The sequence below is a fragment of the Hippocampus bargibanti genome, linkage group LG16 (assembly GCF_051943395.1).
Source record: "Hippocampus bargibanti isolate YZ-2025 linkage group LG16, ASM5194339v1, whole genome shotgun sequence".
NCBI lineage: Eukaryota > Metazoa > Chordata > Actinopteri > Syngnathiformes > Syngnathidae > Hippocampus > Hippocampus bargibanti.
Genome location: NC_142749.1, coordinates 17,534,903 through 17,820,135, shown reverse-complemented (window position 1 = coordinate 17,820,135; position 285,233 = coordinate 17,534,903). Strand labels below are relative to the sequence as shown.

At 40.6% G+C, this 285,233-nt stretch overlaps 18 protein-coding genes, 4 long non-coding RNA genes, 1 other non-coding gene and 1 pseudogene across 39 annotated transcripts in view; 11 read left to right on the top strand and 13 right to left on the bottom strand.

Annotated features, from left to right (window-relative positions):
• pou4f4 (POU class 4 homeobox 4) overlaps positions 1-2,059 on the top strand; it is a 3,358-nt gene extending 1,299 nt beyond the window's left edge. The window contains exon 2 of the mRNA XM_089017746.1: positions 878-2,059. Within this exon, the coding sequence (XP_088873872.1) occupies positions 878-1,846 (969 nt within the window). The 3' untranslated portion in view covers positions 1,847-2,059. The remainder of the gene's footprint in view (positions 1-877) is intronic.
• On the bottom strand, positions 1,491-14,516 carry LOC148886837 (uncharacterized). Its single transcript, XR_016117949.1, has 4 exons — positions 14,464-14,516; positions 12,810-12,940; positions 1,706-1,794; positions 1,491-1,632 (listed from the first exon to the last, which is right to left on the bottom strand). It is a non-coding gene; the product is annotated as an uncharacterized LOC148886837 (long non-coding RNA).
• A 28,456-nt stretch (positions 14,517-42,972) lies between these two features.
• On the top strand, positions 42,973-71,054 carry LOC148886834 (uncharacterized). The gene is made up of 5 exons (XR_016117756.1): positions 42,973-43,079; positions 45,846-46,043; positions 48,672-48,854; positions 67,675-67,774; positions 70,997-71,054. It is a non-coding gene; the product is annotated as an uncharacterized LOC148886834 (long non-coding RNA).
• On the bottom strand, positions 60,711-66,927 carry LOC148886836 (protein sprouty homolog 3). Its single transcript, XM_089017575.1, has 2 exons — positions 65,954-66,927; positions 60,711-63,561 (listed from the first exon to the last, which is right to left on the bottom strand). The coding sequence occupies exon 2, from the start codon at positions 63,550-63,552 to the stop codon at positions 62,578-62,580; it is 975 nt and encodes a 324-aa protein (XP_088873701.1). The 5' UTR covers positions 63,553-63,561; positions 65,954-66,927; the 3' UTR covers positions 60,711-62,577.
• Positions 67,179-70,831, bottom strand: LOC148886835 (homeodomain-interacting protein kinase 2-like; annotated as a pseudogene). The gene is made up of 9 exons (XR_016117755.1): positions 70,201-70,831; positions 69,912-70,103; positions 69,081-69,262; positions 68,876-68,999; positions 68,557-68,670; positions 68,405-68,491; positions 68,147-68,343; positions 67,872-68,078; positions 67,179-67,787 (listed from the first exon to the last, which is right to left on the bottom strand). The product of XR_016117755.1 is annotated as a homeodomain-interacting protein kinase 2-like (transcript).
• A 1,860-nt stretch (positions 71,055-72,914) lies between the features above and the next one.
• pof1b (POF1B actin binding protein) lies at positions 72,915-86,680 on the bottom strand. 2 transcript variants are annotated; one of them, XR_016117754.1, is made up of 12 exons: positions 86,351-86,680; positions 77,328-77,563; positions 76,729-76,753; positions 76,559-76,633; positions 76,392-76,484; positions 76,061-76,327; positions 75,653-75,772; positions 75,376-75,513; positions 74,447-74,520; positions 74,241-74,361; positions 73,694-73,795; positions 72,915-73,349 (listed from the first exon to the last, which is right to left on the bottom strand). XR_016117754.1 is itself a non-coding variant. In XM_089016300.1 (11 exons), exons 1-11 carry the CDS (start codon positions 86,678-86,680, stop codon positions 73,790-73,792), a joined length of 1,485 nt encoding a protein of 494 aa, XP_088872426.1. In that variant the 3' UTR covers positions 73,640-73,789. The 2 variants fall into 2 exon arrangements, 1 of the variants encoding a protein (XP_088872426.1); XM_089016300.1 differs by lacking the exon at positions 72,915-73,349 and having other exon boundaries at positions 73,640-73,795.
• Positions 86,681-86,693: 13 nt separating this feature from the next.
• Positions 86,694-94,047, top strand: LOC148886832 (putative monooxygenase p33MONOX). 3 transcript variants are annotated; one of them, XM_089016304.1, is made up of 9 exons: positions 86,694-86,819; positions 88,530-88,719; positions 88,817-88,878; positions 88,959-89,134; positions 89,544-89,658; positions 89,735-89,862; positions 90,134-90,237; positions 90,316-90,494; positions 92,524-94,047. In XM_089016304.1, exons 3-9 carry the CDS (start codon positions 88,854-88,856, stop codon positions 92,745-92,747), a joined length of 951 nt encoding a protein of 316 aa, XP_088872430.1. In that variant the 5' UTR covers positions 86,694-86,819; positions 88,530-88,719; positions 88,817-88,853; the 3' UTR covers positions 92,748-94,047. The 3 variants fall into 3 exon arrangements, with proteins under 3 accessions (XP_088872430.1, XP_088872429.1, XP_088872431.1); XM_089016303.1 differs by lacking the exon at positions 86,694-86,819 and adding an exon at positions 87,751-88,130; XM_089016305.1 differs by lacking the exon at positions 86,694-86,819 and adding an exon at positions 87,762-88,130 and having other exon boundaries at positions 92,527-94,047.
• Positions 94,048-94,180: 133 nt separating this feature from the next.
• On the bottom strand, positions 94,181-99,029 carry LOC148886831 (rho GTPase-activating protein 22-like). 3 transcript variants are annotated; one of them, XM_089016298.1, is made up of 12 exons: positions 98,676-99,029; positions 97,945-98,588; positions 97,417-97,533; positions 97,124-97,331; positions 96,926-97,058; positions 96,783-96,856; positions 96,527-96,648; positions 96,241-96,448; positions 96,011-96,041; positions 95,794-95,911; positions 95,158-95,674; positions 94,181-95,065 (listed from the first exon to the last, which is right to left on the bottom strand). In XM_089016298.1, the coding sequence occupies exons 2-12, from the start codon at positions 97,994-97,996 to the stop codon at positions 94,801-94,803; spliced, it is 1,845 nt and encodes a 614-aa protein (XP_088872424.1). In that variant the 5' UTR covers positions 97,997-98,588; positions 98,676-99,029; the 3' UTR covers positions 94,181-94,800. The 3 variants fall into 3 exon arrangements, with proteins under 3 accessions (XP_088872424.1, XP_088872423.1, XP_088872422.1); XM_089016297.1 differs by having other exon boundaries at positions 95,794-96,041; positions 98,676-98,824; positions 98,935-99,024; XM_089016296.1 differs by having other exon boundaries at positions 95,794-96,041.
• Positions 95,557-106,869, top strand: LOC148886830 (dual specificity protein kinase CLK2-like). Of its 2 annotated transcripts, XM_089016301.1 has the most exons (15): positions 95,557-95,696; positions 95,825-96,062; positions 101,629-101,790; positions 101,876-101,938; positions 102,011-102,090; positions 102,814-102,937; positions 103,009-103,075; positions 103,196-103,309; positions 103,714-103,880; positions 103,950-104,044; positions 104,115-104,244; positions 105,105-105,187; positions 105,295-105,374; positions 105,781-105,871; positions 105,956-106,869. In XM_089016301.1, exons 4-15 carry the CDS (start codon positions 101,902-101,904, stop codon positions 106,106-106,108), a joined length of 1,221 nt encoding a protein of 406 aa, XP_088872427.1. In that variant the 5' UTR covers positions 95,557-95,696; positions 95,825-96,062; positions 101,629-101,790; positions 101,876-101,901; the 3' UTR covers positions 106,109-106,869. The 2 variants fall into 2 exon arrangements, with proteins under 2 accessions (XP_088872427.1, XP_088872428.1); XM_089016302.1 differs by lacking the exons at positions 95,557-95,696; positions 95,825-96,062 and having other exon boundaries at positions 101,525-101,790.
• A 96-nt stretch (positions 106,870-106,965) lies between these two features.
• On the bottom strand, positions 106,966-109,127 carry LOC148886829 (glucose-dependent insulinotropic receptor). Its single transcript, XM_089017406.1, has 2 exons — positions 108,466-109,127; positions 106,966-108,019 (listed from the first exon to the last, which is right to left on the bottom strand). The coding sequence occupies exons 1-2, from the start codon at positions 108,971-108,973 to the stop codon at positions 107,454-107,456; spliced, it is 1,074 nt and encodes a 357-aa protein (XP_088873532.1). The 5' UTR covers positions 108,974-109,127; the 3' UTR covers positions 106,966-107,453.
• A 995-nt stretch (positions 109,128-110,122) lies between these two features.
• On the top strand, positions 110,123-117,020 carry slc25a14 (solute carrier family 25 member 14). Of its 2 annotated transcripts, XM_089017748.1 has the most exons (9): positions 110,123-110,286; positions 111,188-111,362; positions 111,579-111,717; positions 112,572-112,666; positions 112,752-112,837; positions 113,270-113,365; positions 113,457-113,581; positions 114,277-114,490; positions 114,579-117,020. In XM_089017748.1, the coding sequence occupies exons 2-9, from the start codon at positions 111,299-111,301 to the stop codon at positions 114,618-114,620; spliced, it is 861 nt and encodes a 286-aa protein (XP_088873874.1). In that variant the 5' UTR covers positions 110,123-110,286; positions 111,188-111,298; the 3' UTR covers positions 114,621-117,020. The 2 variants fall into 2 exon arrangements, with proteins under 2 accessions (XP_088873874.1, XP_088873873.1); XM_089017747.1 differs by lacking the exon at positions 110,123-110,286 and having other exon boundaries at positions 111,137-111,362.
• A 131-nt stretch (positions 117,021-117,151) lies between these two features.
• On the top strand, positions 117,152-121,551 carry btg4 (BTG anti-proliferation factor 4). The gene is made up of 4 exons (XM_089017749.1): positions 117,152-118,327; positions 119,080-119,217; positions 120,054-120,318; positions 121,324-121,551. Exons 1-4 carry the CDS (start codon positions 118,155-118,157, stop codon positions 121,540-121,542), a joined length of 795 nt encoding a protein of 264 aa, XP_088873875.1. The 5' UTR covers positions 117,152-118,154; the 3' UTR covers positions 121,543-121,551.
• Positions 121,552-122,461: 910 nt separating this feature from the next.
• Positions 122,462-127,162, top strand: LOC148886826 (heterogeneous nuclear ribonucleoprotein D-like). 2 transcript variants are annotated; one of them, XM_089017528.1, is made up of 10 exons: positions 122,462-122,665; positions 124,068-124,266; positions 124,359-124,527; positions 124,828-124,992; positions 125,734-125,865; positions 125,962-126,085; positions 126,157-126,239; positions 126,273-126,351; positions 126,644-126,729; positions 126,812-127,162. In XM_089017528.1, the coding sequence occupies exons 2-9, from the start codon at positions 124,094-124,096 to the stop codon at positions 126,709-126,711; spliced, it is 993 nt and encodes a 330-aa protein (XP_088873654.1). In that variant the 5' UTR covers positions 122,462-122,665; positions 124,068-124,093; the 3' UTR covers positions 126,712-126,729; positions 126,812-127,162. The 2 variants fall into 2 exon arrangements, with proteins under 2 accessions (XP_088873654.1, XP_088873653.1); XM_089017527.1 differs by having other exon boundaries at positions 126,157-126,351.
• Positions 127,163-132,821: 5,659 nt separating this feature from the next.
• LOC148886825 (uncharacterized) lies at positions 132,822-135,931 on the bottom strand. Of its 3 annotated transcripts, none has more exons than XR_016117938.1 (5): positions 135,792-135,931; positions 134,710-134,768; positions 133,456-133,632; positions 133,299-133,390; positions 132,822-133,214 (listed from the first exon to the last, which is right to left on the bottom strand). XR_016117938.1 is itself a non-coding variant. In XM_089017660.1 (5 exons), exons 1-5 carry the CDS (start codon positions 135,823-135,825, stop codon positions 132,947-132,949), a joined length of 501 nt encoding a protein of 166 aa, XP_088873786.1. In that variant the 5' UTR covers positions 135,826-135,931; the 3' UTR covers positions 132,822-132,946. The 3 variants fall into 3 exon arrangements, 2 of the variants coding, with proteins under 2 accessions (XP_088873786.1, XP_088873787.1); XM_089017660.1 differs by having other exon boundaries at positions 133,585-133,632; XM_089017661.1 differs by lacking the exon at positions 133,456-133,632.
• Positions 134,424-137,807, top strand: LOC148886824 (cornifelin homolog B-like). The gene is made up of 4 exons (XM_089017662.1): positions 134,424-134,443; positions 135,841-135,954; positions 136,032-136,192; positions 137,193-137,807. The coding sequence occupies exons 2-4, from the start codon at positions 135,849-135,851 to the stop codon at positions 137,322-137,324; spliced, it is 399 nt and encodes a 132-aa protein (XP_088873788.1). The 5' UTR covers positions 134,424-134,443; positions 135,841-135,848; the 3' UTR covers positions 137,325-137,807.
• A 7,632-nt stretch (positions 137,808-145,439) lies between these two features.
• Positions 145,440-168,387, bottom strand: LOC148886823 (uncharacterized). Of its 4 annotated transcripts, none has more exons than XR_016117929.1 (6): positions 168,168-168,387; positions 166,200-166,326; positions 160,611-160,776; positions 154,389-154,496; positions 145,703-145,964; positions 145,440-145,607 (listed from the first exon to the last, which is right to left on the bottom strand). It is a non-coding gene; the product is annotated as an uncharacterized LOC148886823 (long non-coding RNA). The 4 variants fall into 4 exon arrangements; XR_016117926.1 differs by having other exon boundaries at positions 154,389-154,493; XR_016117927.1 differs by having other exon boundaries at positions 154,389-154,493; positions 168,199-168,387.
• A 3,785-nt stretch (positions 168,388-172,172) lies between these two features.
• LOC148886822 (heart- and neural crest derivatives-expressed protein 1-like) lies at positions 172,173-175,907 on the top strand. Its single transcript, XM_089017365.1, has 2 exons — positions 172,173-172,874; positions 174,687-175,907. Exons 1-2 carry the CDS (start codon positions 172,371-172,373, stop codon positions 174,783-174,785), a joined length of 603 nt encoding a protein of 200 aa, XP_088873491.1. The 5' UTR covers positions 172,173-172,370; the 3' UTR covers positions 174,786-175,907.
• Positions 175,908-176,113: 206 nt separating this feature from the next.
• sap30l (sap30-like) lies at positions 176,114-182,533 on the bottom strand. The gene is made up of 4 exons (XM_089017367.1): positions 181,892-182,533; positions 180,918-181,040; positions 180,733-180,831; positions 176,114-178,348 (listed from the first exon to the last, which is right to left on the bottom strand). Exons 1-4 carry the CDS (start codon positions 182,075-182,077, stop codon positions 178,211-178,213), a joined length of 546 nt encoding a protein of 181 aa, XP_088873493.1. The 5' UTR covers positions 182,078-182,533; the 3' UTR covers positions 176,114-178,210.
• A 10,172-nt stretch (positions 182,534-192,705) lies between these two features.
• On the bottom strand, positions 192,706-219,340 carry LOC148886820 (polypeptide N-acetylgalactosaminyltransferase 10-like). Its single transcript, XM_089017095.1, has 12 exons — positions 218,977-219,340; positions 206,548-206,650; positions 206,323-206,461; positions 204,864-205,030; positions 200,764-200,949; positions 200,508-200,691; positions 199,409-199,526; positions 198,995-199,102; positions 197,566-197,787; positions 197,357-197,473; positions 196,022-196,171; positions 192,706-195,486 (listed from the first exon to the last, which is right to left on the bottom strand). Exons 1-12 carry the CDS (start codon positions 219,139-219,141, stop codon positions 195,319-195,321), a joined length of 1,827 nt encoding a protein of 608 aa, XP_088873221.1. The 5' UTR covers positions 219,142-219,340; the 3' UTR covers positions 192,706-195,318.
• Positions 219,341-245,155: 25,815 nt separating this feature from the next.
• Positions 245,156-264,917, bottom strand: LOC148886819 (polypeptide N-acetylgalactosaminyltransferase 10-like). Its single transcript, XM_089016848.1, is given in 15 exon segments — positions 245,156-245,950; positions 247,484-247,617; positions 247,686-247,870; positions 248,936-249,085; positions 249,145-249,261; positions 249,333-249,554; positions 249,624-249,731; positions 251,935-252,052; positions 253,774-253,852; positions 253,855-253,956; positions 254,062-254,247; positions 256,945-257,111; positions 258,144-258,282; positions 259,672-259,774; positions 264,641-264,917. Coding segments are annotated over 14 exon segments (1,830 nt in total). The 5' UTR covers positions 264,791-264,917; the 3' UTR covers positions 245,156-245,950; positions 247,484-247,613.
• Positions 264,918-275,585: 10,668 nt separating this feature from the next.
• Positions 275,586-280,259, bottom strand: LOC148886818 (uncharacterized). The gene is made up of 4 exons (XR_016117781.1): positions 280,172-280,259; positions 279,414-279,494; positions 279,254-279,336; positions 275,586-275,785 (listed from the first exon to the last, which is right to left on the bottom strand). It is a non-coding gene; the product is annotated as an uncharacterized LOC148886818 (long non-coding RNA).
• A 230-nt stretch (positions 280,260-280,489) lies between these two features.
• Positions 280,490-280,561, top strand: trnae-uuc (transfer RNA glutamic acid (anticodon UUC)). Its single transcript has one exon. It is a non-coding gene; the product is annotated as a tRNA-Glu (tRNA).
• An 800-nt stretch (positions 280,562-281,361) lies between these two features.
• LOC148886816 (microfibrillar-associated protein 3-like) lies at positions 281,362-284,162 on the bottom strand. 3 transcript variants are annotated; one of them, XM_089017098.1, is made up of 3 exons: positions 284,133-284,162; positions 283,131-283,346; positions 281,362-282,401 (listed from the first exon to the last, which is right to left on the bottom strand). In XM_089017098.1, the coding sequence occupies exons 2-3, from the start codon at positions 283,342-283,344 to the stop codon at positions 281,830-281,832; spliced, it is 786 nt and encodes a 261-aa protein (XP_088873224.1). In that variant the 5' UTR covers positions 283,345-283,346; positions 284,133-284,162; the 3' UTR covers positions 281,362-281,829. The 3 variants fall into 3 exon arrangements, with proteins under 3 accessions (XP_088873224.1, XP_088873222.1, XP_088873223.1); XM_089017096.1 differs by lacking the exon at positions 284,133-284,162 and adding an exon at positions 283,906-284,013 and having other exon boundaries at positions 281,364-282,401; XM_089017097.1 differs by lacking the exon at positions 284,133-284,162 and adding an exon at positions 283,806-283,990 and having other exon boundaries at positions 281,364-282,401.
• Positions 284,163-284,760: 598 nt separating this feature from the next.
• fam114a2 (family with sequence similarity 114 member A2) overlaps positions 284,761-285,233 on the top strand; it is a 5,922-nt gene continuing 5,449 nt past the window's right edge. The window contains exon 1 of the mRNA XM_089016636.1: positions 284,761-285,000. The gene's annotated coding sequence lies outside the window, so the exon portion shown is untranslated. The remainder of the gene's footprint in view (positions 285,001-285,233) is intronic.

The following is a 285,233-nucleotide window of genomic DNA, read 5'->3' as shown; positions in this document are numbered from 1 at the left end:
GGCGGATTGTTTCGGTTTGATGCATTTTCGATCATTCGATTTTTACATAAATCGAAAATAAGTCGAGATATTTTCAAGGATAATAATAATAATAACACTTTTGAGGGAGTGTGTGTGTGTGTGTGTGTGTGTGTGTGTGTGTGTGTGTGTGTGTGTGTGTGTGTGTGTGTGTGTGTGTGTGTGTGTGTGTGTGTGTGTGTGTGTTTGGCTAATATATTGACCTGCAAAAATGTGAGTGAATGTGTGTGTGAAGGTGTGTGTGAAGGTGTGTGTGAAGGTGTGTGTGTGGTAGTTTGGCTAATATATTGACCTGCAAAAATGTGTGTGAATGTGTGTGTGTGTGTGTGTGTGTGTGTGTGTGTGTGTGTGCGCGTGTGTGTGTTAGTTTGGCTAATATATTGACCTGCAAAAATGTGTGTGAATGTATGTGTGTGTGTGTGTGATAGAAAGCTAGCTAGCTAGCTAGTCAATCGATAGCCAACAGATACCTAGCTAAAAAGCCAGCCAGATAGCCATTAATATATAGCTAGCTAGCCAGACAGAGCTAATAGATAGCAAATAGCTAGCAGATGAGAATAATAATAATAATCCATTTCATTTATAAGCACCTTTTAAATCTCTCAGTCACTTTTACAGTCACAGTATAATTGACACAGTAGTACAAATACGTATATATCTACTATACATGAATTAGAAATCATAAATGAAACGTATTATTGTTATTATTATGAAGTATTACATGAATAATTATAAATGACTAATTGGAGACGAACGGATTGCAGTCACTTCCGGTCAGTGTTAAAAATGGTTGTCAGCAGGTTTTGATGTTATCTTTTTGGGTTTGTTTTGTTTTTGTTTTTGTGGGGTGGGGTGCTAGCTACAGGGCAACATCTTCGCCGGCTTCGACGAGACGCTCCTGCAGCGGGCGGAGGCGCTGGCCGCCGTGGACATCGTGAGCCAGAAGAGCCACCCGTTCAAACCGGACGCCACCTACCACACCATGACCAGCATGACGTGCACTCCGACGTCGTCATCGGCGCACCTGCACCACCCCTCCGTCCTGACGTCGCACCACCACCCGGCGGCGCATCACCACCAGCCGGCGCAAGGCCTGGAGGGCGACCTTCTGGAGCACCTGACCCCCGGCATCTCCTTGGGAGCCATGGCGGGCTCGGACGTCTGCTCCGCGGCGTCGCACATGAGCGCCATCAACCACATGCAGCACCACCACCACCATCACCACCATCACCCGCACCATCCGCAGTCTATGAACGTGCACGCGCACGGCTTGGCCTCGCACGGCTCCCTCGGGGGCGCCTCGGCGGCGGGCGGAGCCGGCGGAGGGGGCCAAGCGGGCGGCGGCGACTCGGAACCCGACCCCCGCGAGCTGGAGTCGTTCGCCGAGCGCTTCAAGCAACGCCGCATCAAGCTGGGCGTGACCCAAGCGGACGTGGGGGCGGCGCTAGCTAATCTGAAGATCCCCGGGGTGGGCTGCTTGAGCCAAAGCACCATCTGCAGGTTCGAGTCCCTGACGCTGTCGCACAACAACATGGTGGCCCTCAAGCCCATCCTGGAGGCTTGGTTGGAGGAGGCCGAGCGGGCGCAGCGCGAGAAGATGGCCAAGCCGGAGATCTTCAGCGGGGGGGATAAGAAGCGCAAACGCACGTCCATCGCGGCGCCGGAGAAGCGATCGCTGGAGGCTTACTTCGCCGTGCAGCCCAGACCCTCGTCCGAGAAGATCGCCGCCATCGCCGAGAAGCTGGACTTGAAAAAGAACGTGGTGCGCGTTTGGTTCTGCAACCAGAGGCAGAAGCAGAAACGCATGAAGTTTTCCGCCACGCACTAAACGCGAGATGGGCCCCCACCCGACCTCCGCTCCACTCCTCGCACTCTTTTTTTTTTTTGCCCTTTTACTTTGGAGAGACAAATAACAGAGCGCCTCGTTGTGCCTCTACCAGACGTTTCATCGCCTCGATCGAACCAAATAGTACATCTGATCACTATCTATTGTTTTTCTTCGCAGACATTTTTATTGTCACGCCGCTACCTGTTTTTCTTCCTTTCTGTGTCTCTCTTCCAGGTACAAATTAGCCCACAGGTGTCAAAGTCAAGGCCCGCGGGCCAAATCCGGCCCGCCACATCATTTTTTTTCGGCCCGCGAAAGCAAATCAAACTTGTTAAATTCCATGATGATTGCTAAAAATCTGAGCCAAATTTTCATATTTTTGGATGTCAACCACAATAAAAGTCATTATTCTTGACTTCAGATTTGAAAACGAGTTATTTATTAATTTGCTGTGTGCTCTATATGTAATATTTGAAGGGATTTAAACATTCTAATGGCTTCCCCAAAAATTTTTAACGGCCCTCGAGAGGAAACCATAACTACAATGTGGCCCGCGGCAAAAAATGACTTTGACACCCCTGAATTAGCCACTATGATGGGTGAAAGTGGTGAGCCCGAAGCACAACCATGAATTTGTTTGTAATCCCCCCCCCCCCCCTCCTAAATTGATAATACGTAGTATTAAGGCAAATTCCCAATAATTGGCCGATTTGGTCCGCAGTTTAAGTTTGGTTCTTTCATGCAAAGAAACGCCGCTAGTCTCGTCCTACTACTGGGGTAGGGATAGTTGTAAAGCAGGGGTGTCAAAGTCATTTTTTTGCCGCGGGCCACATTGTAGTTATGGTTTCCTCTCGAGGGCCGTTAAAAAATTTTGGGGAACCCATTAGAATGTTTAAATCCCTTCAAATATTACATATAGAGCACACAGCAAATTAAGGAATAAATTCTCCACTGTGAGACTAATAAAGGCATATCCAATGAATAAGTCATTTTCAAATCTGAAGTCAAGAATAATGACTTTTTTTGTGGTTGACATCCAAAAATATGACATTTTGGCTCAGATTTTAGCAATCATCATGGAATTTAACAAGTTTGATTTACTTTCGCGGGCCGAAAAAAAATGATGTGGCGGGCCGGATTTGGCCCGCGGGCCTTGACTTTGACACCTGTGATGTAAAGAGAGAAGTCACATCATAAGATCGATATTTCATCATCAATTCAGTGATTGGGAGTGGCGAAAAGCCTCTAGTAGATTTTCCAACATCTGCACTTTATTGCAATTTATTTATTTATTGATCCATTTATTTATTTGGGGGTGGAGGGACTTCCCTATTAATATACTTTCTCTTATTTGCCCCAATCGCAAATGACGTCACTTGTTACCAGGCACTCAAAACAGGAATCTCCCACCCCAATTATCCTCTAATTTTGTTTTTCAAAATAAGACATTTCGTCACCTCATTTTTTTTTTTTTTATTTTTTTTTTTTTTTGGGGGGGGGGGGGGGGGCAATAAAATACAAACTGATCAGTTACTATACTTACCAGTATTTCTTTTTTGGAACACAATTTACTTGAAATAATTCCATGCAAAAAAGGGGGTGGAGTCACGTAAATTAGGGAGTGTGAAGCAAGATATTCCCAAAACCAAACACAATTGAGGAAAATGTGAGTTGCAAAATTGATTTGTGGAGAAATGCATTTTTTGGGAGGAGGGGGGGGGGGCTATGCTAAAAACGCCTCAAAATTACACGTCCATTTTAAAATGACTACTTTTCACTTTTTCTCCATGTTTTTTTTTTTATTTATTAAGGTGATGAAATATGTTGTTCAGAAGATTCCAAAATGGGCAAAAACTGGATAAAAGACTGCAAGATTTAGAGGGGGGGTAGTTAAGGCACTACGCTCAGACTTCTTCATTCATGAGGCTACTATTGTACAATAAAATACAAATGACTCCCTTTTTTATATTTAGCAATGTACATACTGTGTGAATAGGTTGCACCGATGTCTTGAATAGTTTTTTGTTTTATTGATTTTAATGAAAAAAGAAAGAGAGAGAGCACGAAGCCACATGCATGTTTTTGTTTGTTTTGGGCTTTTTTTTTGTGGGGAAGATCGATAAAGGGCATCTTCTGTGCGAGTGGAGGAAATTCCCAGCGCAATTGAACGCATCGTAATAAGACGAAGCAACACGCAAATGTGGCTTGTGTGTCTACCTCATGACTACACACAAAAAGCGACGTTTTGTTTTCTTGTTTGACTTTTAGGCGTATCGAAGGACGAGTCACTGTAAAAAGCTGTCACCGCAATGATGCTTTGACAATCAAGCACGGCCATCTATTGATTTTTGTATCATTGATCATAGCAACCACCAACGCGTCTCATTATTTATTCGCCGACACACACGCACACTCGAAGCGCACTTTGTAGATACATAACTTATTTATTTCGTTATTTAAACATGCCCCCCTCCCCCAACACCCCCAATATTCATTTAAAATTAATTTATTTCGATTTTTGTTTTCATTTCAATGAATGAATTTCATTTGTGGAAGTGTGTTCTACAATAATGTGTCTGTGTACATGACAGAAGCTGAAATAAAACGTGCACGTTTTACGTCATTGGCAAGATGTATGCGATTTTTTAATCGTTTTGAATTTTCAAATGCATGTAATAATCCATCTGTTGATATTCGTGTGAGAATATTGGAAACATTCTCGAGTCACGAGAAATACACGCAAGAAATCTAACGTGGAAAACATGACAGAGTTATTGACTGCTGGAATAAATTAATTAAATATAAAGATGCATTTAATGAACTATAAACAACCCTGATAATCTTCGGCCACTTTAAAGTCATTTCTAGCCAGTCCGAAAGTATTGTAAAGTCATAGGCCACTTTAAAAAAATAACTGACAATGTAGCATTTGAGCACTCGAAGTAAATAACTTCAGCGTGACAACCCCGGAAAGGATTTTTGAAACTTAAATAATATTCATATTAAAATATTGATGAGGAAGAAAAACAATTGCAGGTGTCGTAATTTCAAAACCAAAACAAAATGGCCGATCTGGGCGACTCATTGTAAAGTTATTACGATGTTAAATGTTAAAATAGATCTTGCCACCCCCTACCCCTAAAAAATACATTGTCCGGTTTCAAATATGAATATTGGTTTTGTTTTTTAAGGAGGTATCTGTAAAATAAAATAACATTTAAAGGAGAAAGACGATAAAAGTGACTTGTTGATTCAATCCCGCAGATTCGTCAAAACGAATCGGCCCATCGAAAACAAAACAAAGCACTTCCGGTAAATGTCAAAATGTATTTGCCACTTAAAAACATATTCTGCTCTCAAATATGAATATTTGTTTTTTTGGGTGGGGTGGGTGTCTGTAAAACAAAATAACATTTACGGGAAAGGCGACAAAAAGTGACTTGTTGATTCAATTCAGCAGATTCGTCTGAACGAATCTGCTCTTCGGGGTTAAAAAAACGTCAACCGTCCACACACGTAAATGTTAAAGTACATCTTTCCACCCCCACCAAAAAAAAACAAAACAAATCATTTTCCGGTCTTAAATATGAATATTGTTTTTGTTTTTTAGCGGGGTATCTGTAAAACAAAATAACATTTACGGGAGGAAGACGACAAAAAGTGACTTGTTGATTCGACCTCGCAGATTCGTCTGAACGAATCTTCGCATCTAAAAAAAAACGTCAACCAGCCACGCACTTAAATGTTAAAATATATTTGCCACCCCCCTAAAAAACAATCATTGTCTGGTCTTAAATATGAATATTGTTTTTGTTTTTAGGGGCTGTCTGTAAAACAAATAACATTTACGGGAGGAAGACGACAAAAAGTGACTTGTTGATTCGACCTCGCAGATTCGTCAGAACGAATCTTCGCATCTAAAAAAAAACGTCAACCAGCCACGCACATAAATGTTAAAATATATTTGCCACCCCCCTAAAAAACAAACATTGTCTGGTCTTAAATATGAATATTGTTTTTGTTTTTAGGGGCTGTCTGTAAAACAAATAACATTTACGGAAGGAAGACGACAAAAAGTGACTTGTTGATTCGACCTCGCAGATTCGTCAGAACAAATCTTCGCATCTAAAAAAAAACGTCAACCAGCCGCGCACGCGCATCCGGCTGTCGTCCATCCGCCTCTAGTGTGTGTTATTTTATTTTATTTTATTTTTTTGTCTACTGTGCTTTCTCTCCCCCTTTTTTATTTCCATGAAGCGAGGAAGCACATTTTCATAAATAGACCTTGGCCGAGCGCTACGGCCATGAAACTTTAATGACGCTCCGAGTCTTGAGTGCAGCATCGGTTCGGGGGCGAAGGAGGGCGAGGGGGGGGGGGGGGGTCCTCCGAGACTAAGAGGCCTCTGCTACGTTACTAAGTCTCACACAGATGCAAACAACCCCCCCCCCCCCCACACACACACCCAATCACACGCACCCACGAGTGTGTGAGGCAAGGATTAAGATGGAGGCAGTGGAAGTGTAATCTGTTATTCTTAGTAGAAGTATTATGATAGCCAATGTCTTGTTGGGGGGGGGGGGGGGGGGTGATTGACCCTCTGGTAATTCACCATTAATGGGGAAAATTCATTGCGGCAGCCATGACCACACACTCGAGCATACACACACCTAACAGTATTGTCAGATCAAAGTGGAAAGGATGATGTCAACACCCCCCCTCCCCCCTAAATGACCATATCCAGTACCCCCCCCCCCCCAACAAGGCAACCGTGTGAGCTTTTGAGGGTGTTGCGATGAATCTGAGACGCTAATTAAAACATGGCGTCCATAATCAGGAACAGTGTATCACTAATCAGGCCTAATGAGTATGGGGGAGGAGGTTGGGGGGTACGTGTGTGTGTGTGTGTGTGTGTGTGTGTGTGTGTGTGTGTGTGTGTGTGTGCGGGGTGTGCGGGGGGGGGGGTACTAGGCCATGATTGATGATGCAATTTTTAGTCTTTGTGTTGTCATATTATTTGTTTTTTTTACTTTGTTACTTCTGGGTTGAGTGAACACTGGCGCGTGTGGCTGCCGCTGCTCACCCACAAACAAAACTTGATGTACAGTGATACATTGGCTTACAAACTTAATTGATTCCCAGAAAGTGTGTGTAAGGCAAAAAGTGTGTATTCCAAACATTAATTTCCCATAGGAAACCATTAAAATGAGATTAATCCGTTCCCAGGTCCCCATAAAAACATAATTTTCAACTAAATAAGCCTTAAAACTACACAAAATATTATTAAATATTATATATATATATATATATATATATATAAATATTATTTTATGTAAAATAACTGTATATATATATATACCCTCACTCACACTGTCCCCTGCTAGCTGCTTTTCGTTCATCCAAATCAACACAAGTTTTTCAACCACCTCTATACGCGTGTGGCTACCGCTGCTCACCCACAAAAAAACTGTGATTGTAAAGTGACCTTGAGAGTTTGGAAAGGCGCTTATAAATGAAATGTATTATTATTATAAGGCTTCAAGTGGGACAACAATCAACCTGGACAAATAATATCAAACATGGACATGTGGCGTTCAAGTGCTCACTGTAAATGGGAAATAAACAAACCAATGTAACTTGTAAGCGGGGGAGCTTTCACAAATTCCTGACGGAATGCTACGATATGAATTATGGAACAATATCGTAGCAGCCGTATCAATATTTACAGGGCAGGATTCCCGGATCTTGGGAAAGACTCATTTTGTCTGCACAAGAAGAGAAAATGAAGGAGTGATAAAAAGGGGGACTTTAAAATGGAGGTACTAAAAAAAAAAAAAAAAAAAGCTTCCTTGTTACACTCCAATAGCGCTTAATCATTTCTAATCAATTATGTAGCAAACAGCAATTATTGAAATATTTATAGGTGCACTGGCAAGAATTCAACGTGTGTCATGACTTAAGGCCCACCTGAGATGTTGCTGTTTATTATTTAGTAGTAGCTCACGAGCCGCCGCTGACAGCTAACACCTGAGTCAATAAAAGCGCCCATCGTTTCGGAGATATCTTTCAAACGGAAGCTCGTAAGAAAACGAGTGGACACAAAAAAAATTGAACCCCTGAAATACGAAAGAAAAAAAAATGATGTACAGTGATACCTTGGCTTAAAAACTTAATTGATTTCCAGAAAGTGTGTGTAAGGAAAAAAAGTGTGTAGTCCAAACATGACTTTCCCATAGGAAACCATTAAAATGAGAAGAATCCGTTCCCAGGTCCCCATAAAAACATAATTTTCTAATAAATAAGCCTTAAAACTAGACAAAATATACATCATTTTATGTATAATAAATGAGCTATTGTATTGTAATGAAAGAAATAAACTGTACTGTATAATAAAGTCATTTTATTGACCTTTTTGATGGTCGTTAATGTAGCAGCCGCTTGATGATAGCCGAGTGAAGTTGCCATGCTTATATTTATATTATATTATATTACCCTCACTCACACTGTCCGCTGCTAGCTGCTTTTCGTTCATCCAAATCAACAGAGGTTTTTCAACCTCTTCTATACGCGTGTGGCTGCCGCTGCTCACTCGCAGAAAAACCTATCCTGTGACTGTAAAGTGATCTTGAGAGTTTTGAAAGGCGCTTAGAAATGAAATGTATTATTATTATTATTAGACCGTTGCTTAGACAACACAGAAACACCCTTAGCCACACGTAGCAATAGTCGACTTAGCGTACTGGTACTGGGATGCTAAGTCACACAAACGCAAACCTCGTTGGTGTTTTTCGATGATCTCCTTCTGCTCGATCGTAATTTTTTTTTTCTTCTTCGGCTTAACACTTTCGGTCCCATAATAGCCAAAGTACTCCACATGGTAACAAACCACATCTGCACATAAACAGAGTGTGTGTGGAAAAGTAGTCCGCCAGCCACAGTGGCGTTGTTTGACCGTGTGGTTTGGTATTCATCTGCCGAAAACTTTCGTATATTCTCGCAAATTTAATGTTCTTAAGGCGTTAGCTAAAGCGTTCGTTAGCCGAGGTATCGCTGTATTCTCTTCCAAAATATTGCGCAATAGCCAACTGTAATATTACAAATTCCTTTTCCGTGCTTAACCGACAACATTGCACGTTTTAGTTGTCTTTAGTGGAAATTAAAGCGAACCAGAAAGGGTTGCACATTTTTTTAGCATATTTTTGGTTGACTCCGCCCCCCTCCATGCCAAAAAAAAAGCATGTTTGGAGAAGCCGGAGACGTAAATACAAAGTTGCACTTAATTCAGAGAAGTGTTTTCAAAGCAGACTGCAGTGCATCAGGCTTCTCTAATCATGTCTCATCCATAATGCATGCACCAAAACTGACAAGATGCTCTGCAAAAAAAGAAATATAGAGAGAGAAAAAACCCTAACAGACGGACGCCGGCTAAACTTTAGCATTTAGTGGGGGTACAATTTTAATCAAAATAAAATATTTGAGCCAAGATACATACTTGGCCATTTCCAGTTGAAATTGTGGATGATTTTGGAGCGCATTGAGGCATGTAATTCAACAACAGGGGTCGTAAGATTGATCCCTGTGGAATCCCACATACAGTATAACAACCATTTGGTCAAAGTTTCCAATTACAACAAAATACATTGTGTACTAGAGATAGGACTTGAACTGCTTTTTAACAGTGAAACTGATTCCCCACTTATATTCAAACCTCCCGAAAAAGACACATGTGCCAATGACGGTCATGAAATATCGTAAAAATTCAACATAAATAATATTGAATGTTTTAATTATCTGAGAAGAAAGTGCTTACACTTTTAAGACAGATAAGTTCCCAGACTGTAATTTTAAAAAATGTAACTCAAATGACAAAAATACAAATTAGCCGTGATCCACAAAATGGCAGTGGCGGCCATGCATGTCACTCTTAGGCCTTCAGTAGTTCTACTTCTGAATCAATCCACTGGAGGGTGCCTTTGGACAAATTCCAAATACAGGTAACATCCACCTTACGACCGGCTCGACTTACGACCACCCATACTTACAACCGAGACCTCCAGAGCCTATTTTTAAAATTTAAATTCTACACCTGTCGCTAGCAGGCCGGCAACGCGTACAACAATTTTGGCCAGCTAGCCAGCATCCCACTCTCGCACAGCAATCGACTGCGTGATGGCACCAGAGGAGGAGAGTCTGCGAGTTATTTAGCCTCCGAGTCCCTATTCAACATTTTGAATGGCTTTCAACTTACGACCATTTCGACTTACAACCGTTTTGACTTATGACCGTTTGGTCGGAACGGAACTTGGTCGTAAGTCGGATGTTACCTGTATTTGGAAGCAGCACAACAGGGGAAAAGCAATGAAAGACTATATGTAATTATTTAATAACAATACATGGATGAAATATAATAAACAGTAGTTTGTGATTCCAATATTTTTAGGCCAGCAGAGAAGGCCTTGCAGACCCTGATGGCTCAACACTACAAAATGGGATTTCCGGTGCGATTAAGGGGTGTAGCGAATGGGGGAAAATGGGCAAGAAAATGCTAAATAGACACCTAGGAAAAAAAATAACAAAATAAATCAACAAACCATGAAAGAAGCTGCAAAAGCCCCACCAGTACGGCTCAAAACTGACAGGGAACCAATAATTAGTGCGTGTAAGGCTTGGTATGTGCTGGCGTTTGGGGATTGGCTCCATGCGGACAACGCTCGCTTTGCTTTGCTTTCTTGTTCTGGCCCATATAGCGTAGCGTAATGTTTGCGCGAAGCGCTACTTTCTTGTCTGGCTAATGAATAATGCAGCGGCGCCAGGCCGGCGGGTTTCCAGTTAAACAGCAATTTGCTTTACCAGTGTTCCCAGTCACTGCCAGCTGCACTCGGAAAATCTAAGTTTTCCGACGTGAGTTTGCGAGTCGTTTAGCCTCCAAGTCTCTATTCAACATTTTGAATGGATTTCAACTTACGACCATTTTGACTTACGACCGTTTGGTCGGAACGGAACTCGGTTGTTACCTGTACTTGTAACTGATTTTGATTTTTAAAAAATGGTATGGAACTATACTAGTCCTTTGCTTTTATTCTCTTAACCCAACCTTTTAATCCATGATCGCTATCTCCAAAACGACAAAAAAATGTAGTCATAGCAAAAAAAAAAAAAAAAAAAACGATGCACTCAGCAAGGCCTTGCTTCTTACTTCACGACAGGAAAAAGCCACAAGACGGGCCACGGCGCGCTCTGACTGATATGCGTCCTGACACGTGGAAACGGGATGGACTGGGGGTGAGGGGGGGGGAGGGTTGCTGCTGAAGCTTCCGTCGGCAACCCAGAGAAACATGCTAATAGCCAAGTGCATTAGTGCGCTCACACAAGGCGCGGCTAATCAAAGAGGACACGCGTGATCCTCGTTTGCCATTTTCAAACGCACAAGGCCATCTAAGACTGGGCTATAGAAATCAACATGTATTGTATTGTATTGTATTCCAATTATTTTGAAAGATGGAAACTTACCAGTGGAGTTACTCTCACTGTCATTGAGATTTCGGCTACGATCCGTGCCGGTTTCCGAGTTTGACATTAAAATGCAGTTCAATTATTGTACGCTCAGCAAAGCTGCTCTCATTAAAAACGGGAAATAGCCTTCCAGCTGCCTCCAAAGTTCCGTCGTAGTGCATCGGTGAAAGAATCCATTTTCACCAGCTTGAAAAAAAAATGAAATCCTCGAAAGACTATCAGCTGCTTCGAAGGAAGGAAACGTGGAATAATGTCAACAAATTATATACCGTATATAGATATAGAGAGATAGCTAGAGAGCTCGCTGGATAGCTAGCTAGATGGATAGCTGGATAGATCGCTAGATGGATAGCTGAATAGCTAGCTAGATAGCTAGATAGCTAGTTAATCCATTTAACTAGCTAGCTAGCTAGATGGATAGATAGCTGGATAGCTAAATGGATAGCTAGATGGATAGTTTATAGATCGCTAGGTGGATAGCTGGATAGCTAGCTAGATGGATAGCTGAATAGCTAGCTAGATAGCTAGCTAGCTAGATGGATAGATAGCTGGATAGCTAAATGGATAGCTAGATGGATAGTTGATAGATCGCTAGGTGGATAGCTGGATACCTAGCCTGATAGCTGAATAGCTAGCCTGATAGCTGGATAGCGAGCTAGATAGCTCACTAGATGGATAGAATGATAGATAGATAGCTGGATAGATAGATAGCTGGATAGCTAAATGGATATCTAGATGGATAGCTGGATAGCTAGCTAGATGGATAGCTGGAAGGCTAGCTAGATAGCTGAGTAACTAGCTTGATATATAGCTGGATAGCTAGCTAGTTAAATGGATAGCCATTGATCGATCGATGGATAGCTGGATAGATAGATAGCTAGACAGCTAAATTGATAGCTAGATGGATAGCTAAATTGATAGCTATATGGATAGCTGGATAGCTAGTTAGATGGATAGTTAAATTGATAGCTATATCTAGCTAAATATCTAGATAGCTGGAGAGTTAGCTTGATAGCTATTTGCATAGCTAGCTAGTTAAATGGATAGCTAGATGGATGGATAGATGAATAGATGGATAGTTTTCTCGCTAGCTAGCTAGGCAGCTACCTAGATGGATAGCTAGTTAGATAGATCATGAGATAGATGGATCTAATCCTTCGATACGGGGTCGAATCAAAGAGCCGTCATTCCATTTCATCCGTCAACCGCGGGGATATTATTCGAGGGTGATCAAAGGCCTCCGGTTGAAACCTTTTTGCCGCGCGCGTGGAAACCTTCTCACTCGCCGTTTGGCCAACGCTCGGGGGAATTAAAATCAACTATTAATCAGATAATAAAAAAAAAAAAAGAGGCGGGTATGTATGCTTGGAGCGCGGCTGATTAAACTTTGATGCTAAGCTGCGGCGGCCACAACAGGTCGTCATCTCCGCCTTATTTGGAATCAATACTCACGGCTCGCCTCCCTCTGCGCGGGTTTGATTCCAAATGGCCGCCGAGTCCTTCAGATCATTCAGGGCTGCTTGGCTCATTAAGCTCATCCTGGGCCGTTAATGTCATCACAGGCGCCCGATCCGTTATTGATCCTCGTGAAAGGAATACAAAGGAGACCAAAAAAGGGGGAGGGGTTTAGGATCTCGGTGCTGCTAATCAATGGAAGCCCAGTTTCCCCAAATTGTAAACGAAAGACCAAAGTAATAATCATAAGAATACAGTTCATTTATAAGCGCCTTTCAAAACTCTCAAAGTCACTTTACAGTCACAGGATAAGTTTGTCTGCGGGTGAGCTGCGGCAGCCACACGCGACAGCGTTCGCTCAACCCTAAAGTAACTCGAATAGATAGAAAGCTAGTCAGCTAATAGCTAGATATCTATATAGCTAATACATAGCTAGCTAGATCGCTAACCAGCCAGTTAGCTGGCTATCTAGCCAGCCAGATAGCTAATAGATAGCAAATAGATAGCAAATAGATAGCAAATAGATAATAATAATAATAATAATAATAATAATAATAATAATAATAATAATAATAATAATAATTTTTACGCACATTTCAAACCTAACAGGATAAGTTTTTCTGTGGGTGAGCAGCGGCAGCCACACGCGCTAGCGTTCACTCAACCCAGAAGTAAGTGTTGCGGTGGGCCTCTGATCATGTGACTGTCAGGGTTTCAACAGATTACAGGATCAACAGAGGCCCCCCGTGGTCAGGTCGAGAGTCCCCCCACTGAGTCCAGAGATCACGCCTTCCTCTGTTGGATTAGAGTGTGAACATGGCAACCCCCGCCACCCACAACACCATCTAGCGAGCCGCCAATCCTTTCGGCAAGATGGAATCGGCGCCAGAATCCTGCTCAACTGAACCGGTGAAAAAGTAAATAGCACCTCCACCCCCCCCCCCATCCTGCGTTCCCTTCCGATTGTTATTCATAGAGCGGATAAATATTTAATTCTGTCTAAGGATACCTTTTGTTAACAGAATTACTCGACAAGCCTCGCCGCCCGTCAAAATTCCCTCAATGGATTCAAATTCCGCTCATTCTCCCCATTTGTCGGGGGCGATGGGGGGTAATCGCGTCTCCGCAAACTACAAAAAAAATAAATACAGGCAGCATCCGATTTATGACCGAGTTCTGTTCCGACCAAATGGTCGTAAGTCAAAATCCATTCAAAATGTTGACTCGCAGGCTAAATGACACGCAAAAATAGGGTCTGGAGGTCGTGGTCGTAAGTACCTGAAGTTACCTGTACTCAACTCGAGTGCTCATCAATAAATACCAACACTGCCCTTCAAACATGCACTTTGTATTGACCGTTTAAATGAAAACACACAAGATTCAACTGTGATTTAGGAATCACTTCTAATACACGTTTTTTGATTAGTATAAAACTGTTTTTGGCGTTGTTAAAAACAAACATGAATGGATCGACGTGGATGGAATTCAAGAGAAAAACGCCCATTGGGGAGTGCAGTCATCAAGTTAAGTAAAGAAACACATACGTTTTTGTTCAATGATCATATCAAGGGATAACGAGTTGTTTTTAAGATGCAATTAAAATATATATGCACAGATAAGTTTGATATATGCACTCATAAGTTTTGTTTACCTGTTACGACTTGAAAAAAACCGTTGGACAAAAAAAAAACACTTCATGACGGGTTCCTTTCTTCTTTTGTAGTACTTTTCTCAGTTGCGTATTTGTAGCATAGGTAAAGTGTCGCCATCTGTGGCAAATAGCGGTAATGCAACTGTTCATGTTGGGCCATGCTCTTTCCATTTGTTTTAATCGTTCATATAGTGTTTACGTTTTTATACTACGTACTACTACTACTAATACTACTAATACTACTAGTGCTACTACTACTACTAATAATAATAATAATAATACCCGAAAATAGTACCAAACCTTATGAAATATTAATACATTCCTGTTTCTGTACTACTACTCACTACTACTACTACTACTACTACTAATAATAATAATAATAAAAATAAAATAACAAGAAATAATTAAAAAATAAGAAATAATAATAAAAAGAAAATAGTACAAAAAAACTTTATGAAATCAAAATATTTACATATTTATGTTTTTATACTACTACTACTACTACCACGACTACTACTACTACTACTACTACTACTACTACTACTACTACTACTACTAATAATAATAACCACAACAACAACAATACTATTACTACTACTACTCCTCCTCCTCCTACTACTACTACTCCTACTCCTCCTACTACTACTACAACTACTACTACTACTACTACTACTACTACTACTACTGCTACTACTACTACTACTACTAATAATAATAATAATAATAATAATCATCATCATCATCATCATCAACATCATCATAATCATAATCATAAGCATAATCACAATAATAATAATAATAATAATAATAATAATAATAATAATAATAATAGAAAAATAGTAGAAGCGATTTTTGAGAATACAATATATGAATACTAAATAAAATAGTTGAAAATGAATAATAATAATAATAATAATAATAATAATAATAATAATAATAATAATAATAATAATAATAATAATTCATGTTTAATTTTTAAAATATATCTATTTTAGGATTGACTTCACCACTCACTCATGACCTTGTTCATGAAAAGTGATGTTGCAAATGGATGGCTGGACATTTGACAAAATTACATATTTTACATACACACTTTTAACTGTTTTTTAAACTCCTTGAGGAATAGCCTGTCTCATCTCTCCCATTTGAAAAATCAAACTTAGCCCTTGAGCTCAAAGTTTGCTCACCCTTGAGATCCACTCAGATGGGGATCAAATTCACAGGTTAGCAAAAAAAAATACATATATATATATATATATATATAAAATGTAAAAAAAGCGCTCCGCTCCCATAAGAAGAAGTTGCCTGGGCCTGTGGAGCCTTTTCAATCATTCATCGAATAGGAGGGCGCAAAGCCTGTGCGCCTAAAGAGCTTTGTTAGCATATTAACACACATCGGGCGCGTGCGCTGAAGATCCAGGCATGAAAGGATGATTGCTGAAATCCTCAGGGGGTGGGGGGGGGGGTCTCCAAAAGTCCCCCCCCCCCCCCATGTTCTCCCACCTACTATTACATCTTTCCATTGTTACTTTCATGTGAAAAATCACCCCGAGGCGACGCCCTCTCCTGGGTGGCGCACCCCCGAGCGCAGCCCTTGTTCCTTCCATGGTCGGAAGCCCAAGCGAGGCTTTTAGCGGGATCAGCCTCCGAGGCCTCCGAGGCCTCCTAACCAGCCCCCACCGCCGCGTCGGTCGGGCCCGCTACCGCGCCTCGTCTCAGCCACGTGCCGTACATCCTTACAACTTCCTCACAGCTTCCGTTCACATATGACTGCACGTGTTTTATAATGTTATTATTAGCTATCTAGCTAGCTAGCCAGCTGGCTATCAAGCTCGTTATATAGCTAGCGAAATTGTTAAGTTAGAATATTACAAGCTAATATTAGCGTTAACACTACCTAGCTGGCAATCTCTTTGCTATGTATTAGCTATCTAGCTGGCTATCTATTAGTTATAAGGCTGGCTAGGTAGCTATCTGGCTGTCTATTAGCTATCTATTGGCTATCTATTGGTTATCTATTGGTTTCAAACAGACTTCTAGCTGTCTAGCTGGCTATCTAGCTGCCTACTTAGCTCGTTATATAGCTAGCTACCAAGCTGGCTATCTGTTTGCTATGTATTAGCTCTTCAGATGGCTATCTAGCTGTCTACCTAGCTCATTATACAGCTAACTACCTAACTTGCTATCTATTTGCTATGTATTAGCTATCTATCTGGCTATCTACTGGCTACCTAGCTCGTTATATAGCTAGCTACCTAGCTGACTATCTATTAGTTATATGGCTATCTAGCTAATTAGCTAGCTATCTAGCTGGCTATCTATTAACTATCAGTTAGCTAGCTACCTAGCTGGCTATCTATTAGTTATATGGCTATCTAGCTAATTAGCTAGCTGGCTATATCTATTAGCTATCTGTTAGCTAGCTAGCTAGCTAGCTAGCTTTCTATCTATTTGAGTTACTTCCTGGTTGAGTGAACGCTGGCGCGTGTGGCTCACCCGCATGAAAACCGATCTTGCGACTGTAAAGTGACCTTGAGAGTTTTGAAAGGTGCTTGGAAATGATATGTATTATTATTATTATTATTATTATTATTATTATTATTATTATTATTATTATTATTATTATTATTATTATTATTATTATTATTGCGTTTTCACAAATGTCGACGATAGTCCGAGCCACAAAATGTTTTTTTTTTTTTTTATGTTCTCTGCGCAGGACGGTCCCAGATGGTCTTACATAACGTTCCTTACTGACATCAAGACACGATAATGAAATCTCATCCTGGTACCACAGCGGCCTGCAATGACATAACAGGACCTGCGAAAAGGCCCGGACGGCGGCAGATTACGCCCCCGCAGCGCATATGAGACCGCAATCCTCAACTGTGCTTCATGTATGTAGGTAGGTGACATCGCTTACTTCACGATTGATCTACGGGGCTGAGGTAAGGTATGACGGCGCTCCTCCTTGTCCTGCAATCCACCTCTAGCAGATCTTTTATTTAGCCCGATGCAGCAAACGGCTCCTTTCTCATAAATGATGCAGCTGCGGGCCCTCGGAAACGAGCTCCGGGCTGACTCTACACCTTGTGTGTGGCTTAAAATATAGATAAAAGCCAAACAGCAGGCTACAAACATACTTTTTTTCTTCTTCTTCTTCTTCTTCTTCTTCTTCTCAAAATCCAAGATGGCTGGTGAGGACAGAGACCGCGCTGCAATTAGGCACGGCGGAGTCTGTAGAGATGCATGCTAACTGATAGCGCTGTCGGGATAAGGGTCAGAGACTACAACGCAGGCATGGATGTGCTCTCTATTTGTTGCCTATTAGCTATCTCGCTGTCTATTAGCTGTCTATTAGCTGTCTATTAGCTGTTTATAAAATTATTATTATTATTATTATTATTATTATTATTATTATTATTATTATTATTATTAATTGAGCAGATGGGGGCAATCTATAAAGAGTTTTGAAAGGCGCTTAGAAATAACGTTATTATAATAATAATAATAATAATAATTATTATTATTATTATTATTATTATTATTATTATTATTATTATTATTAATGAAGTTTCTAGTGTGTCTTCCTGCATCTGTTGCTGTTGCAATATCACAACTTCTAAGATAGATAAAGATAAAAACAACCCAGAGCTCCTTCAGACACCTTAAGCAAAAAGCTATCCATTCCATCAAGCCATCAACGACCATCACAAAGGTAAATAAAACGACTTTATTATAGAGTACAGTTTATTTCTTTAATTATATAATCATTGCATATGTATTCTACATAAAATAAGGTATATTGTGTGTAGTTTTAAGGCTTATTTGAGTTGAAAATTATGTTTTATGGGGACCTGGGAACGGATTATTCTCATTTTAATGCTTTCCTATGGGAAATTGTTTTTTGGGATACACACTTTTCGCCTTACACACTCTGTCTGGGAATCGTAAGCCAAGGTATCACCGTATTTGTTTTGTCTGAGGTATACGCCAGGCCATTAAAAAAAGAATAAGCGCTTATGACATATTTAAAGAGGGCATGTCTGGAGTACAAAGTCAAGGAGGGGGGGGGAGCTATAATTCATTAATGGCACTATGAATACATAACTGTCTGTTGTATGATATCATATTCACCACCATTGAATTCACGGCCAGCGATCCCTCTTCAAATAATCACGGATTTATCTTTAAACAATTTATAAGTGCGACGAGCGAGCTATCGCAGTCGTCTGCCGTGTTAGCTTCTGCGTTTGCGGAGATCGCCGACATCGTCTCGTGAATCCTGCTTTTTATCCCGTCAGTGGATATGATGGGAATTCTGTCTTTCTTTTATTTGCCTTTCAAAACTCTCGAGGACACTTTACAGTCACGGGATTAGAACCTTTTTTTTTTTTTGTGCGGGTGAGCAGCGGCAGCCATTCGCGCCCGCATTCCTTTGCTTGTATGTTGTCTTCAAATTCTACAGATGGCTTGTGCGGGGTATTTGTGGAGCGTGATTGATGGGATATTTTAACCTTGCAGTCTACACTCTAGCTTTCAATAAAGTTGAAATGAGTCCAAATTTCCCTGTGTTTTCGATCCATTTTCTCACCATTTCACTTTTGTTTTTTTTAAACTTTTGTTTTTTTTGTTTCAAGCTCTGTCGTCTCCCTTTTTTGTGTGTTTCTGTTTCTGTAACCCCCCTATCCCGCGGCCCTCGCTCACTGCTGCGTGTGTCCTGCTGCGTTGACCAATCTTGACCAATCACGCGCGGCTTTAACCGAAGACTGGGGGCGGGGAATAGAGGGGAAAAAATCCAGCTGCCATTTCGCGAACGACGCATTGTGGCGCTCCGTGTGTTTACCGAAAAATAGTTTGTATGCCAAGATTATATTCTTGAGAATTTAACGTTCGTAAAACGAAAAGTTCGTTAGCTAAAGCGTTCGTAAGCCGAGGTATCACTGTATGTTATTTATAGACACCAGATTTTTCCCTCATCAAACCTTTATTTAAATGTCCATCCTTGGCCATTAAAACAAAAAAAAAAATGGGTCCCCTAAGCTAGTTTTAAGAAGACGACATACCACGGGGAACTGATTGCGAGTGACTCTGCAGTCAAAAGACATCAATCAAAAATTTGAGACGTCACAAGTCACTCTTTAATTCAGTAATCATCACCCAGAGTACAGTTGGATAAATAATGCACGGTGATGACAAGGCGAAGATCTGACGGCCGCGTGGCTAATTATTGATTAGCGCCTGCGCGTGACGAAGGTTAAATGTCAATCAGAGGATCTAAGCGGCGTAGAGAGAATACAATTTTCCCCTCTGATGACTGGATGTATTATTAAGTGTTGTGTTGAAAAAAAAGCCGTTTTGGTTGTGGAAGCGGGAAGCACTTTGGACAACTAAAAAGTGAATAAGGACGCAAAAAAATGCATATTTTTAATGTGCAGCCCAGCAGGATGTTCATATTGCCATCCAACTGTTTTTCATTATCTTTGTCAAAGTCAAATAATGTTTAGCGAGGCACCTCGAAAGCGACATAATCACCTAATGAGCATTTATCAAATTATTTGGCATCTTTTTCACTATGTTTAATGTTTCAGATACCGAGCTTCTATCTGTCTATTAAAGCTAACTGTTGACCTAATTAGCTTTATCGGTGTGTATATTTACATTGTGTGTTGTTATCAAATGTATAATCAATCTAATAGTCATCTATCAACCTTATTTCTATCAACAACTCCAGTGAGTTAGACACTCGTGTTTATCGTTCTACATACAATTAGATAGATACTGTAGCTACTAGCTTGCTAATTTGCTAGCTCGCTCGCTAATTCGCTAGCTCGCTCGCTCGCTAATTAGCTAGCAATTTTCTAATTTGCTCGCCAATTCGCTGCCTAGCTTGTTAGCTCGCTAATCGCTAGCTCGCTAATTCGCTAGCTCGCTAATTCGCTAGCTCGCTCGCCAATTCGCTGCCTCGCTCGCTAATTCGCTACCTAGCTTTCTATATCGCTAATTCACTACCTAACTCGCTAGCGCATCGCCTAGCTCGCGAGTGCATTAGCTAGCAATAGCATATTTAGCTGTCAGGCTATGTAAACACAGCGGTGGTTGTTTATGTATCACCCACGTCTCTAGAGGGCGTCGGAGAATCATTTCGAGTGCAAACAAGCGTGTAAAAACGACAACGAGGAAGCATGTAAGCACTTACCATTCATCTGCACAAGAAGTTAGCAGCAGGCTAGCATGTTGTCAGCCTTGCTAAGATGTACTTTAGTGTCCAGATAACACCGTAGCGCTCCAGTTTTGAAAGTGTTAGTTTGGCAAAAGTAGCATTGAGTGTGTAAGTCAACAATGGGCCACTTTTCCTTGTTGTTTTTCAGGCAGCATCCGGCGTTTCGCAAAGAGGTCTTGTCATTCCAACATGTCCTGCAGTGACAGGAGACCTGCTGGTGGAGCTCTTCTAAAAGGCTCCTCAAGACCTGTGGGTGAAAAAAAAAAGCTCTGGATTCAGATCTGATGACAAAACAGCAGTTTTCAGCAATCCAGGAAATGCAGAACTTCATGTGATTGGATACGGAAAACAGGTTAGCAGACTCACGTGTGTTGCAATAAGACCAATGCAGTTCATGTACATTTTTGGGAGTATCACTTAAAATAATAATAATACATTTAATTTCTAAGCGCCTTTCAAAACTCTTGGTGAGCAGCGGCAGCCACACGTGCCAGCGTTCACTCAACCCGGAAAGAACTCAAATAGACAGAAAGCTTGCTAGCTAGCCAATAGATACAGTAATAATAATAATACTACATTTAATTTCAAAGCGCCTTTCAAAACTCTCAAGGTCACTGTACAGTCACAGGTTACTTTTTTTCTGTGGGTGAGCAGCGGCAGCCACACGCACCAGCGTTCACTCAACCCGGAAGTAACTCAAATTGATAGAAAGCTAGCGAGCTACCCAATAGATAGCTAATAGTTAGCTAGCTAGATAGGTAGCCAGCCAGCTATATTGCTATATAGCTAATAGATAGCTTGCTAGCCAGCCAGATAGCTAATAGATAGCAAATAGTATAGCTAGCTATGTACCTAGCTAGATAGCACTTGTAGGTCATTATTTCTTATTCATGTGCTTATATGCCACATAGCTAGTTGATGCTATATTGCTAATTCACGTAGCTTCATATATGCTTCCTATGTCCTGTCCGGAAGTAACTCAAATACCGTAACTAGAAAGCTAGCTAGCGAGCCAACAGATAGCTAATCGCTAGCTAGTTAGATAGATATCCAGCCAGCTATATCGCTATATAGCTAATAGATTTTCTGATAGCTAGCTAGCTGGCCAGTATCTATTGTTCACGTTTGGTATCCTCGGGACAGGAAACCATAAATCCATAACTGTGATAACCAGTATTAGCATGTAGCCACACTGAGCAAACAGCTACCGCTATCGGCGATGACGCTATAGCAACAACGGCCCGCTGTCGTCTTTACAAAAGATGAAATGGGGAAAAAACGGTGGAAGCTAATAATCCCGCCACGTCCCAGCTCGCACTTTTCAATTTCCACTTGAGATTCTTGACCCGCCGTAATTGGCCTGCGAGTGGCCTCCCGTCACCTGCAGCACGTCGGGTGAATTATTAATCGCTAATATCATTATGGAGGCTCGGCTTGTCATAACAATCCCGACTGGCGGAATGAGGGTGGACTCAATCTACCGCTCTGCCCCTTGCGCAGACAATGGCGTTCAATTATTAATACCAACTAATTGGCGACAGGAATCACCAGCCAGGGTTACTTTTGTAACCCCCCCACCATCACCACCAGAGGCTTCGTTTGTCGTTCTTCGCGTCACTACTTCAATCGGACGAGGAGGCAGAGGACAACCCCCCGCCCCCTGGTGTCAGCAAATTAGCAGGGAGCGCGACCTTGCTACCTTATTTTTTTTTCTCTTCACTAATTCGCTAGTGCGTTGCCTCGCTTGCTAATTCGCTAGTGCGCTGCCTCGCTCGCTAATTCGCTAGCTCATTGCCTCGCTCGCTAATTTGCTGCCTAGCTTGCTAGCTCGCTAATTCGCTAGCTCGCTCACTAATTTTCTAGTTCTCTAGCTCGCTCGCTAATTCGCTAGTGCGCTGCGCTAATTCGCTAGTGCGCTGCCTCGCTTGCTAATTCGCTAGTGCGCTGCCTCGCTCGCTAATTCGCTAGATCATTGCCTCGCTCGCTAATTTGCTGCCTAGCTTGCTAGCTCGCTAATTCGCTCGCTCAATTCGCTAGTGCGCTGCCTCGCTCGCTAATTCACTAGATCATTGCCTCGCTCGCTAATTTGCTGCCTAGCTTGCCAATTCGCTAGCGCTCGTTAATTCGCTAGTGCGTTGCCTCGCTTGCTAATTCGCTAGTGCGCTGCCTCGCTCGCTAATTCGCTAGCTCATTGCCTCGCCCGCTAATTTGCTGCCTATCTTGCTAGCTCGCTAATTCGCTCGCTCGCTCGATCAGTAATTTTCTAGTTCCCTAGCTCGCTCGTTAATTCGCTAGTGCGCTGCCTCGCTCGCTAATTCGCTAGCTCATTGCCTCGCTCGCTAATTTGCTGCCTAGCTTGCTAGCTCGTTAATTCGCTAGCTCGATCAGTAATTTTCTCGTTCTCTCGCTCGCTTGTTAATTCGCTAGCTCGCTGCCTCGCTCGCAAATTTGCTAGTTTGCTGCCTCGCTCGCTAATTCACTGCCTAGCTTGCTAGCTTGCTAATTCGCTCGCTAATTTGCTAGTTCGCTGCCTCGCTTGCTAATTCGCTACTGCGCTGCCAGGCTCGTTAATTCGCTGCCAATTTGCTAGATTACTAATTCGCTCGTTAATTCACTAGCTCGCTGCCTCACTCGCTAATTTGTTAGTTCGCTGCCTCGATCGCTAATTCACTAGCTCTTTACCTCGCTCGCTAATTTGGTAGCTCGCTCGCTAATTCGCTGCCTAGCTTGCTAGCTCGCTAATTCACTAGCTCACTGCCTCACTCGCTAATTCGCTAGTTCGCTGCCTCGCTCGCTAATTCACTAGCTCGTTGCCTCGATCTTTGCTGCCTTATTTTTATCTTCCCTTTTCATGCGAATTGAAGAATTTCCTCGTGACCTTTCTTCACCTTTTGCGACTTAATGAAATAAGAAGTCAATGTTGATTTTTTTTTTTTCGTGGTCTGATTGAGCAAAAGGTGGTGGAAGTGTCTGGGGGTTAATAGAGTTTAATTAGGGTCAGGTTGACGCTACGCGGGGGGTCCCGCTAACCACCTCGTTAGCACTATGTTCAATAACGGCCATGATGAACAAATTAGACACTTGTCAAACTCGCACGGGGGGCACTCGGGAGGCTAAAGACCACCGCCGTGGAGACGTTATTCAAAACTGCAGGTGATTGTTAGCAAGCGCCGTTGCGCCGTTTTGACAGCCACTGTAACTCTATGCAAGTCTATGACGATTAGCGCATATTGCTACATAATCCGTGCCACATATGACATACTTCTGTTACAATCGCCAAAGAAACAAATTTAGCTAAACAGCAATTGAAAACTGTTTCATGAAAAATAAGAAACTTAACAAACTAGAAACAGACTTCAAAGCTATCTTCTGCGTATTCTCTCGACTTTATTCTTATTTCTTTTTACCGCTCTTTACTTACTTTTTATTTATCTAGCTATCCAGCTATCTATCTAGCTAGCTAGCTATCTCGCTAGCTATCTAGCTAGCTATAAATTAGCTATATAACTATCTGACTGGTTGGCTATCTAGCTAGCTATCTATTAGCTATCTGTTAGCGAACTAGCTAGCTTTCTATCTATTTGAGTTACTTCCGGGTTGAGTGAACGCTGCTCACCCGCAGAAAAACTGATCCTGTCACTGTAAAGTCACCTTGAGAGTTTTGAAAGGCGCTTAGAAATGAAATTTATTATTATTATTATTATTATTATTATTATTATTATTATTCAATCAATATGTTTGTACTGTATTTTGTACATCTGCCCCCATTTCAAGCTCAGATAACTCCACACCCATAGCACTTAGGAATTAACTTTTTTCTGATGAAAGAAGAGTAAGCTTTCGTACACTGAATTGAATATTTACGTAGTCCTTAAACTCAATAGTTTGAGGCTATGTGTATATTTTGTATTGTATTTTGTACATCTGCCCCCATTTCAAGCTCAGATAGCTCCAGACCCATATAATTTAGGAATTAACATTTTTTTTCTGATGAAAGAAGAGTCTAAGTGTTTTTTACGTTGACTTGAATATTTACGTAGTCCTGAAACTCAATAGTCTGAGGCTATGTGTATATTTTGTATTGTATTTTGTACATCTGCCCTCATTTCAAGCTCAGATAACTCCAGGCCCATATAATTTAGGAATTAACTATTTTTTCTAATGAAAGAAGGGTTTGTAAGTTTTTTTTAGGCTGTATTGAATGTTTACGTCGTCTTAAAACTCAATATTCTGTGGGTCCTGGAATTCAAGTGACAATGACAAAAACCCTGGCACTGGAGTGGACACATTTTTGCAATCAATGAGTTAATTTTTCAGTAGACTTCCACAGCGGTCGGCAAAATAACATCACTCTTGATTTAAGCCACGTGTTTATTTTCTTGGTCTTTTTTTTTTTGCTAGCAACAATCCGCGTGAATGAAATTTCACGTTGACCGGTTGTATATTGAATTTTTAATGTTGCAGGCGTTGCGCTATGCTTATGGACCAAATGCTATAGTGCCACTCCGGTCCTAGCGTACAAAGTCCGACAACACCCCCCCCCCCCCCCGCCCCGTCTCTTTGCCATTAAAGCTCGTCTCTTCCACACACACATGCGCTAAGTGGGTCTACCATCTTGCTCACTCCATCTCAAGGCCCCCTTTCCACATGGGTGGGGTCCAAATGGGCGATGATGCTGAATCACATGCTAATGCTAATGTATACGGCCGCCGCCCGGCCTCTGCGGAATTGCAGCGTCCGGATCTAAGAAGCTCCCTAGCCCTAATCTGCTTTTTAGGGCGCACGCTGCAAACGCGCATCTGCATAATCGGGGTGACAAGTGTGGAGACGGAGGAGGGGGGGGGGTAGTGGGAAGAGGCGGCAAGTGGGGGGTCGGGGGGGCAGAATACAGGAAGTAGTAACGGGAGAGGTGAGTTGGATTCTTCAGCCGTCATCTTTACTTCTTTGAAGGTGTTGGATGTTTCTTATCCGAGAGGCTTTGTCAGCAAACAAATTTTTTTGCTGGTAGCGCTGGCCCTAGGTATATTTATATAATAATAATACATTTGATTTATAAGCACCTTTCAAAACTCTCATGGTCTCAAAACTCTCAAGTTTTTATGTGGGTGAGCAGCGGAAGCCACACACGGAGGTAACTCGAATAGATAGCTAAAACTAGCTAACATATATAATAGCTAGCCAGATATATAGCTAATAGCTAACTAGATAGCTAATATATACCCAGATGAATAGCCAGCTGGACAGCTAATAGATAGCAAATAGATAGCTAGTTGGGTAGCTAGCTAGATAGCTAAGTAGCTATATAGACAGCTGAATAGGCAGATAAATAAAAAAAGTGAAGAGAGGAAAAAAGAAATAACAATAAATAATTATAATAATAATAATACATACGGAAGTAACTCAAATAGATAGAAAGCTAGCTAATATATAGCTAATAGTTAGCCCGATAGATAGCTGAAAGCTAGTTAGATAGCTGATATATAGCCAGCTATACAGCTAATAGATAGCAAATAGCTAGCTAGCTAGGTAGCTAACTAGATAACCAGATAACTAGCTAGCTAGCTAGACAGACAGCCAGATAAATAAAAATAAGTGAAGAGAGGAAAAAGAAAATAACAATAAATAAATAATAATAATTATACATTTCATTTATAACCGCCTTTCAAAACTCTCAAGGTCACTTTACAGTCACAGGATAAGTTTTTCTGTGGGTGAGCAGCGGCAGCCACACACGCTAGCGTTCATTGGTGTGCTAAAAAAACAATACATGCAAATACATACTAACTATTCTAGTTCAAGAATCTAAGGTAATGACTAACGTATATATGCCCAGAGCTACCAGCGACATTTTAGTTCGCTGATCAAGCTTCTTGGATAAGAAAAGAAAAAACAAAGAAGTACGGATGACGGCTGAAGAAACCTTTTCATCGATGGACCACTCCTGTACGACTGAGAGCTTACACAGACATGAGTTGGAATTGACGTGATGTCATCATGACAAAATGGAAAATTAATAATCGTGATTATTGTACATGCGATATTTTTAAATAAAGTTAGCAGATTTGATACTGTATATGTTATAATTTGAAACACATTTCAGCATCAAGAAATGGAATATTTACTTTTATGCTTTTGAACGCCAAAGAGTATATATTTACGCGTTTGCGTGTTAAACGCTAACCGGCACGCTAACCCTTTGTGGTATTGATCAGTCAAAGACCCAGCTTGATCCGCGCGTTTTATCGCAAATAAACGTGAAATTAAAGCGCGCCATCGCACAATTCCGCACTGCAACACCATCAATAATTCAACGTGAAGCGCACGCGGTTGCGCCCGCACTCGCAAAACACAAAGTAACCAAGTTGAGAGGAAAATGAAGAAGGGAAATTTTTGACATAAATGCACATGGCCATGGAAAGAAGAGAGACTTTGTGACATATTTACACCCCCCCCACCCTCGACCCCCACCTCTCTAGCATGCCTCTCCAGCAAATAGCCAGACCCGAACAGAGCACAAAGTGACTAATATCTTTCTTTACACACCAAAATACTTAATAACCCCCCCCCTTTTTTTTTTTTTTTTTTTGCGGAGCCTCAACTTTGCCCCCCCCCCCCCTCTCACCCCCCCTCACCCCCTCTCAAGTACCCCTCTGCCAGGCTTCAAGCTTTTGGCATCACATTGGAAGCACCATGTGATCAATAATGGATGTGGCTGTCTCCTGCACTGCTGCAACATTAGCTCGCGGAGGGGGCTACATTTAACTTGATGGGCTTGTTAATGTGTCCCGTTGGGCCCCCCCCCCCCCCCCCCACCCCTTCGCAAAGGCACACACGATGACCCCCCCCCCCATCCCACCCCATCCCTCTTATGTGGGTATTTCAGCAGGTTGAACTTAGAAGTCAGGAAACCTATGAGCTTTCTAGCTATCAAGCTATCTATTAGCTATAGAGGTAGTGAGAGAGCTAGTTATTAGCAATATAGCTATCTAGTTAGCTAGCTATCTATTAGCTATCTAACATTGTATTAGCTAGCTAGCTAGCTTTCTATCATTTTGAGTTACTTCCGGGTTGAGTGAACGCTCACGCGGGTGGCTGCCGCTGATCACCCACAGAAAAACGTGTCCTGTGACCGTAAAGTGACCTTAAGAGTGTTGAAAGGCGCTTATAAATGAAATTTATTATTATTATTAAATACAAAAACACAAATTAGGAAAGCGATCTATTAGCTATCCATCCATTAGATATCTATTAGCTAGCTAGTGAGCTGCCTATCTCTTAGCTATCTATTAGTTATCTAGCTAGATATCTGGCTATCTGTTAGCTATTTATAAGCTAGGTAACTAGCTAGCTATCTATGAGTTATCTATTAGCTAGCATGCTGGTGCGTGTAGCTGCCGCTGCTCACCTACAGAGTAACTTATCCTGTGACTGTAAAGTGACCTTGAGAGTTTTGAAAGGCGCTTATGAATGAAATGGATGATGATGATGATGATGATTATTATTATTATTCTGTGAATGCGAATGGTTGTCTGTCTAAATTTGCTCTGTGATTGACTGGCGACCAATCCAGGGTGTACGCCGCCCCGAAAAGACAACTGGAACGGGCTCCAGCACATTCCGCGACCTTTGTGAGGATAAGCAGATTAAAAAAAATGATAGAAAATGGCTCCCGAAGGCCCAATGTGAGCTCAGGACAAATAGTCGAGCAACAGGATCAGGAGTAGCTTCTATAGTGCCATGTAGTTCGGAATTTGAACCCCCCGCCCCCGTCCTCCATTACCAAGTTACCCCCCGGGCACCCCTCACCGTGACTCCTTCTGCCACGGGGGCTTCCGCGGCTAAACGTAAAAAAAAAAAAGCATTGGAGAACGGCAAATGTATTTGTCTGGTCTGATCGGCGGATTGGGCGTCTTGATTGGTCGCAACGTTTTCCGCCAAAAGCTCAGCGGGATGGGCATTAATGCATAAAACGGATAGTTGGGAAAAACATATGTCAAGGTGATGCAATATGCATGCGCTTGTTAGGATGAATCATGTCTGCCGACGGGCGTACGCCGAAAATATTGTGGGTGTATTAAGAGGTGGAAATGGGGGCGCCGGGAGGGGAGGGGTACACCGTGCCTATGTTTGATCCAATTTGCATGTTATTTGTTAAAATACATCATTCGAGTCATATTTAATCCAAAAAATTGATCGCAATAAATGTACTTTTATTGCAACCACCCAGTATAGCAAATACAGTCAAACCTTGGTTTTTGACCATAATCAGTTCCAGAAACTTGTTCTAAACCCGATTTGGTTGAAAACCGAAACATTTCCAGTTATAATCAATGTAATCAATGACTGCTTTTATAAAACTCATTCAGCTATTTAGCTATCTATTCGCTAGCTAATAGCTATGTCTTCGCGAGCTATTCGCTATCTATTCGCTAGCTATTAGCTATCTATTTGCTGGCTAGCTAGCTTGCTCTCTATTTGAGTTGCTTCTGGGTTGAGTGAACTCTGGCGCGTGTGGCTGCCGCTGCTCACCCCGAGAAAAACGTATCCTATGACTGTTAAGTGACCTTGAGAGTTTTGAAAGGCGCTTGTAAATGAAAGTTCTCCCACGTGTCCAAAATTAGCCTTGAGCTACATGCTAACTCACCAAGTTAATTGAACATTATTAATGTACTTCTCTCTTTTATTTATCCATTCAATATTTGGCGAAAATACGGCAGCCGGCGGGTCGTCCCGTGATGTTTCCCGTCAACGCGAGGCGTTAGCTTACAGGTGTAGCATGTTCTGTTAGCGTGTGTCAACAAAGGTTGTGGTATTGATCGCCCACTCCCCGCCCCTCAAGTTGTATGGTGATCACTACGCTTGAGAGAGCAATTAATTGTGCATGTGATCGATGTTCATCCAGGAATCAATGGACACTCCGTCTCTATCTCCTGTCTCGTCACTCTGTGTGTGAGTGCGCGTGGTTAATTGCGGGTGTGTATTGTGGAACGATCAGCACCATACCGGATAGTGGTTCCAGTTTGGAGGGCTTTAAAAAAAATACGTGTAGTAGTTATTTTATTTTTTTCAACTACAGCTAACATCCGACTTATGACCGAGTTCAGTTCCGACCAAACGGTCGTAAGTCAAAATGGTCGTATGTCGAAATGTCAAAACGCAGCCACTCGTGCCAGCGTTCACGCAACCTGGAAGTAACTCAAATAGATATAAAGCTAGCTAGCTAGCTGTTAGACAGCTAATAATAATAATAATAATAATAATAATAATAATAATAATAATAATAATAATAATAATAATAATAATCCATTTCATTTCTAAGCACCTTTCAAAACTCTCAAGGTCACTTTACAGTCACGTAATTTTTTTGTGCGGGCGAGCAGCGGCAGCCATTCGTGACAGCGTTCACTCAAACCGGAAGTCACTCAAATAGATAGAAAGCTAGCTAGCTAGCTAGCTAGCTCACGGACAGCTAATATGATAGAAATTTGCGGAATAAATCTCAAAATGACAATTTTTTTTTCTTAGGATAATAACTCTGAGCGACAAGAAAAAAATGGATAATAATCATGATGATAATACAGTAAAGTCTCGTTATATCGATATGGGTTATATCGATAATACTGCTTATTACGATACTATTTCTATGAACGCAAGGAGAACACGCACATGCCTCAGAATCGGATATATCGATAGATAGATCTGGTTATATCGATATCGATATTTTTTCAGACTCCCGAGAATATCGATATAACAAGACTTTACTGTAATAATAATAATAATAATAATAATAATAATAATAATAATAATTTCTAAGCGCCTTTCAAAACTCTCAAGGATTGTACTTAACAAAATAAAACGCTTTGAAAAATAAGACATTTTTCCAGGAAAAATCCAGGCAAAAATGTCAAATTCTGACTTTTTTGTTGAGTATTTTTTTCTCCGTTGCAAAATCTTTTAAAAAGGCCTCATTTTCTGGAAGATTCCAACAAAATGGCCCCCAAAAACGACGCTACGTGAGTCAACAAGGTGTCTCCATATGGCACGACTCTCACTTTTGTCTGGCTGGGCGCAAAGTAAAAAGGCCCGCACTTCCCCGAGCCGCCTCATCTGCCAGCTGGAGGACGATTCCGCTCGTTGCACACGGAGAGCTGAAAGCCCCCCACCCCCAAAACCACCCATCTTGAGTGCCACGCCACGTCCATTCAACCTGCAAATGGCCCCCTCGTCGGGCTGGCACGCACTTACCCACCCCCGCCGTCCCCTTTTTTGAAATGTGGCGTGGTCATATGTACCAAAATGGAGGGTGTGACCGCATACCTGCTGACGGTAAAATGAGCTCACCGGGAAGATGTCGTCAATATTTAAATGGCCGACCAAGAATGGTTTGGTTGAATTTCGGCGTACCGCTTCTTTTACCAGCAGGGGGGCGAGACACCCAAGTTAGCATCCTTTTTTATCATTTTATGAATTCACTTTGCGCGACGGCCTTTCACCTGCAACGCAGAACTGAGGCGCTATTAGCATTAGCATTAGCATTTGTCTTTCTGAAAAAGCCAGCTATGACCCTGAATGTACCGTTTTTCGCGTTCGCGGATCGGTCTATGATCTGGTGGCTCGCTAGGGGATTGACTCTCACCGAGGGCTTTACTTAACTGGATTTCAAAAGAACATAAAACCAAATCACAGGCGAGTACCAAACAAGAGGCTAGTAACAGTATTTAGGAGCAACTGGCGATGCTTCATGGAGGACTGTCTGACCCTGAATGTACCGATATTCGCATTCACGGATCGGTCTATGATCTGGTGGCTTGCTTTATTGTACTTCACTGAGGGCTTTAGTCAACGCAACTAAACTGGATTTCAAGAGAACTTTAAATCAAATCACAGGTAAGGACCTAGCAAGAAGCTAGTAGCGGTATTTAGGAGCAACCGGAGATGCTTCATGGAGGATTATCTGAAATTGAATGTACCGTTATTCATGTTCACTGATCGGTCTTGATCTTAGTTTTACTTCTTAGTGCTTTTTACTATCTTCATGACGTCTTTATCTGTCCATGTTAAGAGCTTCAGCTGTTGTTAAAGCGCTACATATAAATCAACATGGATTGTATTGTATTGTATTGTATTGTATTGTATTGTATTGTATTGTATTGTATTGTATATGAGCCAGGTTGTTTGGGTTGTCTTTGTGACTGCTTTATTTCTTGTCTAGGATTGTTGTCCATGTTAAGCGCTTTATTACAGTTTCATCTGATGTCAAAGCGCTATATATAAATCAATATGCATTGTATTGTATTGTATTGTGTATGAGCCAGGTTCTTACAGAACTCCGATGGTCCAATTTCGAAGCTCACTTATACTCTTTGGCATTTGACTCCGCATGATTCCGACTTGATCATAGTTTGACTTCCTGGTGCTTTCTACTATCTTTGTGACTGCTTTATATCCTGGTATAGGATAGTTGTCCATGTTAAGCGCTTTATTACAGTTTCATCTGATGTTAAAGCGCTATATGTTAATCAGTATGCATTGTATTGTATTGTATTGCAACCGCATACTTTTGAAGCAATTTTTGTTTATTTTTGTGTTTAGAATATTCCAATTGAGGGAACCTGAACGAGCAACTTTACTTGACAATTAAATGACGGGTGGTCGTTTCAAGAGACCACAGGAAGAAAGGAAGTGCAGAGAGAGAGAGAGAAAGAAAGAAAGACAAAGACTGAGGACGAGAAGGAGGACAAGGCCCACCACACTCAGCTACAGGAAAGCAATTAATAATTTACATCATCTGTCACTGTGCGCTCCACTGGACCACTCAACAAACAGCACCCGTAAATTAAGGCAAAACACACACACATACACACACACACACACACACACACACACACACACACACACACACACCGAGGAAATAAAAGCATGCGTGCCAAGATCTGACATACACTCGCCTGCCACGCGACTCACCGGCGCAGCCTTGAGGCCGAGCCGAGATCCTTAGCAAGACACATTGGCGCTCCGGCCAAATAGAAGCTAGCTCCTGGCGGGCCGGCCTTTTGTTTCGACGGCGGCCATGTTAAATTCATGCTGTGTGTGTGTGTCATCGCTAGCTAGCGCTTGACGGTAAATATTTGATACATTCCCAATCCGTCTGAGGAAATCCCCCTAGCATACGATTAGAGCTGCCTGTCTGTCGGCGTGGGGGTGTTGCTATGCTAAATTTACATTGTTTGTTTGTTTTAAATTTAAAAAAAAAGGCGCGAAATCGATGCTCGTAGAGTAATAATTGCTTTTGATGCAAACAGGTTGAAAAACAAAAACACATTCTTACATTCATCGGAAAAATATCATTTGTTGCTACTTTTCACGTAACAGGGATTGAAAGCCTTTGGATTAGCCTTTAATCCAGATAGAGTGAAGGCTGGCACGAATGGCTGCCGCTGCTCACCCGCACAAAAAAAAAATATGTGACTGTAAAGTGTTCTTGAGAGTTTTGAAAGGCGCTTATAAATTAAATTTTATTATTATTATTATTATTATTATTATTTTGGCTGGTTCACACTTTAGAAAGCATCACGGCACTTGACATACTTGCTTTGCTTTCATGGGCCGAATAAATCATATGGTGGGCCCAGATTTGGCCCGTGGGCCACGGCATGGACACCAATGGTTTCAAGTCTCCATTTTACACATTTAGCATGATTTGAATTATTATTATTATTATTATTATTATTATTATTAGCCTTTATGAGCCTCGCAGTGGAGCAATTGACATTTCACAGCAGTAAAGTGATGGAAGGAAGAGGAAAGGAAAGAAAGAAGTAGAAAAACAAAACACAGGAGCTGATGTAAAGGCAGCCTACTCTCGCGGCGCCATTTTGAAGTCAAAATAAAAAAAAAAACTAAATAACAAAATGATATGACAACACAAAGACGAAGTCATTCAATCTTAAGCATTTTCTGTACCCTCTTTGTGACATGAAGCAGTTCTAGATGAAAGAGGAGTGGATCAACGCGTCCTTTTCACCAGTGGATCAGGGACGTCAGAGTGGAATGTGCACGTCTGTCTGCTACAAGCTAAATGTTGAAAGCAAACACGAAGCTGTAGCATCCATTGACGAAAAGAGACTGTCTCACATCTCCTGTCCCATTTACTGTAAATCCGCTTCAATTCCAAGCCGCGATCGTTCCACATATGCATCGGCACTCTCTGAACAAAGCAGGGCTGTGAAAATGCTGCCCATTATAGCCGCAAAAAAAGCACAATCGCCCCCAAAGGTGTCCAGCGATGACAGTCAAACGGCAACGACATTCCTCCCAGATCAAAAACAGTGCTGCCGAAAAGGCGCAATCGCTGAGCACAGTTTCCTCCTCGATGAACGTCGTGGCGAAAAAATGCTGGAAAACAATTCGTATCCGTTCCACATGACAAAGTGACAAAAGAAATCACAAAAAAAATCCCAGCGTTAGCAGAGCACGGATGAAATGCTAACATTTAGCATGTCAAAAACGCTTCTGGGCTAACAGCGTTTTTCTCAAAATAGGATCAGTGAATAGACAAAATCATGGCGAGCGGGCCAATATTTTTTAAAAGCCTCACGAGGGTGTGTAAAATACAATTACGCTAACAGCTAACTAGCGCAGAGAACAAAAGCTAAGGAACACGCTAACAGATAGCGATGACGCAAACCGCCAATAGTTGCAGTTTAGCAAACGCTAAAGAAACATTTGATGAGATTTTAAACGGCAGGTGATTATTCTGAAAGTTCAATTGTTGTTGAATTCCCCCGAGCGGCGTTAGCGCTAGCAACAAGGTCAGCCTCAGATGGGTGCCACGTTTCAATTTCACACTTGGTCTGTCGTAAAAATAACCACGGGTCTTCCATCGCCGATGGAAAAGAAAAGAGGGGGCCAGTGTTCCCATCAGTTGAAACACCTGAGCCAAAAAGTTTGAAATGAACCAAAAATTAAAAATTAATAAACAGACATGGGAAAATATGGTTAGCGCAAAGATGTGCAAACAACAGTCGGTTAGCAGGCAAACCTGCTGGGTGCAAATACAACCGCAGGGGGATGCTACCACCCAAACGCGAAACAAGCTACGTGATGGCCGGCAGGTGAAGCGATAGAAGGGATTTTTTTTTTGTGTGGGTGTGTAGCGGCAGCCAATAGAAGTTTTTTGTAGTTTTTAGACATTTTTGAGAAGTTTTAAATCATTTAGAAAATCAGCATTTTCGAAAATTGAGGGTCAATGAAGAGTGAACGCTGGCGCGAATGGCTGCCGCTGCTCACCCGCACAAAAAAAATCCCGTGACTGTAAAGTGTCCTTGAGAGTTTTGAAAGGTGCTTAGTAATTAAATGTGTTATTATTGTTATTAATATTATACGAATTTGCTGTTCCTAATTGAGCCTCTAGATAGCAGCACTTAGCACTCCTAGCTAACAGCGCTAATGCCCAATGTATTCATTCGGCATTATTGATTTCATGACAGGAGCCCCGGGCCAGATGAAAATTGACCCCGGGCCGCATTCGGCCCCCGGGCCACACTTTGGACTACCCTATACATTGGACAAAGATCCCGATGGCGAGTGTAGCTTTAGCTCATCGCTAAATCGCCGTCTGAGAGGCAAAGATGGCGGATGTTGGATGAAGTTCCGATAGCGGGTGGGCGAGGAGGGGGGGGGGGGGGGAGGTCACAAAGCGGGGATTGAGTCCGGAGCGCTCAAAGGCGTGAAAAGACGTGTTGACTCGACTTGCGTGTCCACATCCAGTCAGTCAACAAAATCAATAACCCTGCGAGTGTGTGTGTGTGTGTGTGTGTGTGTGTGTGTGTGTGTGTGTGTGTGTGTGTGTGTGTGTGTGTGTGTGTGTGAAAGAGAGAGAGTTGTTTCCCTTCTTCGTCACATTAATTATTGAGGTGTCAAGACAGGCCATGTGCTCTGGGGGAGTTCAAAGTTCAAGAGAGCGGGACTCTGAAGGCCTTTCGGGGTCGACGGGGGGGGGGGGGGGGGGGGGGTGCGTTTGTTTTGCGAAGCGCTCAAATTCACGTACGATCAAATGAAAATTCACTGTCGTCATGCGTTGTTATCATTTCACACATAGCGAGGTAGCCAGCTAGCTAGTTAAATAGCAAATAGATAGCACAAAGATAGCAAATAGATAGCTAGCTAGGTGGCCAGCTAGCTCGTGAGATAGCGCTGATGAAAGAAGAGAGTCGAAGGTTTCTGACACTGTATTTGAATATTTATGTAGTCCTAAAAGTCAATATTCTGGAGGTCCTGGATTTCAAGTGAGGATGACAAAAACCCTGGCACTGGAGTGGACACATTTTTGCACATCGTCTGGCAGTGAATGAGTTAATTTGGAGCCATATAAAGTGTGCAGGAGAGGATTGAGTTGTTTTGTATTATTTGTCTCTGTAGCTTGGACCACATTTCTACAACTTGAAAAGTGGCTAAAGTCGCTCAGAGTGACTCCGCCTCCCCCCCTTGGACTCCCAGACCACCTTGGATCACTCAGATAACTCCAGACGTGTATAACTTAGGAATTAACTCTTTGTTTCGGGGAAAGAACAGAGTCTAAGGTTTCTACGCTGAATTGAATGTTTACGTAGTCCTACAACTCAACAGTCCGAGGCTATGTGTAAATTTTGAATTGTCTTTTGTACATCTGCCCCCATTTCAAGCTCCGATAACTCCAGACCTATATAACTTAGGAATTAATGCTTTTTTCTGATGAAAGAAGAGAGTCTAAAGTTTCTTACGCTGAATTGAATGTTTACGTAGTCCTAAAATCCAATCGACCAAGGCTATGTGTATATTTTGTATTGTGTTTTGTACTTCTGCCCCCATTCCAAGCTCAGATAACTCCAGACCTATATCATTTAGGAATTAACTCTTTTTTTCTGGGAAGAAGAGAGTCTAAGGTTTCTTACGCTGAATTGAATATTTACTTAGTCATAAAACTCAATAGTCCGAGGCTATGTGTATATTTTGTATTGTGTTTTGTACATCTGCCCCCATTTCAAGCTCAGATGACTCCAGACCTATATCACTTAGGAATTAACTCTTTTTTTTTATCACAGAACAGGCTGACTTTACCCCTCTTTCACATGAAACACCGCAACTTTTAGCGCTCACCCCCTCTTCGGTTTCGCTCACCCGCGTTTCACCGCCGACCCCCCGACCCCCCACCCCAACTTCCCTTTCTCCTCCACCACCGCTGGCTGCATTAAAGGCAAAGGGGGTGGCTGATGCGTGTACCGTCGTGGGGCGGTTGGGGGGGGTACGACGGTGAATGGGGGGGGGGGCGGCCCAGCAGCGCCTGCCCATGTCTGGGCCCGCCTCATGAAATATTGACCGGCGAGTGTCCCTTCCAGGAGCGAGGATGGGGGGTGGGGTAACGGGTGGGTGGGGTGTGGGGGGGTCTGGGGGGGAGTAAGCGGGTTCAACATTAATATTTCAGACTGCAATCTCCTGCTTGACAAACTCCCCCCCCCCCCCACGTGATTGGCTAAAAAGCTCGCCGTGCCTAGCAAGCAGCACCCCCCCCCCCCCCTCGCCAACCATCCATTCTGTTTTTCTGCTTACACCTCTCAATCTCACCACTTTGAAATTTGCAGAGACGACGGGAGGGGGGTGAAGATGCCGAGCGACGGGGGTACCGACGGGTGGGGGTGGAGGTAATTAATTACGGTCGGTGATTTTTGGCAGCGGAGATCCCCGCGCTCAACCGGCCCCCAAACCTCCGGGGGGGGGGCACGGCCGGTGGGTCCCGTCGAATGAAGTGTCATCTATTTTTGATGAAGAGCAGGTTATCCTATTTAGTCAGATTAAAACAGGCATTGGGGGGTATAGACGGGTGGGTGATGGGGGAGGGGGGGTAGTGCAGAAGAAGGAAATAGGAAGATGGACAAAAAAAAATGTCATCCCCCCCCCCTCCCTCACCTTCATTTCCTTATAAAGCTTCACGCCAAAAACAACCCTCCCTTTCCTACTTTTTCCCATCAGGCCCATCGAGGTGCCCGCCCGCTTCCCCATTAACCTGGTTCTATGCGCAGAGTGCTTCATTGACCCCTTGCCAGGTGCACCCTACCACCCCCCCCCCCCCACCCCCCAATTCCATCTACCATTTTCTTCATCTCTACCGACTCCTCGTCTGCGCCTATTTCAGACCCGTTTTTTCACCTGAATGCGTTACGCTTGCTGAGTTTTGGAGCATTTCAAGTACTGTATTTTATAGTGTATAAGGCGCACCGGAGTATAAGGCGCACCTCTATTGAATGCTGTATTTTCAAACTTTTTCCATATACAGGTAATATCCGAGTTACGACTGGGTTCCGTTCTGACAAAACGGTCGTAAGTCAAACGGTCGTAAGTTGAAATCTATTCAAAATGGCCTACGTGACGTTTACACGACAGGATTGTAGACAATGTCAATCTGTTGTTTTTAAGCAACGTTTTCTATTGAATACTATTATATACCAAACTGTTTACAGTTCATTTATAAATTGTATCACTTTTAGTGTCATTTTTATTATTTTATATTTGGTATTATCGATTTTTATTATTGTATAACTGTACCAGTAATGTACTGTATAAGGTGCACGCCCAATGAAATTTGTATTTTCAAACTTTTTCCATATACGGGTAACATCCAAGTTACGACCGGGTTCCGTTCTGACAAAACGGTCGTAAGTCAAACGGTCGTAAGTCGAAGTTGAATACTATTATATACCAAACTGTTTACAGTTTATTTATAAATTGTATCACTTTTAGTGTCATTTTTATTATTTTATATTTGGTATTATTGATTTTTATGACTGTATAACTGTACTTGTAATATATACACAACTGTTTACTGTACAGTTCATTTGTAAATGAATTTTACATTTTAGTGTCGTTTTTATCATTTTATATTTCATATTATCGATTTATATTTTATATTTAGATTTTATATAGCGGGTTAAAGAAAACACTTATACGTAAAGAATACAGCTGTTGGAAAAAAAGCAGTGTACAGTCCTACAGGAGATGTTGCTGACTTGGTATCTCCACTGTATAACTACTGAGTGTCGTCACGCAGTAGATTGCTGTGCGAGTGTATGACATGCTGGCTGGCCAAAATTGTAGTATGAGTTGCCGGCTGCTTGGTGTATAATTTTTTTTAAAAAGGGTCTGGCGGTCCTGGTCGTAAGTACAGGTGGTCGTAAATCACACCGGTCGTAACTCAGATATTACCTGTATAAGGCGCACGGGACAATAAGGCGCATCTTCAATGAATAAAAATGCTTTTCCAAATATAATATAGAAATATATAAGGCAAAAAATAAACAAACATGTCATTTTTCAGACTAATTCATCCATGACATTTTAATCCGATAGCTCCCAAATTTGAAGCAGGCATTCTGCACGGACTCCTTCCTCCACTTGGCTCATGTGATGCTTGTGGTCCTCCTGAGGAATGGCCTGAAAAGCGAGAGGGAAAAAGGACAAATAGCCCGGGCAAGAATAGGACAGAAAACAAACAAAACACTTCGCCGTGACCCCAAAACTGCAAGCAAAGCTGCTTTTACTCACACACAAACACACACTTGGTCTCCCAGGGTAACACAAATCATGGCTATGTTAGCGCTCAGAGCTCAGCCATGCGGATGATGTCAAGAAGTAGCTCTCACACACACACTCACACACACAGAGTCGTGTTTTTAAAGGACAAGGCCGGTGGGACAGTCAGTGAGCGAGAATCAATGAGGAGGCCGCCACTCCCCGCCGGAACATCCGCAACCAAGCGCTACATGCCATCTTTTTGTGTGTCTTATTATATAAATGTGTGTGTGTGTGTGTGTGTGTGAAAGAGGGTCATGTCATCGCACACTGCTTTTTTATGTGCAGGGTGTTTGTTTTGCAAAATGGAAACAATTCTTAATGACGAGAGTGGAAAGTAATTTGTACATTGTTGCCTGGCAAAAGAGCAGTGCAGGTGTCCCTCAAGACGGGTCACTGGAGTGCGCACGTGGATGAAAAAAAAAAGGAAGAAAACACTCAGTCACATCCACTATTGGAGTGGTCATTGCTCATAATGGGGTCCTCCACTTTGGACGGCCCGTTGGGAAGACGCACTTCAAGTGCACTTTTGTGTGTGTGTGTGTGTGTGTGTGTGTGTGTGTGTGTGTGTGTGTGTGTGTGTGTGTGTGTGTGTGTGTGTGTGTGTGTGTGTGTGTGTGTGGGGATTGGGGAGTTTTGTGATTATTTTTTTTGTAATATATCTATTTTTTTTTTCAAGCAATTCATGATGTGGAAAATACTGTACTGTATTTGGAGGGTTTTTTTTAGTTATGTATATAATTAATAATATTATTATTTTTTAATAATTACACAGTATTGACAATATTTTTAGATTCATTTAATACAATTTTATTTTTTTAGGATTATACAGTATTGACAATTTTTTTTTGATTTATTTGAATTTTGTAAATATATATATATATATATATATATATATATATATATATATATATATATATATTATATATATATATATATATATATATATATATATATATATATATATATATATATATATATATGTTTTTTTTCTTCTTTTTCATCTTTTAGTGTGGAGCAGATGCAGATCCACCTCGCACCTTCTCCCGCACCAACCAAGTAAGCAACACACACACACACACACACACACACACACACACGTCACCCAATTTCCCACTTCAACTTCTTTAAAAACAAATAAATTAAAAAGTGAACTTGAACCTGAAATAACAGCAGGAGTGAGGACTCTGAACGGGTACATTCAAAGTCCTCACCCCTGTATGGAATTTGGTTAAAATATCCTTTTACTTTTTGTGGTATGAACTTTTTCCTCTCATTAACCACGCGCACACACACACATAAACACACACAGTGAGTAAAAAGTGTGTGTATCCAAGTGAAATGAAAATACACACCCAAAAAATCATTTTGGATGAATTTGTGAGGACCTCTCTGAAACTTTAACAGATGCATATATAGAGAAGCCTTTCGTATGAAAAACTTGTGAGGACCGACCAAAAGGTCCTCACTTGTCAACTACGGATGGTATAAAATGTTCGTGGTACTCACAAGACTAGTCATACAAACACATAGACACACACATTCTGCCTCGGTCTGAATTATGGATGGAGGGGCCCCTTGTTTTTCGGCCTGCGCTCAACCCCGCGTCCACTCAGCGCACTCTACTGTACACGCACGCTTTTTATTCCGAGGCGGAATGGGCACGACTGGAAGGGGGGGGGGGGGTCCGATGCGGTTAGGGTAAGAGAGGGGTCTGGTGAGGACTTCTCAGACGCTGAGAAAGTTTGCCGGGAGGCCGGAAGTACTTTCATGCCCGGGAACCAGACGATAGCATTTTTTTGGCACTGAGAAAGACCCCCCCCCCCCCCCTCGTCCTCCTCGTCTGTGATGGAATTTAACCAGAGCAGGATGCTGGTATGTGCGAACCACATCATCCTGGTGAAGCAGCATGTGGCTAAAAGGTAGTTTTGAATGGCCTCTTCCAAGTAATGTACAATGTCTATATGTATAGATTATGTATAGATATAGATATATAGATAAATATCTATAGATATAGATATCCATATAGATAAATATCTATCTATCTAGATAGATAGATAGATAGATAGATAGATAGATAGATAGATAGATAGATAGATAGATAGATAGATAGATAGATAGATAGATAGATAGATAGATAGATAGATAGATATTGATGGATATAGATATAGATATATAGATAGATATATTTATAGATAGATATAGATAAATACAGATATAAATACAAATATAGATATAGATAGATATATACAGATATAGATATATATATATAGATAGATACAGATATAGATAGATATCGATAGATTTGGATAGATTTAGATAGATCTGGATAAATATAGATGTAGATTTTAGGCAAAAAATATATATAAAGTATAGAATTAAAATAAAATAAAACAATATACTGTATGATATAGATATATAGATATAGATATAGATATATATAGATTTAGGTAAATATACATAAAAAAGATATAGATATAGATAAATATAGATTTAGATATAGACACATACATAGATAAAGATTTTACAGCGATTTTAGAAAAAACAAATAAAGTATATCATTAAAAAAATCAAACAATATACTGCATGATGTTCAAATAAAATGTCAATATGGGAAAAAAAATAATAAAGAAGGACTGTGTGAAGTTTTCTGGAAAAATTCCTCAACAGCCTAATCGTAATGAGCGCAGTGAATAACGAGCCTCCCCACCGCTTCGGTAATTAGCCTCATTAGGGAAGCTCTCAAAGTACTTCTATTAGCTTAATTAGCACACACGCGCCCCCCCAAGTCCCCGTAGATGAGGCCGGAAGCTAACCCGGACAAAATAATACGGATAGTTTTTTTTAAAAAGCATTAAATGTACAAATATTTCCAAAGGGAATAATCAATTATGTCAAACGCATATTAAAATATGGATAGACGTCACTGTACGGGCAATTGTATGGGCACCTTTCATTCATTCGCATTACTCAACTCAAGTGTATTTATAATAATAATAATAATAATACATTTCATTTATCAGCGCCTTTCAAAACTCTCAAGGTCACTTTACAATCACTGGATAAGTTTTTTCTGTGGTTGAGCAGCGGCAGCCACGTGCATCAGCGTTCACTCAACCCGGAAGTAACTCAAATGGATAGAAAGTGAGCTAGCTAAGAGATAGCTAATAATAATAATAATAATAATAATAATAATAATAATAATAATAATAATAATAATAATAATACATTTCATTTACAAGTGCTGTTCAACATAATGACAAAAAGATCATAAAATGATCATCATAACTAAAAAAAAGTGTATTTCAAATTCAACTTTCTGATATTAGCTACCCTTTAGCAGAGTTAGCGCATCTTTACATTTGTTCACATAACTTTGGTGGCTAACATGAGGGATATCCCATTTGTATTCGCTTTAAAAAAAAGGAGTATATACTTCCAAAAAGGGTTTTGAATGAAAAAAATATATATTATGTAGTCCTAAAAATCAATATTCTGTGGGTCCTGCAATTTGAGTGACAATGACAATGACAAAAAAAAACCGGCACTGGAACGGACACCTAAAACATTATCACCGTTGAATTGGGGCACTTCAAGTGGAATTGAAATATCGTCACTTCCCTGCAGCGTTTTTTCACCGAGCCGGGGGCTTCATTAGAGACATCTGGAGGCCGACCCCGGCAGCCCGGGGGCACTCTGGGGGGGGAAGGACCCGCCGCCCATCTTTTGGCTAGAGATGGACCACCCCCCCATCCCAGGGGGACCAACCTCCTGCTTCTCCGACGGACCAGTGAGTTGGGGTTGGGGGGCCTCAACAGCATTTCCCCTTTGAACATCCTCCTTCTGTCTCTTCTCTTCTTCCTCTGCGGACCCTAATGAATGATTCATTGAACCCCGCCACCACCTCCGCTACCACCACCGCCGCCGCCGCCACCGCTACCACCCAACTTCGGCAACAAAAGGGGAGCAACAAACGCCCCCCCCCCCCCCTCAACAACCCCTCGATTCGCAACGCCCGGCCAATTAAAGGCAGTGTTTGACAAATGATTTTACACAGGCGCGGTATGTTGACTTGCCTAATGAGGGGAAGATGGAGGAAAAAATGAGTAGAGGGGTAAGGGGGGGGTGGAATGGGGGTGTTAGGATAAAAAAAAAAATCTATTACGAACCTTTATGGTCTGAGAAGAAGCGTTTCATCGAACGGCGGTAATTGGGAGAAGGGGGGGGGGGGGGTGACGCCAAAGCGCTAATTGCCTTGACGCAACCAAATGTCTTTGGTAAGAAAATGGCAGGCAAATCTCCAGACGCCTCGTTTTTCAAAGTCTCGGGGTCCTTGTGAGGAAAGCGCCTTTTTTTTTTTTTTTTTTGGGGGGATTGGTCTAAAAAAAATAGAACATGGCCGACAAGGAAGATGGTGGATGAGGGTAAAACAAACAAAAAAAAAAACACTCGCTGCCTGTCTCTCCCCACTCAGCATGAGATCAGCTTGATGAATATTTCACGTAATTATGAAACGCACACACACACACATTTCTGTTTCAATGATTTTGTGAGGTCCGGATAAGGAGTGAGGACCACCATTGCTGATAAGTTTAGAGAAGAACTAGTGTTCCATTTGAACACTAAATGTCAGCCCATTTCCCACTTCAACTTGTTTCAAAACAAAGAAATAAAAAGTGGACTTGAAACTGAAATAACAGCAGGAGCGAGGACTCTGAATGGGTACATTCAAAGTCCTCACCCCTGTAGTGAATTTGGTTAAAATATCGTTTTACTTTTTGTGCTATGAACTTTTTCATCTCATTAACCACGCACACACAAACATAAACACACACACAGTGAGTAAAAAAAATGTGTGTATCCAAGTGAAATGAAAATACACACCAAAAAATTTTGGGTGAATTTGTGATGACCTTTCTGAAACTTTAACAGATGCGTATATAGACCCTCTAGAAGCCTTTAGAATGAAACACTAGGCCAAAAGGTCCTCACTTGTCCAAAATGTCCTCACGAAACATAGTATAAAAAATTACTGGTCCTCACAAGACTAGTCATACAAACACACAAAGTAAAAGACCACATGGTGGTCTGATGATGCGAGTCAAAACGTATGGCGCTGCCTTGGCCTTGAACATACACAACGTACGCTAAAAGTATCATGAAATATTCACACGTAAAAAGCCCGCCGTCCCCGTGAAAAAACGAGTTAGTCCCCTGAAGGTTGGAGTTGACGCTAAACTCGCCTCCCCCTTCCCATTGTCGGACCCTCGCTGGTTTTTATCTTGACGTTCCATCGCTTTTTGTTAGCAATTTGAGCGGATTTTGACAAATCTGGATATGACCAAAGTAGTGCGTTGGCGGCCATTTTATTGACAATGGCTGCCAATGACGATATGTATGCAGTCGGGATCAGGTCGCTGGTACTGTGGTTTGATAGATAAATGCATCAATAAATAAACAAGCAAATAAATAAATAAATAAATAAATAAATGAATACATGAATACACAAATAAATAATAATAATAATACATTTCATTTATAAGCGCCTTTCAAAACTCTCAAGGACACTTTACAGTCACAGGGGTATTTTTCTCTGCGGGTGAGCAGCGGCAGCAACCCGCGCCAGCATTCACTAATCTAATTAATTTACTAATACACGTTGATATATAAATAAATAATAAATACATGAATACACAAATAAATAAACTAATTAATTAATTAATACACATGTGGATAAATAAATAAATAAATAAATGAGTGAATTAAGGATAAATACACCAATAAATAAATAAATAAATAAAAATGAATAAATACTTACGTAAATAACTAGATAGCTTGGTAGATAAATTCATACATTAATAAATAAATACATAAATATTGAGGTAAAAAATACATACATAAATCACTTTGCTGCTGTGAAATGTAAATTTCTCCACTGTGAGACTAATAAAGGCATATCCAATATCCAATATCCAATAAATAGATATGTGCGCAAATAAATAAATGGGTGTATTGATCAATCAATAAATAAATAAATGAACATATGAATACAGAAATAAATACATAAATTAATACATATGTGGGTAAATAAATAAATATGTATGTAAATAACTAAATGAATAAATATTTTTTTAAAAAAATGGGTGGATTGATAGATAAATACATAAATTAATGAACGAATAAATGAACAAATAAATAATAAATAATACATAATAAATAAACAAATACATACATACATACATACATACATATGTAGGTGAACATGTAAATAAATATGTCTGTAAAAAAAAAAATAAATACATGAGAAAACAGATAACAAATAAATAAATACATAAATAGGTAGCTTGGTAGATAAATGCATGAATAAATAGATACATACATATTTAGGAAAACAAATACATAAATATATATGTGCACAAATAAATAAATGGGTTGATTGATCAATCAATAAATAAATGAATAAATTGCGAAATAAAATAAATACATTGCAAAATAAAATGACTAAATTGCCAAATCAAATAAATAAATGCATCGTTTTCTTGTTCCATCTTGGCAGACGCTTGGCAGGAACATCTGAGCGACTGCGGAGACGCCAAACGTCTGGCCGAAGACGCTTTGGCCGTGCCGGGCCAAGTGGCAACACTTCAACTCAACTGCTCTCCGACTTCATCACAATGCCAACACTCAATGCCTCAACTTCTCACAGACGTCGCACCAAACAACCAACAACCAAAACCACGCCTTCAAAATAAAAGTAAGACTCATCAAAGTCCTTCATTTGTTTCGATATGACATCTATTTACTCTCTATTAGCTATCTAGTTGGCTATCGAGCTATTTATCTATGAGCTATATAGCTATCTGGCTGGCTATCTGTCTAGCTATCTATTAGCTATCTATTAGCTAATCTAGCCAGCTATCTATATAGCTAGCTGAATACTTAGCTGGATGGCTACCTATAATAATAATAATACATTTCATTTATAAGTGCCTTTCAAAACTCTCAAGGTCACTTTACAGACCTCCAGATCGTTTTTTTCTGCGGGTGAGCAGCGGTGGCCACACGCACCAGCGTTCACTCAACCCGGAAGTAACTGAAATAGATAGAAAGCTAGCTAATAGATAGCCAGCTAGACATCTAGCTTACTAGCTAGATAGCTGTATAGCTAATAAATAGCCAGCTACGCAGCTAGCTAGCCAGATAGCTAATAGATAGCAAATAGATACCTTGCAGGCTATCTATCTGGCTAGCTACCTAGCTAGTTATCTTTTTGTTGTTTATTAGCTATCTAGTTGGTTATTTAGCTAGCTATCTATGGACTATATAGCTATCTGGCTGGCCGGCTATCTATCTAGCTATCTATTAGCTATTGGTTAGCTAGCTGGCTTGCTATCTAGCTAGCTATTTATGAGCTATGTAGCTATCTGCCTGGCTGGCCATTTATCTATCTATCTATATATAGCTATGTAGATAGCTATTGGCTATCTATCTGGCTCGGTATCTAGCTGGTTAGCTATTAGCTATATATTAGCTATGTAGCTAGCCATTGGCTATCTATCTGGCTCAGTATATAGCTGGTTATATATTAGCTATATATTAGCTAACTTTATATCTATTTGAGTTACTTCCGGGTTGAGTGAACGCTGGCGCGTGTGGCTGCCGCTGCTCACCCACAGAAAAACTTATCCCGTGACCGTAAAGTGACCTTGAGAGTTTTGAAAGGCGCTTAGAAATGAAATGTATGATATGATGACATGTTGTTTATTTATTTTTTTGATCAGCGATTATCCAGGATAAATAATTAACGGTACTAAAACGTTAATCGCTCCTAAAAAGTTAATCGCGGGGGCGCTGCCTGTTAACAAAAAATAAAAATAAATTGACGGGCCCTTTTTGGGTCTAATTGGTACTTAAATGCCGGCGTGGATGCTAACTGTTGCTATCATAAGAAATTGATGAATTAACCGAGAGCGGGAGAGCCTTGTGAATCTTTTAAGAGGATAACTTACTTGGGCAAAACAGCTGTTTATGCATTATTTGTGCGCCGGGCCATTTACCGCCGTTTAAGGATGAAAAGCGCCGCTTTCACGCCACGTGCAGGACTTGCCCGCGGGGGACGCAATTTTTTATTTTTTTTCGGGAGGGACCGTCCGTCCGTCCGTCCGACCGACCGACCGACCATCCGTCCGTCCTTCGCCAGGATGAAAAATTTATCGGTTTTCGTTTTTATCCAGACTGGGGAGATGTCGGCCTGTCAGTCTAAGAGCCGTCGTTTAAAGCGACAAAAAGGCCAGAAGGGGATTCGGGCGAGATGATGGGCGGGGCTAAAATGGCGTCCAAGGTCTAACGCGGGATTTTCTTATTTTACTGTAATAATAATAATCCATTTCATTTCTAAGCGCCTTTCAAAACGCTCATGATCACTTAACAGTCATAGAATAAGTTTTTTTTTTCCTTTGGGTGAGCAGCGGCAGCCACACGCGCCAGCGTTCACTCAACCAGGAAGTAACTCAAATGGATAGTAAGCTAGCTAGTAGCACGTTTAATCAGTACAGTGTCATTGCTTTGCTTTTATTTTTAGATTTGCATTGATCGCTGATAGCTACCTAGCCAGCTAGATAGCTAGATAGCTAAATGATAGTTATCTAGATAGCTAGTGAGCCAGCTAGACAGCGAACAGATAGCTAATAGATAGCACATAGATAGTTAGGTAGCTTATTAGGTAATAATACATTTCATTTCTAAGCACCTTTCAAAACTCTCAAGGTCACTTTACAGTCACAGGATATGTTTTTCTGTGGGTGAGTAGCGGCAGCCACGCGCCAGTGTTCACTAAACGCGGAAGTAACTCAAACAGATAGAAAGCTAGTCAGTTAATAGATAGCTAATATATAGCCAACTAGACAGCCAGATAGCTAGTTAGCTAGCCATATAACTCATAGATAGCCAGCTAGGTAACTAGCTATATAACGAGCTAGGTAGCCAGCTAAATAGACAGCGAGCCAACCAGATAGCTAATAGATGTAAAGTGTCCTTGAAAGCTTTGAAATGTAGTTTTGAAAGGTGCTTATAAATGAAATGTATTATTATTATAATTACTATTATTAAAACTCAAGATTTTGTGGGTCCTGGAATTTGAGTGAAAATGACAAAAACCCTGGCACATTTTTTTGCCGCATTATCTGGCAATGAATGAGTTAAAAAGAACAAACGTTCAACCTTACCTGATGTCTATGCGCTGATAAGATCATAAATCCAAGCAATTTTTTTTGGTCTCGGCTCTTAAATTTCACACATTTATGAATGAAATTAACGTTAGCATTAGCATAATCCGTCCCTCCAGCTCACTTAATCAAACATGGTGTGTGTGTGTTTCCTGCAGGTGTGCCTTTGTTCCCCGCTGCTGTCACCTGTCCTCTCCTTCGCTGTCATCCCAGAAACTTGTTGCCGCGGCAACTGCCTCAGGCGCTAGACACGTCGCCGAATGTCAAGCTAGCGGCTGATGCTGATGCTTCCCGACGGCCTCTTTTTGTCACCCGTTTGTTCACCTAAAGCGACCGTGACGGTACGTCATACGGAGACACTTGACAAACACACACACACACACACACACACACACACACACACACACACACACACACACACACACACACACACACACACACACACATTTAAACACACACACACCTTTTTGAAATATGCTACTCGGTATGTCGCAAGCTAGCTAGTTGACAGTTACTTTAAGCTAGGTACGCGCTATCGAGCGGACATCAGAATGATGAAGATTTACAGTTGGATACGTACGTGAATAACTCAAATCGATATAAAGCTAGCTAGCTAGCTAATAGCTAGTTAATAGATAGCCAGCTAGATCGCTAGCTAGTTAGATAGCTAATAGCTAGCTTGAAGGCTAATCCAATCCGAGATGGACCATCACTTGAGATGGCTATCTAGCTGGCTATCTGGCTGGCTACCTAGCTATCTGGCTGGCTACATAGCTAGCTATCTAGCTGGCTACCTAGCTAGCTAGCTATTTGCTATATATTAGCTATCTAACTGGCTAGCTAGCTATCTATGAGTTATCTATTAGCGAGCTAGCTAGCTAACTTTCTATCAAATTGTGTTATTCCGGGTTGAGTGAACGCTGGCACATATGGCTGCCGCTGCTCACCCACAGAAAAACTGACAACAAAGACAAGTAGAGATGTTTGCTTCCAGTTTACTGTCACTTCAATTTTCAACACATTTCAATTCTGACTTTTTATATTTATGATATTTTTTTTGCATTTTCATCCATTATTTTATATATCTATATCACTCTTTGTGTACCAAGCGTGACAGTTTTACTGCTATCTAGCTATTTATTAGACGACTAGCTATATAGCTAGATAGCTATTAGCTAGCTATGTCGCTAATAGCTAGATAGCTATTGGCTCTATAGATAGCTGTCTATTAGCTATTTATTAGCTAGCTAGCTATTAGCTATATAGCTTTCTATCTATTAGCAATTTAGCTAGATAGCTATTAGCTAGCTATATCGCTAATAGCTAGCTAGCTATTGGCTCTATAGGTAGCTATCTATTATCTAGCTAGCTCGCTTTCTACCAATTTGAGTTACCTCCGGGTTGAGTGAACGCTGGCGCATATGGCTGCCGCTGCTCACCCACAGAAAAACTGATCCTGTGACTGTAAAGTGACCTTGAGAGTTTTGTAAGACGCTTACAAATGAAATGTATTATTATTATTATGATTATTATATTGTAAAGACGTGGTGTACAAGTAGGTTGCTAAGTACGTAGCGAGCTAGCTGCTAACTCAAAGACGTCAATATGCACCACAGCGCTTCCTCTCTTAAAATGATGTACAGAGAGAGTCGCGGATAGAGATGTGATGATTATAGAAGATATATTCCTCCGCGTTTAAGTGGAAGATGGTGGAATGGCGTCGGGGAGGGAAGGAGGCGCTAGAATGCTAATGTGCGGAAATGCTAATGTCAGAGGAAAGGTACGCTTCTCATCAACCTTTGGTCACCTGTCCGCTTTGAATATTCTTATTGGCGCTCATGTATTAGTAATGAGAGTTGAAAAGTAAGTCAAATTTAACCTTCAGCGTAACTGCCCCAAACGATGAATATTAACCAGGGGCCATTATGTGTACCTGATCTGAAAGATTCTTAACCCCCCCCCCCCCCCCGCCTGACAACCGTTTGCTAGCCTGCCTCGGAGAAAATGGCCGTTGCGTCGCTCGTACTGTAGGGGGCGCTGATTATTTATTTATTGCATTGGATTGGATTGGATTAGCCTTTATTAGCTTCGCAGTGGTGAAATTGACATTTGACGGCCGCAAAGTGATGAAGGAAAGGAAGTAGTAAAAAAAAAACAAAATACAGGAGCTGCTGTAAAGGCAGCCATTCTCGCGGCGCCATTTTGAAGTCCAAACAACAACAAAAAAACAAATAATAATAATACATTTCATTTCTAAGCGCTTTTCAAAACTCTCAAGGTCACTTTACAGTCACAGGATAGGTTTTTCTGTGGGTGAGCAGCGGCAGCCACATGCGCCAGCGTTCACTAAACCCCAAAGTAACTCAAATAGATAGAAATCTAGCTAGCTAGCTAAAGGATAGCAAATAAATAGTTAATAAATAGCCAGATAGCCAACAGCTAGCCAGCTAGACAGCCTACAGCCAGCCAGCTTGACAGCTAATGGTTAGCCAGCTAGCTAATGGATAGCTAATAAATAGCTAATAGATAGCCAACAGCTAGCCAGCTAGACACAAAATAACAACTAATATGACAACACAAAACACAGTCATTCAATAATAATAATAATAATAATAATAATAATAATAATAATAATAATAATACATTTCATTTATAAGCGCCTTTCAAAACTCTTAATGTCATTTAACAGTCACAGGATACATTTTTCTGTGGGTGAACAGTGGCAGTCACACTCAACCCAGAAGTAACTCAAATAGATAGAAAGCTATCTTGATAAGTACATAGCTAATACATAGCTTTCTGCACCCTCTTTGTCGTATGAAGCAGTTTTAGATGAAAAAGGAGAGGATCAAATCCTCCTTTTCACTAGTGGATCTGGGACGTCATTCTAAAAAAATGTGCACGTCTGCTACAAGCTAAATGTAGAAAGCAAACACAAAGCATCCATTGACAAAAAGTGACTGTCTCTCATCTTCCTGTCCCACGTACTGTAAATCCGCTTCAATTCCAAGCCGCGACCGTTCCACATAATGTTCGTTGACGCTCGTTTCTTTTCATCAATTCCATTTTAAAGTTCTCAAGGTTGCCTAAAGATGTTCCCTAAACTTAATCTGTAATCTGGGCTAGGCTACGTTTATTCGCCACGTATGTAGAAAATCAAAATTACAGAAGTCGGCGGCGGCGGCGTTCTCGAACGCCGCGTCTCCTCATTTGTGACGTCGAGGCTGTTTAACATGCGCAGACGTTAGCTAGCACAGATCAGGCTAAAGTGGGACATGATGGAGGAAGGGGCGTTATTTGAAGATCATTCAAGGCTTGATCAAGGCGCCATCAACCCTCCCTCGCTCGCTCTCTGTTTGTCTCTCTCTCTCTCCTCCATTTCCCCAAGAGAACGCCATTAAAGGGGGGCGGGGGGGGGGGGGTTCTACCCGCCATGGCGGACAACAAAAACAAGTGGAGTTGTTTGCTTCTAGCTTACTGCTACTTCAATTTTCAACAAATTTCAATTCTCACTTTTTATATGGTTATTTTTTTTTGCATTTTCATCCATTATTTTATTTTTCTATCTCAGTCAATGTTCACCAAACATTTGTACCGGAATAGCGGGACAGTTTTACTGCTATCTAGCTATTAGCTATTTATTAGCTAGCTAGCTATTAGCTATACAGCTAGATATTAGCTATATAGCTTGCTATCTATTAGCAATATAGCTATGTAGATATTAGCTAACTATATCGCTAATAGCTAGCTAGCTATTGGCTCTATAGATAGCTATCTATTAGCTAGCTAGCTAGCTTTCTATCTATTTGAGTTTCTTCCGGGTTGAGTGAACGCTGGCGCTGGACCCTGGCATATTACGCGGCTTACAATAGCGGCGTACAATAGCTATCTGGCTGCCTGGCTAGCTATCTAGCTGGCTAGCTATTAGCTATCAATTGGCTTGCTAGCCAGCTTTCTAGAAGTAGAAGTATTTCTTTTTTTCCTCTCTTCACTTCTTTTTATTTATCTGGCTATCCGGCTGTCTAGCTAGCTAGCCATTTGCTATCTATTAGCTGTCTAGCTGGCTATTTTGCTGGCTATATATTAGCTATCAGAATGATGCTGCACCGTCTCTACTTTGCCCTCAGTCTCCTCTTGGATAATATTTCTTTTTTGACCTAATTAAGCTATTGCTGTGCCTCAGCACTGGATTAAAAAGAAATTCATTTGCTACTTGGTCATACTTTGCAGAATGCATCATTCTGCATGGATGCAGAATGATGCCACAGTCTCAACTTTGCTGCGCTTTGCCCTCAATCTCCCTGAAAAATTCCACATCACACGAGCCTCCTTAGCGGGAATAACAGCCTCCATGTGGGCGAGTCAGCGAATGGATCACAGGCTTCGGAGACACTGCGCTGACACCGATGAGTGACAGCTAAACTCCCTCAGAGCTCTTTATTGATCACGCCGCCGTGTGCGTGTGTCACTTGGGGTTCAAAGGTTATTAAAACAATTTCCTGTGACCCTTCCGTGAACTTATGGGGTCTGAGTGGCGCGGTGTGAATTTTATATGAGTGCACTTCATCAAATAAAAGCCCTCCTAACCCCTCCGCAACGCCATTAGTAGTGTAAGAATTGCTAATTGGGCATATTTTAGGGCATTTTCGCTTTTGGGGTGTCGTTATTTTAGTTGGGGTGATCCCGTGATAAAATATTGACAAAAATATGGTGGCGGAAAAGTGTGATAGTACACATCCTTTGTTACTTTAGTCAAATATCTGTACTTGAGTACTGTATTTGACTTTGTACTTTGGACTCTCTATGCTATAGTGGGGGCGAGTGCAGGTCGGTCGGCCGGCAGTCTGCCAGTCACAAACAGTGCGTGGATGCTGACACCTTTCGGCCAACTGAAGTACTGCATGTCCACTCCTGCAAGAATGATAAACACGATTGGAACAAGTTAACGTGATATTTTGTGATGGAGAAAAACAACATACAGAATTATTCATGAAAAAAATTGAAATTAATCAATTAAAATTAAGGAGGAAAATGTTTGAAGTGAAGTATATTGAAAAAAATCCAAACGAAAATCCAAATTACAGAAACCTTCGAATGATAAAGTGGAAGTATCAATGTTAAAATTCTTCTTCTTCTTCTTCTTCTTCTTCTTCTTCTTCTTCTTCTTCTTCTTCTTCTTCTTCTTCTTCTTCTTATTATTATTATTATTATTATTATTATTATTATTATTATTATTATTATTATTATTATTATTACTACTGTATTATTATTAATATTATTATTATTATTATTATTATTATTATTATTATTATTATTATTATTATTATTATTATTATTATTTCAAACGACAAGCACATTCTTGAATGTAAATTATTTTTTTCTCTCAACGTGCGACGTGCAGTTCGACCTAGAGCCAGTAGAGGGCACCATAACACACATAACATTAACAGGAACTCTTACCCTCAAGAAATACATAAATACATTAAATTAATTTTTTTGTAGAACATAAACTTCCAAAAAAGCGGAAGAAATAAACAAAAAAAAATAAAACCTTTCTATCCATTTGAGTTACTTCTGGGTTGAGTGAACGCTGGCGCATGTGGCTGCCACTGCTCACCCACAGAAAAACTTATCCTGCGACTAAAAAGTGACCTTGAGAGTTTTGAAAGGTTTCTTATAAATGAAATGTATTATTATTATTACTGTATCTATTAGCTAGCTAGCTAGCTAGCTTCTATCTATTTGAGTCATTTCGGGGTTGAGTGAACGCTAGGCATGTGGCTGCCGCTGCTCACCCACAGAAAAACTTGATCCTGTGATTGTAAAGTGATATATTAGCATATTTGACAATAAAGCTCACTTTGACTTTTGACATTGAAAGTTTTGAAAGGTGCTTATAAATGAAATGTATTATTATTATTATTATTATTATTATTATTATTATTATTATAATTATTATTATTATTATTAGTGGTAGTGGTAGTGGGAGTAGTGGTAATAGTGGTATTAGTAATAGTAGTAATAGTAGTAGTAGTAGTAGTAGTGTACTTTTGTTGGACTTTATTTTATGCATGGTTTTATTTGTAGCTGCAAAAATACACAGAATAATAATTATAGTCATTTTTTAATTGTTTATTTATGTCTTTCATAACGTAATAAGTTTAGGATCAAAAATTACATTAATAGCATTTATATATATATATATATATATATATATATATAGGTTGAGGTATGTTCATCTGACTGACTTATAATAATTATCAATATGCATTATGATACAAATACTAATATTGTGAATTGAAGGAATTTTGTGCAATTGAGTTATCGCGTGAAAGGCGAATAACTTGGGTGTTTTCTGGTGTCCGGCCGGTAATGTAGGTCAAGCCGCCCGCCCGTCCGTCGGGCGAGAGGGCGATTCAATGATTTCCATTGTGCATCCTGTGTAAGAGGAAGCCATTGAATAATTCAGCATATTTCCTGAGCCGTAATGGCTGCCTGCCGCGAGGTTAAGTGCTGCGTTTCGGTGCATCCGGCCGTCCGCTTTGGCTACCAATGACGTGAGAGTGCTTTGGATTATCAATGTGATCTCTGTTCTTGGTTGCTAACAACCAGGACAGAAAAAATGGCTCTGGTAAAGCATTGGCATAATTGATAATCACCAAAAAAATGGTTTTAAGTCATCCATATTGTGGTAACTGTTGCCCACTCGGCAGCCATTGTGGCCTGGTCCTCCTGAAAGGGGGATTTTCCCACTTGCGACTCCTTCTCAAGGTTTCTTGTTTAGTTTTAGATTAGTTTTCTTAGAGTTAGCTAGCTAGCTAGATCTATTTTTATTGAGCAAGCTAGCCCATCCCTTAGATCACCGGTGTCCAAGTCAGGGCCCGGGGGCCAAATCTGGCCCGCCACATGACTTTATTCGGCCCGCGAAAGCAAATCAATCTTGTGAAATTTCATGCACATCCATCCAGCTAGCAAGCTAGTGGTCGAGCAAGCTAGGGATTAAGATAGCTAGGGATTGAGCTAGCTAGCGATTGAGCGAGCAAGGGATTAAGCTAGCTCGCGATTGAGATAGCTAGCGATTAAGCTAGCTAGCGATTGAGCGAGCTAGCTAGCTGACTTTCTTTCTAGTCAGCTAACTGGCTAATCCCTGACATCACTTGTGTCAAAGTCAAGGCTCGGGGGCCAAATCTGGCCCGCCACATCCTTTTATTCGGCCCGCGAAAACAAATCAAATGTATGAAATTCCATGCTCATCTAGTGAGCTAGCTAGCTCTTTTTCTACTTAACTAACTGGCTAATCCCTGACATCACAGGTGTCAAAGTCAAGGCCCGAGGGCCAAATCTGTCCCACCACATCATTTTATTCGGCCCGTGAAATCAAATCAAAATTCCATGGTCATCTATCAAGCTAGCTAGCTCGCTAGCGATTGAGCGAGCTAGCTAGCTAGCTGTCTTTCTATTGCGCAAACTAGCTAATCCCTTACATCGCAGGTGTCTAAGTGAAGGCCCACCAAAGAAAATAAAGCACGTCAAGCGCGATGATGCTAGCTAAAGTCCGAACCAAAATTTCAAATTGTTGTATGTAAACCTCACTAAATTTAAAAAAATTGTCAATTATTTTTTTCTTAAGTCGATATTTTTTTGTATGTTGTTTTCCACGCCATCTTCGAACATGACGAGACGTCCCGACCGAGCTCTTAAAGAGGGTGGGAAATGGCCGGCGGCGGCGAGCAGATGCTTTATCGCTGTCCTTGAACGTAGCAGCTTGCATTCTTGAACGCAAGCCAGCAAACTCTGACGGACGGACGTTGGGCGCTTGACTTTTTTTTTTCTTTTTGTTCCCAAATGATCGTCTATTGAAGAAAAAAAAAAGAGGGGGGGGGGAGGTGGTGGTGTGAGTCATCGTCGGGAATTCCAGGGAAGGAGGGGGGGGGGGTTGTTGTTGTTGTCATACCAGCAGCAGGAACAGGAAGCCAGTTGAAACTTCTCACCTGACCCCGTGACCCCTGAAGATAACATTCCCATCACCCGCCCCCCAACGATCCCCTCCCCCCACCCCAACCCCAACCCCGATTGTTGCTAACTTGTACATTTTTGGCAATCCGTCACACTCCATTTTTTGGCTGTGGCCTAGATAGTTATATAGCTAGCTAGCCAGATCGTCAGTTAGCTATTACATTGAATAGCTAGCTATATAGCTCATAGATAGCCAATATATACCCAGCCAGCTGGATAGATAGCTAATAATAATAATACATTTCATTTATAAGCGCCTTTCAAAACTCTCAAGGTCACTTTACAGTCACGGATCGGTTTTTCAAAATTGTCACCTCCAAACTAAAGTAGCTGACTTAATGTGTCTGTTTTGACCTTTGATCTTTTTCAGTGGAAGGAAAAATATAAAAAAAATAAAATAAAAAAACGCAAAAAATATTTTAAAAAAATATTAAAAAAATTAAAAAAAACGCAATTTTCCCGCCTCCCGGGATGCTAATCTGTCGCCCAGCCTAAATGAACTTTGACCCCTAGTTCATTTGAACGACTCTGTGGTGACAGGTCCAAACATCAAAAAAATCGGCGTAAACATTATGAGGTTGGCTCTGTGATTGATTGACAGTTGTATAGGCGTTTGACGGACAGCTGGTTTTGCCTCGGGGAAGGTGACTCCCAAGGGGGGACAAGAGGATGGGTGTCGGGGGGGGGGGGGGGGGGTCCGCCTTTGCTTTGACAGAGGGGTCAAAGGGTGGTTGTCTGTGAGAACAGGAGGGGGGGGGGGTCTCCTCACACATTCTTCATTGATCACTCGAGATGAGCGCTGACAACTTCAAGCGTTGACTCGCCGGAACGCTGTTGCTAACCAAAACGGACCGGTGGCTATTTATTAGCTAGCCAGTAGCTCGATGGCTAGCTGTTGGCTGTCTACCTGACTGTCTGTTCGATGGCTAGCTGTTGATAGCTATTTACTAGCTATCCATTAGCTAGCTAGCTGGCTAGCTGTTAGCTGTCTAGCTGGCTTGCTGCAAGCTGTTGGCTATTTGGCTATCTATTCACTATTTATTTTCTAGCCATTGGCTAGCTAGCTAGCTAGCTAGCTTTCTATCTATTTGAAAGGTGCTTATAAATGAAAATTATAAATGAAATGTATTATTATAATAATAATAATAATACGTTTAATTTACAAGCGCCTTTCAAAACTCTCAAGGACACTTTACAGTCACGGGATATTATTATTGTATTTATTAGCTAGCTAGCTAGCTAGCTTTCTATCTACTTGAGTTACTTAGGGGTTGGCGCATGTGGCTGCCGCTGCTCACCCACAGAAAAACTTTATCCTGTGACTGTAAAGTCACCTTGAGAGTTTTGAAAGGCGCTTATAAATGAAATGTGTTATTATTATAAAACAGCAGCAAAAACGCTGTTGCTAACCAAAACAGCAGCGAAACATAAAAGTAGGACTTTGACATTTATTATTTTTGCTTTTGTTGCAATTTTGGCTTTCTCTCTACTTCTCTCTAACTCCCCCCCCCCCCCCCCCCCCCCCAAAAAAAAAAACAAACCCAAAAACAACAACAACAGATGCTTGTTGATGTTCAGAAAGCTCCTTTTTTTATTGGGTCGTCGTCATCGGCCACACCACAAATAGCCCGAAAAACAACAAACGACAAGCACACTTGTGAATCTGGCGCCGTATTCCCTCCATGACGGTGAGTAATCTGGAAATAAATAACCAAATGACACCACGGTTATCATCATCATCAACCGAATAATAATATTTCACTTTTTTTGGATAGACTCTTCCATATAGTGTTCCATATAATCTCCTTAAATTTCTCGACAATAAACAAACAAGATGCCAAATTGTGTACCGATAGCATGATTATATTGGGTGGGGGGGAGCATTCAAGCATTCGATCCAGCCCACCATGCAAAGAAAAGTGATACCTTGGCTTACAAACTTAATTGGTTCCCAGACAGAGTGTGTAAGGCGAAAAGTGTGTATCCCAAAAAATAATTTCCCACAGGAAACCATTAAAATGAGAATAATCTGTTCCCAGGTTCCCATAAAACATCATTTTCTACTTTTCTAAGCCTTAATACTACACAAAATATACCTTATTATTAATAAATGTGTTATTGTATTATAATTAAAGAAATAAACTGTACTATAAAAAAATGGAGTGGCCGCTTTCATCAGCATGAAACACTTGATGAGGAACGTAACCTTTTTCTTTCACCATCTTAAGGAATGATCCCTTGTAGGTGTTTTCTCTGCAATAATTTTACCTAGTTCCTCATCAATTGTGTTCTGTTTAGCTGGGTTGATAGATTTTTGCATCAAGTGTACAGGTGGCTTGTGCGGGTTATTTGTTGAGCCTGATGGATGGGATATTTTAACCTTGCAGTCTACACTCTGCCTTTGAACTATCAAAGTTGAAACGAGTCCAAATTTCAGTTTTATATCCATTTTCTCACTCTCTCTGTCGTCTGCCTAGCTCTTTAATGTTTAAACCACCTCCCCTCACTGCTGCGTTCTTAACCAATCACGTGGCTTTAATCGAAGACTGGGGGCGGGGAATTGAGGACAAAAATGAGTCGGCTGCCATTTTCTTGTTAGGAAAACGGGCTCGTTCACGAATGACACATCACTCATTGTGGGAGCTCCGTGTGTATCCCAAAAAATAGTTTGTATATCAAGGTAAAATTTTCATACACTTAACTTTCGGAAACCGAAAAGTTCGTAAGCCAAGGGGTTCGTAAACCGAGTTATCACTGTAGTTGAATTGCACAACACAAAATTTCATAGCCCATAATAACCAAACTACTTGATTCATTTTCCATAACCCTTAATGGGCTAAAATGGCCCCTGATTGGAAGAAAGTTTTCCCCACCTTACCCCCTCAACTGTAGCTAATGAGATAAAGTGAACCTCAAACCAGGAAAAAAAAGTACCGGTACATCTACACGCACATCCAAGAACAAATTCAAGTTTCATATTTGTTCAAATTGAACAAAAATGACTTTGAGCAGCCACGTGACAGTTGAAAATGTTCTCTGTGGCTACTTTGCATATCCCCGCCTCCCCCATACTAGATTGTCTATTTTCGCAAAAGTTGAATGGGATTTATTGGGAAAAAAAGCAAAATGATTGATTAACTCTTTCACTGCCAGATGATGTGCAAAAATGTATGCAATCCAGTGCCAGGGTTTTTGTCATTGTCACTCAAATTGCTGGACCCACAGAATGTGGAGTTTTAGGACTGCATAAACATTCAATGCAGCGTAAGAAACCTTAGATTCTCTTATTTCACCAGAAAAAAATAGTTAATTCCTAAGTTATATGGGTCTGGAGTTATCTGAGTTTGAAATGGGGGCGGATGTACAAAATACAATACAATACATACGTATTGTTTTATATAGCGCTTAAACAACTGCTGAAACTGTAACAAAGCGCTAACGTGGACAAAAGACAAATTCTGCCCCCTGGTGGAAAGGAAAAAAATGCCTGAGGTCTGACCAGCGCTTTATCGGCACCCCCCGCAATGAAAAACAAAAACCTGAACAAATTCGGGAATGGCAGTGAATGAGTTAAAATTTCACACACACAAAATTTTCCAATGCATTTGGACTATTATGAGGATGAACATTAACAATATTTGTTGTCATAAAATGATATTTGTCATGTCATTTTTTTGGATGTCAATTTTCTGCATTGAATTCAATTATTATTTTTAACGTTTTTTTTTCTTCATTTTAACTGATAAATCGTAATAACGCACCTTTTATGACTTTTGTAATGTTATGACTGAATCATGCAAATATTAGGATTTTTAACTTTTGTTCTTGTAACACGTGAATTTACCCCAACATAATATCTTCAAATTATTTCAATATTATTTATAATTATTTAAACATATTTTTAGCATTGTGGGGTGCCAAATGAGACATTTTTAACGTTCTATAAGGAAAGACATTTTCAGACACGGTCTTAGGAACAGATCTTCGGATTCGATCTTAGGAATCGGTCTTACGAATCGATCTTACGAATCGATCTTCCGAATCGATCTTACAAATCGATCTTACGAATCTTACGAATCGATCTTACAAATCGACCTTACGAATCAATCTTACGAATCGATCTAACGAATCGATCTGACGAATCGATCTGATGAATCGATCTGACAAATCGACCTTAGGATTTGATCTTCCGAATCGATCTTCCGAATCGATCTTACAAATCGATCTTACGAATCGATCTAATGAATCGATCTGACGAATCGATTTTACGAATCGATCTAACGAATCGATCTGACGAATCGATCTGACGAATCGATTTTACGAATCGATCTTACGAATCGATCTTCCGAAAGACCCGATCTTACCAAATCCCCGTGAATCCTTTTTGGATCGTTTTGGCGGTGCTCACGGCTCCCTAAAAATTCCTGAATTGACCCCCGTTGTCATGGAAACGCAATTTAACAAAAACAGTCCATTCCGACGCCACTTGCTCACATTTGCATATAAAAATAGAAAGAAAGATTTTAACGCGTCGGGTGTTGTTTTCATGCATCCCGCAAACACACACGCCCCTTCATTTGAAAACATGCACACACATGCACGCATACGTCAGGAAACCTGAGCCCTGTCCCCCCTACCCTCTAACAACCACCACCACGCCTTCTTCCCAGTGCGCCAAAACACCGCAACGCCTTCCTGCGTTCTCGTCTGGCCCATTAAGCGCAATCACAGAGATCATTGCCAGTCTGATCAACTCTCCACGGGAGGCTTTTAGCCATCCGGCTAGCGAGAGAGGAGATGCAAGCGCTGCCGGGCCAGAGGGATGGCAGGATCAAGTGGGGGTGCGATGGGGGGTGGACCAGGCGATGATGCGAGGGAGACTGGCGGTAGGGCGGCGGCCTGATCAGGGAGCTTGGGACGACAGACTGAGAAACCCGAGCGGACCGTCGCAAAGATGTAGCAGCAAGGCTAAAAATAAGACCACACCAAAGACAATTCCTTCTTCTTCTTCTGCACACGGACACGGAGAGACACCCATACACACCCTCGGCCCACCATGTTGTTGATTAACGCTGTTGCGAAAAACAAAAACAAAAAAACCTGCGATACCGCCGACAATGATTGTGAAAGGACAAATTCCGAGCATTTCTACGACATTTTGGAGAGTAGGGACGGCATCGGTTTTGGGTTGGAGGATCTTATTCAGAGTGTGTACAATCCCGGGCTCTCCAGCAGGTCCTGGTCCTCCAGGAACCATAAACGTTTGCGCAGTTTCATGCGTCCACTTCATCCAAATGGACCGAGTTTAATTTGGAACTTCTAATCAGGCCACAGTCCCAAAATTAAATGTCGTCGAACGCCCCTGGTCCCCCGAGCCAACCCAAAGACAATTTGACAGGTCATGGTCCCTATATTTCAGGTGAGGTACTACGCAAAAGTCTCGAGCCTCCACCAATGACTTCTCGGGTTGGGTTCAAAGCCATTTCTGATGATACTTCCTCAAGGTGTACCACGTAGAACCTTTTGATTTTGGCGGTGGATCGACTTTAAAGTCCCAGAATCCGTCATCTGATCCTCCAGGAACCAGAATGCTTCCTATGACCTGACATACCATTGCCCTGCGTGGCCTTCCACTCTTGCGCATTACCGTGTGTCCACCTCAAACAACTGAGCTTCATGGCATTGAGATTCCGTTCAAACCCGGCTGCGGTTGTGCCAAAGTATTCTGGGTGTGCTGTGATCGTCCCTACGTTTAAATTGTTGGTTCCTTGGTCCTCAGAAGATCTCGAGTGGGAGCATCTCCTTTCAGTAATCCGTTGTGGTGGAGCCATTGAGTCGCCCATCTGGTCTGCGGTCCAGGTTTGGAGGAGGTGGTCCGTTAATAAATAAATGCATGTCGGACATCACCGTTAGGCAGAAGGACGGCAGATTGAGTTCTTCTTCAGGTTGGGCTTTTAGTTTCTAAGGCAAACAGGCACAGAAAAGCTTTTGGTCCCACTCGAAGTGGAGAAAACATGGCCGTTCCAAGGCAGGTGAGCACATGGCCTGTCATAGAGACTTCTCCACAGTCTTGCTCACGGAGGGATGACCTGGGTTGGGGTTGGAGGCTGAGATCTTGCGACACACGGTGTTGGTGTTGCTGCACCGGCAGCCGGGTCGCGTGGCCCTGTCGTGGGCACGGTGGCACATGGCGAGGCACAGCCGGGCGGGGGGGTAGCAGCAGAGGCAGGGCAGGCAGAGAGCCAGTAGACCCATGGTTCCCCAGCGAGCCAGGGCGTGGGCCGGGGCGCAGGAGCACGGCCGGTCGGCGCAGTTGTCCTCGTCGTCCTGCGCCGAACAGTGGTAGAAGAGGCCCTTGACGCAGCACAGGCAGGTGCCGTACTCCACCGCGTTGTCGGCCGAACACAGGCAGCGCTGCCCGCAGGCCCAGCAGGAGGGAAGCCGGCGCGGGGCGCAGCATTCTTGGCACTTGCAGCGGGCGCAGCACTCGCAGATGAACTGGTGCCGGCCCAGCTCGTCCTCTGCCGGGATTTTCTTCAGCGAGTAGTCGGACTTGAGCAGCTCCCCTTTCGGTTGGGTGCGCACCACAGAGGCCGAGCCGGAGCGCGAGGGCGTCAAGCCCGCCAGAAGCCTCTGGTCCGAGCCGGCGCTGGTCCGAGACATGGAGGAGCTCACGGTGCTGGAGCGGCTGATGCGGGACATGCGGCCTTGCTGCTGGCTTTGACTGCGCGTCAGGGCGGCATGGCCAGGCAGGTGTGGGTGCTGTGAATATATTCCGTACGGGTGTCGCTCGTCGTGGGCGTAGAAATATCCAGACTGGGATGCCAGTTCCAGCGCCACCGGGCGGTCCACGTAGTCGTTGTAGGCCCGGATGGCGCGGATCTGGTCGAGCGACAGCACCGGGACCTGCTGGAGGTCCAGCCCGTCCAGCTCCATCCTAAAAGAATGAGCAGGGTCCATCTTGGAGACCCACGGAGGGTGGGCACCGGGATGGGCGGCTCCAGGCCGAGGCTCACGGGACATCGGATAAACCTGTGAAGGCGGGAGTCAGTCACACGACAAGAGTGTTAGTTGATTACCTGGTGCTAATGCTCCATAGCCATAGTCAAAATTTATTATTCAGCTAACTCTTAGCCATAACCTAACGAACAACCTGAGAAACCGCAACAATGCTATCGTTAGATGCCTTTTGAGATTAGGGTAGGGTTTCTAGTGTTTCCGGTTTCAGTTTACTGTTCCTGTTTCCCGTTTGGACTATAACTTCAAGTTGGGGGTTCATGTGATCCTGTTCCTTGAGGGCCACTGTCCTGCCTGTTTTCCATCTCGCCCTGGCGCAACAGACCTTATATGAATGATTTCAATCGTCGGCTAGCTTGGCTGATTATCTCATAATTTCAAGCAGCACGGAGAGGTGGAAAACATCCAAGAAATTGAGGAACAGGAACTGAAGACATCTGCAAAAAAAAAAAACGCTCGCTCAAGGTCGAAATGCGTTTCTTCCGTTGACTTCCGCTGAGTGTGGACGGTCGATGGGGCCTTCTAATGGACCGAGCAAGCTCTCTCAGCGATGACCTCATGCAAGCTACCAAGCTATTTTAAAAAGCCACTGCAAGGGAGGGAAGTGGGGGGTACTTCCTCACAGATACCATATGATATCCGTCGAATATCGACTCCACTTCAAAGTTCAGGTCGAGATTCGAGCTGAAGTGAGGCTTTCAATTGAATATTTCAAGTCACAGTTAGACCGTTACACCTGAATTCCAATATGGGGGTGGGGTTCCAAATTGGGGTTAGGGTTTCATGCAAAACCTAAACCTTTTAAACGTTAGCAATGGAGTTGAGGCACTAAGACCCGGAGGCTTTACTTCTCCAATGCCCCGCCAGGAGCAGCAGAAGCGGGATTAGATGACAATAAACTGGATCAGATACCGGATGTGCTGAATCTGACCGTGACGGAAAGACTGAAATAGACACTGAAGACCAGGAGAGGGGGGGAGGAGGGGGGAGACGGTCACAGGAAGGGAAGGGTCAGCCAATGACCGTGGGATCACGACACTGTTAAAGATTTAAAAAATAAATAAATATGATGAAAAGCCATCTGAGGGAAAGTTGAGGAGGAAGTTCCCATGACGCAGGGTCTGTGGGGAACCGTCTCCGTTTTCATAACGTCCTCTGAGGGCCATGATGAACTGCTGATTGATCAGTTCCTTGATTCCGAGGTGCTTCTTGATACTTTTGTACAGCAATGTGAAGCAAATCTAACTCGCTCAAGTTACCTTTCAGTGCAAATCGTACATTTCCGCAACGCTGTGGTTGCACAGTGCATTAGTCGGAGCATTAGTGCTTCTACTGTGACATTTAAAAACAAAAACAAGAAACAAAAACTCCCATTCATCCTCTCCCTCCCTTTCTCCGTGATCCATTCATCCTTTTCATCATCCGGACACCCCCCTCCTCCCTCCCTCATCCCCTCTTCCTGCCCGTGGCTGGTTATTCCTACCTACCACGCATCTCCGCTCCATCAACCCAACCCCCCTACCCCTCCCCACCACAAAACGTCACTCCATCCCATCATCTATCGGCCCACCCCGGCGGAGATGGCTATCGACATTCTGCATCCGACCTTGAGGACAATCAATGGCAACCCCTGCGAGCGTGTCCCGGTCACGTTTACACAAACAGCCATTATTGGGCAGGGTATGGTTTTCGGGTCCCCGTGACCAGACAAAAACCAGAATACATATGCTAAGTTCCGTTATTGGGGTTGTGATTTTTATTCTGCCTGACAAACCGAGCTTCCTTGCACCCTCCCCCCGCCCCCCTGGCAAGCTGTAAGATGTGAATGTCTTAGCAAAGATGAGACACTCTGTGTCCCCATTAAATGCAAAAAACAGAGTGTACACACACATGACCTTCCATTATAATGGACCACATTTTTTGTTTTGGTCCCCTCTGATGGGAGTGTGTAAGCATTTTTTTTTTTGTTCTCGTATTCATCACCACACGGGGACCAAAGTGTAGACAACTAACTATAAAACACACAACCTTCAATTATAGTGTTGGGAGTTTTAGCCCCCCAGGACACAAGATGCAATCGCCATGATTTTCGGTCATGAGACATTCAAAGTGCACTTATGAATACCAGAATGCACAAAAATGACACTTACAGGGCGCCAGATTTGTGGTCCCCGCACAGTCAAGCAACTTGCTGGGGTGAGTGTACAAGCAGATTGTTGTTATCAACTAGTCCCCAACACCAGAAAGCAAACAGCTTGAAATGAGTAGGGTGCTATTTTTTTGGTCACCACGCCTCAAGAAGTAACGCCTGTGCAGTGTTGCTAGTTAGCGTGAAACTTTATTTGCCAAAGTAACTGATGACATGACTTCAAATGTAACTTACTTTACTGATGACTTAACAACGTACCTCTGATTCTGTTGAGATCCATTTTGTGCATGTGCGGCTCGTTCTTAATGTCCTTTTATATGCAAATGATTCCTCCCAGATACTAATATTAGGTCTGTGGTAACTGGATCAACTCACTGCACAAGAGCGCCGTGCACCGACTAAGTTTTTGTCATGGTAGATGCGAAAATAAGTCCTGAGAAGTGCTTCCTAGATGCTGTCTATCAGCAGGATGTGCCCTCTTCTTCCTCCTCTTCCTCCTCCTCTTCCCGGAGCTGGGATCCCTGCACGTCCTCCTGAGGTCACCGCCTCCCCCACCACCACCGCCGCCACCGTCGCCGCCTTCCTCTTAGTCCACTTCTGAAAATCTGATGGTCCGCAAGCCTTTCCGAGGATGCTGGCGAGTCAGCAAGTCGCGAACGTGCAAGAGACGCAGTCTTGACGCTTGGCACCGAGTCACAAAAGTGTGCATCCGAGTCAACCGGATGGGAGGCGCAAATAGTTGACCAAGAATTCTCTTTCCCGCCCTGTTATAGCGCCGGCGTCTCTTCTCCGGAGATGAATGGCCGTGAGGTCTGCAGACTCTCTCTCTCGCTCTCTCTCTCTCATGCAAACTCACTCACACTCCTCCCTCTCGACCCCCCGCCCTCTCCCATCACTGAATTGAAGCCACTTCATGCACGTGCGCGCTCAAGTGGTCATCACGTCCGTCCATTAAACTGACGAGTCGGGTCCAAATCAGAATGTAGTTTACACCAAATTCTCCACATAACTGTCATCAAAATGTCTTTTTTATCCAGTTCTGAATTGAATTCCATCACGTGTGAGCGTCAGTTTCCCCTGCGTTGTTGCCCCACCACCGACCCCCCCTTTGGCTTTTCCAGCTGCTTCTCCGGTCACACCCACTCGCCCTCTAATTGCCGCTGATATGTGGGTGCGCAGATGAGTCGAGACACTGATCCATTAAGTGGCCAGGCCCGGCTTGATTGGCTCCGGATGAGGCACACCCTCCCTCCCCTTTGAAAGAGCACGCTTGGCTGTTAGCCAAGCAGCCATTTCCTGTGTCTGAGAGGAGTTCCAGCCACCGGGTCTCGAATGCATTTCCTGACGAAGAATAAAAGTTTTATTAATGAGCGCCCGGGCCTCATTCTTGCCTCACTGGTCAGGAAATACAAACACATTCGCAGTGAGGGGGAGGATGGGCCATTTGTCGGCCTTTATTTTGAAATCCCTTTATCGTTATCAGACTTTTTTTGTAAGAGAGGTGCAAGACAAAACACAGACTCATCACAATCACCTGCAATTGGTGATAGCAAAATATTTTGGGAAAAAGGAAGGCAGCTTGGTTGGGGATAGGGTCTGTAAATGCATGGGTAGGTTAGGTAATGGTAAAGCCTGGTTGCTATGTTCTTGATCGTGTGTGTGAATTCTCCAGGTGTTCCTACCTGACCCACACTCTGGATTTCATCTGGGATTAGCTTTTAGGGAGATCAGGGTCAGACTTGGTTGAGATGCTGTAGCCTTCCGGTTGCTGAACCATGTTCAAGACCATAGGGATCGTACATTTGGTTCCATTTCAGAGGTAAAAGGCTCAGGAGTCGAAATCGGGATATGCTAGCAGGGAGGTTGTAGTTGGTCAAGACTGGTCAAGTCGCGTGTGGTTGCAATTGCCTCACTTTCCTTTTCCATTGCTTGAACCCTCCTGGTGTCTTTTCTCAGCCACACCCTTGATTTCCTTTCAGATGCAGCCTGAATGTCCAGATGCTGCCTTGCATTCTTGGAGACCTTGGATCGAGTTTGGATTGGTTCCATGGAGTCCGCCAGACGTCTCACGTAGAGGTGGTCAGTCATACAACTGTGTTTTTTACAACAATTATTCTACAGTGAGAACCAAGTGTTCCATGTTGATGATGATGATGGTCTCGGTCGTTGAACCTACCTGGGCTCACAGCCGGCGTCATTCTTTCGCTTTTTGGCACGGGTCATTCGTGGTCTGGCCACACCACCATCCTTGGTTTTCTTCTTCTGTCCCGACTGCTTCTTGTTGCAGACACGGCTGGCCGGATTCTGCGGAAACACTTCCTTCTTTTTACCACAAGGTTCCTTACAGTCACAGGCAGCCATGATTCCGCAGCAAAACCTAACACTGCGCGACAAAGAAACCTGCAATTAGCCAGGGGAATACAATAAGGCTATTTTATTTTCCAGTCTTACTGGGGACTGATGGCAAAGTGAGGCCACAGGTGGCTCATGCTGATGAACTGATGCTCCAGCACCTGGCGTGGCGTCATCCGAAGAGACGCATCCAGGTGGAACATCCCCTTCAACATGTCCACAAACATCAGCTTATCGGCTGAGTACACAACCTGGTCCCAGGGGTGTCTGGTATACCACCACTGGAACTGTTGGAGCTGGAGAACAGAACTCGTGAGAACCTCATAAAGCTTCTCTCGAGACATTTTTCAACCATACTTGGAGGAGATGGTCAAGGGAGCTCAACTGGTGCTTCTTGGCCATCCTGACTGCTATTCCGGTTTCTTGCTGGTACGTTTCCGACGTCTGACGAGAGGCGAGATCCAAGTTAGACCATTGAGGTTAGACCTGACCTTTACTCGGGAGTGTACCTTCAGGCTCCACAGATTGCTTTCACTTTCCTGGTGGAAAAATGTTTCTGTCTTTTTTCCAGAGACCAGAAGGCTGTCTGGAAAGGCTCCTTGAGTCCCTGTGATGTACGTTATCTGAGCATACAACACATCACAGTCGCCATCGAAACCTTTGACTTTAAAGACAAACATGGGGTTATTTGATTACAACCGGTGCACACTTGCCCTCAAAATATAATGTGCATAACCATGACAATTTACTTTCCCCATCCAAAGCCCCTCAAACGCAAAGCCCTACCAGGCAGTCGTGAGCAAAATTCCAGCCCAGATTAATAATTACCATTTCGTAGTCATTCTTTCCCGGGAAAATCAGTGTACCCATGTACAAAAAAGCAGTCACGCAGCCCATGGACCAAATGTCGATTGCCTCGTTGTACGGAGCTCCAACTAAGATCTCCGGAGACCTGTGCAGAGGATCAACGGCAAGTTGTTGCCCTGTGGAACCCTCCGGGGGAAAAAAAGCTCAGAAACGATCAGTCAAACACCGGTAAGGGCGGCTCTGAATATATGAGCCCGGTCTGGCGTCTGCGATGTCGTGCGTAAGACCAAAGTCGATGACTTTCACTCGGTAGGGTTGCTGCTGATGGTTGATGAACATGATGTTCTCCAACTTGAGGTCAGCGTGAATCATCCGTGCACCCTTGAGGTGATCCAGAGCCTTAGCAAGCTGACAGAAATTATCACAAAAGAAAATTACGGTCGAGCAGAAGAAGGAGATCATCGAAAAACCCGAACGAGGTGTGCGTTTGTGTGTCTTAGCGTCCCAGTACCAGTACGCTAAGTCGACTCCGTGTGGCTAAGGGTATTTCTGTGTTGTCTAAGCAACGGTCTCAGGCAATAGGAGAAGTTGAAAAACTTCTGTTGATTTGGATTAATGAAAAGCAGCTAGCAGGGGACAGTCCTTATGGTACGTGACTCTCCTTCCAAACAGTAACTCCCTCCTTCCCTCCCTCCTCCTCCCACTCTATTACATCAAGCCATCAACGACCATCAAAAAGGTAAATAAAACGACTTTATTATCCAGTACAGTTTATTCATTTAATATAAATACAATAGCACTTTTATTATACATAAAATAAGGTATATTTTGTGTAGTTTTAAGGCTTATTTAGTCGAAAATTATATTTTATGGGGACTTGGGAACGGATTATTTTTTTAAGGGTTTCTCATGGGAAATAAATGTTTGGCAGACGAACTTTTCACCTTACACACACTTTCTGGCAACCAATTAAATTCGTAAACTGAGATATCACTGTACATACAACATGTTTAAATCCATGGGATTGTAACATCACCATGGACATGACTCCAAATACCTGGTGGACGATAGGTCGGATCTCCTTGACTTGGAGAGGCCTGAAATGTCGCTCCTTCATGAAATCGAAAAGACTCTTGTCCAGGTATTCAAATTCCAGGCAAATGTAGCCCATGTAGCTAAAAGTGCTCATCCACTGGACCAGATGACTCGTGTGGTTTTCCAACATTTGGATTTTCTGTAGTGCCTCAATCTGCAGACATTCAAGTCATGGTTGCTAGGGTTCAATCATCTCTGGTGTACAGTATTTCCCGGATGGTGTTTTTTGTTTTGGAATGAGTTGTTCTCACCTCAAATTTGGCCTGCACAGCAAAGTTTCCCTGGTTCCTGATCATCTTCACCGCCACTGTCTTGTTGGTATCCGCTTTGCGACATTTGCAAACTTTACCAAAGGTACCCTGGCCCTTAACGGAGAGGACCTTGTAGCCGGCGAAGGGTGAGTGAAGCCTGGCTCCAGGGCACAGGCAGTCGGCAGCTTTACTGGGGGAGACTTCCATCTTTTTCCGTACCACTTTCCTTCTTTATCTGAAAAGCATTTTGACGTGATTGTGTGTGCAAACATCCCAAGAAACAAAATATATCTGTGGTTGTCCAAACACAAATGATCAAAGGTAAATAACACACAAAAAAAATTGTCATTTTGTATTAAAGTGTGACATCACTAATGTCCTCGGTATGCCTTTTGACATCACAGTGCCGTGCCTTTGTTTAGTCAGAATGCACGTCAGTCATGCTATGATTTTCACTTTGAGGTATTCTAATGAATCGAATCAAGTTGGTCATCAAACATGAAAAAAGCAATACAATAACACACTCAAATTTGAAATAAGATCTGGTTAAATTGTGTGAGAGAAAAGGATGCACAAAACAGGGTTAGATGGAGGCCACTGATTCCCTGATGGGAAACCCCGAAATGATCTGGTTAAATGAACACAGCCCAAAAAAATAATGATGTGTATCTACGAACAACCAGCCCGTGAAAATACGGGTTTACTTTCATTAAGTGCAATATGTGTCATATGAAATGTTTAAAAAACGAAAACCCCGTTATCGTGTTAAGCATGTACATCTGGTTTTATTTTGAAGGGACGCAGTGGGTGGCGGAAGTATCGCTGTTGAACATACCCGCGAGGATTTTGATTCTGATTTTGGTAAGTGTATTGGTCGGCTTTAATCGTGTTTTAATGTTTCACGGTATATAGCCTGAAATCCCCCCTTTTTTAAACACTTTACATAATTATTGGTCCATTTGTTACCGTCGCACATTGTTGAATCATTAGCCTATAGAATGTGAAGTTTAAACACAAGCCTTTCAGGTAAATTGAGGTCTTCATCAAACTACAAAATGGCGGCGTCAACATTAGCTTCCCTAAATATGTCTAAATCATATTTTCTCGACCTGTTGATGTAACTTATAAAACAACAGGGAGCTCCAGTTGGCTGCAAAGCCCCCCCCTCGGGCATGCTGGGCACGGTTTCTGCTGTAAAAGGGGGTCGATAAGCCTGGCAGGCTTTGGATGGGGAAAGGGAGGGTCAAAATGGCGGCAAAACACAAACACAGTGAATGATTCTTCAATGGAGCTGTGAACCCATAAATTCGGGATGTGACAAATTTTTTTCTATAATAATTCACACATTTTCTAATGCCATATTAAAGTGCATTTAAATAGATTTCAAACGATGGATAGATTATTTTTCTCTTACAAATAATAAGGAAATAATGCAATTTTTAATTTTTGAAATATGGGGGGATTTTCTGCCTGTAATTACACAGTAAAAACAATGAAAATCTGTGACCGAGTTCTTTATTAAAGTTTAAATGATCATAACTTTCTTAATTTTTGGCAGATCTTGACGAGTAAGGTACCATTGGAAAGCTTTTGAAATTCTAAGCAAGAACGAGAAAACACAAGAAAAGATTCGAAATATAAATTAGCAAATATGATCGATCAAAGGCAGGCAGATTTTCGTCAGAAATCGAAAATGGCTGTCACTGAATACTAGGAAAGAAAATGGCGAGCTCTAGAAATATATATGCTAATTTTCTTTTTGCTTGAAACTTTGCAGTTATGTTTTCCAAGTCATGACTGGAGGGATAAACATCAAAATGGTAAGATAATGTTCCCATTGTGCATTTATATTTGGCATTTTGCTAATATTTTACATAACTCAATCAACGTGTTGATATTTAAGGATGTTTCAGTCCTTAATGGGATAAAAATCACATTGCAATTTGACCTTTCTCACAGCTCAAATTTGTATGCATTTCCCTTTATTATTTTGTACATTTTTTTTACCCCCTCTTCCCCTGTCACGCCTCATAATTAATTCACGAGGCCTACATACCATCGGCGCGGCCTGCATAATCGATTGAGTCTGGTAACGCCTCAGCGAGGCGAGGGTGAGGAAGGATCGCAATGAATCTCGATGCTTTTGCGCTTCACTTTTCGTGCCAGTTCCTCACACGTCACTTACAGACCGTGCACGGTAGAATTCGCTTCATTGGTTGTGAGAACTTTTCAGCGTGAGTGACAAGCAAGTCGATGAGGCATCCAGACAAGCCCTACAGAGCTGCCATGACCTCATTCCAAGCTCCGTTGACTAACCCGAAGTGGGAATGACGCCGCCTGCTGTCCAAAATACAACAATGCAACGCCATATTTGTGATAATCATAATAATAATACATTTCATTTCTAAGCGCCTTTCAAAACTCTCATGGTCACTTTACAGTCGCTGGCTGGCTACCTATCTAGTTAGCTAACTATTAGCTATCTATTGGCTAGCTCGCTAGCTTTCTATCTATTTAAGTTACTTCCGGGTTGAGTGAATGCTGGCGCGTGCGGCTGCCGCTGCTCACCCACAGAAAAACTGATCCTGTGACTGTAAAGTGACCTTGAGAGTTTTGAAAGGCGCTTAGAAATTAAATGTATTATTATTATAGATATGCGACTTTGCTTAGTAAGTAATCATCAGACACCCCGGGAATGAGTCGTCACGTTAAAATCTTTTGTAAAGCAGTTTTATTGCTAATTAGTTAGCGTCCCAAACTAATCAAGCTGTTGCACAGCTAGCTTCCAGTGGACCAAAATTGTTTTTTTTTTTTAATCACCACACGACAAACACACAAAGAAATAACATTTGACATCATGTTGTGCTTTAAAATCCATCCAACCACGATTAAGCACCCCTCCCCCTCCTCAATTTACGCTACCTCCCCTCCCATAAACATTACACACAAGCGTCTTGACAGCAAAAAGCAAAGCTCCCCGTTTCTCGAAACTGTCTCAGAAATATATATATTTAAATATGTACAGCTTGCTTTATGCGGGGAAAAAAACGTCAATAAAGTACTGCTATAGCTAGTCAGAGATAGCCCATAATTGGTCAATCCAAAAAAATAAAATAAAAGTTGTTTTGGGACATAGAATTGTAATATTAATGAGAAGGTTTCTTCAGCCGTCATCTGTACAAAAGTGAAGGTTTCGGACGTTTCGCCTCCTATCCAAGAGGCTTCGTCAGCGAACTAAAGTCTGACTGGTCGTATCGGCCCCATTTATATATCCCTAATGTCCAGACCTGGTGGCGCCGGACACAGCTATGATAGGGATATATAAATGGGGCCGATACGACCAGTCAGACTTTAGTTCGCTGACGAAGCCTCTTGGATAGGAGGCGAAACGTCCGAAACCTTCACTTTTGTACAGATGACGGCTGAAGAAACCTTCTCATCGATGGACCACTCCTGTACGACTGAGAGCTTACACAGACGAATTGTAATATTAGTATCAAAATAAAAGCTCAGTTGCGTTCCCACGTTGGAGCTATCCCACGGTATCAATGGAGTGGACAAGATGGCTGATTTCCACGTTCTTCTTGCCTCATTCCTGTTGGGACAGAAGCGCCATGTGGGTCAAATTTGCCCTGCCGTAGCATTTATTGGCCACCGAGAGGCGCCACTTCATTTGAAACACAGTTCTCGTTTGACAGGTTGATCTGGAAAATATCCCTCGTGGGGGGGCGGGAGAGATACATTCCAGACTGAGGCGAAATGGAAAAACTGCCACATGGAGAGGCCCTATTTCAAAATTTTCGACATTTCAAACACATTTTAAAGGACAACCGACACCTCCGGACAAGTTGCGTCCATAATTTGTAAAATGGCTTCAAATGACTTCTACTGAGCGCATTTTACAAAGATTCCAGCGCATATAGCTATTTTTTACATTTTAAGACTCGCGCTGAATATCCTTTAAGCGAACAACCGGAATTTGATGGTAGAGTGTAGCGAATGCTACACTCGCCCCCATATCACCCCATCCTCTTACATACCCGTCGAATAACCTCTCCGGATCGTTCAATGACGATGGTCTTGTCTTCGCCGATGGGCGAGCTGGAGGTGATCTGGTAGTCGTCACTCAGCAGGCCGAGGATCGGGTACTGGTTCCTGTATCTGCGGCGACGCAAAAAAGGCTGGATTCAAAATCCGTGCATGTATTTTATTTATTTTTTTCTTCAACAAATATGATGTCGCGTACCTTTTGGTGATGATGGTCTTAGTTGTTGTGGAGCTGTCCTTTTTGTTTTTTTCCATCATTAACCTCCGGATCTCCTGTGAGCACGTCAAAAAGTCGCCATTTGGGAACGGGTTTACTGACAAGCAGGATTTTTTTTTCTTCAATTCTAAGCGATTATCACGACTGATTTGCCAACGTTCAGATAAAGATAGAAACATTTTTTTTGTGTTCATTTTGAAAGAAGAGTACTCAGCTACCTACCTCACCAGCTAGGTAGGTAGGCATGCGAGGTAGGTAGGTAGCTGGTTGGTTAGCTTGCTAGATATATTGGTAGGTAACTGGTTGGTTAGCTAGCTAGATAGGTAGGTAGCTGGTTTGTTAGTTAGCTATATAGATAGATAACTGATTGGTTAGCGAACTAGGTAGGTAGCTGGTTGGTTAGCGAGCTAGCTATATCGGTAGGTAGCTGGTTGGTTAGATAGATGAGTAGGTAGCTAGGTTGGTAGCTAGTTGGTTAGCTAGCTAGGTAGGTAGCTGGTTGGTTAGCTAGCTAGCTAAATAGGTGGGTAGTTGGTTGGTTAGCTAGTTAGGCAGGTAGCCTGTTGGTTAGCTAGATAGCTATCTACATAGGTATTTAGCTGGTTGTTAGCTAGATAGATACATAGGTAGGTAGCTGGTTGTTAGCTAGTTAGATTGATAGGTAGCTGGTTGGCTAGCTAGCTAGATAGGTAGGTAGCTGGTTGGTTAGCTAGCTAGCTAGCTGGATCAGTAGGTAGCTGGCTGTTAGATTGGTAGGTAGCTGATTGGCTAGCTAGCTAGATAGGTAGACATAGACATGACATTTCTTGCAACACAATGACAAATAACAAATAAAAACGATAGCGCTACTTGATCTTTGATCCCCGAAGTCGGAAATGCTAGATGAAACCCGTGTGTGTGTCGTCACAGACCTCCTCCTGCCTGGTGATGGTGGTCTGCCGTTGCTCCAGCATGGCGAGCAGCTCCGAGATCTTCAGCTGGAGGGTCTTCTCCGACGCAGACGATGTCCTCTCGGTGGTGATCTCCGTTGTGAGCCTCGTAATCTGAGTCTGGAAAAGAAAATGCGGGTGAGCTTTCCTTAATCGCGTATTTGGAATAGCCTGCCTATGGCGTTAGCATTCAGACAGTCAGCTTTCACTGCTAAGCTTACGTTGAATATTTAGCTTGTGAAATATTGAACATAGTCACCCGCAGCCGCTGGATCTCTTGGTCCTTCTCCTGTTTCATGATGCTGAGCTGCTCGTTGAATTGCCGCGACAGTTCCTCCGTCTTGATGTGCAGCGTGGTGCTGTTAGTTTGGCCTAATTGCTGCAAAAATAGAACAAACTTTAGAGACTTTGAAGGCTTAAAGGACAACCGACAGCCAATTGCGATAAGACACATAAAGAAAGTGTTAATTTACACAAATTCCCAGCGGCCAAATCAGCAGTTTTGGGACACGTTAAGTTATTTTTATTGGTGTTTTGCATTTGACTAAACGTGTCAGCCTGCGTGTTTTGGGTATTTTAGATGCTATGAAACGTTTTTCTGATGTCAGTTAGCAAACAAAAAAATGGTGTCTGTTGTCCTTTAAAATGAGAATGACCGGCCGTCCACCTTCTGTCGGAGAATCTCGTTCTCCTTCTCCAAAGCCCGTATTCGTCCTTCCAATTCCCGATTCCGGAAGTCGCGGCTCGAGTCGCTGTTGCGGATGCTCATCAGCTGGCTCTCCAAGGAACGTTGAGAGGCGGTGGTCTCCTTCAGCGACACCTGAAGCTGTCTGTTGTTCTCGCGAACGGCTTCCAAGAGGCTGTCGTACTGACGAGCTTGGTCCACTTTAAACGCCAGATCTCGCTCCAACGCTTCCTTCTCGCTCTCCAGACGCTGTAAAAAAAACGCACAACTTTGCTTCCACTGCGCTTAATATGACTAAAATTGCTGTTGTTACCCGCAGGTCGTCGGACATGTGCAGGAGTTCCTCTCTCAGGCTGCTGAAGGTGGACAGCAGCAGACGCATGCTTTTATCTGCGGTCAGGCGAGTCTACGCAGATCAACAAAATGGATGACAACTTGCTCCATAACAATCTGGTCGACGCGTGATTGCGGATAACCGACCTGCAACAGGTAACGGATTTGCTGTTTGGTCAATTCGGTGGCTCCTTTAGGGAGCATAGCCTCCACGTCGTCCACCTAAGCACACACCTTATTATTAATATCGTGAATGTGTTCAATCCAGGGAGAAACAACAAATGTATTTTTGTAAAATATGAATGTGGCTAACGCACCTGGTCAACACCGAGATCCACTGACCTGTCACACAAAATGGAGGAAGCAAACAAAAGTACTTGCGTTACCATAATTATCGTCATGTGCACTAGGATGACCATTTAAGTGCATTTTAACTCATTCATTGCCAAATGTGTAAAAATGTATCCACTCCAGTGCCAGGTTTTCTGTCATTTTCACTGAAATTGCAGGACTCACAGAATGGCTGCCGCTGCTCACCCACACAAAAAAAATCCCGTGACTGTAAAATGTCCTTGAGAGTTTTGAAAGGCGCTTATAAATCAAATTTATTATTATTATTATTATTATTATTATTATTATTATTATTATTATTATTGAAATGGGGGTGGGTGAACAAAATACAATACATATTGATTTATATAGCGCTTTAACAAAAGCTGAAGCTGTAACAAAACGCAAATGCTGCCCCCTCGTGGAACGGGAAAAACATTGCCAGAGGTGTGACCAGCGTTTTACCGGCACCCCTACAAGAAAAAAAAAACAAATGCGGGAATGGCGCTCCACGTCATGCCTTTCAATTCAGTTTGTGGCCATTTTAGAAAATTCTAAAAATCTAATTCAAGTGCACGCCACTCACTGTCCTCGGATCTTGGACACATGCTCGGAGATGCAGGAGTGGATGTCGCAGTTCTTCCTGTAGACGTCAGCTAGCAAGGCGGCGAAATAGCGCGTGTCCATCTTGGTGGCTTCGCTCAGGTCGGTCCTCACCTCCGTCCGGGAGATTTTCTCAATGGCCGGAGGCGGCGGCTTTTGTTGTATGACGTTGACAATTTCCACCTCCTCCACTTCCACCGCTTCCTCCTCCTCGTCCTCCTAGAAGATTTAGCGTTTAGCATTTAGCAATAAAGTTAAAATCTTAGCGAAAGATAATAGATGGTTTGAAAGGGGAGTAAAAGCTGCAAAAAACAGCAAAACCCTTCACTAAATCACCATGGTGGTGTGAGGTTTAATTTGGATCATGCTTACAACACACTTCTGAGAGCGTTACCACATAGGCTTAGTTATGCTGATGGGGTGATGCCACAGCAAATGGGACAATCAGGCCAGTCGTAGACCATAATCAGTCAGGATAATAGAAGTAATCAGTGTAGCCTCAGGAAATGGTCCTCTGCTCCCCCCAACCTTAGAGCAGGGACCTATCATAGCGGAGGTCTTGCACCACCACCTCTGGACAGTAGGGATATATATATGTATATAGGGCCAGAGCTACCAGCAAACTTTTTAGTTCGCTGACGAAGCTTCTCGGATGAGAAGCGAAACGTCCGACAGCTTCAAAGAAGTACAGATGACGGCTGAAGAAACCTTTTCATCGATGGACCACTCCTGTACCACTGAGAGCTTCCACAGACGTTTAGCATTTAGCATCACAATGGGGTCACTTGCTACCAGGCCCCTTGAGATGTCACATTTCAGTGCCACAAAATCTTTTTATACTTGTTTTTTTTTGGGCATCTAAATCAGTTTTTGCTCGTTAACTTTTTTGTTTTTAACAGTTTTACAGTCTGCGAGACAAAAGCCCAAACACACCCACCACCCCGTTGTTCTTATCTGGAGCCTACCCAATGTTGCATAACCTGTTATCTGCAGTCATGCCATGCAACTTAACTCTCTGTAAACATCCCACCTGTCACTCTCTCTTTCTCTCTCTTTTGTGAGCTGACGGCCCATGTCGTCAATTGCTCAAATTTGATTGATATGGCAATACGTCGCAAGTGTTGCATTGATCGCATCCTCCCGACTACACAACAGCTTTGTTTCGGGATGTCATTTATTTGATGGTTGATGTCATCGCTTCTGGAGTCATGCCGACAGATTTCACAAGGCACCGAGGGAACATAACTCAAAATGACAAAAGGAAACACAAAAACAACCACAAAAAAGAAAACAAGCAAGGCTCGTGAGCACACTTAGCTAGCTATCTATTAGCTATATATCTATCTAGATGGCTAGCTATGTGGCTGGCTTGCTATGTAGCTGGTTGGCTGTATATCTTTCTAGTTGGCTGGCTAGCTATCTAGGTGTTTTCTATCTATTTAAGTTACTTCAAGGTGTTTTCTATCTATTTGAGTTACTTCCGGGTTGAGTGAACGCTGGCGCGTGTGGCTGCCGCTGCTCACCCGCAGAAAAACTTTATCCCGTGACTGTAAAGTGACCTTGAGAGTTTGGGAAGGCGCTTAGAAATCAAATTTATTAATATTATTATTATATAACTGCCCCCCCCAAAAAAAATATGTATCTATATATGTATATATATAGTTAGCTCAACTAATCATAAATTTGTGTCTCTTATGCAATATTTCAGCCCATCGACTAGTAGTTTTCCTGAATTTTTGCCTTCTGAGATAAGGACAATCGTAAAGCTTTTTACGCTTCTATTAATTAAAGTGCAAACCTGCGGCAGAGATCGCATGGGTGTGTCACCACATGCCAGTCATTCCCACACAGAAAAAGAGCAAAGGGAGCGCAAAAACCGGTTGGGAACTATCGGCCGCAGCTGACACGCCAAAAAAAAGCAAAACATTTAGCATTTTTAACCAAGCAAAATAGCACTGCATAAAAGACAATGTCAAAAAATAAACTAGGCGAGGTACGATCTTTCAGGACGACTCCAAATTGGTGAGACACTGAAAGGTGTCAATTTGTTGCATTTCGGCCCGCGGCACCCCCTCCGTTAGGTCACGAATTGGCAGTTTTGAGTGTCGCAGAATGTGAAAAAGTGCTTTGCTAGCTTGTCCATTTGGAGATAACTAGCAGACGGCACATTCCAAAGACGCCGCCGAGCTCCTGCTTGACACTTTGATGAGAAAAAGTGGCAGCAAATAGCTGCCAGGGCTGTTTATTAAACCGACTGTGAGGGGCATTGGGGTGTCTTCCATTGTATAGAAATTATAACAAGTTAGCTCAAGTTTGAAATGACTATCTTTTGTGCATAAAAGATTTTATCTTTGACCCCCCACCCCTTTCAATTTTGCTGCTCTCGATTGCAAATTTCCCCAGTGTGGGAATATTAAAGGCTGTCCGATAAGTAAATAAATAAATACACAAACAAATAAATAAATACACAAATACATTAAAAAAATATATAAATAAATACATAAATAAACAATTAAAGAATCAAATATATAAATATTGAATAATTAAATAGTTGAATAATTAAATATAAATACAATATATAAATGCATAAATAAATAAACAATTAAATAATTACAGAATCAAATAAATGATTGAATAAATAAATAAATAAAAATAAATACAGTAAAGTCTCGTTATATCGATATTCAAGGGAGTCCGAAAAAATATCGATATAACCGGGACTATCGATATATCCGACCCTGTTTGCATGTAATTTTTTCCGTGCGTGCATAGAAATAGTATCGATATAACCGGGACTATCGATATATCCGATATCGATATAACGAGACTTTACTGTATAAATAAATACATAAATATATAAATAAAGAATTAAAGAATCAAAGAATTAAATAATCAAATATATAAATAATTGAATAATTAAATAGTTGGATTAAATAAATAAATAATCACAGAATTAAATAATTGAACAAATAAATACATAAATAACTACACGAATAAATACATAAATAAATATGTACATATATAAATAAGTATAAATAAATACACAAATAAAGAATTAAATAATTAAAGAATCAAATATATAAATAATTGAATAATTAAATAGTTGAATAATTAAATAAATACATAAATAAATTAAATAAATATATAAATACATAAATACATAAACAATTGCATAATCACATAATCAAATAATTAAAGAATCAAATAATTAAATAATAATAATAATTAAATAATTGAATAAATAAATATATAAATGAATGAATGAATTGAATGAATGAATGAATGAATGGGAGAAAACAGACAGTCACATTTTTTAAAATAATTTAAAAGCAAAAAAAGTTTTGTAAATATTCATTATTGGAGGGGGTAGTTTGAAGTTCACTTTCCTGATTAACAAAAAGGGAATCATGTACTGTATTTGAAGGTTTTTGGACACCATTTGCCAAAATACTTTTCGATTCCATCCCAACACATGCGAGCTCTCAAAAAGAGTCGGTGTGGCTTTCTCAGTCGCAACCTCTTGGGTTACACCTTTTGCAACAAAGCGCCATGTCGCGCACTGACCTACATCGCCATCGATGCGCGCGCACTTGATCCTTGAGATTTAGTCTGCTGCTCTCACAGCCATTTGATATTTTTTTAATCAATCGCAAATATTACACCTGCGGAGTCGCCATGTTCTTATATTGTCATGATTACCCGAAGGCAAAGTTTCATCATTCCTATCACTATTCACCACCACGTCGTTAATCAGCCCAACTATGACACTCAACACAAAGCAAACAACTAACACCTGACTCTCAGTTCTCCCTCCCAACAATTTTGACACCCGCATATTTCCTATAATAGGGACAAACTCATTGAAAAGCCATGACAATTTGCACACGGACGCTATCACTCTGTCTGATTGTTCATTTTCGCAAAAAAAAAAAAAAAAAAAAAAAAGCCTGACGGGTGCTTCCCTAAAGCCGGTAAGCGAGCGCCGACATAATCATAATCACTTGAGTTGTGGCCACGCCCGTCTTGTACGTGACGCTGCAGGTTGACATTCCATAGAATACCCACCCACCGCAAAAACGTGTGGGAAGTGGCCCAGGACACGCCTTTGTACACAAACACGCTAAGAGCGTCTTAACAATTGCTCATGTGCTTTTTCAACACACACACACAGACAGACTCGCACCCACACACCCAGATCCCGCCATCTTTTTTTTTTTCCTATCAGTGCTAAAAATAGGACGCTTTCCAATAAATGTGACTTGTTCATTATGTGTGGTCATTAAAAGTTCAAATATTTTTCAAGGGCTGCATTCAAACATTTTTTTCCTGCCATTTTATGTTGGATATCTAGTAGCTAGCTAGTTGGCTGGCTATCTATTGGCTATCTTTCTATCCGAGTTACTTAGTTATCGAAAGAGCTTTGAAAGGCGCTTAGATATGAAATGGATTATTATTGTTATCTATTGACTAACTAGCTGGCTGGCTGGCTATCTGTTAGCTATCTGTGCGGCTGGCTGGTTGGTTAGCTTGCTAGCTGGCTGTCTATTAGCTGGCTTGCTGGCTAGCTATCTATTAGCACACTAGCTGGTTAGCTGACTATCTATTAGCTATCTAGCTGGCTGTCTATCTATTAGATATCTGGTAGCTGGCTAGCTAGCTAGATTTCTATCTATTTGAGTTAATTCCAGGTTGAGTGAATGCTGCCGCATGTGGCTGCCACTGCTCACCCACAGAAAAACTGATCCTGTGACTGTAAAGTGACGTTTAGAGTTTTGAAAGGTGCCTACAAATGAAATTTATTATTATTATTATATAAAAAAACCACTTCTATTTTGTTTAAATATCCGGCAAGAAGATATTAGCTTAGCATTTTTCAAACCAGCATCCTCATCGAAATCAGAACACGTTTGCGTGAAGTCTGATTTTAATGATTTTTGGCAGGTAATAAAACTCTCCAGTTTTGCAGAAGTAATTCCCCTTGAAATTCAATTCCCGACTGCAACTTGTCGTGACCAGCTTCCATTCCAATGGAGAAAATGATGTTAGCTTCGAACGCATGTTTCAATGTAATACCCCATGCAAAATAACGCAAACAAAGACCAAAGAACCCCTTTCATCGTGAAAGGACACATATTTGCGCGTTTGCCAGACGAACGGCTGCTTCCCGGATATTTTCCGCAGTTACGAACCTCCTCCTCCTCCTCCTCTTCCTCCTCCAAACTGGGCTCGGGGGTCTTGGGGGGACTGGAAAACAAGCTGAGCCCTGAGATCGAGTTCCTGCTCAGGCTCTGAGACAAGAGGAAGAAAGAGCCGTGTTCATAGAAAGCCGCGGCGGCCTTTAACTCGCCGCCACCCACCCGGATAATACCCCTCTTTGTACTCCTGTTTGAGGAACGTGCCAAATGGCCGTCTGCTCTATTGGGCTGGATCGGCCTCCCTACTAAAAGCTGTAAAGAATCAAGACAAGAGCGCGGAAAATCCTACTGGACCATCCGCACCCTGCCCACCACCTTTTCCAGCGACCCCCCCTGTGGAACAGCATCCCGTTCTAATCATTGTAGCTCCTGCTCTGTACTCGCTTGAACCACTTTCTGCTTGATACTTTGTACATTGTCTCACAGTTGTTCCTGAGAGGTACAATCTACTAGCCGGCTAGCTAGCTTTCTATCTGTGTATTTAATAGGGACATTCAGTGTATTAGCTAACTAACTATCTATCTAGCTAGCTATTAGCTATATAACTATCTAAGTGGCTAGCTATCTGTTGGCTGTCTATTAGCTATTTACTAGCTGGTTAGCTAGCTTTCTATCTATTTACTTCCGGGTTCAGTGAATGCTGGCGCGTGTGGCTGCCGCTGCTCACCTACAGAAAAGTTGATCACGTGAATGTAAAGTGACCTTGAGAGTTTTGAAAGGCGCTTATAAATGAAATGGATTATTATTATAATTTACATTCAGGAATTCGAATGCAGAGTGTGTTCTACATACTTGACCAATAAAGATTCTGATTCTAAATGTTGACGCTTTTGTTCAATTCATCCATCACAAGAATCAATTAGCCAATAGCACGGAATAAACACATGCTAGGCTAGCACTTGGTAAAATCATTTGCCGAAGAAACAGACGTAAATTAGTCTGTTGGTCATTGTGAAGGTGAGTGTGTGTTTTTAAGTGGTTTTAAAGCTGCATTTCAGTCATAAGAATGAGCTAAACTAGCATGCAACAAGGGTTCAAGGATTGACCCTTGGGGTACACCTTAATGGGATGTTCTTGTTTTTTCTTTTTTTTAATGTATTCTTTTACACTTTTTGTTTCATTTCCGTATTTTGAAGCTCCAGTACTCTTATTAATATTTCATTTAGTTTGAAAACAATTTAGCAATTTTTAATCAAATTTAGGATTTAACGATAGTTGTGGATTTAATTATATTGAAGTCGGCATCTGTCCAAATGCTTTTGAAAATATTATAATATGTTCTTGGAGTGTCTTTCTCAAGTCAAATAGCTTCAAGCAAACTGCCGTGCTTGCACACAGTTGTTACATAACGCGTCGTCGAGCACTGAGCGACAAGCGCAACCAAAACCCGAAGAATGTGACTGGCCTCAAATGTCGTTTTGTTGTTGTTCAATTTGACTCGGCTCCAAGCGCAGCGGCTTTTCAAGCTCACCTGGCTGGTTGGAGTCAATCATGCCACGCAGTATCTGTACTATGCTACGTTCGTGTCGTAGCTGCGACGTCGCATTTTGTTTGGGAAGTCCAACGCCCTAATTTTGAAACAATTATTATAACGACATTTCTAACAGTTTTGCACATCAAAAAATCTCTTGGTTGGTTAGCCACCAACTTTAGCGTATATCACGTCTAATATGTAAATGTCAATATTGAGAATATGACACTAAAGTGTATACATTAAAAATTACCGTTAGCGTGTTTTCATGTCAATTAGTTGCCATTGTAAAAGCTTGAAGTTGACAAACGCCTCACGCAGGGAAAGGTCATTCTCATGCTAGCTTTTAGCTACATGCTAATCAGGTTCGCGACCTATTCCTGTCTACATATTTTGAGTTTTACAACATATGCATATTCAAATATGCCTGATATGACCTATACCGTCAAAGTGCTACTCTATTTTACACAAGCTGAGCGCACCACTTCATATGACCTCTGACCTCGACAATGAAAACTCATGGGAGGGACTTTTTATCATCTTGGTCCACAGGGTGTGCCACCTTGGCACATGTGTGGTCGGGGTGTGGCGCTTGCTAGCTTGCTTTCTGACATTCCCGACTGGAGTTACTCAAACAGGAGAACAAATGAGTGCCATTGAAAATGAATGAGGAGCTTTGTGGGGGTTATATTAAAAAAAACATAAAAGAAAGAATGGTAGAGTCCAAATGAAAACCAAAGCACAGGAAGTGGATGAAAAAAAGGTTAGTTAAGTCGCTCTAATGTATCATAAGAGATAAGTTGATCCCCAAAATTCACCCCCGTGAAAAGTGAGCCCCAACAATTAGTTTCACTGATTAACATCAAATCAGGAAAACAAGAAACTTGACTGTAAGGGAATCATGCAGGAAACTGAAGAGGAAGACGGCCATTTTGTTTCAGCAGCCATTTCGGGATAAATTCCAAGGCTTTGAAAGTTGGAGGGGGGCGGGGGGGCGATAAATGTAAAAATCGATCCCCTACTACAGTTTCACTATCACACTTTTGAAAGATGCTTATAAGTACAATATAAATACAATAAACACAATAAACACAATAAAGCACCTAAACTGAACAGGAAGTCGGCCATTTTGTTTCAGCAGCCATTTTGAGATGACTTCCAGGGCTTTCAAAGTTGAGGGAATACAAAAAAAAACACATCCAACAAATGACAAGCACTCATCCAACATGTTGACAAACGATTGCTCGTGATAGTCCGCGAGAAGTCTTAGTCAGCGTGTTAAAATGACGCCACATGCACATGCGTTACGCCGCCGGTGCATCATGCATCCCTCCCACAAACGCCATCACACGATCCGTCGTCTTTTCCAAGCATGCAAAGAAAGTTGTCGGAATATGACGATGCAGCCAAAATGACACAATGCAAAATGACACAGTACGTTATGACAATAATGACACCAACGCACTGCTAATGACGCAAGTGCGCACACCCACACTAGCAGCAATGCTAGGTTATGTCATATCGTCATTTGCGGTTGATTTATGCTAACTCCACAGTGGTAATTTCAAAAGCCAGTTTTACGCCATTTGCAAAGAAGCCAATGAGAATTCATCAGCTCCAAACGTTTTTTTTTTTTTTTTTTAACACGTCAACATTCCTAACTTGGAACTGCTCTGAGCGACATTCGTTCTTTGAGATTTTCACGCTAGTTACCGTTTGGTTACCGTTTTGAGTTCTGATCAACTTTTGGAGGTTTGTTCGTGGACCTCAAGCTGGCCCGAATTTGTTCTGCTTTTTTTTTTTCCATGCTTGGGTGCTGATACAGCGCTAGCCATGGCCACTGGCAATGTTTTTCTTTTCCAAAAGTAGGCAGCATTTCCTTTTATTTCCATGTTAGCGCTTTGTTCAAGGTTCAGTTGTTAAAGCGCTATATAAAATCAATATGTATGTAATGCATTGATTTTGAACAGCCACCCTTATTTCAAGCTTAGATAACTTCAGACACATCTAATTTAGGAATTAACTCTTAAACCATGGCACTGGAGTGGACACTTTTTTGCATATCTGGCAAGTTAAGGGATAGATATGAAATCAGAGAATTTTTGTCACCAGTACCACGCAACTGTCAATCAAGCGCACAAATTAGCTTTATTAGCTTTATTTTAGCTTTATAGTAAACCATATAAAGCTAAAAAAAATCCGACCAGTATGTGAATTTTTTTTGTCCATACAGGTAGGTGTACTACTACTTTGTACGTGGATCTCAAGCTGGCTATCAAGGACTCAAAACACTTATTAACATTTTTTCCTTGAATTTGGCAGCGGTGACAACAACCTCACCGTATTCTGTTGGAACAGGACCTCCGAATCCAAGCTGCTGACGCTCACCCGAGGAACCCCCTGCAGGTAGACGGGCGACATCATCTGCTGCATGACCGCCGGCTGCTGAACCAGCACGTAGGACTGCTGCTGCGCGGTCGGCTGCACCGGCACCAGGTAGCGCAACGTGCTATAGTTGCCGCCGTTGACGGCGTACTGAAGCGGCGAGGCCGAGCGGGCGGTGGTGGTGGTGGTCAGCACCGTGTTGCCGCTCACCGGCTCGGGGGAGGCCACGTTCACCGTCCGGTAGGAGGAAGTGGTCGTGGTGGTCTTCTGGCTTTGGACGGACATTGTTGTAGGTGAGAAAAAAAAAGTTGTTATTGCGCTTAAAACAAGTCCTGATGTGTTTTTTTTTATCTTCCCAGAGAGGAGAAGTGAGTCCGTCGATGTTACTTCCTCCTCTGCAGGCAGCGCTCGGGAGGAAAGTCCGGTTAGTAGAGTCCCTCCCGGGGGTGGGGTGGAAAAGCCAGCCTGGCGGGGGGGGAGGTCCTCTTGCTCGGCGGCGTGTCAATAGCAACTTTTCCTCTCAAGGTGGGCGGAACCGAGAGAAAATTAGAAACAAATTGATTTATGGCAAGCCCTGCAAGCTAGTGATGGGAATTCCGGCTCTTGTCAGAGAGCCGGTTCTTTTGGTTCGGCTCACTAAAAAGATCCGGCTCTTTGGGCTCCCAACTGGCTCTTCAGTTTTTTTTTTTTTTTTTTGCTTAAATTAATTAACTACCTAAAATCATGTAAACTTATGTAAAAAAACGAATTACACATGTAAAAAATACACTATACCAAATATTTGTATTCATATGGCTTGATTTATATGTACACAGAGAGCCTCTACTAACTTTAAAATATCAAATATTTATTTATATGATATCTTTAGCTACTTTGGGATGTTCAATATGCTTCACTTTACGAATAACGTAATATAATCTGAAATACTAGTAATAATGCTCAGATATCTAGTGTCCATTTTCACTCACCAATAACGATTATGCCAAAATTGTTTCAGTAGTTAAAAAAAATACACTATTGTTAATACTTAATTAATAAAATAATAATAATATTGAGTGGACTAGTGGATGGAGATACATCTGTCTATCGTATGGAATCAATACCCAAAAAGCTTTTCCCATCGTTTACGAGACATGTAGTGATATATCGTGTTCACTGGTCGCCATGGAAACGTCCACCCTTTTGTGAGCCATTTTGTATTGTGTCATTGCGCAATCGTGCTGTGCTGTCCAGTATTGCATTCGAAATACATGTAAGTGGGGAGTTTTCCCGAATTTCGACTAAGAAAAAAATGCCCCAAAATTGGAAGGATATCGTCCCAAATTCGGAAATTGTGGGGCTGATAGATTTGGATATGACAATAATAAGCACTCTTTGAAACTCGAGGCAAAAACTCATTCGTTTCACGCGTAACGAGTACAACTCACTTTAAAAAAATATTTAATTGTTATTATTATATAACAGCAGGTTTCTATAACTAATTAATATACAAGAATTAACGTCGAAGTTAGTTTTGTCGCACAGTCCAAGATATTTTTCCTCTAAAAAAACAAAACCACAGTCACAGTCTCGCGAGACTAACGCGACGTGGCCTTTCCGCCCCGGAAATCTATTCATAAATCAGCATAATGGCCGTCGACCAAACGATCATTTTATCCGAATCCCGCTCGCTCGTCTACCGAGTTTTACCCTGTTCACTATAGCCACACGCCCCGAAGTCTTCGTTTTCATTTCGGTAAGAACGAAAATCCGTCGTAAGTGATATTTGTGTCGCAACCGAATGATTCCGCAATCGGCGACGACGCGAATCTGCGTTAAGAATTTCCACGGATGAACAACGCCACCGTATTTTAATGTCGAAATTGCATAAAAGCTTCGTGTGTGTGATGTAGTCAACACTCTTATTCGGCGGCGATGACACGTAGCCAAACCGCCATTTAGCGACCATAAAAAAAATCCGTTAAAGTGAGCTATTGTCTTGAAACGAAACACCCTTCAACGGTGTAACGTCCTAAATTCCTTTGGCGTTGTGTAATCCTAACCTGATTTACTTTGTGGTGAATACTCTGCTTTTTTTATTGTCGTTCACGATCTTTTCAAAAATGCTGTGTTGGCATTGAAAACGCTTGTGCAGTTCCTCCTATGGCCTGGCTGGTTGCTCCATCCACAATCAATGCACTGCCACAGGACTTGTGTCCGGCTGACCTGCTGTAACCTCGGCCTCCCCCCTCGCCATTAATCCGGTCCACAATACATTAACACAGTTGGGTGAGATGAGCCCGTCCACTGCTGTCCTTTGGGGTCCGTTGCAACTTTAATCACAGGTTAGTATTCATACTCCATAGGAAAATTGTATTTGTGTGCATTCCTGGATGAAAGTGGAGGTCATTATAATTATTTTTAACTCCTATTTTCACATAGGAACTCACCCGTCGTTGCTCCTGATCATACCGACGCCATGTCTGGTTCACGTGATTTACCGGGTGAGTTGGAAATAATCTTCTTGACATCGAAATTTCTGAAGAATTTTTTGAAATAGCAATGGTGTTTTTTTCTTCTGCAGCTCTCGAAGGTTCTGGGATGGGCGGGATGAAGCTCCCCATCGGTATGACCCGCCGGGCGTTGAGCTACGATGACAACCTGGAGGCGCCCATGTCGACGCCCCCGCACGACATCAACATCACCAACCTGTGGAGGCGCCCAGTCGTGCCCGAGAGGAAGTTTAACCTTTTGGCTGAGGTAGTACGACATATGACGCCATACTAATATTCTTATTGTTTTTCTGTAGTTTAAACATAGTTTATTCATGTATTTTTTTGTCCATTCTGTTGTTTATTAGTTGATTTATTCATGCATTTGTGTATTTATTTTCTATTTATTTAGCTACATCTATATCCATCTATTTACGTATGTATTTTTCTGTTTATTTGTTTTTCATGTATTGATTCATTTTTTTATTCATTTATTAATTTAGTTCATTCGTTTATTTGTGTATTCATTTTCTAATTATTTCGCACTCCTATTTTCATCAATTTAACAAATCTGAGCCCCCAAAATGAATCATTGATATCCCTTGAAAGGCGCTGGATTAATATCTAATTATTACAGATACGATTTTACAGAATTGATCCATATGTTCGACCACTAGGAGGATGAAGGCAGTGCGGCGGGTCAATCCAACATGTTGGAGGGCGTCCCCACCAGGTCCACCAGCGTGGTGAAGACCAAGGCTTCTTCTCTCATCCTCAACTCTCTCTTCACCAGTAAGGCAACGATCACCACGCTTGAAAGTATTTTAATGCTTTGATATGATTCAATTATTGATCCTTTTGCTCACAGAACAGACTCACGACAGTATGTACAAGTTTGAGCAAAAAGCGGGCCTCAGCGACACTGGTTACACTCCCCATAAAGGCCTTACGGCGGAAGAGACGAGATATCATCACCGCATGCCTGAATCCTTTCAGGTAACACACAAAAAATAAAAAGTAGGCAGAACAGTAAATATGTCTATAAACTATGTTAACTGTTCCATTCCATCTTTGTATTGTAATATTGCCACTTTGCTGGTACAGGTATTACGATAACTCAAATAGATAGAAAGCTAGCTAGCTAGCAAGAATGATTTTCATTCTGCTACTGTGGAGGATGAAAAATGTGACATCTCTATCAATAGTGAGACCTTTATGTGTTTTAACTCACCTTATTTTGAGGTCTTATTTTCATTGTGTTGTATAGAAAATGCAAATTCAGAGCATGGAGTCTCGGGAGGAGCGCCAAAACTCATCAGCCCAGTCCACGCCATCCACCACCCCGCACACGTCCCCGAAACAGCAACGCAGGTACACCCCCCCCCTCCCATATGCGGGCTAATATGTAACCAACCCTCCTCTCACGTTTCTTTGTTTTTTGTGTTTTAGGAGCTGGTTCAGCACCACCAGTTCGGATGTCAGCGTGAGCTCCACCAACAGTAGCGTGGATTTGGGGGGAGGCGACGGAGGAGGAGGTGGGATGTTGGAACGATGGGGCGTGTTCGGGCCACGGCCTCTGGTGCACAAGTCCGCCTCCGATCTGGGCGGCGAGCCTGCAACACAACAAGGTAAACAAACATGGCTGACAACAGCAAAAATGAGTGCATCCAAAAGATAGGCTGACAAATGAAAAACAAAGTCATGTCATTTATTCAATACATTGTAAACACATGAAAATTGTAAAGAGCAATACATTGGGGAGAGTAAACAAATTCTCAAAAAAACTTCACTACTAGTTAATACTTAATACTAGTGCGCCTCAATCTGCAGTACATATGCACCTAAAAGCTAGCACACACTCATTTGACGACCATGAGGTTAACATCTTAGAGAAAGAGAAATAAGATGGCTTGAAAGGGGAGTAAAAGAAGCTATTTTCATAAAACAGCAAAACCCTTCACTAAATCGCCTTGGTGGGGTGAGCTTTGATTTGGATCGTTCCTACAACAGACTTCTTAGGCAACATAGCCTTAGTTCATCTCACAAAGAGGGTACAGACAGTGCTGGAGAATGAATGATCTGTGTTGTCATATTTGTTATTTAGTTGTTTTTTTTTTACTTTATGTTACTTCCACCTTACTGGCGCGTGTTACTGCCGCTGCTCACCCGCAGAAAAAATATCCTGTGACTGTCAAGTGTTTTTGAAAGGCGCTTACAAATGAAACGTATTATGATTATTAGTTATGCTGATGAGGTGATACCAGAGCAAATGGGGCAATCAGGCCAGTCGTAGACCCCGTCCGTAATCAGGCAAGACAATAGAAGTAATCAGTCGGACAATAGATGTAATCAGTGTAGCCTCAGGGAATAGTCCTCTGCTCCCCCCCCAACTTGAGAGCACGGACCTAGCATAGCAGAGTCTGGGACCGCCACGTCTGGACAGTAGAGATACATATATAGGGCCAAAACTACCAGCAAATTTTGGTTCGCTGACGAAGCCTCTTGGATAAGAAGCGAAACGTCCGACTGAAGAAACCTTCTCATCTTAGGAGTCATCATGCAGACTTTTGTGGCTCGATCGAGCAGCAGTGTAATCAAGTGTCTGTTGACGAATAAATGGAGCAACGTGGCTCGTGAGTTTGGAAGAAACAAAATGTCAACAAAAAGTTAATGAGTGAAAGGACGACCTTCAGACCCCTTTGTTGCTATTTTGGATGGCCGCGTATAAAAGACAAACACGGTGGAGGCGATCAGTTTCACGCAGGGAGCAGCGGAGGAGGCACATTGGACATGCCGGCAAGACGTTGAAGCCTTTTTGCTGCCGCATGACTTTGGGTAGGTGCAATCGCCACCATGGATGTCTTTGTTCATCCCACGGTTCCCAGTGGAGGCTGCTTCCATGAGATCAGATAGTCTTGAAACTTGGTGAAGCAGCATGGGGCGCGTTGCATTGGCATGAAAGTGGGCCATTGACCTGCTTCTCGCTGGGTTTTTTTTTCTTGTTTTTTTTTCTTTCATTTTTTTTCGTTTTATCATTTTTTTCTTTTTTTTTCTTTTCATTGTTTCTTTTCTTTTATCTTTTTTTCTTTCTGTCTCCCTTTTTCTTGTTTTAAATTTTTTTCTTTATTTCCTTTTTTCGTGGTCATTTTTTTCATTTTTTTCGTGTTCATTTTTTTCATTTTTTTTCTTGTTCTATTTTCTTTCTGTCTCCTTTTTTCTTTTTTTCTTTTTTCCTTTTTTTTCTTTTTTTTTCGTGTTTTCATTTTGTTTTCATTTTGTCCTTTTTCTATTTTCTTTCTGTCTCCTTTTTTTCTTTTTTCTTTCTTTGTTCTTTTTTCCCTTTTATCTTTTTTTATTTTTCTTTCTTCTTTTTTGTTTTTTGTTTTTTTCATTTGTTCTTTTTGCTCTTTTTTCTGCCTCCCTTTTGTGTTTCTTTTTTCTTTCTCCTTTATATTTTTTATTTTTTCATTGTTTCTTTTCTTTCTTGTTTTCTTTCTCATTTTTCTTTCTTTTTCATCGTTTCTTTATTCTTTCATGTTTTCTTTCTTTCTCTTTCTTGATGATTCTGATTCATTCTCTCTCTATTTCTCTTTATTTTTCTCTTTCTTTCATTCTGTCTTTCGGTCTTTCATTCTTTCTTTTCTTTTTTTTAAAAAGCAGCAGGCTTTGCGCTGCAGGCGTACCGCGGCGCCCACAAGCCAAGCGCCGCTGAGGTCATGAAATCCCAGACGAGCGCCCGGCTGGCCGACGGTCCCGACGCCCAGAAGGCAGCCGCCCCGCCCAAGATGGAGATCCCGACGATGGACGGGCGGCGACAGGGAGCCCGCCCGCACAAGCTGAAACCACGCGACATGAACATCCTCACCCCCTCCGGCTTCTAGACCGCGACCCGTCCGTCACGCTGCCCGACGACGTCACGGTTTGCCTTTTCGCAGATTTCAATTCGCTACTTTACATTTCAAAATGGCAGCTTTGATGTCGAGTGGAAATCCCAATGTAGTGATTTTTTTTTGTACCTTTTCTAACATTCCTCGCAGCACTGAGGGGTTAACTATTGTGCATTGAAATTTAAATATGATATCACGAAACAGGAAATAAGGAGGCTTTGGTACACCTCTTAGCATTTTATAGCTACAAGCATCTGTCAAACAATGGTCTTTTTTTTAAGTGCTTGGTTAATTCTAATCAATTCATTCGAAATAATCCAGTAAAATGATCAAAATATAAAATTTTCAATGCTACTTTTGCGCGCAAGAAGTTAGCTTAGCTATACATAAAAATACCCGATGATATCGATTTAAACTTCTGGAAATTATTGCTTGTGCATTTCCGAATGATTGAAGGAGCCTGTCCTGAAATTGCACTTTATACCAACCATCGCGATCTGCTTAATTATTCCATAAGATATTCATGAAGTATAACAAAATGGTGGCCTCAGGACAAAATGGGCCACTTTTCTACTTTTTTTTCTTCCTTTGCCTCTTTATTATTATTATTTTTAGATGTTTTCATGACTAGTATAGTCAATACATGATAGAATGATGTTTAGTTTGTTTTTCAAAAAAGAAGTTTAAGTGCAGCTGTTATTTCAATGGTTGTTATGCGTAAAATAATGTATTCTCTTTTCTTCCCGCTGTAGTTGCACTATTTTTGTTGTTTTAGTTCTCGCACTTTGATTTTTCAGAAAGTGGTGTCACTGTTACGTCGCCGTGTCGTTTCTTTCCTTTAAAAAGAGGGAAAAAAATAGCAGCAAACGTGAATTTGACTTTTTTTGTCTAAAGGGTGGTAGAGTTTTGCTCGGTCCTTACTTGGGGCGGGGCAATGTAAACACTCCTTGGGAATTTCCAGAGAGAAATAAAAAATAATAATAACCGTGGAAACGGTTTCATCAACAGATACTGCATGTCAAAATAAATGTTTGAAACGTCATTACAGCTGAGCTGTAAAGAAAGGGCCTGTTCTTCATTAAAAAAAAAACCCTGCCATTGAACTTTTCAGGCCCAGAACAAAAATACCCTTGCAGCTTGTATATAATGCTATATGACCCCATGTGCCATATGTTGCCCACCCCTCCTCTCAGTGGACTGAACTATGTCTCAAAATGTGTACCTTTTTTGGGTTTGTGGTTGTTTCTGATTATTTTTGACTGAATTGGAGAATAAATGTCAACATTTTCATCAACCCCCCCACGAAAAATGTACTTTTATTTTTCCTGTGAAAACACCGTTCGGTCCTTTGTGGTTATCGTGAATCATTTAACTCGACAAAAAACACAGATCGAGGAACTTTTATTGTAAAAGTTGATTCATGCAAATGCCCTTTTGCATATAAAAGTGGGAATGGGTTCATCAGAGGATGCCAAAACCAGATCCAAAAAGTAAAAAAGCCTGCCATAGTTTGGCTTCCACACAACTGACAGGTAAACAATATCTTAACTCATTCATTTCCATTCCCGAATGTTTTCCATGCTTGGGTGCCGATAAAGCACTGGCCATGGCCTCTGGCATTTTTTTTTCTTTTCCACAAGGGGGCGGCATTTGCCTTTTTTTTGCCATGTTAGCAGTTTGTTACAGCTTCATCTGTTGTTAAAGCGCTATATAAACCAATATGTATGTATTGCATTGTATTTTGGACAGACACCTTCATTTCAGGCTCATATAACTCAAAACCCATATCATTTAGGAATTAACATATTTTCTGATGAAAGAATAGAGTAAGGATTCTAACGCTGTATTGAATGCTTACGTAGTCCTAAAACTCAATATTCTGTGGGTCCTGGAATTCAAGTGACAATGATAAAAACCCTGGCACTGGAATGGACACATTTTTGCACATCGTCTGGCAGTCAATGAGTTAAGTTTTTTTACTTTCTCCAACTAAATTTGACATCTGTCCATCATCCACGTGCTTAATTCTCCATTTTTCAAACCATCCTCAAAGACTCTTCAAGATACGTTCCCGCCTTCCGCCTCGATCAACGTTCCTAAGGCTCCGCTCCCGCGTTTGGCTCCTTCCGTATGTCCGAAAAATCATCTCCAAGTCCGCCTGCAGTGCGGAGTTGCGTCGGTCGGCGACAGCCCTGGCCCGATCCGCATCTCGGATCCTGACCTCGGCTGCACTGCGGCTGCGCCTCTGCCACTCCAGGCGCCCTCGCAATGCCGCCACCTGCCGCTCGAGGGCGTCGTTGCAGCGCTCCAACCTGTAGCGAAAGTCCTAGTAGGTCCTTGCATCCACTTGTATGTGACGAATATTAATTTGGTACCAAAGTACTAGAAACTTGTGTTTTTGTACCTTTGTATCCTCGCTTGGTACTCGCTCCTCTGCTGGGCCATCTGCTGTCGAAATTCGGCCAGTAGCGAATGAGCGTCATCGGGCTGGGATGCCGAAGGCTCCGGAGGACCTGACGGGAGGAACACCTCCGAGCTCCCGGTGCTGAGGGGGCTGAGGACGGAACCGGAGGTCGGCGTATTCACATGGCGTCCTCCGTCAAGGTCACTTTCCGTGTCCTCGTCAAGATGCTTGTCGTCTTCTTCAGCTTGACTCGAAGGGGATCTCATCGGTTTCAAGTCAGGACCCACCCGACCGCCGGAATCCGGAGGCAAAACCTCGCCGGAGGACCACGACGAGGAGTCGTCGACAGTCTGCCACACCTCTGATTCCTCGCTGGAGTTGTCCTCTGCGTTGGGGTCGAAATGTTCATCCACGCTTTGACTCGACGGCGCTCTCTTCAGGTTGTCATAATCCGATGGTGTGCTGTCTTCCTGCACCTCACTGTCAACGCCACCAGCTGCTCGAGGACCTTCACCTTCTGCCGTTGCAGTAGTGCAGGGGTAAGAAAGTACAAATACTTACTGGATGGAAGTACATTTTCAAGTGACCGTAATCCACAGGTTTCCAGACTTCTACTCAATTACAGTCTGTGTGTACCTTTGCCACCTCTTTCATGTGCCTCTCCCAGACTGGTCCAGACCTCCATCCAGCTACAAACATTCACGGGGGATGATCCACTATTCATTTCTCCCGTCGTCCACTCCTGGCGGTGATTCTGCAGGGACCGATTTGAGGAAGGTAGCGGGTAGAAGCAGTTTTCCGGATGCGACGAGGTGTGGCGATGACCAAGAAATGTCTTGTTGCCTGTGGTTACCTCCGACGTGGCTGCAGCTGAGGGGAGAAAGCTGCAGGAACGTGTCAAGAAGGTATCTGCACTAGCTTCTCATGCTGTTAAAATGGATGGCTTTGTTCTTTGATGATGATTATGCGATGTTAACAAAGTTCCTCCAGAGTCCATTCTAACCCCACTAGACTTTAGCATCAATAATTTTGATTTAGAGACATTTGGAGGTGTGATGTCACGGTCAGAAATCCAGAAGATACCTGGTAGTGAGTCCTCGAGGTTCTTGGCACCGCTCCGCGATAAGCGGTAGCGACATCTGGCGAAGGCAGTTCGGCTGCTGCAGATGCGGCCGTCTGATAGCACCGGGCGAAGCGTGAAACCCTCCGGCTGCAGGGGCAGGAACTCTGGAAAACAGGGACTTGTGCTCCCTGATCAGCTCCAACATCAGCTCCTGAACGAGCGCTGCACCTGGGAAAAAAAAACAATCCTTCAAAGGTCTTTCTGACGCTAAGCTAAGTGCCGAAACTTTGTGAGTTGGCCTTTTACCTCCCATGATGCTTTCTGGGTCCTCCCCTTTGGTTCGAAGAATGTTTGGTCCAAAGACTGTGGCTAAGTTTTGGCAGCTCATCTTGTTCCCTTTTGAATGACTCTGGACCTCGTTGAGAAATCTGCGCACAAAGTCAAGACTCTGGACAGTGGCAAACATTTGACTGCGAGACTCCGACATTGTGGTCCAAATGTTCTGTTTTGTTTTCAACCGTGCTAACCAAGCTTGTTTTGATTGTTTTTCTTTCGGTCTTACTGGCATATGAAGTTAAGAAGGTTGAAATTGGCCACTGGGAGCTCCTGAAGAAGATTCTTCAATTCCTCCAAGCCCTGTCAGAGCAAAATTGAGGTTAAAATGTACTTTTCAGTTGTGAAAGTCGCAAAGGGTCGGCACCTCACCTGGTTACGGTCACTAGAAAGCTTTTGGCCACTTAGCAAGAAGTCCTGGTAGTGACTGAAAGGAATCAAAGGCTCTGGCAGCTGTCGCAAGTAGAGCTTTAGCAGCGACGCCACCGTGTGGATATCTGTGTTCCTGCAAAGACATCAAGCTCAGTTGAAACTCCCCGATTGAAATGATGGACACATTGGGAGGCAAACCTGTCGAAGGAGGGCCTTTCGCCCGCATCAAAGGCCTCCTGGAGCTCCTTCACCAAACTGGCCCGTCCCGGTTGACGAAACAAGCCCACCTCCTGGAGACCTCGCTCACATATGAAGTCCACACACTGCTCCACCACCAGGGGAACCGAACGTACGCCGTAACGACGCTCGTACAGGACCGTCTCCTCCAGACGCTGACCAAAGACACCTGAACCAGAGTCACCGATCAATGGCGTTAAGATACAGAACGCCAAACCGCAGTTATGCCGTGTTTATCGCCTCGTTTTGGTCACCCGTGAACGGAATCCACACTCCAGATTTGTTGAGGCTTTTCAGCCACTCGTCTCCTTGACCGGCGCTGTTAGACAGGAAGAAATACGAGCCCGGGCTGGCCAACACATCTCTGTTCCCTGCGCACACCAACACCCAATTTTTTTTTTAATAGTTCTGGCATTGAACGGACAAGTCGCATTCGCCAGTCAAGCCAAGTTCAGCCGTAGAGCAGAAGCGACTTAATGAGCCAAAGAGGAAATTTGATTACGTCGAGGAAAGATAAGATCACGGGAGGACGAGTCTCCAACCATCTCAATTACTGTCAAGACAGTCTTTGCTCACTTACACTGCCGCTTTTATTCTTGGTGCAACCCAAATTATTTTGAAATCACAACAAACATATTTATTCATGAACTAATTCACTGCTCATCCCCCTTTTCAAAGTCACATTGAGAACTTCCAAATCCCTGAGTCATCATTTCACCCCAAGGACTCATGTAGTCACACGATCCACCCCCAGATGAATATGACGGTTGCATGCGTGTCACCTTTGAGGCCCGCTCTGTCATGTTTCCAGGACTTGAAGCAGCTGAGTCCCATGCTGCAACACTCCGACTCTCACTTGCTCGCCGGTTGCCGCAGTCACAGATAATTCTAGACGCTGGAGCGCAGACAATAGAATGTTGAACCCAAAAGTTGAAAGTTTAGTGTCTCTAAAGTCAACTATGAAGAGATTCCTTTGTGGACCGTTCATGTCACTGACTTCTTCGTCAAGGGGGACAAGGGATCAATACCCTCTCGATTGACTGGTAACCCATCTTGCGGTCTACCAAGTGGAATAGACTTCAGTCCCTACTATGACCAGATGGAGATTCCGGAAAAGATGTCATGGTTCACGTTGCCGATCCGTGTTGGATCCGTTACGACTCTATCTCCTGCTGACCGGTTCAGGATGAGGTGACCACATCGGTTGCAGTCCCCACTTTCACATGGACCTTCCTTCACCCCTTTGGCACCCGGGCTTGGGTATCATCTGGACTATGACTGAACAGGATGCGCCTTGGAGACCTGGGAAAGGTCTTGGAACAGAGCCCATGGAGATGACAGGAAATTCTCAAATCTACTCCGACCTACAGTCTTGGCTCCTTTTCTTGAAGATGCAGGAGAATAGTCCACCGTGGAAGTCTTAGGTCTTAGCGTGGAAAAAAAAGAGTGGACATACATTTGCACATCGTCTGGCAGTGAATGAGTTAATAATCGGTTTTAGAAGATACCAAACCTCCCAGTTTTGGTCCCCTGTGGATCGTTCAACTTTTTCATGTTCTTCTTGAGATGATCCCGGTACTTCTAAAAAACTCTCTGGCTCTTCTAGTTAAATCCGACGGAAGGCAAAACCCCCGTTTGAAATGTCTCAGCCCGTTTTTTGTACTATTTCAAACAGAATAAATCACAAAAGCCGCATGATTCTGTCCGTCTTGGAAGCTGTGCCCTTTAATAAAATAACGGATTCTCAAGGAGCCCCCTTTTAGTTCACTCACTCTGACTGGACGTCCTGGTCCATCCTTGAAAGTCTGCCTGTCCCTTTCCCTTGCCGTCATCCCTTCAGACACTACATTCCTCCTTCCTTGCCCGCTTTCTCCCTCTCTTTGTCCAGCTTGTCCTTCCACTCTCCTCCCTCTGTCTTTCATTCTCTCTCTCCCCATTTCCCAGCACTACGTGTGGGGGCCCCCCGTGTTGTCCCCCCTCCCCGTTTACCTCATCAATAAACGTGGCGCTGCGTGCATGTGTGCCAGTGCATTAGGAAAATTGGTTCTCTGCGACGCAGTGCTCTCTTTTACTCCAGTAATCACAGTTGAGAGAGAGAGAGAGAGAGGGATGACATGGCTCTGATTGTACTGCTGAGATAGCATCTGCAGCACTATACACACACAGTGTGTACAGTGATTCACGTTCAAGCGAGACAGCCTGGTTGTCCCTGTCAACTTTTGAACTCGCTGTAAAAAGCGCTTTCTCCTGACTTCAGATCAATATATTTTATTCCGGCTTGAGGGATGTTCCAACTCCCTCCAGTACCTAAAATGTGTGGCTACTCTAATAATTGGCAACCTGATAAAAACTCCCCGGAGACCCATTTTGGCTCCGCGTATTGGAAAGGTCGCCCATTGAAGGGGCACCCTTTGGACCATTACTTTTCTATGGGGCTAACCCAGCTCACTTTGGCTGAGAGAAGCGGGGGACACCCTGCACCGCTTATCAGTTAGTTTGAATCTAACAGAAAGAAGAATTAAAATGGGAGTTATTTCCTGTACAAGAAGTCTGAGAAGCGACTCCGAGACGCTAGAACAAAAATTCAGTGGTTCTTGATAGGATCCCTGAGGAACGCACTAAAATGGAATTCCAAGAGGCCAAAAACGCAACATACATATGAAAATTACACACTGGACAATGATTTACAGGCAACACTCGATTATCATCGTTGACTCCCAGGGCAGGCCAATTGATATTAACGCCTGACTGTATATCGACCTGATCGATGGTTTCCCCCACCACCCTACCCCACCCCGCATTTTCAAATCCCATCCAAGAGCTTTAAAACAGCTGTCCGTCGATCAGAACTGCATGCGCCTGAATAACGAGCTTTTCAATGAGTGAAATACTGAAGCGCCTCGTCTTAATACTTGAATGAATGGATCAAGCATCCTTTTCACCAGTGGATCCGGGACATCATGGTGGAATGAGCACGTCTGCAACAAGCAATGTTGAAAGCAAAGACGAAGCTGTAGCATCCATTGACGAAAAGAGATTGTCTCACATCTCCTGTACCACGTACTGTAAATCCGCTTCATTTCCAAGCAGCGAGATACGCATCGGCGCAAGCGCTCAGCAGAGTCTCCTTGATGAATTTCGTGGCCAAAAATGCTGAAAAACGATCCATATCCGTTCCACATGACGCACAAAAACTGACAAAAGACAACATAAAAACAAAAACACTTGCTATCGGCTACCTAGTCTGCCGCCATCTTGGACTTCACAAAGAAGATGACTATTTGTTTTATTTTAATCATAATTTGCATGTTTTTTTCTGTGACTATTCTTTGTCACTGGCCAAAAAAAACGTTACGTGACTCGATTCATGTCCTAAAGGTGAGATTTCACGTGAACTTGTTCCCTCCGTATCTTACGTAACCATCATCGCTTCCACATCGGATAACATTCGGTTCCCTCCCACCCAACGGCAGGAACGTGAGGCAGCTGCTGGAAATTGGGTAGTGGGATTGCATGGAACCAATGATGTTGTCATGCTAATTTTAGCGTTAAGGTGCTGTTGCTCTGCTCGCTTGCCGCTAAGGCTAAAGATAGGCGTTGACTTGCGTCAATTAAGAAACGGGAACTTTGCCCAGTTGGGTTTTTTTTGGTAGCACGTACTGACTAGTAGCTATCCACAAAGTTCGTATTTAAAAGTGAGTAAACTTTGAAAACAATTCATGGTTAGGGCTCCTGTTACATCATAAAGTATGACAGTCGCTATGTGTTAGTTATCTATTAGCTTGCTATTAGCGGTCTAGCTTGCCAGTTAGCTCTCTATTAGCTATCTATAATAATAATACATTTCATTTCTAAGCGCTTTTCATAACTCTCAAGGTCACTTTACAGTCACAGGATCATTTTTTCTCTGCGGGTGAGAAGAGGCAGCCGGTTAGCTAACTAGCCATATAGCTAATAAATAGCCAGCTATGTAGCTAGCTAACAGATCTATTAGCTAGCTATCTAGCTTTCAATCTATTTGAGTTACTTCCGGGTTGATTGAACATTGGCGCGTGTGACTGCCGTTGCTTGTTTTTTTGTGTGCGGGTGAGCAGCGGCAGCCATTCGCGCCAGCGTTAATGTTCAACTGATAGCATGACTTGTCAAATTTCTACAAATGTGATTCTCCGCATTTTGGGCGTTAAAAAAAGCCACGCCTCATCGAACACCGTGTACCTTTTACATCACTAAACCATTATCTGCTAGTAAAATTAGAAAGCCCCCCCTTTTTTTTAAATTTATGGTTTGAAACAAGACCCAATGCTAGGTCGTCGTCAGCGGCGACGGCGGTGTTTCCGACACCCGCCACCTTACGAGCCGTATCTGGTTTCACCGCCGCTCCGGGTGTGACTTTTACCACCTCTCGTCCGTCGTTTTTGAAGAACATCGTGTTTTATGATTGCAACGGTCACGTTAATTCCGTAAAGCCTTTTTTGGGCAGGCCACGTGGCGGGCGACACTCACACGCTGCATCTTGCGGGAAGAAGAGGAGGGAGAAGACGAGACGAGTTGGAAATAAAGCAGCCCGGAAAGCCTGAGAACTGAACACACAAGATAGCAGCTTTCAATTCAACGTTTGTCTTATTCGGGTGAGAACAACAAAAAAATATATATATATATTTTTTGGGGGCAATGATAGCTTAAAACGGACTTTCTGATTCTCCTGTTTCTCAGGTTTTTAGTCCTTGTAAATCAGCACCATGGGAAGGAAAGACCACGACTTGGATTCCTGGACAGGTAGTCCAATTTGTGACTATCTATTTTTCCAATTGATTATTTTGCCAATTGATCCATGGCTTGTTTTCATAGACCGCAATGAGGTGAAAAGAGACTCCCTCCAAAATGAGATAAAGAACAGCAGAAGTGGCAACCAACCAAGTGACAACTCTGTGAGTACGTCCGTCCAGAGGACTACTCCCTGAGGCTACACTGATTACTTCTATTGTCCTGCTTGATTATGGGGTCTACGACTGGCTTGATTGCCCCATTTGCTCTGGTATCACCTCATCAGCATAACTAAGCCTATGTTGCCTAAGAAGTCTATTGTATGAATGATCCAAATTAAACATCACCCTACCGTGGCGATTTAGTGAAGGATTTTGCTGTTTTATGAAAATAGCTTCTTTTACTCCCCTTTCAACTCTGAGTAATATTTTTTTGTGAAAAATGCATTCTGTGCAACTATGAAGGAGAAGAGACTGTGCTGAGCGGTTGCACCTTTTCGGCAGCGCGAATATACCAGCACTGTTTTTGATTTGGGGAGGAATATCAATGACATTTGACTGTCATGGCTGGACAGCTCTGGGGCCATTGTACTTTTTTTTGCGCCTGTCATTGGCAGTATTTTCACAGCCCCGCTTTGTTGAGAGAGCACCGATGCCTATGTGGAACGGTCACGGCTTGGAATTGAAGCGGAATTACGTGCAACAGGAGAGATGAGACCATCTCTTTTCGCTACAGCTTCGTGTTTGCTTTCAACATTTAGCTTGTAGCAGACAGACGTGCACATTCCACCATGACGTCCCTGATCCACTGGTGAAAAGGACGCTTTGATACTCTCCTCTTTCATCTAGAAGTGATTCATACAACAAAGACTGTCTTTTTCGCCGCAGCTCGATTCCACTCGCCTTAGCGACGACGAGATCCAGGGGAGTCCTGGCGGTAGCAACAGTAGCAACTACGACGAAGAGGAAGGTCATCTGATCTACTACGTTGGCCTTGTGATTCAGGAACGCTGTATGTAGCTTGCTGTCCTTTCTGTCCCTCAACGTTGGTCCATGAATAAATGTCTACCTGTCCCTTCCCAGATGAGGTGGTGTCCACGTTGGGCGTGGGAGCTTTCGCAAAGGTCGTCGAGTGTATCGACCAGGACGAGTAAGCGACTACATTTTGATCAGTTGACCCCAAGATTGCTGCAAATGGATTGTTCTGTTCATCCGGCAGCTAAATAGTTTCTTGTGGAATCAGGAATGTGTTTGCACGTTCATATTTCAGGCACAAGCGTGTGGCGGTGAAGATCGTGCGCAACATCAAAAGCTTTCGTCAAGCGGCCAAATGTGAAATCGCCGTCTTGAAAGAGATCAACACTTTGGATGATGACAACAGTTTGTGAGTGATACGCGGGTTTTCCACGGGTGATATGATGATACCCCCCCACCCCCTCCAAAAAGGCGTCATCATCTTCTCAGGATCATGTCTAAATCTGCTCAAATCAATGTGAAATATCTACCAAAGAAACACATAAAAAAGAAATAAACAAGTACTCGAAAAGGAGCTCTGAGGAACACCACAAAATCAAATCTTCCATTTAGAGAATACATGGATCACAGTGTCAATCATGATCACCTCAAACTACTCCAAAGACTTTTTTAGAAAACAATATGGCCATCACTGTTTAGCTAGATAAGCACTGTTTAGCTAGCTAAATTGTTTGTTTCAATGCTAATTTTGTGTTACTTGCAGAGCGTTTTTTTAGGCGGTGCCATTAAAGCTTCATCTTTTTTTTCCCCCAGTGCCTGCGTGCGAATGCTGGACTGGTTTGAGTACCAAGGCCACATGTGTCTGGTCTTTGAGTGCCTGGGACTCAGTACCTATGAGGTCCTCAAGCAAAATCAGTTTTTGCCGTTTAGCGTGGAGCAGATCCGACATATGGGTTTCCAGATTTTTCGAGCCGTCAGCTGTGAGTCAAAACTTTCTATTCTATGTTTATCCTTTACATTCATTTGACTTTCTTTTGCGTTTTTTCCAGTCCTACATCGCAATAAGTTAACCCACACCGACCTGAAACCGGAAAACATCTTGTTTGTCTGCTCTGACTACGACATGGTGTACAACCATCAGATGGTAAAAACTTGTCTATCGTTACCCTTAAACGCCAAAATAAAAGCTGAGGTCAAAACATTGTGTGTGTCAGAAATGTGACGAGATGAAGATGAGGAGCCTAGATGTCAAGGTGGTGGACTTCGGCACCGCCATTTTTGACCATGAGCATCACGAATCGTTGGTCTCGACGCGCCACTATCGAGCTCCGGAAATCATACTTGGTAAGAACATCGATTGGATTAGCCTTGATTAGTCTTGTAGCTGAGAAATTTACATTTCACAGCAGCAAAGTGGTGAAAGGAAAGGAAGAAGTAGAAATATGTTACATGGCCACAAAAAAAAAACAAAAGTCAAATCATCGTTCTCAACTAAAGTGAATGGAAAAGCCTTTAATCAGTTCCACCCCACAATATGAAGCAGTTCTACATGAAAGAGAAGAGGATCAAAGCATCCTTTTCACCAGTGAATCAGAGACGTCATGCTAAAAAATGTGTACATCTGCTACAAGCTAAATGTTGAAAGCAAACATGAAGCTACCGAATAGAAATGGTCTCAAATCTCCTGTCCCATGCAAATCCGCTTCAATTCCAAGCCGCGACTGTTCCACAAATAGAGATTTAGAAAGTTAAAAATGTGGTTATTTTGCCTTAAGAAAAGAAGACCCATAATACACAGTGCAAGGTGTCATTATTTTGTCATGTGTAGGGTGGTGCCTTGAGATAAAACGTTATTTATGACATGGCCACAAAAAATAAGCAAAAACAAAAGTCAAATCATCTTTCGCTATTAAAATGAATGGAAATGCCTTTAATCCGTTCCACCCCACATTTTTTTAATCAACCATTTTTCATTCATAAGAAAAATTGCCTAGTTACATATGGTAATGATTTAATTGAGTACAAAGTATTTTTTTTAAATAAATAAAATCAATTTATTTTAATATTAATAATAAATTTTATTTTCATGTGCCTTTCAAAGCTCTCAAGAATAATGATTCCATGCCTAAATTCAATGGATGTTTTTTTTATTCTTTTTGCTCCTCTTCTAATATCATCTTCATCTTTTCAAATCTTTTGGTCAGATCTCGGCTGGAATCAGTCTTGTGACGTTTGGAGTTTGGCCTGCGTTCTGATGGAATATTACCTTGGACAGACGCTATTCCCGGTATGTCCTTACACTAGTCTCACTGGACTGAGTTCCTGACCGACTTACAAACGCCACCTTCTCGACAAATCCGCCGTTCTTTATCCTCCTGTGTGTCCTCCCTCTAGACTCATGACAGCAAGGAACATCTGGCCATGATGGAGAAGCTCCTGGGACCCATCCCGCCACACATGCTGAAACAAACCAGGTCTCGTCGAAGCGAAACCACCTCAACATAGTTCCGAGATACCACGAGATGATGCAATCAGACCATTTTCTTTTCAAATTGAAGCTCCTTGACTCGGATCAATATATAGTTCTCTGGTCACAAGGTGGCAACAAAGCATGATATTTTTTGGACGAAGCGCCTACACTAAGTTCAACCTAGTACTTAGTACCTAGATTTAAAGATGTCACAATATGGGAAAGATTAATTTAAAGTTCACCTCCTGTATTGGACCCATTGTTATATTTAGCTGGCTAGCTAGATATTAGCTATCTGGCTAGCTGGCTATCTATTAGCTAGCTAGCTAGCTTTCTGAGTTATTCCGGGTTGAGTGAACTTATTCTGTGACTGTAAAGGTAATTTAGGAGTTTTGAAATGCACTGTTTAGGAAGCAGCACTACGTCCTCAACGGCCGACTGGACTGGGACGAGCTTAGCTCCTCGGGCAGATACGTTGGGAAATATTTCAAGCCTCTCAAGGTACATCCGACACAGGAAGTCCAGAAAGAAGTCCGACCAACAGGAAGTGATGTTGTTCTGTTGTGTGTGTTTTTTTTTTGATAGAGCTTGCCGAGGCGCAGCGAGGACGAACGACAGCTTTTGGACCTTCTGGGCTGCATGTTGGAATTTGACGTAACTCGACGCATCACCTTGGAGGAGGCACTGTGGCACCCGTTTTTTGAACCGGCCAGAATGGAGCAAAGGCGACGAAGCTAACACACACCCGGTATAGCTAACCCTCACTATTTGGTTAAGGGACCAAAACCGACCCACAGAATATTGACTTTTATGACTACGTAAACATTCAATTCAGCATAAAAAACCTTAGACTCTCTTCGTTCATCAGGAAAAAAAGTTTTGTTCCTAGGTAATACGAGTGGAGTTATCTGAGCTTGAAATGGGGGCGGCTGTCCAAAATACAATGGAATACATACATATTGGTTTATATAGCGCTTTAATAACAGCGGAAGCAGTAACAAAGCGCTAACATGGACAAAATACAAATGCTGCCCCATCGTGGAAGGGAAAAACACTGCCAGAGGTCTGACCAGCGCTTTATCGGCACACAAGCATGAAAAACTAAACCGGGATAAATTCAGAAATGGCGGTCTACAACATATTTTCAATTCCTGGATAAATTTTGGGAATGGCAGTGCATGAGGTTAAGAAATTTGTCCTGGCCCAGACAAAGTTCAGGGGTCCCGGCACAGTTCCATGGTGGCCAGGGGTCACCAAGCTTAATTGCTGTTGAACCATGCAATATGGCCATATGGTAACCATCAACAAAATTGAATACGTCATTGGTATGCAGAGTTTTCATGATGTCCGACAAAAAAAGTTTCAAAATGACGTTTCACAAACTCGATGATGAGGTTTGACTATAGTTGGAAAATGGATTCTACCTCAACCTGCTGCTTTACGGGTTATTTTTGTGATTTTCAGTTTATTACAATTTTTGGAATAAATCTGCACCATTTTGTCTGGGTTTTATCTCAACATCCTAGATGAGCTCATCCCCCACACACAAACCCCCGTACTTACATGACCTCTCTGAAATGGCGAGTAACACAGAATTAGGTCTTATTACCTGCCTTGCCTGATTAGGTTACATGGACACTGCAGCCTGCAGTCACACTTTAAGTCAATATGGATCCAAGCTGAGCCCCATCCGCCAGGCCTGGTGGCAGATTTATTGGAGAGTGGAGCAAACCAGGACGTTTCCATGACTAAATAATCAAGTAGGCAGGAGAAAAACCTTGAGATAAACCATCGGACGCTCGCTTGGGTTTATTATCTGCAGCCACGACGCTCTTACAGTAGGTCAGGTAGAAACAGAGCACGGAATGTACCACTAGGATGTACTTTGAAACGCACAGGCAATCGTTGGTAGTGAACCAATGAGATAAGAGGTGAGTAAATCGGACTCGGAGTAAAAGGGTTCTGGGTTTGAAGAGTTTTCAAAGCCTTGAAGGGTCTTCAGAGTCTTACTCCTTCATTCCGCTTTGGTCTTATAACACAGGAAGTTTCAGTTTAGCCAGAATTGGACAGTTCACCCACCAGTTCAGGTCTGCGCTTGCGACTGAAGTTCTCCAACCCCTAAGACCGGTCCAGAAACCGACCCCCTTCCAGCCAGGCAGCCAAACATATCAGCGATCTGCGTCCTCACCTCCCTCTGCCAACAGGCGTAGACCAGTGGATTGATCAGCGAGTTGGACATGCCCAACAGCCACAGATGGTTTTCCAACACCGTGATGAGCCGGCAGCTTCTACACAGAAGCTGCACGATGCTCACCACAAAGAATGGGCACCACAGAGTCAGGAAGCAGCCCACCAGTAAAGCCACAGTCCTCAGGGCCTTGACGTGGCTCCAGTACCGATTCCTCGCTTGGGGCCACTGGGAAGAGTCTCGGTGGCGGGCGGTGGTCCGGGAGCCCGCCTGGCTGATCTGGAAGATTTGTCGCTGGTGGCCGCAGGCGATCTTTAGGATGTCCATGTAGATGTAGACAAAGACCGAGAGCACGGGGAAGAAGCAGACGCTGAACAGGACGATGATCCCCGTCGGGTAAATGACGGAGAAGAAGGCGCATAGGCCAGCGTAGCCGTCTGTCTGCAGCTGGCGGACCATTACTGTGGACGAGACGGAAGTAGTCAGATTGGTCTGATTGGATTCAGAAATAAATCAATACAAATGCTGCTAAACATCCATTTGTCACCACAACTGCCCCTCACACTATCCAACTGCCCTCTGTCAACCGTCGAGACCTTCAAGATCCTGGGAATCACAGTCTCCCAGGACCAAAGAATAGTCTAAGTCAGTGGTTCTTAACTTGGGTTCGATCGAACCCTAGGGGTTCGGCGAGTCGGTCTCAGGGGTTTGGTGGATCATCCACCACAGAAGAAGGGTTCGGTGAATGAGCATATGAAACTGGTGGAGTTCGGTGCCTCCAACAAGATTAAGAACCACTGGTCTAAGGCAATCCACATGCAGACCAAAAAGGGGTTTTAGATCTTCCTTCTTACTGCTAATAAAAACCTCTTTGAAAAAGTCTGCAGATCTGACAGAGTGACTTTACCTGGTAAGAATCCCACAATAGCCGAACAAGCCCAAAGAGCCACCAAGGAACCAGCCGCCGTCCCCTTTCCGGAAAACCTGGTGTACCTCAGAGGCACCTTGATGGCGGCGTAGCGATCCAGCGAGATCAGAAACATGGACAAAATGGACGCCGTGCAGGGTGACATCACGAAGGCCATCCGCATCAAACAGCGACTTTTTCCCGGAGCCGGATTGGTCAAATTCCCGCCGCCTTGACGGTAAAAGTGTTGGTGGTGATGGTGGTAGTCCGTGGAGGTGACGTTGGTACCAAAGTCCTCCGTGGCCAGACCGGTGATGGCCAAGCCCACCAGGATGTCAGCTAGGGCGAGGTTGAGGACGAAGCACCAGCTCTGACTGCATTTTTTAGTCAGGAGGCGCAGGAGGGCCGCGGCCACCAGAAGATTGGTCCCCACGATGAGGCAGGAGGCCACGCTCAGGATGAAACCCGTCACCCGTGGCCTCAATCCGTCACCCGTCGCCGCAGTCATGCTCGTTGTAGTCCTCTCGCAATCTGGACACAGGCTGCGTGAGCGACTACCGCCATCGAGCAGCCGGCGACTTGATTAAATGAAGCTTTTTCAGACATCCCCGCAACAGCAGCTCGAGTTAACGTACAACCTGGCGGACCCACTTTACTCCCACCCGCCCTCCGGAGAGACATTTGCCATTACCGGACATTTTCCACTCAGCTTCACACACAAACAGATATGGCTAATGATGTTTTTTCACAACCGCGCATGAAAGGGCCGAATGTTAAAGGATTTCCATGATAGGGTTGTGATCCCGCCTCCAAAATGGTGGAAATAAAATCAGGATTCAAAATGTTTCTGGTATATAATAATACATTTCATTTATAAGCGCCTTTCAAAACTCTCAATGTCACTTTACAGTCACAGGATAGGTTTTCTGTGCGTGAGCAGCGGCAGCCACACGCGCCAGTGTTCACTCAACCCGGAAGTAAATAGATAGAAAGCTAGCTAGCCAACTACTAGATAGCTAATAGATAGCCAACAGATAGATAGATATATAGCCACCTAGTAGATAGCTAGCCACCCAGATAGCTATATAACTAAAAGATAGCTAGCTAGATAGCGTATGTATACACTAATTAGAACAAGGCTGTATTTTTGGATTAACGCTAAATTTTTTATCACGTTATAAGTATAAGGTGAAACCAATTACATTAAAAAGTGAAGTTCATCACGTGTGAGTTTTATTTACAATATTTATCTATCTATTTCTGTTACTTCCGGGTTGGCGCGTGTGGCTGCTGCTGCTCACCTACGGAAAAACTTATCCTGCGACTGAAAGTGACCATGAGAGTTTTAAAAGGCGCTAATAAATGAAACGTATTATTATTATTATTTATTGTTTGGTTGCAGCCCCTGTTCGCCAAACCTTTATTTTGAAACCACCATTGTATTTCACCCCACACGTCGCTCGCGTTAAACTAATCTCGTAAAATCAGCCAATTGTTGTGAGTCTTCGAATGACAACTAACTAGGCGCTTGTAAATGTTAATTAAATTTATTATTATTACTATTTACATAAATTCACTTCGATACTCTCATGACCTTGCTTCGGACGAGTGAGGCGTCTTACTTTGAAAGTTTACCCCGGAAATCCGGGTTCTGTCGCTTTTCTGTTTCATTGACATTAGCCGAGTACAAGACGAGCGGAGCGAGACGGCTAACAAGTTTTTTCTTCTCCCTCACCACTATCAGAGTAAACCATGCGCGAGGCCTGACAATTGGAAAAGCTGTCTTTGTAGTAGTTTGTGGATTTTATCGACTCCGGTCAGGTATGTAAATATATTTTATTTGGAAGTGATCTAACAAGCTAGTAATCCCCAGAAAGTGCTAGCCGACAAGAGCTAACTCAGTACGACGGAGTTAAAAACTACTCCTCAAATATTGCAGTAAAATTCCAGCGACCTGAAAGAAATGTTAAAAGTTAAAATTTAATATTCATTCGGTGGGTTTGTTTTTCGGATAACGTGACTTCATAAAGAACTTCAATTCGTGTTCCAGTCGACGAATCGTTCAGGACGTTTCGTCCTCTACCAATGGAATCTCGGAGCGTTTGACTGACAGCGGATTTCGACCAATTACAACGCAATAGCCAGCATGACGACGTGTCTTTCTGGTCGTAGTATTTGTATTGTATCGGAATATATTTCAATATTATATGTGCACAGTCGCATGAATATTTCCAGGCGTTGTCAATTCAACGACTTGACAAAGGTATTCTAAGTGAGTGTGACATCTTAGCGCCGTTTGTCCAATCGAATCGCGTAAATATTTGATTGACATGGCTGACAGCCCATAGCAGTTACCCAGCCGGTTTGGGTGACGTCTCGTTTCTTTTTTTTTTTTTTTTTACAGGGAGTACTGTACTTGATATATGTATACATTTATAGCGATGTGTCTTAATTTAAACTGTTTTTGCCTTCGTTGGGCCTTTTTAAATATATATATATATATCAAGTGACTGCTTGTTATTTTTACCGTCGTTGGAATAGAATCGGTTACGCGATTGATTGACGTGGCTCGCAGCAAATAGCCGTGACGTGTATGACGTGACGTCACCTCGCCCCCGTTTCCGGCCGCAATGTGCTTTCTGGTGCTGATGCTGACGAGGCAGCCCCCGCTGTTCTCGCTAGCATCATGTTTTCCCCCGCTCTTGTTCGCCTGCTGTCACAGCGCTGTTGCGTGGACTTGTGCCTGGGCGGCTTGCTTTTGTTCCTGGCCGGGCTGCAGCAGGCGGAGGCTGCCGCAGCTATCGCCGCGGCCGCTGGAGCTCCCACGGCGGAGATGGCCAACCTGAACTGGAAACCGTTCATCTACGGCGGGATGGCCTCGATTGTCGCAGAATTCGGTAGGTGATGCGCTAACGGTTGTGAAGATAAAGTGGCTCAGAAAGCGGATGAATGGATGACTTAGGCAAAACTTACTGTATTTTTTTTCAAGATTTTATTTTGAAAAATTCTCTGTATTTATTTTGTATATCAAACATACATTTTTTTGGTATGCCGTCACGTAACTACTTCATTCTCACCTCATTCCAATTATTTATGATAACATTTTTTTTTAGGCACGTTCCCCATCGATTTGACAAAAACGCGGCTCCAGGTGCAAGGTCAGTCCCAGTACACGGAGGTGCGCTACAAAGGCATGTTCCACGCCTTGTTCAGGATCGGCAAAGAAGAGGGCATCCGAGCGCTCTACTCAGGGTAATAAACAATAGATATGTTTGATATACAGCGATACCTCAGCTTACGAACTTAATTGGTTCCCAGAAAGTGTGTGTGAGGTGAAAAGTTTGTCTGCCAAACATTTATTTCCCATATGAAACCATTAAAAATGAGAATAATCCGTTCCCATAAAACATACTTTTCAACTAAATAAGCATTAAAACTACACAAAATATACCTTATTTTACGTATCATAAATGTGCTGTTGTATTGTAATTAAAGAAATAAACTGTACTGTATAATCAAGTTGTTTTATTTACCTTTGTGATGGTCATTGATGGCTTGATGGAATGGAGTGAGAGGAGGAGGTAGGGAAGGAGGGAGTTACTGTTTGGAAGGAGAGTCACGTACCATTAGGACTGTCCCCTGCTAGCTGATTTTCGTTAATCAAAATCAACAGAAGTTTTTCAACCTCTTGTATTGCTTGAGACCGTTGCTTAGACAACACAGAAACACCCTTTACCACACGTAGCAATGGTTGACTTAGCATACTTGTGCTGGGACGCTAAATCACACAAACGCACACCTCGTTGGTGTTTTTCAATGATCATCTTCTGCTCAACCGTAATTTAACATGAGCCTGTAGTGGGGTCTTTTCCGGTCCCAAAAGAACAAAAGTATCTACTCGATAACAAACCACGTCTGCACTGACTGCACTGAAAGAAAGTGGGTGTGTAAAACGAGTCCGCCAGGTATTGTGACGCTTCATGTATTACCCGAAAACTAGTTCCTATGCCAAGATTATATTCTCCGAATTGAATGTTCGTCAAGCAAAAAGTTTGTAAACGAAAGCGTTCGTAAACTGTATTAAAAAAAATGTCTCCTCCTTGTAGGATCTCACCTGCGCTCTTGAGACAAGCGTCATACGGGACCATCAAGATTGGAACCTACAACTCCCTCAAGAGGCTTTTTGTCAGTCGCCCAGAAGGTCCGCATCACCATACTTGTTTGATTTATTTTTTGATTTCTATTTATTTCCAATCATGTTTTTTTTTTTTTTTTTTCAATGTCAGATGAAACCATGGTTATCAACGTCTTCTGTGGAGTGGTCGCCGGCGTCCTGTCGTCCTCTCTGGCCAATCCTACGGATGTCCTCAAGGTGACAAGTTTTGGACTTTATGTTATATTTTCAATTCCCGAATAAATTCGTGAATGAGTTAGCTATTAGCTGTCTAGCTTCCTGCAAGCTGGCTAGCTGTTGGCTATCCCTTATTTATTTGCTATCCATTAGCTAGCTAGCTCGCTAGCTATTAGCTGTCTAGCTTACTGGCTGTAAACTGTCGAGCTGGCTAGCTGTTGACTATCTGGCTATCTATTAACTATTTGCTATCCATTAGCTAGTTAGCTAGCTTTCTATCTATTTGAGTTACTTCGGGGTTGAGTGAACGCTGGCGCGTGTGGCCGCCGCTGCTCACCCACAGAAAAACTGATCCTGTGACTGGAAAGTGACCTTGAGAGCGCTTAGAAATGAAATGTATTATGATTATGATTATTATGAAATGTATTGAGATGGAGACTTGTTTGCTTGCAGATCCGAATGCAGGCGCAGGGCAGCCTGCTACAAGGTAGCATGATGTCCAATTTCATCAACATCTACCAAACGGAGGGCACCAAAGGCCTGTGGCGAGTGAGTGAGCGAGCGAATCCGACACTTCGCCATCGCCGCCGTTTTCTTCCCCCCCCCCCGTTCACGTTTATCGATTTATTGTCCCCCTAAGGGCGTCATTCCCACCGCGCAGCGGGCCGCCATCGTCGTCGGCGTGGAGCTTCCCGTTTACGACATCACAAAGAAACACCTCCTGCGATCGGGCGCCATGGGCGACACCATTTTGACGCACTTCATGTGAGATTGTTTGATTGGCACAATTCGGGGGTGGCAAGTTGAAGATTGATTTTTTTTCTTTTAACGTTTCTGCAAATTGATTTTGAAATTTGAAAATTGATTTTTTTTTATCCTCTGGCGGATTTATCTATCGATGTCAATCCATCTAGCGAGATCGATAGACAGATATCCAGCTAGCTATCCAGTTAGCTATCTAGCTAACCAGCTAGCTATTCCGGTGGATATCTAGCTATCCAGCTAGCCCTACAGCTAGCTATGCAGCTAGCTATCTACATATCCAGCTAGCTATCTAGCTAGCTATATAGCTATCCAGCTTGCGATCTAGCTATCCAGCTAGCTGTCTTGCTATCAGCTAGACATCTAGCTATCCAGCTTGCTATCCAGTTAGTTATCCAGCTAGCTATGCATATAGCTATACAGCTAGCTATACAGCTAGATATTTAGCTATCTAGCTTGCTAGCTGAGAGTTTTGAAAGGTGCTTAGAAAGTAAATGTATTATTATTATTATTATCCAGCTAGCTATCCAGCTATCCATCTAGCTATCTAGCTAGCTTGCTAGCTAGCTATCTACTTTAAAGTCAACCAAAGTCTTTGTTTTTATACAAGCGTTTCTACTTTTGCCACTTAATCTTCCAATTAATTTCACGCGACAGGTTTTTTTTTTTTCTTCCCGCTCTCTCATTGGTCGACGCAGTTCAAGTTTCGCGTGCGGCCTGGCGGGGGCGCTGGCCTCCAACCCGGTGGACGTGGTGCGCACGCGCATGATGAACCAGCGGGTGCTGTCGGGGGCGCCCATGTACAAAGGCACCCTGGACGGCGTGATGCAGACGTGGAGGAACGAGGGCTTCTTTGCGCTCTACAAAGGATTTTGGCCCAACTGGCTGCGACTCGGACCTTGGAATATTATCGTATCCTTTGCGTTGCCACGGCAACTCATTCATTTTTTTTTTAAACAAAATGTGTTTATTTGATTGTTTTCCTTTACCCGCAGCTCAGTTCTTCATCACCTTCGAGCAGTTGAAGAAGCTTCCGTTGTAAGGTTGGAGCAGGGGTCTCCTTTACCAGCAACTCATCAGCTAGCCTCGCCACACACTCAGACAACACCTCGCCTGTATTTTTATTTAGATTTTTGGGTGCTGGGGAGAGGGTTACGGAAGAGCATTAGGGCCAGGTTGTAATATCTATTTTTTTAGAGATGGGGTCTTATTCTGAGAAAAAAAAGCAGTTTCAAACTCGCAAATTTGCTAGATTTAAAGTCACAAATTTGCTAAATTTAAAGTCACAAATATGCTAGATTTAAAGTCTCAATTTTTTTTGATTCAAACTCGCAAATTTGCTAGATTTAAAATCACAAATTTGCTAGTTTCGGACTCGCAAATTTGCTAGATTCAAACTCGCAAATTTGTTAGATTTAAAGTCACAAATTTGCTACATTCAAACTCGCAAATTTGCTAGATTCAAACTCGCAAATTTGCTACATTTAAAATCACAAATTTGCTAAATTTAAAGTCACAAATTTGCTAAATTTAAAGTCACAAATTTGCTAGATTTAAAGTCTCAATTTTGTTTGATTCAAACTCGCAAATTTGTTAGATTTAAAGTCACAAATTTGCTACATTCAAACTCGCAAATTTGCTAGATTCAAACTCGCAAATTTGCTACATTTAAAATCACAAATTTGCTAAATCTAAAGTCACAAATTTGCTACATTTAAAGTCACAAATTTGCTAGATTTAAAGTCTCAATTTTGTTTGATTCAAACTCGCAAATTTGTTAGATTTAAAGTCACAAATTTGCTACATTCAAACTCGCAAATTTGCTAGATTCAAACTCGCAAATTTGCTACATTTAAAATCACAAATTTGCTAAATTTAAGGTCACAAATTTGTGAGATTTAAAGTCACAAATTTGTGAGATTTAAAGTCACAAATTTGCTTGATTCAATCTCGCAACTTTGCTAGATTCAAACTCGCAAATTTGTTAGATTTAAACTCTGAAATTTGCTCGATTTAAAGTCACAAATTTGCGAGCAAATTTGTGACTTTAAATCTCGCAAATTTGTGACTTTCAAACTTGCAAATTTGCAAGTTTGATTCTTGTCAATTTGTGACTTTAAATCTAGCAAATTTGCAAGTTTGAATATAGCAAATTTGTGACTTTGAATCGAGCAAATTTGCGACTTTAAATTTAGCAAATTTGCGACTTTAAATCTAGCAAATTTGTGACTTTGAATTGAGCAAATTTGTGACTTTAAATGTAGCAAATTTGTGACTTTTTTTTTTCCTCATAATAATACCCCATCTCCCAAAAAAAAATTATCCACCTGGTCCTAATGCTCTTCCGTCGGTTTTTACACTTTATTGATGGGTAACGGATTCTGTTTTCACCACAGTCGCGAGCACAGACACCAGGCAGCTACTTTTATCAAGTCTTTAGCGGGAAACAAAACGGACAGAACGGAGAGAATGCGCCAGAGGGAATTCTAGAACCCGCTTTCCTCCGTCCGACACGCCAGGTGAGTTTGAACCTCAAAAAAACGTTCATTAGTTTCATTGCAAGCACTGGATAGGAAGGTGCCATCTTGGTTCATGATGTTTCATTGATTCTAAAGACTGAAAAAAAATAAGAATAATTCACCGACGTAAGCGTCAATCTCAACCAGTGATCATGACAAAAAGAATCACGCTTTTATTTTGATAGAGGATATTTGTTGGCTTTGTCGTACTTTTTATTGGCAGCAGTCGGGTGGTTGCGAGTCCGAATCCCCGGTTCCAAAACATTGCAAATTGATCACTTTTTAAATGAATCCTTGCAGTTTTTTGTTTTTTTTTTTTGTTGTTGGGTGCCTAGCTGAGCTTCGCATAGCTTGTTTGCCACAAAGTGTGACTTCTTATTTAATGTTTATTATTTGCTGCTTATTTATTTCCACGAGTGGGTCCACTTTGCTGTTTTTTTTAATTATATTTATTTATTATTTTTTTGCCGTGGAACATTTCGACAACATTTCTGTCCGCTGAATGTTGACGCGTCTTATTTTGAAATCACTTCACCGCCGCTCGTTCATTCCTTCAATGTTACAAAAAAAAGTGGCAAAAATATGTTTTTTTGGGGGAAGTGTGTTCTAAAATATTTGATTGTATCGACATTAAGCACCTTTTTTGCCTTTTTGTTGTATTGAATCGAAGAACCGAACTATTCGGTAGGTCATACAAATGTTTTTTTGTTGTTGTTTTTTTTTACATTTTTGGAAAACAATGCAACAAATTGCACTTTGGCCTTGGTTGTTTATTTATTTTTTTCTTGGTGGTGGAAGTGGTTGAAATGTGGTGATATTTTATGCTGGTGGTTTTTGGATGTTTATTTTCATTTGTTGTTTGTGTCCAAAAAAAAATGGCTTCAGTCCATGTACACTCCAAATAATAAAAAAAAAACATTGCATCCATTGAGTTTCTTTTTTTTTTCAAGAATCATAAAAGTATGATTCTTTAGAAGTTAATTTGAATTATTATTTATGTATTGAACTCATTCACTACCCGACAATGAGCAAAAATGTGTCCACTCCAGTGCCAGGGTTTTTGTCATTGTCACTCAAATTGTAGAATACACAGAATATTGCGTTTTAGGATGACATAAACATTCAATACAGCGTTAGAAACCTTAGACTGTCTTCTTTCATCAGAAAAAAAAGTGTTAATTCCTAAATGATATGGGTGTGGAGTTATCTGAGCTTGAAATGGGGGCAGATGTACAAAATACAGTACCTATTGATTTATAGAGCGCTTTAACAACAGACTCACTTAAAAAAAAGAGTTAATTCCTTAGTGAGACTCATTTTCTGTTAGCTAGCTAGCTTTCTATCTATTTGAGTTACTTCCGGGCGCGTGTGGTTGCCGCTTCTCCCCCGCCGAAAAAAAATATCCTGTGACTGTAAAGTGATCTTGAGAGTTTTGAAAGGCGCTTAGTATTATACATACCAAATACATTTCTGAATGATTTAATTATTTGGTATTGCATAAATGTTCATATTATTTGTGTATTGATTATATTCATTTGGTATGATGACTGCAGGTCCTCCCCAAGTCTGTGTGGGTTTTCTCCGGGTACTCCAGTTTCCTACCTGAGGTTGTAGCACCCCCCCCCAAGACTCTTGAGGATAAAACATATTAAAAAATGGACTGGTGGATGTTTTATTTATGTATTTATTTGTAAAGAAATTGATCAGCGTTTTTCAAAATGGACGAATTGCAAATCAAAACGGCGGTCGCAGCTTTCCTCCGATTAGACCAATCATACGCTTTGCTCCGCCCACATGCCAATTAATTCCAAGTGTCGACAGGTGTCGGTCGACGCCCGTCTAGTTAAGAATTTAGATAGCGAAAGCTGACTTCTCTGTTTACTCCCAACAGCAAATATGTTTGCTAGCTAGCTGTGCTACTTGTGTTTAATCATCTTTTCTTTTTCTTTTCCCCTTGTAGGCTCACCCTACGTATTTTTTTGTTCTTTTAAATAACCACCTCCATGTTGTAGCAGAGAAACAGTTTTAGGTGCTAAAAGATTTGAAACGAGGAGGCCATGAAGGAAGAAATTGCCGCCGCCGTCTTTTTCGTGGGCCGCGTGGTCAAACGCTACGGGCGTCTGGACAACGACGAACGGGAACGCTTCGCCGCCGCGCTCACCTCCGCTTTGTTTGAGAGCTACAAGAATCATTGGCACCCCGACGTGCCCACCAAGGGGCAAGCTTACAGGTAGAAGCTTCCGTGACGCCATTTTGGGCGAATATTGGTTCATTATGTTAGCTTAAAATAAATGAAAGTCTTTGATTTTGAGCAAAGGAGAAATCGAGTGTCGGATTCAGGTGTTAGCTAGCCGGCTAATGCTAAAATAACAATTGCTTAAAGGTTCGTTTATGATGGTGTAATCATTAGACCATCATAAATGAATCTTTTTGAATTGTCGGCCATTTTGTAAAAGTTCCATTTGACTCTAATGGGACTTTTACAAAATGGCCGACAAGTCAAAATTGTTTTTATAATAATACATTTGATTTCTAAGCGCCTTTCAAAACGCTCAAGGTCACTTTACAGTCACAGGATATGTTTTGCTGTGGGTGAGCAGTGGCAGCCACACGCGCCAGCCTGGAAGTAACTCAAAAAGATAGAACGCTAGCTAGCTAATAGAATGCTAGATAACTAATAGATAGATAGCTAACTAGATCGCTAATGTTTCCTGACTCAAATAGCTAGCTGGCTATATTGCTCATAGCTTGCTAGATAGCTTATATGTTTCGGTGTATGTAAAGGTCACTTTACAGTCACCGTTCTTTTTTCTGTGGGTGAGCAGCGGCAGCCACATGTGCCAACATTCACTCAACCCAGACTAACTCAAATAGATAGAAAGCTGCTAGATAGCTAATAGATAGTTAGCGAGATATTTAATAGATAGCTAGATAGCTAATAGCCAGATAGCTAGCTAATAGACAGTTTCCCCCCCATTTTAGGTGTCTGCGAATGAACCGGGTCCAGCAACAGGATCCGGTGCTTCAGAAGGCGTGCGATCAAAGCGCCGTGCGCTATGAGGACTTGGGCCTACCTCAAGAGGTCACCGTGTGGGTCGACCCCGGCGAAGTATCGTGCAGGTGGGCGGACATTTTGTTTTCCAACAAGTTGCTTCACCGCCATTCATGAATTTATTCGGGAATTGAAAATATGACGTAAAGCGCCATTCCTGAATTTGTTCGGGTGTTGTTTTTTTTTTTTCTTGTTTGGGTGCTGATAAAGCGCTGGCCATGGCCTCTGGCAATATTTGTTTGCCTTTTTTCCATGTTAGCGCCTTGTTACAGCTTCAGCTGTTAAAGCGCTATATTAATCAATATGTATGTGCCCCCATTTCAAGCTCCTATAACTCCAGCCCCATATAATTTATGAATTAACTTTTTTTTCTGATGAAAGAAAAGCATCTAAGGTTTTTTTATGATGCATTGAATGTTTGTCACCCCAAAACTCACTATTCTGTAGGTTCTGCAATTTGAGTGACAATGACAAAAACCCTGGCACTGTGAATGAGTTAAAAATTATTTGCTATCTATTAGCTATCTAGCTGGCTATCTATTAATATTAATATATTTCATATTATCTATATATCTATATAGCTGCTAGATAGATAGCAAGATAGCTATATAGCTATTAGCTAGATCGGCAGCTAGATAGCTAGGTAGCAAATAGATAGAAATCTATTAGCTATCTAGCTAGCTATCTATTGGTGATCTATTAGCTAGCTAGCTCGCTTTCTATCTATTTGAGTTACTTCCGGGTTGAGGGAACGCTGGCGCTTTTGGCTGCCGCTGCTCACCCGCAGAAAAACTTACCCTGTGACTCTAAAGTGACATTGAGCGTTTTGAAATGCGCTTCCAAATGAAATGTATTATTATTATTATTGCGTATTAAAAATTGAACCTAGAGATATATGCGGCAGGTACGGCGAACACGGCACCCCCTTCTCCATTTCAAAGATGGACGACAGCCGGCGCCCCGACGCTCAATTCTCCCGGCGAGTCCACGACGCCGTGGAGCGCGCCAGCCGGGACGTCCCCTTGAAGAGTTGTTCGGATGAGGATGATGACGAGGAGGAAGAGGCTTGCGCTAGCAGTAGTAGCAGCAGCAGTAGTGCATCATCAGCTGCGCTCTGCGCCGAACCCAAAAGCATCCCGACGGTTAGCAATCCCAAAAGCGTCTACCGGGTAAGTCGATGTATAAATAATATATATAGCCAGCTAGACAGCTAATAGCTAGCTAGCTAATGGATAGCAAATAAATGGCAAATATAGACAGCCAACCGCTAGCCAGCCAGACCGCTTACAGACAGCTAATAGCTAGCTAGCTAATGCATAGAAAATAAATAGCGAATATATATATAGCCAAATAGCCAACAGCTAGACAGCTTACAGTCAGCTAGACAGCTAATAGCTATCGAATGGATAGCAAATAAATAGCGAAGATAGCCAGACAGCTTACAGTCAGCTAGACGGCTAAGAGCTAGCTAGCTAAGGCATAGAAAATAAATAGCCAATATAGATTGGCAACAGCTAGACAGCTTAGTCAGCTAGACAGCTAATAGCTAGCTAGCTAATGGATAGCAAAGATAGACAGCTAATAGCTAGCTAGCTAATGCATAGCAAATAAATAGTGAATATAGATAGCCAAATAGCCAACAGCTAGACATCTTACAGTCATCATTATTATTATTAGTAGTAGTAGTAGTAGTAGTAGTATTATTATTATTATTATTATTATTATTATTAATTGAGCAGATGGCGGCAATCCAGCTATGCGTCTTCAGTTGACCTCATTCAGGATGTCTTGAAAATCGATTAGCTGGCTATCTTATTATCTAGCTGGCTATTTAGCTAGATACTGTTTATATTATCTATATAGCTAGCTGGCTATTAGCTCTCTATTCGCAAGGTATTAGTCATCTATTCGCTAGGTGTTAACTATCTATTCGCTAGCTCTATTTGCGAGCTCGGTAGCTTGCTATCTATTTGAGTTACTTCCGGGTTGAATGAACGCTGGCGCGTGTGCCTGCCGCTGCTCACCCACAGGAAAAAAAACTTATCCTATGACTAAAGTGACCTTGAGAGTTTTGAAAGGTGCTTGGAAATGAAATTTATTATTTTTTTTATTATTGGAAAGGATTCCTGGAATATGAATTGTCCACATGTATTTTTTTTTTTGTTTGTTTTTAGTTCAGCGAATTTGCTGTGGGCGCCCCCCAGACGTGGCTCACCCAGCCCAAAAGGAAGCCGTTTAGCGGGGACGCCTTCTTACCTCTCGTCCCTCTTCCTCTTTTCTCACCACAGCAAGTGGCAGCGGGACCCAAAGGTTTTCATTCCTACCGGGCCATGTTTACCTTCACCGGGCCTCGTGTGGATAAGTACCACTGGGTCAGCAAGTCTCGCTCTTAGCACTTTATGGATCATCATTGGATGGGGGTGGGGGGGGGGGGGGGTTAAAAAAAAACCAAGTCTCGCGCCTGTTTGTCTTTATGGGAAATGTTTTTGAATATTTGTGCATGATTTAACATTTTTTTTAAACGTCTTGACACACTCAAGTGCTTTTAAATAATTCTAACTGTAAATGTGTTTTTTTTTTAATCGCCGGTAACTGTGAATAAAGTAACTAAATTGTGAACTGTAGCTCAAAAGAAATAAACAGATTCGTTTCAACTGGTTTGTGTTTATACCCTCCTGTTTTTTTTATTTCATGAATGTGTCAGTATTAATAATAATACGTTCCATTTCAAGCCCATTTCAAAATCTCGAGGGTAGTTTACAGTCACAGACAAGCATAGGTACTATAATAAATAAAATCCAATCACAAATCGAATACAAAAAAATAAATAAAATACAATTATAAATAGAAACAAGAGAGGGAGAATATTCATCGTCGTGCCATAATATCCCATAGTTTTGAAAGGCGCTTAGAAATGAAATGTATTATAGTTCAGTTGCAAACCGTAGCTTTTTTAGAATCTTTTGTTTTGGAGCATTCATGTCCATCGAGTTCGATTTGTACCAAGTAGTGTTAGTGTAACAAAGTTTACAAATAAAGTGTGTATTGGTAGTCAATTTGGTATCGATATCCATCGAAAGTTACATGTTTTGCGACGCTGTAGTACAAGCTAACAGTAGCCTAAAATGGCTTTCCGGTAGGACTGAGTTTGTGTACACGAAGGACGCTCGGGTGTGTGACGTCACATGCCATTGGTTTACATTAAACCAATGGCATGGCGGGATTATTCGCGCTCCTAATTTCTCCGACCAATTGGAAAGCATGTTGTTAGAACGTCGCTCGCCGCTAGGTCATATCCGGTCGTATATAAACCGCCACGAGATAGCGGTGAATTCGGAGTGTCCATTTTGAGCTGAGATCCGGCGTCTCCCTCTCTTTTTTTCCCCCTTTCCCCTTGTTCAAGTCAGACACATTTTCCTCTTTTTTTCCGGCGCTAATTTGTAATTGTCGGACTATCGCCGTGTTGGGCTACCTTTGCGATTTGTGCCTAATTCTACTGGAACATTTCCCTGATCGGTAAGACGATGCTATCGACGAGCTAGCTAGCTAACGCTAGCGCCTTATGTGTTACGTATGGCGAATGAATGGTTAGCACGCATCGAGGTCGAATTTCAACCTGGTACGCCGTAATCGATTTTATGATCACGAACGTTTCTTCCGTGCGCGGTGTGTCATGTTTCGCTTCGTTTTGTTTGCAAGTGACGGAATGCTAACCGGGGCCTAGCCCCCCCCCCCCCCCACACACACACACACAACAAGCGGGGTTCGTTAGCATCCGGCTAGCCATCTTATTGTTTGCAAACATTTGCCGCCGTCGCCAAACAGGCAAACATAGCCGACCAAGTATCTATTTATAAACTTCCACTGTTATATAACCCTGCAAATATGCTGTGATTTTAAGTCCAGTTGCTAAAAGTGGCTTATTGCGTATGTTTTTTTTTTCTGTGTAACAAGCGTGCATTTGTTTGAATGGGAATATGCCCCCCCTCGCGCCATCATTATTTAAGTCAAAGTCGAACAACTTTGAAGTCGCTCTTTAATTCATGTCAACTACTTGAAACGCTAAAAAACATATTATATTTGATAGTCGCGTTAAGGCAAAAGGAAAATACGTTTAAAAAATGTGATTCTGTCAAAGTAATTAAAAAGACGAGTCGGGATTTCAAAATAAGAGCTCAGCCGATTTAGATGTTATTGTTGTATTGGATTTGTCTTTATCACCGTTGCTGGCTACCTAGCTAGCTATCTATTTGCTGTCTAGTTAGCGAGCTATCGATTAGCTAGCTAGCTAACTTGATCTATTTGAGTTATTCCCGGTTGAACGGGGTCATCGTTGCTGGCTAGCTATCTATTTGTTGTCTATTAACTGTCTAGCTAGCTAGCTATTAGTTATCTATTAGCTATTTAGCTCGATAAATGAAATGTACTATTATTATTAATACCTGACAGAAATTCAGACCACTCTCTAAATAATGAAAACATCAAGAATTGCAATGCTTTTATTTTGATGCGTAACATAATTTTTTTAGCACGCCACTGACTTCATTGTTGTTTATTTTTTTTCCTCTCTTCACATCTTTTTATTTATCTGGCTATCCAGCTGTCTTGCTAGCTCTCTGTCTGGCTATCTCGTTAGCTAGCTAGCCATTTGCTATCAGCTGTCTCGCTGGCTATATATTAGCTATCTAGCTGGCTAGCTATTAGCTATATATTAGCTAGCTTTCTATCTGAGTTACTTCCGGGTTGACTGAACGCTGTCGCGTGTGGCTGCCGCTGCTCACCCACAGAGAAAACCTGTGATTGTAAAGTGACCTTGAGAGTTTTGAAAGGCGCTTAGAAATGAAATGTATTATTATTATTATTATTATGATATAATCATCATGTTAATGAGTAATACTGTGCAAAAATCTCATTTCAGGCTAACGTTACCAATCGACCGTCAAGATGGCCGACGCTGACATTCTGCTCATGGAGACTTCGGAGCAAAACGGCAACGAAGGCGACGAGGACCAAAACGGCAACAACAACAACAACGCCGCCGCCGAAGCCGAGCCGATGGCCAACGACTCTGCCGACGGCGGCAAGATTGACGCCAGCAAAAGTGAAGATGACGACGGGTGGGTGCATTTCATTTCTTTTCTAAAAATGGCCGAAAAAAGTGCCATTTTTTTCCGACTGAACCCCTCGCAATCCCAATGGACTCCTCCAGCAAAATGTTTGTCGGCGGCCTGAGCTGGGAGACCAACAAGAAGGACCTGATGGACTATTTCAGCAAATTCGGACAAGTGTTGGACTGCACCATCAAACTGGACGCGGCCAGCGGGCGCTCTCGCGGCTTTGGCTTCGTGCTCTTCAAAGACGCCGCCAGCGTGAGCAAGGCAAGTGTGGCGCAACGTCGCCCGTATCCGCCCGCGTCCACCCAAAAGTGACATCACAAAAAAACGTACTCCAAACACCAATCAAAAAATGACTTAAAGTGTCCCAAAACTGCCACAAAATGAGCTCGGAGATGGCGAGTTTCAGAAGGTCCCGCCCCCTTTTTCGTGGTGTCACGCCAAGACATCTTGTTTTGATTCTCCGGCAAGGCGAGACGTCCAAACAAAGTCCCCAAAATGCATTGTGTGTCGCTTTCTCGGTCAGGGGCGTTCCTTCCGTGACGTGTCGGTTGTCCTTTTCAGGTGCTGCAGCAGAACCATCACAAACTGGACGGGCGCCAGATCGACCCCAAGCGGGCCATGGCCATGAAGAAGGAGCTTCCCAGTAGTAGGAAGATCTTCGTGGGCGGTCTCAACCCGGAGGCCACCAAGGAAAGTCTCGACGAGTACTTTGGAGCCTTTGGAGAGGTCAGGACCCCGCGACACCCCCACCTCACTGACCCCCATGACGCCATTTTGTGAATGAGCTTGTCCAATAACTTTGTACGAACTGTCCATACATTTCCAAGCATGGACATTTTAGAGCTATCTAGCTAACTGGCTATTAGCTATCGAGCTAGCTATCTAGCTCAGAATCAGAAAATCTTTATTCGTCCCACAATGGGGAAATTTGCTAGCTCTAGTTGCTATCTAGCTAGCTCTATTAGCTATTGAGCTAGCTATCTAGCTCAGAATCAGAAAACCTTTATTTGTCCCACAATGGGTAAATTAGCTAGCTCTATTTGCTATTTAGCTGACTAGCTAACTCTCTATTTGCTATCTAGCTGGCTATCTATCTAGCTATTAGAAAGCTAGCTCTCTATTTGCTATTTAGCTGGCTAGATATCTGTCTATCTAGCTATTGAGATAGCTAGCTAGCTCTCTTTGCTATCTAGCTCGCTATCTATCTAGGTATTAGCTAAGGAGCTAGCTTTATATCTGTTTGAGTTACTCCCGCTTGCTATCTGTTTGTTATCTATTAGCTAGCTGTTAGCGGTCTAGTTGGCTGGCTATCTAATCTATAAGCGGTCCAGCTCGCTGGTTAGCTCTCTATTAGCTAGCTAGCTTTCATCTATTTGAGTTACTTCTAGCGTTGAGTGACCGCTGGCGCATGTTGCGTCAAACAAAAACATTTCTAGATGCTAACGCGTGTCGCCCGCCACCTTTCAGGTGGAGACCATCGAGCTTCCCATCCACCCCCAAACCAGGAAGAGGCGGGGCTTCATCTTCGTCACGTACAAAGACGACGCCGGCCTCAAGAAGTGCTTGGAGAAGAAGTACCACAACATCGAGGGCGGACGGGTCGGTGGTCACGCCGGCTTTTTTGCGGGTGTTGACAACCTGCCGCTGGGGTGTTTGACTGCGTGCGTGCGTCCTTTTGTGTTTTTCGCGCCGCAGTGCGAGCTGAAGATCGCGCAGCCCAAGGACGTGTACCAGCAGCAGCAGCAACAACAGCCGCAATATGGCGGAGCAGCGCGCGGCGGAGGCTACGGCAACCGAGGAGGTCGCGGCAGCCGCGGAGGTCGGGCGTCGTACCTGCAACCGAAGCCCGGAAGCGCAGGAGGCTTCATAGGCTCGCTTTTGCGTCCGCAGGCCAGAGCCAGAGTTGGAGCTACGGCGGCTACTACCAGAGCTCCGGCTACGGCGGCGGCAGCCAGAGCTACGGCGGCGGCGGCCAGAGCTACGGCGGCGGCGGCCAGAGCTACGGCTACGGAGGCTACGGCGGCGGCGGCTACGAGTACGACTACCCCTCCGGCGGTTACTATGGATACCCCGGATATGACTACAGTACGTCCTTGTCGCCAGTTGGCAACATTTCATATCGCCTTTTGTAGTCGGGAGAGACATTGTAACATACTGGACTTGGTCAAATTGACATTTAACTCTTTCACTGCCAGACGATGTGTCCACTCTCGCGCCAGGGTTTTTGTCATCACAAAATGAAGTTTCCCAAACAAATTTAGCAATGACGAGTTAATTGGAGTTATATACATGTGAATCGTTTTGTATATTTATGACTCGGTCGTGTGAGGCCACCCTGTGCGGGTGACGATGATGCTTTTTTTGTTTGTTTGGGCAGGCCAGGGCGGCGCCAGTTACGGCAAAGCTCCCAGACGGGGCCACCAGAGCACCTACAAGCCATACTGACGCATGCGAGCATGGCAGGTAGGTTACCCGCACGTTACCCACGCGTTACCCGCACGTCGCCGATGATGCTTACGCCATTCTTGTCTCTCCGTCTTTTAAGGATCCAGCAAACTAAAATGGCCGACTGGACAAACGCGACTCCTGTTTGATGACGACGAGAGCATTTGTACAGAAAACGTCAGAAATGTAACTTCTTTTTTTCCTCTTTTTTTTTGGTATGCTTTCATTTTTTTTTTTTTTTTTTAGGATTTATTTTCCTTGCGTTTAGTTTTTTTTCCCCGCCCAACATTTCCATTGAGAGGAAGTGTAATTTTACTGTACTTTTTTGGTACCTGTTTTGATTCTAATGTATTGTTGAGGGTATTTTACATGTCAGCTGGCTTTACGGGTTTGGACGACTTGGCGCTGTAAAGGAGCTTTTTTTTGACAATTAAAAGAAGAGAACAATTTACACACACGGTTTACTTTTTTATTGTTTGACAATGAAAAACATTGAACGGATAGCCGAAAAAACGACCATGTATAGTAAGGCATTTTTAGCCGAAAAAACCGACCATGTATAGTAAGGCGTTTTTAGCCCAAAAAACGACGATGTATATATAGTAAGGTGTTTTTAGGCAAAAAAAGACCATGTATAGTAAGGCATTTTTAGGCGAAAAAAACGACCATGTATACTAAGGCGTTTTTTTGCTGAAAAAAACAACCATGTATAGTAAGGCTTTTTTTAGGTGAAAAAAACGACCATATATAGTAAGGCATTTTTTGTGGAAAAAAACGACCATGTATAGTAAGGCATTTTTAGCTGAAAAAACCGACCATGTATAGTAAGGCGTTTTTTTGCTGAAAAAAACGACCATGTATATATAGTAAGGTGTTTTTTTGCTGAAAAAAACAACCATGTATAGTAGGGTTTTTTTTAGGCGAAAAAAAACGACCATGTATAGTAAGGCGTTTTTTTGCTGAAAAAAACAACCATGTATAGTAAGGCTTTTTTTAGGTGAAAAAAACGACCATATATAGTAAGGCATTTTTTGTGGAAAAAAACGACCATGTATAGTAAGGCGTTTTTCTGAAAAAAAACGACCATGTATACTAAGGCGTTTTTTTGCTGAAAAAAACGACCATGTAGGTAAGGTGTTTTTTTGCTGAAAAAAACAACCATGTATAGTAGGGTTTTTTTTAGGCGAAAAAAACGACCATGTATAGTAAGGCGTTTTTTGACGAAAAAAACGCCTTACTATACATGGACGTTTTTTCGCCTAAAAACACCTTACTATATAAACATGGTCGTTTTTGGGCTAAAAACGCCTTACTTTATTTTCGTCAAAAAACGCCTTACTATACATGGTCGTTTTTTTTTTCGCCTAAAAACGCCTTACTATACATGGTCGTTTTTTTTCAGCAAAAAAACGCCTTACTATACATGGTCGTTTTTTTCGCCTCCTTACTATACATGGTCGTTTTTTTCAGCAAAAAAACGCCTTACTATACATGGTCGTTTTTTTCGACTCCTTACTATACATGGTCGTTTTTTTTCAGCAAAAAAAACGCCTTACTATACATGGTCGTTTTTTTCGTCAAAAAACGCCTTACTATACATGGTCGTTTTTTTCAGCAAAAAAACGCCTTACTATACATGGTCGTTTTTTTCGTCAAAAAACGCCTTACTATACATGGTCGTTTTTTTCGTCAAAAAACGCCTTACTATACATGGTCGTTTTTTTCAGCAAAAAAACGCCTTAGTATACATGGTCGTTTTTTTTCGACTAAAAAAGCCTTACTATACATGGTCGTTTTTTTCAGCAAAAAAACGCCTTACTATACATGGTCGTTTTTTTCGCCGCCTTACTATACATGGTCGTTTTTTTCAGCAAAAAAAACGCCTTACTATACATGGTCGTTTTTTTTCAGCAAAAAAACGCCTTACTATACATGGTCGTTTTTTTCAGCAAAAAAACGCCTTACTATACATGGTCGTTTTTTTTTCGCCTAAAAACGCCTTACTATACATGGTCGTTTTTTTTCAGCAAAAAAACGGTTTACTATACATGGTCGTTTTTTTCGCCTAAAAAAAGCCTTACTATACATGGTCGTTTTTTTCAGCAAAAAAACCGCTTACTATACATGGTCGTTTTTTTCAGCAAAAAAACGCCTTAGTATACATGGTCGTTTTTTTCGACTGAAAAAAGCCTTACTATACATGCCTTACTATACATGGTCGTTTTTTTCAGCAAAAAAAAACGCCTTACCTTACTATACATGGTCGTTTTTTTCGTCAAAAAACACCTTACTATACATGGTCGTTTTTTTCAGCAAAAAACGCCTTACTATACATGGTCGTTTTTTTCGTCAAAAAACGCCTTACTATACATGGTCGTTTTTTTTCGTCAAAAAACGCCTTACTATACATGGTCGTTTTTTTCAGCAAAAAAACGCCTTAGTATACATGGTCGTTTTTTTCGACTAAAAAAGCCTTACTATACATGGTAGTTTTTTTCGTCAAAAAAACGCCTTACTATACATGGTCGTTTTTTTCAGCAAAAAAACGCCTTAGTATACATGGTCGTTTTTTTCGACTAAAAAAAGCCTTACTATACATGGTCGTTTTTTTCGTCAAAAAAACGCCTTACTATACATGGTCGTTTTTTTCAGCAAAAAAACACCTTACTATACATGGTCGTTTTTTTCGACAAAAAATGCCTTACTATACATGGTCGTTTTTTTCAGCAAAAAACACCTTACTATACATGGTCGTTTTTTTCGTCAAAAAACACCTTACTATACATGGTCGTTTTTTTCAGCAAAAAAACGCCTTACTATACATGGTCGTTTTTTTCGTCAAAAAACACCTTACTATACATGGTCGTTTTTTTCAGCAAAAAAACGCCTTACTATACATGGTCGTTTTTTTCGTCAAAAAACGCCTTACTATACATGGTCGTTTTTTTCGCCTAAAAACGCCTTACTATATATACATGGTCGTTTTTTTCAGCAAAAAAAACGCCTTAGTATACATGGTCGTTTTTTTCGACTAAAAAAGCCTTACTATACATGGTAGTTTTTTTCGTCAAAAAAACGCCTTACTATACATGGTCGTTTTTTTCAGCAAAAAAACGCCTTACTATACATGGTCGTTTTTTTCGACTAAAAAAAGCCTTACTATACATGGTCGTTTTTTTCGTCAAAAAAACGCCTTACTATACATGGTCGTTTTTTTCGTCAAAAAACGCCTTACTATACATGGTCGTTTTTTTCAGCAAAAAAACGCCTTAGTATACATGGTCGTTTTTTTTCGACTAAAAAAGCCTTACTATACATGGTCGTTTTTTTCAGCAAAAAACACCTTACTATACATGGTCGTTTTTTTCGCCTAAAAACGCCTTACTATACATGGTCGTTTTTTTCAGCAAAAAAACGCCTTACTATACATGGTCGTTTTTTTTCGCCTAAAAACGCCTTACTATACATGGTCGTTTTTTTCAGCAAAAAAACGGCTTACTATACATGGTCGTTTTTTTCGCCTAAAAAAAGCCTTACTATACATGGTTGTTTTTTTCAGCAAAAAAACGCCTTACTATACATGGTCGTTTTTTTCGACTAAAAAACGCCTTACTATACATGGTCGTTTTTTTCAGCAAAAAACACCTTACTATACATGGTCGTTTTTTTCGTCAAAAAACACCTTACTATACATGGTCGTTTTTTTCAGCAAAAAAACGCCTTACTATACATGGTCGTTTTTTTCGTCAAAAAACGCCTTACTATACATGGTCGTTTTTTTTCGTCAAAAAACGCCTTACTATACATGGTCGTTTTTTTCAGCAAAAAAACGCCTTAGTATACATGGTCGTTTTTTTCGACTAAAAAAGCCTTACTATACATGGTAGTTTTTTTCGTCAAAAAAACGCCTTACTATACATGGTCGTTTTTTTCAGCAAAAAAACGCCTTAGTATACATGGTCGTTTTTTTCGACTAAAAAAAGCCTTACTATACATGGTCGTTTTTTTCGTCAAAAAAACGCCTTACTATACATGGTCGTTTTTTTCAGCAAAAAAACACCTTACTATACATGGTCGTTTTTTTCGACAAAAAATGCCTTACTATACATGGTCGTTTTTTTCAGCAAAAAACACCTTACTATACATGGTCGTTTTTTTCGTCAAAAAACACCTTACTATACATGGTCGTTTTTTTCAGCAAAAAAACGCCTTACTATACATGGTCGTTTTTTTCGACTAAAAAAAGCCTTACTATACATGGTCGTTTTTTTCGTCAAAAAAACGCCTTACTATACATGGTCGTTTTTTTCAGCAAAAAAACACCTTACTATACATGGTCGTTTTTTTCGACAAAAAATGCCTTACTATACATGGTCGTTTTTTTCAGCAAAAAACACCTTACTATACATGGTCGTTTTTTTCGTCAAAAAACACCTTACTATACATGGTCGTTTTTTTCAGCAAAAAAACGCCTTACTATACATGGTCGTTTTTTTCGTCAAAAAACACCTTACTATACATGGTCGTTTTTTTCAGCAAAAAAACGCCTTACTATACATGGTCGTTTTTTTCGTCAAAAAACGCCTTACTATACATGGTCGTTTTTTTCGCCTAAAAACGCCTTACTATATATACATGGTCGTTTTTTTCAGCAAAAAAAACGCCTTAGTATACATGGTCGTTTTTTTCGACTAAAAAAGCCTTACTATACATGGTAGTTTTTTTCGTCAAAAAAACGCCTTACTATACATGGTCGTTTTTTTCAGCAAAAAAACGCCTTAGTATACATGGTCGTTTTTTTCGACTAAAAAAAGCCTTACTATACATGGTCGTTTTTTTCGTCAAAAAAACGCCTTACTATACATGGTCGTTTTTTTCAGCAAAAAAACACCTTACTATACATGGTCGTTTTTTTCGACAAAAAATGCCTTACTATACATGGTCGTTTTTTTCGCCTAAAAAAAGCCTTACTATACATGGTCGTTTTCTTCAGCAAAAAAACGTCTTACTATACATGGTCGTTTTTTTCGTCAAAAAACGCCTTACTATACATGGTCGTTTTTTTCGCCTAAAAACGCCTTACTATACATGGTCGTTTTTTTCAGCAAAAAAACACCTTACGATACATGGTCGTTTTTTTCGTCAAAAAACGCCTTACTATACATGGTCGTTTTTTTCAGCAAAAAAACGCCTTACTATACATGGTCGTTTTTTTCAGCAAAAAAACGCCTTACTATACATGGTCGTTTTTTTTCGCCTAAAAACGCCTTACTATACATGGTCGTTTTTTTCAGCAAAAAAACACCTTACTATACATGGTCGTTTTTTTCAGCAAAAAACGCCTTACTATACATGGTCGTTTTTTTTTTGCAAAAAAACACCTTACTATACATGGTCGTTTTTTTCAGCAAAAAACGCCTTACTATACATGGTCGTTTTTTTTAGCAAAAAAACACCTTACTATACATGGTCGTTTTTTTCAGCAAAAAAAAACACCTTACTATAACATGGTCGTTTTTTTCATACAAAAAAAAAACGCCTTACTATACATGGTCGTTTTTTTCATCAAAAAAAAAACGCCTTACTATACATGGTCGTTTTTTTTCGCCTAAAAACGCCTTACTATACATGGTCGTTTTTTTCAGCAAAAAAACACCTTACTATACATGGTCGTTTTTTTCAGCAAAAAACGCCTTACTATACATGGTCGTTTTTTTTTAGCAAAAAAACACCTTACTATACATGGTCGTTTTTTTCAGCAAAAAACGCCTTACTATACATGGTCGTTTTTTTTAGCAAAAAAACACCTTACTATACATGGTCGTTTTTTTCAGCAAAAAAAAACACCTTACTATATACATGGTCGTTTTTTTCATACAAAAAAAAAACGCCTTACTATACATGGTCGTTTTTTTCATCCAAAAAAAAAACGCCTTACTATACATGGTCGTTTTTTTCGCCTAAAAACGCCTTACTATACATGGACGTTTTTTTCAGCAAAAAAAAGCCTTACTATACATGGTCGTTTTTGTCATCTAAAAACGCCTTACTATACACTTTTTACTGCTTAAACGCCTTTCTACGTGCCGCGCCAATGAGAACACAAAAAAGACATACATGATTTTAATCAACACGGGATTGTAGAAAACGGGTATGAATGGTTGCGAGCTATTTGAAATGAGCAAAGCACCGCGCAGCGTCGCGTCGCGTGTCTTCCACGACACTCGCGCAGCAACTACGTCTCGGCGATGGGCGCCAGTCTGGGCGCCTCGGACGTCGTCCGCAGCTTGCGCGGCGTCCTCGCAGATACGCCGCCGCCGCCTCTTTGCTGATGTTTGTCCTCTTTGACTTTGCGTTCGCCGGCGCGCAGGAGCCGGGCGGCCGTCAGGAAAGGGTCGCTCGCCCCCAAGTGCTCCCGTGGGGGAGCGCGGGGGAATCCGGCGGCCCCGCCGGAGGTTCTCTTGTTTTCCGCATCGGAGCTGCCGTTCATTTTGTGCGTTGGCCTGCAAGCAAAAGTGAAGTTGCGAACGTGCGCGAGAAAATGACGAACGACATTGTGAGGAGGAAAGAACATTTTTTTTTTCCACCTGATGCGCAGTTGGCGATGCACGTCTCTTCTGCCGCTGGAAAGCTTTGCTGGAATTGGAATTGGGACTTCACTCATCTTTAGACTCCGCCCCTGCAACACACACACACACACACAGTAATAGTAGGTCAATCCTTTTGGTGTTTATTTTTTTTAACCTGGGGGCAGTGAATCCACTATTCCTGTCAATCTCTTCTGACATGGGCATCTAATTGATTAAATGCCACCCCTTCAATTTTCAAATTGAGATGGCTTGACGATTCCCAACCGCCGAGGGCTCCGCTGACCTTTGACCTACTTGAGCATCGGCGCGTTCCGACATGAACCGGACGAACCTGCGGCGAGGAGAAAAGTAAACAGATGAGCGATGTGGATCGAGAGGTTACAGTCCACGCGGTCGCGGCACTAGCGGACAAAATGACAATGTCACAAAAAGTATAATAATGTTAATAATAAAAAGAATAAGAATGCATTTAATTTATAAGCACCTTTCAAAACTCTCAAGGTCAATTTACAGTCACAGTATCAGTTTTTCTGTGGTTGAGCTCGCTAGCGAATGGATAGCAAATAGCTAGTTAAATAGCTAGCCAGCTACATAGCAAATAGAGAGTTAGCTAGCAGCTAGATGGCAAATAGAGATCGAGCTAGCTAGATAGATAGCTAGCCAGCTAGATAGCAAATAGAGAGCTAGCCAGCAGCTAGATCGCAAATAGAGATTGAGCTAGCGAGATAGCTAACCAGCAAGATAGCAACTAGAGAGCTAGCCAGCAGCTAGATAGCAAATACAGAGCTAGTGATAGTCGTGTACAGCTGCTAGAACGCTAATATTTGTGTTCAAATCATTCGCAATATATGACCCTCAATTTGTCATTTTTTATAAATTAGCAAAATTAACTCATTTCTGTCCTAATTTTCTTCCCGAAATGTCCGAAACTGTTTTTGAATTAAATGACATGGCGGGCCAGATCTGGAATCCAGGTTGGTGATGATGTCATCGTGATGTCGGCGGAACGTTGCCGTCAGCTGCTCCGCGACCGGACCGGCAGGTTGGGCCGGTCTGCTTTTTTTTTATTTGTAGAAAGTCGTCACGCTCTTTTTTTGCCAGACCGTCGCCTCCCTTTCCTCAAAAAGGTGCCACGCACTCAGGTAAGACACGCTAGCTCCCATTTGAATCGTTTGTTGTGGGGCTTTTTTATTTATTTGATATTTTGAGATGTTACTGTTTTTGGTGTAGAAGAAGACTGGATTTGAAAGGAATCGGGTCCATCAAGCTCGCGATTAGTTTTCCGTTTGGAAAATTAGCTAATGTGATGTTTTGTTTGTCAGTTGCGTCTCATGAAATGTGATTTTTTTTTTTTAATAAGTGGTTTTTTTAAGATGAACGTTTTCAAGGGGGAAAAAAAAAACCTGACCTTGTTCTTGAAGATGTTTTCGGAGTGTTGACTTTTCCTTTGGCGAGTTTCAAAGTTGTCTGGAAAGATCCAAATGACACACTTGAAAAAGCAAACAGAACTATTTGTTTTGATTATTTTTTCACGTGATACTAAATGACTTTGTTTTGTGGGGGGGGGAGAAAAAAAAACATCATTAGGGCCAGGTTGAATATATATATATATTTTAGAGATGGGGTATTATTCTGAGAAAAAAAGTCGAACATTTGCGAGTTTTAATGTCGCAAATTTGCTCAATTCAAACTCAAATTTGTTAGATTTAGTCACAAATTTGCTAGATTTAAAGTCACAAATTCGCTAGATTTAAAATCGCAAATTTGCTAGATTTAAAATTGCAAATTTGCTAAATTTAAAGTCACAAATTTGCTAGATTCAAACTCGCAAATTTGCTAAATTTAAAGTCACAAATTTGCTAAATTCAAACTCGCAAATTTGCTAGATTGAAAGTCACAAATTTGTTATATTTAAAGTCACAAATTTGCTAGATTTAAACTCATAAATTTGCTGGATTAAAAGTCACAAATTTGCTCCATTAAAAATCACAAATTTGCTAGATTCATACTCGCAAATTTTCTAGATTTGAAGTCACAAATTTGCTCGATTCAAACTTGCATATTTGCTAGATTTAAAATCACACATTTTTGAAATTTAAAGTCACAAATTTGCTAGATTCAAATTCGCAAAATTTTCTAAATTTAGTCACAAATTTGCAAGTTTGAATCTAGCAAATGCGTGACTTTTTTTTTCTCAGACTAATACCCCATCTCAAAAAAAAATATATTTCAACCTGGCCTTAATGCTCTTCTGTATGAATCATATTAAAATGTGGTCATCAAATGTTTTTTTTACTCCCTTTTTAATCCGATGAATCACCCGCATGTGCCTATCAAGCTTATGATCTCCTTTTGACAGGAAATACGATATCTGATAAAAACAAAAACAACCAAAAAAACAGTGTAGCGTACTCACCTTTTTTTTGAGCAGCAGTAGCACACACCCAAGGTGTGTGTGTGTGTGTGTGTGTGTGGGAGGGGGGTATTTACTCATTGAGTGGGCACGGAGTGTGATTTTTGTCATCCTTCCTGCGTCAAGGAGCCGACATGACGTCCAAGATGGTCGTCAGGCAGCCTCAGCCCGTCATGGTTCACCAAGACTCCAACGAATGGGGCAGCGGCATCTGCGACTGCTGCGACGACGTCCCCATGTGTAAGAGACAAATGACACTTTTACGGTTTGACTTTTTGTTGTTTGGACGAGCATTTTACGTGTGGAAAAAAAAAAAGGTTGCTGCGCATTTTGGTGCCTTCCTTGCTTCGCCTGCATGACGGCCAAGAAATACGGCGAGTGCCTCTGCCTCCCGCTGGTAGACGTCCTGCTCAGGGCCTTGGTGCCCGCCGTCACCATGTCCACCAGGGTGTCCATGCGCCAGCTCTATGGCATACGGGTAAGAAGGACACCGGATATTTTACATTTCACAGCAGCAAATTGAGGAAAGGGAGAGGAAAGGAAAGGAAGAAGTAGAAAAAGAGAATATAGGAGCTGCTGTAAAGGCAGTCACTCTCTTTTAGATTCACGAACATTAAATTCGTGAGAATATAATCTTAGCATACAAAGTAGTTTTCGGCAGAAGAAGACCAAACCACACGGCCAAAGAGCGACACCATGGCTTCCAAACTACTTTTCCACACCCCCTCTGTTTGAGTGCAGACGTGGTTTGTTATCGAGTGAAGTACTGTTGCTATTATGGGAGCGAAAAAGACCCCATCACAGGCTAGTATTCAGACGAAGAGGACACAAAATAAAATGACGGTCGAGCAGAAAAAGCAGATCATCGAGAAACACAAACGAGGGTGCGTCCCAGTACCAGTATGCTAAATCGACCATTGCTACGTGTGTGGCTAAGGGTGTTTCTGTGCAAGTCTCAGGCAATACCAGAGGTTGAAAAACTTCTGTTGATTTGGATTAACGAAAAGCAGCTAGCAGGGGACATTGTGAGTGAGAAAGCACGGCAACTTCACTCGAATATTATCAAGAAGCAACTACATCAACAACCATCACAAATGTCAATAAAATGATTTTATTATACAGTACAGTTTATTTCTTTCATTAAAATACAATAGCACATTTTTATACATACAATACGGCATATTTTGTGTAGTTTTAAGGCTTATTTAGTAGAAAATTATGTTTTTGCAGGGGCCTGGGAACGGATTATTCTCATTTTAATGGTTTCCTATGGGAAATTAATGTTTGGAATACACACTTTTCGCCTTACACACACTTCCTGGGAACCAATTACGTTCGTAAGTTGAGGTATCACTGTATAAGGGAAAAAATGACTGCTTTCTTCCCACCCCTTCAAAAAAACTCAGTATTTTAGTGAAAAATGTGATTTTTGGTCTATTTGGAGCCCGAGTGACGTGGTCCCCGTTTTTCCCCCGCAGGGCTCCATGTTCAACGACTGCGTATGCGCCACCTTCTGCACGGCGTGCGTTTGGTGCCAGATGGCGCGCGAGATGAAGGCGCGGGCCATCGAAATCGTGCTGGTCAACAAACACACCAAGACCTTAGCCTAAACCACTTCAACGCCCCCTTTCATACATTCGTGGGGGTCCCACCATCCTTTTTTTCTCCACTGCCTTGAATTAAGAGCGCTCCGATTTACAACCATTTTCATTTTCACTTGCTCATTTTTGTTTTATTAGCTTTGAGTTGTGATTTGTTGCGGTCGCTCAACGCCCCCTAGAGGATCGGAGTGCGAATGCAGGGTAAAAAACAACAACGAATCTGTGCCATTTGACTCTCGTAAATGGTTTCTAGGATAATTTAACGAATGACACCGCGCGTTCTTTGCACGGGTGATGGAGGGAGGGGGGGGGGTCGTTTTCATTCATCCTTCTCGGGCGATGACACGATTGACATTTTTCATTAAGTTAGTTCTGATGTTTATGTTGCTTCTCATTATTTATCTTCGTATTAATTATCCAATGTCAGTGACAGAAAATGTAAAGTTGTGATTATAACTTTTTTTTCAAAATAAAACGAAGTAAAACTTTGGATCCAATGACAAAAAAATTTTTTTGGGGGGGTCACTATGATGGCAGCAAAAGTTTGAGTGGTGAGAAGTTAAGAGAGAAAAATGTTTTGTTTTGTTTTAGGTGGAGTGTGGGGCAGACTAAACGATTCAAATCACACATAAGACAAATTTGTACAATATTTTTTTGTTTCAAATACGACTGCATCAAGATTGTTTATTATTCTTATTATTTTTGTAAAGAATGAATCACACAGATCCATAAGGAGCCGCCCCCACCCAAAAAAAAAAAAAAAAAAAAAAAAAAACGGGATGAGAGCAAGCATTTGGGTTCACCGGGGCGAAAGGGGGCCGACGTTAATGGGGTGCGAGTGAAGGGGTGTGGCCGGCGGGCCAGCTCGTAAAGGCGGCAGGAATGTTCATTGCTGGCTGGCTGCCCGCTTTGTTGTGATGGGTGGGGGGCACAGGGCTTCTGTTGTGCCTCCTTAAAAGGCCCACAAGGGCTGATTTAATATCTGTGACTGACACACACACACACACACACACACACACAAAAACTAATCCCACCTCCAGCACTCACTTCATCCGCTCCCATTTTGGGAGAAAATAGCTCGTCTTATTTCCTCCGTTTTGTTTAATTAGCCTGTCGGTGACCCCCCCCCCCCCCCCCCCCTCCGCCCCACCTCGAATCTAGTTTGTAAAAGTTACACAAGTACAGGTGCAACTAAAGCTGCAAATGTTGATTGTATGCATTTTCTGGAGCAGTTGTCTGCCGAACCACCAGGGGGCGACGAATGGTTGGTCTTCATTCAAGTAGGCAGACCAAATAGCAGATTTAGATACAGCTAACCCCCCCTCGAAATTTGACTTAAAAAAGGATTGATCGTTTTTTTTTTCGACATTTAATCAATATATATCTTTTTAAAATGTATGTTATATTTCATCCAAGCAGTCATTTTGTAATTCAGTACTTCAGTAATTCAGTACTAAAAGTGGTACTAAAGTGGCAATTCCCAGAATAAACATTTTTGAAGAAGACAAAAATATTAAAAAAATTAATAAAATCATAACTTCTCAAAAAAAAAAAAAGGTTTTGATACATGAATTCTGGACAATATTAACTGCAATTATATGAGGATAATAATCATGATATACTGTGCCTGTAAAGTGCCCATGAGTTTTGAAATGTGCTTAAAAATACAATTTATTATTATTATTTATATAATAATAATAATAATAATACATTTAATTTCTAAGCGCCTTTCAAAACTCTCAAGGTCACTCTTCAGTCACAGGATAAGTTTTTCTGTGGGTGAGCAGCAACAGCCACACGCGCCAGCGTTCACCCAACCCAGAAGAAACTCAAATAGATAGAAAGCTAGCTAGCTAATAGATACCATAATAATAATAATAATACATTCTTTTATAAGCACCTTTCAAAACTCTTCAAGGTCACCTTACAGTCACGGGATAGCTACCTAGCCAGCTAGATAGCTAATGGATAGTAAATAGATAGCTAGGTAGCTAGCTATTTTATATTATTATTACAAAGGTGGGAGTGCTTTTTTTATTTTTTTGCAATTTTATTTCTGATTAGCTACTCAACCTGACATTAAAACTTGAAATTGGGGGGGTGGGAACAAAATAAATACTGCATTGCGCAACCTCAAAGTTAAATACAAGCGAATTGCACTTAAGCCGCAATTCTTTCCCCTACCATCAGAGGGAGCTTGTGTATCGCACACTTGTAAGAATGGGGCTCAGTGGATGGATGCATTTGAACCTGAGGGCGATGAAGCCCACCTGAATGACATGTACTGTGATAACGTGACCCCCCCCCCCCCCCCCCTCACTCCTCCATTTTCCGCCATGACAGATAGAGATGCATTCTATCTAGATCCAAGTCTTTTGTCATTTCCTGAGGGAAGTGTTCCTTTTGCAACAAAAAAAAAAAAAAAAGGACAAGTTCCGAGTTTGCGGGGGATGAGGGAGTGGACTGATAACGCTCAGATTAAGATGAGGTGACGGTGCGTTGCTTCGATGGAGGAGGGGGCGACGACATATGCGTGGGGCGCTCGGGCGTAGTCCGACTATCATGGCGCGAGGCTGCGGGCAAACAAACAATTCTGACCTCTAAAACAACGGCAGCGGGGAGCGTCTGATAAGTGCGGCCGTCCGCGGCGAGGGGAGGGCGGGGGTCGAGGGCAAAGGGCCGCACGGGGGCCCGGATTTATCGGACCCCCGCTGATTTGGCCGTCTGTTTCCATCGGAACGAGATTGTCAATCAAAACGTTCGGGTCTGTTGGTAGACAGACGACAGGGATTGTGGGTACATTTGGTGACAATGTCAGCATTCATGTTCAGTTGGGATTTCACCAGAAGAAATATGTTTGAGACTAAAGTCAAAATGCCACAAGAAAAATCATTTAAAAACATTTTAGTTTGACAAAATTTGCTCTTGTTTAAGGCAAAGATTATTTTATTTATGACGGTTAAAAAATTAGGAACTTGACATTGGGGTTGAGCCCTTTTTATACGTTTGTAGATGCAGGACGGAAATTTTGCTAAAGACAACTAAACAACTAAAGTTGTAGCAATTAATTAACATTTTTAATGTGCAAAAGGGGAAAATGCAGTTAACTAAAATATTTTTTTATAAAAAAATGTATTAATTTATTTTTTAAAAATTATTAAAAATATGAATCTCTCTCTATATATATATATATATATTTTTTTTTTTCCACGTGCAAAAGTGGGAAATGCAGTTAACTGAAATCTTGGCAAAAATATATTAAAAATGTATTAATTTATTTTAAAAATGTATTAAAAATATGAAAAAATATTTCTGTAAATGCAGTTCACTAAAATCTAAAAAAAATGTATTATTTTAAAAATCTATTAAAACTGTCTCTCTCTCTCTTTATGTGCAAAAGTGGAAAATGCAGTTAACTAAAATCTTTCCAAAAATGTTAAAAGGTATTAATTTATTTTTAAAATGTATTAATATGAAAAAAATCTGTGTATATATATATATATATATATATATAGAAACTGTATATATAAAAATTATCTATAAATAATATAAAAAATCTTTTTAAATGTGCAAAAGTGGAAAATGCAGTTAACGAAAATATTTTTAAAAATATATATTAAAATGTATTAATTTATTGTAAAAATGTATTTAAAATATTTAGAAAGATTTCTGCATTCATATACTGTATATATAAAAACAAAAAACTATATTTCAAACTAATATATATTCTTTCAAACCGAGTTTGTTTTTGGCAAAATAAAATTCACCCTTTTAATTTTTGTTCTTCCAAAATTATGATTGGCCATAATAATAACTCCCCCACACAAGTAGGACATTTTTACTGTTTTTTTGTTTTCGCCAAATGTGACTTCTTCATTTATTCATAATAATTGATTTTTGTAAGATAGCGTTTTTGTGGTGCTATCCACCTTAATTTTATTTAGATTATAATTCAAAATTTCACTTTTTCACTTTGTTTGCTCACTGTTGTAATTCGCAATGTTGAAATTGCCGAACTGACGATCACAATGTTACTTTGCTGGCCCATTTTTTTTTATTGCGCAGATCTTGTCGTCGTCCAGTAGGGGTCAGTATCGGACGAAAGGGGTAGTTTTTTTCCCCTCCTTCTCCAACGCTCGGTCGGTCATTAGCGGTGCTAGCGCAGTGATATACGGCCACCGCCAAAGTGCATCTCGAGCTTCGTTGAAAGGCTGAGGAGCGTCTATAACTCTTGCTCACGCGTATGTGACTTGTCGCTATTCGTGGACCCCAAAAAATCTACACGCCTCGATAGGCGCTAGTTTGGATCTTTTATCGGGGAATGAAACACGTGACCGTCAAGGACGAGTGTGAAAAACGTCTGCCTGGACGCAGACGGCGTGATTGGCCGAGAACCAAGTTTCGGGAATTGCCTTTCAGTTGTCAACACAGAATTTAAAATTGTCCAGACCGGGCCCCGTGCGCACGTGCGCCTTTTTCTTTTAATGGCGGCACCACAAAAGTCTTGACACCCTCTTTTTATTTGGGCCTCTCCGGGCAACCTTTTTGCTTGATGTGTGTTTTGTAAATGCTTCAATAAGCTTGATATTACATTGTTAGAGATTAAAAATGTTTTATTGTCATCGTATTAATCTTTACCCGGTCATTGTTGCTGGAATATCTGTCCAAATTTATTCCTAAGAATTTTATATTTAGTGGATAAAATCGTGGAGGCCACATCATTAATTTTGGCACTTTTTTTTTTTGGGGGGGGGGGGGGGGAATATATTTTAAGATGTGTTTATTTATTTCTATGTTTATTTTATTAGTGGATACACATTAAACAACATTTTTGGGCCACATCATTAATTTTGGGACTTTTTTTTGGGGGGGGGGTTTATTTATTTATTTAATTATTAGGTGTTACACATTAAAACATTTATGGCCATGTAAATAATTTTGGGACTTTTTGGGGAAATATATATTTTAAGAGGCATTTATTTATTCATTTTATTAGTTGATGCATGTTAAAACATTTTTGGCCATGTCATTAATTTTGGGACTTTTTGGGGGAATATATATATTTTAAGAGGCATTTATTTATGTATTTATTTAGTGCATACATGCCCTTAATTTGGGGATTTTTTTTGGGGGGGGGATATATTTTAAGAGGTATTTATTAATTTTATTAGTTGCTACACGTTAAAAAAAATTGGGCAATATCATTAATGTTGGGACTTTTTGGGAGAAAAAATATTTTAAGAGGTATTTATTAATTTTATTAGTGCACACATGTACAAAAAATTGGGGGCCACTGCATTAATTTTGCGACTTTTTTTTTTTTTTTTTTGGGGGGGGGGGGGGGGGGGGATATAATTTAAGAGGTATTTATTTAGCAATCCCTGACCCAAAACATGTTCTTTAAAAATATCCTTCTCGTATTGTAAGTTTTCCGCATAGATGATTACAATTTTTGGGAATTATTATCAGAAATTTTTTTTTTTTTTTCAAGATTCCAAAGGTTTTTAGTTTAGATGTCAACTTTTAGTTTGCTCACATTTGAACTTTTTTTTTTCCTGGAATCCTTCCGAGAGAAATGGCATACGTTTGGTTTGAAGGACGCCATTTAATCCTGGTTGACCCGGAGCGCCTCTAACTACCCTGACCCGTTGTACCCCCCTGTCCCCTCCTCAAAAAAAAAATCCTTAAAGCTAGACTCCTTGTCACCATGGTGATTGCTAGACTAAACAGCCAGCAAAATTCACCAGAACTGCACTCCATTGGATGGCCACCCCCTCGCCCCCCCCACCTTCTTTTTCCAGCAGGCTCACATTTGCACACGTGAAGTAGCCAAGGCTAACGTGTAGCCTTAACATTCTTGACGCCATAAACAAAAGCGAAGCGGACAGATGCATCAGAGTGGGGAACGTTAAAGATGTCCTGACAACCAGAGTGCTTAAAAAAAAAAACAAAAAAAAAAAAACACCCCCCCCCCCCAAGAAAAATGGAGGGAAAAAAATCCAACTGAAACTTCATATCGTAAAAAGGTCAAAATTGTTCACTTTAACGAAAAATGTTTTATGACGGTTTTGCAATGAGAAGTTATTGAATAACGGATGTTTGCAACTCATCTTTTGACATGGACTAAAATTTCATGGTGATTCCTAAAACTTTTCGAGCGATTGGAATTGGCTTTTTTTTGGGGGGGGGGGGAATATATTTTAAGAAGTATTTATTTATTTATTTTATGAGTGGGTACGTGTTAAAAAATATTTCTGCCCATGTCATTAATTTGGGAACTTTTTTCGGGGGAAATATGTTTTGAAAGGTGTTTATTTATTTATTTATTTATTTTTATTTTTTATTTTATTTGAGGATACACGTAAAAACATTTTTTTGGCCACGTCATTAATATTGGGACATTTTTGGGGGGAAATTATATTTTAAGAGGTATTTATTTATTTCTGTATTTATCTATGTATCCAAGAAAAAAAAATAGCCAACTGAAATTTCATGTCATAAAAGGGTCAAAATTGTTCACTGTAACGAAAAATGTTTTATGACGGTTTTGCAATGAGAATTTATGATACGGATGTTAGCAACTCATCTTTTAACATGGACTAAAATTTCCTGGCAATTCCGTAAACTTTTTGAGCGATTGGAATTGGTTTTCATTTAGCATTAGCGAAAACTCAACTTTTGGGTCTATGCCTTGGACAATCTCACTCAGGTTCCCGCAATGGATGTATTTTATGTGTAACAGATTGGTCGCTTGACATGAAAAAGAGCCCAAAAAAAAAAAAAAAAAAAAATTGTAATCGGCCTTAGGAGAAGGGACGCAAAACGGCCGGCAGACATGTTGGAGTCCCTCAGGTCCGCCGACGCGACCGATTGCTTGACCGCATTCTGGCATCGTGACTCCACATCAGTCAAGGAGAGAGGGAGAGAGAGACACGCAAAAAAAGGGGTTTGTGTGTGCGTCATCAGTCAGAAGAAGAAGAAGAAGAAGAAGAAGTTGCCTGGCCTCGGAGCTTGATAACGAGCCTCTTAAAGCTCGCAGGCTAATCAAGCTCAAAGAGATGAGGGAGGGGTGAAGATAGATAGCAACGGAGAAGCCTCTTTCTCCTCTTTCCTCCACTTTTTTCAATTCCCTCCTTATCTCCCTCGCTCGGCGGGGGGACCCTAATGGCCGTTGGAGGATGGGGGGGGGGGGTTCTAAGCCCCCCTCCGTTCCCCGCACCATATATCAGATCTGCTCATTCACAAGCACATCAAGTCATCAAAATGTTTTTTTTTGGGGTTGAGTCAAAATGGCAAATATGTTGTTGTTATTTTTAATGTAGACATATAATCCTGGGTATGTCTTTCTTGCTATTTTTTTTGAAACCCAGGCATGTAAGGAGCTTTGAAATGCAAAATTTGTTTTATTTTTATTTAAAAAAATTACCTTTTTTTAAATATTTTTCCCCGCTGAAAAAAAAACTTTTCTTTACATATAATTTGGTAAAAAATATGATCGTTCTGAATTTCTTTTTTTTTCTCCGATAATTATTTTCATTCATTCAGTATTTTATTTTCACATTTAATTTTTTCCCCCTTTTTTTGGGCAAGAAAAAAATATTCAATGAAAGAAAAGATGCCTATTTTTTATTAAATGTAATTTTGTTGTTGTTTTTTTTGTCATTTGAGATGTTAAAAAAGGCATCTTTCTCTTGCAAAATCCTAAGGTGAAAACAAATTGGCTTTTTATCAATAAATCCTTTATGAGGAGCTTTGTGTATGTGAAAATTAATTTGTATTATAAAAATATTTTGAAAAAATATCTTTCCCCCTGGAAAAAAATATATTCTTCTTATATAATTTGGTATAAAAATAATATTTTTCCATTTTTTCCCCATAAGTCTTTTCATTCATTCAGAATTTTATTTTCTCATGTACTTTTCCCTTTTTTATGGGGAACGATGAAAAATATTAGATGAAAGAAAATATGCCTATTTTCTACAAAATGTTTTTTCTTGGTTGATTTTCATTTGAGATGTCAAAAAATGGCATCATTCCCTTGCAAAACCGCAAGGTGAATATGAAGACGGTGGTGCAGTGGTTGCAAGGTTTTGAAATTTCGCGCGGGCTCAAACTCACCTCATCACTCTCGTCGCCTCTCATCTTCCTTTTTACTTTTCTTCCCATGACTTTTCTTTTTTTTTGGACTTTTCCTCGTCTCATCTGCTCCTGCTGTCATGCGCTCATCGCCGTTCACCTCCTCAAAGTCTTGATCCACTTTTCCCACATCCATTTGGACTTGCCTTGTCAAGCCTGAAGTGGGGAAAAAACGGATTGCTTTAACCTCCTTTGGGGAAATTAATTCATACAAATAAATACGAGCGGCACCGGGATTGACTGGTTAGCACCTCCGCCTCGCAGTGAAGCGCTCCAGGGTTCGATTCCGGCTCCGGTTTTCCTGTGTGGCGTTGGCAGGTTTTTCTTGGGCCTGCGTGCGTGGCTTTTCTCCGGGTACTCCGCTTTCATCTCATTAGCCAATCCCATGCCAGTATGCATTTCTTTCTTTTGTCTCCGGGCGTCATGGTCACGTGCCGACCGTTGCTCATAAATGTCGGCTCCGTAGCACCGACCGGTGTGAAGTCATCCAGAGTTGTCGCGGTTTTTTTTAGCCTACGGAGAGGAAAAAGTAAATGTTTAAGCCACCTGCCGTAAACACGCTTCAATCATGGCGACGACGCGCACTTTCTTGAAAATAAAATATTAAAGATACATACAAAAGTGGAAAAGTGTGCACACCACTTCACGTCTATCTGAGGTCTGGTTCTAGATGAACCAATCGCATTTAAAGTTTTGTTGGATGGGAGTCGTGACCCCCAAATATAGTTTAGCAAATCTTTGGGTGTGCTAACAATCACTAAGAAATTAGGGGGTAAAAGGCAAAATCTCCCTGAAAAAAAAAAAACAGCAATTGGATTTTATTCTTTTATCGAAAACCAGTCGAAATACAAAAGAGTAAATAATTGTGTTGAAAATTAAATCAATTAAAAAAAATAATAATTCTAATTAGAAATGAAATATATGGATTAATTTTCAGTGACAAAAGCATTTTTTTCAATGTCATTTTTGCTGAAAAGTTGAAAACTTTAAGTTAAAAGAATTAGTTAAGAAATTCATTCTTCATTTTATTTACCACATTCTAAGGTGAAGGGGAAGAATTTTATTCATTTATTTGGTTAAATAAATTGTTTTTATTTTTAATTTGGGGAAAAAAATATTGAAAGAAAAGCTTCAGGAATATAAACCAAAAAGGAATTTTGTTGAATTTCCGGGATTTTTTTCTCCATTATTTGCTATTGAGCGAACCAAGCAAAAAGCAATGAAAGCAAATTGTATGAAAATAAATAATAATAATATATATTTTTTAAATTTCTAAGCGCCTTTCAAAACTCTCTAGGTCACTTTACAGTCACAGGATAAGTTTTTACTGTGGGTGAGCAGCGGCAGCCACACACGCCAGCGTTCACTCAACCCGGAAGTAAATCGGAAAAAATAGTAAGACAAATAGATAGAAAGCTAGCTAGCAAGCCAATAGATAGCTAATAGCTAGCTAGCCAGCCAGATAGCTATTGTACGGTATTACAGAAAACACCAAGAAAATTGACTTAGCACAATATTTCTTACTAATGTTTACATAAACAAAAGTCAAAATGACAAAACATAAATCAATAACAAATAATATGACACATAAACCAACCTATGTCTTATCAAAATTCTCATTAGTCGGTCCACCATATTCACCCCACACCCCAAAAATAGCGGAAATGTATGCATGCGTGGGAAACGCTATCTTCTCCCTTTCATAACCAAAACAAAATGTCCAAACTGAACAAAATTAGCCATCAAAAATGTTTTTAAAATCCTTCACTTGTCTATCTGGAAGGCAAACAAATCATTAAGGAATTGCGTTTCCACATTCCGTCCGCTGAGACTTGACGCTAACCAGATGAGACAAAATAAGAAAAAAAAAAATAAAATAAAATTCCAATTAGGAGAGAGCAGATAAGCCACACTTGAAAATGTGCAACGCAGTCGCCCTCTTGTGGCTCGGTAAAGAAATGCTCAATGGAAGCGATAGTGAACCAACTTACGACCAGCTCGACTTACAACCATCCATACACCCATCAACATTTTGAATGGATTTCGACTTACGACCATTTTGACTTACGACCGTTTGGTTGGAACGGAACTTGGTCGTAAGTCGGATGTTACCTGTATTTAACTTTTCACTACGCTACATTTATTTTTTTTCTAAATCTTGTTGACCAACATACGTATGTATTTATTCATGTATTGATGTATATATTTATGTATTTATTTATCCATGAATCTATGTATTTCTTCATTTTTATTTTTTATTAATTAATTAATTAATTCATTCAACTCATTCACAGTGCATTTTCATTGAATGATTATTTTAGTGTCATTTATTCTTTTATTTTTATTTATTTATTTTTGCCCAAAACAATATTTTAACATTACATTAGATAATTGCGCATTATATAATAATAATAATACATTTCATTTCTAAGCGCCATTCAAAATTCTCATGGTCACTTTACAGTCACAGGATCAGTTTTTCTGTGCGTGAGCAGCGGCAGCCACGTGCGCCAGCATTCACTCAACCCCGAAGTAAGTCAAATAGATAGGAAGCTAGCTCGCTAGCTAATAGATACAGTCTCTAGCTAAATTATGAGAGATGATTGGCCGGACAGACATGTTTACAAATCAAAGGCTGGAACTTAAATTGGGGGGGTTGGGAAAATATGACCTGCTTATACTTCATCTGCTTTTCGCACACTTATTTAATTAGGCGATGTTGCCCCCCCACCCCACCCTCCCCCACCAAATAAATAGCGAGCCCACTACCCAATATGCCCCCCATCCCTCTTCGCAGTATCTCTTAGTTTGGAGGAAGCTGCCGGGCTTCTTGGCTGGAGCCACAGTTCTGCTCCATCCATCATCCTTATCATGGGGTAGGGATGTAGGGGGTGGGTCGTCGTCATGGGTTGGGGTGGGGGACACTCTGGATGAATGGACAGACAGACAGACGGATGGATGGATGGTGCAGAGGATGTGGCGGCGGGTGAGGTGGAATTGTCAAATAAAGGGAATGGTGTAATAACGCAGGGATGCGATTGAGGCGTGCGCTTCAGGGGGTTGTGAGTTAGGGGAAGGGGTTGGTGATAAGCACTGATACAAACAATAACAACACACACATCAAAGCCCCCCATTTAGATTTGGGCTTGCAATGGATTTAGCAATCCAGACCAGATTGGATTTTTCTTTTTACAACACTTTCAAATAAACAAAGCAGAGAGTCGGAATGTATGAGATAAAAACATGGTGGAGGGTGGGAGGAGGGGGGGGGTGGTTTATGGTCTGACGTTTGGGAGCTGCCTCACACGGTCCGACGAGCGTTAAAGACACGACACACTTTCACTCCTCGTAGCGGAGTTATTTATTAAGCCTTTAAATGAGTGAAAATGCAACGTCTAATGAGGCCACCCCCCCCCCCCCAAAAACAAACAAACAAACAAAAACAACCTAAACTGTCAATGAATATCATTCAACCAAAATATTTCATTAGGCAATATCGCTTATTAAAAAAGTATGCAAAAATCGGAGGAAGTATAAACAGGACAGTTTTCCTGACAACCCCCATCTTAGTTACATTTCTATTATCCAAACAATTGAAATGTTAAAAAAAATGATTAAACCCAATGGGGAAAAAATGTGAAACTCTGTCAAGGTAATCCTACTAAAATAGTACAACCCAAGACCCAAATTTATGTAAAAATAAATATTTTAAGAAAAAATACCACATATTGATAAAAATTACCCTCCCAAAAATGTAACCAACAGATAAATAAATTGAGAATTCAAACCATTAATAACAACAATAATAATACATTTCATTTATAAATGCCTTTCAACATAACAGTCAAAGGATAAGTTTTTTCCTGTGGGTGAGCCGCGGCAGCCACACGCGCCAGCATTCTCTCAACCTGGAAGTAACTCCAATACTGTTGAAAGAAAGCTAGCTAGCTAATAGATAGCTAATATTTTTTTCCTTTCAGCTTTTCCCTTCAAGGGGTAATAGATAGCTAATAATAATAATAACAATAATTCATGTCATTCATAAGCGCCTTTCAAAACTCTCAAGTTCACTTTACAGTCACAGTTTTGCAGTGGGTGAGTAACAGCAGCCACACGCGCCAGCATTCACTCAACCCGGAAGTAACTCAAATAGATAGAAAGCGAGCTAGCTAGCTAATAGATACCTAATAATAAGAACAATAATATATTTTCATTTATAAGTGCCTTTTAAAACTAAAGGTCACTCAACCCGGAAGCAACTCAAACAGATACCGAGCTAGCTAGCCAGCGAATAGATAGTTATTAGCTCGCAAATAGATAGCTAGTAAATAGATAGCTAATAGCTAGCGAATAGATAGCTAGCTAGGTATATAGCTAATAGATAAAGTAGCTAGCTAAATAGCTAGATAGCCAGCTAGATAACAAGATAGCCAGCTAATAGCTTTTCAAGGCATCTTGAATGAGGTCAACTGAAGACGCGTAGCTGATCGATTGCAACTTTGCAAAAATCACCAAAAAATGCAGACCAAAATTTCCATTTAATGAAAATATCAATCTCATAACAATCCACAAAAAAATCTACACAACAATTAACCTATTTTGATTGCAGAAAACCCAAATTCAAATCCAACCACACCAAAAAGAGGCAAAATCAATCCAAACACTGAAAATAAACGGCGCACTGTCTAAAGCCGCGATAGAGCAAAGGAAAAAAAAAAGTTTGTGCCATCTGCCTGGCCAGTAAAACTCACTTTTTGTTGTAACTTGACGTCCTCAAATAAACATGGAGGATTTTAGCGCGGGGGGCGACAGTTTTACAAGCATCTGAAGTGATGCTCGCGCTAACTCGACGTGAGCGCCAGTAAAAACGTGTTTGTTTTAAAACATGATGTAGCGGAATAAACATTTATCATCTTCGTGTGCGACAATGTTTTTTTTTACAAGCGCGGTGTACTCGCTAACGACGCTGTTCAGATTTTGGTGCAGGTGTTATATAAATCAATAAATACATAAAGGTGCATATATATACATATATATGTATATATACATATAGGTATATTTAAAGTAGTGTTACGTAGCATATAGTTAGCTTGAACAATGCTAAGTAGTGTGTCAACAACATGAGCTAGCGTAACGTTCCAAACGTCAGATTGTATCGCTGAAAATAACGTCGTACAACAATGTAGCATAAAGCTATGAGTGACAATATTTGTTAGCGCAACCTGATGTTAAACAACTTAATTGGAGCATTTGCCTTTTTGTCCATGTTGGCGCTTCGTTACAGCTTCCGCTGTTGTTAAAGCGCTATATCAATCAATAGCTAGCTAGCTATTTGCTATATATTAGCTGTCTAGCCGGCTGGCTGGCAATCTAGCTAGCTGTATGGCTATTTAGCTGGCTGGCTGGATAGATAGCTGGTTATTTATGTATTAGCTAGCTCGCTAGCTTTCCATCTATTTGAGTTACCTCCAGGTTGAATGAACGCTGGCGCGTGTGGCTGCCGCTACTCACCCACAGAAAAACTTATCCTGTGACTGTAAAGTGACCTTGAGAGTTTTGAAAGGCGCTTATAAATGATATCTATTATTATATAAATAAATAACCCCCCCAAAATGTTTTTTTTAAACACGGCAACACCAAATCAAACATTTTTTAAATCAATATTCATATTCAGACGACAGAGCATGGGGAATGCTAGCCTTTCACGCTAACGCCGTTAGCATCGGTGCTAACGCTGACACATCCCAAGCAAAATGATTCATATTTGGTGATTCTGCGTTACCATAACAACAACAGAGTGACTAATCTCATGTTGACCCCCACATGGAGAGCGCACTTAGCCGAGGCTAACGTCGCTAACAAGCCCCGGCTTGCCCGCCCAGGGCAAAACAGATGCCGCCGCGACATTGTCGCCAGACCCTACCCCGGTCCACCCCTACAAAATAATAAATAAATAAAAACCCCAGAGTGATCAGTCAAGATGAGGATAAACGGCCCCCGAAACGTAATAAAAGCGTCCCTGTGATGCGGCGTAGTCGCATTATCTTCATTAGCCGGCAGCGCGGTGATAACATTAAAGGAAAAGCTTTCTTTTGTGCCACGCGCATCTGCTCTAAGCCAAGATAACTGCTCCTGGCAACAGACACAGCTGGACGCCAAAAAAATTAAATTTATGAAAGATAACGAATGAGAGTGAGCGCAGCCATGGCTCGAAACATTTGAAGCCGAGCGACTGGATAGCTACAAATGGCTAAATGAGCCTGAGCGTCCGTCATCGTTGCAGATAACAGATCAATCAAAAGTTCGGATTTGGAGTTTGAATTTGCGTTGTATCCTACATATGGTTTCGAGTGTTGTGTTGTTTTATTTTGTTGGTGATTTAAAGCAAAAAAATGTGTCAAATTTTGTACATTCATAATTTTAATCAGTATAATTATTTCTCCCCTACTTATGAACATTCCAGTTACGAACAACGGGACATCGAACATTTTATATGTCAAGTAATATGGAGTGACTGTCATCAGCCACCAGAACTCCCCGCACCACCTCTATCGAAGAAGTCATGCGTTACCCTAGCCTCTCTACTGTAGCGCTTTATGTGGTGTACCTTCTGTATGGAAAACTTTTCTATATTTGTGATACTTGGAAAACTTTTTTTCATTCATTCAAGGTACGCCTTATAGTCCAGTGTGCCTTATACAGGTAACATCCGACTTATGACCGAGTTCCGTTCCGACCAAACGGTCGTAAATCGGTGGTTGTAAGTCGAAATCCATTCAAAATGTTGAATAGAGACTCGGAGGCTAAATGACTCGCAAACCCTCCCCTCTGGTGCCATCACATGGTCGATTGCTGTGCGAGAGTGAGATGCTGGCTGGCTGGCCAAAATTGTCGTACACGTTACCGGCCTGCTAGCGCTTTGCGGTGCCAGGCGTAGAAGAAAAAAAATAACATAAAAAATAGGGTCTGGAGGTCGTGGTCGCAAGTACGGGTGGTTGTAAGTCTAGCCGGTCGTAAGTCGGATGTTACCTGTATTTATATAATATTTGGTAAACTTTTTTGGTTCATTCAAGGTGCGCCTTATATAAGGAAAAAGTTTGAAAATATAACATTCATTGGGGGGTACGCCTTATACAGTGATACATTGGGTTACGAACTTAATTGGTTCCCAAACAGAGTGTGTAAGGCGAAAAGTGTGTATCCCAACAATTAATTTCCCATGGGGAAACCATTAAAATGAGGATAATCCGTTTCCAGGTCCCCATAAAACATAATTTTCTACTTTCTAATTTTCTAAGCCTTAAAACTACACAAAATATACCTTTTTTATGTATAATAAATATTCTGTGGTATGATAATGAAAGAAATAAACTGTACTGTACTAGGAGAACGGGCTCGTTCTCGAACGACACATCGCTCATTGTGGCAGCTCCGCGTGTATCCCGAAAAATAGTTTGTATGCCAAGGTAAAATTTTCATAAATTTAACGTTCGTCAACCGAAAAGTTTGTAAGCCAAGGGGTTCGTAAACCGAGGTATTACTGTACTTGTATATGGTAAATATTTTTGTTGGTCCTGTTCTACAAAATAAATAATAAAAAAACCCGATATGAATTGATTTTTCTTCCTTGATGTCTAGTAAAAGCAAAAAACAACAAAAACAAATGTTCACAGCCGCAAAGGGTGTGTCCACGTGATACGGGCGCTAGGCTAATTGGAAGCGTCTGGCGTTGCGTGTTCGGTCGTGGCCTCCGCTCGCTCCTGTCTACACGTACACGGGAGATTCCGACCCCGGGGGCTCGCTACATCATGACGGTCACGCCGCTGATCTATCGGACTACCCGGACAACCCCGGGACCCTGGGAAAAGGGAGGGCCGGGATCGCGCTCAAAACAGAAGACAAACTTGAGCTTGTCAAAGTGGATTTCGGAAAGGGTTTTAGTAGCGTTGCTGATGTCATGTCTGAGCGGGAGATAAAAATGAAGACGTTGCGAAATGGCGTTAGCGTTTGACATCTGGTGTGCATTTGCTGGGATTTACAGAAAGAAAAACAACTTGAAATAACGGTGATTATTTAACATGTGCTAACGCTACATTTGTTCAACACGTTTTTTTTTTGTCTCTAACAAATGCCGAGTAAGGCTTTTGTCTGCCTCACCACCAGGGGGCGCATCTAGGGCGTTTCGACCACTTGGTAAATTTATGGCACAATAAAACTCATTTTTCCGATCTTTCTACAAAATATTTTTCCCTAAAGACAAACTCGGATATTTTACACGGCGTTTACTCCCACGCAGACTACAAATCCACTGCTCCCTAATTTAATCATATTGTGACATCACCTAGCTAGCTATCTTTGCTATCTATTTGCTATCTGACTAGCTGGCTGGCTACCTAGAAAGCTATCTATTCGCTATCTAACTAGCTAGCTAGCTATTAGTTATCTATTAGATAGCTGGCTAGCTTTCTGTCTATTTGAGTTACTTCCGGGTTGAGTGAACGCTGGTGCGTGTGGCTGCCGCTGCTCACCCACAGCAAGACTTATCCAGTGACTGTAAAGTGACCTTGAGAGTTTTGAAAGGCGCTTATGAATGAAATGTATTATTCTTATTATTTATTATTATTATTATCACAACGCGGTAACCAGACACAGCACATGTTCACACGAGTATCCGGATTAAGGTAGGGAGGGCTGCTGGGGGGGGGGGTATTAAGGCCTTGGCGGAGGTCCCGAACGCGAGAGGCGGCGGTACCAGCGGCAAATGGTGACGTGGACCATAAATCCCCGGGCGAAAGAAGAAGAGAAGCTAGCGTCCAGATGTGAAGGGGCGCAAGTGAAGGCGGCGGGACAGATTTATGGTTCCCCCTTTTCCTTAATGAGCTAACATCCTTTTTTTTTTTTTTTGCTCGTAAGACGTTTCAAGAAGAACAAACTCACCTCGCCGCTTCTTCCGCATGCTTAAAATAAGCTTATTTTAGCGGACCGGGGAGGATGTCGGATTTGGATGATTTTTCTTCTTTCCTGACGTCACCCGAGCAACAGCTGCTGGGAGTGGAGACAAAAAAAAATAAATAAAATAAGGAGTGTGGAATACTTGAATGGTAATATATACACGACAAAGTGATATACAATAAAAATTATAATAATACATTTCATTTCTAAGCGCCTTTCAAAACTCAAGGTCACTTTACAGTCAGAGGATCAGTTTTCCTGTGGGTAAGCAGCGGCAGCCACACGCGCCGGCGTTCACTCAACCCGGAAGTAACTCAAATCGATAGAAAGCTAGCTAGCCAACAGATAGCTAATAGATAGCCATCTAGAGAGTTAGCTAACTTGCTAGATAGCCATATAGCTAATAAATAGCCAGCTATATAGCTAGCTAGCTAGACAGATGGCTAATAGATAGCAAATGGATAGCAAATAGATAGTTAGCTAGGTAGAAAATAGATAAAATGATGAGGAGAGCATTTTTTGGCGAGAAAGCAGTGGCGAAAATGCTTTTAAATACAAATAACGTTAGCTTAAACCCCCCCAAAATTAATAATAGAGCGGTATATTTACGTTGGTTAGCTAAGAGCTACTTCCTGGTTTAGGGGAATGAGGTATTGTATCAGTTTTTATTTTTTTATTTTTATTTCTATCACACATGAAAATCATGATTAATATTAAGATTATTTTTGTTGTATTGTAATATTGAGATACATTTTTGTTGTCATTTGTCCTTATTTCATTTGACAGACTTTGTATGTAATGAGCGTGCGCCTTATCCGGCAGCTAGCGTTATCGCTTTTAAAGCCGTCATTTTTCTGCCCCCCCACCCCCTCAAAAAAAGAAAAAGAAACTCCTGGGGGGCGATTAGTACGAAAGCCGCTGGCCGGCGCTTATTTTGGAGGGTCTGAAGATGTGGGCGGCCATTTATGAGCTGTTAACATGACTGAAAGAAGCTTTTTTTTAAAGGCACAGGAGGTAACAGAGGATTTGTGTGGCAGGCCCTCACCTGGAACACAGGCGGCTTTTAAATGGCCGCCGGACCCACCCCGAAGAGTGGCGACCGACCAGGCGGTGGGGGTCACCGACGACACCCACCTCCCCCTTCTTTGCTCATTAGAACCAACCTAGCTGCTTTTGGGACCCCTGTAAAGATGGCAAGATTTTATGAATGGGCACCAGAAGGCGGGGGGCAACTCATTGACAAATCCTAATAGGATTACATTTACAGGTGTTGCCCCAAGGCGAACCGCTACAAAGGGGGCGGGGTCAGGGGGACAACAACGCTTCCTATTGGATCTTTTTTTGCAGGGATGAGAATGACAAATAAGATGCACATATACTGTTTTATATATACAGTGATACCTTGGCTGATGAACTTCCCAGAAAGTGTGTAAGGTGAAAAGTTCATCTGCCAAACATTTATTTCCCATTGGAAAGCATTACAATAAGAATAATCCGTTCCCAGATCCCCATAAAACAATTTTCTACTAAATAAGACTAAAAACTACACAAAATATACCTTGTTTTATGTATAATAAATGTGCTATGGTATTGAAATTTAATAAATAAAATGTACTGTGTAACAAAGTCATTTTATTTACCTTTGTGATGGTCATTGATGGCTTGATGAATAGTAGTGGCCGGTTTCATCAGCATTAAACACTTGATGAGGAACATAACCTTCTTCCACCATCTTAAAGAATGATTCCTTGTAAGCTTTGGCAGCGTTATCGTCAGCGTTATCGTCAGAACTGGCTGCCTCACCATGACGAATGACACTATGAATCCCTGTACGACGCTTAAAGTTCTCGAACCATCCGGGGCTAGCCTTGAAATCATCAAAGAATGACGAACTTCCAGGTTGCCTCTTGATGATATCCGAGTGAAGTTGCCATGCTTTCTTGGCGATAATTTTACCTTGTTCCTCACCAATTGTGTTCTGTTTAGCTGGGTTGATAACTTTTTGGATAACGTGTCTCAAGGAGCTCTGGGTTGTACATCTTGGAAGTTGTGATGTGTGCAGATGCAGGCAGACACACTAGAAACTTCATTAATAGCTGGTTCCCTTGCTTGTCTTTTCTGTTCAAATTGTACAGATGGCTTGTGCGGGTTATTTGTGGAGCGTGAATGATATTTTAACCTTGTAGTCTTCACTCTGCCTTTGAACTATCAATAAAGTTGAAACGAGTCCAAATTTCACATTGTTTTATATCCTTTTTCTAACCATTTCATTTGTTTTTTTTTCACTTTTGCTTTTTTGTTTCAAGCTCTGTTATCTCCCTTTATCCTCCCTCCTCTACCAAGGATCTTGACCAATCACATGCGGCTTTAACCGAAGACTGGGGGTGGGGAATAGAGGGGGAAAAAGACAACTGCCATTTTCAGCTTTGTTTACTTCAGAGATACAGCTCCAAGAACCGGCTCATTCACAAACGACACATCACTCATTGTGGCGCTCCGTGTGTTTCCCAAAAAACAGTTTGTTTGCCAAGATTATATTCTCGCAAATTTAACGTTTGTAAGGCGAAAGGTTCGGTAGTTAAAGCGTTCGTAAGCCGAGGTATCACTGTATTTCAAATTGCAACCATCCCACACAACCCCTGATTTGAAGGTCGCCAGGTCAAGTGGCAGCATTCTCCCATTGACATGAACCCCCTACAACGGGATTATTTCATAAACGGCCACCTGTAAGAAAAGTCATGGATTGTTGTGGGGGGGGGGGTGTAGCTAGCAGCCCCAACCCCCGTTGCCGACAGCGACAGGAATCAACATTTAATTTCCGCGGTCGTAATTTAATCGCGAGGGTCAATCCCGAACGTCGCGATCGTCAAACGCGGGCCGTCATTAATCGCAGGTAAGGCGGAGGGGAGTATGGGAGTGGGGGTGCGCGGGGGTCTACCCGATGACAACTTTCCCCACCTTATCCCAGCTGCTCCGAGCTGCCAGCTGATTTAGGACGCCCCCCCCCCCCCCCCGCCCCTCTCCTAAACCCCCACCTTCCCGGTATGTAAACCATGTGCTGCAGGAATGTATAAGCAAGCCGTAAAAATGGGATTCGCTAGCAAAGACGGACAAGACGGATTATGCCGTAAAACAAAAACAAGGCGCTGGATGGGCCTGGGATGTTTGGGGGGAGGGGTGTGGGGGGGGGGTAGCTCACATAATGTGAAGGGTGAGGAGGGTGGGGGGTGGGCGGGGTGCTTGTCTGTTGTAAAAAAAAAAAAAACCTGGATTACCAGTGGGATAACGTACGACCCTCGCGAGGGAGCTGATGAACGGCGGCCGGCTTTCGTTCACATCGCCGGTTGTTTCGCAAATCAAAACATTTATTTAGTTATTTATTTTTTTTAAAAAAAGGAAAATTCTATTGAAATAAGTTGCTTTTGACATTTGGGCAAATGTGACTTAAAAGGCAAGTTTTGTGTAGAGCGAAGGATGTGGTTTGTGAGCTGATGGTCCATTCATCTTGTTTGTCTCCTCAAGCGAGACTTTGTGGCTCGCATGAAAGCAGGGCCATCGCTCAAACGTCCGCACAAAAAAAAATGGCCGACGGTGGATGAAAGCAGACAGTTGGCTGCGATAGCGGCGGGCGGACGGACGGAGGAAGCCAGCATGCTCTTGCCGCTCAATTTTGGACAAAGAAAGAGTGCCAAACATAGATGTATCAAACGAAGCCCCCGCGGTGATGTCATACGGATGCTGCGTTTCATAATCACATCAAGACGGACAATGTTCCGCGTGAGCTCGTAATCTCATTTTAATCGGTTAAAGCCGTCCCCAAAATGTTGGTGTCTCTGTTTGACGGCCGTCCGCCGCAATGAGACAACAATTTTGGTAGAAGACGTCTGGGGAAAAAGGGGAATGTTTGTTTTAGAAGCTTTTTTTTCTTATATTGGCAAGAAGATGAAAATAGACCATTAGAGAATTTGATGGATCAACTGTCAAAACATCCAATTCACCTTACTCGGTACAGCTTTTTAATATATTTCTTTTATTGTATTTTATTTGTTTATTTTTTATTCTATTATATATCTAATTATATTTTATTTGACTTTTAATATCACTGTAGGGTTGATGTTGAGAGCATAAATTTGATTATTTAAAATTATTATTCCTTGTGTGTTCTACATACTTGGCAATAAAGATGATTCTGATTCTGATTAATGAGTACAATTTACGTAAATTTATGTAAAAAAAAAAAAAATCGGACGTTAAAACACACACATATATAAATATATACATTTAAGAAATATATATGTATATAAATAAAAAATAGAATATACATATATTTGATATATTTTTATGTGATAATTTTTCATGTGTCATATATATATTTATATAAAAAGATTTAAAAATATATTTTCATATATATATATATATATATATATATATTTTTTTTTTTCCGACTCCCGAGAATATCGATATAACGAGACTTTACTGTATATGAAAAGATATTTGGATTGCATGGTTTTATAGTGCGACTGTTTTAAACACTTGTCCACATCTTCCATATTCACGTCATTTTGTGTGAAGTTTCCGGATGATAAACGACATTTTTTACACCCCCCCCCCCCTCGCTGACATCATTCACCTGCACATCACAGCGGGAAAGAACGCATCCAAGTACTTTCCCGGAATGCCAACGTTTGCTTATTGGGAGCCGGTTTTGAATTTATCAGACCGAAGTCGACTGGAAGCGCGAGTCCCTCGTGTGCCAAATCAATCGAGCCGACGTTAGGCAGCGTCGTGTGTTCGGATGATGGTGAGACGGGGGGGGGGAAATCGGAATTGTGTGAAAATTGGATGTCGCTTGTATTCTTAACCGTGCATTTAATGCACCACTAAGGTCATTTGTTTCAGAAGGACTGCCATAAAAAAAAACCAAGGGGCAAAGCGTATAGGGGGGGTGGCTATGTGGGGGTGGGGGGCTGAAAGAGAAGAGGAGGAGGAGGAGGAGGAGGAAGAAAGGCGGCAACACAGGAGGCGTCTGTTTTTCCTCATCGGACAAACGGCACAGCGGAGTCGACACGCAAAAGCCGGCGGAATGAGAAAATGGTGCGCAGGGTAGCGGCATCGCGCCTCCGATCGGCTCCCGGAACACCCGCTTTTTTTCCTCCTCGACTCCATCGAGCGCATCAATCCAGACGGATTGATGCACTCTAAAAATAGTCGGGTCCAAAAATAAACGAATTTGGATCCAAAATGGACGGATATGCTCGTTTGAATTTTACTGGGTTGTTTCGCGCTAAGCGACGGCAAATGAATAAATCACTCGATAAAACAAGTTCGGAAATTGGAGCAACAAAAACAGGAAGTCGGATAAACTTGATTCAAGTCGCCCGTCAACCCATTTTGGACCCAAAATAGGGTTCTTTTGTCCCCATGTTTTGTTTTTTTTTTGTCCAAAACTGGCGGTTAACAATATCAGCTAACTGCTAATTTGCATTGGGGCGGGGGGGGGGGGGGCATTCTCCCACCTGCTTTCCAATATTCGTCCGCTTTTGCCGATCTGAAAGATAAATCAAGCTGGCTACCTAGCTAGCTATCTATTTGCCAGCTATTAGCTATCTATTAGCGATATAGCTATCTAACTGACTAGCTATCTAGCTAACTATATATTAGCTATGTTCTTGAGAGTTTTGAAAGGCGCTTATAAATACAATGTATTATTTTTATTATTATCATTATTATTATTATTGTTCTTATTACTCTTACTTCCGGGTTGAGTGAACGCTGGCGCGTGTGGCTGCCGCTGCTCACCCACAGAAAATGTTATCCAGTGACTGGAAAGTGACCCTGAGAGTTTTGAAAGGTGCTCATAAATGATTATTATTATTATTATTATTATTATTATTATTATCATTATTATTATTATTATAATATAGCTATCGAGCTGGCAATCTATCTAGTTAGCTAGCTATTAGTATCTATTGGCTAGCTAGCTAGCTTTCTATCTATTTGAGTTACTTCCAGGTTGAGTGAACGGTGGCGCGTGTGGCTGCCGCTGCTCATCCGCAGAAAATGTTATCCTGTGACTGTAAAGTGACCTTGAAAGTTTTGAAAGGCGCTTATAAATTAAATGTATTATTATTATTATTATTATTTTAGTGGCACCGTTTTGTACATAGAAGACGTCGATCCGTTTTTCGGCCAGATGGGACGACATACCCGAACGCGGAGTCATCCTCGCGGACAGCCTTTTGGTGATGTCATCAGAGAGGGCAGGGGGTGAGGGGAGTCGGCGGAGGTCCCAGGGAGTCCGCTGGCACCAGCAAGGCTTAGCCCAGATTGACCCCCGGTCTCTCATCTCTCTTTTCCCACATGAACGGGTGACCTGGGCAGGCACAAAGCACTCGCATTCAGATTTATGTGGACGGCGGCGGCGGCGGACTGGGCCAAACGCCAGCACCCCCCCCCCCCCCCCCCCCCCCATCTCAGGTGTAATTTCAAGGAGTCGCTCTTATCTTTACAAGTATTTTAACCTAAAAATCCATGCTAATTTATACACAACCTTATCAGCGCGACGTCGCTTCCCACGCTACGATTACATCTGCTCGGAGGGGTGGGGGGGGGTGCACTGACTTTCACTCGCCAAAGGCCTTCTGAGTAACCCCCCCATTTATTTTCAGGGGGTGGGAGGATAAACAAAGTCGTTCGCAGAGATAAAATGCCGTGATTTACTCTGGCCGATGTTAATATGGAAAAAAAACACGATGTGAAGACATTTTAGGAGGGAAATTAGGAAAATGTGGTCGAATGTGATTGGAGGAAAAATAGGACTCACAAAAATTTGGAGACGAGTGCTCGAATTCAGCAAAATAATGTACATCCAATGAAAATGTATACAGTGATACCTTGGCTTACGAAGTTAATTGGTTCCCAGAAAGTGTGTGTAAGGTGAAAACTGTGTATTCCAAACATTAATTTCCTATAGGAAACCATTAAAATGGGAATAATCCGTTCCCAGGTCCCCATAAAACATAATTTTCAACAATATAAGCCTTAAAACTACACACAATATACCTTATCTTATGTATAATAAATGTGATATTGTAATTAAAGAAATACACTGTACTGTATAATAAAGTCGTTTTATTTACTTTTGTGATGATCATTGATGGCTTGATAGAATGGATAGCTTTTTTGCATAAAGTGTCTCAAGGAGCGGAGCACTGGGTTGTACATCTTGGAAAGTGACCTTGAGAGCATTGAAAGGTGCTTAAAAATGAAATGTATTATTATTATTATTAATACGAGATTGATCGGAAAAAATCTATTTTGGCCCAAAAATCCATTTTGGCCTAACCCCACCAATTCAATCTATTTAGAAATAAGCGAATTTTATAGGACAGCAGCTATGCTACATCGCATAGCCGCTGTTTGGGATGGACTTCCTTTTCCACATCTTTCCGCGAGTTAAAAACAGCAAAGGTGCGAAAAGTCACACGCTGGTACGCCGGCGACGGCATCTTTCGGCTGATAGCGCAAAGGTCACCGTGCCAACCGTGCCCCCGATGAGCGTCCAATCAGAGGCGGCGTTGGTGCTGATAAGCATCCAATCGGAGTCGCAAAGCCTGTCGCGGCATTCCGCGGGGGGGTCCCATTTGACGCTATCACCGCAGCTGCAAGGTTATTTTTAGACGGCGACAGAGATAGGCCCGAGCTGCGCGACAGCGCACAAATATGGGAAGCGGTAAACAAAATGGCAATTGAAAACAAGTTTGGGGGTCTTTTAATTTTTAGGTTTCTTTTTTCTGATTAAATAATCCCCTCCGGCATTTTATTTTACACATTTCTTTTGGGGAGGCGGGGGGTTAAAATGCAAACAATGGCACTAATATTAACCTTGATATTGTGGTTGTTTGTAACAGGCCATCATGCCCAAATCACATTTATTGATTGATTGATTGATTGGTAGCCATTTTGAATATCCGCTAAATTGATCTCTCTGTACTGTAATGTAAGTTTGAGAACATTTATCATAATAATATAATAATAATACATTTAATTTATAAGCGCCTTTCACAACTCTCAAGGTCACTTTACAGTCACAGGATAAGTTTTTCTGTGGGTGAGTAGCGGCAGCCACACGCGCCAGCGTTCACTCAACCCGGAAGTAACTCAAATAGATGGAAAGCTAGCTTGCTAGCTAATAGATAGCTGGCTATCTATCCAGCCAGTCAAACAACCATATAGCTAGCTAACTAGATAGCCACCCAGCCAGCTAGAGAGCTAGTAGATAGCAAATAGCTAGCTAGCTATTGATTGATATAGCGCTTTAACAACAGCGCAAGCTGAAACGAAGTGCTAACATGGACAAAAGGCAAATGCTCCAATTAAGTTGTTTAACATCAGTTTGCGCTACGAAGATAGCTAATAGATAGCCAGCCAGCCAGCTAGCTACCTAGATAGCTATGTAACTAATAGAGAGCCTGCTAGATAGCCAGCCAGCCAGATAGCATATAGATAGCAAGCTAGGTAGCTAGCTAGATTTAACAGAGCCGTTTTCACGGATGAAAATGACAAAAAAAAAAACTATTTCGCAAGTGTGAAGAATGTTGCAAAAATAGCCAATGGTTACAAAAACAGTGCGAGATGAGCTGTTTGGCAAAAAGGTCATCTGATAAATACAATTAAAAGTTATGAATAATAAAAGTTGCAACGCTAGACCTCAAAAGTTCAAATGAATATATACAATAAACAAATCACCTTCCAGGTAACACTAATGGCCGGTTTGGCCCAGTGGCACATCTGTGACCCATTCGTGGTCTTTAATGAGTCTGGCCCGGCGACGTTCGCAAGAGTATGAATGAACAAGCGGGGACCACTTTAACTAGCCGCCGACGCCATTAGGGGCCATTATCTTTGTCCAAAGAGCACAAATGACCTCCGGAGTGTTGCCGCATTTCTTCCCCATTGGATAAACGACCTTTTAGGGGAAAAAGGCCACATCCGATTTTTACGCGGGGAACGGCCTCGTTGGGTTACGTCGCCATATGAGAAGTCAAGTAAAACTTCTCCTGTGCCAAAATTGTATTTGTAATCGAGGAGAATAAATCTTTATGGCTACACCGACAGTTTATTAAAAAGACATGAGATGATGACGTCAAGGTAAATACCAAGAATACTTTCACTTTTTTTTTGGGGCTTACAACTGAGTGTAGATAAAAATTGTAAAATCATGTAACCCGAGCCAACCATAAAACTAAATCCGTGCACCTGAAATAATTTGAAGTGAAACAAATCTTGGAAGTAACCCGAACCTCAAAACCCCAATGGAGAATTGCGAGGAGGGGTTCTTAGCTATTTTTTTGCCGGCATTTATTTGACTGGATTTAACCTCCCCAAAGACCCACAAAAAAATAAATAAAAAAATAAATAAACACTTCGAGCCTCAACCCAGTACAGGTAACATCCGATTTATGACCGAGTTCCGTTCTGGTCGTAAGTCAAAATGGTCGTAAGTCGAAATCCGTTCAAAATGTTGAATAGCGACTTGTGGGCTAAATGACTCGCAAACTCTGGTGTCATCACACAGGAAAAAATAAATAAATAATAAAAATATAAGAATAAACGACACTAAAATAATCAATGAAAATGCACTGTAAAAATATAAATACATGGATACAAAGATAAATACATACACAAATACATAAATATATACATAAATACATACAGAGGTATGTTAGTAAACAAGATTTAGAAGAAAAAAAATGTAGCATAGTGAAAAGTTAAATACAGGTAACATCCGACTTACGACCGAGTTCCGTTCCGGCCAAACGGTCGTAAGTCAAAATGGTCGTAAGTCGAAATCCATTCAAAATGTTGAATAGAGACTCGGAGCCGAAATGAGTCGCAAAGTCTGGTGGTAGACATCCCCGCCAAAGTTTGTCGATTTTGAGGATTGGAAAGCCCTCAGACAGGCGACAAAGCGATTTGGGGGAGGGTATGGGGCGGGGGTGTGAATTCACCCTGGCTTGCCTTAAAAGCAATATTGGGGAGTGTTTGCAAGTGGCGCTTCTTCGGTGTGTGGCAAAAAAAAATGCTTTTAGGGTCCCTGATGCGTCTCCTACGGGAGGTTTGCTCGGGGTCAAGCCTTTACGTCGCTGTTTTGACTGTCAGCCCGGCTGCAATCCTCACGGGCTGGTCTGACACAGAGCAGCCACCCCCCTGTTAAAGCCCGACGGCTGTGAAATCATTGGAACCTGGGCCGGTCCGCCTGCCCGGTGGTCCGCCGCACCGAGGGGCACGCATGACGCTCAGAAGCATTACGTGCTAGCAAAGCTAATCGACACCTATCGATATGGCCGCGTTTCCTGCTTTTTTTATATGTGTGTCACTTTTTTTTTAGCTATATGACGCCATATGTTTAGGATGGGGATTTAAGTATATATTAAAATAACAGTTGAAGGGTGTAAAAAGTGTCATTTCTTTCTCTTGTTTCTATTGATAACTGTATTTTATTTATTGTATTCTATCTGTGATTGTATTATACATACAGTATTATCGTACCTATGCTTGTCTGTGACTGTAAAGTGTCCTTGAGAGCTTTGAAAGGCGCTTAAAATCAAATGTATTATTATTAGTATTAATTTCAAGTGAAAAAAATATTTATTTGAGTGAAAAATAGTTGGGGAATCATTTCAGATCCATTTTTACAAATTATGTAGATTGTGTGTATTTTTTTATGGTCATCTTCATAAGATTCAACAGTTTAAAAGTTTGGTCCGTTTTGACTAAACCGACGTTATAAATAATCCACTTTGACATTTTATTTGGTGTAATGTCATAAAACATTTTTTATTTATTTCCCACTAACCTATAAAACCTAAAAAAAATTCAATATCAATCATGTGTTTATTTTTTAAATAATAATTAATAATACATTTGATTTCTAAGCGCCTTTCAAAACTCTCAAGGACACTTTACAGTCACAGGATCAGTTTTTTCCATGGGTGAGCAGCGGCAGCCACACGTGCCAGCGTTCACGCAACCCGGAAGTAACTCCGATAGATACAAAAGATGACATAAATGGAATAAAACCGTCAGTCCGTATGTTACGTCACTGAAGGAACACCCCTGACCGAAAAAAGGACACATTGTCGCAGTCCTTTCATCACGTCAATGCATTTTGCTGTACTTTGGTCTGAAAACGTCATGTAGGACCAAAAAGAGGCAGAAGAGGGCGACAAATCTGTTTCCACAGGCTGATTAATTCCTTGCACGGCTTTGTGGCCATTTTCTGCCTTTTTTGGGTGCGATATTTCCCACCCCTGATGCCTCAAAATGACACGGAATAAATTCTTTAATCGATTGCAAACATTTATGCTTTCTTCTTCAGAACTATTTGAATCATATTCAGAACTGGATGAGTAACAAGAAAGCATATTCGCCGAATCTGAAGCCATTGTTTTGATTCTCGAGCGAGGCAAGACGTCTTGCCGTGACACCACAAACATGGGGGCGGTACTTTCTGAAACTGGCCACTTCCGGTTTCAAATTGAAGTACTTTTTACACACTTTAAGTCATTTTTATTGGTGTTTTGCATTTGACTAAAAATATCATACTGCGTGTTTTGGGTATTTTAGATGCTATAAAACGTTTTTCTGATGTCAGTTAGGAAACCTTTAAAGCACCTCACACCACCATAAATAATACAAAAATCAAATGAATCAAGTAACATTTATGGGATGATGATCTCAGGTGTATATTTGAAATTAAGTAAGGGAGAAAGGGACACGCGAAAAGTGACTTACGGACTGTCACGATGTGTCTGATCCAATTCTCCATCTCCTCAGTGTCACCTTCCTGCGGCATTCCAGACGTCGGCCCCCCGTCTTATCTTTATTGGCTGCGGATGGGCAGAATTACAGCGGGCAAGTCCTGCAGGATCAGAGAAACGTCCTTATCGAGTCGCATTAAAAAATATATACGTAGCGAGATACAAATATACGCCTAAGAAGAGACGATCGGTGATGGGCAAAGAGAGGGGAGGTGAAAGCTAACGCGGACGCGTAACGGCCGCAGTAAAAGTAAACGGTGCGCTAAAGCTGGCAGATCAGCAGCGGTACCAAAAGCGCTAAGTTTCTCTTGAGAGTAGTTTGGGAGCAGTCAATCATGTCGCTGTCTAAAAGAAGGCATGCATGTTCAGATTCTGGGCTTTGTTTTTGGTAGTGGATTTTTTTTTCATACCCACAAAAAAAGTTTTTGTACGTCAGATTACATCGGACAAACTTTGGCGATGCTATTTATCAGGCAGCAATGATGTGACCACGGAAGATAATTGATGTACAATCAACAAATGCTTTACAACATCAAGGGAAAAAAAAAAATCGCTTTTGAAAAAACGATCTATGTGATCCAAAAAATGTTGAAGCAACAAAGGCAGCTGGACTTTTCTTGTTGGTTATTATTATCCCCTTGTGATTATGGGGTACACTCAAAACTGACTTTGGGAATAAGATGGTTAGCAACAAATTAAATAGTTAGCTAGTTAGCAACATTTAAGATATGATAATGGAAGCAAAAAGCATGTTGGAGAGACTGGCTATCTGTTAGCTATCAATTGGCTAGCTGGCTGGCTATCCAGCTAGCTATCTATCAGCTATATATACTAGTTATACTACGTATACTTCCGCCTTCGTCAGAGTGAACACTGACAAAGGCGGAAGTATATGCCGAAACATGTCAGGTAATTGAACACCGAAAAAACATTGTCAGAAAAAAATCTGGCGAAAATTACATATCAAGTACACAGGATGAACTGAATATAACTATCTAGCTAGCTAGCTTTCTATCCATTTGAGTTACTTTCGGGGTTAGTGAACGCTGGCGCGTGTGGCTGCCGCTGCTCACCCGCAGAAGAACATATCCTGTGACTGTAAAGTGACCTTGAGAGTTTTGAAAGGTGCTTATAAATGAAATGTATTATTATTGTTTTCCCCCCCCCCCCCCCAAAAAAAAACAATGTAAATGTTTTCTAACTACGCATTTTTAAGTTTTTAAATGATTTATTTCTCAAGTTTGGTGTAAAATTGATTACACCCCACAAACAAAATGCACCATCCACAGATTTTAAACACGATTGTCTCAAGAACGGGAAGTAGCTTGCTAATTTTAATTCGTTGCCCATTTAATAATAATAATAATAATAATGATAATACTTTTCATTTATAAGCGCCTTTCAAAACTCTCAAGGACACTTTACAATCACGGGATATTTTTTCTGCGGGTGAGCAGTGGCAGCCACACACGCCAGCGTTCACTCAACCCTGAAGTAACAGTAAAAAAAAGTAAAAAAAATTTGCCCTCATAGTGAAACTTAGCATTCTGCGCACGTACAATTATCGAATTTTATGTGTCGTTGCAGTAAACTGTGATACATTTTGGAGCAAAAACTACGCATATTTTCATTTTGCTAGACATATTGTTACTTTTATTTCGTTAGTGGTTGACACACCCGCGACAGTCAAAATGGCGCCACCGCTAGTCAAAATGGCGCCACCGCTAGTTCCCCCCCCCAAAACCGACTCGCCCATTTTAATTAATACAGCGACAGCATTTAGACGGAAACTCGACGTCGTTTTTTCTATTTAAACTTCTAAAAAGGGAGACCGCCGCCATGACGTTACCGCCCGTCGCTTTTTCCCCCAGAACACGAAACTAGCTAGCCACCCCAGCGTCTAATTGAAGGCATTGAATTGAATTAGCTTAGCATACCGTACCGTAGCACCGGGTAAACACACTTTAACTCACGAGGCCGATGTTTTGTTTGTTTGGAGATGTTAAGAGTTGAAGGCAGGCACGCCGAAAAAGGGGTGAGGCGCCGTCTATTGAAACGTCGACGCGACGACACAAACAATTATGCGGGGAATTCATAACATGGCCAAGATGGCTGCTCCGGGGCCTATGTAGGTCGTTTCCCATGGCGATGCCGGCCGGGTTGGTGAAGCGGCTGGGCGGCGGAGTGATCTGAGCACACTCGCCCCTTTCTGCACATCCGCCGTTTGGGATCACATCCAAAAAGAAGATCAAGAGAATGTGTTTTTTTTTATGTTTTTTTGGACAAAATTATAATAATAAAGTAACGCAATGATATGGAGAATAAAAGGAATGAGAGAAAGACATCGGGGGGGAAGACGGCGAGATGTTTTTTTGGGGGGATGGAGGTTTGGATTTCATGCCTGCGTAATGGACGTCTTAATCAACAGTGTCAGGTTTGCTTTCTGGAGGCTGCATGGATTTCTTCAGGATGACAGCCGCGAGGATGCAGCTCGCACGACGAATCCCCCCCCTCCCCAAAATCTGCAAAAAGTGAAACATTCACGAGAAGCTTGCATGTGGAAATATTGCCATTTGTATAGGATCCATATTTAAATGATGTGTTTTAGGGTCATAAGTGTAAACGTTTTTTTGTCATACGGTGTCAAAATAATGGCACAGGGTGACACGTGGAGTTTATTGTTTGTTTTTAGGGAGAGAAAAAAAACATTTTCTTGATGGCAAATCTCTAAATTGTGTGATTTCAAAAACATTTAGTTAAATTTTTGAACTGTTTTAATTGATCTGGTGTTTCGTTATCAGAATCAGAAAGCCTTTATTCGTCCCACAATAAGGAAATTTGCATTTTTTTGATTGTTTTTTTTTAAGTGTCTATAATGTTTATCATAATCAGATAGCCCAATAGTGGGGAAATTTGCAATATACAACAGCAAAATTTAAAGAAATGGGGGGGTTGGGTCGAAAATAAAAAACGAAGTCTTGCATGTACAAAAAAAATGACAGAAGACTAAACTGTACAACTGCAAAAAAAAGTCATAAAATGAAATATACATAGTGCAAAGTATAAAAATACAGTACAATGCATATATGATATATGTAACTGTTTTTACTCTATGCAGAAAAACTTATCCCGTGACTGTAAAGTGTCCTTGAGAGTTTTGAAAGGAGCTTATAAATGAAATTATTATTATTATTTACAATGTATGAGTATGCATTTCCTAATTTTAATGCATTTCGGGTTATATTTGGATTGGATTGGATTTGCCTTTTTTTTAGTCTCGCAGTGGAGAAATTTACATTTCACAGCAGCAAAGTGATCCCGACGATGATTTATTTTAGTTGAGAATTATATCATATCGTTGTTGAATTGATGCAGAATACTACAAATGAAAAATAGGAACTATAAGGCAAACAAATGGGGCAGATTTTACAGAATAAATAACATAAATGACAACGTATTTAACAATTATATATTTTCATACTAATTTGAGAGGCACTTTCATGGGAAACTCCACATTGATGGCTCAATATCAGCTCGATGAATATAAATAATACATAACTGACTAATAATCATATTGATATGACGTAAACGCAATACCTCTTGGCCACGGTGCAGGTTTACCTCATCAAGTGGGTGACAAAATAAGATGAATAAACAAATAATAAATTCATGAATAGACATCAACACGAAGCTCGGGGTGGGGGAGGGGGGGGGGTCGACAGGACGTAGTGACAGATGATTATTTAAAAGAAAAGGCAGCAAAGTGGCGCTGTGTAAACACAGTAAGGAGAGCGAGCACCTTCGATGGAATATATGCGGGAGAAAGAAGACCCCCCCCCCCCATCAATTCCCCCCGGCGTGATTTATGGTTGTATTTAGATAAGACGAGTCCGTAAATGGTTTGAAATAGCGTCAAGGTCACGAGATGTAATGAGATCGTGGATTTTTACGCATGCAGGGGGGGGGGGCGAGTTTCATAAGGGGTCGCTTGGGGGTTGGAGGTGGGGGCAGGAGTCACCATTCTCAAAAATCATCACGTATTAACTCACACTGTTCAGATTAAGGGCGAGAAAACAGCACGAAAGAGATTCCGTCAAATAAATGTAAAGTCAACATGAAATCGTGATTGTTTCGAACTGCAACTTTGTTTTTAAACCTCTCGTAAATTTAAAGGGAACGATTTCGTCACAAATTATCCTGACAGTGGGTTTTGTGCGCCCCCATTCGTCTAACTGCGGTATTCTGTTTCAGATTAGGCTTGTTTAATACGAATTAAGGACTAAATGTCATTATTTTGAAAATGACAGTCAATTTATTGTCGCCTGAAAATGACGTCACGTTGACTCGAGTCAATACCAGCCACGGTTCGTCGTAGCTTGCAAACTCAAGACAGCAGGTGAAATACACAAAGTGTTCGATCTGACCTGGACATTGTGATTTTCTATGACTTTTTTAGACGTGAATATGTCAATAATGGCAGTGGTTTATCAAATATGGAAGATTTATCTTCGGCTAACTAATAGCTGCCTTTATAAAGGCTTAAAATTCCCGTATAAAAGTTGTAGTATACGTCGTACATAATTTGGAATGCTAAAAAATGCTAACACAAGCGGAAATGCTGACAGTTCACCGCGCATGCGCAAACAAAGCGGAAATGCAGACAATTTACCGCGCATGCGCACACTATACTTTTATCGATGGCCGTAAGCAGCGATAAAAAAATATAATAATATAATTATACATTTCATTTATAAACTCCTTCCAAAACTCTCACGGTCAAAAATATACGATTAAGGATTTCTTGTATTGGTTTGCCGTGAAATTAATAGTTTGCTATAGTAGCAGTTGAGACGAACTCCATTTGAGCCAAAGTGGCCTTTTGGAAGATTGGTTCACATTTTTTTTCGTATAAAAGTTGTAGTACGCTGTACATTATTTAAAATGCTACAAACCGTCTAAAATACGGGGAAAACGTACACAGTGATTTTTTTCTCCTTTCCTCTTCCTTTCATAACTTTGCTGCTGTGTTACTTCCGGGTAGAGTGAACGCTGGTTCAAATAGTTGCCTCTGCTCACCCGCACAAAAAAAAAAAAAAAATCCAGTGACTGTAAAGTGTCCTTGAGAGTTTTGAAACGTGCTTGGAAACTAAATGTATTTATTATTATTATTATTATTATTATTATGATATTATTATTATTATTATTCTGATTCTGCTTATGATTCTGATTATTATGATGATTACGATGATTATGATTATGATGATGATGATGATTATTATTATTAGTATTAGTATTTAGTATTATTAGTATTATTATGATTCTGATTCTGCTTGATTCTGCTTATGATTATGCTTATGATTCTGCTTATGATTCTGATTATTATTATTATTATGAGTATGATGAGTATGATGATGATGATTATTATTATTCTGCTTATGATTCTGATTCTGATGATTATGATTATGATGATTATGAGAATGATTATTATCATTATTCTGATTCCGCTTAGGATTCTGATTCTGATTATGACTATAATAATTATGATGATTGTGATTATGATTATGATTATTATAAGTTGACAGGTATGCTAAACATTTTGGATAAACGGATCAATCTATTTATCCATCTATTTTCAACGCTGCTTATGCTGAATAGGTCCTTGGTAATTTCAATAGCGTATGTCCGGTTCACCCCCCCAAATAATAATAATAATAATAATAATAATAATAATAATAAAATAAAATATAAAATATAAAAAATCAGATCATGTGTAAATGTTCTGTGGCGGAAAGCAATCATTTCATGTTCATCATCAAAACCAGACGACGATGACGTCACTGACCATGCAAACCCCTCCCACCTTCCTCAACTCGCCACCGCATTGGGCGCACTCCCTTTATAAACCTGTCCACCTCGCACCTTCTAGCGGCTCAAATTTCTCCCGACGACCAGTGGGGAGCTTCGCCGTGGAAATTAAACCGCAAGAGTGGAATTCGAATGTTCACTGAGTGATTTTTTATTTTTATTTTTTATTTATTTTTTTTGGGGGGGGTGGGAAACAAGACATGTTGGATTAAAAACCTAAACGGTGAATGACAGCCGAGAAGCGAGACCCGAAGCAGCAAAAACAGAATCCGGTCCAAGGATGAACTTGATCGGGGGTTACCACCACCACCACCACCATCACCACCTCGTGCCCGAAGCCTTCCCGTTCGTGCCGCGTTGCCACCAGGACGCCCCTCCCTACTTCCAAAGTTGGGTGCTCAACCACGGCGAAGTGCCCCCGGACTACCACGTCCAAGCGCCGTACCCCGCGGGCTCGGAGTTGACGCCCGGCGCCGCGACCGCGGAGCACGACCGCGCCCGCCTAGAGGGCCTCCGGGCCGGCGCGGCCAAGCGGCGAGCGTCGGGGCCCAAGAAGGAGCGTCGGAGGACGGAGAGCATCAACACGGCGTTCGCGGAGCTACGGGAGTGCATCCCCAACGTACCGGCGGATACGAAACTGTCCAAAATCAAGACCCTGAGGCTGGCCACGAGTTACATCGCCTACCTGATGGACGTGCTGGCCAAAGACGCCGGAGAGACTGAAGGATTCAAAGCCGAAATTAAGAAATTCGACAATCGGGATCTGAAAAGGAAAAGGGACACGGTGAGTGTGCATGGCTCTTTACGTCTTCTTTTTATTACGAGATTTCATGCTTTCAAATGTACATTTCTCCACCGCCAGACTAATAAAGCAATCCGCGCGCGATGAATCGACATCCGGGATCCTAAAGGGGGTCAACGATAAGGACCGTTATAACGGTCTCATCGTCTATAGACGCCCACAAAAAAAAAAGTTAATTTCGTCCTCTTAAATTTGCTTTTTTTTTTTTTAACTCAAGCTTACTTTAAACCGGCTCATTTTGAATCAGTTTCGAATGTAAGCATTGTTTGATAATAATAATAATAATAATAATAATAATAATAATAATAATATATTTTATGAAACGGTTTTGCACATTTATAACATACATCTCAGTCTGTTGACATTTTTTATTTTACTATACATTTTTATTTTACTATTTAATGTACTATTTATTTTACTATTTATTTTTCTATCCTTTCACCCTCTCCCCCAACCCATCCCATTTTAAATTGCTGCTGTGGACTGAAAATTTCCCCATTGTGGGACGAATAAAGGTTTTCTGATTCTGAATAATAATAATAATTATTATTATTAGTAGTAGTAGTAGTAGTATTAGCATTAGAGTTATTAGTAGTACGTAGTTGTATTATTATGAATAAAAGAAAATGTTAATGGCTGCGTTGCATGCTGACATTATTATTATTATTATTATTATTATTATTAGAATCAGAATCATCTTTATTGCTAAGGAATTTGTTTCTGGTAGAACACACTGCACTAGTATCATCAAAAAAATGAAAAAAAAAATGGAGGCACTATACAGCTTAGAGAGTTTTAAATGAAGTGTATGATTATTATTATTATTATTATATTCCATTTATGAACACCTTTTAAAACTAATTTAACAGTCATGTTATTCCCTTAAATAAATTATTGACTGCGCGACTCAAATAAATAAGAACAATGAAAGTCATTTTGTCCACAGTGACCTTGAAAGCAGCTAATCGACCTTTCTAAGGCGTTTAAAAGTCAATGTCAGAATTTGTGATTGAATGAAAGAAAAGAGGGAATGCTTGGTTATACATGAAATGTATTATTATATTATTATTATTATCATTAGATAAATTGGCAAGGGTGGTTATTTTTAAATATGCAGTTCCAAATTGGATACTTTGAACAAAATGATTCATTTAAATACATTAAATGTGCTTTTTTTGTCCCCCCCCCAAAAAAAACGGGGTGGGTTTGCATTAATTGAGTTAATCTTAATGTGAGCTGTGGCAGAAAATGCCATCTGAAAATTAAATTGTGAAGTAAACTTATTGACATTTTAAATCTGAAAAAAGGAGATGATAAGTCTGCAATTACAACATTTCCAATAGTTCAATTTTGGACGAATTTTGGTCACCAGAGAAATATTCATTACATTTTTGTATATACATGCTTGGAAAAAAAATCATTGCACAATACGTACTTAAAGATGAATAAATACACTTATAGGATTAGTTCACATTGAATGTCACGTGCGGATAAAAATACTCGACAATGCAAAAAATACGTCATGCAAAAAATTACAACCGTATGTGAATATTTGTTCAAAAAGATTTGATTGAAGTTGTATTGACGATATCAAATTTTTATATGAAACAGTATGTATTGTATTGTATTGTATTGTATTGTATTGAGGATAATACTTCACTGGAAACTCATTTTAAATCTCAACAGAATACAGTTGTAAAAAAATGTGGAATGTACGACATATTTGTGTCTTATTTTATCACGTTATAAACTTTTTGTTCTTCTTACGATCTTTTTTTTTTGTCGCTCGTGCAGGACGAAGGTCCAGCACAAGACTCGTTTGGTCCTGAAAAGAAGGTGAAGGGTCGAACCGGGTGGCCGCAGCAGGTTTGGGCTCTGGAACTCAACCAATGACCAAAAAAAAAAAAAAAAAAAAACAGAAAAAAACCCTCAAGAGATCATCAAACCACTTGTACGACCGCACGTGAACGCATCATCGTCTGAAGAAAAAAAAAAAGACTTTTCATATTTTCTCTCCTGCTGTTTGTTTCATAAGAAATGTGGAATATTGTGTTTATCCTTTCGTCTTGTTGTGCCCCTCCCCAACACCCCAGGGGTGGGGGAAAAACGTTTAAATTATGTTTTGAAAAAAAAAAAAAAACAAGACATTTAAATTATTCTTTCGTTTTTTAGTCCACGTTTTAAAATTGCAACACGCGTACTGTTTTGTTTTTGTGGCAATTTTATTCGGGGATTGAGTTGATTATTATAACTATTTTTTTTTGGGGGGGGGTACGCTTTTATTTTGTGTTGGCACATTTTATTTCTTATTTTTTGGTCTACTGTCGCGCCATTTTGTGTGTACGAACGTCGTTTTTTTTTGGTAGCCTAAGGTGACGTCATCCATTTGATCGAACATAAGGAAAAAAAAATCGACAGGAAAATTAAAATACAAAATGGGTGAAACCATATTCAAGAAAAAATACGTAAAAATATTGTGATTTTTTTTTTTGGTATACTTTGTCTAATAAGAATCTACCTCAACGTGCTCACTGTCCGCTTGAATAGACGCACTCGAATGTCGTTCACCTTCGACGCAGCTTGAATCACTCGCAAACGATAAAAAAGTACAATTTCAATTAGTTGTGTAAAATGTGGATGGAATGTACATTATACGTGAATCTATATAATAATAAATGAATATTTTATGACGCCCTCCATTTTGTGACGCGTTTTGATTATTTTGGCGACAACGGTGATTACGTCGCGTAAAAAAGACGTCACCAGATGAGATTTCGGTAGTTTTATTCACTGGCGTGATTAAATGTACTAAATTTGGAGTATGGTTGGATTGTCAGTGGTGTATTTCTTTGTTTTTAAGGCTATTGAACGTACAGGGAAAATGTTTCCGATGAATTAGTCAAATTTGTGATCCCATTTTAAGTTTCTAGTTAAAAAAATGGTGTCACCGAGTGGTGTCTGACTGGCACTGCTAGCGGTCATTAAACGTGTCGAGTCATATAAACATACTTTGCAATTCAAGCAAAATAAAGTAAAACTACTTACCACTGCTTACCAGGAAGCCTGCAAATGAAGGGACACGGAATGTTTTGGTGAGCAATACCGCCATCTTGTGGTGTGTTTTAGAAACGGCTGGGGTTGCTTCGCTAGCATCACATAGCGAATGTAGCCTGTTTAAAGTTGAAAAAAAAAGTTTAAAAGCACTCAGTCAAACATTTAGATACATAAGTCTGTACATTTATTCATGAACAAGAGCATCATGAAACATTTTTTTAAATACAAGTGTGATTTCTAATAGGAAGGATACAGGTTAATACGGCTGTTGTCGCTTAAGCGTGATTAAAGATGGATGGTTAGCAACGATGCGATGCTAACGAAAACTACCAGAAAAGATAATTCAGGGAGTAAAAACAAAAATGACAAATAAAATCCTGTCAACTGTGTACAAAGATCATCGCAGTGAAGTGTTTTTACTGTGAACAGGACACTCAAGCCAAAGGAAAGCTAGCATTAGCTAGCTAAAATGTCAACAAAGCAAGAGCTCTGCTAATCGACGGTCTTCATCGGTGGTATCATTTAACCCTCCTGTTAACATGGCTCCTCAGGAAACGCAATCATATTCCTTGGGTCAATCTGACCCGTTGCCCCAAATTGTGGAATTCGTTCACCCCCCCCCAAAAAAACAAAAACAAAACAAAACAAAGAGTTAGACGCATCAGATTTGTGGCACCCTCTGCTGAAGCTAATCAAAATAAAATGGGCTATCTACTAGCCGGCTAGCTAGCTTTCTATCTTTGTATTTTAGTGACATGCAGTGTATTAGCTAACTAACTAGCTAGCAAGCTATCTAGCGAGCTATCTGTTGGCTATGTATTAGCTGTCTACTAGCTTTCTAGTTACTTCCAGGTGAGTGAACGCTAGCGCGTGTGGCTGCCGCTGCTCACCCACAGAAAAACTTATTATAACTCACTGTAAAGTGACCTTGAGAGTTTTGAAAGGTGCTTAATAAATGAAATGTATTATTAGTATTATTATTAATGGTCACTATGAGTTATCGCAAAGAGCTTTTTGTTTCAGTGCTAACGTTTAATCCTGTAATGTATGTAATGTAGTGGCCTTGGGTCAATTTGATCCGATATCTAAAAAATGTCAGAATCAGGAAACCCGATTCCTCCCAAAATATGTAGTTAAAAACCATACTTAAAAGTAAAAAAAAGGTAAAAGTGGCATGAATTTTGACATTGGGTCAATTTGACCCGCAAAGATAACAATGGGCCACATGATTTTAGCATGTCAGCGCTTACAAATATTATTTTGCAGAGTGCTTTTAAAAACCTCGTTACATTAATTTCTGATTAACGGAATGCACAATATGACCTATGACCTGTAAAGTGTCATCAATTAAAAGGGGCAGGACCAAATTGTCTCAATATAAGATTTTTTTAGCCTGTCACTGATAACTTATTATTTGCTAGCTATTTGCTATCTATTAGCTATCTGACTGGCTAGCTACCTAGCTATCTGGCTAGCTATCTAGTTAGTTATCTAATCGCTATCTAGCTGGCTGGCGATCTAGCTAGGTATCCGTTGGCTATCGATTGGCTAGCTTTCTATCTATTTGAGTGACTTCCGGGTTGAGTGAACGCTGGCCTGGCGCGTGTGGCGGCTGCTGCTGCTCACCCACAGAAAAACTGTGACTGTAAAGTGACCTTGAGAGTTTTGAAAGGCGCTTATAAATGAAATGTATTATTATTATGATTATAATCCATATTTTTCCTGCAAAATCGCTGTTAGGTTGCTTTCGAAGAAACATTAATCCACTGCACTTACGATTTATTTTTAAAACGGGCCCATCGGGACCCCGTAAAAATAACAGGAGGGTTAAACACGGGTCGAGTCAAGTGCCATTAGCATGACAATGCTAACAATTGCTATATGCAGTGCGCACGTTGGTGGAAGAAAAAAAAAAGTCCACATGCAAATGCCAGCAGTCCAGTCCAGTCCGGGCGCTCAAGGTCCAAATTGTGTTGTTGTTGTTGTTTTTTTTTTTAAGTACGTGACGTTGTCTTTCCTGACGAGGTTAAAGGGGACATTCTGTCGGCGGGAAAGGGAGTCTTTTTTTACGTCCCGGTGGACACGGTAACAGTCGACACATGTGAGGCCAAGTCAAATTGCGTCCTGGTGCAAAAGCTTTCGATGGCCTGTGGATGGTTGCAACTCTTAAAAAAACAAATAAAAAATGTCCGCCTTGTCCAGTTTTTGGTTGTTTCGCCATGTATGGTTATGTCCGTCGCTTGCGTGTTTTTGTTGTTTTGTTTTTAGTCGAGTGGTTTGCCGCCGCCGCCGCCGTCGGCCTTCTGGTCCAAGCGGCTCTTGCTGCTTTTCACCATGTAAATAAAGTAGGTCAGCGTTTCCTTCTCGTTCACCGGAATGTTCCTGAAGTGGCGGCTCACCGTCTGCGGAAGGGACGGACGGGGAAAAAAAAGGAGACGATAGTCAGACGATGCTGTTTTTCGCTAGTTGAGTTGACATTATTAATAATAAAAATAATACATTTCATTCATAAGCGCCTGTTAAAAGTCTCAAGGTCACTTTACAGTCATGCGCAAGCGTTCACTCAACCCGGAAGTCACTCAAATAGATAGAAAGCTAGCGAGCTAATAGACAGCTAACAGACAGCTAGCTAGATAGCGAGATAGCTAATCGATAATAATAATAATAATACATTTCATTTATAAGCGCCTTTCAAAACTCCGCAGGTCAATTTACAGTCATGCGCCAGCGTTCACTCAACCCGGAAATAACTCAAATAGATAGAAAGCTAGCGAGCTAATAGACAGCTAGCTAGATAGCGAATAGATACAAATAATAATAATACATTTAATTTCTAAGCGCCTTTCAAAACTCCCAAGGTTACTTTACAGTCATGCGCCAGCGTTCACTCAACCCGGAAGTAACTCAAATAGATAGAAAGATAGCGAGCTAATAGATAGCTAATAGATAGATAGCTAGCTATATAGCTAATCGAGAATAATAATAATAATTTGCTCTTTCTTTTTTTCCCTTGTGGGGTTTTCTTTATTTCTGCAGCGATCAGAATACAAATAGAAAAAGAAATTCTTCCATTTGGTGGTAGTAGCTATTGAGCTAGCTATCTAGCTAGCTATCTATTTGTTATCTAGCTGGCTAGCCAGCTAGCTATCAGCTATATAGCTAGCCATCTATTAGCTATGTCATTGAAAGTTTTGAAAGGCACTAATAGTACAAGGTACTATTATTATTATTAGCTATCTATTAGCTAGCTAGCTTTCTATCTGAGTTATTTCCGGGTTTCAAATTTCTCAAGGTCACTTTACAGTCACAAGATCAGTTTTTCTGTGGGTGAGCAGCGGCAGCCACACGCGCCAGCGTTTACTCAACCCGGAAATAACTCGATTAGAATAGTAAGACAAATAGATAGAAAGCTAGCTAGCTAGCCAATAGATAGCTAATAGCTATCCAGCTAGGTGCTGGCCGAAAGGTGTTTCTAACTTGCGCTTAACAGCAAGTTTAGCGGACAAAGATTAGCTTTGAATTACAACAAATGTCCAAAAACAAACAAACACCGAGCGCTCGTCGGGCCGTTCGTTGCCACAGCTGTAGGGCGGTTGTCAGCTGCCGACCGCCGCCGCGTTATTAACGACGTGCGTGGCTCGTTAAAACCGCGTCCAGAGTCTGGGGAAACGTTCAACTTGCTAGCGGGTGCCATTCATTCACCGTCGGCGCCCGACGCCAAGCCCCTTTCACCCCATTTCGCCCCCCCCGGGCTCCAATACAGGAGGTTTTCATAAGGTCCACCTGTCGGCGCGGCAAATTAGTCCAGTGAGCAATTACGGCGGCGCGGGAGCTAGCGACACAGCGTCCGTCAAAGTTAACCGCGGGTGACCGCGAGGGACGCCTATAATGAGGACGACGGGGGAGTCTGTGGCGAAAAAAAAAGTCACGTTGACATTGTAGCAGGCTGTCAACGCGGCGCGGTCACAACCCTGATCCACTGCTGAAAAGGATGCTTTGATCCGCTCCTGTTTACGTGGGACAAGGAGATTTTCGACCATTTCTCTTCGTCAATGAAAATAAAAATATTTTAGGGCGGAATTTTAACTCACATGAAACAAACAAACAACCAAAAAAAATGGTCGCGGCTTGGAATTGAAGCGGATTTACGTGGGACATGAGATCTCCTTCCGTCAATGGATGATACAGCTTCGTGTTTGCTTTGAACATTTAGCCTGTAGCACACGTGCATATTTTTTTAGCACGACGTCGCTGATCCACTGGTGAAAAAGATGCTTTGATCCTCTCGTCTTTCATCTAGAACTGCTGCATGTCACAAAGTGGGAACGGCAAGTGCTGAAGAATGAATGACTCTGTGTCGTCATGTTATTTGCTATTTAGTTTTTTTTTACTTCAAGATATGTATGTGGAACGGTCGCGGCTTGGAATTGAAGCGGATTTATGAGGGACATGAGATCCCTTTTCGTCAACGGATGCTACAGCTTTTTAGCACGACGTGCCTGATCCACTGGTGAAAAGGAGGCTTTGATCCTCTCTTTCATCTCGAACTGCTTCATGTCACAAAGAGGGTACAGCAAGTGCTGAAGAACGAATGATTTGCTATCTATTATCTTTCTATTAGCTATTTATCTAGTTATCTGGTTATCTGGCTGTCTATCTATTAGCTAGCTATCTATCGAAGTAGAGCAAATTTATCGCTATCGACCCGTCGTACGCGATTGATACATCGTTGCGGTCGCCTAAATGGCATCGCGGCGGATTTTGCGGGTGCGCGACGTGCGATCACCTCAGCCAGCTGGGCCTTGTTAAGACCGGGCCTGGTCTGCAACTTGTAGTGTCGCTTGTAGCGCCGCAACGTGTTCACCTGCAGCTGGAACAGGTCCACCTGCGAAGAAATGGAATCGTCACGGCGACACGCGTTAAAAGGAGGTCAAAGGGAGAAAAAAAAAAAAAAAAAAACAAACGCTTTACCTCCGGCACTTCCACGTCGTGATCCGGGGACTCGCCGCCGTCGTCGCTCGTCTTTCTCTTCCGCTTGTTACGCACGCTTTGAATGAAATTTTTGTGGAAGTCGCAGATGTACAAGTGGCGCACCTACAAACAAGTAGGAAAGAGGTTTAAAGGACAACCGACACCGTTTTTTTGTTTCCTAACTGACATCAGAAAAATGTTTTAGAGCATCTAAAATACCCAAATATTTTTAGTCAAATGCAAAACACCAATAAAAAATGACTTAAAGTGTCCCACAAAATGAGCTCGGAACCGGACAGATTCAGAAAGTCCCGCCCCCTTGTTCGTGACGTCACGCCAGCATACTCCTTCACAAACTGCCCTGCTCCAGAATCAAAACAATGGCTTCCGAGAGTTCAGATTCAGAGAACCCACTATTTTATTATTTATCATTATATTATTTGTTTTTATTGTTCTTTCAATTGTAAAGTGTCCTTTAGTGTCCTGTAAGGCACTTGTAGATTAAATGTGTTATTATTAAGCAGCTTTCGTCTAGAATTTTAAGACTTTTAACTCATTCGCTGCCATTCGTGAATTTATTTTAAATAAAGATTAAAAGATTGACAATTGAGGACGTTATTAAAAGGATAAGTCGGTGTTATTTGCACAAAATGTCGTTTATGGAGAGTTTGGTCTAAGTCGACTCTGAAGTGCTAACGCGGCTAACTTTAGCATAGTTCTAAAATCTCGCTCATCGATACGTGGCAAAATTCGACAAGACAAAAACATTATAGACACACATAAATTAGCTCAATTGACACACAAAACAAGCGAAAAACATGAAAATAAAACGCCAAGTCGCGTATTCGATTGGAGGTATGTTAGCGTTAGCTGTCAATCAACCGGCTAACATCCGGTTGTCTTTCGGTTCCCACACGGGGAAAAGTCGTCGTGTTTTTTTCCCCTCTCCCTCCCATTTTTCCAATATTACTCACGCTCTTATCGATATCCAGCTTGAGTTTCTTTTGCGAAATGCTTTTCTGGATCCGCTTGCTGAACGAGGCGTTGCCGGCCGATCGGCCGCAGCGTTCGCCGTCCTCGATCAGGCAGCAGCTTTGGCCGTAGAGGGGCGGCGCGGGCGGCCCGTCGTGGCTGTCCTCCTCGGTACTGAAGCCATTCATCCTGGAGGGGAGCCGCTCCTTGCGGAATTTGCTCAACTAAACAAATGTAACACACACCGCAAAAATATCCCGAGTCCGTTGAGTTAACGAGCGGGTTGGCCTTGCGCTGCCCGCCTCAAGTGCGGCGTTTTTAAAGGCCAACTCCTCCAAAGCGAGTCGAAAACATGCTGTCGTCCGTCGCCATTCGACCAACCTTACCGCGGCTAGCTAACGTGCGCTAGCTACGGCTAGTTAGCACAAGCGCCAAGGTGGACTGGATATTCCAAAGAGAGCCCACGTTTCGCGTATGACAGCAGTCTTGAACGACTGGGGCTCGGCTGGAGATGAAACTCGACGGCGCAGCAACTTTTTTTCTGGGGGTTAAAACAAATCTGGCGACGAATTCACAACAATCGCATTTTACAATGGACGTGCTGGAGTGTGGGAAACGGAAGTTTCCCTCCTTGGCCAAGATTGGTCAGTTTGGAGAAGAAGGTGGAGATTAGGGAGGAAACGGCGCGATATGATTGGCTGGAACCAATGCCGGTCTTGACTTGTCACTTGGACGTGCATTTTTCTGGTGTTTTCCAACTCGTGATGGGAATTCAGTCTCTTTTTAGAGAATTGGGTCTTTTGGCTCGGCTGACCAAAAAGAGCCTACTTACGGCTTTTCGTTTTTGTTGCTTAAATTAATTTACTCTTAATATGTAAAACGATTCACTAATGTATACAAAACATACAATATATATATATATTTTAAAATGTAAATGGCTTTATATTATTGTGATATTAATAAATACCAAGTGCCTCAGCTTTGAGGGGGTTGATCCTGTTTACAAATTCAGTCAAAAGCCGCTTCGTTCGCTAACGACACATCTCCATTTCCAACATAAAATGTGTCACTTTTTCGCGCCAGGGATATTTAACGACGCATTTGACCAATTTAAAGATATTTTTGACATATTAGAATCACAAAACATTCGGTTAATCCTTTTTGGTATCCCGAACCGGGTCATGAAATTACGATTGAGAAACAATTGCAACAACCTGTTCATGTGACGTCATCTCTGCGACACCAACCACTCTGATTAAACTCTATTTATTATTCGACTCTCCGCTTGTTCTGAAATAATTGTGTGTATTTATTGTCATTATTCATTCACAAATATATACATTACAATGAAATGTATTATTATTATTATTATTATTATTAAGAAGGCATTCTGTTGACATGGTTACGGTGTGATTCCATCAATGACGTTACAGGGGGCAGTAGAGGCTATTAAATGAAACAAGGGGCTGTACAAAAAATGTTTTTTTTGTCACTTTTGAAACGTTTCCAAGAGCTTGCTTTGATTAATTCACCTTATTTGATGTTTCCAACAACAATTAAATAAAAAAACAACGCCCTCATGCTATTTTTAGGAGTCCGTTTTAAAATCCCCCTTATTTGGAAACGCCGTCTCGATGATAATGCTCAAAGATGCTATTTGCTTTCCGTTTTTTTTCTCCGTTTTTTTGTGTGTATCATCTTATTCTCAGATGACGTGAAGGTTCAAGCAAAGGACACCATTAAAAGAAAACGTGGCAGAGCAGAAAAGCAAATTGGATTTTTGTCTTGATGAGGCCAATAAAGGCTTTAATGGAGCTTTAAGATGCGACCTTCGGAGGGAAATGCTGTGATGGATTGACATTAGATGGTAAACATTGGCGTAGTTTTATAAGGGGGGTGTAATATTGTCTTCCGCAGGATTGCATTAGCCTTTATTTGTCTCGCAGTGGAGACATTTACATTTCACAGCAGCGAAGTGATGAAAGTGAGTGGAAAGGAAAGGAAGAAGTAGAACAACAAAACACAAGAGCTGCTGTAAAGGCAGCCACTCCTGTGGCGCCATCTTGAAGTCAAAACAACAACAACAAAAAAACTAATTAACAAATAATATGACAACACAAATATCTATCTAGCTAGCTATCTAGCTAGGCTATGTAGCTAGCCATCTATTAGTTATCTATAGATAGTTACCTAGTTTTTAATTTTTTATTTCAGCGTCCATTACATGGAAAGTGTGTTTCGCCTTCACCATTAGCTAACATCCCCGCTCGGAAAGCTAAATGAGCGATTGATTTTTTTGGGCCAGTCTGCCGGAGCAGTTTGTCATTGGCGATCAATAACCCAACATGAGCTAGGACACGCTTTTTTTTTTTCTTTTCAAAGTCCGCCAACACTCTGTCATCATTATTCGAGGCGCCAAATGGAACAGAAACAACCTTCTCCAAAGGCTTAGCGTGTTGTCCATTTTGGACAATGGAGAGTAATGAAATGTCCATTAGTCCAAGAAGGAAGTTCAAAGTTCAGTGCGTCGTCCTTGGCGACTCGGTAAAGCGCGTTAATCGGATCATATAGTTCTTGTTCGTATCGGATGGCGCGGCGCGGAGACGTGTTACGTGACTTTGCACCACGATAAGTTGGCGCTAACCTAATATCATGCTACATGTTGCGCTACATGTCGCGCTACATGTTACGCTACATGTCGCGCTACATGTTGCGCTACATGTAGCGCTTCATGTCATTTAGCAGGTTGATTTTGTCGTCGCCATTTTTGCCAGTATTTTTCCCCGCTAGGTTTCCGCTTCATTTTTTGTTGTTGTCATGGGTCACATTGCAGTTCCGGTTTTCTCCTTCGGGGGAGCCATTACAAATTTGGGGAAGCAATAATAATAATAATAATAATAATAATAATAATAGTAATAGTAATAGTAATAGTAATAGTAATAGTAATAGTAATAGTAATAATAAAAATAAGAAGAATAAAATAATAATAATAATAATAATAATAATAATAATAATAACAATAATAAAATAAAAATAAAAATAAAAATAAAAATAAAAATAAAAATAAAAATAAAAATAAAAATAAAAATAAAAATAAAACAAATAAATAAATGAAAATGAAAATGAAAATGAAAATGAAAATGAAAATAAATCTAAATAAAAACAAATAAATAATAATAATAATAATAATAATAATAAATATTAATAATAAAAAAAACTAAAACTAAAATTAAAACTAAAATTAAAATTAAAATTAAAATTAAAATTAAAATTAAAAATAAAAATAGTTTTTTTTTAATGGTTACATTAAAAACCCCACACAAAAACTACCAAAAAATGTTTTGACACCAGCATCATCCATAAAGAGATATTTTCATGCACTCCAAGTTCATTTAGCAACCCGCGACAAGTTCCAGGTATTTATTTTGTAGCGTTTGGTCATTTTTAAGTAGTTTTGGGCCACTTTAACTTATTTTTATTGGTGTTTTGCATTTGACTAAAACTATCAGCTTGCGTGTTTTGGCTATTTTAGATGCTATAAAACGTTTTTCTGATGTCAGTTAGGAAACCCCAAAAAATGGTGTCTGTTGTCCTTTCAGCATTCCTTCTGCACTCTGGAAATAAATGACATATTCATTTTGAAATCAAACTTGTCACTATCGATCGGCTCCAAGGCGGCTAACCGGAATCCCCCCCCCCCTCCAAACCCCCCTCAATGCCGACGTTCCGCCTCATGTTCCGCCCGTTTGGACAAAACGCCATCCATCATACTTAGAAAAACATATTAGCTTATGTTTTTTTTTTATGCTCGCCGGCCGATGAATTATTCAACGGGCTATTGATTATCTGGACGACCCCCCCCCCCCCGACCCCCTTATCACAATCACTCAAAGCGCTCGCGCTAATCCAATTGCGGTTCCACCGAGAGGTCCATCTGGCGGCATTGCTCGCAACTGTATTGCTTCGCCGTGATTGTTTTCGACTAAGTGTGTCGTGTCATAACAACACAAAGTTCGCATTAAAGTGTCAGCTCGGGTTTGCGTCGGGTTGACGTTGCGTAATGTAGCAAAGCGGGCGACACTGGTGCACGTACAGTGATACCTTGGCTTACGAACTTAATTGGTTCCCACACACAGTGTGTAAGGTGAAAAGTGTGTATCCCAAAAAAATAATTTCCCATAGGAAGCCATTAAAATGAGAATAATCCGTTCCCAGGTCCCCATAAAACATAATTTTCTAATTTTCTAAGCCTTAAAACTACACAAAATATACCTTACTTTATGTATAATAAATGTGCTATGATATTATACTTAAAGAAATAAACTGTACTGTATAATAAAGTTGCTTTATTTACCTTTGTGATGGTTGTTTCATCAGCATTAAACACAGGGATGATCCCTTGTAGGTGCTTTCTCTGCGATAATTTTACCTGGTTCCTCATCAATTGTGTTCTGTTTAGCTCGGTTGATAGCTTTTTGCATCAAGTGTACATATGGCTTGTGCGGGTTATTTGTGGGGCCTTATTGATGGGATATTTTAACCTTGCAGTCTACACTCTGCCAATCAAAGTTGAAACTCTCTCACTGTCGTCTGCCTGTTTCTTTAATGTTTAAACCACCCCCCTGACTGCTGCGTTCTTGACCAATCATATGGCTTCAACCGAAGACTGGGGTGGGGAATAGAGGAGAAAAACAGTCGGGTGCCATTTTGTTGTTAGAAGAACGGGCTCGTTGGCGAACGACACATCACTCATTGAGGCAGCTCCGTGTACGAAAAAAGTTCGTATGCCAAGGTAAAATTTTCATAAATGTAACGTTCGGAAACCGAAAAGTTCGTAAGCCAAGGGGTTGGTAAACCAAGGTATCACTGTACGAGACTCCAGTGTTCCATTTAGAACACGGTAGGCAAGTTGAGGCCCGAGGGCCAAATCTGGCCCGTCACGTCATTTTCTTTGGCCTGTAAAAGAAAATCAAATTTATTATTATACAATACAATCTGACATTTGGAACGTTACGCTAGCTAATGTTGTTGACACACTACGTAGCATTGTTTGAGCTAACTATAGGCTACATAACACTACTTTGAATATACGACCTGAAATTATACTTAAAATAACCGTTTTATACATAGCGTTTCCCTACTTTTCTTTTTCGCTATTAACGTCGCAATCAAGATTTTGCTCCGCGTATACGGCGACTCCTCGGAATGACTTTTGTGGCACAAAATGTCTCCGTTTGTCAGAAGGCTCGCTGAATGATTCATGGCACAACAACGACCCATCTTGTCTCGTACGACTCGGTTGTCGACGACGACCCCGATGCGGAGGTCGCACTCATTAAGGGTGACGTGGCCGACGCGTACTTCCTCATTAAATCGTAGACGACGTGTAACGTAAAAAAAAATGGTAAATTGTGATGTATATTTGATGGCGTGTTGGGCGTCGCTCGGCACGCAATCGCTACCTCGCCAAGACGCCATGAAACATTCAACGGGGGGCCATTTGCATATCAAGCGACTTTTCTGCCAAGCTAAATTTGGGGCGGCGGAATTTACTCGCCCGTTTCACCGAATCGGGGTACGCACGGGTAACACACGGGAGACACAATATCTATTTCTGGCTAATGTCTGACAACCCTCCCCCCCCTGACTTCTGCCCCCTTTGCATACGTTTCCGCCCCTCAAAGGCTGACGGCCATCTTTTTTTTATTGTTGTTTTGATGAGGCTTCTTCAGCCGCCATCTGTACTCCTTTGAAGGTGTCGGACGTTTTGCTTCTTATCCAAGAAGCTTCGTCAGCAAACTATTTTTTTGCTGGTAGTTTAAGACCAAATATATTAAAAAAAAATCCTCGTCATATATATATATATATTAGTCCCTGCTCTCAGGTTGGGGGGGAGCAGAGGACTACTCCCTGTGGCCACACTGATTACTTCTATTGTCCTGACTGATTACTTTGTTGTAAAAATGAAAATTGTAAAGAGCAATAATCAAATGTAATTGAATCGAATGTAATCTAATTCAATGTAATGTAATTTGATCTAATCTAATGTAATCTAATATAATCTAATCCAATGTAATATGATCTAATCAAATGTATTCTGATCAGATCTAATGTAATCTAATATAATCTAATGTAATGTAATGTAATCGAATATAATCTGATCCAATCCAAACTAATATAACGGAATCTAATCCAACGTAACATAATTTTATCTAATATAATGTAATCTGATATAATATAATGTAATAGAATCTGATCTATTCTAATGTAATCTGATCCAATGTAATGTAATCTGATCTAATCAAATGTAATATGATCTAATCTAATGTAATATGATCAATTCTAATCTAATCTAATCTAATCTGATCTAATATAATGTAATCTGGTGTAATCTAATGTAATCTGATGCAATCCGATCTAATCTAATCCAGTCTAATGTAATGTAATTGGATTGGATTGGATTTGCCTTTATTAGTCTCGCAGTGGAAATGTAATGTAATGTAATGTAATCTAACACGATCCAATCTAATATGATCCGAAAAGGGACTATTCTTTGGGTCCTGCAATTTGAGTGAAAATGACAAAAACCCTGGCACTGCAGTGGCCACATTTTTTTGCACATCATCTGGCAGTCAATGAGTTAATAGCATTTGCGGTCCAATATAAATGTCACGTTTTCAACATACCTAACTGGAGGAATTTATGAGCGCACGCACGTGGACGTCCTCTTGCGAGCGATGGCGAGCAGGCGTGAGCGATGGCGAGCAGATGCCCCCCCCCCCCCCCCCCGGCTCAAAGCGTCACTCCCGGAGACCTCGGCTGCTTTTTTACGCCTCATTAGGAAGCAAGGTCGCCCTTCCGCCTGCCTGCGCCTTATTTACAACCTTTTTTTTGAAAAACAAAAAAAGGACCCTTGCAAGGTCAAAGGTGAGCTCAAGTTTACCTCCACTGGCTTTTGTCAAGAGATAGTTTCTGCACCCTCTTTGTTGCATGAAGCAGTTCTACATGAAAGAGAGGATCAAAGCGTCTTTTTCACCAGTGGATCAGGGACGTCATGGTGGAATGTGCACGTCTGCTACAAGCTAAACGTTGGAAGCAAACACGAAGCTGTAGCATCTATTGACAAAAAGAAATTATCTCACATCTCCTATCCCACGTAAATCCACTTCAATTCCAAACGGCGACACTTCCACATGAGATTATCTCACATCTCCTATCCCACGTAAATCCGCTTCAATTCCAAGCCACGACACTTCCACGTGAGATTGTCTCACATCTCATATCCCACGTAAATCCGCTTCAATTCCAAACGGCGACACTTCCACATGAGATTATCTCACATCTCCTATCCCTCGTAAATCCACTTCAATTCCAAACGGCGACACTTCCACATGAGATTATCTCACATCTCCTATCCCACGTAAATCCGCTTCAATTCCAACCCCCCCCCGGTAAAATATATCTATTGCCTCTGGATTTCCCATAATGCACCTCTCCCTCCTCGTTGTTGTTTTTTTTTCTCTGACTTTCCGCAGGCACTTTGGCAGCTGCTTTTGTGATGCTTCCGATCACTCAGCGCGACGCGGCGTTATTATCTTCAACCCATTTTCCTTCCTCACACCGATGGATCGCTAACAAGAGCGAGTGATTGGCAGCTCGATAAATCCGTCGCAATGAACGAGTGGGAAGCCTTTTTTTTTCCTCTCCAACTAAAATAACTCGAGAGTTTCTTTTCTTTTTTTCCAGAAGAAGCACCTGCCACTCGTGGGGTTGATGTTCTTGTTTTTTGCGGTGATGCTAATTGGACCTCATCTTCGTCGTAGCGTCACCCGGTGTGGAATGATCAAGGTATCAATTAGCGCACATGGGAGGAAAAGCGGCTTTTCATGACAATGGCGCTTTTCAAGAAAAAAAAAAATCACCTGTTGAGCTTCTGGCAAAGAGGGGGGGCGGGACTGAACGTCACAGTTAAGTTCATCAAAATTAATTGGAATTGTCGCGGCTTGGAATTGAAGCGGATTTACAGTACATGGGACAGGAGATGTGAACAAGTCTGTTTTTGTCAATGGATGCGACAGCTTCGTGTTTGCTTTCAACATTTAGCTTGTAGCACACGTGCAAATTTCACCATGTCCCTGATCCATTAGTGAAAAGGATGCCTTGATCCTCTTTCATCTAGAACTGCTTCATACAACCAAATTGGCAATTAAAAAATATTGACGACACAAAGTTTTTAAATGTGAAAAATGTAGTTAAATTTTTTAAATGATTGTTTTAAGAATAAAGAAAAAAAAGACATTTGTTTTGACAAAAACGTGCAATTTACCAGACGTATGTATAAAAGTCGCGGCTTGGAATTGAAGCGGATTTACATGGGATAGGAGATGTGAGACATTCTCTTTTCGTAAATGGATGCTACAACTTCGTCGTTGATTTCAACGTTTAGCTTATAGCAGATGTGCACATTTCACCATGACGTCCCTGATCCACTGGTGAAAAGGACGCTTTGATCCAAAGAAAGTGCAGAAAGTGCTTAAGATTGAATGACTTTTTTTTGTTGTTGTTTTGACTTCAAAATTGCACCGCGAGAGTGTTTGCCTTTACAGCAGCTCCTGTATTTTTTTTTCTACTTCTTCCTTTCCTTTCCACTTTGCTGCTGTGAAATGTCAATTTCTCCTCTGCGAGGCGAATCAAAGCTAATGCAATCCATCCAAAATAAACTGCCAAAACCTGTCTCACCAAAGGACAAAAAAATGGAGTCAGCATTTCTATCATTCCAGGATGCACCAAAAAACGGACACACACTGTGGATTTGCTATCTATTTGCTAGCTAGCTAGCTCCCTAGCTGGCTATCCAATTTCCTATCTATTTGCTATCCACTAGCTATCTGGCTAGCTAGCTAGCTATGTAGCTGGCTATTTATTAGCTATATGGCTATCTAGCTAGTTAGCTGACTGTCTAGCTGGCTATCAATTAGCTATCTGTTAGCTAGCTAGCTAGCTTTCTATGACCTTGAGTTTTGAACATTTTAATAAATTAAATATATTATCATTATTAAAAAAAATAAATGTATTATTGTAAATGAAATATGTCGGCCATTTTGTTTCGAGGAAGCCATTTTGTTTTTTTTTTTGTCGCTCAAGGCTGTGAAAAATTTGACCAAATGAAGACGGTAGAGCAGACAGACGGGCGGCGTGAAATCAAAACACTCTTCCGTTTAATATTGACGCCGTCCAAAATGGATTATTTTGGTGCAATCGACGTTAAAAAAAGTGTCTTTCGTCCAAATAATCCTCCCCGGTCGCATCGTCGCTGTTGTGCTCACTAAAACTCTTGCTTGAAGCAATAACAATGATAAACTACTCATGTGACCTCAAATTCACCCCTTTAAAAAATACAATAAAATAAAAACACCAAAAAAAATCATCGCTTTTGTCGCTCCGAAAAATATAGTTTTTTTTCTGCAAAATAATCCAGTCGTGGCTCATTATTTTCATTTTTGAAAACAAAAAAAAAACCACCAAAACAGCATCTTAATGTCACCTCAGGCTGAATTATACGAGGGAATTAAAAAGTTACGGCGTTACTCTTCATGTCTTTATCGCCGACGTCGCCCCCGCCCCCCCGTCGCCGGGGAGATTTACGGCCGCATTAGCGTCATGCTAGCTCATCGTTCAACGGCCCAAAAAAATAATGAGATTGCTTGCTAGGAATAGACAAAAAAAGAAAAAAGAAAATCTAATGCAACCCTAATGCAAAATGTTGGCAACCCGGAAGTAACTCAGATAGATAGAAAGCTAGATAGCTAGCTAATATATAGCTACTAGATAGGATCATTTGGATGGTTTCGTTTCAAGATTTTTGAGCATATCGAAAAAAATAGCAACGGATTGGACATCCAAAAATGAGTCCCCGAAGAATTTGATGTGGTTTCCATGGCGACAAGATACTCACTCATCCCCGGGTTGATATTTGCTATGTTTTCACAAAACGCAGATCACAAAAATCCTGTTTTTTTTTAAAATAATAATAATAATAATAATAATAAAAGTAATAATAATACAAGTAATAATAATAATAATAATAATAATAATAATAATATAATAATAATATGCCAGGACAAACATTTGAAAATGTGTGTGTGACCTCACAAAAACCTTGAAACGGGAATGTGTGTGAGACCTCACTAAACCGTTGAAACAGGAATGTATGTGACCTCACAAACACGTTTAAACAGGAATTTGTGTGAGAGACCTCACTAAAACATTGAAACAGCAATGTGTGTGACCTCACAAACGCCATGAAAAAGGAATGTGTGTGACCTCACAAAAGCATTAAAACAGGAATGTGTGTTTGAGACCTCACTAAAACCTCTTGCAAAGATTTTTCCCTTCCACAAGGGGGCAGCATTTGCCCTTTGTCCTTGTTAGCGCTTTGTTACAGCTTCAGATGTTGTTAAAGCGCTTTATTAGCTATCCATTAGCTAGGTGGCTAGCTATTAGTTATACAGTAATATAATGTATAATAATATAGCTATTATTAGTTAGCTATTAGCTGTCTAGCTGACTGGCTGTAAACTGTCTAGCTGGCTAGCTGTTGGCTATATATTAGCTATTTATCTGGTATCCATTAGCTAGCTAGCTAGCTTTCTATCTATTTGAATTACTTCGGGGTTGAGTAAACGCTGGCGTGTTTGGCTGCCGCTGCTCACCCGCAGAAAAACTTATCCTGTGACTGTAAAGTGACCCACACACAATTTTACCGTGAATATTTTTCATTATTATTTTTGGTTGAAATACAGAAAAAGCCTTTGAATTGTTGGTTTTATTTATTTATTTACAATCGCAGTAAAAATATCATACAATTCCAGTTTCATTCTACGCTCTGTTAAATACCTAAATAAAGTTTTTTTTCAACACCCCCTCCCTCCAAACCACAAATACGGTAGAAAAATGGAGACCATTTCATTCACGTCGTACAAAACAGACAGTTGGCAGGAATTTGTTGAATGAAAATTAAAAATGGGCAAAATTAAGGATGATTTTTTTAGGGAGTGTCCATAAATGAAAACTGTATGAAATGGAAAAGTGAGAATAAAATTCTAATATAATAATTCGCCAGTTTAGTCAACTGACGTGGAAATTAGGAGTGCATGTCGGTCAAAACTAGGACACAAGTCTCAATATTAAAAACTGAACAAATATTCTCTCTTTTCAGAAAAAAAAACAGATTTAAAAACAACCCTTCCCCCGTTTTTTTGCTGCAAAATGGCTCCTGATCGCGCTGCCTTAAAAATGTCTGGCAGAAAGTAGGCGGAGCAAAATGTGCAAAATTAAAAAAAAAAAAACATCAACAAATACAGTGATACCTCAGCTTACGAACTTAATCGGTTCCAAAAAAAGTGTAAGGCGAAAAGTGTGTCTTCCAAACATTAATTTCCCATAGGAAACCATTAAAATGAGAATAATCCGTTCCCAGGTCCCCATAAAACATAATTTTCTACTAAATAAGCCTTAAAAACTACACAAAATATACCTTATGTTATGTATAATAATTGTGTTATTGTATTGTAATTAAAGAAATAAACTCTACGGTATAATAAAGTCGATTTATTTACCTTTGTGATGGTTGTTAATGTAGTTACCTCTTGATAATATCAGAGTTTCCATGCTTCCTCAGCAACAATACCCACAATCATACTGTCCCCTGCTAGCTGCTTTTCGTTAATCTAAATTAACAGAAAACTTTCAACCTCTTCTATTGCCTGAAACACCATTAGCGACACGTAGCAATGGTCGATTTAGCATACTGGTACTGGGACGTTAGTCACACAAACGCACACCTCGTCGATGATTTCCTTCTTCTGTGTCCTCTTCGGCTGAAGACTAGCCTGTGGTGGGGTCTTTTTCAGTCCCATAATAGCAAAAGTACTCCACTTGATAACAAACCACGTCTGCAGTCAAACAGAGGGGGTGTGGAAAAGTAGTCCGGCAGCCATTGTGGCGCTCCATGTGGTAAAAGGTTCATTAGCTAAAGCGTTCGTAAGCCGAGGTATCACTGTACAACTGTTTTTTTTTGATTGACATGTGGATCAGATTGGGCCGAAAATGCATATGAAGATTTACAACCCCCACCCCCCCAAAAAAGTACTTTTCTTCCATTTCATTTTGGACCACAAGACAAAAATCATGATTGCGAAAGGAACATTTTCACTCACAACTCCCCTAAACAGCTAAAAAGTTGAACAAGGCACCAAGATTTCATTCAAGTTTATCACAAGTGCATTAGAGTAGCCCCCGCACCCCCCCCCCACTATGACCCCATTCCCCTCTCGGGTCACCACCGACCCACCTGCCAATCACATGGCAAGCCGAGCAGGACGGGGCGATGCTACGCTCATCCGCCCGTGACGGAGGGGGAGGGGGGGGGGCTTTCAGCGACTGCTGACTTCGAGACTGTCAAGAAATGATAAAAAAATAAACAAATAAAAAAAAAAATAGGAAAGTGAGGGTAATTTCTGGGATTTTTAGAATTTTCAGCATTTTGGAAAGTCATTTTTTAGGGATTTTCTCATTTTCAAAAGCAGTGAGTGAGTGAGTGTGGCTGCCGCTGCTCACCCGCAGAAAAAATATCCTGTGACTGTAAAGTGTCGTTGAGAGTTTTGAAAGGCGCTTACAAATGAAATGTATTATTATTATTATTATTATTATAAAATTTTGGCAAATCATTTTTCAGGGATTTTTCTAATTTTCAAAATTTTGGCAAACCGTTTTCAAGGATTTTTGTAATTTTCAAAAATGTGGCAAATAATTTTTCAGGGATTTTTATAATTTTCAAAATTTTGGCAAATAAATTTTCAGGGATTTTTATAATTTTCAAAATTTTGGCAAATAATTTTTCAAGGATTTTTCTAATTTTCAAAATTTGGGCAAATAAAATTTCAAGGATTTTTCACATTTTCAAAATTTTGGATGTGGATTATTTCACTGCTGTAAATTGTGTCATTGGGTAAGACAAATAAAGGTTTTCTTATGATGACCACGTTACTTCCGGGTTTGAGTGAACGCTGGCGCGTGTGGCTGCCGCTGCTCACCCAGAAAAGAAATATCCAGTGACTGTAAAGTGACCTTGAGAGTTTTGAAAGGGCGCTTATAAATGAAATGTATGATTATTATTTCAGGTGAGGGGGGGGGGGGGGGGGGGTTTCTGCCTGGCTTCCCCATGACTTTGGTGAAGCAGCGAAGGGGGCGGGGCTAAAAGGGGGCGGGGCAGAGTCAAAGGGGATGAGATACGGAACTTGGTGGTGAAGAAAAGGCAGGAAAAGAAAGAAGAGGGGCGGGGTAAAAAGGCGTCACATGACTTCAACTGAGATTGGGGCACCGCCCACCTTGGGCGAGGGCCAATCAGAGTGCGTTACCGGGTGGGTGTTCAATCGGCGGCGCGGCGGTTGAAGCGCTCCAGGACGGTGGCGTTGACGTTGCCGAAGAACCAACGCTGGCTGGGGGAGGACGAGTCGCACGTGGCCATGAAGAGGCGGCGCTCGGCCGCGTTGCCGTCCACGCAGCTGTTGCTAATCGGCTGGTACAGGCTCTTATCCTATTGGGGGTAGGGGGGTCAGAGGTCAAGTTACTTTTTTCCGAATGACAGTCGAGCTAGCTATCAAGCTATCTATTTGCCATCTGTTAATTATCTATATATATTTGAGTTACTTCCGGGTTGAGTGAACGCTGGCGCGTGTGGCTGCCGCTGCTCACCCACAGAAAAATTTATCCCGTTACTGGAAAGTGACCTTGAGAGTTTTGAAAGGCGCTTAGAAATGAAATGGATTATGATTATGATGATGATGATGATGATTATTATTAGTAGTAGTATTATTAGAAAGGGGTGCTTGTGGAAAACATTGCCAGAGGCCATGGCCAACGCTTTATCGGCACCCAAAGAAGAAAAACTAAAACTCACAAATTTGGGAATGGTGCTCCACGTCATATTTTCAATCCCCGAACAAATTCGGGAATTGCAGCGAATGACTTATTATTCAACGTTAGCACATTAGCATTGCTAGCTAAGTATGTAATATGTGATTGTAATTTTAATTAACTAATTAATTAAAAAAAGTCATTTTTTTTTGTACCTTGCGGTAGCGCCACAGCTGGTTGCCCTTCATGCCGTGACAGTCGTAGAGGGTGACGGGGCTGCTGTGGGAGACGGCGTCAAAGCAAACCTTTTTGGTGTGCATGGGGTCGCCAACCCGGATGTCCTCGCGCCAACCAAACGTGAACACCTGCCAAGACGGGACCACAACGAGGGTGTCCAACCGTCACAATCGACAAAAAACAACAACAGGATGGCGCTTGGAAGCAATTAAGGTGTCAGAGAAGCCCCCCCCCCCCCTCCCAACGACGTTGCCACGGAAACAAAAGGCGACGACGCGCAATCCATTAGGCCGCTTCTAGAAACCCGGATTACACATCTCAACACAACAAACACACTCCTACGGGAGCGTGTAAAAATGCATAGCGCTGAAAATGTGTGTGTGTCACCTCACAAAAGTAACAAAACAGGAATTTGTGTGTGTGTGTGTGTGTGTGTGAGACCCCAAAAAGGCATTGAAACAGGAATTTGTGTGTGCGTGACCCCACAAAAGAAAAAAAAAAAAAAACACGAAGGTGTGTGCGTGAGACCTCACAAAAACACTAAAACAGGAAAGTGTGTGAGACCTCACAAAAATAATCAAAACAGGAATTTTTGTGACCCCCACAAAAGCCTTCAAACAAGAATATGTATGTGACCCCACAAAAATGACAAAACAGGAATATGTGTGACCCCACAAAAGCATAACACAGGAATCTGTGTGTGACCCCCCAAAAAATCATTAAAACAAGAATATGAGTGTGACCCCACAAAGACAAAACAACAGGAACATTGTATGACCCCACAAAATCGGTAAAACAAGAATTTCTGTGTGAGCCCACAAAATTGAAAAACCAGGAATCTGTGTGACCCCACAACAGAGCAAAAGCAAGAATCTGTGTGTGACACCACAAAAGGACGAAAACGGGAATCTGTGTGGGACCTCACAAAATGGTTAAAACGAGAATTTGTGTGGCCCCACGAATGCTTTAAAACAAGAATTTGTGTGTGACCTCACAATCCCAATAAAACAAGAATATGTATGTGACCCCACACAAAGATTAAAACAGGAATATATCTGTGTCCCCACAAGAGCCTTAAAAAGGAATGTGTGACCCAACAAAAGCATTAAAACGGGAATATATGTGTGACCTCACAAAAGGATGGAAACAGGAATATGTGTCTGACCCCACAAAAGCATTGAAACAGGAATATGTGTCTGACCCCACAAAAGCATTGAAACAGGAATGTATGTATGACATAAGCAATAACGCCTCACCCACAATAAATAAATAAGTAAATAAGTAAATAAATGGTTATTTTATTTTGCGCTGACCTGTCCGTGACTCCAGCTGAGCTCTCCCCCCGCCTTGCCGCAATTTTCCAATCGTACGGGGGTTCCCGACACAAATTGCTTGGCCTCCACGCACAGGCCGCTAGCCTCGTTTCGGATCTGTAACGAACCAAACACGGCAAGAACCGAGAGTCACAAGACAGCCGATGGCAATACAAAAAAACAACAACCCCAAAACGGCGCTGCTGTACCTCGCCCCAAGCGGCGGCGGGGGGCTCCACGGGCGGGTAGTGCCGGGGGAGATCCCAAGCCACTTGGCTCATGAACCACTTGAAATCGTTGCACGCTAGGCGGCTACGAAGCTCCTTCTGCGCCGTCATGTCGCCCGCCGACAGGTGTCGGTACTCGGGGCGGCGCTGGTAGATGTACTCGGCGTACTCGTCCATCCACACCTCGGCGACGCGCTTCAGGTTCTGGAGAGAAGAAGAAGAAGACCAATAAACGGCGATGTAATCACGGTGAGGAAAATGGCGCCCACTAATGGCGAGGAGGTCTCGTTGTGGGCTGCAAGTGTGCATGGGTTGAGTGATTGTTAGCTAAGTCTTCGCTAGCTAGCTAGTTTTCTATCTATTTCAATTACTTCCAGGTTGACTGATTATTAGCTAACTCTGAGCTAGATAGCTTTCTATCTATTGGAGTTACTTCCGGGTTGAATGATTATAATTTAACTCTTAGCTAACTAGCTTTGTATCTATTTGAGTTACTTCCGGGTTGAGTGATTGTAAGCTAGCTCTTAACTCGCTAGCTTTCTATCTATTTGAGTTACTTTTGGGTTGACTGATTATTAGCTAACTTATCTAGCGAGCTTTCTATCTATTTGAGTTACTTCTGGGTTGACTGATTATTCACTAACTCTTAGCTAGCTAGCTTTCTATCTATTTGAGTTACTTCAGGGTTGAGTGATTATTAGCTAACTCTTAGCTAGCTTTCTATCTATTTGAATTACTTCAGAGTTGACTGATTATTAGCTAACTCTTAGCTAGCTAGCTTTCTATCTATTTGAGTTACTTCAGGGTTGACTGATTATTAGCTAACTTATCTAGCGAGCTTTCTATCTATTTGAGTTACTTCTGGGTTGACTGATTATTCACTAACTCTTAGCTAGCTAGCTTTCTATCTATTTGAGTTACTTCAGGGTTGGGTGATTATTAGCTAACTCTTAGCTAGCTTTCTATCTATTTGAATTACTTCCGAGTTGACTGATTATTAGCTAACTCTTAGCTAGCTAGCTTTCTATCTGAATTATTTCCGGCTTGACTGATTATTAGCTAACTCTTATCTAGCTAGCTTTCTATCTATTTGAGTTACTTCCGGGTTGAGTGATGATTAGCTAACTCTTAGCTAGCTAGCTAGCTATCTATATATTTGATTTACTTATCCTTACCTTGAGAGTTTTGAAAGGCGCTTATAAATTAAATGTATTATTATTATTATTATTATTATTATTATTATTATTATGTGATTATTGTCCTATTTTTATTCCCCAAGTCCAACAAAATTTCTGTGTGTGTCGGCCATTTTAGAGTGTCTCCTTGTAGGCACTGCTGCCATTTTGTTTTTCTTGACACTTGCCACCCGCGCTAATCTTAAATTTGCGCTAAGAATCGAAATTTGACTCACCCTGGCAAGGCTAACACCTCCAGGCACCTTGTAGGGGACGTACTTCCTGTAGATGTGTCCCACCCGGGAACACGGGATGTCTTCCATGCGCCCGCCGCACATCCATACCTGAATGCAACCATTTTGAGTTGTTTATAAATGCTCTTTTTTTTAACGAGAAATTATCGTACCTATCATGCAGCCATTACAAACCATGAACTAACTAGCTATTTGGACACAAATGGTGCAGCAACTCATGTCGACAGAAGACAAAGAGGCAATACTCATTGGAATATATTCTTTATCCTCCTAGGGTTATCTTGATCCCATTATAATGGAGACGTCAACTTTCAAGGATGTCAGTCATGTGACCTTTCCACACATTGTTCCGAATGTGGAAACAGGAAGTGTTTTTTTTTTTTTTTTTTTTTTCACCTTGAAGGAGATCTCGTACTGCTCGCCGCCCCAGATCTCCAAACCGGCGTCGTAGCCTCCCAGCTCCCAGAACCACTTCCTGTCCATGGCGAACAGCCCGCCGGCCATCACCGGAGACCTTATAGAAACAATAAATACATAAATAAATAATAACAAAAATGTGTACGAAATATAATACAAAACAATTGTAAGAAAATTTGTAAGAAATAATAAATGCATAAAGAAAAAAAATACTTATAAATATGCAAATACATAAAAATCATAACTTTATAACTTAACTTTTCATAACTTTGCTGCTGTGAAATGTAAATTTCTCCACTGCGAGACTAATAAAGGCAAATCCAATCCAATCCAATCCAAATAAATACATAACATACTCAAATAAATAAATATACAAAAACATAAAAATAATGAATAAATATTAAAACAAATAAACAAATGAATAAATACATAAAAATATTTATTATATAATAAATAAATTCATTCATAAAAATGCTTAATAAATAATGAATGAATAAACAAATAAACAAACAAACAAACAAACAAATAAATAAATCTTAATATTAAACAAAAAAAAGCCAAAATAATTAATAATAAACAAACTAATAAATATACATATAAACAAATACACAAATAGATCCATAAAATGAAATGACTGAATAAATAAACAAACCCCCAGCAGTCAGTTTGTGTATGTGGCATTGATTTAAGTCCACTCAATAGCGACGACACGGACCGCCACGTTAGCATCTTGCGCTAGCCGCCGGCTGTTATTTTGACAGATCCGTCTGGAGGGCAATCGCGTCTGACATCTCCAAGAACGCACGTCACTTCTCCCGGCGGGATGCTTCCTCACCATCAAGTGTCATCACACTCAAAGGGGGGTTGACTCAATGGCCCGCAGTGTCGATTTAATTAGAAATGGCCGACTTGATGCTTTCTATTTCTGCACGTTTGATATTGAGGTGGAAGCATGACGGATCATTATTATTAATATGTTTTTTTTTTTTTAAGCTTGGTCAATCTCACGACAGTATTTGCGACTCCCATTCGACGAAGGAAACCCCGTCCCCTCCCCCCACACCTCCCGGAAACTCACTCAAAGGGCTCGCTGGGGTCATCCTTGCGAAGGCGGGCGGGGATGGGGATACGCTTGTAGTACATTTCCCAGTCGAAAGCACCCCGCATGGCGTCGCCCGATTGCGTCGCGTAGCCGAAATTGTCGTGGTCGATCACGTCGATCATCGGGCATACGATGGTTTTGCGGTTCTGGACGATTCGGTCTGACACGCACAAAAAAATACTTGGTGAACAAAAATGGCCGCCGCAATCAAGTGGAATTTTCCGTTCCTCACCGAGTAGTGGCGGAAGCCAGTTGACGTTGGCCTCGCAGTGAGAGTCCAGGAAGGTAATGACCTCGCCCTTCGCGGCGGAGGCGCCCAGCAGACGAGTACGGATCAGACCTTCTCTCTTCTTGCTTCGCAGGATGCGAACTTTGGGTAAGCGGATCATGTACTCATCCAGAGCTGATTTCAGGTGCTCTGCAGGGGATTTGAGGGATAGCGACTGTTATTAGAAGAATGAGCAAAAATGGTCTACTTTAAAACAAAATGGCTCATTTGCGGAAATAATAAATAAACAAACACATAAAGAAAAAAAAATACTTAATAGATAAATACCCAAATACATAAAAATACATAAAACTACATTAAAATACTCAATAGATAAATATGCAAAAACATAAAAATACTTAATAAATAATGAAAAAAATAATGAAAAAAATACTTAATAAATAATGAAAAAAATAAACAAATAAATAAATACATAAAAATAGTTAATAATAAACAAACCAATAATAATAATAATAATACATTTAATTTATAAGCGGCTTTCAAGACTCCCAAGGTCACGTTACAGTCACAAGTTTTTCTGTGATAGAAAGATGTGAAAGAATAGATAGAAAGCTAGCTAGCTAATCGATAGAAAATAACAAAAGCTAGCCAGCTAGACAGTTTATAGCTAGCTAGCTAGCGGATAGCAAATAAATAGCTAATAAATAGCCAGATAGCCAACAGCTGGACAGTTTACAGCCAGTCAGCTAGACAGCTAATAGCTAGCTAGCTAACTAGCTAATGGATAGAAAATAAATAGCTAATAGATAGCTAGATAGCCAACAGCTAGACAGTTTACAGCCAGTCAGCTAGCTAGCTAGCTAATGGATAGCAAAAAAATAGCTAATAGATAGCCAGATAGCCAATAGGTAGACAGTTTACAGCCAGTCAGCTAGACAGCTAATAGCTAGCTAGCTAATGGATAGCAAATAAATAGCTAATAGACAGCCAAATAGCCAAGAGCTAGCCAGTTTACAGCCAGTCAGCTAGACAGCTAATAGCTAACTAATAAAGACTAATGCAATCTAATGCAAAAATAGAAAAAAATATACCAAAGAAAACGCCTGTCAACAAAAAAAAATAATTTGCCAAAGTGCGAAGAAAGCTAAAAACGTCAAAAGCAACATCAGTCCTTGCGCTCCCGTTAGAAAAAAGATGGAAAGCGCTAACTATCCTCATTAAATAAGACATCTGTCGGCACCACCTGCTCCAAACTTAAAATCTCCCCCTTTTGGCCTTCCACATCACAGCTCAGCCGCAAACTTTTCTGCAATCTGCTGATTTTATTTTTATTTTTGTTACTTTTTACTGCTCTCGTTGGACGTCGGGGAGACTGAAAGGCATCCAAGTGGAAGCCATTAAAGAAAAAAAAAAAAAAACGCATACGTAAACATCGCTGGCACACAGGAGTGGTTCAGCGACGGTTCGCTTTATCGGAAACGGATTAGCGACGCGGCTAACGGAGGAAGCGTCAAATGACGTTGACGGGGTCACGTTGACATTTGGAGTGGCGATGGGGGACAAAAAAGTGGCTCCATGTCACTCATATCAGCCAGATATATAGTTGGCTTGCTAGATAGCTAGCTTGTTATCTATCTGGCTAGATAAGTATCTATCTGGCTAGCTATCGATCTATCTGTATATCTATTAGCTATATAGCTAGATAGCTATTAGCTATTTATTAGATAGCTAGCTAGCGAGCTAGATAGCTATTAGCTATTTATTAGCTAGCTAGCTTTCTATCTATTTGAGTAACTTCCGGGGTGAGTGAACGCTAGCGCGTGTGGCTGCCGCTGCTCACCCACAAAATAACCGATCGTGTGACAAGTATTTTCACGCAAGAGTGACATGAAGCAGGTTGAAGCACCCGATTCATTTACTGCACCTGCTAACTCATTCACAAATTTATTCGGGAATTGAAAATATGACACAACTGGCTATCTAGCTAGCTATCTAGCTGGCTACCTTGCTAGCTATCTATTTTAATAATAAATATTTTCCGATATTTGCTAACTAGTTATCTAGCTGGTTACCTAGCTCGCTATCTAGCTGGCTACCTTGCTAGCTATCTATTTGATATCTATTTGCTAAGTACTTATCGAGCTGGCTACCTAGCTAGCTAGCTATCTATATGCTATCTATTAGCTAGCTTTCCTTCTATTTGAGTTACTTCCAGGTTGAGTGAACGCTGGCACGTGTGGCTGCTGCTACTCACCCACAGACAAACTGATCCTGTGACTGTAAAGTGACCTTGAGAGCTTTGAAAGGTGCTTGGAAATGAAATGTATTATTATTATTATTATTATTAAACATATTGGGAGGCATTAGCTAGCAATGCTAATGCCATGCACGTAATGAATTAGGTGAATGGCAGCCAATGCAAGACGAATAAAGGCTAATCCAAAAAAACATCACAAGTGCTTCACGAAGCCTCATTTTGTGCCGATTCCTTTTTTTTTGGCGAGCGATTCAATTAGCCGTCATCTCTTAGCGGAATCCATTAAAGCGCCGGCGCACTTTTGCTTGTCAAACCGGCTGGATGACTTCCCGCCAAGGCCTACTGGCGCATCACCAAAAAAGCCGAGCTGCTAATTTATTCCTTCAAAATATGCCGCACATACTGCGCAACACACACACACACACACACACGCTAGCACGCTAGCAGGCTGCCAAGCGGGGAGTATTTTGAAGCTGCTTTTCTGCAAGCGTCATTTAAAAAATAATTTAAAAAAAACGCAGAGGGAGAGCCTGTGATGATATAAGCCGATCTGGAGGGAATTTTAAGACCCTCCACCCTGATACCCCTCCTCAACCCCCTTTCACACGCAGCATGAAGAAACTATGAGGGAGGGGGATTGCTGCGAACGTGATGAAAGCAGCATTTTGATGAAAGGAGATGAACAATTTCAGGGTACTCCCCGCGGCTAGCGATGCTAAAGTCACGCCGTTTGGATTTCATCCGCAATCAACAAATGTACCCCCCCACCCCCCGATACGTTTATCGTGCGTTTAAATGTATGGGAACACACAAAGTTTTTTTTTTTGTTCTTGCTTGGTCAAGGAACGAGAGAGTTACACGTGCTAACATGCAATGCTAACGAAACACAATTAGCTAGTTCATTTGATAACCATCAAAATAATGAAATATATTTTCTTAAAAAGCAGAGTAAATGTATTTGAACACACTTTGTTTTGTTCTTGCTACGCTAACAAACGGGAGAGTTACACGCGCTAGCACGCGATGTTAACAAAACGCAATTAGCTCATTCGTTTGATAATCATCATAATAAATAAATACTTTTTTAAAAAATGTATCAGAACACGCAATGTTTTTTCTGTTCTTGTTAGGTCAAGAAACGATAGTTACACACGCTAACATGTGCTAGCATGCAATGTTAACGAAACGCAATTAGCTCATTCGTTTTCTAACTATCAAAATAAATACTTTTTTTTTTTAAAGGCGTGTAAATGTATCGGAACACACAGTTCAAAACGCACGTTTTTTTCTGTTTTGTTACGTCAAGAAATGGGAGAGTTACACATGCTAACACACGCTAGCGCGCAATGTTAATGACACGCAATTAGCTTGTTCGTTTGTTAGCCATCAAAATAAATATATATATTTTTAAATAGGCGAGTAAATGTATCAGAACACACAAAGTATTTTCTGTTCTTGTTACATCAAGAAACGAGAAAGTGACAGGTGCTAACACGCGCTAGCACGCAAAATTAATGAAACACAATTAGCTTGTTCGTTTGTTAGCCATCAAAATAAATATATATTTTTTTGAAATAGGCGAGTAAATGTATCAGAACATACAGTGAAAGTGACACGCGCTAACACGCGCTAGCACGCAATGTTGACAAAACACAATTAGCTCGTTCGTTTGATAAGCATCAAAATAAATGAATACATTTTTAAAAAAAGACCGGAATGTACCGGAATACAGTTTTGTTTAAATGTATCCATACACAAAGATGGCAAAAATCGCTACATTGTTCCCGTCATCAGCGAAGGCCTCGTACCGTGTTAGCGTTTGTTTTTTTTTTTTCATTTTCCTGACCTTTATCGCTGAAGTCGTCCACCAGGATGATTTCGGCGATGAGCTGCGGAGGCGAGCGGTTGAGGACGCTGTGGACGGTCCTCAGCAGCGACGACCAACCCTCGTTGTGGAAAGGGATGATGATGCTGGTGCTCGGGAGCTTCTCGGCGTACAGCTTCCATTTACAGCTAGCGACAAAAAAAAAAAAAAAACATCGGATTTATTGGAAAATCTGCTCAAAAAGTCTTGTTTTGTTGGTACTGTTAGCAAACATTTAGCTCACTCGATATATTATTATCTACCAAAATAATATAGATCAGATTAGCCTTTATTATCCAGACAAGAACATCCTACTGGACCCTCGGCACCCTGCTCACTACCTTTTTCAGCGACTTCTGTTAGGTTGATTTTTTTTTAGTTGTCATACTTTTGCTTATGTTACATTGATTATGATGACAATGATGACTGCTTATGCTAATCATAAAAATGCTCATACATGTAATCACACATTTCTTCTTCGTCTTTCACGTTATTAATAAATAAAGCTGATTCTGATTCATCATACAGTGTAAAAATATGTACATTTCACAGCAGCAAAGTGAAGAAATGAATCGGAAAGGAAAAGAACAAGTAAAAAAAAAAAAAAAAAATTCAGGAGCTGCTGTGAAGGTAGCTACTCTCGCGGCGCCATCTTGAAGTCAAAACAATCAATAATTAGCGTGTTCGGTACATAACTAGTGAAAATACTAAGTCGCTAACTTTAATAGCGATGTATACAGTTTGGTACGGTTAGCTGTTAGCGCAATAACTAGCTTTTGAGCTAGCAAGCTTGCTATTCACAGTAAGTAAGCTAAAATCAATTAATACAGCAGCGAGGAAGCTAGTTATAATAATAATAATAATAATAATAATAATAATAATAATAATAATAATAATAAATTTCATTTCTAAGCGCCTTTCAAAACTCTCAAGGTCACCTTACAGTCAGTTTTTCTGTGGGTGAGCAGCGGCAGACATACCCGCCAGCGTTCACTCATCCCAGAAGTAACTCAAATAGATGGAAAGCTAGCAAGATAGCCAGCTATTGGATAGCGAATAAATATCTAATAGATAGCCAGATAGCCAGCAGCTAGCCAGTCAGCTTACAGTCAGCTAGATAGCTAATAGCTAGCTAGCTAATGGATAGTAAATAAATACCGAATATACAGTAATCTCCAGATAGCTAACAGCTCGAACGTTCGTCTAAAAAACCTAGCTAGCTAGCCAGCTATTGGATAGCGAATAAATAGCTAATAGATAGCCAGATAGCCAGCCACACAGCTAGAAAGCTAATAGCTAGCTAGCTAATGGATAGCAAATAAATAGTGAATATAGATCTCCCGATAGCCAACAGCTAGAACGTTTCCGAAACGTGTCCAAAAAACCTGGACAATGAGCTAACATATTTTGATATCATAGTTAGCATAATGATTGGTCGCACTTGGGATGTCGGATATCAGGGATGGAGCGATTGAGGGAGATCTGGTCGCTGACGTAAATGTTGAAACCGTTCTCCTTGTAGGCCTGGTCCACGCGGTCCGCGTCCGTCAGGGGGAAGGGTTTACCCTGCTCGCCGTTCCCTGGATCCATCAAACACAATTAGTTAGCGCACAAGATAACAGGAAGTGACGATACAAATGACAGGAAGTGGGTGGAGCAAACGCACCAGATCTGGAGGCGTCCCTTTTGATGGCTTCATAGTCGTGCCAGTCTTTCCTCTGAGGACCATTTCTGTACACTTGATTGTTTTTTCGTAGTTTGCTAACAACCTGGAAAAGACAATGTGCAAATATGTGTACACTCCAGTGCCAGGGTTTTTGTCATTTTAACTCAAATTGTCGGGCCCATAGAATATTGAGTTTCAGGACTACATAAACATTCAATACAGTGTTAGAAACATTAGAATCTCTTGTTTCATCAGAAAAAAAGTTAATTCCTAAGTTATATGGGTCTGGAGTTATCTGAGCTTGAAATGGGGGCAGATAATACAAAATAAGACAAAATACATATTGATTGATTTATTGCTTTAACAACAGCTGAGGTTGTAACAAAGCGCTAGCATGGAAAAAAAGACAAATGCTGCCCCTTGTGGAAGGAAAAAAAAATATTGACAGAGGTCTGACCAGCACTTTATCGGCACCCAAGCATGAAAAACAAAACTCGAAAAAAAAAATCGGTCATATATCCCGACAAAATTATGTCAATTTTCAATTCCCGAATAAATTCGGGAATGGCAGTGAATGAGTTAAAAAAAAAAAATTGGATTTTGTGCAAAGTGCAATTTTTAAATATGCCAACAAAAGTATTTTTTTTTCCAACAAATGACAAATATTTTTTTGTGTTTGTTTTTGTGGACGTCGAAAAAAGTCACCTAAGCGCGTGCTGGAATTTGATCCATTTTTGATTGCCCAGAGCTACCAGCAAAATCTTTGTTCGCTGACGAAGCTTTTCGAATGAGGAGCGAAACATCCGAGACCTTCAAAGACGTACAGACGACAGCTAAACAAACCTTTTCATGGATGTCGTGGTTACACAAAAACATACCAAACATTTCAGATTTTGTGCAATTTTTAAATAGGGCAAAAGAATAGCGTATTTTTTTTCAACAAAATACAAATATTCTTCACAAAATAAAATGCTGATTTTTTTTTATTTTATTTTGTAGATGCCAAAATTACCCAAGAAACACCCACCTAAGTGCGTGCTGGAATTTGATAAATTTTCCATTGTCCCGTTAGAGCTACCAGCAAAATCTTTGTTCGCTGACGAAGCTTTTCGGATGAGGAGCGAAACATCCGAGACCTTGAAATAAGTACAGATAATGGCTAGAAACAAACCTTTTCATCGATGTTGCGGTTGAACAAAAACATACCAAAACACCTGCCATTCGTGTTGTTTTATTTGTGTGTATGAAATGATATTTATCCGCCATATTGTACTTTGTAAAAAAAATATATAATGCGAAAGTCGACTCCTCTATTTCACGCTAGGCGAACCTCGCCAGGTGAATAGCAATGCGAAACAGGATTTCGCACTGTACGATATTTACATAGCATCCTTGTCGCTAAAAAAAAAAAAGGGGGTCGTCGGCTTCACGGCGCTAAATAACAGGCGCGTACATATGTCGTTTAGCATAGCGAGCGCGGGATCACAGCGTCGGAGCGGGGGAATAATGTGGTGACAGGAAGTGGCAATTAGCCGCCCCACGCTATAAATACAAATGGCGCGAGCAGCAGGCATGAATTAGCATGAATTATTAAACCCGACGGTGACGACGTGACGCGGAATAACAAAGCGGCGAGTGTCACATACGCGCTAATATTCCAAGATTGTTATCGCGTGTCGGAATGGTTGCGTTGTTATACGCTTTCCAGTGGATGGGACGCCATCTTGTTTTTATCGGCGCACTTTTTCGTTCATTTTTTTTTTTTTTCAATGGAATTATCCTAAATAATTGAGCGGAATTGTTTCAGGTGGGACATAATTCAATGTTACACGTTTGCAAAACAATGCTTTTTATCATTGACAAAAATATTGGAATATTCGAGTAAACTTTGAAAACAATTCAAGGTTAGGATTCCTGTTCCATCATAAATCATGACAGTCGAGATAGCTATCAAGCTACCTACTTAGCTATCTATTTGCTATCTGTTAGTTATCTATTAGCTATCTATTAGCTAGTTATTAGCGGTCTGGTTGGCTGACTATCTATCTATTAGCGGTCTACTTGGCTGACTATCTATCTATTAGCTATCTAGCTTTCTATCTATTTGAATTACTTCCGGGTTGAGTGAACACCGGCGCGTGTGGCTGCCCCTAGCTAGCTACCTACCTAGCTATCTATTTACTATTTGTTAGTTATCTATTAGCGGTCTAGTTGGCTGACTATCTATCTATTTGCTAGTTATTAGCGGTCTAGTTGGCTGACTATCTATCTATTAGCTATCTAGCTAGCTAGCTTTCTATCTATTTGAACTACTTCCGGGTTGAGTGAACACTGGCGCATGTGGATGCTGCTATCTAGCTAGCTTTCTATCTATTTGAGTTACTTCCGGGTTGAGTGAACGCTGGCGCGTGTGGATGCTGCTATCTAGCTAGCTTTCTATCTATTTGAGTTACTTCCGGGTTGAGTGAACGCTGGCGCGTGTGGCTGCCGCTGCTCAACCGCAGAAAAATTTATCCTGTGACTGTAAAGTGACCTTGAGAGTTTTGAAAGGCGTTTAGAAATGAAATGTATTATTATTATTATTATTATTAAGAAGAAGAATATATATATACGTATATATATATATATATATATATATATATATATATATATATATATATATATATATATATATACGTATATATATATATATATATATTCAAGGTTATTTCTACATCACCCGGAAGGTATTCGCAAAGCTAACGGCTAAATCCGAGCCTGTATCTTTGGTATGATGTCGGGCAACATCTGCTGAAGGTCTAAACCTCCGGCGGTGGCACCAATCTCGTCGTGCGCGACTGAATTGCAAACATAATCCGCCATAGGGCGGATTACCAACCCGACCACCTCGGAATGGAAATGAGGTTAGCCAGCCATCGTTTGCGAGAGGCTCGTCCTAATCTGAAAATCCCCCCCCCCCCCCCCTGTAGAGGTCACAGAGAGGAAAGTTTGATTGCGTTCCCAAAGCCACCAAGTCGCTCCATTGAAGGCCCCGTTGAATATTCAAGGCCGCGGCGGCGCCGCCGTGGGGTGCGCATGACCGAGCGAACAGACCGCGACATGCGAAACCGCTACCGCAAATACCGAGCGTGACGCTTTTCTCTTCCGTGTAGATGAAGCTAACCGAGGGGATGTGGAAAAAGCCCCCCCCTTCCTCTTCAATGCCGTCTCATTAAATTTAATGCTGCCTTTTTTGCGAGCCATTTAACCGATGACAAAAAGGCCACGTGTCAATCAGTGTTTGCGCAGGGATCCCGAACCACTCGAGTTAACCCTTCCGTGCGTCCATGATAACTTGTAAACATGTTCACGTATCCACTGTAGTAACCAAAAGTGTTGATTTATTTTTTAAAGCTAACCATATAGCTATCTATCTAGCTGGCTAGCTAACTATTAGCTATATACCTAGTGAGCTAGCTATGTGGCTAGCTAACTATTGGCTATATTATTATTATATAGCTAGGTAGCTCTTAGCTACCTATTTGCTATCTCTTCACTAGGTATTAGCTATTTGCTAGCTATTAGATATCTATTCGCGAGCTATTAGCTATCTATTCGCTAGCTATTAGCTATCTATTCGCGAGCTATTAGCTATCTATTCGCAAGCTATTAGCTATCTATTCACGAGCTACTAGCCATCTATTCGCTAGCTAGCAAGCTTGCTATCTATTTGAGTTACTTCCAGGTTGAGTGAACGCTGCCGCTGTTCACCCACAGAAAAACTGATCCTCTGACTGTAAAGTGACCATGAGAGTTTTAAAAAGGCGCTTATGAATGAAATGGATTATTATTATGACTATATAGCTAGATCTATTAGCTATCTATTAGCTAGCTAGCTTTTTATCAGAGTTACTTCCGGGTTGTGTGAACGCTGGCGCGTGTGGCTGTCGCTGCTCACCCACAGAAAAACTGATCCTTTGACTGTAAAGTGACCTTGAGAGTTTTGAAAGGCGCTTATAAATCAAATGTATTATTATTATTATTATTATTAATTATTAAAATGGGGCAAAAAGAACTCGGAAAGCCGCCATTTGCAATTTGTGCATGCGGAATAGGTGATTTGGTGTTAATAATAATAATAATAATAATAATAATAATAATAATAATAATAATAATAATTAGAATTGAAGTGGATTGCTTCAATTCCAAGCTGCGACCGTTCCACATGCGCATCGGCACCGTGCGCTGACTCTCCTTTCGACCAACAATATGTCGACCAACACGCATTTTATTCCCTTTTTCTCGTGCAATTTCCACCCATTTCGCAAGCCTAACAAATAGCCTGAAAATGTCTTTGAAGGAAGGACTATTTTTCTGCAGCACTTTTCATGCTGCGGCAATTCCGTCCGTCTCAGTCGCCATCACACACGCACGCGCACTTAGAAAGCCAGAATTGTGTTTTCGTGTTGGTGGCGCAAGAAAAGAGCGGGTTGGCCATTATGTGCCGTCCTCTCATTCGCTTTTAACGTGACCGTGAGGCCAACAGAAGAAAAAAAAATCAATCAAGGAAACACTTTCAGTTCATTTCGGTTCAGTTTTGCCTCCATTTTTGTCAAAAATGGACATGTTGGGTGAGTCACACACCAGAATGACTATTATACAGTAGTTTATTTCTTTAAATACAATGCAATAGCACATTATTATACATAAAATAAGGCAAATTGTGTCGTTTTAAGGCTTATTTAGTCGAAAAATATGTTTTATGGGGACCTGGGAACGGATTATTCTCATTTTAATGGTTTCCTATGGGAAATTAAGGTTTGGAATACACACTTTTAGCCTTACACACACTTTCTGGGAACCAATTAAGTTCGTAAGCCAAGGTATCCCTGTATATATATATGCTCATATTGAATTCTGTGTTCCATCCACCCCCCACCCCCACTTTTTTCCCCAGCAGACATGATTAGACCCACGGAAAGTTTCCAGAGTGGTCCTTCATATTTCAAGGTTGGATGCTCCGGTAATACTGCTGTCATCCATGAATGATCACCTGAATGCGCTCGCGAGGGGGGGGGGATACAAGACATATGTTTCTTCCTGCACCCCCCAAAAAAATTAATAATGAAATTAAAAAATGATTTTCTTGCTAGCGGGCCGACACCCTCATGCATTCATTATGAGAAATGGTTTGCCTCGGGCTTACAGCATCGTAAATTACTTCAATTAAACAATCACATTTTAGGGGATAGGGAGGAGACGGCCGTTGAACGTAAAAACGGGAAGCGCAGTGGAATCGGTTGAAATTAGATTAGATTTCAAGTCACAAATTTGCCAGATTTGAAGTAACAAATTTACTAGATTCAAACTTGCAAATTTGCTTGATTTAAAGTCACAAATTTGCTAGATTCAAACTTGCAAATTTGCTAAATTTAAAGTCACAAATTTGCTTCATTTAAAGTCACGAATTTGCTAGATTCAGACTCGGAAATTTGCTAGATTTAAAGTCACAAATTTGCTCGATTTAAAGTCAAATATTTGCTAGATTTGAAGTCACAAATTTGATAGATTTGCGAGTTTGAATCAAGCAATTTTGCAAATTTGAAACTTTAAATCTAGCAAATTTGCAAGTTTGAATCTAGCAAATTCGTGACTTCGAAGCTAGGAAATTTGTCACTTTAAATCTGGCAAATTCGTGACTTTGAATTAAGCAAATTTGCGAGTTTGAATCTAGAAAATTTGTGACTTTAAATCTGGCAAATTTGTGATTTAAAACTAGCAAATTTGCGAGTTTGAATCTAGCAAATTTGTGACTCTAAAACTAGCAAAATTGCGAGTTTGAATCTAGCAAATTTGTGACTCTAAAACTAGCAAATTTGCGAGTTTGAATCTAGCAAATTTGTGACTCTAAAACTAGCAAAATTTGCAAGTTTGAATCTGGCAAATTTGTGACCTTAAATCTAGCAAATTTGTGACTTCAAATTTAGCAAATTTGTGACTTTAAATCGAGAAAATTTTTGACTTTAAATCTCGCAAATTCATGACTTTAGCTCGAGCTAATTTGCAAGTTTAAATCTCGCAAATGTGTGACTTTAAAATATAGCAAATTTGCGAGTTTGAATCTAGCAAATTTGTGACTTTAAATCTAGCAAATTTGCGAGTTTGAATCTAGCAAATTTGTGATTTTAAATCTCGCAAATGTGTTACTTTAAATCTAGCAAATTTGTGAGTTGAAATCTAGCAAATTTGTGACTTTAAAATATAGCAAATTTGCGAGTTTGAATCTAGCAAATTTGTGAGTTGAAAGCTAGCAAATTTGTGACTTTAAAATATAGCAAATTTGCGAGTTTGAATCTAGCAAATTTGTGACTTTAAATCTAGCAAATTTGCGAGTTTGAATCTAGCAAATTTGTGATTTTAAATCTCGCAAATGTGTTACTTTAAATCTAGCAAATTTGTGAGTTGAAATCTAGCAAATTTGTGACTTTAAAATATAGCAAATTTGCGAGTTTGAATCTAGCAAATTTGTGAGTTGAAAGCTAGCAAATTTGTGACTTTAAAATATAGCAAATTTGCGAGTTTGAATCTAGCAAATTTGTGATTTTAAATCTCGCAAATGTGTTACTTTAAATCTAGCAAATTTGTGACTTTAAAATATAGCAAATTTGCGAGTTTGATTCTAGCAAATTTGTGAGTTGAAAGCTAGCAAATTTGTGACTTTAAAATATAGCAAATTTGCGAGTTTGAATCTAGCAAATTTGTGACTTTAAATCTAGCAAATTTGCGAGTTTGAATCTAGCAAATTTGTGATTTTAAATCTCGCAAATGTGTTACTTTAAATCTAGCAAATTTGCGAGTTTGAATCTAGCAAATTTGTGATTTTAAATCTCGCAAATGTGTTACTTTAAATCTAGCAAATTTGTGACTTTAAAATATAGCAAATTTGCGAGTTTGATTCTAGCAAATTTGTGAGTTGAAAGCTAGCAAATTTGTGACTTTAAAATATAGCAAATTTGCGAGTTTGAATCTAGCAAATTTGTGACTTTAAATCTAGCAAATTTGCGAGTTTGAATCTAGCAAATTTGTGATTTTAAATCTCGCAAATGTGTTACTTTAAATCTAGCAAATTTGTGAGTTGAAATCTAGCAAATTTGTGACTTTAAAATATAGCAAATTTGCGAGTTTGAATCTAGCAAATTTGTGAGTTGAAATCTAGCAAATTTGTGACTTTAAAATATAGCAAATTTGCCAGTTTGAATCTAGCAAATTTGTGACTTCGATTTTATCGAATGGATTTTAAAGTAACTTCAGAATAATACCCCATCTCTCCAAAAATATATATTTCAACGTGGCCCTACTGCTCTTTCGTACATTTGCGAGAGAACACCATACGACCCCATTTTGGCCGACTTCTTCACATCACCTTTGGCTGTCCTTCACCTCCTTCCCGCCAGTGGCGGACGCTCGAGGTGAGACGAGCGAGACCCTCGTTTCCCGCCGAAAGCCGCCGAGATGCAATTATCCGCCGTTGGCGCTGCAGCCGGCGTTGGCGTGGCGCTAAGCGCTCAAAGCTACTTTTTTTTTACTCATCGCCGTACACGTCGAGGTTGGCCGAGTAGAGATTTGAGGCGTCGGGACCTTCGCGGAAGCGAACCCCCACCCCCCCGCAGCCCCCCCCCCCCCCCCCCCTTTCCCCTCTGCAGGCTCTCATCTTCCGACACAAGTCATTATCGGCGCTACGATGGAGACTAGACAAAAGGCCGTGACAGATGGCCGCCTTCGGTGCTTTTAGCCTGCAGAGAATCGTAACTCGCTGCGAGCGTAAATAAATGGCAGTTTGGAGGCTTTCATGCCATCCCGCACCTCCCATTTTTTTAATAATTCGATCCAGCCAAATTGCAGTGAGTCGATGTTGAGCTTAGCAGGTATGGATGCAAAAAAAAAAAAAAGCGCAGGACAGATGTGGCTTACATAATGATCTGCAAATGACTTTCCTCCGCGGTTCTAATCCCCGCTAAGCGTCGTTTTGTCGCACTTTCCCGAGCCGGGAAATATCAAGAACAAGACTCCCCCGGGTAACGCCAAGTCCTCCAAATGCTAAATCAATGCGGTCGGAAACGGGAAACGGTCGAACGGATAAATCAGATGCTTGTTAGCGACCATCGGGACCCAGGAGTCCGATTGCGTACAAATGAGAGAAACAAAATGGAGGTTGAAGTACACGTGCAAATTTGTTAATGTATAATAGAAGAGTCGGCAATTTACGAAATGTGTCTCACCGAATAACGTATAAAAGTTGCCAATTTCCGAAAAGTGTTTCACCGAACAACGTATAAGAGTTGCCAATTTCCGAAGTGTCTCACCGAACAAGGTATAATAAAAGAGTTGCCAATTTCCGAAAATTGTCTCACCGAACAACGTATAAAAGTTGCCAATTTCCGAAAAGTGTTTCACCGAACAAGGTATCGTAAAAGAGTCGGCAATTTCCGAAAATTGTCTCACCGAACAACGTATACTAAAAGAGTCTGCAATTTCCGAAGTGTTTCACCGAACAACGTATAAGAGTTGCCAATTTCCGAAAAGTGTTTCACCGAACAAGGTATCGTAAAAGAGTCGGCAATTTCCGAAAATTGTCTCACTGAACAACGTATACTAAAAGAGTCTGCAATTTTCGAAAAGTGTCTCACCGAACAAGGTATCGTAAAAGAGTCGGCAATTTCCGAAAATTGTCTCACCGAACAACGTATAATAGAGTTGCTGATTTCCTAAAAGTGTCTCACCGAATAACGTACAATACGACACATTTCATTTATAAGCGCCTTTCAAAACTCTCAAGGACACTTTACAGTCATGTAAAATTTTTTTGTGCGGGTGAGCAGCGGCAGCCATTCGCGCCAGCGTGCTAGTAGCTATTTTTCATGATTTTTTTCGCGGCCAATTTCTCGTTTCTTCTTCACTTTCGAATTCAGTCACCATTCGCCGCCCTTCAACGGCGCGGCCAGAAGAAAAAAAAAAAAAAAAATCAACTCCACCGCCTTAATCCGCGTTTAATAGTTTTAATCCTTTTCTCTAATTGCTCTTCACCTCACAGGACTAAAAAAAAAAAAAAATAGGGGAGCTGATGTGATTCCATTAATTGCCGACGCCGCCCCGTCTGCTGTGTAAAATTCACTCAAGTTTATTTATTTGCGCGGATTTACTTTGAAAACCGTCAATCTTGCGACGTTGTGGTTTGTCTTATTTTTTTCAGTTTGATATAAATATTGAATATTCGATATTGACACCACAAGTACTTTCGTGTATCATTACCTGGTTTTATCAGCTTTTACGTGGCCTCCATATCGTGAAGTAAAAGCTAATAGATAGATAGCAAATACAGTATGTAGCAATAACAAAGGCAGTCTGGACAAAAGAAAGAAACAAAATAATAATAATAATAATAATAATAATAATAATAATAATAATAATAATAATAATTATAACCCAACCCGAGGTGCAAAGGTCACATTGAGGTGGATTTTTAATTTTGATACATTTTTATTTTTATGATCCATTTTGGATAAGATCCAAATTGGAAGCGTTCCAAAGGGCATTTATGGGAATTAACCGAGGCTAATTTTATGTTAAGTTTTTAATATTCAAGCATAAATTAAAGTTTGCTTGTTTTTACTCCAAATTATGCAAAAAAAAATATGTTGAACTTTTCCTCCTGCGAGCTAATTTCATAAGTAACCTTTTTCTAACTTTTGAACATTTCCATAATGATAATAATAATAATAATAATAATAATAATAATAATAATAATAATAATAATAATACATTTCATTTCTAAGTGCCTTTCAAAACTCTCATGGTCACTTTACAGTCACAGGAGAAAGTTTTTCTGTGGGTGAGCAGCGGCAGCCACACGCGCCAGCGTTCACTCAACCCGGAATAACTCACATTGATAGAAAGTTAGCTAGCTGGCTAATAGATAACTAATAGATAAAATGCGCCAGCGTTCACTCCACCCCGAAGTAACTCAAATAGATAGAAAGCTAGCCAGCTAGCTAATGGTTAGCAAATATATAGCTAATAGAGCGCCAGATAGTCAACAGCTAGCCAACTAACAGCTAGTCAGCTAACAGCCAGCCAGCTAAACAGCTAATAGCTAGCCAGATAGCTAATAAATAGCTAATAGATAACCAGATAGTCACCAGCTAGCAGTCAGCCAGCTAGTAGCTAGCCATCTAGCTAATGGATAGCTAATAACTAGCTAATAGACAGATAGCCAACAGCTAGCCAGCTAACAGCCAGCCAGCTAATAGCTAGCCATCTAGCTAATGGATAGCTAATAAATAGCTAATAGATAGCCAACAGCTAGCCAGCTTACAGCCAGCCAGCTAATAGCTAGCCGGCTAGCTAATGATCGCAAATAAATAGCTAGCTGACTGGCTGTAAACTGTCTAGCTGGCTAGCTGTTGGCTATCTATTAGCTATTTAACGCACAACTATGCCGTCGTTCCTTGAAATGATTGAAATGGGGGAAAAAATGTACAAAAATCCCAACGGTGTCAGAAAGCGAGTAAGCAAAGTGTTTGCATACGCGCTGTATCTTCCCGATCGTCGACTTATTAAATGAGTGCGTGGCTTCGACAGCTGTTACGCCGCTGTTTGCTAATACGTAACAGGCTCCCGGCGCCGTTAATCCCGTTCATTACGACGCTTGTCAGGGCGAGATATCAAATCCAGACAAGTCACACGACGGGAGGCGACGCGCGACGAATGCTAACGCGGCGTCTCAACAAACTCAGCAAATTAGCTACGACCCAACCCCCCCCCCCCCCCCCCCCCTCCGATCATTAAAATTATTTCACACTGGAATAACAACTCATTCAACGTTTTTTTTTGGAAGAAGCCGTTTTAAAAGCGAACAATCATTCCAGTCAGGCCACATCGCGACGCCGCCACACAAATGGAATGAATGCCTCCATTCAGCAGATTTGAATAAGAGGAAGCGCTATTGTCGGTTAGCGAGGGTTCACGGTGGAGGTGAAAGGGGGCGGGGGGGGGGGGGTTTACAATCAATCGCCTGATGTCAATATTTTTTTTATATGAACAAGGAGTTCTTTATTTAGATAATAATGTCAAAGAAAGTACAACGTGGTGAATGAATGGCAACTTGGATTGACAGGAATGCACAAATGACAAATGAAAAATGTCCGACTGCCATATTGTATGTGGAACGGTCGCGGCTTGGAATTGAAGCGGATTTACGTGCGGCATGAAATGTGAGACTATCTCTTTCTACATCTTCCTTTCCTTTTTCTTCCATGAGCTATCGAATGGCTAGCTAGCGAGTTGGCTGGCTAGCTATTGGCTATTAGCTAGCTGGCTGGTTATCCATTAGCTAGCTAGCTAGTTTTTTTTTATTTGAGTTATTCTGGATTGAGTGAATGCTGGCGCATGCGGCTGCCGCTGCTCACCTACAGAAAAACTGATCCAGTGACTGTAAAGTGACCTTGAGAGTTTTGAAAGGTGCTTACAAATGAAATATGTTATTATTATTATTATTATGATAATTCCCACCCAGAAATCGGTCTTATACAGAAAACATACTCTTAGAAGGGGGAAACTTGGCAAAACTTAACTCATTCACTGCCAGAAATGCGCGAAAATGTGTCCACTGCAGTGCCAGGGTTTTTGTCATTATCACTCAAATTCTAGAACCCAAAGAATGTTGAGTTTTAGGACTACATAAACATTTAATGCAGCATAAGAAACCTTTGACTCTCTTCTTTCACCATTAAAAAAACAGTTAATTCCTAAATTATATGGGTCTGGAGTTATCTTCTTCTTATATGGGCTTGAAATGAGGGTGGCTGTACAAAATACATTGGTTTATATAACGTTTTAACAACAGCTGAAGCTGGAACAAAGCGCTAACATGGACAAAAGGCAAATGCTATCCCCTTATCTATTTGCGATCTAGCTAGCTATCTATTTTCTATCCATTTGCTATCTATTATCTGGCTACCTAGCTGGCTATCTATTTGTCTCTGATATTTGTCTTTGATAGCTGACGAGTTGGGGCCAAGCCCCAAAAAAGTGTCGCCACAAAAAAAAAAAAACACTAAAGCCGGTAGTACGTTGAACGGTCAACCCGTGAACGCACCACGAGCAACTTCCTCAAGTCGGTCTCGGTGAACTTTACTCGCCGTTCGCCGCGATGGCGACGTGGCCCTCGGACACATTCTAGTCGCTCGGGCCGCTCACCAAACACCTTTTTGCGGCTACGAAATAAATGGCTAACGTCGCACATACACACAGTCAGCGGGTATAAACGTTAGTGGCGTTCGTAACTACGCCGACCCCAAAATGAACATTAAAAGACCTCCGGACACCCTCGCGTTGGTTTATTGATTAACCGACGTACGTCCGCGTAACATGGCGTCGTCGCTTTAGTCTCACCTGAAGCTTCGGTGCGACGCCTTGACCGTCCGCCGCTGCCGCGTCCGGTGGGTTGTCGAACACTCGGTCCCGGTATAACGACCATAAGCCGACGTTGGGGAGGAAGATAAAAGCCGCTACGAGAAGCCCGGCGAACTGCAGAAGCCTTTTTTCTCTCCGCCTCATCTCACCGGGAGGGGTGGGGGTAGAAAAAGAAGCGTCGGAAGAAGCGGTGGCGGCGGGGGGGAACCGAGGAGAGCCTCCCCCCGGGAGTCCACGCGTCGTAGTACGGTATCCGACCGGAGGGAAGTTCCACGATGACAGCGGGACGGAGGAGCGCGTCAAGCCCGGAGCGGTGACGCCGAATGGGCGCCAGCTGTCTGCCGCTAGAGGGCGGAGAGCCAAGCATGGGGAAGGAGGAGGGAGGAAGCCCCTTTTTTTAAAAAAATGTATTTATTTATTCATTTATTTATTTAGGGGGGATTTTACTTTTTAATAATTATTTTGTAATCCGTATAAAAACAGTGATGTAAAAAAAAGAATTCTAAAAAAAATAATCTCTTTTCGTCAATGAATACGAGAGCTTCGTGTTTGCTTTCAACATCATAGGCGTCATGGTGGATCACTAGCTAGCTACCTAGCTATCTGTTAGCTAGCTAGCTTTCAAGAAAATGCCAACCTACGTTTTTTTGTCCTTTATTCCCCGCCCCCAGTCTTCAGTTAAAGCCACGTGATAGAAACCAGTGAAATTTGGACTCGTTTCAGCTTTGATAGTTCAAAGGCAGAGTGTAGACTGCAAGGTTAAAATTCCCATCAATCAGGTTCCAAAAATAACCCGCACAAGGCATCTGCCCACTTGATACAAAAAGCTATCAACCCAGCTAAACAGAACACAATTGGTGAGGAACTAGGTAAAATTATCGCAGAGAAAGCACCTTCAAGGGATCATTCCTCAAGATGGTCAAAGAAGGAGGCTACGTTCCTCATCAATCAGAATCAGAAAACCTTTATTCGTCCCACAATGGGGAAATTTGCAGTCCACAGCAGCAATTTGAAAGGAGATGGGGGGGGGGGGGGGTGAAAGGATGGAAAACAAGATATTCTAAGCATATCAAAATAAAAATGTAAACTTATACTGTGCAAATGTAAATGTGCAAAACTGTTTCATAAAAAAACTGTACATAGTGCAAGTATCAAGAAAGGCATATTGATATATTGCATCAACCCATATTTACAAGTATCCAGTTTTTTTTCAAGTGTTTAATGCGGAAGAAACTGGCCACTCCCCATCAAGCCATCAACGACCATCACAAAGGTAAATAAAACAACTTTATTATACAGTACAGTTTATTTCTTGAATTATAATACCATAGAACAGTTATTATACATAAAATAAGGTATATTTTGTGTAGTTTTAAGGCTTAGAAAATGTGAAAATTATGTTTTATGGCAACCTGGGAACGGATTATTCTCATTTTAATGGTTTGCTATGGGAAATTATTTTTTGGGATACACACTTTTCACCTTACACACTCTGTCTGGGAACCAATTAACTTCGTAAGCCAAGGTATCACTGTCCTTTAATATTCCTCCAGGGCTAAGCTACTGTTAATTTACTTTAGTCATTTAAAAAAAGGCAACAAGTGGTTGCGATGAAAGTGTGGAGAGAAGAAAAAAAACAGCATAAAAATCAATGGCAGACGCTTTGGAAATAGAACACAAGAAGGTTAAAAGTGTTACGAAGATTGTGTCAGCGAGCGGAGACGACGACGGCGCCGCCGTGTTGGAAAATGGAAGACAAATCAATGGCGAAGGCACTCTCGCCGGCAACCAAGCAACGGGGCCATCGGCCTCATTTGTATTCAAGCTCGGACGTGCTTTGAGTCTTGTCGTTTTTATTCTGCTTTGCTGGCCGTTGTCATTTTTTTTTTTTTTTTTTTTTTGCCGCCCGAGCATGAAATGAGACGCGAAGCCGCTGAGCAAAAAAAGAAGATGACAACGTTGGCCGTGTCACGTCTGATTGGTAGCTTGTCACGGGATATTGATCGTATACGGTGTTACTTTTTGCTCAATAAAGTTGTGTCGTATTTTTTTTTTCCATTCTGAAAAATAAGGACAAATAACTTTTCAGACGTGGATTTAATTTCATCGCTGAAACGCCAGTGGTGGATCGTCAAGGCCTGCAAAGCCTTCTCTGCAGGCCTATCACGGACTGATGTGAATTATATTTTTCTTGTTTAAAAAATTCCAAATTGTATTTTGGCTTCTGTTCATTACTTTTCACCTGTTGCGCTACTTCCATATTTGTGTTTTTGTATTTAATAATAATAATAATAATAATAATAATAATAATAATAATAATAATAATAATAATAAATTTCATTTCTAAGCGCCTTTCAAAACTCTCAAGGTCACTTAACAGTCACAGGTTTTTCTGTGGATGAGCAGCGGCAGCCACACGCGCTAGCGCTCACTCAACCCGGAAGTAACTCAAATAGATAGAAAGTTAGCCAGCTGGCTAATACATAACTAATAGATAGCTAGATGGATAATATATAGCATATAGATAGGAAATAGATAGCAAGCTATGTAGCCAGTTAGATAACTAGTTAGCAAATAGATATCAAATAGATAGCTAGCAAGGTAGCCAGCAAGATAACTTGCTAGATAGCCAGTTAGATAGTGAGCTAGCTAGCTAATAGATAGCAAATAGATAGCAAGCTAGGTAGCCAGATAGATAGCCAGCTCAATAGGTCAAGTGAGTAACATGATATCAAAAAACTTTAATTATTCAACCAATCACATTTCAGCCATTATTTCTTACCATGGTCCGAAATCGACCTGGACGCCTTCACAATCAGTTCTGCAGGCCCGGTCGCGTCAAATGTGTTGATCAAACAGTTATTTCCTGGCTAATGGCGCCCTTTAGTGGACGTGTAGTAAATCACACCCAGACATAGCACTACTGAAGGCCTAGCGATGAAATTCACGGCCTACAAATGTGTAACGTGTTACTTTTGTTGTTGTTTGGATTGGTAGATAGCTAGCTAGGTAGCCAGCTAGATAACTAGTTAGCAAATAGATATGAAATAGATAGCTAGCAAGGTAGCCAGCTAGATAGCTAGCTAGATAGATAGCTAGCTAGGTTGTTGTTTGGATTGGTAGACATCCTCCGAAGATGCTTCCTCGATACGCTCGGAGAGATTATACAAGAAGATAACTTTCGAAAACAATCGATCGGCTTGACGTCGGCTAATTGTTGATCGCAGGGCGCCTGGCGGAATCCGCTAACGGCTTCCTGTGCCAAGATGCCAATCACGAGCAGTCTCGCCCGGGGCGAGTTAAAGCGTGTAAGCGAAATGTGGACAATTTGATTGGATTTCATTTTGACGCGGGCGAGCTAAAGGTTGAATGCGAATTAGCTATTAGCATTCTGCCCTCTATTTGTGGCCTATTGTTTAGTTCAAGGAGCTGCGCCATTAATTGACTGTTGATTACGTGCGGTGGCTAATGGCTTCCGGCGATAAGCCGTCAATCAACAGAAGGCCCACCAGGCTACCCCCCCCCCCCCCAACAACGTAAAGCCGTCACCTCGTTCTCAGAATTGGGTAGGGGGGCGAGGGGAGGGGTCTATAATTTATGCCGAAGGACGCGGAAGAGATTGAATTGCCACAACTCACGCTGGTGAGATGGCAGGCCCGCGTCGACGCAGCGTTAGCCATCCTAATCAGGAACAGATTAGCGTCGTGAATCGCAAATAAATACATTGACGATTGAGGAGGCTTACCACGACGTTGTCTTGCATATTTTGATTTTTCTGGGGGGGGGGCGGCGGCGAAAAAAAAAAAAATCGATTGAGAGAAAACAAAAAAAAGTTTGGAGGGAAAAGAAAATGCTGACAAAAAAATGGCCGTCGGGCTAATATATAACATGAATATTAGAGAGTCATTCATTCTTCAGCACTTGCTGTACCCTCTTTGTGACATGAAGTAGTTCGAGATGAAAGAGGAGAGGATCAAAGCGTCCTTTTCAGCAGTGGATCAGGGACGTCACGGTGGAACACTAGCTAGCTACCTAGCTGGCTAGCTATTTGCTATCCATTTGCTATCTATTAGCTAGCTACCTGGGTGGCTATCTATTTGCTATCCATTTGCTATCTATTAGCTAGCTACCTGGGTGGCTAGCTATTTGCTATCCATTTGCTATCTATTAGCTATCTGGCTGGATAGCTAGCTATCTATTCACTATCTAGCTGGCTGGCTATCTAGATAGGTATCTGTTGGCTATCAATTGGCTAGCTAGCTAGTTTTGTATCTATGTGAGTTAGTTCTGGGTTGAGTGAACGCTGGCGCGTGTGGCTGCCGCTGCTCACCTGCAGAAAAACCTATCCTGTGACTATTAAGTGACCTTGAGAGTTTTGAAAGGCGCTTATAAATGAAATATATTATTATTATTATTAACATTAACATTAGCTATTTGCTATCTATTAGCTATATGGCTGGCTAGCTAGCTTTCTGGCTGGCTAGTTAGCTATCTATTCACTATCTAGCTGGCTGGCTATCTAGCTAGGTAATCTGTTGGCTATCGATTGGCTAGCTAGCTAGCTAGCTTTCTATCTATTTGAGTTACTTCCACACCGACTTTTTTACTTTCTCGGCCCTTTAATAACGAGGCGTGGACGTTTTTCGGATGACATTTGTGACCTCGATCGGGCGTCTCGAGCGACATCTGCTCGCCATCTTACGTCGCTCCCCACGAGGCCTCCCTTGAAGGCTCGTTATTCAGCGCCTTCATTTACGTAGCGTCGCAGATGCTCTACCCGCCGATTAAAGCTGGCGTCATCCCATCAACGCAGATGGACTCCAAACGCGCCAATCTGGCTAACGGGAGAAGCGCTCGGCGTGAAAGCGAGTCCCGAAACACGCGTGGCGGTTTCACCCCGACGGCGGCGTGACCTAGCGATCGGCGTTTAACCTTTGAGACTCATCATGAGGTCGCTAGGTTGTTAGCTCGAGGTCGGTTAGTTCGTTAATGCGGACGTGTGTGAAAGCTAGCTAGCAGGCTAAGTCACGCTAATGAGGTGAAACCAGAGCCAGGGACAGAACTATAGCGGTAATCAGAGAAAGGTGCTTAAAATTAAATGTATGATTATTATTATTATTAACAATAGAGGTCATCATAATGGCTAATGAGGTGAAATCAGAGCCAGGGATAGAACTATAGCGGTAATCACAGGGGAGAGGTCATCAGATTGGCGAATGTAGTGGTTATTTTTTCGTGCCTTAAACTGCCGTTGTTGTCAATTTTGTTGTTATTTATTTATTTAATCAATCTTTCATTCATTCAACAGTTCATTCATTCATTTTTTTAATGTATTCATTCATTCATTAATGTATTCATTCATTCACCCAATCATTCATTCATTTATTTATTTATGCATTCATTCATTCAATCATTAATTAATTTATTTATCATTCAATCATTCATTTATTTCTTTATGTACTTAGTTATTTATTCATTCATTCAATCGTTCATTCATTCATTTATGGATTCATTCATTATTTTTTGTGCTTAGTGCTATGTACTTAGTTATTTATTCATTCATCCAAACATTCAATGAAAAGAAGATTTATGTAGTCATTTGTTTGTTTATTTAGTCATTCATTCATTCATTCATTCATTCATTTCTTAATGGACTTCGGTATTTATTTATTCAATCGTTCATTTATTGATTCATTCATTATTTTTTAATGCATTGATTTATTTATTCATTCATTTGTTTTTTAATTCATTCATTCATTCAGTTATTTATTCATTCATTCATTTGTTATTTTTTTTAATTCATGTATTTATTTATTCATTTGTTTACTAATGTATTCATTCAATCGTTCAATCATTTATTTATTCATTACTGTATTTATCCTTTATTTATGTATTCATTAATTTCTGCATTCATTCATTCACTTAATTATGTTTTTTGTTCACCAAGGAAGTCGGCCATTTTGTCACCCGAAGGTGGCCCATTTCCATTGGGACTTTTAAGTCAAAATTGTGGTCGAGATTGTTGAAAAGTTTGACATTTTTCTTCCTATTTGGATTTTACACCAAAGTCAAAACCAGCAAGTCGACTTTCCATCTCATTAAAATTCATAAAAAAAAATCGTACATAATGGCTCTGCTTTAGATATCTTGCAAAGCGACGACGTGCGCTCGCAAGCTACACGTTATCGATATTGGATTGATCTTTTTTGTCTTTATTTGAAAGCCGTGCGAAGCGGCGCGGGGAACGTAAACATATAAACACTCCCGTATTAATGCCGCTTCACATTGAGGAAAGAGCGCGTGAAATGCATTAATCATGGTCCGTCGCATCGTGCCAACGCACAGCGGATCTAAAAGCGCCGTTTAAATCATCTGAAAAGTCTTGCGAATGTTTCCTCGGCGCTCTTCAGGGAAGCGGAAAAGGGGGTTAGAGGGCAAAGGGCGGGGGGGGGGGGGGGTTATTTCGTACAAAAGGGCTTCGTGTTCACGTTATTTGTGATTGGTTGATTTTCTCTTTGGAGAAATCAACACAAGGGTTTGAATTCCCATCGGGGCGACTTTGGGCCAAATTCCTTCAAATCAAAATTAATTAAATGTATTATTAATTAATTAATAATGTAAATTAAATGTATTATTATTATTTATTCGTCTCACAATAGAGACATTGACATTTCACAGCAGCAAAAACAAAATAGTACAGTAGTTGCTGGCGCCATTTTGAAGTCAAAACAACAAAATACAGTAAAGTCTCGTTATATCGATATTGGATATATCGATAGTCCTGGTTATATCGATATTTTTTCAGACTCCCTTGAATATCGATATAACGAGACTTTACTGTAAATGTATTATTAATTAATAATGTAAATTAAATGTATTATTATTATTATTAAAATAGGTTCCATCAAACATGAATTATTTTTTCAATTGAAGGATGGCTTGTTTTGACGAGCTTGCTCATCCAAACGCCGTCGCCTCCCCAAAAAAATATTGATATTAAGCACATCCATCATCAACTCAAGCTAATGATTGCGTATGAAAATAATAACGAGCGAGAGAACGAAGGGTCTTAACGGACATGGGAGTCCAACTAGCTAGCTAGCAAACGTCCGCCGCCGTCCTCATTAGCATTCATCTCCATCTCGGGGAGGACAGAGAAGCTCATCAAAGACGAGATTGCGGGGCCAAATGAACCCATAACGAGCCTTTTCCTTCCCCCGAGTCGGCCCGGGAGGCGTCTCGCGGGCACATGTCGCCAAACAAAAACAAAAACAAACCTTGTGGATGTCATTATCGCTTGATTCGTCAACTTCATGTCGAGTGACACGTCGGCACGCTCAAAAACACTTTTGGCACAAAATAGTCAACCAAAAAACAAACAAATGCTCAAGGTTCGCGATTTGATTAAAAAAAAAAATAATCATAACAACAATAATATAATAACAATAATAATAAGTATACATTTGATTTGTAAGCGCCCTTCAAAACTCTCAATGTCACTCTTAGATGTTTTTCTCTGGGTGAGCAGCGGCAGCCACACGCGCCAGCGTTCACTCAACCCGGAAGTAACTCAAATAGATAGAAAGTTAGCTAGCTAGCTAACAGATAGCCAGTTATCTAACTAGCTAGATAGCATATAGCTAATAAATAGCCAGCTACATATTTTTTTTATTTTTTTTATTATATTACATGATTGTTATTTGAGTATATTAAATTATACCATTGTTATATAATTATAATTTATTATGAATGCATGTCTGATTATTATTTTATTATTATTATTTTATTGTCATTTCTTACTATATTAAATTATTGTTTTTTGACTATATTAAATTATGCAATCATTTTATTATTATCATTTTTTATTGTATTATTAATTAATGTTTAATTTAATTTAATTAATGTTATTTATTATTAATTTTATTATGTATTTTTTTCATTATTTAAAATTATTGTTATTTGATTAACTATAATAATAATACATTTTATTTTTAAGCGCCTTTCAAAACACTTAAGGACAATTTACAGCCACATTATTATATTGAATGATACAATTATTTTATTAGAATAATTATATATATATATACTGTTATTATAAATTATATTATTATAAATGCAATATTTTATTATTATTATTGTTTTTTTTAGGTGGGGGGGGTCAATAATAATAATAATAAAATAATAATAATAATAATAATATAATAATACATTTTATTTCTAAGCGCCTTTCAAAACTCTCAAGTTCACTTTACAGTCACAGGATCGTTTTTTTCTGCGGGTGAGAAGCGGCAGCCACATGCGCCAGCGTTCACTCGAGCCATCTAGACAGTTAGCTAACATGCTAGAAAGCCATATAGCTAATATAACCAATAGATAGCCATCCAGACAGTTAGCCAACTAGCTAGATAGCCACATGGCTAATAAATAGCCAGCCACATGTGCTAATAGATAGCAAATGGATAGCCAGCTAGCTAATAGATAGCAATTAGATAGAACTCCAGCCAAGCGATGATTGTCACTTAATGATTCAAGTGGCACTCTTATTTTGGCGGTGTCGCTTCAGAGCACGCACTTTGATTAGAGGCGCTCTTAAAGGGCTGGATTGCGGCGGTGGAGCGTCCGTTGTAAAACCGTGTCCTGCTATCGATACGGCAAAGTAGAGGACGAGAGCGGGGGGGGGGGGGGGGGGGGGTTATGATGCTTTCAATGGCAGAGGTGAATGCAAATGAGGCGACGTCTGATTAAAAGTAATCGGCTGGCAATCTCAGCCAAAACACACACAAACTAAAAGGCACGAGATGGAAAAGAGATTAGCTTGGCAAGATTCGTTTTATTTTGGCAGGCTACAGATTAAAAAAAAAAAAAAAAAAAGATCTAATTATTGATAAGCTTCAGCAAGTTTGAGGAAAAGAAAACAACGACTTCTAAGACACATCAAAACTCCGACTCGTATTGAACATGAATTTGATTGTGATCGGGTCAATGTGAACGCAGCCAATCAGTGATGGGGGGTGAGGTGGCTTGGGGGGGGGGGGGTGAGCATTTTGTAGAATGGCGTTATCTCACTCTATTCGTTCTGCACACCCCTCCCCAATTTTTTTTGGGTTTCTCGATTGAGATGAACAGATTAGAAGGCACAGGTGGATTGTTTTGTTTTGTTTTTCAAAATAAAAGACATTGGGGTGTGTCGACTTTACCCAGCTGCACCAACGCCATGGAAGATAGTTAGATATAGATATATAAATATAGATATGTACATATAGATCTATCTATCTACCTACCTATCTATATACCTATCTATATCTAGCTACCTACCCATCTAGCTAGCGAGCTACTTATCTACCTAGCTAGCTTCCTATCTATCTATCTAGCTACCTACTTACCTCGCTAGCTACCTACCTAGCTAGCCACCTACCTATCTAGATATAGCTACCTACCAATCTAGCTAGCGAGCTACGTATCTACCTAGCTACCTACCTACCTACCTTGCTAGCTACCTATCAAGCTACCTACCTAACTATCTACCTACCTACCTATCTAGCTACCTACCTATCTAGCTACCTACCTACCTATCTAGCTAGCTAGCTACCTACCTACCTAGCTACCTACCTATCTAGCTACCTACCCATCTACCTACCTACCTACCTATCTATCTACCTACCTAGCTACCTACATCGCTACCTACCTATCTAGCTACCTACCTATCTACCTAGCTAGCTAGCTACCGAGCTAGCTAGGTAAATAGCTAACTACATATCTACCTACCTAGCTACCTACCTATTTAGGTAGCTATCTAGAGAAATATATGGATATATAAGAATAGAAAAAAAGATGTTTTTTTTTGGGGTGGTGCTTTGTTTTGTGGCAAGGCAAAATGTCATTTGAGAGTAAATATGACATTTTTGTGAATATTTTGTGGCGGGACAAAATGTTGCATTATTGTTTTCAAAAAAAAAATATTATTTTGACCACAAAACCATTCAGTGTCTGGTCATTGTTTGTTTCACCCTGTCAGGTTGGTTTTATCTGTTTTACTTGTGGTTTTCTTTGCTACTTTGGGCCTTTGTTGTGAGGACATTGTGGTGGTATTTCATGATGAGGGTTATTAATAAGCAAAATGAATGACAAGATCGTACATTTGGTGGTTAAATCAACATTTTGTGAGGCAAAAACACGGATTTTTACATTCCTAGCTGGACGTTAGCTTTTAGCTTACGTTAGCTTTTAGCTTGTCGCCCTCAATGGAATGAGAGAAAAGTAATAGGAAGCAGAGCACTTAAAGTTAGCGCTGCCCCCGCGCCCCCTCCCATCACATCCATTGTCACACACATTACGCGCGACGATTTTTCCCATTTCTCCGCGCAAGCTAACGTCGCTTTGTTCCGGAATGCTCCGCTTCTCCGCTAAGTGACAATGCGATGGATTCGTTCCAAAGTGGCGAGCGTTACACAAAAAAAAAAAAAAAAAAAACGTCGCTGAACCTCTTGGGAAATTTCACTTTCGCTTGCCACCAATTTGACCCCCCCACGACCCCTCCCGGGTTGCGAAATAGGTTGCGCTCGAAGAAAATTGCCCGCTGTCCTGGTGACAGACAGACACTTGCTGCGAATGCTATCGTGGACTTGATGGGACCCCTGCCATTATTGTCAAGTGGATTTTTTTTTTTTTTTTTATTTTTTCTCCACCCTCCATTTTAATGCCATCTATCTATCTATCTATCTATCTATCTATCTATCTATCTATCTATCTATCTATCTATCTATCTATCTATCTATCTATCTATCTATCTATCTATCTATCTATCTATCTATCTAGCAATTAGCTATCTGGCTGGCTTTCTATCTATGTGAGTTACTTCCGGGTTGAGTGAGTGAACACTGGCGCGTGTGGCTGCCACTGTTCACCCACAGAAAAACCTTTCCCATGACTGTAAAGTGACCTTGAGAGTTTTGAAAGGCGCTTAGAAATGAAATTTATGATGATGATGATTATTATGATTACAGAGTCCTCACAAGTGAGAGTCTAACTTGGTTGTCACTTGGAATTTCGCCGTCAGCGACCGGACATCATTTTTTTTTCCCCTCCTTTGCCGGTGATTGACATAAACGCTTAACCGAAGGCTTTTTTTCCCCTCCACCCCCGCCTGAGAAAAATGACATCCATGCATCTCAGGGTGACAGAATGCTGATAATCCGCGGCGGGGATTCATCCCGCCTCCGCCGCTTGTCGTACTTTTCAGTCGTCATCTTATTGACTAGGCTGTGTTGACTCGAACGGCGCCAAAGGGCTCGCCGATGATCATCCGCCACGTATGATATTTACTCAAAAGATCAACACCGGGTGACGCGTCGACTCGTTCCCACGTCCTTTTGGCAAATTCATTAGCGTAGCGCAAACAACAGCAAAACGCGGATGCGCGTCGACGACGTGCGTGTCTTATATTTCATTTTTATACTATATATATATATATATATATATATATATATATATATATATATATATATATATATATATATATATATATATATATATATATATATACAGGTAACATCCGATTTAACGACCGGGTTCAGTTCCGACAATGTGGTCGTAAGTCGAAATGGTCGTAAGTTGAAATCCATTCAAAATGCTGAATAGAGACTTAAAAAATAGGGTCTGGAGGTCATGGTCGTAAGTACGGGTGGTCGTAAGTTGAGCTGGTCGTAAGTCGGATGTTACCTGTATAAATATATATACATAACATATATATATATATATATATATATATATATATATATATATATATATATATATATATATATATATATATATATATATACACACACAGGTAACATCCAATTTAACGACCGGGTTCAGTTCCGACAATGTGGTCGTAAGTCGAAATGGTCGTAAGTTGAAATCCATTCAAAATGCTGAATAGAGACTCGGAGACTAGCGCGTTGCGGTGCCAGGCGTCAAATTAAAAGATTAAAAAAATAGGGTCTGGAGGTCATGGTCGTAAGTACGGGTGGTCGTAAGTCGAGCTGGTCGTAAGTCGGATGTTACCTGTGTGTATATATATATATATATATATATATATATATACAGTAAAGTCTCGTTATATCGATATTCAAGGGAGTCCGAAAAAATATCGATATAACCGGGACTATCGATATATCCGATATCGATATAACGAGACTTTACTATATATATATATTAGTAAGTGCCCCCCATACCTATTTGACCTTCAAATTTCTATTCCCTCAAGTCCTCATCCTCCCTCCACCTCTGTGTGCCCCCCGCCCCTGCCCGTCTCAGCACGATGGGGGACAGAGCTTTCAGCTCTGGAACTCACTTCCTCCCAACATTCGCAACATGGATTCTCTTCCCACCTTCAAATTAAAAAAAAAGTGTCCTTGAGAGTTTTGAAAGGCGCTTATCAATGAAATTTATTATTATTATTATTATTATTATTATTATTATTATTATTATGGTCATTTGGTCTGAAAAAGTCGTAGTTTTTGAGTGTGAGTATAATGACACACAGAAATAAAGCAAAAATGTCACATATGGGGACGGCAAACATGACACTATAAGGTCAACTTGTCTCACTGATTATGCGTTCGTTATTTTTATATGTACGTGTTTTTTTTCCTCATAATGTAAAAGTGACGGAACCCTAGCGCACACGCTCGCACTTCATTAATGTCATTTTATTATTCATGGCAAGATAGGGGGAGGGGTGAAGTTACAGCAGGAAGTCAAGCTGTTCTGACCTTCACACAAAATGGTCGACAGGAAATGATTACCCCTCCCCCAACTTTCCGCAAGACAAAAGCTACTGAGGAGGTTATAGATGAGTTTTTTTTTGGGGGGGGGCCTTCCAGGAAAATTAGCTTAGCATTTCTTGCTTTCAACATTTCTCAATTTAAATGAAAGGTCAAAAAGTGCCTTGACACGTTCAAACACCCGCATGCAATTGCAGATTAATATGTAGCCACGTTAGCCGTTAGCGTCCGACTTGACTAAAATGTTTTTTTTTTTTAAATGGGCTAACAGTGGATACCCCCCCCCAAATCTAGATGAACTTAATTGGTTCCCAGAAAGAGTGTGTAAGATGAAAAGTGTGTATCCCAAAAATTAATTTTCCATAGAAAACCATTCAAATGAAAATAATCCGTTCCCAGGTCCCCATAAAACATAATTTTCTACTTTCTAATTTTCTAATCCTTAAAACTACACGCAATATATCTTATTTTATGTATAATAAATGATAAATAAACTGGGCTTTCCTACTGAAGCTGCTGCACCCGCGACTTGACCTCAAATAAGCGGCAGATAATGGATGCATGCAGCCATTTCACGGATCAAGTATTCAAAGGTAGTTTGAAAAAGTGGATCTGTGCTTTAAGTTTCCACCAGACGCCGCGTCGAAACGCAAATTTCACACCGGATTCGAGATCCCGTCACGATCCAACCGAGCCCACGGCGAATCGACGGATGTTTGTTCCAATGACATCAAAGCGTGAAACGAAAGGCCCCGAAAAGACACACAAAAAAAAAAAATGGCGCTTGGGTGATGCCGCATTGGCTTATCGCGCCGTGTTGTAGCGCGCTAGTTTAGCGAAGCTTCTCGAGGCGAGCCTGCGATAACGGCGGGTGAGCTCGCGGGAGAAAACACACTTGCGAGTGGTTTTGTTCTTGCCTTGCAGCTAGCGCCGTCTACCCGCCGAAATGATCAGATATGCGTGGGAGGCGGGATGGGGGGAAGTAAAAGCGAGAAGCGAAGACAAACGGCGCGCGATCGGCGCCGTCTACCGAGCGTGTCAATGCCCGGCGGTACGAAGCAGGAAGTGAGACACCGCGCAAATAATGCCGACGAGGACGTCAAGCCGAAAGTGAATTCTTCCCGAATGAATCCACGCGTAACCCGTTATTCGGGAATTGAAAATATGACTTTGAGCGCTATTGTTCGAGTGTAGTTTTTCATGCTTGGGTGCTGATAAAGCGCTGGCCAGACCTCTGGCTATGTTCTTTTATTTTCCACAAGGGGGCATAATTTCCCTTTTTTTTCCCATGTTAGCGCTTTGTTACAACTTCAGCTGTTGTTAAAGCGCTATATGTATAGCATTTTGTACATCTGCCCCCATTTCAAGCTCAGATAACTCTAGAGTCATATAATTCAGGAATTAACTGTTTTTTTCCCAATGAAAGAAGATAGTCCAATATTGTATTATCTTGTGAAATGTATTATTATTATTATGATTATTATTATTATTATTATTTTCGAGCTATCAATTTCAATTAATTTCGATCTATCAATTTCTATGTAGCAATTTCTATCTATCAATTTATATTTCTATCTTTCTATTTCTATCTCAATATTTATCTATCAATTTTTATCAATATCTACATCGATTTCTATCCACCTATCAATTTGTTGCCATCAATTTCTATTAATTTATATCTATCAATTTCTATTCATCAATATCTATTAATTTCTGTCTATCAATTTCTATCAATCAATTTATATTTCTATCTTTCTATTTCTATCTCAATTTCTATCAATATCTACATCGATTTCTATCCAACTATCTATCAATTTCTATTGATCAATTTCTTTCTATCAATTTCTATTAATTTCAATAGATCAATTTCTATTTATCCATTTCTATAAATATTTATCTATCCATTTCTATATAACAATTTCTATTGATTTCTGTCTATCAATTTCTATGTAGCAATTTCTATCTTTCTATTTCTATCTTTCTATCTATCAATATCTACATCAATTTCTATCTGCTCTATTTCCTGTATATCATCAGTGCAAAGCGCTTTCTATCTATTTGAGTTACTTCCGGGTTGAGTGAACGCTGGCTATTTGCGCTCTATTTGCTATCTAGCTCCCTGGCCGGCTATCTAGCTAGCTATCTATTAGCTATATAGCTATCTGGCTGGCTGGCTAGCTATCTAGATGGCTAGCTGTTGGCTATCTATTGGATAACTATGTAGCTTTCTATCTATTTGAGTTACTTCCGGGTTGAGTGAACGCTAGCGCGTGTGGCTGCCGCTGCTCACCCACAGAAAAACATACCCTGTGACTGTAAAGTGACCTTGAGAGTTTTGAAAAGCGCTTGGAAAGGAAATATATTATTATTATTAATATCATTGAATGTTTATGTGGTCCTAAAACTCAATATTCTGTGTGTCCTGGAATTCAAGTGACAATGACAATAACCCTGGCACTGGACTGGACACATTTTAGCACACACACACTAAAATAAAATGGCTCCCCAAAGCCGCCCGTTCCGCTCTACAAATACGCAACCGGCTGCAAATTCCTCCGCTACGACGTTAATGCTAACCCGTTGCTGCTTTTGTTTAGCGAGACCCACCTAGCCTTTGTTCGCCCCCCCCCCCCCTTTCCCAGCGTCGAACGCCATTGAGTGAGCGTGAAAGAAAATAAAAATAACAAATAAAAAGCACAAAAGGACAAAAACAAAAGAGGCTTTTAACGGGATTAGAACGAGGCGGATTAGAGCAAAAGGTTTTGTGTGTGTTAGTGGGCAGGGGCAAACATACGGAGACAGCGATAAAGGGGGTTTGAGGGGGGTTCTGAGGGGAGCTTTAAAGGTTTACCTGCCGCAAGTCGACGGGGCTCTCTAATGGAGCTACCTTGATATGCAAATAATAATAATAATAATAATAATAATAATAATAATAATAATAATAATAATAACAATACATTTCATTTATAAGCACCTTTCAAAACTCTCAAGGTTACTTTACAGTCACAGGATCGAGTCATGCGCCAGCGTTCACTCAACCCGGAAGTAACTCAAATAGATAGAAAGCTACATAGCTATCCAATAGATAGCCAACAGCTAGCCAGCCAGCCAGATAGCTATATAGCTAATATATAGCTAGCTAGATAGCCGGCCAGGGAGCTAGATAGCAAATAGCTAGCTAGCAAGATAGCTAGCTAGATAAATAAATCAAGAAATATTCACAGTAAGTGCTGATTTATGTCTTTATTTATTTTTGAAAAAGATAGAAAGCTCGCTAGCTATCCATATGCTATCTATCTATCTAGCTAGCTAACTTTCTATCTATTTGAGTTATTCCCGGTATGTCGTAACGAGCCGCCATCGCCGCCGCCGCGCAGCTTAAACGCTCATCATTAGCCGCGACCGACATCGCGAATGGCCGACTTCTCCCATTCGGCTCACCCCAACCTCCGCTTGGATCTTTTAGCCCTCGCTCTTTTTTCTCCTCAGCTAACGAAAGCGGCATCATTAGCCGCGGCCAAGCTAGACATCAAACGCAAGACTTGCTTAAGGGCGCGAGTTAGCTAGGGGATTTTTTTGATTTGATTTTTGTGACCATTTCCTTCCTGGCAAAGCTGCAGTCTCCACTCATCAATCTCAAAATCGGACAGAGGTCAAACGGTGGCCTGCGCCAGCGCTAAAGGTCAAGTATCAAGCGTAGCTTTGAAGTTTTCGCGTCGCCGTGACGACGTCCTTCAAAAGGTGCTAGCGCTCGATTTTCCGTGTCCTCGGTGGAGGAATAATATGAATATTAGTTATCTATTAGCTAGGTAGCTAACGTCATGGTGGAACACTAGCTAGCCACCTAGCTGGCTATCTATTTGCTATCCATTTGCTATCTATTAGCTAGCTACCTGGATGGCTATCTATTTGATATCCACTTGCTATCTATTAGCTATCCGGCTGGCTAGCTAGCTATCTAGCTATATACCTATTCACTATCCAGCTGGCTGGCTATCTAGCTAGATATCTGTTGGCTATCGATTGGCTAGATAGCTAACTTTCTATCTATTTAAGTGATTCCGGGTTGAGTGAACGCCGGGGCATGTGGCTGCCGCGGCTCACTAACAGAAAACCTGATACTGTGACTGTAAAGTGACCTTGAGAGTTTTGAAAGGCGCTTCGAAATGAAATGTGTTATTATTATAATAGCTAATAGATAGCTAACAACTAATAGATAGCTAATAGCTAATAGATAGCTAATAGCTAATAGATAGCATCTCTTTTTGAGATTTGTTTACGCCTCGTGCGCACATTTAGCACCTTGTGTTGGGGTCATCGGCGTGACCCCCTTTTTATACGTAGCCTGATCCCTTCTCCGCCTGCATTCAATGGCTTTATTCAACGTAGCGCTAGCGAAAAACACGCTATGCGTCATCCGTGAGTGAAAAACACAAAAGGGTCGTTTCCTCCGCCACCTCCGTGTAGGGTTAAATAATATCTGTGAAAAAGCAGTTTCAATACAACGTGTTATCATTTTTTTTTTTTTTTAGCGCCCCCCGCTAGCGTTATTGGTGGCCTCGGCGTAGATAAGCTCATTACTTTTTTTTTCCGAGGTTCATCTTCACCGAGGATGCCAATAACCTTGGAGGGCAGGAAATTGCATTTATATCTTTGCTACGTCTTATCTGGTGCGTTTGCAAAAAAATATATATAAATATAAAAATTCATAAGCGTCTTTCCGGTGAGAAGCGATCTTTCGAACGAGTGGCAAAGAGCACAAATTCGATCATAGCGCCGTGATTGAGCGTAGCGGAACAGCTGCGTTTGGATTTGAATGCATGCGCAGACGTGATTTTACGCTATTTTTCCCGATATTTTTCAATTTTGCCGATAAAAAAAAAATCAGATTATCACCAAAACAGAATAAGCAATAATTGAGGGCGAACGGCACAGACTTTATGATGGCGCTCATCTGTGGGAGTATTAGCGGTGGTGTACCACAAGGCTCTGTACTCATCCCGTGCGTTTTGTTTTTTTAATCTTAGTTTAAGATTATTTTCACATAAATCGCTAGCTAGTAACAAGTAATAGTAAATGAATAAATAAATAAAAATCACTCTTAAATTAAAAAAAACACATAAAATACATACATTCAAAAAATGACGAACACATAAATATAATAAATAAATAAAAATCACTCTTACATTAAAAAAATACACATAAAATACGTACATAAATTCAAAAAACGCTGAACGCAGAACACATAAATATAAATAAATAAATAAATAAAAATCACTCTTAAATAAAAAACACACACAAAATAAATAAAAAAAACGCCAAACACATAAATATAAATAAATACATAAAAAATGACGAACAGATAAATATAAATAAAGAAATAATAAAAATCACTCTTAAATTAAAAACACATATCAAATAAATAAATTCAAAAAAAAACCCACAAACATACAAATAAATAAATAAATTAATTAATTAATAAACAAATAAAAATCACTCTTAAATTAAAAACACACACATGAAACAAATATATTCAAAAAACGATTAACACATAAATAAATAAATAAATTAATTAATTAATAAACAAATAAAAATCACTCTTAAATTAAAAACACACACATGAAACAAATATATTCAAAAAACGATTAACACATAAATAAATAAATAAATAAATAAACGGTCTTAAATTAAAACCACACACATAAAATAAATAAATTAAAAAACCACGAAAGAGATAAATATAAATAAAAAAACAAATAAATAAAAATCACACTTAAATTAAAAACACACACATAAAATGAATCAATTAAAAAAAAACGACAAACACATAAATAAATATAAATAAATAAATAACAAAATAAATTGTACACAAATACAAGTAGTAAATTCGGGTACAAATTAAAGCGCAATTCACAATATTTGAGTGAGTCGCCAATAATTAGTTGGAATCTCCTTCAAAAGGCTGATCATTAATTTCCGCCCATTTTTTTTGGCGGTTTTATTTCAAAAGAATAATAAATCGTACCCGGCAAACAAGTAGCGTCATGCGATCAATTCGACACGAGCATTTTGAAAGTGCTCATTAATGGCCGCCCGCCTTCTTCCAAACACGTCCGTGTAATGATCACATCCGCATTCGGCGGCCTTTAATTAAGACACTTCTGTCATCTGTGAGAACACTCAAGGTTATTTTGGACTAGATATTCAAAACACTTTGTCCAAAGAGAAAAAAAATACGCACGTAAGATACAATTGATTATGTACATTTTTTGTGTTGTTTTTGAGGCTTATTAAAAACTCTTGGACTGCTGTTGTTGATTGTGTTGCTTGTTAGTTTTTTGCTCTTTTGAATGCGGGGAGGCTAATAGGCAAGCTATTTTGTCTGCCGCCACCCTCGGATGACCAAACAGCAGCGATAACAAGACCCTTGAGGTGGTGGTGGGGGGGGGGGTCGTAGGCGGGGGGGGGAGGGGACACATACTGTACCAAAACCAAAGACTAAGGGAAGCGTTGGGCCAGAAACACACAAGCGAGAGATACGCAAGTTGAAAAAAAACACGCTGATCACAAAGTTTTGGTTTGTAACGGAAGGCTGGATTCATCTTACCGTGGGGAAAACATCAACTGTGAAACCAAGCGAGGGATGATCAGTCGCGACGTCGTCTCCGTTTTTGCCGTCGGATCGGATTTCCGACGGCAAATATCAACCGGCTTTTGATCCTAGAAGTAAAATCAGACAAAATCTCAGTGGATTTGTTGGACAACACAAAGTCAGCTATATAAAAAGAGAACTGGATAAATGACTTGAGAGCTAGCTAGGTAACTAGCATGCTATCTTACCACGAGATAGAACGCTAGCTAGCTAGATCACGATAGACAGATGGATGAATGGATTGTAGCTAACGGTTGCCTAGCCAATAGCGTATCACCAGTAGGACAATCGAGTAACAAAAAATAACTTGCCAGCTAGCTAGAACATGAGCGAGATAGCTAGCCGCTAGAGAAGACCACTAGCAAGCTAGATCAAGATGGATATATAGCTAGGTGTTGACTAGTACATAGCGAGACCTGTAGAACCATCGAATAATGGCACACAACTTGCAAGCTGGACAGATAACTATCTAGCTAGGTTAGCTAGCCATTAGATAGACCACTAGCTAGCTATATCGGAAGTACAATTGAGTAATGGCACACCAATATATAAAGCTATATATATACCTCGCCAATAGTGAGTTACTGGTAGTAAAATTGAGTAATGGCACACATCTTGCAAGCTAGTTAGAGAACTAGCTAGATATATAGCACCTAGATAGATTGCTAGCTAGCTAGAGTTAAACAGGTAGATGGCTAGATTGTAGCTAAATGTTCCCTAGCCAATAGCGAGTTACCGGTAGTACAATTGAGTATTGGCATACACCTTGCTAGGTAGCTAGATAAATATTTAGCTAGCTAGCCAATAGCTAGATAGTTATCTAGCTAGCTATCCAATAGCTAGCTAGATTGAGATGGATGGATAGATTGTAGCTAACAGTTGCCTCACCAAGGGCCAGTTAGCGGTCCTACAATTGAGTAATGGCACACGTCTGGCTAGCTAGCTAGATAACTATTAAGCTAGCTAGCCGATAGCTAGCTAGATTGAGATGGACAGATGGATGGATCAAATGTAGCTAGCTGTTGCTTAGCCAATAGCGAGTTACCAGTAGTATAATTGAGGAATGGCATACATATTGCTTGCTAGCTAGATAACTATTTAGATAGCTAGCCGCTACCTAGTTAGATTGAGATGGACATAGATGGATAGATTGTAGCGAGCTGTCGTCTAGCCAAGAGCCCGTTAGCGGTAGTACAATCGAGTAATGGCACACAACAGCGGAGAAGGCCTCGCGTTAGCGTCAAGAGGCTAATCGACGCCGTTGAACCGAAACGAATTGTCAACATAATTCACTTGCCGTGGCAACGTTACAAAGCGCTCTAGCAAACCGACGCCGGCCAAGTTTGCCAGCCCGCAGGCGTCACAACTCCAGGTGGAGGTCAGTGGATTTACTCTTGGGTGTGATTTTTGTTTTTTTTTGGTTCACACGGACGCACGCTGATGCCAAATTTCTGTCTGGCTTTGAAGCGGATAAGAAATATAGGAAGCAAAAACCTCCCCTGGAGCTCAACTTTTCATCTCTTTTGACTTTGTGCTGAGGCGTGAACTTTTCTTCTTTTTACCGACACAATTCCTCAGGCTCTCAGACAACGTAAACATCAGTCTGAGCTGATTAATGACGCCCGGCGGGCGAGAAAGGGTTCATAATACAGTGATACCTTGGCTTATGAACTTAATTGGTTCCCAGACAGAGTGTAAGGGGAAAAGTGTGTATCCCAAAAAATAATTTTCCATAGGAAACCATTCAAATGAGAATAATCCGTTCCCAGGTCCCCATAAAACATCATTTCCTAATTTTCTAAGCCTTAAAACTGCACACAATATACCTTATTTTATGTATAATAAATGTGCTGTGGTATTATATTTAAAGAAATAAACTGTACTATATAATAAAGTTTTTTATTGACCTTTCTGATGGTCGTTGATGGCTTGATGGAATGGAGTGGCCGCTTTCATCAGCATTAAACACTTGATGAGGAACGTAGCCGCCTTCTTCCATCATCTTGAGGAATTATTCCTTGTAAGCTTTGGCAGCTTTATCGTCAGAACTGGCTGCCTCACCATGACGAATGACACTATGGATCCCTGTACGACAATTAAAGTCCGTGGCTAGCCTTGAAATCATCAATGGATGACGAACTTCCAGGTTGCCTTTCGACGATATCCGAGTGAAGTTGCCGTACTTTCTCAGCGATAATTTTACCTAGTTCTTCATCAATTGTGTTCTGTTTATCTGGGTTGTGCGGGTTATTTGTGGAGATATTTTAACCTTGCAGTCTACACTCTGACTTTGTACTATCAATAAATTGAAACGAGTCCAAATGTCACTGTTTTCTATCCATCCGTCCAAAGCGTTGAGAAGATGAGCTTGCATCTTTTATTCATCACAGCCGTAAAATATAAAAAAAAAAGGGTCGCGGGGGATGGGTGGACGCTTCCTGTGGTCTGCACCATCATGCCCGCGGGGGCTAAATGTAGAAAATGTAAGCACGCGTGTGGAGCTTTGCAAAGATGAGTCATTAGTCAGTACCGGTTGACAGCAGGCCCCTTTTAAAATAAGGATTTCGTTTTAGTTTTACGAGGAGAAAAAAATAAAATAAAATAAAAGTCGTAATTGGATTCTACCAACGGATCCTTCCGGATGACTTTCATGCCACGTTCTGCCTTTTATTTCACAACATGGCTAAAAACAGATTAATAATTTAGCGACGGCTATTTCGTCTCGGGATATTCACGTCCGTTTTTGGGGGGGCTTATTTGGCCGAATTATTAAATGGGAGTTGTGAAAAATATGAAATCATTCACTGCCAACAAAACCAGAACAAATTTTGGAATGGCGCTCACAGTCATATTTTCAGTTCCCGGAAAAAAAAGCCGTAATTCTGGCCCCTCGTGGAAGGGATATAAAAACTTACCAGAGGTCCCACCAGTGCTTTATCTCCACCCAAGCATGAAAAAACAAAACCCGAACTAATTCGGGAATTGCGCTCGATGTCATATTTTCAATTCCCGGAAAAAAAGGGGTAATGCTGTCCCATCAAGGAAGGGGAAAAACATTACCAGAGGTCTGACCAGTGCTTTATCTGCACCCAAGCATGAACAAAAAAAAAAAAACAAACAAGACCCAAGCAAAATCGAGAATGGTGCTCAACGTCAAATTTTCAGTTCCCGGAAAAAAGTGGTAATGCTGTCCCTCTCAAGGAAGGGGAAAAACATTACCAGAGGTCTGATCAGTGCTTTATCTGCACCCAAGTATGAACAAAAACAAAACTAACAAATTTGGGAATGACGCTTGACGTCATGTTTTCAATTCCTGGAAAAAAAGGGGTAATGCTGCCTTCTTATGGATGAAAAAAAAACCCAAACATTTACAGAGGTCTGACCAGTGCTTTATCTGCACCCAAGCATGAACAAAAACAAAACTAACAAATTTGGGAATGACGCTTGACGTCATGTTTTCAATTCCTGGAAAAAAAGTGGTAATGCTGTCCCTCTCAAGGAAGGGGAAAAACATTACCAGAGGTCTGACCAGTGCTTTATCTGCACCCAAGTATGAACAAAAACAAAACTAACAAATTTGGGAATGACGCTTGACGTCATGTTTTTCAATTCCTGGAAAAAAAAGGGGTAATGCTGCCCTCTTACGGATGAAAAAAAAAACCCCAAAACATTTACAGAGGTCTGACCAGTGCTTTATCGGCACCCAAGCATGAAATATTATTGACTAAAAATTGACAGAAATAGCTGAAACTCTGGTGAATGGTCTTCCATAAACTGAATAACGTGTGGTTGTACTTTAAAATACACACAATTGACATTTTCATGGGTACGCATCTTTTTTGCGTCACCCTGTACTTCGTACGGTGGATTTTCCCACCTCCGATCACGCACATACGAGAGATAAAATGGTGGAGTTCACTCAACTGCAGTTTGATGCTTTAAAGTCTCCATGACATCAGTTCATCCACGGCTCTCCCGGTTTGAGTTTTTCTTGAAAAGATGTGAAAATCCTCTCAGGCGTGGTAGTGCCTGGCTCGCGTCTCTCCGGGGTTCAACCGTCTCCAAGCGCTTCCCAAAGCCTCGGAGAAGAATAAGAAGAAAGCACATTGCTTTATTCTGAAAATCCAACTTCCTCCCGCTCCCCAAAATTGATCAACCAAGTGTACATACATACCTTCACAAAAAAAAAAAAAAAAAAAAAAACAACTTTTCTTTTCAGTCATCCTCCAAACAGTTTTCTCGAGTCGGAAAAGGCGAGAGGTCTGACAAGCACTTAATCTGCACCCCCCCGCAGGCAAGTGAATTTCTCCTGGAATTTGCCTTACAAGAATCATCAAGATGCTGCGGCTGAGCCAAAAAATAAATACATACAAAAATACCAAAAAAATAAGAAAGACACATTGAAGTGGATTATTATTATTATTATAATTGTCGGGGCTATGTTGAAGTGAGTTGAGGCACTTCACTTTGACACAAGTCTGTTATTTTACATTATTTGTTTTCCATTTATTAAAATGTTTTTTTTTTCAGTTGTTATTTGATGTTGTCTGTATTTTTGTCATTTTGTGCAGAAAGACACAATAAAAAATAAAAATACGACAAAAGTAGCGAGCGAGCGAGCGTTCCATGCTAACTGACACGTCTGTGCCGCCGCGACGTCGCCCAGTGAAATAAATAAGCAATCAAATGTTGGCAAACGAGTACAGCTGACAGGATTTTCTCCGCGCTAGCGTTGGATGTCGGCTTCCTGTAGCCGCAATAATAACATGAAATATGTTTTTAAAAAAATATGGTGGGGGTGGGGGGGGGGTGGATAAAGCAAGAGTCATTTGTGTAGCTGTCACTTCCTATCTGGGCGACTGCAGGTTTTTCCAAGAAGGGCAAAAGGGGTGGTGGGGGGTACGTCGATGACAGGAGACTCGCAATGTCGCTTCAATCTTATCCGTGCAAACAGATGTGTGGTGGGGGGGGGGGGGGGGGGTAGGTTGGGGGGCATGGCAACAGTCAAGGAAGGAAATCAAAGGGCCCTCCAGAATTGCATCGGTGACATCAAGGTTCAGCACAATTTGCGGAAGGATTGTTGTGAAGGATGGTACGTATAAAGGTATGTGTGTTTAAAAAAAAATCTTCAAGTTGAGCTTTCTTATAAAGAAGACACTGCGACGTGATTGGATAAGGACGAGTGGGGGGGGGGATGAGGGGGAGGTGCGAGCTGAAAACACCAAAGCGGAACAAAAACAGAGAGAAGGAATGCGGGATACGTTTTGGGAGCGAGCGTGCAGGGATGAAGCGGGAAAATATAGAAATAAATAAATGTTTCCATCTCGCGATGTTTATGAAGATCAAAAGAAGTGACGCCCAAATGATTTCAAGTTGTGGGCTGGCGAACGTCGACTGCAAATCAGGACTGCGGGCGATGCTGACGGATGCTTATGCACCTTTTGTGGGACTTGCATTTTAGATATATATATATGTGTGTGTATATACATATATATACAGTATATATATATATTGTGTATAAATGATATATATATATATATATATATATATATATATATATATATATATATATATATATATATATATATATATACACTTTATACATGTTGTATATATGTGTGTGTATATACATATATATACAGTATATATATATTGTGTATAAATTGTGTATAAATTATATATATATATATAAATATACACTTTATACATGTTGTATATATGTGTGTGTATATACATATATATAAAGTATATACAGTAAAGTCTCGTTATATCGATATTCAAGGGAGTCCGAAAAAATATCGATATAACCGGGACTATCGATATATCCGATATCGATATAACAAGACTTTACTGTATATATATACACATACATATATATATAGTGTATAAATTGTGTATACATTATATACATATACATATATATATACATATACATATATACATATATATATATAAATATACACTTTATACATGTTGTATATATGTGTGTGTATATACATATATATAAAGTATATACAGTAAAGTCTCGTTATATCGATATTCAAGGGAGTCCGAAAAAATATCGATATAACCGGGACTATCGATATATCCGATATCGATATAACGAGACTTTACTGTATATATATACACATACATATAGTGTATAAATTGTGTATACATTATATACATATACATATATATATATACATATACATATATATATATACATATACATATATACATATATACATATATATATATATATATATATATATATATATATATATATATATATATATATATATATATATATATATATATATATATATATATATATACACAATATATATTCAGTATGTATACACAATATATACAGTATAAAGACAGTATAAATATACACAATATATATCAACAATATATACACACTATATACATATACACACACACACATATATATATATATATATAGTATATAAATCTGCACACACTTTTTTCTTTCTTTTGTTCTTTGTATGTTTTCTTTTTTTTTTGGTCAATAGATGATCCCAAAGTGGTCTTGGCGCATCATAGGCGATGATGGGGGGGGGGGGGGGGGGCCTTTCCTTCTTCTTCTTGACCGTGAGTGGAGGCGACACGTTAGAGTTCAGTAGCCACATTGGCTTATGCTAATTCGGCGGCGCTGCCAAATTGGCCGCGCTTGTTCTATTAGCTCGGGGGCAATGGCGGACACGGTGAGGATCTGGGGGGGGGGGGGGGGGGGGGGGGGGGGCAGCTGCCACATCCGCAATTCTTTTAAGTCTCTTCTCTTGGGCGAGGCTATTAGAGGTGAAACTCATGCCCAGGGCACTTCCTCGGGGCGGCACTTCACAATAAAAGCAGACGAGTAGCAATAGGATGTCTTATTGACCCAAAGCGCTGAATCACAATAATAATAATAATAATACAATCACTGGATTCGTTTTTCTGTGGGTGAGCAGCGGCAGCCACACGCGACCGCCACACTAATAGATCGTAACTCGCACCGGTTGTAACTCGGATGTTACGTGTATTTCGTGCATTCGGCAATTTCGCCTTCGTTCTCCTGTCAGAACCACAAACATTTTTGGCGGTCACCCAAAAAAAAAAATGACAGACAGAGCGACTTGATTTTTTTTTTTCCATATCGGTGTCAATGACGCCGCGGGAATTGGATTTTTTTTACAGCTCTCAAGGCGCTATCAGAGCTAGCAGCCCCTTTCACGCACGCTGTAAAAATGCGCCGTTTTATGGTCTATTTTTCCATTTGCTCGCTCTTTACGAGCGGCGATCAACATGCAAAGGGGGAGTGGCCAAGTCTTTCTTTGTCACCTCCTTTTTTTCTTCGTCGTGCATATATAAAAGCGGAAACGAGACTTTCTTCGATCCCATCGATGAATCGGGAAAAAAAGCGTAATAATCCCAACTTTTTGTCCAGTTCTCCAAAGTTTTGGGCGTGCGCTTGAAAAAAAAAGAGAGCAAACGTCTTCGGAGGGTCTTCGGGGACCGGACGCTCCCCCCTCCCCCGCTCCGGGACCACCTGGGAATAGACGTCGTCGTGAATTGCCGGGATTTTGCTACCGCGCACCCGAACGACTCATTTTTTTAAGCTAATATTGTAGTTGGCGAGTTGGCTAACAGAAAAATAATAATTAATTTTCACAAAATGGGAATGATTTTGGAATTTTACAAAGTGGGCTCGACACCTTTTGAGTTAGCATCAAAGTTAGCATTTGCTTGTTAATAATAATAATAATAACAATAACAATAACAATAACAATAACAATAATACATTTCATACTAAGAATAAGAATACTAATATTAATAATAATACCAGAAATACCAATAATAATAATAATCATAATAATAATAAATAATAATAATAATACCAAAATACCAATAATAATAATAATAATAAAATAATAATGCATTTCATACTAATGCTAATACTACTATATAATACTATATAATAATACCAAAAATGACAATAATAATACTAATACTACTACTACTAATAATAATAATAATAGCAATAATAATAATACTACTACTACTACTACTAATAATAATAATAATAATAATAATAACAATAATATTAATACTAATACTAATACGAATACTAATACTAATATTAATACTACTACTACTACTACTACTACTAATAATAATAATAATAGCAATAATACTAATACTACTACTACTACTACTACTACTACTAATAATAATAATAATAATAATAACAATAATATTAATACTAATACTAATACGAATACTAATACTAATATTAATACTACTACTACTACTACTACTACTAATAATAATAATAATAGCAATAATACTAATACTACTACTACTACTAATAATAATAATAATAATAATAATAATAATAATAATAATCATAATACAATACTAATATTAATACTAATACTAATACGAATACTAATACTAATATTAATACTACTACTACTACTACTAATAATAATAATAATAGCAATAATACTAATACTAATACTACTACTACTACTACTAATAATAATCATAATCATAATACAATACTAATATTAATAGTAATACTAATACGAATACTAATATTAATACTACTACTAATAATAATAATCATAATAGCAATAATACTAATACTACTACTACTACTACTAATAATAATAATAATAACAACAATATTACTAATATTAATACTAATACTAATACGAATACTAATACTAATATTAATACTACTACTACTACTACTACTACTAATAATAATCATAATCATAATACAATAATACTAATATTAATACTAATACTAATACGAATACTAATACTAATATAAATACTACTACTACTACTAATAATAATAATCATAATCATAATACAATAATAATAATAATAATAATAATAATAATAATAATAATAATAATAATAATAATAATAATAAATAAATACATCCAAATGGAACTCAGAGGTTCCGGTGTGTGGATTTTTTCCATTTTTTTGCAAATTATTTCATACTTCTTCTTGTATTTTTTTAGCCTTTGCAAATTTCACACGCCGCCTTTGTGACCCGGTGACGTACCTTGTTCCCGGTCCGGAGCGCTCACGGTCAAATGGTCGTGCGCTGGACCGGGGAGCCCCGCCCCCCCCACCTGGCGACGCCTTTCCCGCGACTGTCGGACAAACGGCTCGTTATTCGGCCAACGTTTTCTTCATCTGCGCAAAGATCGGGGGAAGGAGATCAGCCGGCCACTTGGAGTACTGTCGGGGTTTGGTCACCAAACCTGGCGAGGGTGCGGCGTGGTGGATCGGTGGCGCGGTTGAAGCGCTCCAGCACGGTGGCGTTGGTCCGCCGGAAGATCCAGCGCTGACTCGGCAAAGACGCGTCGCAGGCGTTCATGAAGACGCGGCGCTCGCCGGGGCTGCCGTCCACGCAGCTGTTGCTCACCGGGTGGTACAAGCTCTGATCCTGAGCCGTCACAATCAGAAAGCCTTGAGTAGTCCCACAATTGGGGGACATTTGCAATCCACAGTGGCAAAGTTCAAAGGTTAGGGGTCAAAGATAAAAACAAAGAATTCTATGCGCAAAAGAAAATGTCAGGAGCCCGATATATATAACTGCAAAAAAATTCTTCGTATCAATCAATCGCTCAATCCATCAATCAACCAACCAATCAATCCATCCATCGACCAATCCATAAATAGATCAATCCATCAATCAATCAATAAACCAATCCACCAATCAATCAATTAATCAATACACCAATCCATCCATCAATTAATCAATAGATCAATCCATCGCTTAATCAATACATCAATATATCAATTCATTCAACCATCAATCATCAATCATACATCCATCCATCAATCAATCAATCCGTCCATCCATCGATCAATCCATCAATAAATAAATCCATCAATAAATTAATCCATCTACCTATCAATCCATCAATGAATCAATACACCAATTCATCAAGCCATCAATTCATCCATCCATCAATCAATTCATCAATAAATCAATCCATCCATCCATCAATCAATAGATCGATCAATCCATCAATTAATCAATACAACAATTCATCCATCCATCAATAAATCAATCAAACAATTCATCCATCCATCAATCAAGCCATCAATAAATCAATCAAACAATTAATCAATAGATCGATCAATCCATCAGTTAATCAATACATGAATTAATCCACCAAGCCTTGCCATCCACCAACCAACCAACCTATCCATCCATTCACCAAACCCAATCAATCAATCAATCAATCAATCAATCAATCAATCAATCAATCAATCAATCAATCAATACATTAATTAATCCACCAAACCTTGCCATCCACCAACCAACCATCCAACCAATCAATCTATCAATACATCCATCCAATCCATCAATCAATCAATCAATCAATCAATCAATCAATCAATCAATCAATCAATCAATCAATCAATCAATCAATCAATCAATCAATCAATCAATCAATCACATCGGGCATTTGTGGCCGATGCGGCGGCGTCGGCGTTTGACCTTGCGGTATCGCCACAGCTGGTTGCCTTTCATGCCGTGGCAGTCGTAGAGGGTGACGAGGCTTCGGTGGGAGACGGCGTCCAGGCACACCTTCCTGGTGTGCACCGGATCCCCCACGCGGATGTCCTGGCGCCAACCTAGCGTTAGCACCTGCGCGTCCAAAAGCCAACGTAAGCAGCGGCTAGCGGGATTTACGCGGGTGAGCTCACCTGCCCGTGACTCCAGGCCACGTCGCCGCGACTTTTGGCGCAGTTCTCCAGCCGCACGGGGCTGCCCGACACAAAATGTTTCACCTCCATGCACATGCCGCTGCCCACGTTGCGGATCTGCGGACGGGGAATCCACGGGTTGCTCGACCAAGCCACTAGCAGCGGGCGCACCGCATTAAAAGGGTTACCTCGCCCCAGGCGGCGGCGGGGGGCTCCACGGGCGGGTAGTGCCGGGGGAGATCCCAAGCCACTTGGCTCATGAACCACTTGAAATCGTTGCACGCTAGGCGGCTACGAAGCTCCTTCTGCGCCGTCATGTCGCCCGCCGACAGGTGGCGATATTCGGGGCGGCGGCGGTACACGTACTCGGCGTACTCGTCCATCCACACCTCGGCGACGCGTTTCAGGTTCTGGGAGACCCAACCAAACTTTGGCGCGGGTTCGTCCGGCCAATATGCGGGTGCGCTGCCGAGGCTCACCTTGGCTAAGCTAATCCCGCCGGGGACTTTGTAGGGGACGTACTTCCTGTAGATGTGTCCCACCCGGGAACACGGGATGTCCTCCATGCGCCCGCCGCACATCCACAACTGCCGAGAGAGCGTTTAGCGTTAGCGCGTTAGCACACGTATGGGTCATTTTTGTGGGGTTCAATGTTCGGGTGTCAAATTACGCTTTTCAGCCATTTTTCAGATTCAAGTTGTAAAATAATAATAATACATGTCCTTTATAAGCGCCTTTCAAAACTCTCAAGGTCACTTTACAGTCACAGGATACGTTTTTCTGTGGGTGAGCAGCGGCAACCACATGCGCCAGAGTTCACTCAACCTGGAAGTAACTCAAATAGATACAACCCTAGCTAGCTCATAGATAGCCAGATAGACAGTTAGCTAACTAGCTAGATAGCCATATAGCTAATAAATAGCCAGCTATATAGATAGCTAGCTAGCTAAATAGATAGCAAATGGATAAATAGCCAGCTACATAGCTAGTTAGCTAGACAGATAGCAAATAGATAGCAAATGGATAAATAGCCAGCTACATTGCTAGCTAGCTAGACAGATAGCAAATAGATAGCAAATGAATAAATAGCCTGCTACATAGCTAGCCAGCGAGACATATAGCAAATAGATAGCCAGTTAGGTAGCCAGCTAATTAGCGAGCTAGAAAATAGATATCAAATAGATATCGAGAAAGGTAGCCAGCTAGATAGCTAGCTAGATAGACAGCTAGTAAGATTAGCTAGCTAATAGATAACTCATAGATGGCTAGAGAGCTTGCTAGCTAGAGAGCTAGAGAGCTAGCTAGCTAACTAGCAAGCTAGCTTGCTCTCTAGCTAATAGATAGCAAATAGATAGTTAGCTAGGGAGCCAGCCAGATAGCAAGCTAGATAGCCAGATAGCAATTTAACCCGGAAGTGGGAACAAGGAAGTTCGGAAGGATATTCGGATTTTAAACCTGGGTTAAAGGGTTTAGGTCCGGGTTCGGGTTTCAGTTTTAAACGCGTTTTTAGGTTTCAAAAATTAGGTTTCACGTCCGGGCCACGATTTGAATTTATGAATTTTAATTTTGGGGTTTCACTCCTACGCAAAAGTTTCAGTGATTAATTTTTGGTTCTAAATTTGGATTTCAAGGCTATTAATTGGGGGTTGGGCTGTGCGGGGTTATCGTCACGGTTTGGGTGTGAAATTTGGATTTGAATTTTTAAGTAATGAATGAGTTTTCCAGGCGGGCTGCAAATGGAATTTCAGCTTTAGCAGTCGCGGCGCAGCTATGTTAACATTAGCACTGCGCTACACACACACACTAGCGCACACGCTACACACTAGCGCATGAATAAAAGATGTAGCTGGAAGACAAACTCTGGGCTCAGAAAGCCGACTCGGTCTCTAGTCTCTGGTTGCGCTTGCGTTTTATAAATAAAACATCAAGTATGCGTGATGTCCAATCACTTCCTGCGCTACTTGACTTACCATAAAAAAAAAAAATACAAATAAAATAAAATAAAATATACGCCAGCTGGCAGCAGGTCACGAATGGTGTGCTGGCCGCCCTCGCCTACAACGGCGCATACGTCCATATGTGTGGGAACGGAAGCGCTAAGTCGCCCGCCACCGACGGATGAAACAAAATATAAATTAAAAAAAAAAATAACGTCAACAATGTTCTGGACTATTTCTCCGACTCGTGGTGACTGTTTCAATAGGTTGCCATGGAAACGAGCCTCAGGCGCCATGAACAACTTCAAAAAACAACTTTTGAAAAAAAAAAAAGTGGTGTTTTTTTTTTTTTTTTTTTGGGGCAGTGGAATGACTATTAGCGGGTTGATGCTATTGTTAGCGGTTAGCTAGCGGAGAATCCCGCGTGATTGGTCGGCTGGTTTCAAGTCGCCATGTGAGCGCGTGAGGCTCATAATGAAAAAAAAAAAAAAATGGCGGCGGCTGTTACGTGCGGAGCTAGCGAGCGCGTCGCGGGGTTTGTTGGCATTAGCGTAAGAGTCTGTTAATCTTTTCACCTCGGGGGAACGTTAGCGCGAAAGCTATCGGCTAACGGGGGTCTTTGTAAAAAAAAAAAAATATATATATATATATCATAATAAATAAATAAAAATATAAAAGGCAAGCCAAATTGAATATGGGAAGACTTAAGCTTTACACCGCCGCCGCTAGCCACACGTTAGCATGTTTTGAGATGTTCTGTTCCTGTGGGCGAGGCTATCAAAGCCGTTTTGGTTTGAAACTGCTTTTAACGGGCGCTAATCACGGCGCCGTCCAGTCTGGTGTTGAATTTTACCTTGAAGGAGATCTCGTACTGCTCGCCGCCCCAGATCTCCAAACCGGCGTCGTAGCCTCCCAGCTCCCAGAACCACTTCCTGTCCACGGCGAACAGCCCGCCCGCCATCACCGGAGACCTGCCACACACAAATGCACAAGTTAAGTTATTTATTTATTTACATATTTACGTATTGGTATATTTATGTATGTCTTTATGTATCTATTTATGTATTTGTGCATTTATTTTTTTGATGTATTTATTTGTTCATGTATGTATCCATGTATTTATTTAGCTGTTTATTTGTTTGTGTATTTATTTGTTTTATTTATTAATCTGCTTGCATATGTCTTTGGTATTTTATTTATTTATGTATTTATTTATCTGTTTGTGAATTGAGGTTATTTTATGTATTTGTTATTTTATTTATTTAATTAATCAATTTAGGTTATTTTCGATTGTTTGTGTATTTATCTTATATATTCAGTATTTTATTTATAATAATAATAATAATAATAATAATAATACATTTCATTGATAAGCGCCTTTCAAAACTCTCAAGGTCACGGTACAGTCACAGGATAAGTTTTTTTTGTGGGTGAGCAGCGGCAGCCACACGCGACAGCGTTCACTCTGTGTATATATTTGTTATTTTATGTATTTCTTATAGTATTCATTTATTTCTTCATTTACTTTGTTATTATTTATTTCAGTTTGTGTATTTATTTATTCATTATTTTATGTATGTATGTATGTATGTATGTATGTATGTATGTATGTATGTATGTATGTATGTATGTATGTATGTATGTATGTATTTGTGTATTTATGTATTTATTTTATGTATGTATGTATGTATTTGTGTATTTATGTATTTATTTTATGTATGTATGTATGTATGTATGTATGTATGTATGTATTTATTTGTGTATTTATTTATTTATTTATTTATTTATTTTATGTATTTCTTATTGTATTCATGTATTTATTAATTTAATGTTATTATTTATTTATGTATGTGTATTTATTTATCTTGTTTATTCGTGATGTTATTTATTTATCTGTTTGTGCATTTATTTGTTATTTTATTTATGTCTGTATTTATTTATTTATCAGTTTGTGTATTTCTTATTGTATTGATTTATTTATTTACTTTGTTATACGTTATTTATGTTTGTGTATTTATCTTATTTATTCATGATTTGATTTATGTTATTATCTATTTTTGCATATATTTGTTAGTGTATTTATTTCTTATCTTCTGTATTTCTTATTGTATTCATTTATTTATTTTATGTTATTTATTGATGTTTGAGTATTTATTGATCATATATATTCATTATTTTATTTATTTATCTATTTGTGTATTTATTTATTTGTCTACTTGTATATATATGGTTATTTAGTTGTTTATTTATTATGGTTAGTTTTTCCCCACTTGCACTGACCACTCAATCGAAAATATTTCATTGAGTGAAGTAAAAAAATATTGATTTCTGATTGATAGAATATCTTATTCTATCACTATTTTTTTTTTCTTCTCTTTTAATACCGACAGCGGGATGGATGCACCGTGTACCTGCCGCCGCAATGTCAGCCATCTTCCACCCCCCTTGAGACTTATTTCCCGGCCGTCAATAGGACAGAAAAGGCGCCATTATTATTATTTATTGATTTTTATTTTTTTTTTTTATCAGAGTGACCTTGTCTCGTTGTCAGCCGCCGTCAGCTGTCATGGTGTCTGCTTTTCAGTTTCAGATAATGACACGCACACAAAAAAAAATGTGCCTCAAAAGAGCACATTGGAAAGGTTATCTCATTTTTCCCGATTCCATTTCATCCCCAAAAGGTGTCACTCACTCGAAGGGCTCGCTAGGGTCGTCCTTGCGAAGGCGGGCGGGGATGGGGATGCGCTTGTAGTACATTTCCCAGTCGAAGGCCCCCGCATGGCGTCGCCGGCCTGCGCGTCGTAGCCGAAATTGTCGTGGTCGATCACGTCGATCATCGGGCACACCACGGTTTTACGGTTTTGGGCGATTCGGTCTGAGAAGACGTCAACGACACACACACACACACACACACAAAGAAAAAAGCTACTTGGTGAACTAAAATGGCCGCCGCAATCAAACGGGATTTTCCGTCACTCACCGAGTAGCGGCGGTAGCCAGTTGACGTTGGCCTCGCAGTGAGAGTCCAGGAAGGTGATGACCTCGCCCTTCGCGGCGGAGGCGCCCAGCAGACGGGTCCGGATCAGACCTTCCCTCTTCTTGGTCCTCAAGATGCGGACTTTGGGGAGGCGCGACATGTACTCCTCCAGCGCTGCCTTCAAGTGCTCTGCGGGAAAGTAGGAAAGAAAAGATGTCGTTTGAAGAATGGCGTGTGAGGTCATTTTGACTTTTTTTTTTTGGGTCATTCCGGGCTCAGCGTGGGTCAAGGTTTTTTTTTTTTCTTCCCAGAGAGCGCCGGATTACAGAAAAAGTGGGAAAAAAATGGATCAAGAAAGGAACAAAAATGTGTGTTGGTGACATCAGGGATGAATCAGTTATTTGTGTTGTATGATCTCAAATCTAATTCAATATAAAATATATCAATGTAATTTAATTTAATTTAATTTAAAAAAAAAGCCTAGTTATTTTTACTCACCCTGCATTCAGCCATCTTTAAAAATGTTCTTTTTTTTCAGTCCACATAAATAATAAAATAAAATAAATAAAATACATTAAAATGAAGTAAAATAAAACCAACAAAATTCAAATACATTAAAATAAAATAAATAAAAATACATTAAAATAAAATAAAATACATTTAATAAAATACATTAAAATAAACAAAAATAAAATAAAATAAATTTAATAAAATAGATTAAAATACACTACAGTAAAATAAACTAAATAAAATACATTAAAATGAACTAAAATAAAATAAACAAAACTAAAATACATTATAATAAAATAAACAAAACTAAAATACATTACAATAAAATAAAACTAAATAAATAAAATAGATTAAAATAAACTTTAATAAAATACTTTAATAAAATACATTACAATGAACTAATCAAAATTAAAACATAATAAATATTAGATTAAATTAAACTAAAGTAAAATAAACTAAATAAAATAAAAACAATAAAATAAAATAAAGTAAAATAAATTAAATAAATACATTAAAATAAAGTATGTTTAATTAAAATAAAATATATAAACAAAATTAAAAAAGTATAATACATTAATATAAACTAAAATAAATACGTTTAATACGTAAAACTAAACTAAAATAAAACAGATTCAAATAAACTACACTAAAATAAAAGACACTACATAAAAGAAAATAAAATAAAATAAAATAGCAGACAAGCAACAAACGCCTTTAGGTCGGACTTTAGGCAGCAGTGTTGCACGCTATAAAAAGTGACATTGCCATGAAGGACATGAGGGCTTGGCGTGGCCAAAGCTGTAACAGGGAGGCACGGGGGGGGGGGGTCCTATAAATCAAGTCCAGAAAAAAAAAGCCTGAAGGCATGAAAGCTTGAGTGGCAAATTAATTCTCTCATGAGACCGGACTTTGGAAAAGGTGGGTGGGAATGAGGGTACGAACGAGGGCGGGGGGAGGATCCCAAGATCTGCGCCTTTAATTGTGATTGGTTCATTTTCCCTTGGAAATAAATTGAAATACGGCCGTCTGTTTACCCAACACAAGGAGACCATTAATCACGCTAATGACCGCGCGCAAAACGCCGGCAAACACATTAGTCTCTATTTGGGTGGCGGGACGGCGCCGGTCACTGAGCATCACGGATGAGGGGGGGGGGGGGGGAAGGCGGGGCTTAAAGGAGGCTGCAAGCCAAGGTGGAAAAGTCCTTTAGATAGAATAAAATCCAAATGGTGACGTGTAAAAATATAAAAATATATATATATATATATATATATATATATATATATATATATATATATATATATATATCACGTCCTTGACGCTAAGCTAAAAAAGTAGCGCTAACTAAAACAGCGCCTTGCCCGCTTTGTGTCTCCTTAATGGGCGCCATTAAAAGGAAATCGAACGCGGGAGGAGGAATACATTTTTGACGCTGCCTGTAATTGGTCGATGCGATTCATTCGTGTTAAGAAGTGACTGGAAGGGGGCGTGGCCTAGTGGGTGACATCATCTCGGGTTGGTGGGTCCTCATAGAATGAATTCATTGGGTTTCATTTTTGTAGTTTGATTTTTTTTATTTTATTTTGGAGGGCCCGTCTGAGTTGCTCTTAGCATTAGCTTGCTATTATGTATTTATTTATTTTTATTCATCTTTTTTATTTATTTGCCATTTTTGTTTATTTATTTTATTGATTTATTTATGCATTTATGTATTTATATATTTATTTTTATTCATCCCTTGTATTTATTTATCCATCCCTTTTATTTATTTGACATTTTTACTTATTTATTTTATTTATAAGCCATTTTTATTTATTTATTTATTTATTTATTTGTATATTTCTGTATTTATCCATTTAGTTCCTTATTTATACATTTCTTTATTAGCCTTTTTATTGATTCATTTATTGATTTATTTATTTCTCCATTTATTTATTCCCCATTGTTAGTTATTTATTTTATTTATTTATCAATTTATGTATGTATGTATTTATCCATTTATTTCATTATTTATTCATTTCTTTATTTGTCTTTTTACTTGTTTATTTTTATATTTATTTATGTATGTTATGTATTTATCCATTTATTTCATTATTTATTCATTTATTTACCTTTTTGAATTTGCCTTTCTATTTATTTATTTAGCTATTTATTTATCTATTTATTTATTTATTTTGTTTATTTGCCTTTTTAATTATTTATTTATTTTTGTATTTATTTATGGGGGGGATTAAAAACATTCCAAAAAGCTATATCATAATTATATTGCGACAACAAAGTAAAAAAAAAAAAAAAAAAAAAAGCTCATATCTAGAGCATGTTCAACACTATTGACGAGGCTTTGTGCGGGGGTGGGGGAACAAGATGGCGGCCGACCTTTGTCACTGAAGTCGTCCACCAGGATGACCTCGGCGACGAGCTGCGGAGGCGAGCGGTTGAGGACGCTGTGGACGGTCCTCAGCAGCGACGACCAACCCTCGTTGTGGAAAGGGATGATGATGCTGGTGCTGGGGAGCTTCTCGGCGTACAGCTTCCGTTTACAGCTAGCGACAAAAACGCAAAAAAATAAAAATTAAACGGATTTAAACATTAAAGAGACAGGCAGACGACAGGGAGAGAGAGAGAGAAAATGGATAGAAAACAGTGACATTTGGACTCGTTTCAACTTTGATAGTTCAATGGCACAGTGTAGACTGCAAGGTTAAAATATCCCATCAATCAGGCTCCACAAACAACTATCACAACAAATCATCACAAACAACCGTCCACAAGCCACCTGTACACTTGATGCAAAAATCTATCAACCCAGCTAAACAGAACACAATTGATGAGGAACTAGGTAAAATTATGGCAGAGAAAGCACCTCCAAGGGATTGTTCCTCAAGATGGTGAAAGAAGAAGGCTACGTTCCTCATCAAGTGTTGAATGCTGATGAAACCGGCTACTCCATTCCATCAAGCCATCAACGACATCACAAAGGTCAATAAAATGACTTTTTTATACATAGTACAGTTTTTTATGTTAATTATAATACCATATCAGGTTTATTATACATAAAATAAGGTATATTTTGCGTAGTTTTAAGGCTGAGAAAAGTAGAAAATTAAGTTTTATGGGGACCTGGGAACGGATTATTCTCATTTTAATGGTTTCTTATGGGAAATTAATTTTTGGGATACACACTTTTTGCCTTACACACTGTGTCTGGGAACCAATTACGTTCGTAAGCCAAGGTATGACTATACTGACAGAGTCGTTTCAGGTCAAGGTTTTTTTTCGAAGCGCCGCTATCATCGCGTTGAGAAAAGATGGCGGCGAGGAGGAATTTGTCTTTCAGGAAAAGGTTACGCGTCCGATGGGGGATGGGCGGCGGCTTTTGAGATTGAGAGCATGTCGGAATGTTTACAAATTGATTTACAAGGATCCAGCAGGGAAATGAAAGCTTTGCCTCTGTATTTTTGAGGCGATGGCGGCGGGAAAAGGGGGCAATAGCGGGGGTAAAAAGGGTATTCGGACTCGCAGCCACGGTCGATTTGTGTTGTCCGCACGCACGCACGCACGCACGCACGACTTACTTTGGGTGTCGGATGTCCGGGAGGGAGCGATTCAGCGAGATGCGGTCGCTGACGTAGATGTTGAAGCCATTTTCCCTGTAGGCCAGATCCACCCGGTCGTCCTCGGAAATGGGAAAAGGTTTGCCCTGTTCGCCGTTTCCTAAAAGGGGGACAACAGCCAAAAATGAGCCGGGATGGAATTTGCGCTAAATGAGGCGAAGAAGACTTTAACTCATTCACTGCCATTCACAAATGTATTCGGGTTTGATAATAATAATAATAATAATTTCATTTCTAAGCGCCTTTCAAAACTCTCAAGGTCACTTTACAGTCACAGGATAGGTTTTCCGGGTTCACTCAACCCGGAAGTAACTCAAATAGATAGAACGCTAACTAGCTAATAGATAGCCTTTTCATTATATGACGTAGAGCGCCATTGCCGCATTTGTTCGGGTTTTGTTTTTTTTCGTGCTTGGGTGCCGATAAAGCGGTTGGGTGAGCAGAGGACTACTCCCTGCGGCTATATACACTGATTACTTCTATTGTCCTACCTGAGTATGGGGTCTACGAATGGCCTGATTGTTCCCATTTGCTCTGGTATCACCTCATCAGCATAACTAAGCCTATGTTGCCTCAGAAGTCTGTTGTACGAACGATCCAAATTAAACCACCCCTCCATCATGGCGATTTAGTGAAGGGTTTTGCTGTTTTATGAAAATAGCAGAATCTGGCCCCGCCACGTCTGGACAGTAGGGATATATAGGGCCGAAACTACCAGCAATAGATTTTAGTTCGCTGACCAAGCCTCTTGGATAACAAGTCCGACACCTTCAAAGAAGTACAGATGATGGCTGAAGAAACCTTTTCATCAATGGACCACTCCTGTACGACTGAGAGCTTACACAAAATTATTATTGTTATTATTTTTTTCATGTATTTATTTTTTTATTATTTTTTAAATTGTTTTTATTTGCTTAATTTTACATTTTTAAAAATCTTTATTTTATTTTATTGTTATTATTTGTTATTTTAATAGGAGGCTCATTTAGGCACATTTCTTACACGCCTTCTAATTCTCCTCAAACGGCCGCTACAAAAACCAAAATTCCAGATTAGCTTCCGGCGTGCGTCCAGGAGACTTTTCTCTCCACTGCATTTTTGATTTTGGATTTTTTAATTGGTCAGACTGAAAAATTGCCGCATAAGGCTCATTACTTCAAGCCTTCAAGTAGGTGCTAATGAGGCTTTTTTTTCTTTAGTAAGATCATAAACAAAAGGTGCCCCCTGTCCCCCCCCCACGGCCACTATTTTCTCCAACAATAGCTCAGCATCAGTGCTTATCCATCATCCGAGTCCCCGCGGTGACGTTAGCTTTCTCATTTACAGCAACTGCAGGAGCTCCGCCGCGCTCTCGCACTCCCTCTCGCTTGGCGGCCGACTACTTTTCGTCTCATTAACAAATCAGCCGTCGGTTTAATTTGCCGTGAAGACGAGAACACACACACACACACACACACACAGTCACACACATGCATCAAATCACACTCACCAATTCGAGCTGCGTCCCTTCGCATGGCGTCGTAATCGTGCCAGTCGGTGCGTCTCACGCCGTCGTGTCCAATTTGGGCGACTTTCCTCATCTGGTTCGACCCCTGCGGGCGGAAAAGGCCATGTGGTCGGTTACCCGATTTGTTTGTTGGGGGGGGCTGGCGCGATAATCAAGGTTGTTTATTGATGGATTGACTTATGTATTTATTTATCTAGCTATCTACTTATCCATTTATCAATGTATTCATTTATTTATTGATGTATGTATATTTTAATTAATTAATCTACTTACCCATTTTTTAATGTATTCATTTAGTTTTTTTATTTATTTATTGATATATGTATATTTGTATTAATAAATTATTTTATCTACTTATCCATGTATTAATATATTCATTTAGTGTATTATTTATTAATTATTAATGTATGTTTTTATTTACCTACTTATCTATGTATTCATTAATTTATTCTTTATAATATTTTTTACTTTATCTATTTATGTAATTATCTATTTACATATTTATCTACTTATCCATTTATTTATTTAGTTAGTTTTTATTTATTGATGCATCTTTTGATTTACATATTTATCTAATTACTTTTCTATTTTTCTACTTATCCATGCATCCATTTATTTATTTATATTTTATTTACTTATCCATGTATTTACTTATTATTTACCTTATTTATTTAACTACTTATTTATCCATTTATGTATGTATTTATTTATTTATGTATGTATCTATTTATTTATTCATTCAGTTATTTACTTATTATTTTATTTATAATTTTATTTACTTATTTATCTATTTATTTATTTACTTATCCATGTATTTACTTATTATTTATCTTTTTTTATCTATTTATTTATCCATTTATGTATGTATGTATGTATGTATGTATGTATGTATGTATGTATGTATTTATCTATGGTTGAGCTTTGCCCTGGTGACATTCGGCTATAACGCGTCCAGGTAATCTGTTGTAAATTAAAAAAAATATATATATATATATATATATATATATATATACACATGTACAGTACACCATTTATTTTGACTGCCCCTAGTGGCCAAAGTGCGAACACCAAAACGGCAATATTGCGCACAAGCGGTGATCAATGCGGGGGGGCATCAGAATTCACGTTTTGTTCCCGCTCGACAATTAGTAAGCAACGCCGCCACAGACAAAATCTCTGCTTTTTACGTTTGGCTAATCCCGATGGGCTGCTACGACTTTAGTGGAGTCGCTAGCAGTAAAAAGAAAGAAAGAAAGAAAGAACGGAATACAAATCAATACACTAATCCCATTCAGTCTTTTCACACAGAAGTCTTGTTGGGAGTCTTTTGTAGCGCACATTTGCGTCTGCTTCGCTGCGAGATGACACGGCGAGCGCGGCAAAGCAGCCGAGCCAGATCAGAGCGGATTAAATGCGACGAGACGCAGCCTGATACGCCAGATGAAATAGGAAGCGGAGGAAAGAAATACATTCAGAAGATATGTTGCCCTCGGGGAAGAGGGGGTGGGGCTTAGAGCCCGTTACATTGCTGTTACGGTGACGCTGTTGGGACTCATAGCTGCGCTACGATTATTACCTGACAGTGTTCCTTTACCCTGCTACGTTCCTGCGTTACGTTTGCCTGTTACATTGCAGTGATATCGTTACATCACATCGTTTTGTTACGCTGCGTTACGTTATGCTACCCCGCTGTACACCTTTGCTATTTTTACATTACATTCTTCCGTGATGCTATTATGTTACGCTGTTACATTACAGTGTCGTGTTACAGTGTCGTGTTACAGTGTCGTGTTACGTTGCCGTGTCACGCTGTTACGTTGTCGTGTCACGCTGCCATGTTTCGCTGTCACAGTTGCGTTACGCCCTTATTTCACACCGTTATGTTCCACTTGTTACACTGTTACGTTACGCTCTTACGTTGCGCTGTTACATTACGCTGTTGCGTTACGTTGTTGCGTTTCACCGTTACCTTACACTGTTGCGTTACGCTGTTACGTTGCAACGTTACACAGTTACGTTACACCGTTACGTTGCAACGTTACACCGTTACGTTTCGCTGTTACGTTACGCTATTGCGTTACACTGTTGTTACATCGATGAGAAGGTTTCTTCAGCCGTCATCTGTACAAATTTGTACAGATGACGGCTGAAGAAACCACTCCTGCACCACTGAGAGCTTACACAGACGCTGTTACGTTACGTTGTCATGTTACACAGTTACGTTGCATTGTTACGTTTCGTTGTTTTACGTTTCACTGTTACGTTTCACTGTTACGTTCCGCTGTTTTACGTTTCACTGTTACGTTTCACTGTTATGTTACGCTGTTACGTTACACTGTTACGTTACGCTTTTTCATGATGCCATTCTGTTCACGTCCACGTAGTTATGTCACGCTGCTGTGTTACGTTACGACAGAGCACGTTACACTGGTGCATCATGCTGTTATATAATACTGTTGTGCTGTTATATAACACGTTACACTCCAGCATTATGTTACGTTGTGTGCATTTACATTGCGCTGACATATTACCTTGTTACATTGCACCGTTACATCGTTACACTGCCTTGCCTTTGGTTCAAAGTGTTGCATTTTTCATATGTTGGTGCATTTTCACTGGCGCGATGCTAGGTTGTTGCTACGCGGTGACGTGACTATATGTTGCCATGGGAACATAAATACATGTGTATAAATGTGTTTCATTTTTCTGTTCAAAGCTCATCCAACGATTGTCTGCCGTTTGAAGACAATAAAGTTTCTGTGGATTTAAAATAAATTAATAAATAAAAACGTAGCCGGCGGATGTAAATCAAAGTAGCGAACGCCATTGTGCGAAAATAATTAAAAAGCCCAGATTTCAGTTAACTTTGGGAATTCCCAGCGAGTGAGAAAAAAAATGAAGCTCATTTACAAATCGCTACCAATTGACAAATGGATCAATTCTGCCGCTATGGCATATTACGTAATTAGCTATTAAGACGCTTCAAAATCACCAGGGGGACAACGTGAAGCAAGCTATAGCGAGAGAAGATGATGAAAAACTTAATGAAATTGGTTCCACACGTGTCGACTTTCAATAAAAATGAGATGTGTGCCGTTTAAAAGGTTATTAGGGAGAAGGTCGCGCGCGAAGCGTCGGTCGCAAGGACGTTTACAAACGCCATTTTTTATTATTTTTTGGGGGGGATTGGCATTTTCGTTTTGATTGTTTGTCATGAAACACAGACGCCACTCAATAAGTCAACGGTTAAGTAGAAGTCAGTAAATGACATAAGGAATGATGGCTTTTGTGTTTAAAAATAAAAAAAAATAAGGACATTAAAAATAAACTGCTGCCGCGAGTATTTTGTTTCTAAGACGGGGAATAATTTAAAACCAATGCAAACTGCCACCACAATATACATCTATCTGGTTTTTTTTTACATTTTCCTCATCATTTTACCAAACTTATCAAAAAATGGACATAAAATATTTCATATTCCACTTTTAATAATAATACATTTCATTTATCAGCGCCTTTCAAAACTCTCAAGGTCACTTTAGTCACAGGATAAGTTTTTTTTCTGTGGGTGAGCAGCGGCAGCCACACACGAACAGATAGCTAATAGCTAGCGAATAGATAGCTAATACCTAGCGAATACATAGCTAATACCTAGCGAATAGATAGCTAATAGCCAGCAAAAAGATAGCTAGTAGTTAGCAAACAGCTATCTAATAGTTAGCGAACAGATAGGCAATAACTAGCGAATAGATAGTTAATAACTAGCAAATAGATAGCTAATATCTAGCGAATAGATAGCTAAAAGATAGCTAATAGCTAGCAAACAGATAGCTAATAATTAGCAAAGAGATAGCAAACAGATAACTAATAACTAGCGAATATAGTTATCTAGTGAATAGATAGCTAAAAGATAGCGAATAGATAGCTAATACTTAGCGAATAGATAGCTAATAGCTAGCTAATAGTTGGCGAATAGAGAGCTAATAACTAGTGAATAGATAGCTAATGTCTAGCGAATAGATAGCTAAAATATAGCTGATAGCTAGCTAATCGTTAGCGAAGAGATAGCTAATACCTAGTGAATAGATAGCTAATAACTAGTGAATAGATAGCCAATATCTAGCGAATAGATAGCTAAAAGATAGCTAATAGCTAGCTAATAAATAGCTAATAGCTAGCGAACAGATAGTTAATAGTTAGTGAACAGATAGCTAATCCTTTTCTCACCAGATGTCAGCCAGGAAGCGAAGTGACTAAATTTTCCAATAATAATAATAATTCATCACACATTTTCTAATACCATGTTAAAGTGCATTTAAATAGCTTTCAAATGATGTGTAGATTATTGTTCTATGACAATTAATAAGGAAAAATGGATTTTTTAATTTTCGAAATATGGGGGGATTTTTTTTTTATCCCACTTGGATACATGATGGATCAAGGTATGCTCCACTCCTTTTGACAAAATTACACAATGCTCAGCGCCAGGTATGGAAAAATGATGGGGGACCGAGCTTTCAGCTGCTCTGCCCCCAAACTCTAGAACTCACTTCCTCCCAACATCGATTCTCTTCCCACCTTCAAATCCCATCTCAAAAGCCACCTATTTAAAATGGCATCTTCTGTGTAGCTCTTTTTCTTGTTTCTATTTATTATTGTATTTTATTTATTGCATTCCTATTTTGTGATTGTATTTTCTTTATAATAGTACCCGTGCTTGTCTGTGACTGTAAAGTGTCCTTAAGAGCTTTGAAAGGCGCTTAAAATATAATGTCTTATTAGTCAAATTAAAGTATATTAGAAAATCAATAATTTTAAAAAAAATCTAGCGTTAACGGGTACCTAATATTTAAAACTTGAGCCCGAATTGAGCTTCCAAATGGCCCGAGCCACACACAGCGTCACCCAGCGGCGATTAAGTGAAATACACCCCGCACCGCTACCGACTCACCTGCGTCAGCTGGCCGCCTTCGGGTCCGCCCGCCGGTCTGTCGAACACTCGGTCCCGGTATAAGGACCACAAACCGACGTTAGGAAGGAAGAGGAGAGCCGCGACGAGCAGCCCGGCGAACTGCAGAAGCCTCTTCTCCTTCCGCCTCATTGCTCCGGGAGATGAACGACGTGCCGAAGGAACGTAGCGGCTGAGGCCGTGCGGAAGTGAACTAGCCCCGGCTTGCAGGTTGCTGGGCTCCCCTCTCTCCGCCCGCTCTACCTCCTTCTCCTCCGGAGGCAACTTTCACACTGAGAGGCAGACGCCGACGCTCAGCGATTTCAAAGTCATTTGAATTCGGAAGCAAACGTCACTTCTGGCGGAGCTTTTCACAATAACACCATTTTATTTTGAAAACGTAGAGTTCTCTGTTACCTTCCTAAATTCTACATCCGTTGGCCAGTAAGTAACGACATTTTAATTATGTTCGCGTTGTCGCTTGTATATGACGTCACGTTGCGCGAAGTTTTCTTTTGTGGTGATCGTTTAATTATTTCGTCACACCTGTTATACTGTATATTTAGATGAATAATAATAATACATTTTATTGAAAGCGCATTTACTATGAACACGTTAATGTTTTGGTGGCTAAAATGAACGTCAAGTTACATGATACAGCGCTACTAGTACAACCGAAATGTGGTTCTCAACCAAACTGAGTGCATTTGAATGCATCACTCGACTACCCTCTGCTTTCTTAAACGTCACTTCCTTATATGTCACGTGACCCACGATTAATATTGTTTTATTTTTGCGAAAATGCTGACATATTTGGCTAAGATCTCCTGAATAGTATGATTTTAAAGCAAGCAGAGGATGGTTTGAAAAATCAGTGTGCCCTGTGTTTGCCCAAAGACAGATGGGATAGGTGCCCTGGCAGAAAGATTTTTTTTTGTACAGATGTTAATGTTAAAAAATGGTGAAAATAAAAGTTTGTTTTTATAGAATTTTACACATGACCCGCTCTATTATTAAGTTTTTATCCGGTTTATGCGATGAAATAGTTAAAAAGTTGTTTTCTAGACTTTGAACGGATTAAGATTTTTTACATTGATTTGAATGGAAAGTGCTGATTCGGTTTTTGAACAAATCGGTTTTCGAACAGGTTTTTGAAACGGATTATGGTCGAAAACCGAGGTATCACTGTATATTGTATACTGTATTTAATTTTTTTAAAGTCACGAAGATCACACAAAACCCACTATCTGTAGTACTCTAATTTCCTGGTTTAAACATGCCTTTTTTTTTTAATGCGAAGGCCCTTCACAGCTTTTCCGCCGCTTCACTTCACTTTTACTCAGTCGCGCTGGATGCCATGAAATTAAAGTCAGCTACAACGAGCAATTCATGCAAGCCAAAAACAGTCAATCAATCAACCGTTCTCGCATCGAGTCAATAATGGTTTCCTCCTCTTTTTTTTTTTGGGGTTATGATTTCCTTCCCAAGCCAGCGGTCATAAATCCCAGCGCTCCGTTCATCCATAATTCATGCCAATGGAGACGCTGAACCGATTGAATTGTCACAACCGGGCGGGCCAAGCGATAAAGCTTTTTCTCCTCGCTAGCCGTCCAGAGGTCCGGCGGATTAGCCGTAGCGAGATGTTACGCGCGCGCTGTTGATTGCTTCTGATTTGGAAGGGCTCTCGATTATGAATGGAGATAAGTCAGCGTGTCGCGGGGGGGTCAAATGGAGCGGCCCTTCAGACAATGATGGATCATTACAAGGCGTTTAATGGCGGGGGCGACAGGTTACGTTTTCCGTTTTGTCGTTCAATATGCGGGGCGCAACCCCAATTATTTAACTTGGAATGAATGCATCCGTGGAAGTGTTTTTTTTTTTTCTTTCTTCAACTTTCGACTATTTTCTCCGAGGCGTGTAATTCAGTGCGCGACATTGATTAACTCACATGTGTCAAAGACAAGGCCCGGGGGCCAAATGCGGCCCGCCGCATCATTTTTCTCCGGCCCGCTTTACAGTCACAGGATATTTTTTTCTATGAGTGAGCAGCGGCAGACACACACACACCAGCGTTCACTAAAGCCTGAAGTAACTCAAATAGATAGAAAGCTAGCTAGCTAGCCAATCGTTAGCTAACAGATACTTAGCTAGTCAGCCAGGTAGATAGCCAGCCAGCTAGTTAGCGAATAGATGTAGCTAGCTAGCCAGCTAGCTAATAGATAGAAAATAGCTAGGAAATAATAATAATAATAATAATAATAATAATACTACATTTCATTCATAAGCGCCTTCCGAGTGAGTTAAGATAGCTTTGGACCACACGCCATACTTCCCCATGTTGTCATCAAATGGGTGGCTAATCATTAGCATCCTGCAAATGATTAGCCACCCATTTGTGATAACAAAAGTTATCAGTTTACAAACTTAATTGGTTCCCAGAAAGTGTGTGTAAGGTGAAAAGTGTGTCTTCCAAACATTAATTTCCCATAGGAAACCATTAAAATGAGAATAATCCGTTCCCAGGTCCCCATAAAACGTAATTTTCTACTAAATAAGTCTTAAAACTACACAAAATAGACCTTATTTTACGTATCATAAATGTGCTATTGTATTGATATGAAAGAAATACACCGTACAATATAATAAAGTTGTTTTATCGACCTTTTTGACGGTCGTTGATGGAGTTGCCTCTTGATGCTATCCGAGTGAAGTTGCCGTGCTTTCTCTGCGATAATACCCTCACTCACACTGTCCCTTGTAAGATGCTTTTTTTCAACCTCTTCTATTGCCCGAGACGGTTGCTTAGACAACACAGAAACACCCTTAGCCACACGTAGCAAACGTTCGTTAGCTAAAGCGTTCGTAAGCCGAGGTATCACTCGACTTGACTTCTCCCGTAGTACGGGAATGGACGCACGTGAGTACACAAATGACAACCATTAGTCAACTGGTTCCTGCGACAACAGAGCGTTTATGACGGCGTCTATCCATACTCAAAGGAAACACCGGGCGTCCATTTGGGACGCAGCCTGGCCGCCATCGACTGAGAAATTTATGCGTGAAAGTGCCCTTTCGTCATGCCGCCAAAAGGTCGACGAGTGGTAATTCACCACGAGAATTACACTTTCGCACGGCAAATCGGCCATGACTGCTACGCTGAGTGGAAGGAGAATTTGCTTTATGGCTCTTTGCGCTCATCCGATACTAGCGAGCCAAACCGCGCATTCATTCTCTCTGTCTGGCTGAATATGGCGCAATCCTTCACGCAGGAGGAGGGCAATGGAGGTCCCCCCCCCCTTAAGTGTTATGTCCACCATTTTGTTTCACGTCTCAAGTACTAATAGCTATCAAGTCGCTAGCTAATAGCTATCTATTCGCTAGCTAATAGCTATCTATTCGCTAACTATTAGCTATCGATTTGAAAGCTAATAGCTATCTCTTCACTAGCTATTAGCTATCTATTCGCTATCTCTTCACTAGCTATTAGCTATATATATATTAGCTAGCTAGCTTGCTATCTATTTAAGTTACTTCCGGGTTGAGTGAACGCTGGCGTATGTGGCTGCCGCTGCAATTTAGCAATTTAAAAACAAAAGGGAATCACCATTAAAATAAAATAAAAAAATTCAGAAAAAATAACATCTAGAAGGATGACCGAAAGAGCTAATAGCTATCTATTCGCAAGCTCATAGCTATCTATTCGCTAGCTAATGGCTATTTATTCGCAAGCTCATAGCTATCTATTCGCTAGCTAATGGCTATTTATTCGCAAGCTCATAGCTATCTATTCGCTAGCTAATAGCTATCTATTCGCTAGCTAGCTTGCTATCTATTTGAGTTACTTCCGGGTTGAGTGAATGCTGGCACGTGTGGCTGCCGCTGCTCACCCACAGAAAAATGTATCATGTGACTGCAAAGTGACCTTGAGAGATTTGAAAGGTGCTTATAAATGAAATGTATTATAATTATTATTATAATAAAAAATATATATCGCAGTGTGCACCGGAATAGCGTGACAGTTTCACTGCTATCTAGCTATTTATTAGCTAGCTAACTAGCTATTAGCTATAGAGCTGGCTGGCTATTAGCTATATGGCTTGCTATCTATTAGCGATATAGCTAGCTAGCGATTAGCTGGATGTATCGCTAATGGCTAGCTAGCTATTGGCCTCTCCCCAAGCCCCCTATAAAAGTATTGCTACGAGCTAGCGCTACGGCAAACTAACTTTGGTTACTCAATCATTTTTTCCAGATATTTTTATTGTTTTTGTTTGTTTTTTTTTTGCAAAATGGTATGCAGAGTTTCGGCTCTCTAGTGGGGGGGGGGGTCCTTGGGGGAGGAGGGCGACAAATAGCTTCTCAGTGAAAGTACCTCACCCCTTAAAATGAAATGCATACAATAGTCATTCCGTCCTATCCGCTGGCCCAATTGCCCCCCTCCCCCCACACTTCGACCGCTTTAGCTTTAAAGCCACCGAGACCGGAAAGGAGGGGGGGGGGGGCGACTGAGGGGGTGAAGGGTGGTCTATCCTCCTCAGTCTTCGATCAATATGGAAAAACGATCGCTTTGCCGACTGGGCTTTGGTGGCCTAGTGAAAATCGCCGGGGAAATGAATGCATAAAAAAAGGGAAGATGGAGGGTGAAAAATCCCTCATTCATGAATTCATTTGGATCAGATCGTCCCGTGCCCGAGCCTCATCTTTCGGCCTAATGGGCTTCCATGCAGATGAGCTTAGCGAAATAGCAAATAGATAGATAGCTAGATAGGCAGCTCGCAAGATAGCGAGCTCCCTATCTAGACGGCTAATAGATAGCTAACTAGATATAAAGCTAGGAAGCGAAATAGCAAATAGACAAGATAGCTAGATAGGGAGCTCGCTAGATAGCTAGCTAACTAGATGGCTAATAGATAGCTAGCAAGCGAGATAGCTAATAGATAGCAAATAGATAGATAGCTAACTAAATAGCAAGCTAGCAATATAGCTAATAATAGATAGCAAATAATTAGCCAGCTAGGTAGCTAGCTAGATAGCGAGATAGACAGCTAGATAAATAGCTAGCTATTGGTTGTCTATTAGCCAGCTGGCTAGCTTTCCCCCTATTTGAGTTATTCCTGGTTGAGTGAACGCTGGCGCGTGTGGCTGCCGCTGCTCACACACAGAAAAAATTAGCCTGTGACTAGAAAGTGACCTTGAGAGTTTTTAAAGGCGCTTATAAGTGAAATTATTAAATATCGGCTGAAATCTGGTTGCCAAAAAAGAACACAACTAATAATAATAAAATAAAATCTACCATCCGTATACATATAGTAATCCTCCATTTTGTACACTAAAGCTAGGATACAGCTAGCTAGCTGTATAACAATAATAATAATAATAAAAAGAAGAAGAAGAATACATTTCATTTATAAGCACCTTTCAAAACTCTCAAGGTCACTTTACAGTCACAGGATATGTTTTTCTGTGGGTGAGCAGCGGTAGCCACACGCGCCAGCGTTCACTCAACCCGGAAGCTAGCTAACTTAAGCAGGTGCTACCGATCTATACACGTAACATCCGACTTACGACCAGCTTGACTTACGACCACCCGTAAATAGATAGCAAGCTAGCTAGCAAATAAATGGATAATAGCTAGCTAATAGCTAGCAAAGAGATAGCTTTATTGCACTCAGATGGGGCGGCTTTGCACCCTGTGAATTTTTTTTTCGGGGGGGGAATAAAGAGGGAAGCGCACAGATCCCGAAAAAAAAAAGATATGAAGGAAAAAAAATCTCGGGAAAAGCGCTAGGGAAAAGATTCATCGTCCAAAAGATGATAGCAACCTCCTTCGAGAAAGTAAAGCGTCACATCTGCTTTACCCCGAGCGCACGTTGCGACGTGCTAGCGAATGTCAATCAAGTTCCCATTTTTAGCTCCAATGTTTTTTTTTTTTATATCAAGAGAATAATGAATTTCTGTCAGCGCCCCTTTCACGTTATTTTCCCCGATAATTGTGTTTGTGCGTCACGCTGCCTTTTACTGCCAACTGGCCAAATTATTTGAGTGAATTTGGCTTGATTAGCTCACGCAAATTACTCACTCGCATTTTCAGTTCGCCGTGACATGCTGAGCACGATACCCGCACACGCGTGTGCTCAGGTGTGTACTGATTTGTCCTTTTGTGTTACGCTATACAAAAAGACTGCGTATTTGGTGTACCGTGGAAATGGGTGGTTTCCAACAATTAGCAAGAAATGTTTGGTGGGAAAATGGCCGCTGCATACAAAAAAAAAAAAAATGGCAGACCACCTGTGTTTTTTCAAATATGTATTTTTCAGATTTGTGTGTGTGTGTAGATGTGAACACGATTGACACCTCTACCGAATTAGAATCAAGACAAAAGCGCGGAAAATCAGAGTGGACCTTCCGTACCCTGCCCACCACCTTTTCCAGCGACTCCCTTTATTGTTGTAATAATAATAATAAAAATCATAATCGTCACATAATAATAATAATCATCATCATCACATTTCATTTCTATGCGCCTTTCAAAACTCTCAAGGTCACTTCACAGTCACAGGAGAAGTTTTTGTGTGGGTGAGCAGCGGCAGCCACACGCGCTAGCATTCACTCAAACCGGAAGCTAGCTCGCTAATAGCTAATTAATAGCTAGCTATCAAGATAGCTACCTTAGGCAGGCATAAATAAAAAAAATCGAGAGTGATGACGAAGTAAATAAATAAATAAATAAATAAATACATAATAATAATAATAATAATAATAATAATAATAATAATAATAATAATAATAATAATAATAATAATAATAATAAAATCTAGAGGGGTGACCGGAAATGGAAATGTATTATTATTATTATTAAGACCCCTTGAAGGGAAAAGCCGAAAGGAAAAGATTATTATTATTATTATTACTACTTGTTATTATTATTATTATTATAATTATTGTGATGCAAAAAAATGGCCGCTCCAAATAAAAATGGCCGACTTCCTGCGCCGTTTCAAATATGGCTTTGAGGTTTTTTTTTTGTGTTTTTTTTTTTTGTGGTCCAATTATGATTGACATTCCAATCAAATTTCAGAATGCTCGTGAAAAACCGGCTTCAAAATTTCAAGATGGACCGAGACGACTTAAAAATAGCTCCAATGATTCGAGAAGGAGGACCTAGAAGAGGTTCTTCCGATTTGTCCATGAGTCAATTGATTCTCATTGGCGACCAATCACTTTTTGTTAGTGGGTCTGCTCATAATAGACAAACCAACCAAATATCACAATGAAAACTATCCAAAGTTAGTTTGACAACGGCATCCATTTTCAATGTTAAACCAAGGTCAAAATGAGCAAAATAGGAACGTTTGGGCGCCAAGCATTTTTTTTTTTTTTTGCTTAATTTATCTTGAGCGACTTGCAAGATTTGCAGTGTTTTTGGTGTGTGTGTGTGTGTGTGTGTGTGTAATGAAAAGAGAGAGATGACTGGCGACTCTCCTGCGGTTTGAGTGCGGCGCAGAGATGCTAATTGGTCCCTTTTCCCTTTTTATCTATGGGGCTTGCGCGTTTGTTTGAATACGATGATAGAAAGCTCCATCGCGGCAGATCGGGAGGAAGGTTGAGAAGATGGTGAGGGGGAAGCGGAGGAAGCGTTGGGGGGGGGGGGGAACGGGTGCTTTTTGGAAGACAGATTAAATGAAAAAAAAAAAATGTGTATATGCGTGGGAAGGAAAGTCAAAAGTTGTGCCTCAAGATTTTAGTTTGAGAGTTGGGATGAAGCGCTTTTTCAACATTCCACCACGGTGACGTTTTTCTCGTAAAATGACAAGGCTCGCGTGGAACTTCTTGACATATCGGGATATTTTTCATGTGAATTTACATGTTTATTCTCTCATTATTAGAACATTGCATAAATATTTATTCATTAATTCAGTCGCTTATTTATATATTTACTGTTTATTTATTTGTGTATTCATTTATTTATTTATCATCTATCAAGCTATGTTCATTTATTCATCAATTGTATTTATTTTTTATTAATTAATCATTTATTTATTTATCTGTTCATTTGTTTATTTACCCATCCGTTTATTTATTTATCAATTTCTTCATTCGTTTGGTTATTTATATATTTATTCGATTTATGTATTTATTCATCTGTTTGTTTATTTACATATTTATTTATTCGATCTGTGTATTTATTTATTCATTCATTTATGTATTTTTCTGTTTATTTATTTATCTATCAGTTTATTTATTTATTCATTTGTTTATTTATAATTTTTTTTACAGATTTATTTATTCATTCACTTATTCATTTGTTTGTATATTTATATATTTATTTATCTACGTATTTAATTATTCATTTATCTATGTATTTAATTATTCATTTATCTATGTATTTAATTATTCATGTATTTATTTAGCTGTTCCTTTATTTATATATTTATTGTGCTAGCTGTGTATTTATTTATTCATTCATTCATTTGTTTATTTATCTATTTGCTTATTTATTTATGTATTCATTCATTTGTTTATTTATATATTTATTGAGCTGTTGATTTCTTTATTCATTTATTTATTCATTCATTTGTTTATTTATAGCTTCATTTATATATCTGTTTATTCATTTATTTATTTCTATATTTATTTAGCTATCTGTTTATTTAACTTTTTATTCATGAATTCCTTCATTCATTAATGTTTATTTATGTATTTATTTATTGAGCAACTTTAGGGTGAGAATATTGCTCCCCTTTGTATTTATTGTGCTGTAAATTGGCTAAAATCTGAATACAATTTTTCTCGTCACGTAAAATGAACAAATAAAGAAAGGAAGTGATTCTCGATTTCGCTTATAAAAGGATATCCCACTCAAAACCTAGCGCACCAAAAGCTAATGCTAAGGCAGTGAACCACATACTGCTTCATCGCGATAGATTTTTTTTTTTTTTTTCGACGGAATGAAGCGGCTCGGTGATGGTAAATTTCCATCCGCAGGTCACATGATTCGGCTTCCTTCCCGCATTTGCATACGAGCGGTCCGAAGGGCGCCGCCGAGTGTAATAAAACACAGATGGCGAGCGCAGTCAATAATTTTTTGATGAAAAAGCAGCGGAATTAGCTTTCCCGCCGTCTCCACGGGTTATTGATTCCAGCAAAAATCAAAGAAGGTGGTGGGCTCATTTTTTTTTTTTTTTTTCATATCAACCAATTCTCCTGCGCTTTGGTACACGATGAATATTTGCGTTGTTATTACTTTTTTTTTTTTTTTAAGTCACGTGTCCTTTTTGCGAGAGGCATGAAATTGAAAAATAAAGCGCACTGTGGCAGCGCATGAAAGCCATTCATTCCCCCCTGCAAGACTCAGCTGACCACTTTTGGCCAGCCTTCAAAGCGTGACAAGAAGACCAGTCATCAAGCCACAATTTTGGTGTCCTTGTTGGCAAAGCGGCGATGCAATTACGGGTCGGGTGGAAATCGCTTTGGGCGACTGCAAGTGGCGCTCATTTGTTTTACCGTTATTGCCGCGATGGAGAAAGTAAGCTCATGCATTGTGGTTCAGTGCTGATTTAAAAACTACGTGGCGCATATTATGGAAAGAAGGCTCTATTTATTTATGTATTGTGTATTTATGTACAGTATTTGTGTGTGTATGTATGTATTCATGTATTGATGTGTGTACATATTTGTATATATGTGGCTGCCGCTGTTCACCCGCAGAATATCCTCTGACTGTAAAGTGTCCTTGAGAGTTTAGAAAGGCGCTTAGAAATGAAATTTATTATTATTATTTATGTGTTTATTTATCTATTTTTGCATGTGTATTTATTTATGTATGTACATATTTATTTCTGTATGTATGGACTTATTTGTGTATTTATTTATCTATTTGTTTATCTATCCATCTCTTTATTTATTGATTTATTTGTGTGTTCATCTATTTCTGTATGTATGAATTTATTTATTTGTTTATGTATCGGTTTGTGTATTTACCTATTTATGCATGTATGTATTTATTTATGTATGTACATAAATATGTATGTATTTATGTACTTAATTTATTCATGTGTCTATGTATTTATTTCTTTATTTATTCGTGTATTTATCTATTTGTGTATGTATTTATTTATGTATTTTTCATTTTTTAAATTATCTGTGTATTTATCTATATATGTATGGATGTAATTGTACATGTATGTACGTATTTATTTTTCTATTTATGGGCATATTAATTGATTTATTAAATAATGTATTGGTTTATGTATTTATTTATCTATAAGTTTGTGTATTTATGTATGCATTTATTTATGTATGTGCGTAATTATGTATGTATTTATGTAATTATTATTTTTTTCTGTTTGTGTTTTTATCTATTTATGTATGCATGTAATTTCCTCTTGTGGGACTATTAAAGGCTTTCTGATGCTGATTATTTATGTATGTATGCATTTGTTTATGTATTTATGTCCTTATTTATTTAGCTTTGTGTTGCAAAAAAATGCGATCTGCATGGCAGCTGAAAATGCAATCGGTTTTATCACTTTTAAATGAAGTCAAACGCCATTTTTACATCAGATTTTCCACACCGGAGTCCAACAGGGCTCTGTTTTAGGTCAACTGTATTTAACAGTGATTCTAGTTTTTAAACACACAAAACTAAATAAGATTGATTGATAAATGGATAGATAGGCACAAAAAACGATGTTATTAGCTTCTATTAGTTGTTACCAGTGTTATATAAAAAAAATATAACCTGATGACATTCTGGGCTTTATTTTTCACCCGTTCGGACGGAATAAGAGATAAGGTATAGAACTATTTTGGAGAGTAGCCATTTGCTTTTTTTTCATTTATTGATGTAAGGAAGTAAAGGCTGCTTGACGTTTTATCAAAATGAAGTGGTAAAAGAAATCCCCCCCCCCCAAAAAAAAAAGATGGTGTTCTCCTGCAAACACGATTGCTTTGATGGTAAAAATTGATTCCGAGGACATTAAAGTGAAACTCCCGTTGGCGTGCAAGTTTGTTTTCCAGGGAATTGTTTACCTGCGGGTAGCTGCGGCAACTACAAAGCGGCAGGCGGGCACGATTAAGGCAGGTGATAATTCCATGGAGCAGCTGTTCTGCATGATGGCTTTCCACACGAGCCCCAAGGCAAAAAAACTGCAGGAAAAAAAAAAAAAAAAAACAAGAAGAAATCACAGCGAGAACATCAAACACACCCTGAGATGATGTGTGTGTGTGTGTATGTGTAACCGAAGACAGTTTAGGTTGAAATTCAATATTAAAAAAAAAAAAAAAAAAAAAAAAAAAAAAAAAACTTTTATTTATTTATTTTTAATTTGGTATTTTTTAAACTATGATGAATTGTTGCCATTTGAAGCCACGGATTCAACTTAAACTGAAATTAGATCACTTCACAGCATTGATGAAAAGGTTTCTTCAGCCGTCATCTGTACAAATTTGAAGGTGTCGGACCTGTCGCTTCTTATCCAAGAAGCTTCGTCAGCAAACTAAAGTCTTACTGGTAGTTTCCGCCCTATATATATCCCTACTGTCCAGACGGTGGTGCCTCATAAGACAGCAAAATCCTTCCCTTAATCGCTTCGGCGACATAGGCTGATGAGGTGATACCAGGGCAAATTGGGCAATCAGGCCAGTCGTCAGTCAGGACAATAGAAACAATCAATGGAGCCGCAGGGATTAGTCCTCTTCTCCCCCTAACCTGAGAGCAGGGACCAATCATAGCAGAGTCCGGCACCGCCACGTAAAACATGGACAAAAGGCAAATACTGCCCCCTTGTGGAATGGGGGAAAAAAAAAAACATTGCCAGAGGTCTGATCAGCGCTTTATCGCCACCCAAACAAGAAAAAACAAAACTCGAAGAAATTCGGGAATGGCGCTCTACGTCATATTTTGAATTCCCGAATACATTTGTGAATGGCAGTCAATGAGTGAAATAGCACAATTAGCTCACGGACATTGTCGACTCACGGCGGCTCACGTTAATGGCATTGAAGCTTCATCATGAAAGAAAATAGCTTTGGTTTCAATAAGTTGAATGGGATGTTTGAACGAGGGTTGGAATTTGCGACGCTGTCGTGTTTGCGCAAGCTGTTGCTCCGGCGCGCCTGCCATTTTCGCCCATCTGTAAAAGGCACCCCACAGTCAATCTGTTGCCTTGGCTGCCAAGTTAGTGAGCGCAGGCGCGCTTTGATGCTGTTTGCCGGCGTCCGCTGCCACTGACGAAAACAAAGGCGGCCAGGCAGATGAGACGATTTTTTTTCTGTTTTCGCTAGGCTACATTTGGATTGCCAAGGAGGTTTTATTATTTTTTTAATAATAGCACACTGGATTCATGTAGCGAGTATAACTAAAATGATATTTTTTGTATCTGCACCTGTGAATGAGTCGATCAGTGTCGTTGTTCAGTGAAGTTGAATAAATGGCATTCACAAATTGAATGAGAGTGATACCTCGGTTTACGAACCCCTTGGCTTACGAACTTTTCGGTTTACGAACGTAAAATTTGTGAACATTTTACCTTGGCATACAAACTATTTTTCGGGATACACACAGAGTGCCACAATGTGTCATTCGCAAACGAGCCCGTTCTCCTAACAAGAAAATGGCAGCCGACTTTTTTTTTGGTCCTCTATTCCCCGCCCTCAGTCTTCGGTTAAAGCCACGTGATTGGACAAGAACGCAGCAGTGAGCGGGGGCAGGGTTTAAACATTAAATAGACAGGCAGACGGCAGAGAGAGTGAGAAAACGGATAGAAAACGGTGAAATTTGGACTCGTTTCAACTTTATTGATAGTTTGAAGGCAGAGTGCAGACTGCAAGGTTAAAATATCCCATCAATCAGGCTCCACAAATAACCCGCACAAGCCAGCTGTACACATGATGCAAAAAGCTATCAACCCAGCTAAACAGAACACAATTGATGAGGAACTAGGTAAAATTATGGCAGAAAAAGCACCTACAAGGGATCATTCGTCAAAATGTTGAAAGAAGAAGGCTACGTTCCTCATCAAGTGTTTAATGCTGATGAAAGCGGCCACACCATTCCATCAACGACCATCACAAAGGTCAATAAAACGACTTTATTATACAGTACAGTTTATTTCTTTAATTATAATATCATAGAACATCTATTATACATAAAATAAGGTATATTTTGTTTAGTTTTAAGGCTTAGAAAATTTGAAAATTATGTTTTATGGGGACCTGGGAACGGATTATTCTCATTTTAATGGTTTCCTATGGGAAATTAATTTTTGGGATGCACACTTTTTGCCTTACACACTCTGGGAACCAATTAAGTTCGTAAGCCAAGGTAACATTGTACCGTATTCTCCGGTATACAAAGCCCTTCATTTTCTTCAAAAGATGACCCTACGCCTTATACGCAGGTGCGCCTTATATGTGAAGTCATATTGAGCCACAACAGGTCTGGCAACCGCTATCATAGTATCTTTAGCCTTGCAGTTGGCATCCCGGTTTACTGGCCGATTGGCGTGACCCAAATCTGACCGAATGTTACGTCTCATTGTGCGCTTTGGCAAAACTCAAACCGACTCAGACTGGCTCTGTGACAGCGAATTATGTTTGCATGGAGGCTTCCAATAGTAACAGTTATTACATTGGTGTCATCCAAGTGTTATTTTCTCACCTGTGTTGGAGAACACACGGTGGGAGGACGACGACGACGAGGAGGAGGAAGCGGGGCAATGAATATTTCATGAGTTTCATTACTGCATATTTAGCATGTCTCCTACTCGTTCAGTCAATTCGTCGGCGTATTTTGCCACCGGGCTGTTTTTTTTTAAAGCCTTGTGTGGGTCCTACAATTTGAGTGAAAATGACAAAAACCTTGGCACTGGAATAGACACATTTTTGCACATCGTTTGGCAGTGAATGAGTTAATTTTTGTACAGGGTTTTACAATGAAAGATTTAAAGGACAACCGACGCCTCTGGACAAGTTGTGTCCATAATTTGTAAAGTGTCTTCAAATGACTTCTACTGAGCGTATTTTAAGAAGATTCCACCGCATGTAGCTATATTTTACGTTTTAAGACTCTCGCTGAACATTCAGGAAGTCTTGTTTTTGAGTTGGTGACGAGTCCGTATGTGACGTCACTAAAGGAACGCCCCTGACCGATAAAAAAAGACACATTGTAGCAGTCCTTCCATCACGTCAATGTATTTTGCTGTACTTGTTTGGTCTGGGGACCTAGTGTTGCAACCAAAAGCCGCCAGAAGAGGGCGTCCAAGCTCCATATAAGGAATTTATCAGCCTGTGGAAACGGAGGTGGCCACAGGAGGTCGCCATTTTGTGCCTCTTTTTCCCTCCGTGACGTCACATAGGGAATCGTCATCAACTCGAAAACAAGACTTCCTGAATATTCAGCGCGATTTTTAAATATAGCTATATGCCGAGGAATCTTTGCCAAATATGTTCAGTAGAAGTCATTTGAAGTGATTTTACAAATTATGGACACAACTTGTCCTGAGACGTCGGTTGTTCTTTCAGTAAATATGTGGACTGATGTCATCTTTGTGTCAAATGTGTATACCGTTTGCATAGTTAACATGTTGGTCCACAAATACTGTATACGATACTCACAGCTGTTTGTCAAACTGAAGGAAAATGTCAGCAACCGTCGTCCTTTTGGCTCGTTTTGCACCCTCTTTCCTTTTTAGCGTCGACTACACAGCAAACAGAACAGAACAAACAGGAGTTCATCGAAATGTCATTTCAAGAAACGAATAGCTCATTTGCATACTTGGCTTCCATACGCAGCCTCTCGCGCGTAAGCGCTGCTATTTCCAATCCAATCAATGTGCGTCGCTCACCTCGGTGACATCTGCAGGAAAAATTCAAATCCTTCAAATCTCGCTTTCTCCCTTTGTGGCAGCGGGCCCCGCCGTGATGAATGATCTCTGGGGTCGATCAATTCTATTTAGATAAGCTCGCCTCCGGAGACGACAGGTCTGCGAAGGGAGGATGGATTTTCCTTTTTTATTATTTATCTATTTATTTATTTGGGGGGGGTAAGTCAACATGGATGAGGCCCAAGGTTATTGTGGTTTTGCTGGCAGCTGCTTGAAAAGGGAGGCTTTTAACTCAAGGATGTACGGAAGTACTTTGCAGAAGCATTAGTCCATGTGGAAAACTCACCATTGTGAAGCTTCAAGGCAGTAATTTGCTTTGGGTTTTTTTTGTAATTGGCTATTAAAAATTCGTTATTAACAAGTAAAAAGACACCTAAAATAAAGGCACAAGCACATTATTCTTTTAGAGTGGAGTTACAGGGAAAAAAACAGATTTAACATCTTAGATTACCATTATAAAATAAATTAATTTGCCGTTGTTTTGTTTCGTCGGCTTTGACACATTTTACGACGAATCTACAGCCGTTTTCCTTAGCATGCTAGCTCGGTTAGCTTGGCACTTCAACCGAGTCGGCTCGAAATATTTCGTTAACACCGCAGCAGTAACACGAAACGGGGAAAGGTGCTCATATTCACATTATGTACTCACATATTAAAAAAAACACAATAATTTGTGAAAATACATCAACATTCTGAGAAAAAGAGAACGGTGAAGACTTGTTGGATAACGTCGCGTTCGTGGGCCCACATTTCCCATGATGCTTTGTGCCCACATTTTAGCCGACAAAAAAAAGACAAATAAAAGATAAACAAAAGACAAATTGCTACTTTGTATGAATGCCATGTCGACACAAATTGAGTAACTGATAAGTTGATAAGTTTACGTGTCCGTTAGTGTCTATTGTACACATTTCGTGTCTGGTTATAAATTACTATATAAACTCATGGTTTTCGACATTGGCAAGGCTCCCATATGGTCTAGCGGTTAGGATTCCTGGTTTTCACCCAGGCGGCCCGGGTTCGACTCCCGGTATGGGAACTTGTTTTTGATAACCAGACAGAAGTTGCTTCGACATGGAATGTTATTATTATTATTATTATTAATAGTAATAATAATAATAATAATTTGTGAATATTACTGTAAGCTGTTATGATTGAATTCATACACTGATTAATGTTGAGAGTTTTGAAAGGCGCTTATGAATGAAATGTATTATTATTATTATTATTATTATTATTATAATAGCAAAAAAAAATGAAGTTTCATTAGACCTAGCAATTACAGCCGAATGTGAACGCAACGAGCTGCATTTTTTTATATAAAAGGGCATAGCGCCGCCTAGTGGTCGATTATTTTAACACAGAAATACGATAAAACGCCGTTTTAATTTTTAAAAATGTTTTAATGTTTTAATGTTGTGAATGAATATTTGATGATTATTTCTATTATTTCAGCATACTTTTCAGGGATTCGCTTTATTTAGAATACATTAATGAGCATTGTGTTGTCATATTAGTATTTGTCATTTAGTTTTTTGTTACTTCCGGGTAGAGTGAACGTTGGCGCGAATGGCTTCCGGTGCTCACCCGTACAACAAAAAAGTTCTTATCCCGTGACTGTAAAAGGTCCTTGAGAGTTTTGAAAGGCGCTTAGAAATTAAATGTATTATTATTATTATTATTTATTCATCTCACAATAGAGACATTGACATTTCACAGCAGCAAAAACAAAATAGTACAGTAGTTGCTGGCGCCATTTTGAAGTCAAAACAACAAAATAACAAATACAGTAAAGTGTCGTTATATCGATATTCAATGGAGTCCGAAAAAATATCGATATAACCGGGACTATCGATATATCCGACCCTGTTTGCATGTAATTTTCTCCGCGCGTACATAGAAATAGTATCGATATAACCGGGACTATCGATATATCCGATATCGATATAACGAGACTTTACTGTAATATGACAACACAAAGACACAGTCCTTCAATCTTAAGCACTTTCTGCTGAAAGCCTCCTTTTCACCAGTGGATAGATAGTTAGCTATATAACCAATGGCTAGCTATAGGTAGCCATTGGTTAAACTAGCTTTCTTTCTATTTGAGTTACTTCTGGTTTGAGTGAACGCTGGCGCGTGCGGCTGCCGCTGCTCACCCACAGAAAAACGTATGCTGTAATTGTAAAGTAACCTTGAGTGTTTTGAAAGGCGCTTAGAAATCAAATGTATTATTATTATTATTATTATTATTAAAAGTTATTATTTCTGAAAAAAAGTCATTTTGAATGCAGTCCTTAGCGTCCGTCATGGCGAGTGAACCGACACCTCCACGTCCGCTACTTGACTTCCTGGTTCTTCCCCTGCCATCAACCGGGCCGTTCCCCTCTCGCTCTCCGGGGGGGCGCTAGCGCCCGCCGCGGCGGCGCCGGCGCGACAGTTGCTCAATAGCGGCGGCAACGGGATGCTACGAGCTAGCTCCTCCATATGCCGCGCAAACTCTTTGGTTCTATACTGGGTGACCTTCGCCAGTTCCATCGTCTTCGCCGAGGTGATGATGGGAATATGGCGGGCGATCTCCAGGGCCTTCTGAACCTTCTCGGCGCCTTCGGTGCGGAAAAAGTCGTTGATGGCCCGCTCGGTCTTCTTCAAGTGGCTTCGGACCATACCCAGAAGGGCTACGTTGAGGATCATGGTGACGGAGAAGGCCACCAGGCAAACGGCTACGTAGTAGACGCCCAAGCCGCTGCGGGTGTAGGCCACGCGGACGGTCACGCTGTAGTTGCCGCCGTCGGATACGCACACGTAGCGGCCGCGGTCGGCGAAGGAGACGGCGGTGATGTTGAGTCGGCCGTTTTCCTCGATTAGCCACTTGTCGCCTGCAAGGACAAAATGGCGATTCTAATGTTCCTCTGTATTAGCTAGCTTGCTGGTTATCTATTGGCTATCGAATAGCTAGCTAGCGTGCTTTCAATCGACAGTGATACCTAGGCTTACGAACTTTTCGGTCTACGAACGTTAAATTTATGACATTTTTACCTTGGCATACAAACTATTTTTTGGGATACACAAGGAGCTGCCACAATGTGTGATGTGTCGTTCGCGAAAAAGCTATCAACCCAGCTAAACAGAACACAATTGATGAGGAACAAGGTAAAATTATCGCAGAGAAAGCACCTACAAGGGATCATTCCTCAAGATGGTGAAAGAAGAAGGCCACGTTCCTTATCAAGTGTTTAATGCTGATGAAACCGGCCACTCCATTCCATCAACGACCATCACAAAGGTAAATAAAACAACTTTATTATACAGTACAGTTTATTTCTTTAATTATAATACCATAGCACATTTATTATACATAAAATAAAGTATATTTTGTGTAGTTTTAAGGCTTATAAAATTAGAAAATTATGTTTGATGGGGACCTGGGAACGGATTATTCTCATTTTAATGGTTTGCTATGGGAAATTATTTTTTGCGATACACACTTTTCACCTTACACACTCTGTCTGGGAACCAATTAAGTTCGTAAGCCAAGGTATCACTCTCCTACCATTCCCCTGAGTTAACATGCTGTTTTAGAGCCAAAATGGAGGGCTTCCTCGTACCTGGTTCCTCGACCAGCAGATGTCCGCCAGGGCCGTACCATCTGACATCACCTCGGACCCCCGTCACGTTGCACTCGATCAAGGCGTCTGTTCCCTCCTTGAGCACGACACCGACACCGGTGGACGTGGTCTCCTCTTCCGAGCGGTTCTCGGCGCCTTCTACCAAGCAGGTGCAGAGGAGCAGCAGCACCGGCATGTTTTTCACCGTTGGCATGCCTGCAAAAACGGGTCAGGTGACATTTTCACAACACTCGTTAATAGCTGTTGTCGTTACATATGCAGTGTAAGCTAACAATGTATAACTAAACTAAAATGGAGAATAAATCCTCACATTTGAAGACAATTGACAAATTGAGACCTAGAAATATTTTTCTATCAATTTAATATATTTAAAATACACACACACTCACACACAAACAAACTAAATAATAAACGTGATAAAAAAAATCGTAAACACAAAGAAGCGATTGACCCTTTCGGTCCTCAGAGGTAAAATCTCGCGAGATTTCGCCACCACGTGTATTTATTCTTCAAAATCTATAATTTGTGGAAATGTGGGAGCAGAATATAAGAAGTGGGATCAACTGGACAGTAAATAATATCGACGCACACGCAATTCACACAACACGCACGCGCACACATCCAAAGACATCATGTTCGTAAATCACGTCTGACTTGTGCTCAAGTAAAATTCAAATCATCCGCCGATACAAACTATTTCCAATTTTAGCCGCCTAATAGGAGTGGAAATGTGTAAAATAGATCGATTTTTCACCCATAAATCCTCTTGTTTCACGTTAAAACTGCATTAAAAGTTGAAAAAGTTAGATTCGTCGTTGTCATGTACTTCCGTGGTAAGAAAATAGTATTGTATGACGGATGGGGCGTGGTTTGTTGTCAGGTAAAGGCGTGGAAAAACTTCACCGTTTTTTTTCTTCGTTTCGTTGTACTAAGTTCATACTGCCTACTTGATATCTAATTTAAAGCAGATTCTTTACTTACAGACAGTGTAGTCGTTCAAATACCTGACATGTTTCGGCGACTACTTCCGCCTTCGTCAGAGTATCACCGTTTTTTATTTAAAGTAAATAAGTGATATTTCAATTTTTTTGAAATTATAACTAAAAATACATAGAATAAACCCATACCATGTATTTACTTGATTTACACATACTTTAATATTAACTAGACAATAATATTTACGGACTGCACCAACCAATTTCATGATAACGACCGGAAGTCGTTTTTCGGTTTCCGATGCGAGTCGAGTGCGCTTGATGGCCATTTATCTCGACAAACTTCGCAGTTTTTTAAGATTAAATAGTAATTATAGTTTTGTTCATACGTGTAGAATATATTTATTCCGTGTATTTACACATACATGTACATGAACTAGACAATAATATTACCGGACTACACTAAGCAATTTCATGACAACGACCGGAAGTCGTTTTTCGTTATCCGATGCGAGTCGAGTGGGCATTATGGTCATATAGCTCGACAAACTTGTTTATACGTATAGTGTGGCGAGAATAATATATATATAGTGACTTCGGACTTAATGGCGGCGGGTGTGACGTTTTCACTTTCCCCTAGCTTTTATTTTGAAACCTTTGATCGGATCTTCTTTTGTTGAAAATTCGTTGGATGAAAAGTGACGCTTGTGACGTGGCTAATCATCTGGAAGACAAAAACGAAAGATTCGGAATATTTGCGCATTTGATCCACTTTGAAACACAACACTTTTATCGAACTATGATCGTATATTGTGGACACGTTTATTTTTGTTCTTTTTGATTGAGGGAAACTTTGCACGGAGGCTAGCGTCACTGCTAGCTTCGACACTGACAGCTGTAGAAAAAGAGACGAGGTGAGCTGTTTACATGTTGTTTGTCGCCTAAAAAAACGGATAAAATGCAATCAAAGCGCATGAAAAGTGACAAAGTTCAGTTTCATACACAACTGCAACATTGCAAAAAGCTACGTAATAGTATGCCTTGGTCGAAACTACCCAGCAATGTCATTAACATATTGTCAACAAAACATAGCTTTCTAGATAGTCTGCTAGTTAGTTAAATAGCTAATAGACAGCATAGTTAGATA

Coding starts and splice junctions, on each gene's coding strand:
- LOC148886836 (XM_089017575.1), bottom strand. CDS start 63,552: ATGTCCCGTGAGCCTCGGCCTGGAGCCGCCCATCCCGGTGCCCACCCT.
- pof1b (XM_089016300.1), bottom strand. CDS start 86,680: ATGTCCGTCCAAAGCCAGAAGACCACCACGACCACTTCCTCCTACCGG. Junction 76,328..76,391: donor ACATGTCCGACGACCTGCGG/GTAACAACAGCA, acceptor TTTTTTTTACAG/CGTCTGGAGAGCGAGAAGGA. Junction 74,521..75,375: donor CCATCACCAGGCAGGAGGAG/GTCTGTGACGAC, acceptor ACGTGCTCACAG/GAGATCCGGAGGTTAATGAT.
- LOC148886832 (XM_089016304.1), top strand. CDS start 88,854: ATGTCTGGTTCACGTGATTTACCGG. Junction 88,879..88,958: donor TGGTTCACGTGATTTACCGG/GTGAGTTGGAAA, acceptor TTTCTTCTGCAG/CTCTCGAAGGTTCTGGGATG. Junction 90,495..92,523: donor CGAGCCTGCAACACAACAAG/GTAAACAAACAT, acceptor TTTTTTAAAAAG/CAGCAGGCTTTGCGCTGCAG.
- LOC148886831 (XM_089016296.1), bottom strand. CDS start 97,996: ATGGGACTCAGCTGCTTCAAGTCCTGGAAACATGACAGAGCGGGCCTC. Junction 96,649..96,782: donor CTTCTTAACTTCATATGCCA/GTAAGACCGAAA, acceptor CTTTGTGCGCAG/ATTTCTCAACGAGGTCCAGA. Junction 96,449..96,526: donor CCCAGAAAGCATCATGGGAG/GTAAAAGGCCAA, acceptor TTTTTTTCCCAG/GTGCAGCGCTCGTTCAGGAG.
- LOC148886830 (XM_089016301.1), top strand. CDS start 101,902: ATGGGAAGGAAAGACCACGACTTGGATTCCTGGACAG. Junction 101,939..102,010: donor CGACTTGGATTCCTGGACAG/GTAGTCCAATTT, acceptor TTGTTTTCATAG/ACCGCAATGAGGTGAAAAGA. Junction 105,188..105,294: donor TTGGACAGACGCTATTCCCG/GTATGTCCTTAC, acceptor TCCTCCCTCTAG/ACTCATGACAGCAAGGAACA.
- LOC148886829 (XM_089017406.1), bottom strand. CDS start 108,973: ATGACTGCGGCGACGGGTGACGGATTGAGGCCACGGGTGACGGGTTTC. Junction 108,020..108,465: donor TATTGTGGGATTCTTACCAG/GTAAAGTCACTC, acceptor TCTCGTCCACAG/TAATGGTCCGCCAGCTGCAG.
- slc25a14 (XM_089017747.1), top strand. CDS start 111,152: ATGTTTTCCCCCGCTCTTGTTCGCCTGCTGTCACAGCGCTGTTGCGTG. Junction 111,363..111,578: donor CTCGATTGTCGCAGAATTCG/GTAGGTGATGCG, acceptor ATTTTTTTTTAG/GCACGTTCCCCATCGATTTG. Junction 113,366..113,456: donor GCACCAAAGGCCTGTGGCGA/GTGAGTGAGCGA, acceptor TGTCCCCCTAAG/GGCGTCATTCCCACCGCGCA.
- btg4 (XM_089017749.1), top strand. CDS start 118,155: ATGAAGGAAGAAATTGCCGCCGCCGTCTTTTTCGTGGGCCGCGTGGTC. Junction 118,328..119,079: donor ACCAAGGGGCAAGCTTACAG/GTAGAAGCTTCC, acceptor CCCCCATTTTAG/GTGTCTGCGAATGAACCGGG. Junction 120,319..121,323: donor ATCCCAAAAGCGTCTACCGG/GTAAGTCGATGT, acceptor GTTTGTTTTTAG/TTCAGCGAATTTGCTGTGGG.
- LOC148886826 (XM_089017527.1), top strand. CDS start 124,094: ATGGCCGACGCTGACATTCTGCTCATGGAGACTTCGGAGCAAAACGGC. Junction 124,267..124,358: donor AAAAGTGAAGATGACGACGG/GTGGGTGCATTT, acceptor GGACTCCTCCAG/CAAAATGTTTGTCGGCGGCC. Junction 125,866..125,961: donor ACAACATCGAGGGCGGACGG/GTCGGTGGTCAC, acceptor TTCGCGCCGCAG/TGCGAGCTGAAGATCGCGCA.
- LOC148886825 (XM_089017660.1), bottom strand. CDS start 135,825: ATGACAAAAATCACACTCCGTGCCCACTCAATGA. Junction 133,633..134,709: donor AAAACATCTTCAAGAACAAG/GTCAGGTTTTTT, acceptor TCCTCGCCGCAG/GTTCGTCCGGTTCATGTCGG. Junction 133,391..133,584: donor GATGCTCAAGTAGGTCAAAG/GTCAGCGGAGCC, acceptor TGTGTGTTGCAG/GGGCGGAGTCTAAAGATGAG.
- LOC148886824 (XM_089017662.1), top strand. CDS start 135,849: ATGACGTCCAAGATGGTCGTCAGGCAGCCTCAGCCCGTCATGGTTCAC. Junction 135,955..136,031: donor CTGCGACGACGTCCCCATGT/GTAAGAGACAAA, acceptor AAAAAAAAAAAG/GTTGCTGCGCATTTTGGTGC. Junction 136,193..137,192: donor GCCAGCTCTATGGCATACGG/GTAAGAAGGACA, acceptor TTTCCCCCGCAG/GGCTCCATGTTCAACGACTG.
- LOC148886822 (XM_089017365.1), top strand. CDS start 172,371: ATGAACTTGATCGGGGGTTACCACCACCACCACCACCATCACCACCTC. Junction 172,875..174,686: donor TGAAAAGGAAAAGGGACACG/GTGAGTGTGCAT, acceptor TCGCTCGTGCAG/GACGAAGGTCCAGCACAAGA.
- sap30l (XM_089017367.1), bottom strand. CDS start 182,077: ATGAATGGCTTCAGTACCGAGGAGGACAGCCACGACGGGCCGCCCGCG. Junction 181,041..181,891: donor AGCTGGATATCGATAAGAGC/GTGAGTAATATT, acceptor ACTTGTTTGTAG/GTGCGCCACTTGTACATCTG. Junction 178,349..180,732: donor ACAAGGCCCAGCTGGCTGAG/GTGATCGCACGT, acceptor TCCCTTCCGCAG/ACGGTGAGCCGCCACTTCAG.
- LOC148886820 (XM_089017095.1), bottom strand. CDS start 219,141: ATGAGGCGGAGAGAAAAAAGGCTTCTGCAGTTCGCCGGGCTTCTCGTA. Junction 199,527..200,507: donor GACCCCAGCGAGCCCTTTGA/GTGAGTTTCCGG, acceptor TGTTTCTATAAG/GTCTCCGGTGATGGCCGGCG. Junction 195,487..196,021: donor AGCTGTGGCGCTACCGCAAG/GTACAAAAAAAA, acceptor TACCCCCAATAG/GATAAGAGCCTGTACCAGCC.
- LOC148886816 (XM_089017096.1), bottom strand. Junction 282,402..283,130: donor TCTGCTGGTCGAGGAACCAG/GTACGAGGAAGC, acceptor TTGTCCTTGCAG/GCGACAAGTGGCTAATCGAG.